Source organism: Mya arenaria, chromosome 2 (genome assembly GCF_026914265.1).
Source record: "Mya arenaria isolate MELC-2E11 chromosome 2, ASM2691426v1".
Taxonomy (NCBI): domain Eukaryota; kingdom Metazoa; phylum Mollusca; class Bivalvia; order Myida; family Myidae; genus Mya; species Mya arenaria.
The window spans coordinates 23,110,002-23,398,359 of NC_069123.1; the positions used below are offsets into that span (position 1 = coordinate 23,110,002).

The 288,358-nt window shown below is 36.4% G+C and overlaps 13 protein-coding genes and 1 long non-coding RNA gene across 16 annotated transcripts; 5 read left to right on the plus strand and 9 right to left on the minus strand.

Moving 5' to 3' along the window:
• Positions 1-3,419: 3,419 nt before the first annotated feature.
• Positions 3,420-42,884, minus strand: LOC128208519 (tolloid-like protein 1). Its single transcript, XM_052912082.1, has 19 exons — positions 42,398-42,884; positions 31,418-31,709; positions 28,193-28,500; positions 26,830-26,950; positions 25,371-25,549; positions 20,805-21,038; positions 15,758-15,982; positions 15,465-15,578; positions 15,102-15,247; positions 13,684-13,879; positions 13,018-13,140; positions 11,542-11,702; positions 9,745-9,928; positions 9,119-9,244; positions 7,697-7,833; positions 6,519-6,723; positions 5,752-5,929; positions 4,333-4,405; positions 3,420-4,033 (listed from the first exon to the last, which is right to left on the minus strand). Exons 1-19 carry the CDS (start codon positions 42,564-42,566, stop codon positions 3,872-3,874), a joined length of 3,333 nt encoding a protein of 1,110 aa, XP_052768042.1. The 5' UTR covers positions 42,567-42,884; the 3' UTR covers positions 3,420-3,871.
• A 19,434-nt stretch (positions 42,885-62,318) lies between these two features.
• Positions 62,319-63,892, plus strand: LOC128243284 (monocarboxylate transporter 3-like). Its single transcript, XM_052960958.1, has one exon. It carries the CDS (start codon positions 62,397-62,399, stop codon positions 63,669-63,671), a length of 1,275 nt encoding a protein of 424 aa, XP_052816918.1. The 5' UTR covers positions 62,319-62,396; the 3' UTR covers positions 63,672-63,892.
• A 2,273-nt stretch (positions 63,893-66,165) lies between these two features.
• Positions 66,166-173,034, plus strand: LOC128203635 (DNA-dependent protein kinase catalytic subunit-like). 2 transcript variants are annotated; one of them, XM_052905138.1, is made up of 93 exons: positions 66,166-66,304; positions 68,749-68,825; positions 69,337-69,429; positions 70,554-70,628; positions 75,968-76,076; positions 76,357-76,469; positions 82,729-82,828; positions 83,534-83,685; positions 84,703-84,795; positions 88,119-88,181; positions 88,712-88,807; positions 90,750-90,832; positions 92,103-92,356; positions 94,179-94,333; positions 94,807-94,935; positions 97,022-97,143; positions 97,335-97,418; positions 97,819-97,894; positions 98,186-98,290; positions 98,676-98,795; positions 99,021-99,177; positions 102,930-103,036; positions 103,289-103,481; positions 104,064-104,275; positions 104,663-104,770; positions 105,082-105,180; positions 105,825-105,952; positions 106,465-106,559; positions 106,833-106,935; positions 107,797-107,921; positions 108,150-108,219; positions 110,215-110,399; positions 111,513-111,657; positions 111,998-112,076; positions 113,129-113,251; positions 113,651-113,736; positions 114,419-114,599; positions 116,643-116,750; positions 117,299-117,549; positions 119,102-119,237; positions 119,909-119,998; positions 121,430-121,491; positions 121,826-121,928; positions 123,679-123,806; positions 125,435-125,642; positions 126,361-126,536; positions 127,072-127,240; positions 128,996-129,061; positions 129,585-129,767; positions 130,466-130,543; positions 131,134-131,268; positions 132,970-133,089; positions 134,984-135,127; positions 135,872-136,023; positions 136,888-137,019; positions 137,295-137,528; positions 138,588-138,737; positions 140,307-140,480; positions 141,053-141,142; positions 141,609-141,819; positions 142,140-142,299; positions 143,602-143,832; positions 144,228-144,340; positions 144,475-144,606; positions 145,588-145,767; positions 146,537-146,745; positions 148,335-148,473; positions 148,683-148,760; positions 149,889-150,002; positions 150,253-150,381; positions 150,805-150,903; positions 151,528-151,748; positions 153,853-154,033; positions 157,643-157,787; positions 158,292-158,482; positions 158,826-158,985; positions 159,431-159,597; positions 160,380-160,502; positions 161,013-161,101; positions 161,435-161,528; positions 161,786-161,911; positions 162,965-163,093; positions 163,491-163,559; positions 163,968-164,121; positions 165,705-165,772; positions 166,541-166,761; positions 167,153-167,248; positions 167,876-168,037; positions 168,649-168,850; positions 169,453-169,641; positions 170,425-170,464; positions 170,804-170,912; positions 171,236-173,034. In XM_052905138.1, exons 1-93 carry the CDS (start codon positions 66,166-66,168, stop codon positions 171,435-171,437), a joined length of 12,456 nt encoding a protein of 4,151 aa, XP_052761098.1. In that variant the 3' UTR covers positions 171,438-173,034. The 2 variants fall into 2 exon arrangements, with proteins under 2 accessions (XP_052761098.1, XP_052761107.1); XM_052905147.1 differs by having other exon boundaries at positions 170,810-170,912.
• Positions 154,393-157,430, minus strand: LOC128203648 (uncharacterized). Its single transcript, XR_008256000.1, has 3 exons — positions 157,110-157,430; positions 156,376-156,413; positions 154,393-154,719 (listed from the first exon to the last, which is right to left on the minus strand). It is a non-coding gene; the product is annotated as an uncharacterized LOC128203648 (long non-coding RNA).
• On the plus strand, positions 171,495-176,904 carry LOC128213795 (histidine-rich protein PFHRP-II-like). Its single transcript, XM_052919855.1, has 3 exons — positions 171,495-171,614; positions 175,609-175,809; positions 175,933-176,904. The coding sequence occupies exons 1-3, from the start codon at positions 171,495-171,497 to the stop codon at positions 176,902-176,904; spliced, it is 1,293 nt and encodes a 430-aa protein (XP_052775815.1).
• A 1,438-nt stretch (positions 176,905-178,342) lies between these two features.
• LOC128213804 (TNF receptor-associated factor 6-like) lies at positions 178,343-183,340 on the minus strand. Its single transcript, XM_052919864.1, has 8 exons — positions 183,171-183,340; positions 181,594-181,651; positions 181,219-181,323; positions 180,279-180,440; positions 179,869-180,024; positions 179,196-179,326; positions 178,786-178,816; positions 178,343-178,750 (listed from the first exon to the last, which is right to left on the minus strand). Exons 1-8 carry the CDS (start codon positions 183,338-183,340, stop codon positions 178,343-178,345), a joined length of 1,221 nt encoding a protein of 406 aa, XP_052775824.1.
• Positions 183,341-184,374: 1,034 nt separating this feature from the next.
• LOC128245104 (uncharacterized) lies at positions 184,375-189,817 on the plus strand. Of its 2 annotated transcripts, none has more exons than XM_052963337.1 (4): positions 184,375-184,463; positions 184,702-185,104; positions 185,942-186,067; positions 186,500-189,817. In XM_052963337.1, exons 2-4 carry the CDS (start codon positions 184,828-184,830, stop codon positions 186,733-186,735), a joined length of 639 nt encoding a protein of 212 aa, XP_052819297.1. In that variant the 5' UTR covers positions 184,375-184,463; positions 184,702-184,827; the 3' UTR covers positions 186,736-189,817. The 2 variants fall into 2 exon arrangements, with proteins under 2 accessions (XP_052819297.1, XP_052819305.1); XM_052963345.1 differs by having other exon boundaries at positions 184,377-184,485.
• Positions 189,818-191,261: 1,444 nt separating this feature from the next.
• Positions 191,262-196,508, minus strand: LOC128213815 (group XIIB secretory phospholipase A2-like protein). The gene is made up of 5 exons (XM_052919874.1): positions 196,494-196,508; positions 195,358-195,601; positions 194,834-194,901; positions 192,877-193,039; positions 191,262-192,185 (listed from the first exon to the last, which is right to left on the minus strand). Exons 1-5 carry the CDS (start codon positions 196,506-196,508, stop codon positions 191,944-191,946), a joined length of 732 nt encoding a protein of 243 aa, XP_052775834.1. The 3' UTR covers positions 191,262-191,943.
• A 3,401-nt stretch (positions 196,509-199,909) lies between these two features.
• Positions 199,910-218,242, minus strand: LOC128225159 (tether containing UBX domain for GLUT4-like). The gene is made up of 18 exons (XM_052935203.1): positions 218,099-218,242; positions 216,271-216,329; positions 210,777-210,992; positions 210,045-210,200; positions 209,108-209,601; positions 208,425-208,543; positions 207,534-207,689; positions 206,415-206,461; positions 206,219-206,243; positions 205,697-205,772; positions 205,261-205,333; positions 204,482-204,630; positions 204,049-204,111; positions 203,576-203,628; positions 203,160-203,211; positions 201,678-201,750; positions 200,934-201,112; positions 199,910-200,293 (listed from the first exon to the last, which is right to left on the minus strand). The coding sequence occupies exons 1-18, from the start codon at positions 218,174-218,176 to the stop codon at positions 200,283-200,285; spliced, it is 2,079 nt and encodes a 692-aa protein (XP_052791163.1). The 5' UTR covers positions 218,177-218,242; the 3' UTR covers positions 199,910-200,282.
• Positions 218,243-228,181: 9,939 nt separating this feature from the next.
• LOC128246713 (uncharacterized) lies at positions 228,182-230,896 on the plus strand. The gene is made up of 4 exons (XM_052965073.1): positions 228,182-228,511; positions 229,234-229,346; positions 229,909-230,019; positions 230,404-230,896. Exons 1-4 carry the CDS (start codon positions 228,478-228,480, stop codon positions 230,605-230,607), a joined length of 462 nt encoding a protein of 153 aa, XP_052821033.1. The 5' UTR covers positions 228,182-228,477; the 3' UTR covers positions 230,608-230,896.
• A 6,129-nt stretch (positions 230,897-237,025) lies between these two features.
• On the minus strand, positions 237,026-247,462 carry LOC128224723 (WW domain-binding protein 2-like). The gene is made up of 7 exons (XM_052934707.1): positions 247,313-247,462; positions 245,098-245,200; positions 243,655-243,793; positions 242,824-242,916; positions 241,059-241,202; positions 240,323-240,421; positions 237,026-238,959 (listed from the first exon to the last, which is right to left on the minus strand). Exons 1-7 carry the CDS (start codon positions 247,366-247,368, stop codon positions 238,832-238,834), a joined length of 762 nt encoding a protein of 253 aa, XP_052790667.1. The 5' UTR covers positions 247,369-247,462; the 3' UTR covers positions 237,026-238,831.
• Positions 247,463-250,849: 3,387 nt separating this feature from the next.
• On the minus strand, positions 250,850-252,555 carry LOC128213824 (zinc finger protein 862-like). The gene is made up of 2 exons (XM_052919885.1): positions 251,523-252,555; positions 250,850-251,355 (listed from the first exon to the last, which is right to left on the minus strand). Exons 1-2 carry the CDS (start codon positions 252,553-252,555, stop codon positions 250,850-250,852), a joined length of 1,539 nt encoding a protein of 512 aa, XP_052775845.1.
• Positions 252,556-255,581: 3,026 nt separating this feature from the next.
• LOC128225066 (transmembrane protein 26-like) lies at positions 255,582-260,032 on the minus strand. The gene is made up of 3 exons (XM_052935074.1): positions 259,939-260,032; positions 258,165-258,345; positions 255,582-257,489 (listed from the first exon to the last, which is right to left on the minus strand). Exons 1-3 carry the CDS (start codon positions 259,989-259,991, stop codon positions 256,947-256,949), a joined length of 777 nt encoding a protein of 258 aa, XP_052791034.1. The 5' UTR covers positions 259,992-260,032; the 3' UTR covers positions 255,582-256,946.
• Positions 260,033-270,671: 10,639 nt separating this feature from the next.
• On the minus strand, positions 270,672-273,863 carry LOC128225144 (transmembrane protein 26-like). The gene is made up of 3 exons (XM_052935187.1): positions 273,334-273,863; positions 272,967-273,162; positions 270,672-272,350 (listed from the first exon to the last, which is right to left on the minus strand). The coding sequence occupies exons 1-3, from the start codon at positions 273,657-273,659 to the stop codon at positions 271,778-271,780; spliced, it is 1,095 nt and encodes a 364-aa protein (XP_052791147.1). The 5' UTR covers positions 273,660-273,863; the 3' UTR covers positions 270,672-271,777.
• Between the last annotated feature and the right edge of the window lie 14,495 nt (positions 273,864-288,358).

Below are 288,358 nucleotides of genomic sequence, written 5' to 3' on the forward strand. Positions count from 1 at the left end.
TTTTAAAGATATGAGTAATGAGCTGACAAGATGCAGAAGCTATTACTTTATGAAAGGGCAAAAACTATGCTAATTTAGTGTTTCTTAAGTAAATAAAAAAGAATGTGTTTAAGTTTCAGCTCGTCTGTCTTTTAAAGATGAGCTTATGTCATAACATGATCGACGTCGGCACAATCTTAACGATAAAGTTTTATGGAAATGAAGCCAACGTCAGAAGATTACCATTTTTGAGGAAAATAGCCAGAGGAACTGATGATTTGATGACGAGTCTGAAAGACGCTTGTGGTTTTGATAAGGTTTAACTGTAAATTGGAAGGAAAGGTGCATGAGCATGCAACAAAACAAGTAATTTACAATGTGATGTTTTCTTAAGTTTAAACTGATTTCAATATGGAACTTGTCTGCTATATAATTACATAAAAAATTGACATTTCATTCAATAATATGTATGTATCTCACACATGTTGTTTAGAAATATTTTGTATTATTATAATTAACTGTATTATCACAGTAAAAGAGTGGTATTCTGGTGATAAATTTGGGTGGTATTATTTCATTGGAATACCGGCGGTAAATTTCACTGGATTACCATGTATATCTTAACGCCGGAATCCCAGTGGTATTTCATTGTTTTTTTTACTGGGGCAAAGCATTACCCTGTGCAAGTAAATTGAAAAGAAGAGAGTTTGTAACGTTTAATTCGTAACTTCAATCGATCAAAGAATTATATGGAAGGGAGATAAAAAAAAAATATGGCTATATGACATTTGACCCCTAATGACCTTGCCATTGAGTGTACGTGGCCGAAATATACGTCCTGCATGTCGGCTTGATGTGGTAAACACACAAAAGATGTTAAGCTTAACTCGTCTAAAAAAACATAAAATGGATAGTGAATTGAATTTAAGGATGATCGAAATAGAATTATTTATTTGAACTTTATTACACATCACTAAAACAAATGATGAAATATATTAAAACATTAATCAAAATGTACAGCTATAAATTGCAAACACTTTATAACAACAATAGTAATACAGAATGAAGAAGGAAAATACTTGTACTGACAATGCTTAACCCATCAATATTAAAGGCGCACAATGTAGATTGATGCCAAATTATATTTTTTTATTAAGTGCGTTTTCATGTTTAACCCATTTAAACCAAAATATTAAAACTATTTACCTTTCTAAATGTGCGTGTTTTTTTTTAATCAATAGCTACGAAGCCACCAATTCCCCAGTTAAAAAAAACGCTAATATATCGCCGCTAGTGTTTTATATGCACCTTAATCATATACCTTTTTTGTTTTGATCATTCAAGTCAAATGAGCTAAACATTAAAATGCATTAAAATTATAAAAAAAATGGGATCTTAACATCAACCTATATTGTGCTCATTCTCGGCTTTAGCAAGTTAATTTGTGTAATTTAGAAATACAGAAACAATTAACGGGTTTAAAGTGACACTGTTATTCAAAATCAATACATACACTTGCATTACATACATATTTTGAGTGGAAAAGAATCCTTTAACTTCTTACTTATTAATGCATTTTTGGAAAAAAAAATTACTGTTAACACGAGTGTAACCGTGTATTTGTTATCTGAACACGCACCAATATCAAATGATTGGCGAGTGTTAAAAGATTTATTTTGATCTACTATCGTCTCAAAAGGTATAAATACCGTGTTTCCAGCACCTTTATGTCAAATTTGACTCGGTATCCTTTATAAGAACCATTGTTTTCGACATTGATTCATCCGTTTTGATATATAAAAACTAGTGTTGTGCCGATGATCGATTATAATCGACAATTGATCGGAAAGGCCTGCGTCGGCGACAATCGATAGTGAAATTTGAACAATCGATTATAGAAACAAGGGACAAAACCGCTACCGACTAATTTTCTTTTTACTGGTTAATGCTAGTTAATGTTGAAATGTTAAAGTGTTAATATGTTAAGTTATCTAGTCATTATTTTATCAAGTCAGTATGTCACAACAGTACCTTATTACAAAGTTTCTTTGTAATTTAACTGCTAAAGATTTAGTTTTCAACTTCTCATTTTTATGGTTTGGAAGTGATTTTTAAAACATGTTACCGTTTACTTCTACTATCTAAGAATTTAGTTTTCTCTGTTTTCTAAAAGGTTATGTTCTTGTAAAACATAAAGAATATTCAACTGCTTGTTGTTCTTGTTACTAACTAATTATTAAAAAGCAATTGATATCTTTATTTGTGTTTATTTTATACATGTATACTAAATGTAAGACAAAAAATAGAGCCTGTGGTCTCATGTTCTATAATAGTAACTCGTAAGCACTAGAAATGGATAGTTTCGTTCTGAATAAATAATGTAATTTAAATGTACAAACAATGTTGTAAGATCATTTTAAAACTGGTGCATGTACTGTTTGTGTATGCTTAAAATATCATGACCAAACATAATTAAATAATGATTAAATCGATTAATAATCGATCATTGATCGATTTCAGAAACCGATTATCGATAGTAATTTTTCTGTCCCATTCCCAACACTAATAAAAACATTTGTAATAATTGTGGTACATCTTATTTGGGAGGAAGAGTGCATCTTTAACTTGGCCTCTTGAGAGTTTCTCAGTACCCATCTACCAAACAGCAAAAAGTGCCGACAAATATAACTTTATTTTGCGTCTTCTTACGACCCAAAGCAGTTTTTTTTTCTAAAATAATTACAAAACACATTCACATCTCTTAGGTTTAATGTTGACATAATTTAAATTGAGTTTATTATCTCGCATAAAAATCATCATGAACACATGTCCACCATGGTTTAATGGATGAGGTGCCCGACTGCATACGTCGAAGTCACAGCTTAGAGCCCTGCTGCCGATGAAATATCTTTCTATTTTCTAATTCTATTGTTTACTTTTATATTTATAACAATTACTCTATGAATTTAAATTATCGCCTTAGTATGTTTACAGTGTACAAATTTCTTAGAAAAGTTTTATATTTGATTTTTACATGATAAAAAGTCGACAATGCTCCTTTCTCCAAGTTTCTTTCTCCTTCACGGTATGTAATACACCACCATCAGCATCCATGGTACACGTTAACACTTATGAAACCAAGAGAGTACCTGGGTATCCGGCCATGGTCACTTATATAAATCAGTTAGTATGTATACCAAGTGGTAAATGACGTCACAAATGGCAAGATACACATACTTTGGTATCGCTTTACATCTTAAAAACAATGTAACTTATCTTATTTCTAAACCAATTTGTTTGGCAACATGGCGCAGACTATGCCGCTCAAAGAGCCCTGTCTTCGGTTCTTTACCGAGTTTTGTTGTGCGTCTTAGAATTTGTGACGTCATATACCACGTGGTGTTCACATGTATACTGAACAGTCGATTATATCAAACTCCTCTTCTTTACCCATTTAATACAGCATATTCAAGGGACACTCTTTAAGTTCGTGAACAAACAGAAACAATTTAAAAACCAATGCGATGTTAATAGGAATGCCAATATACACTGTTATTAATGCTCAAAACATGTATGAAGGAACTTAACTTGCATCTCTCCATACAATTTCAATTATCAGGAAAACGGGTGTAGTTTCCGTGAATTGCATTTTACATTCAGAAATGTACTTATATATTTAGACCTTCTTACGAGGTAAATGTAGATTTTTCTTAAAATTCATAGGATTTCAGAAATAAACACTTTTATGTACACATCTATATACATGTAACTGTTACTGGATTTCATACAAAGCGCTTCAATAGCACTATAATGCCAAAACAACGAGAACGAGGCTCTACGTAATTGAGACTAACGAGTAACGTCAAAGTGACGTGACGTCATACAAATTAGGCTATGTATTAAAGGGAAGTGGAACGGGGTTAACGTTAGCACTACTGGGAAATGCGCGACCGCCTTCTAGATATACAGCGGAGAATCCCTTCCAGTTGATGGTGTCGTCTGACTTAAAACGGACTAACAGAAACTGGCCCGTGGAAAAGATCTCCGGCGGAACCTGTAATGGATAATGGACAAAAATCAGTCGGATGTCTACGCTCGTCCCAATCGGAACAATTTCGACCATAAAGGTTGTGTTTTTTCAAAGGCGATCAAGGGACATAAATCTATAATTACTATTGTCAGAGTTTTAGACATGGTTATTCATATGATTGTGTATTGGCAATTTAAACGTGCAAACAATGTTTGAAATGTTGTTAAATGATGGCCAATTTAAAGTTTTGACACAAAGACAACAATAACACGTATGTTTTCTTTGAAAAATGCAAACAGTCTAATTATAGATGATCTACTCACGTCGCCACCGCAGTAACGTCCTATTAACGTGTCCGTGTCGTGAGGACCGTCAAACACCTCGACGTTGTCATACCTGTAAAAATAACATGAACAAGTATATAATGCTGGGTAGAAAACTTTGGGGGGAGGTTGGGGGAGGGGGCTGCGAGAATCAAATTAGGACGTGCGCCCACCCCATCATTAAACCTCTGAGACTGTAAAAAACATAGGTTCTAAAAGTAACGTTAGGCATTTGGCTAGTTCTAGTCCATATTATATGCAAAAGATTATTAGGTGTTAAAATTCAAACTCAGAATAACTTTATATATGGCGAACTTGGTAGAACTACATTGTACACTAGGAGAGTTGTTAATGTTATAAGATATTGGTTGAAAGTTATAAAATTAGATGCTCATAAATATGTTAAAGGTATGTATTCTCATATGTGTAGTTATATTGAAACAAGACCTAATTGTAAATCTTGGGCAAATGATGTGTGTTCTTTATTGCAATCTCTAGGCTTTCATTATGTATGGTTAAACCAAGGAGTTGGTGATGAAAATATGTTTATATCATTGTTAAAAACAAGACTAAATGATATGTTTATTCAGAATCGGATGTCAGAATTAAATAACTCATCTCGTGCAAGATCGTATACAATGTTTAGTAATTTTATGTTACAACCTTATCTGACAAATGTTAATATGTACAAATTTAGAAAAGACATGTGTAGATTGAGAGTTTCTTCACATAGACTGTCAATAGAGTCAGGCAGATGGCACAAACCTGACCCAATACCATATATTGATAGAAAATGTTTGTGTTGTTATGTATTAGAAGATGAATTTCATTTTATTTTAGAATGCTCATTGTATAGTGATTTAAGAAAAACTTATATTAGTAAATATTATTGGACTAGACCAAATGTACCAAAGTTTGTTGAGTTAATGCAATCGGACAATGTTAAAGTGAATAGAAATTTAGCTATGTATATACATAAGGCATTTAATGTTAGAAACCAATACCATTATTACTATGAATAATATGTGTTTTGTACACAATGATCTCTCGCTGTCATATACATGTACATAATGCTATATTGTGTCTCTATTATGACATGAAACATGAATATTTATTTATATGATCATTGGTGATTTATTTGACCATTTGATTACTTACATGCATATAATTCTCTATTTGTAAATGTATACTCATGGACATATTGTCTATTGTATTAAAACTAAAAAAAAACAAAAAAACTATTAAAATGGTGTATTCTTGTGCGCACGCATGTCTTATTTCCTTTTTATTTTGGCATTAGTTTTGGCTAGTTGAATGATATTGTTAATGATTATAAGTTTTATTTCGAGCAGATTTATAAACGTTTTTTTGTTATAATGAATTGTTTTTTATTCAGTGATATTGCCGCTTGTGACTTACCCACAATCCGTTTCGTCCTCAATCTCGAACGCCGTAAAGTAGAAAGATATTCGGTACCCTTCGCGCGCCTCAATCACCCAATCACAATCGAGCTTGTTATCGTAGTTCTGGTCCCCGTACCGCGCGTGGGAGAACAACTGGCTCTGCTGCTCAACGGCTGTCAGGCGTCCGCCGCACACTGCAGGGAACCAACAGAGGAAATAAACAATGGCGCCCACAGTGATGGCCATCGAAGTCGAAGAAATTGATGACGAATTTGACATACCAATGGTTTTTCCGACAACAACAAATCAATAGTTTATTCGTTCATATAACCTATTTAAACTTTCATTTATTCAGCACAGAAGGTAAAAATAAATAGGTGGTTGGCCAGGTTAAAGCTGCACTCTCACAGATTGACCGTTTTGACATCTTTTTTATTTTATTTCTCTTGTCTTCGAATCAGCCGATTTTTTTGTTAATGTCTGGAAACTAGGGAAAAAATCAGATCGTACTTTTTTCATATTTACGGTCGTGAATTGATGTTAACGTAAATATGAAAAAACTGCGATCTGATTTTGTCAGCAGTCTTATATCACTGGTTTTCAGACAAAAATTGGCTCATTCCAATACGAAACAAAAACAAAGATGACAAAATGCTAAATCTGTGTGGGTGCAGCTTTAAATCAGTGTTCTGTCCCTGTTTTGAGTAATTGCATAAACACAATCTAAGAGGAAAAAATCATAGTCGTGTGACCGTCCTTGGTATAATTAGGTAAAATAATAACCTGTGTTATGAGTAGCGTGGAATCCTTTCCGTTGAACGGAAGCGTCCGAATAGAAGACCATGTAAAGCTCATTTCCGGAGGAAATGACCGTCGGTGGAAGCTTGCCGCCACAAAACCGTCCAAGCGTCTGGGCGTAGTTATTACTTCCGTCAAAAATCTCGATATGATCGTAGGTGCATTCCTGGTGTTGTTCCAATTCGAAGTTCTGAACGACAAATAATCATAATTATTGTATCATATTTCGTCCCCGGTGTAGTCTGCCAACGAGTATATCACTGAGCTACTAAATTAGTCTCGATTACCTAGACAATTGCATCTGATCAGGATCGCAACCGTTCTATGCGGATAGACGTTTTGTTTCGTTATTGCCTTTGACCAGAGCGAATGATTGAGACTACAGCAGCTACATTCTGTAAAGCACACATCCACCAATGGTCTCATTAATAAAAATTCCGCGAATTGAATTTGTCGCCTCTTTTTAAACTTTTATTCAGTTTTACTATTCAAAAGACATTTCTCCCGAGTTAATTAAAAGTGCGATCTGAGAGGTTATCGAACATGCCCATTCATGGTCATTGTCGATTCCAACCAATTCCGGTACTTTCCGTTAATCGAATGGGGTGTTAAAGAATAAGTTAGTCGTGAGTATTAGACGTTAAAGCTGTACTCTCACAGATATACCGTTTTTACAACTTCTTTATTTTTTTGTCTTTGAAAGAGCAAATGTTTGCGTAAATATCTGCAAACCAACGATAAAAGATTGCTGAAAAAGATCGGATCGCAGATTTTCATATTTCCGTTCGAAAATTACTGTTTTATGGCTTAAACCGTTACTGTTTAAGAAAAATGCATAAAACATCAATTTTTAAACTGAAAATAAAAATCTGCAATCTATTTTTTTTTGTCTAATATAACTGGTTTCCATGCATTTTCGCAAAAAAATGGCTCGTTCCAAGACATAAATAAAAAAAGTTGTCAAAACTTTCAATCTGTGAGAGTGCAGCGTGAAGCCTACTTTGTGACAGAGTTTAAATAAGGTTTGATAAAGAGGGTAGACATTTAAGTGATGCCGCCGAAGACGATGGCGTCAAAGGTATGACGACGACGATGTTGACGACGCCGCCGGATAACATTATCCATGTCTGCCATTCTAAGCAGACGACATAAATGCCGTATACCTGGAAGGCGATTTTGATGCGGTGTCCATTGACTGTGGAGAAATGCCAGACACAATCCTTCCTGCTAGGGTAGAAGTCCGGCCAGTTGGGGCTGCTGATCTCGCCAGACGGAGCCAATATCTCGTGCTGACAGCCGCCTACAAACACAATAGCCATTCAAAAATATGTACTTTTAGTTTTCCCCAAATCATGGTCCGATCACGGGACTTCAATGCGGGAAATAAAAGTATCATATCCACGTAGAAAGCAAAGTCAAAGATAGAAACTTGGTTCTACTTATGTAAAATAATCGTAGACAGTAGTTAAATCGGTAACAACTCACATAGAAATATTATACGTGGAAGATTTGCCTAAAAAAGAAAATTACAAATAAATGTTTATAATTTATTTGAAGGTACTTTCATTTTTTTTTTGAAGTTGGTAAACATTGTTGAAATAGAGTAATTGTATGTATTATTATAAACAAACACCTTACTGCTGGCTGAAACTCCATTGATTTTTTTTCAATTAAAGCAAACCATAGTTTAATTTACAATAGCATTTTCTGTCATATTTTCTATTAATTCACAACTGAGATCTATTTTAAACTTGTTACGGTGTCGGTATAATTGAAACAAGCAGCGTGTTCATATTTCACATTCCTGCTTGAAACTCTCAATTTAAGCACTACTGAATTTCTGAATGTTCGTGCGCAAATCTTTTACACCATGAGTATGCTTAAAACTGACGAAATTCTGCCACCCTGATAGTCAGAGTCCAGGTTACGACGCCAACGTATCGTATCTAGTCTTTGCACCTATTGTAGACGTCACTGGGAAGACCAAGTATTGAGGACCCTAATATCTAAAATACTTAAGTCTCAATCTCAGTCTCAACTAATTTTACCACATAGACACGATATACTTTTTTAAAAATTATATGTTTTCAAAACTTTTAAAAACACATTCCATTATAGAATATGTTGATTAAAAGCTTAGATTTCAAGGGAAAATGTTCTTTAGTCAAAAATGTACTTGAGTACCATTGCATTGTTTTTGTAACAATTACTCAACTTTTGTTTTTGCTCCAGAATAAGTTTTCTTTGAAACATTGGTAAAAAAAAATATCAACACATTCTATGAGAAAATATGTTTCAAAAAACTATACAAACATGCAATATTTTAAATCATACTATGTTTTTTTATTAAATGAGTTGAGATAGAGATTGAGATTTGACTTAAGTATTTTCGTGATATTTGGGCCAGGATTACCGAGCACTTTCTTAGTGTGCGTACTCATTGCTATCGTGCAAATTCTGGTGCAGCGCGATTCTGCTGTGGCGTGCGCAGACGTTATTTCCGTCTGTGCTAAAGTACCATGAACTACTCCATTCAAGTGTAAAGGCGAAGGAGGGTTTGGGGCTGATAAAGAGGGGGTTCTTACCTTCCTTGCAGTCGTGTTTATTCTCGTGGAGGGTGAATCCGTTGTGACATGCGCATTCGTAACTTCCGACCGTGTTCTTGCAGATATGCTGGCACCCGCCATTGTTAACCGCGCACTCGTCCTTGTCTGAAAAGAGAGCATGGATTCCGTTCTAGCTGATACTTTCATTTGTTCATCTCAATTGACAATAGGGATCTTTGTCAAATAGTCCCTAGGTAAAATAGACCCCAAGCCAAATGCCTTTTTTCCATAAAATAGCCCAACGCTCTTTCAACATTGGTCAAACTCTCCAACTTTTGTCGTACAATGATCAACAGGACGCCGCTACCTTGGTCCCAAAATGTCTCCACGTCAATCGTCGCCGGACGCCGGGCACATTTAGTTAATACTCTTCATTTATGGAGTGTAACATAATTGGTCAAAAGAGGGCATCTAACGATGAACTAATAATATGGTTCAAAACGTTTGCGTGTTACAAGCTTCGACCGAAAATAAGGTGATACTGTTCAGTTGAGCGTGGCTTTATTTGTGATATACGGCTTTAAAATATAACAACATGATCATAAATGAAAACTTTTCAAGAGCTAAATAGTGTTCACATTATTCACCACAAATAGTGTGCCTACCGGTAAAGAAAAGCGCCAGGAAGCCGGTTTTCTGTACGGAGTTGTCCGAGTTAAACTCGAGTGTAAGGGTGTTGCTCTCCGATGTGATGGGCATAGGGAGGGTGGAGCCGCAGTACATCCCGTTCACCACGGACTGGGGACCCGTGCCGCTCGTGATCCGTACACTGTCGTACTCACAGTTTTGCTGAAAGGAAATGACTGATTGATTGCATGTTTGACTGATTAGATGGTTGATTGATTGGTTTATTTATTAATTGTACAAATGTATAACTTATTAATGCGTAACATTCGTAAAACTATACTTCTACGAGCATATTATGATATATTGATTGATTTTTTTGATTGATTGATTGATTGATTGGTTTGTTGGTTGTTTGATTGATTGATTGATTGATTGATTGATTGATTGATTGATTGATTGATCGATTGATTTTGTGAATATGGCTAAAGTTTCGTTGATTTTCTTCGATGTAGATTCTACAAAAAAGAAGTATACATGTATTAAAAAGGTCTTTGGCAATGTCACCTTGTTCCTTGTTTCTTAAATTGTTTTATTTGTTTTGGAATCGGATCAGGAGGAGATAATTTTTCACAGAAACAAATTCCGTTGCCATAGCAACCATAGTTCAATAAGTTGCATAAATGCATGGAATAACTTTCAGTAGTCTTGGTATGGGCCCACCCAAGAATATTCCTGGAAAGTTTAATCAAAATTGGAAGAGCGGTTTTAGAGGAGAGGTCGTTAACATTTGTGTACAGACGGACGGTCGACGGGACAGGCGGACAATAGGCGGGCGGATATTGATCATAATAGCAACAACAACGTGCTCAGATGAACTGAACTCTACTATGCACTCCTGTTAAACATTACAAACAGAACGTGATTTTCAAACAATAAACGGATTACGTAATCGGACAAAATACACGCACAACGAGTATTATCAGACCTCTTAAGCCGGTGTTTGGGGGCGTGGACAACATTGCACATTTTATCTCAATCAACATTTCCAAGCATTTGTAAACTTTGGATGCAGTTTGTGCTTCCGATATACAGCATTTCTAGAATGCTTTTGCGTGAATATTTATAATTTAGCACAGATGTAGCAGCTCATTAATGGAACAGCATGGTCTATAAATGCGCTCTTATTTAACAAGACATGGAATGGAGAACATTAAACTAAATTACAAACACGCTGTTTATGATGAAAAGCACGCTGCATAAACAGTTAACCCAATGTATCCTACTTTTTCAGTACATTAAGTAAACCTACATGATTGTGTCAAATAATAGGGCCGAACACACATCTATTCAATGCTATAATAAGCAATATTAACTTGGTACTGGTATAATTGTAAAATTAAATCATTTTTATCTTTCAAATCAAAGCCATTTTTCGTGCACTATACTTCGTTTATTGGTGCAAGTGACCGAGTCGATTCATATATTGAGTAGTGGAGTCATTTAAATCTGACTTTCGCAAGGTCGTAGGTACTTAACACGGCGAAGCAAACCGAGTGAAAAAGTTGTTATTCCTTTCTAGGTCATAGTGTGTGCAGCTGAGCGTGATCCTGTCCTGTTCCAGGTCGACTATTTGCCACACATAGAACATATTGAGAAGGTATATAACTCAAGGAAGGAAAACTGATTGTGAAATACTTACATTATTACCCTCTAGGTCAAAGTGTGTGAAGTTGAGTGTGATCCTGTCCTGTTCCAGGTCGACTATTTGCCACACAATAGAACATATTGAGAAGGTATATAACTCAAGGAAGGAAAACTGATTGTGAAATACTTACATTATTACCCTCTAGGTCAAAGTGTGTGAAGTTGAGTGTGATCCTGTACTGTTCTGGGGCCACTATTTGCCATACACAGAACTTGTTTGGTGGGTACAGCTCGGGGAAGGAGGGACTCTGTAGGGTACCGTTCGTCGCGTCGATATAGCCACCGCATGCATCTACGATATAATAGAATATGTGAAACTCATGATGTGCATCTATCTACGAAAGCCATAACCTGTCATTTAGCTCTTTAACTATTTCGTTTTTACGAACCAATTGTTGTTTTAACAACCAAGTATCTTGTTAAAACGCCTCACTTATTTCGTTTATGCGTACTGTGAACTCATAAAATAAAGTATCATAGTTGAACTACAGATGCTATGCTCGTAAACAGTTTATGATTTTCTAATAATGATTCCTTCAATCACAGTAATAAGAGAGTATATGATTACTTTCTGGACTCATGTGTTACCAAGTCTGATAATGGACTCAGTAAGTTCGATCTGGCGCCGGTGACAAGAACTTTGCAGTTATCAGCCATTGACCCACATAAATAATTTATTATGTACTTAGTATATGGGAATATGACGATCGAGGTTTGAGGTTTTTCACTAGACCATTGACTGCAATCTCAATGTTTTCAAAATAACTCGATATTTTTCTTTATAAAAATACAACAGACGAACTCCGGTCTTGACCCGGCAATTCCACCACATGCGCATGCAGAGAACACCGAAGCAGAGATTTCGAAAGCCTCATTTGCAGACAGCACCTTGTATTTATTTGTTCCAATAAACAAACACAGACAGCAGATACCGGGGTATTTTTGTCAAATAAATTTTACTCTGCGCATTAATACCTTACAGTACAAACGGTTGCCAAATAACAAAACATAACCCGGAAGCTTTTAAGGTTCCTTACATCAAGCAAAGGGTATAAAATAAAACGGAGAACTACGTCAAAGAATAAAACAATCAGAATGCAGTCAAATGCTTCCCTGAAGGCATTGGTGTACTTGGAAGCTATTCCATTTATTTAGCAAAACAAAATATCCGAAATATTTAATATAATATAAATTTATTTATGTATTTAATATATCATCTTAAGAAGACACAAGTGCTCGTTACTATATAATCTGTATCCTTTTATGCTGTTGCAATAAAAATAATAGATAATAATAGAAAATAAAATAGTTAAACGACTTAAACAACATATACCTTCAATCATAATCAATAATCGTCCGAATTTATCATCATAAAGAGTATATTGTCCTCCTATATAAAAACAAACAAAATGTGGTGATTTTGTGGAAGCCGATTGTATATGTCTCCTGTGAAGCACAAGTTTCCATTGAGACTTTTCCAACCTTATTTCTTAAGAAAATGGCCTTCATGTACATCTGTGCATACGATGAACAACTCTTTTAGGACAGTTAGAAGTAGTATTATACAATTCCGATATAAATTTTCCAAGTTGATATAAACCCCTCACCTTCACACTTTTTGCCGTCGGAATGAAGTTCGTACCCGATCTTACATTCACACTTGAAGCTGCCCAGGGTGTTCACACACTCGTGGTCACAGCCATGCTTCCCTGTGGCACATTCGTCATACTCTGAAAACATAAAATGACTGAAATTTAATATTGCAAAAAAGCTTTCCCTTAAATATATGAACTAGACACGTCGCAGTTCGACTAAGCCAGGTTCATATGTGCAATCGGGAATTTAGCAACAGCGAACTTGACACTACCAACCCAAAATACAATTATTATGTTGTTTTTATATGAGCTTGCTATAAACCAAATTTCATCATTATAGTTTAAGCACCTTCTGAGCGTCTACCAACTTACACTCCAAACGACGACATCATCATTTTAATAACCTTGTGTTTGGTAAAAAATCTTATTAAATAAGACAATAAAAACTACAGGGACAAGCCCAGGAGCCGAACATTCAAAAATAGATCCTGTTTAGGGGCACAGGGCAAGGGCCCCAATGTCACTCAACTAGGGACACAAACGTATAGATTATCACATACACAAATACAAACACCAATAACAAACCACACACGCATCAAAAAAACTTTACCGATAAATGGTGGGATTACAACACGAGTACACTTGAACATGAGTATATTGGGGGCTTAAACCATGTACCTTTTATAAAGTTTGCCGCAAATCCCGCCTTTTGCACGGAGCCGTCGGACACAAACTTCACATAGAGCTTATTGGTCTTGGATTTGATGTCCACTGGGATCTTGTAGCCACAGTAACGACCTATCAGGGGGGATGTCTCCTCGTGACCGTCTCGGATTTCCAGGTAGTCATATACACAGTTATCGTGGTTCTCAATCTGCAATGTGAAGGAAACTCAATTTATCTCGATATCAGTTTTATTTTTATTGTAGCCAACGTTGAAGCGAAGAACGTCGAGTTCCTGTTGTGGCCTTGAAGTCGTAGACAAGTATCATGGTTTTGAGTAAGGAATGGAACGACCGGCATTATGGTGTTTCCAGCAAAAGGTAGAAATATAATCATGGCTCCATTTTGATCTTAAATCAAATGCATTAGTTGTAAATAGATAACACAATTACACATGTAGTGTGGACAACAGAGGCGACGTTTTATGAATGAGTACGTCAATCACTGCTACTCACACATTTTGTCATACCAACCTACCAATCAATAACCTGTTTCCACACACACTCTAACCAACCAAAAACTTTGTCCATTATCTTACCAACTAATAACCAACACATTTCAATACAAATTCCTACCAGTCAATAACTGCGTCTACTTTGAGTCTTCTCCATCCAATTAATAACCGTACCTAATATTTCCAGCTAATAAACAGTACTTTTCCAAACAACATCAATCGCACCAACTCCTACGAACATACAACCGTAAGTACTCCTACTTACAAAAACCGCATCAACTCCTACGAAAGAATAGCCGTATCTTATTATACCACCAAATTACCACACTTACTCCACAAACAGATAACCTTACCTACTCCCACCTAACATATGATCGCACCAACTTTCTTCCTACTAAAGAATAATCTCACTAAATCCTGTCAACTATAGTTACAGCAGAAACTCCTACCAAAATAACGGCACCAATTCCTACCGATAAATAACAGTACTAGCCTTTGTCAACAAATGACGGCACCAACTCCTACCAATAAATAACCGTACTATGCATTGGCAGCAAATAACGGCACCAACTCCTACCATCAAATAACAACAACAACTCCTATCAACACATAAACGCAACAATACTTAAAAACAAATAACGGCACCTACTTCTTCCAACAATTATCGGCACCAGCTATTTAAGAAGAAATAACCGTGCCTGCTCATATTAACCAAGTTTACTCAAAAAATCCTTCAAACAAATAACCTTATCAACTTTTACTAACCACATAAACGGGCCGGGCTACTACAACAAAAACAATAACCGCACCAAATTCTACCAACATATAACGGAACCTTATTCTATCAACCAAATAACCTCACCAACTCCTTCCCCAGTCAACCGTTACGATTGCTTCTCGTACCAACAAATAACCATACCTCAAACGACTGGAACTTGACGGCTACGGAGTAGTCCTCTGGTACGGTGATCTTCCATACACACTCCTTGTTTGGTTTGTAGTCATCCGGGTAGTTTGGTGACGTCAGTGAACCCTGCTCTTTGTGGATCTCGCCTCCGCATATTGCTGAAGGGTTAGACAAAGTTTACATATTATGTATGTGTGGATAGTTACATTGACATTAGTAATGTCACTCAGTATGGAGCGAAACAAACTGAGTTACTGACAAGAACTCCAAGGAAGAACTCTCTTTAAAGATATTTACATTCTTGCAGGTCTTGACCTCAGTCGAAATTATTTCGTATTCTAGTATATGTGTACATTTCGGTCATGGTGAACTTACCCTCGTACTTGGCCTCGAATCCCTTGCCCTGGCCTCCACTGGTGCGGTACTCCACCCACATACGGCTGTCAGTAGACACCAGGGTTCCAGGCAGTTTGTCCCCGCAGTACCGGCCTGTCAATGGATAGCAAGTGGAATAAACAAGTATAGACACTATTTATAACCATGGCTGTGTAGTGCAAGAACAAATCTTACAATTCATTTTATTTTTAATGCCGGTATTTTGTGAAAGCCAAATGAATTTTCCGAAAATCAAACATTGTCAATATTTTGATGTTTGAAACATTACTTACCAATAAGCTTTGATAAAACATAATGGCCGTCTCTGACTTCGAGGTAGTCGGTTTCACACTGTTCAGTGCCGAGGTGTCCCGTAACCGGAATGTCAAGGGCCGTTATGTTTAATACAATCTTTTCCCCGTGCGTTGCGGAGATCCGCCATTGGCATAACTGTTCTTTTTCCGGGGCCGGGGAGTGGGAGAACTGGCCTATAGACTCCTGTAGCGTCCGTCCACATACTGAAGAACACAGAGAGGAAGGTTAACAGGTTAAGCGGGTTTATTTGACTACGATATTGGGGTCATGCATTCGGAGCTCCTCGGCCATTTTTATCGGAAACAACTTCGGATGTATACCGGTATATCAGTAGAAGTAGTTCGTAAAAATAGGAATTATATCATTAATTAAATGTAATTGATTGCCAGTGATGTGTATAACTGCAAACATAATTAAGATTCCAAAGAGTTAAGTAATTAGGTTTTACTGCTGAATTAAATTACCTCGCGATAAAACTTTTCGATAAAAATGGCCAAGGAGTTCCGAATGGGTATCATGTTTACGAACGGCCTTAACCTTACTGCGTAACATGTTCTATTAACCGGTATGGTACTCGAAAGTCAAATATGACGTCAACTTGTAGTTTTATGAGACCAGGACCAGGTATTTAACCTTTGGAGATGCGTGTGCCAAAACAGTCCTTTTTAACAAGGTTTAAGGAGATACGGGTTCAGTTAGGGTAAGTTACACCGGTTCGGAAGTGACTTCTAAGTGCTACACCTGCTTTGTTTTATAAACGTACGACAGTTAATCAAAGAGTGGTTATACCATATCAGACTGTTGGCTACTTTCCATCTTTGTAGGATTTGAAGCTGAATGGTTTGTGGCTTAAAAAAAACCTTGGTGAACATGCTGGAACTACTTGATCTACTTTTTGTTTATTATATTTTCACCGCATTGCGTGTACTCTTACACGGGATTACGTAATTTAGCGAATACATAATTGTTGCGTTTAACCAACATAAATCGTGTTGCGGGTCGTTAAACACTAGAAAACAGTGACTTTTTTGCGTGCAATCGGTCTTTTCACTATAAAATATTTAGAAATTTGATATAGTGGTCTATAACCTTAAATTCAAGTTTGTTTTGATGTTGTGGATTAAAGCACCGGTTTGTACCTGGAAACAGAATCGATCGTGATACAATACAGGTTATAGCTATCTTCACAATCGAGTTAAAATCGAGACTAAATAAACTAAAACGACCTTGTGTACCAAAACGATGTTAAGTTGTAAAATGGGTTTTTTGTGTACCTATACCGGGCTCAGAAATAAAGTAGGTGTTTTGTGTACCCATCTAGGGTAAGGTAAATCTGAAACGGGGCTCAGAAATTAAGAAGGGGTTTTGTGTAACAATATGGTGTTAAGTCGTAAAAGAGGGCTGTTTTGTGTACCTATACGGGGCTCAGAAATAAAGTAGGGATTTTGTGTTCCATTGGAGTAAGGTTATACTGAAACGGGGTTCAAAAATAAAGTGGGAGTTAGATGTATCAATTCGGATTCTGTAATACAATGGGCTTATGTGGCGTACCAATACGCGGTTTAGTAATACATACGGTGATTAATAAAGGGAAGGGGGTGGGGAGAATGTGTTGAGTGCCAATACGGTGTTTAATAAAAGGCGTTATATGCCGAAAAAATCCATTATTCTTGTAGCGTTAGTAACGCTTTTAGCCATAAAACATTAATTTCGAACGTACATATGAAAAGTGTGATCTGATATTTTGGCAGCAGTCTTAATCACTGGTCTCCAGACATTTACACAAAAATTGTCTTATTGAATGACAAAAAAATAAGTCTGTGAGAGTGCAGCTTTAAAAAAAACTATATGAGTTAAAAACTTCATAATGAAATACTTGAAAAATACTGAATAGGAAAACTAGAGAAAATTAAGAATCATTTCATAGAGGTGGGTCGACACGGGAGTGTATATCACTATAACAATTGAAAATGAAATTAGTTCAACACTGTCTGACATTTCTCATAAAGACCTCTGTTAACTCCATTACTTTAATTAAGAATCAGGCGTGGAACGCCTTGAAAACTAAAGTTCAACCGAAACTATCTTGAAGTACTCGAAAAAGGGAAGTTTACACCACTATTCCCAATATATTTCTCAACTTTTACCTAAACATTTCCCACAAGATCGAAGTCGATTACATTAATGAGTACTTTCCACAAGTGTTCCTGGTTTTAAAAGTCTCCCTTGACGCGAGTATTGCTAACTCTCCCATAGAGACAGATGTACAGTCATAAAAGATGAGATGAAACAATGTTTATTCTCATTTTAATGTGTTTTGCAATGTTCCCAATTTTCAATTCTGTCTGGGTTGTCTGAGAACTTGTATTCCAACTTAACGCATTACAAGTGGTTGAAATCGTAAAAAAGAAATTTCAGCACAGTAAATCCATCAATGAATCGAAAAACAAGAACCAAAATACCTATCAATCAATCAATCCATGAAATGCCCGAATGCCTGAATGCCTGAATGCCTGAATGAATGAATGAATAAATGAATGAATGAATGAATGAATGAATGAATGAATGAATGAATGAATCAATCAATCAATCAATCAATCAATCAATCAATCAATCAATCAATCAATCAATCAATCAATCAATTAATCAATCAATCAATCAATCAATCGAACGATCAATATATCAATCAATAAATCGATCAATCGATCATTCAAACAATCAATCAATCTGATTATGATTTATTCAGTGACTAATACTCAATTAGCAGCGCAAGAAATAAAGCATTAAACAATTCTGAAAATTATCAAAAGAGTTCACTTTAAAATCTATTTTTTGTAGCTCTTTGATATTTCGTTAAAGAAAGCTAGACAGACGAAGTGAACACGTTTGTGAATATCTGCAGAAATAATCATTTTTTTCGGAATGTGCTGGTTTTTGGTAATTATCTTAAATAGATGCATATTACGTAATTATTTTGGCACTTAACGTAATAGAAATACCCCGTTATAGATATTTTAATTAATATGTTGATCAACTTTTCCAGGTTTATTGCATTTCCTATCAATGTACTCAATTTGAATTTCTGCACGAGCGAGGTGTCTGCGTATAAATGTTTCTTAGGGCGTCAAAACAAGAAAAAAACGTAAGTACAACCAGACAAGTTTGACGTTTTTGTTGGGTAAGTTAGTTTTTTTCCAGGTATATCGTTTTCCCTGAATTGACGTGCTCATGTACCGTTCCTTGAAGTCAGATACATTTTATTGCGGTAAAAAAGACATACATTTTCTAGAAACATTGCAATTTGCCAGGAGTGATTGAGTGGCATTATCAGAAATAAGATATCAAGATCACCCCTGATGAACTACTGGATGGATTAGTTTTTATGAGCAAAATTGTAAAGTACATGTGATAAGTTAAAAGAGACATGTATGAAATAAATCTGAAGGGCGATGAAGATTTATTGTATGGAAGCGTATGACGTATATTCTGATTATGTGATCATTATGTATGCAAGCGTATATCTCAAGTTCTGATTGTGTTATCGTGCTGTATGGAAGCGTATTTCGTATATACTAATTATGTTATTATGTTGTATGGAAGCGTTTAGCGTACGTTCTGATTGTGTTTCCATGCTGTATGGAAGCGGTTATCGTATATCCTGATTGTGTTATTATGCTGTATGGAAGCGTATATCGTATATCCTAATTGTGTTACCATGCTGTATGGAAGCGTATATCCTGATTGTGTTATCATGCTGTATAGAAGCATATATCGTATATCCTGATTGTGTTATCATGCTGTATGGAAGCGTATATCGTATATCCTGATTGTGTTACCATGCTGTATGGAAGCGTATATCGTATATCCTGATTGTGTTATCATGCTGTATGGAAGCGTATATCCTATATCCTGATTGTGTTACCATGCTGTATGGAAGCGTATATCGTATATCATGATTGTGTTATCATGCTGTATAGAAGCGTATATCGTATATCCTGAGTGTGTGATCATGCTGTATGAAAGCGTTTATCGGAGCCTCTGATGCTGAGACCATGTAGTATTGAAGCGTATTTCGTGAATGTTTTGCTGATAAAAAATGCCGACTTGTGTTATGTGAACTTGATAAATTATAACACGACAAGTTGTCAAAATGACGTCGACTTGTTTACCTATTATGTGTCGACTTGTCCACCTAGTATACGTCGAATTGTTCACCTTTTTAAGGCCGACTTGTTCACTTAACATATGCCGACTTGTTTACCTATCATATTTAGACTTGTTAACTGATTATAATATGTCCACTAAATTGGTGGAATTAATATCAAAACAAAACATGATAGAATGATATAATTTAAAAGTTGATTGGACGATATCGTGTAACAGTTGGTTAAATGATATAATTTAAAAGTTTTTTGAATGATATCGTTTATAAAATGGTTGAATGATATCGTTTAAAAGTTGGTTGGATGATATCATTTAAAAGTTCGTGGTATGATATCGTTTAACAGTTGGTTGAATGATATCTTTTTCAAGTTGGTTGACTGATATCGTTTAAAAGTTGGTGGTATGATATTGTTTAACAGTTGGTTGAATGATATCATTTAAAAGTTCGTGGTATGATATCGTTTAACAGTTGGTTGAATGATATCGTTTACAAGTTGGTTGAATGATATCGTTTAAAAGTTGGTTGAGTGATATCGTTTAAAAGTTGGTTGGATGATATTGTCTAACAGTTGGTTGAATGATATCATTTAAAAGTTGGTGGTATGATATCGTTTAACAGTTGGTTGAATGATATCGTTTAAAAGTTGGTTGAATGATATCGTTTAAAAGTTGGTTGAATGATATAAATTAAAAATTTGTTGAATGATATCGTTTAAAAGTTTGTAAAATGATAACGTTTTAAAGTTGGTGGAATTATAACGTTTAAAAGTTGGTGGAAAGATTATCAAAAGATTGTCTAATGGTATTCATAGAGTGCTTGATTACGATTCAGCAGTTGCTTCAAATGAAAGCAACACTTACATGGACATCTGTATAATTTATTCGCCTGGGCGATATCCCCGGGGCTCAGCCGCACGCGCTGCCCTATTTCCGGCCTAACTTCCATTTCCGGTTTCTTGCGGGGCAGGATGGTATCCACGTACGTAGCACGTGCGAACGTGTTGCGTGCGTAGTGCATGATGCTACCGTAGTCGTAATCTTCACCTAGGGAGTTCACCTCTAGCGGCGTCAGCTTGTTGAAGTTGTACTGCTGCCCTGAAAATATTAAAAAATATTAAATAAAAATATAAATAAAAAAGCTTCAGTATTTTCAATAAACAGACATGTTCCATTGTCAAGGATCTATTCTATGACTGTACCGGCGAGGGTTCGCACCCCACTAACACCATAGTATTTGTTTATACTTTAAACGTTTTATTCTTCAATTTCGGTATCAAAGAGTTAACTAGTTATAATATACGTGTTTTCAGATGCATTAAAGGGAACGCATTTTGGGTGCCAGAACATAAGCCAGTCCCTTTAACTGAAAGTGGGCATTCGTCGATTGTATAGTTGTTCAAAATAGGCCAGTATATGAACTCCGGCAGACACACAATTGCAGTGCAAAATTAAACACTTGTTCAAGACCAGATGAGTCTTGGCACTGGGTTGCCTCGTTCTTGTATTATATTAGATGTTAATTGAAACATTCACATGCAGGTACCTACTGTTTCCAAACATCAAACCGCTAACAGCAGCCACCAGTTCGGCGTTCGCATAAAACCATCGTAAATTCTTGAGTCACTTCATTCTCTAAGTGCGACTTATTATATTAAAGTATACCCGAGGTGCATAATTACTAGAGTAAATGTAAACTAGATCTAATATAGAGGTTGTATCATTATATTATTGCCAGGAAACTATACAAGACACTGGGTAATAAACAAATTATGTTTGTGTATAGAAGTCGAATGAATAACCCCTGTTAAGTAATGAACGTCGCAATAGTAAGCAGGAAAAAAGGTAAAACTAGATTAGAGGCAATTACACGTGTTCGTTGTGAGACACGTTCCGTTAATTTACAAAACGAAAAGCTATGAATACTCTATGTTACCATTATTGTTATTTTATGGATTCATAAGAGCATCAGCTTTTAAATAATGCATTGATGGAAACTATTTACTACTGATAACAAGATTGTAACCGTGTATTTAATTACAGAAAACGCAAAACATGTTTAATGATTGGTGAATGCTTAAAGAATAACTGTGATTTACTATAGTCTCTTAAGGTAGAAATACCGTGTTTTAAGCCCATTTCTTTCAAATTAAACTCGGTATCCTTCATAAGAATCATTGTTTTCGACGTTTATTCATCCTTTTTGGAATATTAAAACAATTGTGGTAAATCTTATTTGGGAGTAAGAGTGCATCGAGTTGTCATCGTCCTGATTCACAAGATGCCATAGATTATATCTAGTTATGATTATATCAAAATGTGATGACGTAGGAACAGTTTATCATGGTTATAAGTACATTTATGATGCAATGAAAATATGATGACGTAGGCACAGGTTATCATGGTTATAAGTACATTCATGATGCAGTTAAAATGTGATGACGTAATCACAAGTTATCATGGTTATAAGTACATTTATGATGCAATGAACATAATTATGATGACGTAGGTAATATTATGATGGTAACGTACATTTATAATGCAATCTACATATGATCACGTAGATAATGGCTGTTATGGTGACCAACTTCTATATATAAGAACAAATTTATAGATTGTCTACGTAATAAGTTGAACAAATACTTTGTGTGTTCTAACCGATTTAGATTTTGTAAACATGCAATGCTAGTTCAGGGCAGCAGTGTCTGTCTTTGATTTAACATTCTACATGGAATAGACATTCCTATTAAAGTTGCACTCTCATAGATTGAACGTTTGACAACATCTTTTATTTTTTTGTCTTTGAACGAGCCAATTTATGCGAAAATGCATTGAAACCAGTGATATAAACTGCTGACAAAAAATCCGATCGCATATTGTTATATTAAAGTTCAAAAATTGATATTTTATGCATTTCGTAAACCGTTAGTAACGCTTTTAGCCATAAAACGTTATCTTTCGTAAGGCAATATGAAAATCTGCGATCTGATCTTTTGTCAGCAGTCATATATCACTGGTTTGCAGATATTTACGCAGAAATTGGCTCATTCCAAGACAAAAATAAATAATAAAAAAAGTTGTCAAAACGGTAAATCTGTGAGAGTTCAGCTTTAAAAGGAAATCCAGCCAGTTTAATGGACACTAATCTCGGCCAACATCTAACTCAGACCCCCAAATATTCCTACCATGCTATCAATAACACAAGCTTCATGTGATGAAGAAGTCTCCAGTGTGAGGAATAACTGAAGATATTGCCACGAAACTTAATTAGTATCCAAGTAATCATACTCAAAACTAATTTTCGAGTCTCTACGAAATTATCTCTTATGCCTTTCGTAATAATATTTAGTCCATAAACATTATTAGAGGTTCAATCCGATGGTGAGGGAATATAAGAAATTAATTACACCTTTATTACAAAGGGCATGGAGGTTCAATGATTTGATTAGTGGTCGATACAAGTCGCGATCACATTAGCGATTAATGCTACTGGGATATTATGAAGATATTCCCCATGTCTAATTGTCTGTGTTCTGTATAGTCTACATTGTAATCCAGCCGCGTAGCTGACTGTACGCAACACGCAAATGAAATTCTGACAGGTCGGAGTTTTTTGTCATACCAAAAACCCCGAGTTTGGAATAAAAACTGAAGGGGGTGGGGAAGCAGGGGTTAGGCATCGATCTGCGTTATCCTAAATTGGCCCTAGCTACGCGCCTGTAATCTTATCAACTATGCAAAATTGTATATACATGTGTATTGACAGGCAAGTTAAAATCGCATTGTTTTAATCTAAAGAGTTTTAAACTCTCAATAAATGAAAGGAATCTAGAAGAAAGGGGTCAGCTCACGCCAATTAAGCTTTTGGTTTGGCCATAGTTATCCAAAACGTTTATTGTCAGCAACCAATTGTATAAGCATTGATAGTCCACTGGCTATTTTTGGCTAGTTTGCACAACAAAACAATTTCATTGGTTAATAGTTATTTTTGGATAAATATTGACCTATCAATAAATATTTTGGATAACTATGGCCAAACCAAAAACTTAACAAAATTTATACAATTGATTGAATGTCAATATTTACACAATATTAACTACAAACCAATCGCATGAGTCAACTAGTCAAAAGATACCCTGTGGACAATTTATCAAAGTTGTATACAATTCGCTGGTCAAACATTTGACAAAACCCATTGTAACTAATTGTAAATTTAATAATAATTTACTATTAAGCTGCACTCTCAGAGATTGACCACTTTGTCAACTTTTTTTTTTTTTTTTTGTCCTGGAATGAGCCTTTTGCTGCGTAAATGGAAACCAGTAATACAAGCCGGTTGACAAAAGATCAGATCGCACTTGATGATTTATAGCTAAAGGCGTTACTAACGCTTTAAGCAAAAATAAATGGCATTTTTCTAAACAACTGAGATCTGTTAAATTGTGTGTTATCTTATATGACTGAATTGATACCAAAATTAGCTGATTCTGAGACAAAAAATACAAAAAATATCAAAACTTTCAATCTGTGAGAGTGCAGCTTTTATTCTAGTGTTCAAAATGCGTCTTTTAATAAATTCATATCAAAACTGACGTTTGTTTAACAGGTCAATATGTAGTGCTACTATATCTTTTGGCCCATGAAAAAATAAGGATAACATGAAATACTAAATAAATGGGGGCTTTTCAGCGTTAATGTCCGTCTGGCATGAACGTCCAGAAATGCGGTGGTCAACACCATGGCATGAGTAAATGACCGGTTCAAGCGTTCATCGATAATTTAGTAACGCCAGAAAGTCATAATTCATTTTATCGCTTCCTATATGATCTGCGTAAAAATCTCCCCACGCCTCAAAAATGAGAAATGGCGAGAACCGACGAGATTTTGCCAATTACTCTTTAGAAAAAACTCTAAATTATTGCCTATTTTGATGGTTAATCGCAGAGTTCCGTGCGTTTGGTCAAGTGCTATAGCCATTTAGAGATTTACAAGAACGCTCGGCTCTCTTTTTACACTGCTGAAAGGGTTCAAGAACTTTTCCAGGATCTTTTACATTGTCGGCGCTAAACATTGACATCCCATATCTATAACCCATTCATCAGTGGTGAGTGCAGAAAGCATGTAAGCGACATTAATTAAAGAGGCACGTAAGACATATTCACTTAAATCGCTCAGTATATTAACGCTGGCACTTTACAGACGCACATCTGACAAGTGGATTCTGATATATTCAATTATTTCTTGGAAATCAGCTGTTTTGGGGGTCTTTTTTCAGATTTACAAAAAAGTACGACCCAGTCTAAAATGGACATACATTTTCACCAAGTTTGAATTTTTACATTTTATGTAATTGCATGTCATATTATCGGACCTGCTTTCGAGGCTGTATACTCATGAAGACAAAACCGCTTAATAACAAGGTTCGCTTACCGGGCATGATATTTTTGTAAATGATTTTCACGTGCTCGTCCCGGTCTGGTCGCGTGTGCTCGTGCCAGAAGCCAATCACGTGCCCCAGCTCGTGTACGACGATGCCGAACTTGTCGCAGTTCTTTCCAATACTGATTGCCTGGTTGCCGTTGCCTCGCTTGCCCACGAAAGAACAACAGCTGTAAAAGATAATTATAGAATAAATGTAGAAATTACTTGTACCATGAAGTTCCATTTGTTGTTTAAAGTTGCAAAAGGGACAGATATGGGTTCCATATGGTCAGCCTGTTAAAGGCCACTATATGACCCATATAGGCCAGCCCATAGATAGCCCTTATGGGACCCATATGGGTCAGCCAATATATAGCCCTAATACGACTCCTATATGGAGTAGCCCAGCGATAGCCCGTATATACTCATATTGGCCAACTCGAATATAGCCTTTTTAAGACCATATGGCCCGCCCGTATATAGCCCAGATTAATAGGACACATGCGGCCTTGGTCACGATTTTTCGTTCTCCAAACAAACCATATGCTGCTGAAGCCATGGTTACGCATATATTTCCTCAACCAGCCATATGCGATTTGAGCCATGGTTACACATTAATTTCCTCAACCAGCCATATGCGATTTGAGCCATGGTTACAAATTAATTTCCTCAACCAGCCATATGCGATTTGAGCCATGGTTACACATATATTTCCTCAACCAGCCATATGCGATTTGAGCCATGGTTACGCATATATTTCCTCAACCAGCCATATGCGATTTGAGCCATGGTTAAACATATATTTCCTCAACCAGCCATATGCGATTTGAGCTATGGTTACGCATATATTTCCTCAACCAGCCATATGCGATTTGAGCTATGGTTACGCATATATTTCCTCAACCAGCCATATGCGATTTGAGCTATGGTTACGCATATATTTCCTCAACCAGCCATATGCGATTTGAGCCATGGTTACAAATTAATTTCCTCAACCAGCCATATGCGATTTGAGCCATGGTTACAAATTAATTTCCTCAACCAGCCATATGCGATTTGAGCTATGGTTACGCATATATTTCCTCAACCAGCCATATGTGACTTAAGCCATGATTAACCATTTGTTTCCTAATGCGACTTAAACAATGGTTACACATATATTTCCTAAACCAGCCATGTGCGACTTAAGCCATCGTTATACATATATTTCCTCAACCAGCCATGTGCGACTTAAACCATGGTAAAACCAGCGATGTGCGACGTAAACCAGGGTTACACATATATTTCCTCCACCAGCCATGTGCGACTTAAACCATGGTTACACATATATTTCCTCAACTAGCCATGTGCGACTTAAGCCATGGTTACTTTGTTTTCCTCAATCAGCAATATACTAGTTAAGCCATGGTCACACGTTCCTTTTTCGCAATCAGCCATTTAAGCCTTATGAGCCAGAAGGCAGACTTACCCGCACGGCCTTTCAGTGAAGACGATGTAACTCTGGTGGGAATCTGTCCGCTCCACGAACGAGACGCACGTATAATTCTCCCAGTGTCGCATCGCCAACTTGAACAACGCTTTGTGGGCACCTACGAAACAATACGAACGTTAAGTATATACATGTACTGTTACTCAATTTGTACTCTGTACTCCTGCCCACAGCATTGGTGGCAGCATCGTTAACAGATGGTGAAATTGTTTTATGTATGTAATGATATCAATGTTTTACACTTTCTGGATCAATACTACCGACTTATTTTTGTTTTGATCTCCTTTGATAAAAAATAATAATAAAAAGACTTGTTAGTAAACCACTTGATGCTTTCAGTCATTAACTACGGCTTTGGGCACCTTAGAAATACTTGTTACCGAGCTATTGAAAGCATATCATTGCACATTGCATAGGGATTTTATGTCGACTATCAACTGACGCTATTTTCATCTTATGTCAATAAACAGGAACTATTTTCAAAAGTCGTTAAAGCGTTCTGTTCAAGGTAAGAAGAGTTCATTTCAATCTTCGGCAAACATCTGGAGCTGCATCTTCTAAAACACGTACGCAACTATTTTGCCAATTTTATAATAGACACGTTCAAAATGTAAATGAAATCAGCATGACATCTTATTTGAACAATTGAATCAGAATCAGCTTCTTGTTTACCTTCCAAGAACATAATTTAGAGGATCATTCAACACTTCAACCAACTCAGGTGTATAAAAACCGCACTTTGAGTCGAATACATCGTTAATAGCCCTAAGACCAAGAGGATAAGATCGTTGCACTTAATTTCTGACTTATTCTAGAAGTGCCAATCTGAGAGAAGAGCGATGTCCCGATATAACATTTATAGACTGGAACTTGGTTTCAACCTGCTTTTAAACTTTCATTCGCTGCTCAACACAAATAAGCTCTTCCATCCGTGTGTATGTGGCTTCACATGAGAAACATGTAATTACAAACTTATCCTTTAGTGGTATTGACGCTTGCTTAATAAACAAAAATATTTGGTGGTCGAAATTGTATTTTGTTCAATGAGTGTGCAGTTTTCTTTTCAAATATTCCTTACTAAGGTGTGGTAAATCAGCTGTCAGCCGTTATGGATTTTAATCAGGTCAATCGGAAGATCAAAACAGAGACTAGGCCAGTAGACACAATATAATCTTGAACACTTATACTCTTCAACCACTACTTGAATACCTCTGGAATAACTTATTCCTACCTGTCTTAACGTTACTGTGGCCAACCAAATCAATAAAATAGTCATTGAATTTTTGAAAAGAAGTTACCCTATTATTTCTTAATTTGCATTAACCAAAATGAAGTGGTTTACCGCTAAAATTAGCCTCGATCTCGTACGGAATCACCCCGTAGTCCCAGATTCTCTCAGGGCGCGCAGTTGCCGCCCTTTTCGCTCTCGTCTGCGCTTCCTCCGCCCTCCGTTGCATTTTCCGTGCTTTCTTCATTTCCAGTTTCTTCGCTAACCTCTCCTGTTGCTTCCTCTCTCGCTTCATTTGTCTCAGCTTGAGTTTCTTCAATCTCCTCTGTCGCCTATCTTCCTGTTTCTGCTGTCGTCTGATTTCTCGTTCCTGTTTACGTCGTCCTTTCTCTTTTTTCTTCATTTCCTTGCATAGAAGGTCACTATCAAATAAAGAAAAAAAACTCTTCTTTTAAATGAATATTCAATATTTGAGGCTGGTTTCATAATAATGGATCACATGACAAAATATGACAAGTAAATGAAGAAAAGAAATATATGTAAGTTTGTTTCATGTGTGCCGTCGTATTTTTCCAAAGCATGCACTCTGAGTTGCATTAGAGTGTTTTAAGAGGATGTGCATTGACAGTGGCAATTAAAGTCATAATTTTGCGGTGTTTAAGATGACGTGCACCCTTGTTCATAAATACGTGTGAATGTTAAAAATATACTCAAATACTTTTATGACTTCAGCAATTAAAAACTAAAGTTTACGAACAGAACTTTTTCTTTTCTTCATTTTTTTTTAAATTTCTGATTGGTGGAAAACCGATACGTTTAGGCATTGTGATCATTATCGAATTTTTGCAATAAAAATAGCCGAAATAAGAAAAAAAAAACATGATCAGTGAATCACTAAATCATAAGGGGATATCTTCTCGTCAAATGGTAACCTACCTACAATGTTTCATGGCCACTCCGCAAACCATCCTTACAATGTTTCTTGATCATACAGAACATCATAATAAGTAAGACCTTGACATTTGACCTGTTGACTGCTCTTCTACACAAATTCAAAAGTGTTCAATACTATAATTTTACCCAGTTGCACGCAATTTCAAATATAACCAGTAAAAGCTGGATGAATTTATTTAAAGCAAAGACATGGTTTTTTTTCTACAGACTGAACTTCGGATACCATTTTATCTTTTCGTGATTGATATAATGAAGACTATAATATATAATTATGAAGAAATATGCAAACAACCGAAGAAAAATTATTAAGACACGGGCTGTTTTAGATTGCAACCTGTCGAATAAAACTGCACACAACCTCGAAACTGTTGATCAGACAGGTATGTGGAAGCAAGCTTTGTAGACATTACACAAGTGTAGCAGATTGTTGTAATGCCATCGTGCATAGTGTGTGCATCTGACTGATGCTGCAACGACCTCATATGTATTGTCAGCACCAAATGTAACACATTACTTTTATACTAATTCGATGATGATAATTGGGACGATCCAAGCGTACAATAAAGCTTTTATAAAAAGTTAAAAACATATCTCTTCCCTGTGTAGAAACCAGTACGGATGTCCATTTTAGATGACATTTAATAAGGTTCCCGTATTGGGAACCGAATCCGCATCCACTTGGTTGAGAGGCGGACTCCTTTTATGGTTGAGAAAACACTACCGTGCCCCTCTCGCTCTTTTCAAATTAGACAAACAATATACACATAGCTAGTTTGTAGTCACGTTTGTTTTATTGTGAAAAGTAACAGTTCCAGTCGCAACGACGAATGTCAGGCTGGTGTTTTGTAAAAGTGACGAAGGCTGAACTTAATGAACCGCCACAAGCAGGGATGAGTCTAATTACGAATGTACAAATATGAGTTGATGGCACCGCAATGTTCAAATCATATACAGTACTGTAGAAGTAGTGTGTGATTTATTATATTTGATTACTTGCTTTAAGTGCAATGTAATGATGGCCATAAGGGTCCAGAGGGCCATGTATTGCCCATCTGGCTTTCCTTGATATTTTAGTGCAAAGTATAACAAATGACATATGATGCTTATACCACATTATAGTTTCCAAAGATAGATATCTCTATAAAAAAGTTAACGGCTTTAAAATGTTTCGCAAGAGACCAAATTTGGTAAAGGAACTATACTCGATACTTAATAAAATACTGTATATTTATAACATATGTTTTCTCTCCAAAAACAGTAAAACAATATGTATATTAGAACATTTACTGTTTTAAGTATATAAAATCATTAATTAATAAATTATGTACAGTATTTTGGTTTAAGATAATGTTTTTGAAGTTTAATTGCTATGTTAATCCAAAGCAGTAAATGTAAGTCTCGGGGCGTGGCAGATCCAACATGAAGGTACTCCGGAGAAGGCCTCTAGTTGGTGTCTAAATGATACCATCTATTTCATCTCTACGTTTTCTGGTTTTAGACAAGAAAGGTTTAAAATCCGGCTATAATGGCTTATCAGTTTAAGTATCTTATTTCATCGAATCAATTTCTTACTTAAAGTTGATTTTACAACAAAAAGTATCTTGTTAATCATAGAAATAATTTCATTCGAAAGACTCAACTTGCTTCATAATTAGAATATTACACAACAGGGACCTAGGCCTAATCAATACTCGCCACCTTTGTATTGACCTTTATTTCAAACATTCTCCTTTCGAAGAGTGTGGTAAACAGATATAATAATTGTATCCAACTAAATCATGCTCTGTTTAATTGGTTTATGAAACAAATTGTTCAGCTATAGTATGCTTAGAATTAAAATATATATATATATTCAAGATTTTTCGAGATATTGGAAATCTGTTCTATCGATTAAAAAGGAGGGTTTCCAGGCCAGCCTCAAGCTGAGAGATCATAAACTGTAGGGCACTGGCTTTTGCAGCTCGCGCACGCTTTACTAAGACTCGTGTTTCCCGTGCACAGCATGGCGTACAGCTGGTTTCTTGAAACACTTAACTCGGACATTGTTTTTGATTATTTTCGACATTGTATCTCTGATGAATTGTGTATGTTAAATTGTTGTTATAACTCAATTTCTTTCAGGTATAAAAGAAAGGAAAAATGATCGAGAAAAATGCCAAAAAGAACAAATGTTTCCTCGACAATGTCTATATTTTTCAGGGTTTTTAAAACGATTCTTCGGCAAAAAAGCTGACATTTACTGAGCAAACAAAATACCATATAGCACGACATATCGCTTTTGTAATATTCGTTCATTTTCGTCAGCAGACAAAATACCAAATGGCACGACACACCCCTTTTGGCATTTTCACCAGCATAAATAAAATACCAAAAATCACACCTTACCCCTTTTGACATTTTCGTTTTGATTTCTTCTTTTTACTGAGATCATTCGAAGATTTTTCGCCCGTCTTATCCTTATCCATCTTATCCTTGTTGTATTTTTCACTACTCGCCTCCTTATCTATGAGATCATCTAGATGCGTGAAGGGGCCGTTTTTCCCGACTTGCAAGGTTGTGGGGTCTTCTATTTGTAGATCATCTATTGAAGTACCCATCTTTTCTCGTAGATAGTCGTGTTGGTGTGTATAGTCTTTATATTCTTCTTCTGAAAGTGCTATATCACCCATGTATCCATCTGAAAAAAGACAAAATCAAAACATGTAAATTCGATTTTCGTTCATAAGTTATATTTTCGTCTAAAATAATATTGTAATCCACCCGCGCATGCGCATATGTGTGCTTCTTCTCTGTCGCGTGTGGATAAAAATCACGACATGTTAATTCACTTCCACCAAGAGGTATCTTCGCAAAAAGCTAAGGTATCGCACTCGGATCTCTTTTACCTCACTCTGTTTCTTCAAGTCTTCCAGTGTCTGGATTTGACTGCGAATTGCTGTCACTTCTAGTTCATGTCACTTATAGCCTTTAAACACAATTTAAGTCGTGATGGCGTCACAATCAGCCATAATGCAGCCAATGGGTGCGGGCAGACCTTGATAAACTCAAATAAACAATACACTTGCACGCATAAACATTAAGTTTATGCATTGAAGTAGAATTAATATCAAGATGCATGCTTCATTATAACACAATCGCTTCAAAAACCATGTAAGATTTGATATTTTTAAATCGAATTAGTAACCGCAGGCATTTCATATCTAGAAATATTATTAGTGACTTGGTACTGGTATCAATCCATTCAGTGTTTTATTTAGTCAAAGACAGCATCATGAAATTGAATAAACATATTTTTGTAGCAAACAAACACATCTGGGGGAGGGAGGGGGTGATATACTGACGCAAGACCTTATGTAATATAAATTGTATACGTTCGAATCGACGCCGCATAAGAACGGGTAGTACAATGTAATAACTTATACATTATAATTATACTGAATCATCACAACTAGATGCAGGAAGATGCAAGGTATGCGTCATAATGAGCATTCATTCTCACAGACAATACCAGATGTTACAATCTTCGCCTCGTGTCAATTTTGTAATAGGAACATCCAACACGTGTTCACGTGCATTTCAAGGATAATACACTCACGATGTCTGACACACTAACCGCTCAAGTGCATTTTTGTAAGAATATGTTATGGGTTTTTTAATCCTCATGCTTTTCATGCCATACGTATGTTTTATTTTTTATGCTTTACTGAAATCATCCATCTGCACCAACTGCACTTCCACATTATATTCGAATGAAGTTTGTTCTTAAAGCGACTCGCTCATGTTTCGGTACTTACTAACGCTATTCAAAATCGTGGACTTCAAAGACATTATATGAGCATATATCAATATTTGTTGAAGGTTCAAGCAGGCAGTATAAAAAATTTAACACTTCTTATGATTTGCCTCACTTTATTTCGTTATACAAAAAGTGTATTTTACAAAAACATAAGTGATCCCGTGTAAGGTTACTGTATATGAATTTTGGATGCCAGATGACTCCATCGGATTGTGTTATCATTTGAAATGGTTTTATGAATAGTAAAATAATATGTTAAAAAAGCATCGAAATAAATATTGGAAAGAAAAAAATCCCGGCCTTGGAAAATTGAAAAAAAATAGGCCATTTCATGTTTGATTTCAATTAAAATAAGTACAATCCTTCAAACAGCAATGACTATATTGATGAACCTTTTACCATACAAGAACCTTTAACCATTACTAAATGCATATTATACGCCTTTAGAATTAAAATCAAAGCGCTTAAAGCATTTGTTGAGTTTCGACCTGCTGCAATTTGTGAGTATAGTCGTGTAATGCGGAATGGAATGGAAAGTGTGTGAGGATTTTTCAGTCTGTCTTAGTAATTTCAGCCCAAAGTCTTGAGGATGTTGCATATGTGTATTTATAAACCACTGACATAATTATGTCCTTTTTGTCCACGAGTGACATGGGGCTGTATTCATTAAGCATCTTAGTAACATTTTTCAACTTAGTGAAACATTGCCATTTTTCTCATTTGAATTTTCAGAAAACGAACAATGTTTGTAGACCAAAAATATGAAAATCAGCAAGAAAATGGTCTTAACAATATACGCATATGAATAAATTTGATGAAAAGTTGCGAGTATTTAAAAATTATAAAAATTTATAAAAAAATACGATATTCTCACTAAGTTAAAAATGTTCACTAAGATGCTTATTGAATACGGCCCATGGACATTATGTTATAGTTGGGGATACATCAATACATATAGTGAGACTTAAGCTGCACTCTTACTCCCAAATAAGATTTACAACAATTAATACAAATGTTTTAATATACCAAAATGAATGAATAAATGTCGAAAAGAATGGTTCTCATGAACGATACCGAGTTTAATTCGAAATAAAGTTGCAGAAAACACGGTATTTCTACCTGATGAGACAATAGTAGATCACAGTTAATCATTTAGCACTCACCAATCATTTAATATTTTTGCGTGTTCACTTATTCAATACACGGTTGTAATCTGGTTACCAGTAATTAATATTTTCCATAATTCATTATTTATTAAGTAGTAAGAGGTTATCCCTCAAAATTTATGTTTGTTTTACATATATTGATTTTGAATAAGAGTTCCACTTTAGTATGTGGGTGATTCGATCAGAGGAATTTTGCGCGAGGATTGTTTTATTGTAGAAAGAGACCATAAACATAAACCTAATTACCATGCCCAATGCCTTTTGTTGGATGAACTTGGTTAGTTTAGTTTAGTTTCCATATAAGGTTCAATATGCAATTGAGAATTTATCAATACTTACATGTAATTATTTGGATATTCCACATTATAAATGAATAGTTCAAGTGACTGGTACTCCATTGGTTGGATTTAATTGAGTATCAGCATAAAAAAAATCTAAAAGTATGTTGCGAAGGAATTCATGAGCATGCATATGCACTATCTTAATATGTTTGTGTTAATTTGTTGAACAAGTTACATTACTATTTTCACTAAATGGAGCAGGCCGGCAGCCTTTCAACGCTTTAAGCGCTTTGATTTGCTTAGGGTACCAGTCTAGTTACTTTTATGCACGACGGGGGGGGGGGGGGGGGGGGAACAGCATCTGCAGCAGGCACTAGATGCGTTTAACCAAACAATGCATACATCATGCAAATCAGCTTAAAGACCTCATTGAAGAAGGTGTTAATGCACTTGATTATCTGTTAATTGTAAACTATAATCTTTCAAAAATATCTGACTGTCTACAGTGAAATACCGGGTATTGAACGGTACAAAATCATTCAAGGAATAGCGTTTCGTTTTAATGAGATCTAACTCGATTGTGGCTTTGCTGTCGTAAACTATCCCTTTAAATGATTGATCTACTTATTTTGCAAAAATGTTATGTGCACTTCTGACGCTTTCCATTGTGCAAAAGCTGCATAAACTATTGCTGTTGGTATTGACACCATCACGTTGGTTCCATTAAATTTAGATGAGAATAAACGGCATAAGTGGAAATATGATCGTTCGTCTGTGAACCACAAAATGATTCCTCTGTTCCAGAACACATTTAATATCAATCACAGCGGAAATAATAAAAACAACAACAACAACAACAGCAATAACAACAATAACAGGCACAAATATCATTAGGCGTGGTAAAAAAATCGGTGTGCAACGAACAATAAAAAGACCCTTCAGCTGTCGGCATATTACCCCCCAATAAAGGGGCTGCTACACCCTACGTGGACGTGTACGTGTGGGCTACGTTTTGAATGCCACGCTATCCATGTATACAATTACACGTTTTAAATGTCTGGTTGATCAAAGAAATGTCCGCCTCTCCTCCAAGAGGTTGTAGGTCCAAACCCTATCATGGGTTCTTTCTCGTGACCGCTCTAAAGGTTCACCAGTACAGATTTCGATCTCTAAAGTCATTCATATCACCTGTCAGCTGCCTTCACATATTAGTATAAACGAATGTCGTAGGAGACTTGTTTGAAATGAACGGTCATTGCATCTACTACTTCATAAGGTAAATGTTTTTTTCGAAGAGTTGGTGAGCTTACCGATAAAAATGGAAAGAGGGAGTTCGCAAAGTATGTGTACGGGTGCTATTTAGTGCATGTAGAGTTTCGCAACCGCTCAATAAGTCTCATTTGGAACACCTTGGCCATTTTTAACCTCGGACGTATGCCGGATCATCAGTAGAAGTAGTTCGTGTAAATTTAAATAATGGTATTAATCAATTGTATTATTTAAACGTGTAATTTGTATTACTAAAATCAAACTGATTCCCATTGAAGTGTTTAATTGCATAAATAATTTAGGTCCCCATGAGAAAGGTTATACAGTTTAACTGCTAAATTGATATCAATACGTGATCTAATGCAATGGCTACTGACATTGTAAACCGTCCATATACATCCGAGGTTGTTTTTATTGGAAAATGGCCGACGTGCTCCGAATGTTCCATTCTCTGCTGTCAGCTTCTTGAGAACCAGAACACATAAAGCTTAGAAAGTAGTTACACATTTAGTTAACACTTGTAAAAGGTTGTTGGAGCATAACATTCACGACTACATTATTCTCAAATCGATACGTATTTAAATCATGCTTTCAGAAAAAAGTAAAATAATTTGTGAGAAAATGGATAACAATACTCACAAATGTGAACAATATTGTTACTGAATGTTGTTGTCTTAAACACTGTCCCTGAACAAGGTTGTGCGCATAATATGCTGGGACACAGCCCCGTGTTTGCACTGGGCTAGCTCACATTTCTACCGAAACACTTGTCCCACCCCATATAGAAATATACGGTCATCATACGGTACCCTCACGTTAACTGCTGGATGGGTGTTATTTCATTGTAATGTTATTTGTACCATTTCGACCCCTCCCCCTCCACCAAAAAAATAAATAATAAAAATAAAATAAATAAATAAATAAATAAAATTAGAAACATAAATAAATGATTTTGACAAAACATTTTTTTCCTTAATAGAATCTCACAGACATGTGCATTCTTAAATGCCTTAAATTCATAACCCTTTGCAACGACATTGTTCTTCATAGAGTGTTCACCTCTGACACAAAAAATACCGACGGCAAAATGAATGGCAGAATGACTATCCGAGATAATGCCCCAAATGAACATGAATAGGACGCGCGGTGATCTGTTCGATAAGTCAATCTTTATCGAGTATGGCATATAGTAAATGGAATTCCATTATGTGTTCGGAATACGTTAGTAGAAGTCCATGTCTATAGAAAAAGATAAATTAACGAGCTGTCAGTTCAGTTAGGGAGGTGACACGCTACCCATTTCTGAACTTGTCAAAATAACAATATCTGTCCAGCGCGTTCAATGAATGTTTGTGTCCTAAATGCTACATTTGATATCTCGTGGATATTATTGTAGGACAACTGAAGAAAACTGTCATATTCGGTTGACGCGCGTACTCATTTCACGCATAGAGGATTCCGAATGAAGAAGTTTCGCCTAAATGAGCAATTTGATTGGTCTGACGAGCGTTATCTGTCCAAGATTATCGTTAATACGGTCATCACTTTCACTCTTAAAGATAAAGAAAAAGCCCGTCTGCGGTTTCGTATGGTGAAAAATAAAATATATAATTTATGGTCTTGAATAAATACTCAATTATCACGTGTGATGCGTTATGAAAACATCTCATACACAGTCTTTTTTCTGAAAGCAACTGCGGAATCTGAAAATGTACAGTTTTTATTGAAATACATGTATATTCTATTCAGTATTGCGGATGTCATTACTTCACTAAACGATAATCCTGATTTCAGAGGTTTGTGGGTGACGCGTACATATTTGTCGGAAGTATACATCTTACTGGAGGTGGCCATTCAAGTTGTTATGAGTCATAACGCCTCTCATTAAAGGCATATATAACGTCTTTTATTAAAATGCATCAATGAAAATGATGTTTACAAGTCAACGTATCGAGAGTTTCAACATACCAACTATATTCTCTGTGATGAAAACATTCCATATACAATAAAACATTTAGCTTTCGATTGCAAATGAGTTTGAGAGATGTGTTTTAAAGTCAAATAAGTATAAAAAAATGACTGAAAGCGATGCCCAACTCGTTAGTATTCACTTTAAATAAAACGAAAACTTAATTATACACCAATAACTTCCTTATTTTTACTTATTCGATACAAATCTGTCTGTTTAAGATCAGTTCAACCATCGTTCAATTTGAGGATCATAATAAATCAGGATAGCAGTTTCCTTTCAAGAAACAAGTATTATTCCTTTTTGATATGAACTATAGAATACTTTTTGGAATCATTAGCACGCTAATCTAAGTATCTCCGCAGTTGAATACTTAGTTCCATCATTATCGGAAAAACAACAGGTAATCATTTTACGCAATATTGGTGACTATGTTGTTTCATCTTCATGTTTATATTTAGAACAAATTAGCCCATTAATTTGTATTCATTAATGACAGATATTGTATAATCTTCTGCTTGTTACCACATTTGTATGTAATCTATATATCGAATGCTACAAACATAGATAATTCATTAGACATATATCGTATACCGCGGCACTAGGACGCTTCCATAAAAATACTCAGATGCAGACACTTACAATTTATCTGATTAAATACTGCATCCGTCGCAGTTCATTATTGAGATGCAAAATGCTACGATTATATAGAGTAATGCTTATCTTCCGTAAATAGGACAAAAATTAACAAAAAATTGTTTTGTCCTTTAAAGGGACTTGCTCATGTTTTTGACCGATTTCTTTTTCACGACGATGCATTTGAAAACCCTAATATTATAATTGTTTTACTCTTTGATATCGACATTTGCAGAAAAATACAATTAAAGAATAAACAAAAACCCTGGTTATCGTGGGGAGCGAGACCACCCCAGTACAGTCAAGAACAAATTAGATAACTGACAACAATACCGCTCGCCCACAAGGATTCATACATAAATCGAGGGATGTTTATCCTTGAAGACTCGTGGACTTATGTATACAATAGTTGAGCATAAATCAACATTTGTTGAATGCTTCCAGCCGTCAGTATATTAATTTTAACACTTCTAATGATTTGCCACACTTTATTTCGTCATAAAAAGTGCGATTTACAGGAGCGTGTCCCTTTAAAAGTCCGACTCACAAAAATACTCGTAACCCAAACTTTACTTCTCCGGCGGTCATATTCTCTTATTATTATTTTGCTCATTTTCATTACGGAATTAAGCAAAAACCTTCCTACCTACCTATCAACTTACCTAATTACCTTCAAACCAACCCATCAAAATGTGGGTCGGGTAAGGGCAAACACATTGTGATTTAATCGTTGCCTAAGAGACACGGATAATCGCATTTCAGTCTAGGATATATTATTTCAGATGCTACTCATTAATACGGTCGATATTCAGTACGCAGGAGCTTGGTACGCAGGAGGTTGGTACGCGGTACGCAGAAATTAAAAAAAAATGTACTCATTCCGTACGCTGACTTTTAAATTTGTTAAAGATGTTACGCAGGATTCAGAAAAAAAATTATAGTGAGTTTTCGGTACGCGAGGGGCGGGGCCCTCGTGACTCCGACTTACAAACATTCCGGCAATGTTAGCCGGAAAACCGAAATGGCTCAGCTGCGGGTTATATCGTGTCGCCGGTAATTAAACCTGACAAATTACAATCGCACAGACGCTTAGAAATGCTAGTCATTTCCACTGAAGCGACCCGTATGCAATTTTTCTGACAACTATTATACCCAAAATAATGTTGATAACGTTATAGCTTGTAGATATTGTTGTGCGTCTTTTTGTAGCTTTTAGTTGCCAGATTGTGCACGTACATACACAGGTGCGTGTAATGAAGGATTTGTGAAGGAAATCGTATTTGGTTTTTGAAGGGATTGAGAAATGATTCGAGATTTTTGCAATATTTCCTTTCACATTTTCTGATATTTTGTTTATCAATAAGCAAGCATTACGTGCTTTTACTTGACATGCATTTCTAGATAGCAAAAAACTGTTTTAATATAAAATGATTTATACCAGGATTCACCGTCAGATGAACTTAATGGAAGAAACCAAACTGAACGATGCCAATACGTTTTTGTTATAGATTTGATAGATTCTGTAATCCCAAACTTTATTAGACCTCCAATTAATTTGATCCCCAGACTCCGGGAAAGATTCTACAATAATGATCAAGATATTGCAATAATAAAATACACAGGTGTAACCGACTACCGGGGTCGATGGGTATCTTCCTATCTCACTATTTCAATGAGGCGTTCCATCATCATTCGGACCGGTCCCTTTAAATGGAGTTGTCAGCGGGGAGCATCCCAGCAAGACCGTACTTAAATATGTTTTGCCAAGAAAAACAACAACATTTATTTTCTCTTTTTTTAAGTTGAGAAGGGGGCGTGGGAAGTTTTCAAAAATTGAAGTCATTTCTGCACTTAAAACACATACAAATGAATCATAGAAAGATGATGTGAAAAGTATACATACAAATAGTATATACGACACGAATTTATACTTGATTGATCTCAAAATGTTTCCTCTTAAAGTGACTCTCATACATACACATGTATAATAAACATCTATTTAGACTGATAAACCTTTAACTACTTACTAAATAATGCATTTATGGAAAATATTAATTACTTATAGCAAGATTGTCACCGTATATTTAATAGCTGAAAACGCAAACATATTAAATGCTAGAAGATTGACTGTGATCTACTCGTCCTACCTCGTCTCATAAGGTAGAAATGCCGTGTTTTCTGCACCTTTTTTTCAAATTAAACATGGTAACCTTCACATAGGAATCATTTTTTCGACATTTATTCATTCAATTTGGTATATCAAAACAATTGTATTAATTGCGGAAAATCTGATTTTTTCTCCCACAAATCAATATATGCTTGGCTCCAAAATGGACTGAAAGATCAATGTGTGGGATCATAAAATTAAGGAAGTTCAATAAAAATGACAACTAATCAAACTTTGTTTGGCCTTTAAGGTTATAATTACAACGACAGGCGTAAATCGTTCTGATAGATGTCATGTAAGATGCCAAGAGTGTACAACATGTCCATCTAAAACCTACATTACAATTTTGCGTAAATTCACTGTCCCTGGACCTTTAACATGACTAACTAATAAAGCGGTTCATTTGAAGTTGTGTTTTTTTTTTCAAAATGTTTCAATATGTAATTTGATGACAAGATCATATACAATTTCCACCCGATATTCTATGTATGTGGTAAGTCGTAATACATAAACATTTACATATAAATTAGAGTAAATGAAAAAGTCCTTTTCTGCACCATTACCTGTTAGGGTCAATCATGTTTTCAATTAGTATCCAATATTAGTACAATAAAGTGACGTAAAATGACTTAAATGTGGTAACACAAATTGTATTGAAAGACGGCAGGATTGCAACATTACCTCAGACATTCTCAATGTGCAGTAAAACGGTTCGAGTTACACAAAGCCAACCCGACACTTGATGCTCGGAGATTGGGTTTCTTTATTACCCTGTTTTCATCCATTTCGTCATTAAACCTGTGTTATATACCGAGTAGCGAGAACGAAACTCTAGCTCGGCTTCAAAAGAAATTGATCAGGTAAATAAAGTGAAGCGAACATTTGATGTTGGCTGTTGATATATAAACAAAATCAGCTGCAATGAGACGGATAGGCACTGACAGGAATATGTTTCATAATGAGTAGCTTTGGTTTTTGATGACTTCATTTGATGTTCCCGCGTATACCTTGTTCATTTTAACAGGGAGAGAGGTCGCAGTGGTTGTATGATGAATATGCTTTAAAGAATAGGATGTGCATGCATTGAGTGGCATTTGCTCTTGTAGCGTCACAACTACATTTACAACGACCATCATCATCATCATCATCATCATCATCATCATTATCATCATCATCAATCATCAATATCATCATCGCCATAGTCATCGTCGTCGTCGTCGTCGTCATGATCGCCATCTTTGACGTCAAACAACATTTGGATAAGCGAGCAATACCTTTCCAAACGTAATTAAATCATAAATGATCACCAGGCATCACACTTTGACGTTATGATTTAATTAAAGAAATGCCTGTTATTTGTGGGTCGATAACCTTCAGTAAGTAAAATACCTTCATTAACAATATGAACATAAATAAAGTTTGAGACTTCTCTGAGCAGCTGTGGAGGTCACGCTAATGGCTAATACCGTAGTTACAAATGCAGCAGCATAGTTAATTATTTATTGGACTTGTTTGGAAGTCAGCACTCCGTCTATTTGTCCACAATTCCAGTGGCTCTCCTGACAATACTCCAATGCATGCATGTATGCACATCTGCCAGATACTTTGATGAATCTGCCAATAGCTTCGTCAGATCTGCAGACCGGGTTACGTCCTTTGTCTTTGCGGCTCAAGTCTAGGTGATCCGTTACTTCTATTAGTTTAATCATGATTACCGGTGAATCATTCTCGTTATACATTAGTTTTATTCCTTACATAAGAATAAGCTACGCGCAGTTTAACTGGAATTTCCCGGCTATGAATATAAACTGAAGAAAACTGTTCCAATTCCATTAAAATAATACCGATGACTTGTGTTTGATTTGAAAATCACAACATTTCTATTACTTTACTGCATTTTATTTTTCATAAAGAACGCATGAATCCTTGCCTGCTCTGTATTTTCGGATGTTGCATTTTTAGTACATGTATCGTTGTATAAATCTAAGTATATCTAAAAAAAATGTATATTTCATACAATAAAATATAATGCAATATAAAATATAGTTTTGTATATAAAGGTACCGAAGTTGACAACTTACAAGCTTTGCATGGATCCATGTACATATCGTTTGAAGTTCTGTAAGGGTGAGTTCCATGTTTAGCAGCGTTTTCTATTATTCCAACAGTAGCCATTTTCTCACAATTAACTATCAATATCAAAGTCGAGATTTGACACAAAATCACTTGAAACCACGTCCGAATTTCCATTCTGCTGTATGTATCAATTTCCAGCACGCATACACACACTGCCTATCGAACAATTTCAAGACCACTTGTTAATGAACAACACAAAAACAAAATCCGAGTACCAGACACTAATCCGAATAATCCATTTACACCTTACAGATAAAATAACAAATAGTGTCAATCAGTCTCGTAATGGAATCCCCTATAAAGCCCTTAACAATAACCCGTAACTTTCTCTCTCTTACTTGTTAAACTACTGATACTATAGCGTAGCGAAGTTACTCTGTTGAGAAGTCTAACGAGACTATGGGCGAATTGGTTAAGTTATAGAAGCGCACAGGGTATGAATGGTTCTACACTGGGTGTATTCGGTGTGGACGAAAGCGTCCGTAGGTATTCCGTATTCCGTGTCCGCTTTGGGGCCGTTTCTATAAAGATCTTAGTCGAAAATCAAAAATATCTAATTGTCAACGTTTCATTTTAAAAAAAAAAGATTTGAGTGAGCTGAATTTTAGCCACTATTAAAAAAGAACACAAAGTTAAGCCAAGAAAAAAAATCAATGTGTTGCCATTGATGAGGTTTATACAGAGTGAATAATTTTTAGTAACTACTTTTTGGCAAAAAAATCTTAATCGACCTGAGCCGTTTATTCACAATCACAGTGTCATATTTTCGTTATGTTGTTTGAATTGAACTTTAATGAACACAAAGTCAAAAATCAAAGTGCTGAAAGCACTGATGGACTAGGGCTTCATTCAGGGGAATGTTGACCACCATATTCTAAGCATTGAAAAAAATCGGCTCACATCACAAGGGATCACTGTTTAATGGGCTAGCTTAAACTTTAGACTAAAAATGCTTGCAAGCTGCAAAGGAAATTTGAAAAATCTAGTTAAGTGTGTGTAAAGTGAGGGGGGGTAGGGGGGGGGGGGGCACACATACTTCTTTAATTTGATCAAATCCTTTTATATCAAAGGTCTGTTATTTGCAGTTTCAGAGAATATTTTCAATGATGTAATTATTTACTATATAGAAAACCTGTCACCTCTTTTTCAGGGGAGCTTTAAACCACAGGGCCATACTTTGAACAATCTTTGGTTCTATGCAAGCCCTAAAATATAAACTTCATCGTAAAACTCTTCCTCAAATTTATATATCATATTTAAGCCCAATTCTAGAGTACGCCTCAGTTGTCTGGGATAGTTGTACAATTTATGAAAAAGGGGACCTTGGAAAAACTGCAATACGAAGCAGCAAGAATTGTTACTGGTCTCACACGTTCAGTTTCAATCGCTAGATTAATTAAGGAATTTGGCTGGATTTCATTGTCGGATAGAAGAAAAATGCAAAGTTAATTTTAGTTTACAAATATATCCACGGTGAACTGCCGTCGTATTTATCAGCACACTTTCCACAAACAGTCAATGATTCTAATCCTTATAATCTGAGACACAATGAAAATTTTAATACAATGAATAGACGCCTCGAAATATATAATCGTTCAACGATACCGTCATCCTTGTCATTGTGGAATTCACTAGATATAGAAACAAGACACTTACCAACTCTCTCAATGTTTAAGCGTCAATTAAAAGATCAATTTAAACAAACCCCCATCCCATCTTATTATACTTGTGGAGAACGTCGCTTCTACGTATATCATGCGCGACTGAGAAACTTTTGCAATGACCTAAATTCCGACTTGTTTCACAGCCACCTTCGAGACTCTCCACTATGTATTAATTGCAATGTAGAAGAAGATGCTGAACACTTCTCATTTCGATGTTCACTATTCACCAACCAGCGATTAAATCTCTTTAGAAATACTCGAAAATTCCATCCGCTCAGTACAGATAAACTGCTATTTGGTTTAAACAACCTTTCAGAAGAGGACCACGTCCTGATCTTTAGTGAAGTTCAACGTTTTATTAAGACTTCCCAACGTTTTAGCTAATTTAGCAATCGGTATCAGGACCTCATCTTCTCTCGATCTCTCTTTCTCTCACACGTCTTTCTCTACAACTTCTATTATAGTATCATGTGGGGTTTTTTCACTTAAACAATGCAATATACATTAGATATTACTCTTATTGTTGTTTTATTTTGCTTATAAACACCTTTGCTTGGTATAGAATGTGACGTTTCGGGAGAGGGCTGTAACTGATGTTGGCATAACTCGTGGCCCAATCCCTTTGCATGCTTGATTTTATAATGTCGGTCTAAATATTGTGTTGAAATTTGTATTGATATTGTCATTGTGAAATGTGTTCTCATGCAATAAAATATTATTAAATTAAATTAGAACAATCTTTGTAAAAGACATCTACATTGTACACCTATGTCAGACTGCATACACAATGCTATTAGGAAGAAGTTTTTATTTAAAAAGAGAAGAATAATTTTCTCCCTCTTAATTTGTGCTTGGTATTCAATTCATATAACATGTTAATATGATAACTTAGTGCTGTTGATAAATATTAGGCACTGCCTTCTGTCTAATGCTATTCATATTACTGCTGCAGACTTTTGTACATAGCAAAGCAAGTTGAGTAGACCAAGATGAGATGAATATCGTTTTTAAAGTATGAAATATTGAAATGTCTTTTAAATACTTTGACCATCAACTTTCATAACATGGTGTCAGCAGTTCATCACACTGCTAGTGAGAATGGAATACCAAACATTATTTTATTCTTTATTATATACCCATCATCAATCCACATGCAATACATATCACAAAATACTTTGACCCATATTCCGCTCCAGTGCAATACGGCCATATACCACTCTTGTGACGTCACGTCATAACAAGTATGTTGCGCAATATTAAATTGACGTCATTAAACCAATGAGTGCATCCTTAAAATGAAATTTATTATGCAAAGATGTGGCTTCTAAGTGATCTAATCAGTAATGTATATAATAAAAGGGTTAGTAGTACTGCATTTTGATCCGGATATGGCGGAATGTCATATTTGATTCTGGTAGTTTTTTTGTAAATTTGATTTTACTCGGCTTGTGCCTTGTGAAATCCGAATCTGCAAAAATCTACTTGAGTTAAATACAACCTCCTGGATCAAAACGCAGGAACAACAAAACCTGTTACCCCGTGGACAGAGCATCTTTAACCCACAGGGCCATTGTAACTTTGAGCAATCATTGTAAAAGACAACTACATACAAGATGCTTAAAGAAGTACATGTAGCTTGGAAAAATTAAGAATTATTTTTTAGAAGCGATTGAAAGGGGCATGCATTGTAATTTTAAATACATGGGGATCATGACGTCGACTGAAGTGATACGCTGTGCATTTTGAATGGAATTATTGGTGGAGTTGTTTGTTAAGAAATTATTTTCATTAAACAAAACGTGTATGCTCATAAAAGGAAATGATATATATGATGTATTGTATTTTCCTATTGAATGATATCTAATCAAAGCAGCGAAAACCCTTTAGAAACGATTGAAAGGGGCGTGCATTGTAACATTAAATACATGCGGAAGGGGTATTACGACGATTGAAGTGACATTTACATAAACAAAATGACACAAGACGCCCTAAAATAGATTAAGATATGTTTGTTTCCTCGCGCAGTGTGGGCACAAGCGGTCTTGGCCCTCGGCACATTTTTCACTTTTATCTATGTGCAACTCTCACATATTTGCCCGCAGATAGTCTTTCAGCGCTTCGCGCTTTGATTATGTAAGGTCACATAAAGGATATATTGTGCGTTTTAAAAATAACATTTTTTCATCTGTTTAAAATTATGTCAAATGTAGTGCATTGAAATTTTATTATGAGTTTAAAGCTGCACTCTCATTTTGACAACTTTTTTTATTTTTTGTCTTGGAACGAGCCAATTTTTGCGAAAATCCATGGAAACCAGTTATATAAGACTGCTGACCAAAATTTAGATGGCAGAAGTTAAAAAATTGATGTTTTAAGCATTATTCTTATTAATAAACTGTAAGTAACGGTTTAAGCCATAAAACATTAATTTTCGAACGGAAATATTATAAACTACGATTGATTGTTTGTCAGCAATCTGATATCATTGGTTTGAAGATGTTTACGCAAAAATTTGCTCTTTTTAAGACAAAAAAAGTTGTAAAAACGGTAAATCTGTGAGAGTACAGCTTTAAACTATGACAGGAATAATTCAAGGGAATGATTTTTTGTGAATTCTAGCATTAAAATTGTCTGAATCGCATTTATAAATTATGTAAGGTATTCTCACATTGGTCACACTTTTTAAACTTTGTGCTGTCTTCTTTTTGTTTGTCTCAAATTAATACAGCATTGGCTTCAATTGTTGTTTATGAAAGGGACTGTACACCAGATTGGCACCAAAAAAGTTGTTGTTTTTTTCCTGTAACGAATCTAACGACACTTTTTTAATAAAATATTTTACTCTTTGTTATCGTTATTGTAAATAAAATACAAAAAAAATGCAGTGAAGTGTCGTATCCATTATGTTATGAACACTTACTTTTACTGGGTGGAATTTTCCAGATGTATACCTAACTCGCTAATATCATGTAATAACATCAACGGCAGATCACGCATAAGGAATGAATTCTACTCGGTAGACATACCTAGTAAAAAAAATAATGGAAAACACGAAATAACTGCTATTAATAAATCATTTGTAAACTATGGGGATCATCAGTTAGTAAGTTTCAATGCATTCATTGTACACATTGATACCAAGTTTATGTCAATTTTCTACAATTTTCTTTAAATTTTTGCATTTTCATCATTAACTGAGTACAGCCCCTTTAAACTGTACCTTATAATGTCTGGGACTTATCAAATATTTAATAGTAATGGTCTACAACCAAGATTTGTTTTAATTATCCAGGTTTCAAACTGCATTGGGTATGCGATTGGAAAGGTTATCTTGAAAGCTCACTTAGTATAATTTTTACAAATAGCATTCACCCTGCAAGGTACTCATATTTGGATGATACATGAAGATTTGCACAGTCATTTATGTATACTTGCATTTATTGATAAAGGATACCTTTTCCAAATCTTTGATTTAGATTGCAAAGTATAACTAATATAAATAAATATATATTCTTAACTTTAACTGAATACACAAGCTAATGCATCAGTAAATTGTAACTATGCCCCCCCCCCCGGTCCCGGAATAGCGGGGACTTTTACTTTCGGTCCAGTCAACCCCAGCTATAAGCCCCGCCCTGCAGAGATAATCTGATGGTAAAGTCCCCACCAAATGCCCCGCACCCAAGGGACATTATGTTAAGCCCCATCCTCACTGTATTTTCCGGGAAGACCTGGCACTGCGGGGCCACCTGAAAGGTAAAAACATGGCCCATTTCGCCGGCTATCCCCGGTATACCCCCGGATGTGGAAGCCGTGGTTACAATTGACTGGTGCATAATGATCCATAGTGATCCAATCTCATGCCAAGATGATTTCTGGTCTGACATCGCGAGGTTAGTTATTCTTAAGCATAAAAAAGCATGGACAGCATTTGAGAAAGACTGTTGTGAGGTTAATTCTTCATTACTTCACTATTCCACAACATTGGGTGATAAGGGAACTTTATTGAATATTTTGATTTTGATTTTGTTCCCTAAACGCCACAAGTCAACTGATTAATTAATACAAATTCAATTCTATCTCCACAATATTCGGCACTGCATTTTTAAATAAAACTCAAAAGTTACACTTGTAAATTATTTACCCAGGTACCTTTCCCTCATATATTTCACAAATTTATATTGATCTATCAACAACAATGCATCACCATACAGTATTTTTGACTGATTTTTGATACTCATTCTTGGCTAGAAAACAAAAAGTGAGCACAACGCGTCTTCAGAAAAAGAACTTGTAAAGTATGCACAAGTCAATTGTAACCACGAACCACGCTCCCAACCCCCACCCCACCCCCAGGGAATAGCAGTACTTTGACTTTCGGTCCAGCCAATCCCCGGTAAAATCCCTGCCCTGCGAGAAAGAACTGGTGGTAAAATCCCGTGAATACCCCCCCCCCCCGCACCCAAGGGATCTAAGATAAGAGCAATTCCCTGATATATTTTGAGGGAAGACAAAACCACTGCAATCACCCGGCATTGCGAGGACACTAGTTCTGGCTTCCATAACTTTAATGTTGATATTTATTTTTGACTGGTGCATTTCACAGGGGCAGGTTGTGTTGTTTAGACACACTACGCCCCTGTCCGTTTTGTTGGGTTTTTTACCCTGAATTTCCATATATTTGCTGACATGACCCTGTTTAAGAAGCCATAACTTTATCAAAACTTTTATGTCAAAACCACAGTGGCTTGATGACAAAGGCTCATTAAAGTCACAATAAATAATTTCAACTAGCCAAAATTATATTTTATACATACTTGAACATGTATAATATCAATATAATACATTTCCATAAACATAAAATGAGATTTGAAAAAAAATAAAAATACCCTATACTGTTTCATATTACAGTATAGGTTTTTTTTTAATTTTGTCAAATCTCATACAGATACGACGAAGTTCCTGAAATGAAACGAGCCTGAGAATCAAATACTCGCCGGGAAGTCCAATTTAATGAATACAGTTGATAAACGATTATGAAATTTATTTTCACAAAACTTTGTGCTCGAGAGGGTAACTTAAACAAGTATTGAAGCACATTTGTGTATGAATTTCCACACAATAACCTTTACTGTCGACTCTTTGACTGTTTCGTTGAGGCCGTCATTATCATCATCATCATCATCTTCCACCACCAACACCACCACCACCACCACCACCAACAACAACAACAACAACAACAACAACAACAACAACAACAACATCCTTCTCCTCCTCCTCCTCCTCCTCATCATCATCATCATCACCACCAATCAGTCGGTTTTTTGGTCGGGTTAACGGATGGTCGTTCGGTTGCTCGGTATACCCAATATGGAACTATGGTACTTCACAGGTAGGTTGTATTGTACTAGTAAATGAGCCCGAGCCCAATTGTTTTCAAAGTCAGTTGGACAAATTGACGGTCAACACTGATTTGGAAAATATGTCTGCACCGAGGGGAGTGGGGAGGGGATATCATTGATATCAACAAGTTTGTTTACATTTGGATGTTGAAGTGTCTGGTCATCACCCATGTTTTTTTTAAGATTATTTTTTGTATGTTTTTATTTTGTTTCATAACATGGCAGCAATACTACGAAAGATTCCATCTGTCAGAGGCTATAAGATGATGAGATAATATCTCTTAATTAGGAGACAAAAGTCATAATAAGGAGATATTAAAAAATATCCTAATTATACATATCTCGTAATTAGAATAACGAAACATTATCTTCTAATTACGAGATTATAATAGTGTAGTATAGTATAGTATAGTATAGTAATAATAATTATACTATTATAAATCATAATAGAAGATGGCACTAGGACGCTTTCGTACGAAGTATGTACAGAAACTGATGGCTTTTTTCACATTCGACCAAGAGACTCTATCAGTTTAAAATACAGGTAAAACTATGACTTCAGCATCACCTTTAGCAAGCGCATAGCTAAAAAGTAACTTAATTTCTGGATTCTCTTTATAGTTTCAACAGCATACTGTCAAAACGATCACGAAGGGTAATCTCTATCAACACATGCAGTTGTTAATACCAAGTTTACTCCCTTTGCCATGAGTAAAATGGAACGAATTTGGTAAGACAACTTAAACTTAGGATGCATATTATCATAACTGACGATTATAAAGTACCACTGTAACTATTCTTCAGAGTATATAACTGTACAAATTAAGAGTTTAATAAAGGAGAATAAAATCGTCAAAAATGTTAACAATTGTAATAAAACGATTGAAATAATGATAACAAGGCGCACGGCGGCGGCGGCGATGACGACGATCAATATGATAACGCTGATGACACAGAATATATTTGTTGATTTCAGTGTAAGATCATATTTTATTTCACGTGTGGCCATACAAAGAATATGTTCATGAATGGATTATTTTTCTATGCTCACGAATAACAACATAGTAACTAAAACATAGCATGCATTTTTCGCTCTTTCGTTATTTGGAATATTTTTATATTTTATGAGCAATTAAAGTGTTACCATAATTCCTAGCTTCAATATGTAACTGATGGTACGAAAGTCTCAATTTGGTAAATTGAACTCGTTACTTTCAAGCAAATTTATCGAGATACTCAGAGTGTTCAAAATATTTTTTTTTAAAGGTGCGCAATAGTTAAAAAGTGCACAAATGGGTAGCAAGATTGTCTAAACTGATCAGTAAGTTGTTCGTTGAAACTAGATTGGACGATTGCAGAGCGACACAGCTAGGACTTAATCCAATTATATAAAACCCCAGCTAAGTCCAATAATATTTTACATTACTCGCCCAGTTAGACTTTCCTTTCGTAAAGTCTGCTACAAGATCTTTATACATTGGGCTGACTATGATATTATCGTTACTGAGTGTTTTACATCATGTATTTATAATTATTGTATACCTTGTTATAATACATGGGTATCTACCAATTTCAACATATATTGACATTATCGATGTGGACTTTTATACGTGTAGTAATAATCTACAAAATAAACATTTTTAATGTCTATAATTTTCCAAACCCCAAAATTTTACAACCATTATTTAAAATTGGTGATGCAAATGCTACAAATAATTGACATATCGTTCTTGTTTTTAGAGGCCTGTCCTTTTAATTTGAAAAAAAATGAAGAGCTTTTAAGCTCTTCCCCGCTACTGTAGGTTGGTTTAGTATAAACTTCCAGTACAATTAAAAACAGTCTCAATGTTATTGAAGTTGTCAACAGCTTCTAAGTTATAGCCATTGTATGGTCACTTTCCAGCGACAGGGTGGTGTTTTCTAAACACGACAATCTTACTTTTATCAGGATTAACTTTTAATCCCCAACTGTAACAATATGAATGAAATATATACCTTCTTACGTTATACCCGCATTAACAAAAACACTCCAGATCTTTTAAAAATAGATAAAATAATACCGAAGACATAACTTCCCCTTGCTTTAAGCCTATTGAACATTCAAAGAAGTCAGAAACTGCGGCACATTTTTTTAACCTTAAAAAACATATGTAGTTTGATTTTAATGTTTTGCCATGTACACCTAGATTATATAATTTCCACCATACTAGTATATCATCTCTAAATAATGGTGTACTGTCAAAAGCATTCTTAAAACCTATAAATGCCAAGGCTGAGTGCTTATTTTCATTCAAATAACTTATGACAACCTTCAATGCAAAAATAGCATCTTCATTTGAGCGACCTCTCCTGAAACCAAATTGGCATCGCTAATGATATCGTGATTTTCAGCTCACTCTTTAATACGTTTATTTAATATTTGTTCAAAGATTTTAGAAATAACAAGCTAACAAGCTAACAAGCGTAATATTTCGATAATTGTTTACACCAAGGGGGGTGTTTTTCTTAAATAAAGGAACTAGAATACCTTTTAATTGTAAAGAATTCTGATATTGTAAATCGTTAATACACATCCGAGGTTGTTTTCGATGGAACATTGCCGAGGATGTCCGGTCAGAAGGTGACCCAATATGGGATATAAGGGGCAAAGGAAACTATTCGGGCATCGCTCTCATCCGAATATGGTTTCCTTTGTCATGTTTATCCAAAACCGGACCACCTTCTAGTCCCTTACGAATATATCACGTTGACAACGGTGACACCTTAAACTATTTAATGTATTGTTGTTGTTTTTGTGTACAAGCTGGGAGTGGGATTATTGGTCACAGGTACAAGTAATCAAATATCAATTCACTTTCAATCGATACCAAAATACAGGGGGGCACCAGACATGAAAATTTAGCAATATGGGTAACAGAGCCATCAAAGAACAAGCCTATGTTTGGATAATCTTCCTTTTAAAGAATAAAGAAGCTGTCAAGAGAACACGTAGCATTGTGATATATGCCACACAGGTCTGAATAAACGTATGGGTTTTAAAGGTTTGATCTGCAGCCGGCATTGTTCATGTTCCTTTTATAAACAATGTGACAAGTACATGTTTTGTCAGCTAGTACACATTTTGTGATATATAAGGACACACTATAGAAACATGTCACCTTATGTGAATATTTTAATACATAATATTTTGTCTGTCTATTCAAGTCGCCTCCAGTTATACTGGTATCTGTCATTACGAAATCGACGACAGGTTATTAGCTCAATTAATTTTGACAGTTATTGGATGTACGCGTGTTGCACTAAAATGTGTCTGTACGAGTAAGCTCATTGATAGTCTCAAACAAAGCTACTATTGTGACGTGGTACATGTCATTATTGTTGTGACTAAAATCGTGCCACATTCAAGAATATTTAATCAACAATGTAATGAAGCGTTTTTGAAAAAAAAACAGAGACCTAAATTTACTCCCTGCTAAAGAAATGTACATTATTTTTTTACTTGGAAGCATTTACAGCGAAGTCACAAAGCATTATTGTGTTGATAGGATCGAGCGTGATGGCACATGACGCTACATTTATTTTTGTTGCACATTTACGTATTCGATTATGCAAATACCTTTTGTTTGCTTATTTCAGTTGAATGTTTTTTTTTTTGGTAAAATTATCTTAGCTTACACCTACACATACAAAAAAAGTTGTGGGGTAAAGAAATAAATAAGTACGATTTTTTGAAGCATTTTGCCTAAAAATGAGTATAACGAATGTCATTAATATCTGCATTATGTTTATGACATTTGTGTTTCATTCGCGTCCTCGGTAGATAGATCCCCTCCTCTGGAACCGACTTCTTCGGATATAGGCATCAAGCTCCATTGCATTCAACGCTCTCAAATTTGCTCAAATTGTTCCGGTTCAGTTGGCAACATGACCTGAACATAGCATATGTATTTGTAAGCAAATTTAAACAAAAAAGCTTAGATATTTGGTTTGAAGCTTCAGCCAGTCGTTCATTTCCAAGCTTGTTTAAACTGTGCCTCTGGGGCATCATTGTGTTTATATTGACGCAAAGACGTGTTTTTATTTAAAAAAAATCTCTAAAACACGAAGGCACAGAACTTGGATAGTTTGAACGTAATATCATCTAGAGGTCGTTTACCAAGTATGCTCAAATCGTGTTCATAAGAGGTCATATTGGCCCTGCCTCAGGGTGCAGTGTTTGTGTATACCCTATAATAGCTAATAAAGTTCGTATGAAACAAGACGGATCATTTGCTTAAATATTTGAATTGTAACATAAGCTAGTAAGAAGTTAATTACAAAGTGTTGTTTTTTTCAGTGATGGCCTTAGGGGTCAACATTGGCACTAATGGGCTTATACATGAGTTTATACATACAAGGAAATACAAAATCACCTGAGTTAGCATATTCTTTTCTGCAATCAGAAGGCACAGAGCATAGCCAATATTGTTTCTGCCGCGCGACTCTTTGTTTTTGGTACAAGATTATATACTTTATTGCAAAAAAATCAAAATGTTCAGAACTAACTTTGAACCCAGCTGTCTCAGAGCTTACATATACATGTATTTGGTATGTGACATCAGAGAAAAGTCCTTGACTCGGGCCATCATCCTTCTCATCTTAAGGTTACTAGTATCTAGTTTCTATAAAGAAGCCCAGCATATTGATCATGAACTAAAAAACTATTCTTGACTGAAACAAGAGAGCGGATAACTTAAATAGCATAAGCATAACATGTTTTATTTAGTATTCGCAGTCTTGCTTTATTTTTATACAATTATATCAGTTTGGTTTGAGCTCAGCACTTTTATGATATGTATATTTTCAAAAAAATAATATGGTTACTATAAGGTTTCTCATGTTTTGTTTGATGATTATTATGTGTATTTATATTTTGTTTACGTTGAATATATTTGTATGACGAGAGGGTTTGTTGCATAAGTCGAAATAAACTTCTGCGTGTTCTGTTCATATTATATGGAAATTATAACTAATAATGGAAATGACAATGACATTACTAGGCTTAGCCTGGGAGTAGGATTAGTCATAGGTTTAGTTTTGGACATACTGCACGTCTTCCCACAAGGTGCTTGCTGCATTCGAAATTTATACACTGTCTTGGTGGGTTTGAATCCCCAGTAGAAAAAAATATAAAAAAAAACATAAGAAGTGTTCTAGTATGCGGCTTGTTTATGAGTTATTCAGAAGTATATAGTGGATTTTTATTTCATTACCAAACCTCTGATGAATGAGAATGGTTGCAGACAAAATCACCTCTTACACAAAATAACGGTCGTTGATAGACGAAGCCATACATGTACATGGAGGGGGTAAAAGAGAAAAGATTATATCTGTTTCTTTTTAAATCTCACTTACAGCATTTTTGCGTTCATTTACCGATTTGGCTGGCTCGTTAAATTTTATTACTAGTATAGTACCCTAATAAAATATTCGGTATCCTTACATTATTGACACATGTGTGAAAACATTATGTCATATGTCAAGATGGAAAATGAGAATGAAAATATACATGTATCTCAGTTAATGGCCGTGTCTAATTACTGCACGATTGACAATTTATCTTAATATCTTCTCCTTGCAACTTGACCATTTGGATAACCGCACGGAAAACGGTTCAGCAGCGTTAGGCCCGCGTCATTTACATTATGGTAAGCACATTTATAATTTATACAGTATGTGCATGCCTTGTTAAAATACCATCTTTATTTTTAAAATTTTGTGTTGATTTGTTGAACAAAAAATCTAAAAACAATACATGGATTTTGGTTTCATAACGAATCTTTGGATCTTACGTTAAAGGGCGAATTACACCAATTCGGAAGTGCGTACGCATTGTTACATTATTTCTTTTAATTGACACATGTTAGTGAATCAAAGTTTGATTATACCTTTTCAGACCATTGTTTTTTATTTCTATATTTATAGGGTTTAAAGCTGAGTGGTTTGTGATTTTAAAAACATGCTGAACATGACTGATAGACTTGTTTTATTTTTTTGTTTTCATTTTCACCGCATTGTTTGTTCACCTACACCGGAAATTGTCATTTTATCAACACACAGTGGTTACGTTCAACCTTTTTAATTTTTCTGAAAAGAAACGTATTATTTTTTCTAACGTTGTTTAAACTTTAATACACATGTAGAACTTTCTCCCCATATATGATGTTTGGGGTCGTGAAGCACTAGAAATCAGTGTTATTTCGCGAGAATATTGATCAATTGTTTATAGAATATATACAGGGAATTTATAGTAGTCTGTGACCTTAAAGCGTTAATCTGAGGTTACCAAAATTTTCCTAAATATATGGGGGGGGGGGGGGTTACCATTTTTGCATTCCAACAATAAAATTGTGATATTTAAAACCGTTTCCAGCGTTTAATATGAAAATTTTGTTAATTTTCATATTTTTTCGGAAGGGAATGGGGGTCATCATGGACTACAGTATAGTACTTTCTTGCATGATTCGATGTAAATTCGTGTATTTGAAGACATTGTTTTAACTTCAATCTTTAAATGGCTGATTTATGTCATTCTTTGTAACTGTCTTTTTTAAATCCTGGAAATGATACACTTTAAGGAATCATCGAGCTGATTGTAGTTTAAAATGATGTCCATTACGGTCTTAATACCTTAAAACATTGTAGAGATATTAGTTTGTACTATATTCATTTTACAGTGATTTTAACGTCGAATGTCGTTAATCAGTATTTAAATGTCATTTTTCAAATCAGCTCAATATTCAATGTCGGCTGTCGTTTGTCGGCTTCATTTCATGCAGTTTTATTTTCATTGCTTTTGAAGATTAGATAACATGAAGGTTAGCATTTTGCAGTAGAATTCGTTAAAACAAAACGTCTCCATGACGACGCGAAACGGGTATGAGAACTGTCCATAAATAGATATACTTTAAAATGTGATGAAATTTAACTATTGTTTCTTTCAGAGGGCAGTTGTGCTGTTGTCCATTTTGCTGTTCCAAGTAGCAGGCCATGCAGGTAATAGAGTTATTACAAAACATCACGTGAACTTGTAGATGTAGCTACGCGTACACGTACAAGCTACCGCTGAGTTCCTTAAGTACTTTTTTCACAGAAAAGATATGAAAATATTTCTTAGTCTAATCGGATCCTTGGCCAAATTTCAGCGTTACATCTTTAACAAAATTCCGTCAAGTTAATTTTTTTGCCAAGGATTCCAGGATTGCAGCATTGAAATACAAGCAAATCTAAAACAGTACTTTAGTGTAGAAGCAGAACATAACATAGTGTTTTATAGGCTCAGAAGTATTTTCATATCTTTTTGGTCAACAAAGTTTTTAGAAATTAACGTCACGTACGTGTTTGTTTACATAGGTTGTCCTCCGTGGTGACCCATGTGAAAACCCCTTTAAGTCACGTGATTCCTCACTTTGCCATAGTCAATGGTTTATTTGGTAAAGTTCTATTCGTATATCCAGAACAATTAACATATCTTAATTTTCACGTTAATCAGTAACATAATACACAGTGACTAACGTCTTAAAGCCGAAACCCCTACAATTATTTGTCATGCTAAATTAATATTTATGTAGTTTGTGACCGTTGTCTTGTGGCATTTATGTTCCTCTCACGTTGAGTTAACAGGGTGCCTCTTAACAAGGTCATCGTGTATTTTTTGGCTACTGGGCTTGTTCTAGTATTTTTCAATCTTTACATATTAGGCGCCATGCGGATGTTTCCCGGGATGCGTGCGATGCTGGCCCGAACGAGCAAACTCCCGCCACAGATGTTTCACGGTTATGGCAAGTATTGTGGATATAAGGTCAACGGACCGGGTCCCCCACTTGACGGCTATGACCGGTAAGGCCACTGTTCTAGCTCATGAAGTGCTAATGGTGAGCGTTTGTGTTCGCCAACTGTCAACCCTACCTGTTAGTAATTTCCTTTAACGACTTCCACTGGACGTTTCTTTGCATTGCCATCTGAAAATTGGGCAAATTGTCAGTCTTAGTAAACAACATGCTTACCAGAGGTGCTGTTTTAAGTAATCGTTTATATAATTATCTTTTTGTCCAAAATTGACACATGTGGTATCTTGAATCAGCTTGATTTAGTTTACATTGTTTGTATGTGGTTAAAGGTCTTGATAGACCCCGCCACGAAACTTATCGTGTTTTCATACTTAAAGACATACGTTAAAACACCCAGAGGCACATAATTTATATGTATGTTCAGTCATTTTGATATACTTCAAACGAAAATGCAGGCTGTTCTCCTATGTTCTATATAGAATAAATGGCGAAAAGTGATTCAATGTTGATATAACTATTGAATTTTATACTCTACTCGTGCATTAAGGTTGATGCTGAATCTCTTGTGCATTAAGGTTGATGCTGAATCTCTTTTGCATTAAGGTTGATGCTGAATCTCTTGTGCATTTAAGGTTGATGCTGAATCTCTTGTGCATTTAAGTAGATGCCGAATCTCTTGTGCATTTAGATTGATGCTGAATCTCTTGTGCATTTAAGTAGATGCCGAATCTCTTGTGCATTAAGGTTGATGCTGAATCTCTTGTGCATTAAGGTTGATGCTGACTCTCTTGTGCATTTAAGTAGATGCCGAATCTCTTGTGCATTTAGGTTGATGCTGAATCTCTTGTGCATTTAAGTAGATGCTGAATCTCTTGTGCATTTAGGTTGATGCTGAATCTCTTGTGCATTTAAGTAGATGCTGAATCTCTTGTGCATTTAGGTTGATGCTGAATCTCTTGTGCATTTAAGTAGATGCTGAATCTCTTGTGCATTTAAGTAGATGCTGAATCTCTCGTGCATTTAGGTTGATGCTGAATCTCTTGTGCATTTAAGTAGATGCTGAATCTCTTGTGCATTAAAGTATATGCTGAATCTCTTGTGCATTTAGGTAGATGCTAAATCTCTCGTGCATTTAGGTTGATGCTGAATCTCTTGTGCATTTAAGTAGATGCTGAATCTCTTGTGCATTTAGGTTGATGCTGAATCTCTTGTGCATTTAGGTTGATGCTGAATCTCTTGTGCATTTATGTTGATGCTGAATCTCTTGTGCATTTAGGTTGATGCTGAATCTCTTGTGCATTTAAGTAGATGCCGAATCTCTTGTGCATTTAAGTAGATGCTGAATCTCTTGTGCATTTAGGTTGATGCTGAATCTCTTGTGCATTTATGTTGATGCTGAATCTCTTGTGCATTTAAGTAGATGCTGAATCTCTTGTGCATTTAAGTAGATGCTGAATCTCTTGTGCATTTATGTTGATGCTGAATCTCTCGTGCATTTAGGTTGATGCTGAATCTCTTGTGCATTTAAGTAGATGCTGAATCTCTTGTGCATTTAGGTTGATGCTGAATCTCTTGTGCATTTAAGTAGATGCCGAATCTTATACACTACTCGTGCATTTAAGTAGATGCCGAATCTTATACACTACTCGTGCATTTAAGTAGATGCCGAATCTTATACACTTCTCGTGCATTTAAGTAGATGCCGAATCTTATACACTTCTCGTGCATTTAAGTAGATGCTGAATCTTATACACTTCTCGTGCATTTAAGTAGATGCCGAATCTTATACACTTCTCGTGCATTTAAGTAGATGCTGACTCTTATACACTGCTCGTGCTTTTAAATAGATGCCGAATCTTATACACTACATGTGTTTTTCAGTTGCTGCCAACAGCACGACGTCTGCTACTACATAACAAATCGGGCGTCGTGCTCGATGTGGCTATTTCTCCAGCCGGGCTTGCAGTACTTTCTTCCATACCCGTTCACCACCGTTGGAAAACACGTGACCTGTGTTAAAGGTCAGAAAAATACTAGAGATTATGTATACTGTTCAAGGGTTTAATTTCGTTATTTTTGCAAGCCAATTTCGTAAAAATGCAACATTAAATTGACCGATGCTTTCAGTTGATAAAATAATGGCGTCGCAAATTTTAAACCTCGTGAAACTAAAAAGTCGCAAAATTATTATGCAAAATACAATTATATCTACTATCTTGAGGGAGACTTGCCAGTAAAATTCTGTGAGAAAAGGGCCCAATTTCGCGAAAATACTCAAGCGTTATGAGCTTAAGTGTTTTATTAAGTTTGCTATTAAAATAACTAAACCAAACTTGATTTTACAAATTAAAAATAGCTACATGCGATACTCGTAAAGATAAATCCCGTTAAAAGTCTAAAAAAGACCTGAAACATGTGAATATACCAAAAACAAATGTGCTAAGCTTGTTCCTGTTATAAGGGACTTTAACTTGGTTGAGAAATTGTGGCCTTGTTGGGAACATAGTATTAGGTTTGGGTTATAGTTCACGATAATGTTACAAAATTAAACGAGTTTTTTCCGAAGGAGCTACTATTTATTTAAATGTTGTCTATAATAAATGTTTTTGTATGCTTTTAAAATGTAATTCTTCCTCTATTTGAAGGCGCTGCAACAACAAAGTGTGCCTTTGCGCTATGTCACTGTGACAGAGACTTTTCAGACTGCCTTAACAATGTAAAACATCCGCCCAACCGGATGCTGATGAAGCACAAAAGGAAAAAGCGCGGACTAGTTAAACTTAAATAGCTTTTATAAAGTGTTATATTGACTGAAATAAATGACGGAAACACATGTATTGCTTTTGTTGACGCTTATGTAGGTAATGGTGAAAATATATTGAGTTAAATCGTATTGATTCAGAAAGGGTTAAGCGAGCGCAGCAAGGAAGCTTCTTCTTCACCATTCGGAACACCTCCGCAATTTTGCATCCAAAACAACATCGGATGTATGCCGGTACATCAGTAGAAGTAGTTCGTAAAATTTTGAATAATAATATTAATTAAATGCGTTTTAAAGTGTATTTTGTATTACTATGTCCAAATGTATTTCCAATGAAAGGTATTGCATCTGAAAACGCTTATTTTATCGCCACTTTACTCTATGACATCTAAATTGCAGAAGAAATACAATTCAAGTAAAAACAAATATTTTTTGGGGTTCGAACCAACGCCGGTTAAGTCAAGAAAATCGACGCCTTAACCTCTAGGCCACAAGAACGTATACAATATTGTTGGATAACGGTTGGCCTTTTAAGAAGACATTGATAACATGACGTGATAATTGAAATCGCCCAATCACGCAACAACGAGTTGCTCAAAGTCGTGAGTAACGCTTTTGAAAATTGTGGTCTTTAAAGAGGACATTTGAGCTAATATCAACATTTGCTGAAGTGGGCCCGGAGCTGTCGGTTTCTAGTTTTTAGTAATAAAAAAGTATCAAGAATCTCGTAATATACGAGTCCCTTTTACTACTAAATTGAAATTACCACGCAATGTACTTGCAACGTAGTTTAATGTTAAGATTTCTGACACTGTGAACTGTCCCTTTATGCATCCAATGTTGTTTACGATGGGAAATGGCCGAGGTGTTTCGAATGCTTCTCCACCAATGAGATTTAACTTCATATGATTACTAACTTTGAATTTGAACGGCTGCACAGCCTTGATAATTGTCCATTCATACATAGAGCGTGCGATGTTCGAGTATTGGCGCCTGTTTAATTATGTACCATTGGCAAAATTATGACAGATAGGACGCTGAAGCACTGTTTACTTTCACGTTCTCCAGTTCTTCGATAATCATGTATTTGAAATTACAATCAGTGGTTGCTATTACGTTTGTGTGCTGTTATACTGTAGATTCTTTTTTATGTGAATTAAAAACAATCCCACCAAGCATATCAAGCATACAATGTACTCTCAAAGATTTACTGTTTTGGCAACTTTAAAAAAAAAAAATTGTCTTGGAATAAGCCAATTTTTTCGTAAATATCTGCACACTAGTAATATAAGACTGCTGACAAAATATCTGATCGCAAATATTCATATTTCCATCGAAAATTGATGTTTTATGGCTAAAAGCGTTACGTACGGTTTAAGAAAAAATGCATAAAACATCAATTTTTTAACTTAACTATGACAATCTGCGAACTGATTTTTTGTCAGCAGTCTTATATCACTGGTGTCCATGCATTTACATATAAATTGGCTCGTTCCAAGACAAAAAAGTTGTCAAAATGTAGAGTATTTAATAAAAACACAACACTTTAAATATCGTTGGTATTGGAAATTTACAGTTGGAAGTTAATTTGATGAGCTCAAATGCACAAACAGAAAAATATCCCTCTCGTCAGTTACCCATTGGTACCCGGGAACCTGAATGTCCTTACAAAGAATATACACGTCCTAGAATAGTCAAGACACGGTTTCTTCTCCCTTTTAAAAAACCTTTTGAAACTTAACAAGTAGTCCAGAAGGTTTTTTTTATCGTTTTTTTCCCACAATTGCGAAATGCCACACTGTTCATGTCAGCCCATATATAAAACGTATAAAATTCTGAATAGATGACACACAACATTTTTTTCCATTGTATTGCTGAGTTTTAAAATTCATTTCTGTGTATGCCTGGTATCCACCAAAACGTACCCGGCACGCTGATACCGGTCCATGCCTTAGTCGCCATAGTTTGTTTATGCAAACACATTTTAAATCGAATATTACTGTAAAAATTGCATGTAGCTTACGTTGAATTAAAAGTAAAACGTATTGAAAAGAATGAACACCTTTTCAAGATACATGCTAAGTGTGCCTTTAATGATTATGCTGTCTCATGCTTTACTGGTCAAATGCAAACATGACATCAGTTTGTTCATTTGGTATATATACGGTCGAACTGAAATCAGTGTCTATCAAAGTCCGGATTATTCATCAGTCTATATAAGCGGGCATGGAAACCAAGTAACACTTCAAAGGTCTATAAGAATTTAAGTTGCACACATTGAGTTCATCATGAAGGAGGAAACGGAGAAAATACACCTCATCTCAAAACTAAAAGAGGACAGGCAGCCCTCAAAGGGAAGACAACTTATTGTGCTAATGGCTTGCATGTACATGCACTTTATGTCGCTAGGTTTCACCGTGTCTCTTGGTGTAATCTATGTGGAACTTATCAGATACTTCGACACGCAAAGATCCCTTGCAGCTCTAGTTCAGAGTATGTACCAAGGTCTGACCAATTTGGGTGGGTTGTTCTTCGCTGGGACAATACATTCACATGGCGTCGGAAAAGCTACAATACTTGCTTCGGTATCTGGAGCAGTTTCGTTATTTATGAGTTCTTTTTCAGTGAACATATACATGGTTATAATTCTAATTGGACTATTCGGTGGGCTGGCGATGAGCGTTAACTATCTGAGTGCCTTTATTGCCGTGGGCTGGGCATTCACAAAACACCGTCGAACAGCGCTGGCTTTGCTTACAATGGCTACTGCAGTTGGTCAAACTGCTCTTCCTAATATAGTGGAACTCATTATATCAGAGTACGGATGGAGTGGTGCTATCATCATAGCCAGTGGGTTAGTGCTGAACAGTTTACCATGCGGGCTTATACTATATTCATCCGAAAGCTATTTTACCAGACACAAACACGTTGGTGAAACCGAAAAGTTACCATTCTGTACCTGTCAATCAAGAGTGGATGTTGCATTTACCCTGTTCATGGTGGTATGCGCCGTGTTTCCTGGAACAGGCGCGGTTGAAAGCTGGTTCATAGTCGATCTGACAGATCTTCGCGGATATGGACGTCAAGCAGGTACCGTGCTCCTCTCTCTAGTCGGCCTCTTTGGACTCATTGGCAGAATGGGCGGGACCCTTCTATTAAAGATAAGACCATCAACCCGTGCAGCGATTCCATTAGGTGTGTCCTTTGCGTTCTTTGCACTTGGCCATTTCACTGTGATATATTTTGTGAAGTATAGCACTATGCTTGCGGGTGTCATTTTCAGAGGAATTTCCGTTGGGTTCATCATGTGCATCCAACCTGGAATGTTGCTAGAATTAAAAGGCATTGACAGGTTTCCGAAGGCAGTGGCGTTGAGTAACTTCCTCAGTGGTAGCGTGCAGATAGCATGTGGGTACATGGGAGGTTACATCGCTGACCTCACTGGAGGGTATGAAATAGCGTTCTACATTGCAACAGTTGTCGCTGTAGGATGTAGTGCGTGCCTGTTCATAATTCAAGCATTACTTTACCGTGTGACTCAAACCATTGGTGTAGCACCTTAGTCTGGTATCATAATTCAAACTTGTTATATTTTATGATTGAACATTGGTAAACAACATAGGACTAAAATAATATAGGCGTTAACTACCAGAGGATCTATTTCCATAATAGTGCAAGCAAATGAACATAGTCAGCGTACCGTCTGCTTGATAACCCAGTATGTATTCACTGGTTACTTTTAGGTTCCTTGAAGATGGGCGCATATATGTATATTTTATGTTTTTCATGTTATTAGATGTTGTTATTCAGATTAATACAATAAATTCATTGCCTTGAGAATGTAAACGGTTGTATTTGTTTTAAAAGTATTTTTTTATATATTGACCAAAGATAAGTTTGAACGAAATCAGTCTAGGGCGTACAAGTATGGTTTTAATTTAGTTTACATATTGTACATTCGGAGCTCCTCTTCCATTTTTATCGAAAAACAACCTGTGGACGGTTTCCAGTGAAATCGCGTCTGTTTAAGTCCGCTGCAAGTAGATCGCGTAGTAATTTAATTTAGCTGTTATACTTACTAACTTAACTCTTGGTAATCTTAATTATGTTTGCAATAATACAGTTCACTGGCAATCAGTTTAAACTTAGATCAGCAAATACAAGCTAAAACACTACATTTATTAATGATATAATTCAAAATTTTACGAACTTTTTTTACTGATGTACCGGCGTACATTCGAAGTTGTCTTTGGTGTCTGTATTTTTAAACAGTTTAATACACGTTATACATCATCCCTTCATATACAACGCAGAAGATATGTACCGGTAAATATCGTAGCGCAGATAAGATTGGCGAAGAAGACCAGTAGAAAACGCAGGAAATATAAAAAAGGGTACTAGAATAAGCAGACAATTTAAACTGTTGGTTTTAACTTAACACATGACAGTGAATCAAAGCATAGTTATCAGGGTGCACGAGGAATAATGGGACTTCAAAGTGGTTCTCCCATAGGTCACCACGGATCACAACCCATGTAAACAAACACCTAAGTGACGTTAATTTCTAAATAACTGTTTTGACAGAAAAAATAATATATGAAAATACTTCTTAGCGTATAAAAGACAATGCTATTTTCTGCTTTTACACGTGTGAAATATTCTAGATTTGCTTGTATGCGTTAATGATGCAATCCTTGGCCAAAATTTCAGCTTTGCATCGTTTGACCAAATTCCGAAGTTTCATTTTTTCTACTTTTTTCAGATAAAAATGGAAAGGCTCGCAAGATTAGATAGAAAAATGCAAAAAAAAAGCTGTCCTCGAAGCAAATCTCGCAGTTGACAGTGGATTTTCGGAGTGATCTTCAGGGTGACGAGGGGGACGGTCGGCAGGGATTTTGTGGAATGACATATTTCCAAATGTTATTTGAATAAATGCGGACACTCAGCTAAAATGAATGGAGTTGAAACACTTTTTGTTTTTCGTTTTATTTATAATAAGAAAAAAGCCAGCAATTGCACAGTCTATTTCTCTGTTGTTGTTTTTTTATTAATTATGTTTATCAAGTTCAGATTTCAGGGAAATTCCCTTTCCATTTTGATTCAAATACCCGAAGGTTGTGTACACTGCCTAAACTAACCCGACCCCTGTTCAATGCTTCAGGCCTACGTAGCCCAGTGTCAGAATATCTTGTCTTAAAGCCCTGCCACCGTTTCCTGGACGGTCACGTTCAGTGAAAACATTCCCTTTTTCGTACTCCTTAGCGATACACCAAGCGGAGCCTTAGCAACAGTTAGATGGCATAAAGTTACATTTTAATGATTACGAATGGGCGTAGTGAGCGTAGCAAACGAGCCCTTCTTAATCATTTAAACGTTACTTCGGGTCATCGAACTGTATTAGAGTACAACTTCATTGAATGACACATTGTCAATGAAGCAGGGAGTGTGTATAAGTGGCAGTAGGCGGACCTTTAAACAACAACGGACATTGAAATTCTTAATGATTTAGCTTAGAGCTTAATGAGTGCCTATCTGCAAGTTCATTGGCTGAAAATATTTGTTGTATTCTTTATAGACATAATTTGATTAAAGAAAGAAACAATACAATTTCTATGTAACCCTATTGACTAAATTTATGCATTAACAAATCTGTAAAAAAAAATGCTCGCAATATAAAACCGGGACTATCAAAAAGTGATGACATAATTTCTAGAACAAGCATACAAACATAGGCACAAATTGAAAGAAAAAAAATCTTAATTATTTCTATGTTTCAACAAGCAATAAACACCGCTACATATATAGATCAATTAAACCAGCAGAGCCACATGTTTAAAATACACTCATAATTTTAACTCCAAAATCATTTGATGTAATTTAATAAACATGCCTTCAACAAGCAAAAATTACTGGGTCGAGCGGCTCAGGGATTTACTATCTGATAATATCCCAGTATCACCGAACCCGGTAGACAGATACCGGTGTCGGAAAGTGATACCGGATACACGATACAGGGTACCGGGTATTGGATACCGAGGTTTAGCATCGCCCGCCAATATGGCGGCCCGTGTAGAAGATATTCTAAGAAGATTGCAAGATATTTTGACCGATACTTCCTCAAGGAAGGAAGATTCGGTTCCGCTGATATCTGATATCGAACAAATATGTCTACAAGAAATAGATGAAAAAGAAATTGGTAAATGCCATTCGAAAAATAGAAGTGAAATTGTGTAATGATGTAGTTTCACGTATTTTCGCGACTAGTAAACAGATATTAAAAATGTCAACAAATGGACGAATTTTGTTTTCAAATTATCATACGACTTTAATGACTTGTATAACTTAGTCTGGATAAATGTATTGATATTTATACGTTTCAGGGAAACTTACCTGCATCTGTCATATTTCAAAATTTACCTGTAGATTTTAGAAATGGGATACAGTACATGTATCGTCCTAGTCCCTAAAATCGCGACCAACCTTGATTCGCGGCCATCTTTGTTTCTACCTGGTTATCATGTGAAATGCACGTATCTGCAAAGCTATGACGTCATTTTTATTACGAACTATTTACAAGAGTAGATGCTTTCCAACTCGCGAAAAAATGTCTTTAAAACAGATAAATTCACTTGAAACAATGGTTAATACTGCAAACAACGTAGTTTTACTAATCCCAAATTAATTGCCATAGAAACCAACCATATTTGCCACATAACATCCTTAAAAATTCGCTGGTTATTTCGTCTGCTTTGTATACATTTTATCAATGACGGTCACGTGACCTAAATTCTTGTAGGAAGGCAAAGCAAACTTATAATATGTGTTTTCATGACCCATAGTCTTAGTGTCAAAATAAAGAAATTAGTGAGTGTTAATTTCTGTTTTAGGTGCATCCCTAAGCAGTGATAAAGCAGTTCATAATTTATTTCCAACTGCCCTTAAACATGCTTAAGTACAAAATGATCAGAGAGGAAGGCACTTATGTCCTTAAGTCATCTAGAATGTTCAGTGTTCCTGAAAATACACTTAAAGAGACAGTTTTGTCTTTGGGTTAAATCATACTTTCCCCCACTACGAGTAATTTGACATGATTTAATGTTTTATGTTTACAAAATACTGTAAATCTTTTATTACAAGTTGAAATTTTGAAATTAACATTTTTAAAGATATGTTTGACTGTTTTTCTCAAAAAACAATTGATCAAAATAGTGTTGGCCTAATTAAAACGTGCTGACCTAGATTACGTCAGAGCTCGCGAATCAAGGTACTAGAATCAAGATGGCGGCCTAGTTTCAGTGTCTGTACTCTGTTGACATTATTTACGTGAACTTTTGACCGTTTGTTCTTTAATACTTGTGGAGATATGGATAAATAAATGGCATGTCTGACAAAGTATTTATTCCTTACATCCGCGAATCATGGTTAGTCGAGGATAATTCACCATTTGTGTAAGGGAGTCTATTTCAACACCAATTAAGTGTTAAATTTCCCAAGCATCAATTTAGTTAATTATTATTCATTGCAGGTTGAAAGTGGTTAAAATGATGGACAGTAATTTAACCTACAATTCACAGGTGGCAGTTGCCTTGACATAACCGCACCCCCTCCTTAAAAAATCAGTCAAAATGATTCGAAAAATGATTATCTATCACAAAACCCTAAATATTAACCAAAAATTCCAAGAAATATTTATTTCCCTAAAAATATTAATATTATAATGAAAGGTTGACATATTTAGACTCTTGTATGGACGTTGGTGTTTAGCAGGGCTTTTTCATCTTCTTTGCTAGGGGCCGAAATAAGGCTACTTCTCAATCGGGAAAAATGGCATATTTTCCCAGTTTCCAGATATTTTTCCCTAAAGGAAGATCTTACTTCAAAAATTTACAATAAAAATTAATCTGTTTGAGCAAATTATTCTTTATATCTTTTAAGTTGACAAAAGAAGAATGCTGTATAATTTAAATCATAATTTGAGGAACAATTAGTCCATAAAATTAAATTGTTATCAATTTCCCATTTTGAGACGATTTCCCATTTTGAGACGTAAACGCATTTATATTTCCCAATTTGCAGAATTTCACGCGTTTAAATTTCCCAAAATGAAAAGGCTAGGCCTCTTCACAATTTTTTGTAAAAAAGCCTTGTTTAGTAAAGTTCGAAACTAACTTATTTTTTTAATCAATAGTCTCCTAACAACTTGCATTACCCCATTGTTAAATGTATTGCTATATTTTGATTAACAGATGAAAAACAGATTACAGGTTTTAATTTGAAATGAAGTGAAACAAACTAACATCAGAAATTTGAATTTTAATGACCTGCTAAAGGTAGACCCCATTAAAATACATAGCTACAATGGTGTAATATTTTTTAAAAAGCTATGAAGCCATAAAGCCATAAATTCCCCATTTAAAAATTGTATGAATGTATCTAATTGTGGCCTTTTTTTTCTACTTCATAGTCTTGACAACCTGGAGGGAAATTTGGACACAAAATAGGGGCATTATATACTTTTTAAGGTGGAGAAGCGAGCTGTATTTTGCCCTCAATCTTAAAAAAATGACCCTGGTTAATGTTGACTACAATCTTAAATGGACACTTATAATTATACATGTGCATGTGACTGACATATTTCAGATCTGTGTTGTTCATGTCTCTTTGACAAGGACTTCGGAGTGTTGAAATTCCTTAACAAGACCATCACAAATGATGAGGTATTGCGTAAATTATTAAAAACAATTTTTAAACTGGTTTTAATAGCTCATGCATCTATAGTTTATAATGTAAGCTTTACCAAATGATATTTAATGTTATTATCCATTGATACGAGATTTACATGTACAGTTTTTCAGATTATGTTTTCATTTATACAAATTAATATTCGCTTGATCGTGAAGATACATGTACATGTAGCTGTAACAGTTAACTGATATGAAAAACTGATATGTCTTCCTGTATAGAAACCTGTACTGATCTCTATTTTGAGAGGTTAAGAGAACGTTCACCTAGTGGTATTTGAACCTTGACCTTTAATTGCAATGTTAAAAGCAAATGTTTTGAAGATGTAAGCCGTTCCATGTTTGGTAAAGCAAGTCTACAAATGACTCAAATTTTCTGGAAATTTCGAATTATAGGATTGTCAAATTGCCAAGCAACAACATAAGAATACATCTATCTTTATAAAGTATATTTAAAAGTGACTGAAGAATCAATTTTTTTCTTAAGTTCCAAGCCACGAAAGCCAAGCTGCTTGAATTTCTGTCAGCGTTTGTGGAAAAGTATCAGAAGAAACTCCTTCCATATATTGTGGATATCAAGGTGAGAAAATCATAAAACTAATTTGATATTACAAAAACAAGTTTGTCTGAGGTTTTTTTTTGCTGGTTTGATTTTTGAATGATATTCTCTAGTTATTGTAATAGCCTTGATGTCTTTATCTGTGTCTTTGTCGTTGTAAACTAAAACATCCTATCCATGTCCATAACTTTTTTCTAGACAATGAAATGAAATTTTGTGCCCATTTCTAGCAAGGCCGTAAATCTTGCTTTAAAAATAATCAAGTAATGCCCCTTATTTAACTGATTAAAACAGACACATGGTTTAATTTAAACATATTCTTTTTATCAGCGTATACACACATTACATAAAAACTAACAGAAACACATGTACAATCTTGAAAAGGATTACAACAAAAGATGAATATATCTTAAAAAGTTCTTCTCCCAACCTTAGCAAAAGTACATATTTAGTGACGGACAATTTACAATGAAGATGACACAATGATGTTGATATTGTTGAATTGAATCAAGCGGTAGTGTTTTATGATTTGGCTTTATTAATATTATTAAATATTTAAAGATTTTTTACAGACGACTTACACAGACAAGATAATAGCTAAAAGTTGAACATTTTGTGTGTTAACAAGCTTAGTTTATTTTCACTTATCGAATACAAAAGTCGTTAAATCTGTTTGAGAACAAAATAAGAAGGTAAAAGAGGATAAGAGCGAAGAAAGAGGGTAGGGTGGTTGGTTTAAATGAATTACTTCCAGTCAAAACTTTTTGTCATTTAAATAAAGAGGTGAACTGCATCAGAGAGACATACCGTTTGGCCATAAAAAATGGTCTAGTTAGCCTTTGGCCATAACTAAAAGCTTTCAAGATTGACTTGAAACTTAGTTAATATGTAACTGGTGTAACTATGCATACCGTCTTAGCAGGGCCCATTACCCATCCGTTATTGAATGGTTAAGCTCCACTTTCTTGTTACCATTCCAATATGGAAGTATATGTATAGATGAAACAAAGGAAACTCTCAAATATTATGTATAGTATACCACCAGAAATTTGACAATGTATTATTGTCCGAACTGGGTTAAATATGTGCCTACGTTAAAATCGTGTAATGTTCTAGTATCTTAATGAGTTCTATCTCTGTTGCAGGATGTAAGCATTGCTCTGTTCAGTAGGGACAGGTACGCCAAGGTGAAGAATGCAGCAGTTCCCTTACTTACCAAGGTAAGCATTGCTTTGTTCAGTAGGGACAGGTAAGCCAAGGTGAAGAATGCAGCAGTTCCCTTACTTACCAAGGTAAGCATTGCTCTGTTCAGTAGGGACAGGTACGCCAAGGTGAAGAATGCAGCAGTTCCCTTACTTACCAAGGTAAACATAGCAGTTCCCTTATTTACCAAGGTAAGCATAGCTCTGTTCAGTAGGGACAGATACGCCAAGGTATTACCAAGGTTATCAGCATTGCCCTGTTCAGTAGGGACAGGTACGCAAAGGTGAAGAATGCAGCAGTTCCCTTATTTGCCAAGATAAGCATAGCTCTGTTCAGTAGGGACAGGTAAGCCAAGGTGAAGAATGCAGCAGTTCCCTTATTTACCAAGGTAAGCATAGCTCTGTTCAGTAGGGACAGGTAAGCCAAGGTGAAGAATGCAGCAGTTCCCTTATTTACCAAGATAAGCATAGCTCTGTTCAGTAGGGACAGGTAAGCCAAGGTGAAGAATGCAGCAGTTCCCTTACTTACCAAGGTAAGCATTGCTCTGTTCAGTAGGGACAGGTAAGCCAAGGTGAAGAATGCAGCAGTTCCCTTACTTGCCAAAGTAAGCATTGCTCTGTTCAGTAGGGACAGGTAAGCCAAGGTGAAGAATGCAGCAGTTCCCTTATTTACCAAGGTAAGCATAGCTCTGTTCAGTAGGGACAGGTCAGCCAAGGTGAAGAATGCAGCAGTTCCCTTACTTACCAAGGTAGGCATAGCAGTTCCCTTATTTACCAAGGTAAGCATAGCAGTTCCCTTATTTATCAAGGTAAGCATAGCTCTGTTCAGTAGGGACAGGTAAGCCAAGGTGAAGAATGCAGCAGTTCCCTTACTTTCCAAGGTAAGCATAGCAGTTCCCTTATTTACCAAGGTAAGCATAGCAGTTCCCTTATTTATCAAGGTAAGCATAGCTCTGTTCAGTAGGGACAGGTAAGCCAAGGTAAAGAATGCAGCAGTTCCCTTACTTACCAAGGTAAGCATTGCTCTGTTCAGTAGGGACAGGTAAGCCAAGGTGAAGAATGCAGCAGTTCCCTTATTTACCAAGGTACGCATAGCTCTGTTCAGTAGGGACAGGTAAGCCAAGGTGAAGAATGCAGCAGTTCCCTTACTTTCCAAGGTAAGCATAGCAGTTCCCTTATTTACCAAGGTAAGCATAGCAGTTCCCTTATTTACCAAGGTAAGCATTGCTCTGTTCAGTAGGGACAGGTAAGCCAAGGTGAAGAATGCAGCAGTTCCCTTATTTACCAAGGTAAGCATAGCTCTGTTCAGTAGGGACAGGTAAGCCAAGGTGAAGAATGCAGCAGTTCCCTTACTTACCAAGGTAAGCATTGCTCTGTTCGGTAGGGACAGGTAAGCCAATGTGAAGAATGCAGCAGTTCCCTTACTTACCAAGGTAAGCATTGCTCTGTTCAGTAGGGACAGGTAAGCCAAGGTGAAGAATGCAGCAGTTCCCTTACTTACCATGGTTAGCATAGCTCTGTTCAGTAGGGACAGGTAAGCCAAGGTGAAGAATGCAGCAGTTCCCTTACTTACCAAGGTAAGCATAGCTCTGTTCAGTAGGGACAGGTAAGCCAAGGTGAAGAATGCAGCAGTTCCCTTATTTGCCAAGGTAAGCATAGCTCTGTTCAGTAGGGACAGATACGCCAAGGTATTACCAAGGTTATCAGCATTGCCCTGTTCAGTAGGGACAGGTACGCAAAGGTGAAGAATGCAGCAGTTCCCTTATTTGCAAAGATAAGCATAGCTCTGTTCAGTAGGGACAGGTAAGCCAAGGTGAAGAATGCAGCAGTTCCCTTACTTGCCAAGGTAAGCATTGCTCTGTTCAGTAGGGACAGGTAAGCCAAGGTGAAGAATGCAGCAGTTCCCTTATTTACCAAGGTAAGCATAGCTCTGTTCAGTAGGGACAGGTAAGCCAAGGTGAAGAATGCAACAGTTCCCTTATTTACCAAGGTAAGCATTGCTCTGTTCAGTAGGGACAGGTAAGCCAAGGTGAAGAATGCAGCAGTTCCCTTATTTACCAAGGTAAGCATTGCTCTGTTCAGTAGGGACAGGTAAGCCAAGGTGAAGAATGCAGCAGTTCCCTTACTTACCAAGGTAAGCATTGCTCTGTTCAGTAGGGACAGGTAAGCCAAGGTGAAGAATGCAGCAGTTCCCTTATTTACCAAGGTAAGCATTGCTCTGTTCAGTAGGGACAGGTAAGCCAAGGTGAAGAATGCAGCAGTTCCCTTACTTACCAAGGTAAGCATAGCAGTTCCCTTATTTACCAAGGTAAGCATAGCAGTTCCCTTATTTACCAAGGTAAGCATTGCTCTGTTCAGTAGGGACAGGTAAGCCAAGGTGAAGAATGCAGCAGTTCCCTTATTTACCAAGGTAAGCATAGCTCTGTTCAGTAGGGACAGGTAAGCCAAGGTGAAGAATGCAGCAGTTCCCTTACTTACCAAGGTAAGCATTGCTCTGTTCAGTAGGGACAGGTAAGCCAATGTGAAGAATGCAGCAGTTCCCTTACTTACCAAGGTAAGCATTGCTCTGTTCAGTAGGGACAGGTAAGCCAAGGTGAAGAATGCAGCAGTTCCCTTACTTACCATGGTTAGCATAGCTCTGTTCAGTAGGGACAGGTAAGCCAAAGTGAAGAATGCAGCAGTTCCCTAACTTACCAAGGTAAGCATAGCTCTGTTCAGTAGGGACAGGTAAGCCAAGGTGAAGAATGCAGCAGTTCCCTTATTTGCCAAGGTAAGCATAGCTCTGTTCAGTAGGGACAGATACGCCAAGGTATTACCAAGGTTATCAGCATTGCCCTGTTCAGTAGGGACAGGTACGCAAAGGTGAAGAATGCAGCAGTTCCCTTATTTGCCAAGATAAGCATAGCTCTGTTCAGTAGGGACAGGTAAGCCAAGGTGAAGAATGCAGCAGTTCCCTTACTTGCCAAAGTAAGCATTGCTCTGTTCAGTAGGGACAGGTAAGCCAAGGTGAAGAATGCAGCAGTTCCCTTATTTACCAAGGTAAGCATAGCTCTGTTCAGTAGGGACAGGTAAGCCAAGGTAAAGAATGCAGCAGTTCCCTTACTTTCCAAGGTAAGCATAGCAGTTCCCTTATTTACCAAGGTAAGCATAGCAGTTCCCTTATTTATCAAGGTAAGCATAGCTCTGTTCAGTAGGGACAGGTAAGCCAAGGTGAAGAATGCAGCAGTTCCCTTATTTACCAAGGTACGCATAGCTCTGTTCAGTAGGGACAGGTAAGCCAAGGTGAAGAATGCAGCAGTTCCCTTACTTACCAAGGTAAACATAGCAGTTCCCTTATTTACCAAGGTAAGCATAGCTCTATTCAGTAGGGACAGATACGCCAAGGTGAAGAATGCAGCAGTTCCCTTATTTACCAAGGTAAGCATAGCTCTGTTCAGTAGGGACAGGTAAGCCAAGGTGAAGAATGCAGCAGTTCCCTGACTTACCAAGGTTGGCATAGCTCTGTTAAGTAGGGATAAATACGCCAAGGTGAAGAATGCAGCAGTTCCCTTATTTACCAAGGTAAGCATTGCCCTGTTCAGTAGGGACAGGTAAGCCAAGGTGAAGAATGCAGCAGTTCCCTTACTTACCAAGGTAAGCATTGCTCTGTTCAGTAGGGACAGGTAAGCCAAGGTGAAGAATGCAGCAGTTCCCTTACTTACCATGGTTAGCATAGCTCTGTTCAGTAGGGACAGGTAAGCCAAAGTGAAGAATGCAGCAGTTCCCTAACTTACCAAGGTAAGCATAGCTCTGTTCAGTAGGGACAGGTAAGCCAAGGTGAAGAATGCAGCAGTTCCCTTATTTGCCAAGGTAAGCATAGCTCTGTTCAGTAGGGACAGGTAAGCCAAGGTGAAGAATGCATCAGTTCCCTTACTTACCAAGGTAAGCATTGCTCTGTTCAGTAGGGACAGGTAAGCCAAGGTGAAGAATGCAGCAGTTCCCTGACTTACCAAGGTTGGCATAGCTCTGTTAAGTAGGGATAAATACGCCAAGGTGAAGAATGCAGCAGTTCCCTTACTTACCAAGGTAAGCATAGCAGTTCCCTTATTTACCAAGGTAAGCATAGCAGTTCCCTTATTTACCAAGGTAAGCATAGCTCTATTCAGTAGGGACAGGTAAGCCAAGGTAAAGAATGCAGCAGTTCCCTTACTTACCAAGGTAAGCATTGCTCTGTTCAGTAGGGACAGGTAAGCCAAGGTGAAGAATGCAGCAGTTCCCTTACTTACCAAGGTAGACATAGCTCTGTTAAGTAGGGATAAGTACGCCAAGGTGAAGAATGCAGCAGTTCCCTTACTTACCAAGGTAAGCATAGCAGTTCCCTTATTTTTCAAGGTAAGCATAGCAGTTCCCTTATTTACCAAGGTAAGCATAGCTCTGTTCAGTAGGGACAGGTAAGCAAAGGTGAAGAATGCAGCAGTTCCCTTACTTACCAAGGTAAGCATTGCTCTGTTCAGTAGGGACAGGTAAGCCAAGGTGAAGAATGCAACAGTTCCCTTACTTACCAAAGTAAGCATAGCTCTGTTCAGTAGGGACAGGTAAGCCAAGGTAAAGAATGCAGCAGTTCCCTCACTAACCAAGGTAAGCATAGCAGTTCCCTTATTTACCAAGGTAAGCATAGCAGTTCCCTTATTTACCAAGGTAAGCATAGCTCTGTTCAGTAGGGACAGGTAAGCCAAGGTGAAGAATGCAACAGTTCCCTTACTTACCAAGGTAAGCATAGCTCTGTTCAGTAGGGACAGGTAAGCCAAGGTGAAGAATGCAGCAGTTCCCTTACTTACCAAGGTAAGCATTGCTCTGTTCAGTAGGGACAGGTAAGCCAAGGTGAAGAATGCAACAGTTCCCTTACTTACCAAGGTAAGCATAGCTCTGTTCAGTAGGGACAGGTAAGCCAAAGTGAAGAATGCAGCAGTTCCCTAACTTACCAAGGTAAGCATAGCTCTGATCAGTAGCGACAGGTAAGCCAAGGTGAAGAATGCAGCAGTTCCCTTATTTGCCAAGGTAAGCATAGCTCTGTTCAGTAGGGACAGGTAAGCCAAGGTGAAGAATGCAGCAGTTCCCTTACTTACCAAGGTAGGCATAGCTCTGTTAAGTAGGGACAGGTAAGCCAAGGTGAAGAATGCAGCAGTTCCCTTACTTACCAAGGTAAGCATTGCTCTGTTCAGTAGGGACAGGTAAGCCAAGGTGAAGAATGCAACAGTTCCCTTACTTACCAAGGTACTGGTAACAACTGTATAAATTGTAATGATAGTGCAATTTAGCGACCTTTTTTTCTTTAACAAAGTTGTGAACAATCTGCCATATATGTCTTTACGTAACAGGTGATTGAGCTGTCGGTGGGTTCTGCAATGGGTAAGGAGCTGGCAGTAGACAAGATTATCAACAAGTTCTTCAATGAGCTCACAAAGGCATCCAAGCTCACTCCGACAGGTAGTGACCCAGCTTATCAACAGTCCAATGACCGCTTTTTCAAATCAATATTTCCGTGTAGTGATAATTTCTATTTTGTATTTGACAATTCCAACAAAACACAATCCCTGTCACCATTTCCTTAAAACTGGAAAAAAAACTGCAGAGCTTCTGTGCTTGTATTAATATCAACCTCAGGTCCTATTGTTGACATGATGTTAATATCTTTAATGAATGTACAATTTGTTACTGTGTGTATTGTTGTGCAGATTTTGCCACAATACATGTATGCATATTTAAGTGAAGGGGAACATCTATGTGTTACTGGGCGTGGTGGCTGAGGTCTATCCGGAGAATATGATGCCCTACAGTGAGAGACTCATATCTGTGTACCTAGGCTCTCTCAAAACTGAGGTATTGTCCTTGATGTTTAGAGCACTATTAGTTGGTTTTGAATGTTGACCATATGAGTCAGGTCTTCTCGCCCTCCTTAGAAAATGTAAATCCATGTTCTTTCCATTTTGGATTGGTATTTCCAAAAAGAACAGCCGCCAGATTTCAACTAAACAATCAGTTGAATGATGATAGGACTATATTTTATAAATAAATAAAAGCACATGGTTGTATTGTCCAATGGATTAAATGGTAAACCTTCACTATGTGAGCTCAACAACGACAATAATTGCTTTGTTGACTTGTCAATTTGATAATCTGCAAAATTTTCAATAATTATGCCCCCCTTCGAAGAAGAGGGGTATATTGCTTTGCACAGGCATGTCGGTATGTCGGTCGGTCGGTCGGTCGGTCCGTCGGTAGACCAAAGCTTGTCCGAGTGATAACTTAACAATCCCTGGACGTATGGTCATCAAACTTCACATGAAGGTTGGGGCTGACCAGTAGATGACCCCTATTGATTTTGGGGGTCATCGGGTCAAAGGTCAAGGTCACAGTGACCTTTAATGGTAAAATAATTTTAAAGCTTGTCCGACTGATAACTCAACAATGCCTGCACCCATGGCCCTCAAACTTGACATAGAGGTTGGGCCTGACCAGTAGTTGACCCCTATTGTTTTATGGGGTCATCAGGCCAAAGGTCAAGGTCACAGTGACCTTGAATGGTAAAAGGTTGTCCGAGTGATAACGTGACAATGTCTGCACCCATGGCCCTCAAACTTGACATGGAGGTTGGGCCTGACCAGTAGTTGACCCCTATTGTTTTTGGGGGTCATCAGGCCAAAGGTCAAGGTCACAGTGACCTTGAATGGTAAAAGGTTGTCCGAGTGATAACGTGACAATGCCTGCACCCATGGCCCTCAAACTTGACTTGGAGGTTGGGCCTGACCAGTAGCTGACCCCTATTGGTTTTTTGGCTCAATGGGTCAAAGGTCAAGGTCACAGTGACCTTTAATGGTAAAAGGTTGTTCATGTGATAACTCAACAATGCCTGCACCCATGGCCCTCAAACTTGACTTGGTGGTTGGGCCTGACCAGTAGATGACCCCTATTGTTTTTGGGGGTCATTGGGCCAAAGGTCAAGGTCACAGTGACCTTGAATGGTAAAAGGTTGTCCGATTGATAACTCAACAATGCCTGCACCCATGGCCCTCAAATTTGACTTGGAGAATTTGCCTGACCAGGAGATGACCCCTATGGTTTTTGGGGGTCATCTGGCCAAAGGTCAAGGTCACAGTGACCTGGAATGGTAAAAGGTTGTCCGAGTGATTACTCAACAATGCCTGCACCCATGGCCCTCAAACTTGATTTGGAGATTGAGCCTGGCCAGAAGATTGTCCCTATTAATTTTAGGGGTCATTGGGCCAAAGGTCAAGGTCACAGTGACCTTGAATGATAAAAGGTTGTCCAAATGATGACTCAACAAAGCCTGCACCCATGGCCCTCAAACTTGACATGGAGGTTGGGCCTGGCCAGTAGATGACCCCTATTGATTTTAGGGGTCAAAGGTCAAGGTCACAGTGACCTTGAAAGCAAACTCGACAATTCTTGGACCTATGGTCATCAAACTTGACATGAAGGTTGGGCCTGCCCAGTAGATGACCCCTATCGACTTTGGGGGTCATCAGGCCAAGGTCAATGTCACAGTAACCTTTAACGCAAAAAAATTAACAAATCTTCCCCCACTGATTTCTCAACAATGCCTGAACCTATGATCATTAAACTTGACATGGATGTTAAGCCTGACCAGTAGATCACCCTTATTGATTTTAGGATTCATAGAGCCAAAGGTCAAGGTCACAGTGATTTTGAATGGTAAAAGGTTGTCAGAGTGATAACTCAACAATGCCTGAACCCATGGCCTTCAAACTTGACTTGGAGTTGCATCTGACTTGTAGATGACCCCTTATGATTTAAGGGGTCATCAGGTCAAAGGTCAAGGTCACAGTGACCTTGAACGAAAAAAACTTGTCTTGTGATAACTTGACAATGCCTGCACCCATGGCCCTCAAACTTGACATTTAGGTTTCTGGTGACCAGCTGATGACTCTGGATTTTGAGTTCATAGAGTCAAAGGTCATGACGGTCATAACACACTTTATCCTCACACTTTAATGGTCATAATCTTAAAACAGCAACAAATCAGCTGTCATTTCGGTCCATGCATATTTCATTCAATTGAACATTTAATCCTGACAACATGGCGCTCAGGGGGGGCATAATGTTTGACAAACATCTCTTGTTATTATTATTTTTATGCCCCCCTTCAAAGAAGAGGGGTATATTGCTTTGCACAGGCATGTCGGTCGGTCGGTCGGTCCGTCCGTCCGTCAGTAGACCAAAGCTTGTCCGATTGATAACTCAACAATTCCTGGACGTATGGTCATTAAACTTGACATGAAGGTTGGGCCTGACCAGTAGATGACCCCTTATGTTTTTGGGGGTCATCGGGCCAAAGGTCAAGGTCACAGTGACCTTGAATGGTAAAAGGTTGTCTGAGTGATAACTCGACAATGCCTGCACCCATGGGCCTCATTCTTGACTTGGAGGTTGGGCCTGATCAGTAGCTGATCCCTATTGTTTTTGGGGCTCATTGGGTCAAAGGTCAAGGTAACAGTGACCTTGAATGGTAAAAGGTTGTCCGAGTGATAACTTGACAACGCCTGCACCCGTGGCCCTCAGAATTGACCTGGAGGTTGGGCCTGACCAGTAGATAACCCCTATTGTTTTTGGGGGTCATCAGGCCAAAGGTCAAGGTCACAGTGACCTTGAATGGTAAAAGGTTGTCCATGTGATAACTCAACAATGCCTGCACCCATGGCCCTCAAACTTAACTTTCAGGTTGGGCCTGACCAGTAGATGACCCCTATTGTTTTTGGGGGTCATTGGGCCAAAGGTCAAGGTCACAGTGACCTTGAATGGTAAAAGGTTGTCCGAGTGATAACTCGACAATGCCTGCACCCATGGCTTTCAAACTTAACTTGGAGGTTGGGCCTGACCAATAGATGACCCCTATTGATTTTATGGGTCATTGGGCCAAATGTCAAGGTCACAGTGACCTTGAATAGTGAAAGGTTGTCCGTGTGATTACTCGATAATGCCTGCACCTACGGCCTTCAAACTTGACTTGGAGGTTGGGCCTGACCAGTAGATGACCCCTATTGTTTTTGGGGGTCATCGGGCCAAGGTAAAGGTCACAATGACCTTGAATGGTAAAAGGTTGTCCGAGTGATAACTCGACAATGCCTGCACCCATGGCCATCAAACTTGACTTGGAGGTTGGGCCTGACCAGTTGATGGCCCCTATTTATTTTGGGGGTCGTTGGGCCAAAGGTCAAGGTAACAGTGACTTTGAACGATAAAAGGTTGCCTGAGTGATAACTCGACAATGCCTGCACCTCTGGCCCTCAAACTTGACTTGGAGGTTGGGCCTGACCAGTAGATGACCCCTATCGATTTAAGGGGTCAAAGGTCATGGTCACAGTGACCTTGAAAGCAAACTCGACAATTCCTGGACCTATGGTCATCAAACTTGACATAAAGGTTGGGCCTGACCAGTAGATGACCTCTCTTGACTTTGGGTGTCATCAGGCCAAGGTCAAGGTCACAGTAACTTTTAACGCAAAAAAATTAACAAATCTTCTCCCAGTGATATCTCAACAATGCCTGAATCTATGATCATCAAACTTGACATGTAAGTTGGGCCTGACCAGGAGATGACCCTTATTGATTTTAGGAGTCATTGGGTCAAAGGTCAGGTTCACAGTGACCTTGAATGCGAAAATGTTTCAAGTGATAATTGGACAATGTGTGCACCCATGGCCCTCAAACTTGACTTGGAGTTGTGTCTGACCTGTAGATGACCCCTTATGATTTTAGGGGTCATCGAGTCAAAGGTCATGGTTACAGTGACCTTGAACGAAAAAAGCTTGTCTGTGTGATAACTTGTCAATGCCTGCACCCATGGCCCTCAAACTTAACATTTAGATTTTTGATGACCAGCTGATGACTCCTATGGATTTTGAGGTCAAAAGTCATGGTCATAACACACTCTATCCTCAAACTTTGAATGGTCATAATCTTAAAACTGCCTCAACGGCATCCAATGTCAGCGACAAAACAGCTGTCATTTCGGTCATGCATATTTCATTCAATTGTCCATATAATCCTGACAACATGGCGCTCAGGGGGGGCATAATGTTTGACAAACATCTCTTGTTTAAAAAGTAAATTGCCTTGGCTGTGTGGTGTTTAGATGTGCGAAATTTACTTTACAAATTATTATAATCCTTTACTGAGCTAAGTGTTAAATATAGTAATGAAATACTGGATTATTATTATCCCTCGCCAAATCGAAGATTTCGGGAGGGGGATATTGTTTTGGCATTGTCCGTCCGTCATTCCTTCTGTCTGTCTGTCCATCCGGTACCATATCTTGGTAGGAATTGGTCAGAATGTTCCCCTTGATCATATCCCGACCACTTTTAAAAGTGGGTAACACGGGGTTAAACACTAGGTCAGTAGGTCAAATCTTAGAAAAATCTTTATAACATACTAGAGGCATTATACATAGTCAAATATTCATGAAACTTTATCAGAATGTTTTCCTTGATGAACTCTCGGTCGCAAATAAGACTGGGTCACATGATCGAAAATTAGGTCACTAGGTCAAATCTTAGAAAAATCTTGTCCAGAACCATATCATGGTAATGATTGGTCAAGTTATGTTCAAAATTGGTCATGATGTACTCCTTGAAGAAATCTGGACCACTTAAAAAAGTGGGTCACATGGGGTCAAAAACTAGGTCAGTATGTCAAATCTTAGAAAAATCTTTGAAACATACTAGAGGCATTATACATGGTCAAATATTCATAAAACTTAATCAGAACGTTTTCCTTGATGAACTCTTAGTCGTAAATAAAACATTGTCACATATGATCAAAAATTAGGTCACTAGGTTCAAATCTTAGAAAAATATTGCCCGTAAGCATATCATGGTAATGATTGGTCAAGTTATGTTCAAAATTGGTCATGATATAAACCTTGATGAAATATGAACCACTTAAAAAAGTGGGTCACATAGGGTCAAAACCTAGGTCAGTAGGTCAAATCTTAGAAAAATCTTTGGAACATACTAGAGGCATTATACATGGTCAAATATTCATAAAACATAATCAGAATGTTTTCCTTGATGAAATCTTGGACTTATTTAAAACTGGGTCACATATGAGCGAAAATTAGGTCACAAGGTCAAATCTTAGATTTTTTTTGTCGGAGATGGAAATAATTGGTCTGATTATGTTCAAACTTGGTCATGATGTACCCCTTTATTAAATATGGAACACTTGTAAAAGTGGGGCACATGGGGTCAAAAATTAGGTCACTAGGTCAAATTTTAGAATAATCTTTGAAACACCTTAGAGGCAGGCAATATGTATGGTTTTATATTCATGAAACTTGATCAGAATGTTTTCCTTGATGAGCTCTTGGACATGTTTTAAACTGGGTCACATGTGATAAGAAATTAGGTCAAATCTTTTAAAAATCTTGTCCGAAACTATTTTATGGTGGTGATTGGTCTGATTAAGTTCAAACATGGCTAGAATGTTCTCTTGGGTTAAATTTCGACTGGGTTTTAAAAATGGGTCATATGGGTCAAAAACTAGGTCAATAGGTCATATCTTACAGAAATCTTTGGAACACTCTAGAGGCAATATATCTACTCTAATTTCTATGAAACTTAATCAGAATGCCTCGATGAAATCTTGGAATAGTTTGAAACTAGTAGGTCATTTGGGGTCAAAAATGAGATCACTGAGTTAAATCTTAAAAAAACAAACTTGTGGACACTCTAGAGGCTATATTTTTTGCAATATATCTGGACCAATCTTCACGAAACTTGATCAGAATGTTTGCCTTGATGAAATCTTAGATTAGTTTGGAACTGGGTAACATGGAGTCATAAACTAGGTTTCTTGGTCAATTCTAAATGTTACATTATATACAATATTTTTTTTTATTTCAAACAGTTGCAATCAAACTCAAACTCATATATATATTTCATCAACAATTGATTTCCATTCCTTGACAGCCCAATCAGGCGGGGAATCAATTCAATGAATTTGCTTGTTTTATTAGTGAAAGTGTATCAGGTACTCATTGTTTGTTAGTTTAACAATTAACTCTTAAATGCAATCCTTTACTCTATTTATACTATAGATGGGCAGTAAGACTCGCAAGCCGGAGATGTCTGTGATAGCTGGTTGTCTGGAGGGACTCCACTGTAGCCTCGTACACTTCACAGAGTCAGCAGAGGAAGGTGGGTCATTCAGCTTTAACACCAGTTCAGATAAATATTCATATATGCATGTTTTGATTAGCATGTATATTTAGCTGACCAATAGGCTGAATGGAATCACTGAGGCATGTCTAAGGATCAGATCAATATTGAATACTGTATTCATACAGTAGTGCATGTTCATGAAGAGTTGTAAATTTCTCAATTGCAGATTTTTCTCTGAATCATTGATACAAATTGACATTGCTCTAGTGTTTTCTGTAGAGAAAAACTGCATTTAGCATTTATCAGCCTCATGCCATCATTGTTTCTGCATTGCTGCACTCTGAACAAGCACATTATCATTTGACCAATTGTAAATGATGTTTCAAATATCCATCCTTTTCACAGATGTTAAATTTGTGATTTTGCAATGGCCTAAGCATGCATTAAGTCATAAGAAATATGAATCAATCCTTAATTAATGGCGCCTATATTTGATCCCCCCCCCCCGCACACACCCACACATAAAAAAAATAAATAAATATACATACAAAAACACAACAACAACTACAACAAAACACCAAGATAACATAAAAGCAAAAAAAAAGAACTACACAAGCAATACAACAACAAGCTAATGCACTGTTTACAGCTCTAGACCTGTTTGTTCAATTCTGTTAAGCATGAACCATATAATAGGCTAGAAATTAATAATAACAAAAATTGTGACTTTTGTTATTTTAGGATCCAAGAATGCTTATGAAATCTTCAAATATGCGAGAAATGCTATAGACTCAAAGATAGAGTTTACCAGATATGATGTTCCAAAGGCTGGGCTGAGGATATTTGGTAGACATGCCTCTCAATTTAGCCAATATATTATAGAGGATCATGAGGTTAGTTTGAGCAAAACAGATTTGGAGCTTCCATGTGTAACATATTTTAAATGAAAACATTGTGATTCGACTTGCTGAAACACAAACGATTGGTTTAAGTACTGGACTGGATATAATTTAAAATTTAGGCCACACCAAATTGATTGATGTTCGACAGATTTACCAAACTTTTTTTTCAGAATATACCAAGAAGACAATTTTTTTAAGCAACTGCTCCTCGTCTTCACCCTAAAATCTGAAAAATAAAATAAGTTTCTTGTTAAAAAACATGTTTCATCAAGCAATGAAAAGCTAGTTATCATATGTCTCTGATAACTCCCAGAAGACTCAAGCAATTATATGAAATAAATCCTTTGTAGGTTATTAGCTAGACTATTCAAAGAATAAGGAGAGCTATACTACTCATCACCCTAGTGTTGGCGTCACACCTTGCATAGGTTTGCATGTTACTATATTTAAGAGTTTATGACAGCAAAAACTTGATGTATTGTATTGAAAGTAAGACATGTTTTTCCAACCATCCAATTTACTTAATTTATCAAGTTAGATAACATCATTTTGCATATAATGCTAATTATGGCCCTTTATTCTTTGACTTAGAAATTCTGCTTAAGGTTTTGCATGTAACCACTTTTAAGTCAATATCAAAGCAAATACTTCATGTTTGCAATGAAACTTTAGAAAGGTGTCCCCAACTAGCCAACCTACTAAATAATAAAAAATAGATAAATCTATTTTGCATTAAATGGAAATTATGGCCCTTTATAATATTACTTTTGGTTACGGTTTTGCATGGAACCACATTTAAGTCAATATCTGAGCAAACACATACTGCTTTGCTTTGAAACTTTAGACATGTGCACCCAACAGTCCAACTTACTTAATCAAGTTAAATAAATATAATGCAAATTATTGCCTATTATGATACAATTTAGAAATTCTGGTTAAGGTTAAGTGAAAATTAAATTATTGTTTAAAAAATTCCCAAATACCATTACATGGATTTCATACGCACAGAATCTGTACAGTAAGCTGTGTCACTGGAGCCAACACCACAATCACGAAATACAGATCCTTGGAATGCGGGCGATGGAGGCGTTCCTAACACAGGTGGGTTAGGGGTCAGGAAATGTGATGTATAGTGGGTCAGTGTTAGTATGTGTGCCCTATAATCTGTACAGTAGGCTGTGACACTGGAGCCAACATTGCAATAATGACAAACAGATCCTTGGCATGCGGATGATGGAGGCTTTCTTTACACAGGTGGGTAAGGAGTCAGAGAATGTGGTGTGAACTAGGGGTTAGTGTGGGTAGGTGTCTGGTAGAAACTGTACAGCTGGTTACGAGTCAGGGAATGTTGTGTGAACTAGGGGTTAGTGTGGGTAGGTGTCTGGTAGAATCTGTACAGTGGGTTAGGAGTCAGGGAATGTTGTGTGAACTAGGGGTTAGTGTGGGTAGGTGTCTGGTAGAATCTGTACAGTGGGTTAGGAGTCAGAGAATGTTGTGTGAACTAGGTGTTAGTGTGGGTAGGTGTCTGGTAGAATCTGTACAGTGGGTTAGGAGTCAGGGAATGTTGTGTGAACTAGGGGTTAGTGTGGGTAGGTGTCTGGTAGAATCTGTACAGTGGGTTAGGAGTCAGGGAATGTTGTGTGAACTAGGGGTTAGTGTGGGTAGGTGTCTGGTAGAATCTGTACAGTGGGTAAGGAGTCAGGGAATGTTGTGTGAACTAGGGGTTAGTGTGGGTAGGTGTCTGGTAGAATCTGTACAGTGGGTTAGGAGTCCGGAAATGTTGTATGAACTAGGGGTTAGTGTGGGTAGGTGTCTGGTAGAATCTGTACAGTGGGTTAGGAGTCAGGGAATGTTGTGTGAACTAGGGGTTAGTGTGGGTAGGTGTCTGGTAAAATCTGTACAGTGGGTAAGGAGTCAGGGAATGTTGTGTGAACTAGGGGTTAGTGTGGGTAGGTGTCTGGTAGAATCTGTACAGTGGGTAAGGAGTCAGAGAATGTTGTGTGAACTAGGTGTTAGTGTGGGTAGGTGTCTGGTAGAATCTGTACAGTGGGTTAGGAGTCCGGGAATGTTGTGTGAACTAGGGGTTAGTGTGGGTAGGTGTCTGGTAGAATCTGTACAGTGGGTTAGGAGTCAGAGAATGTTGTGTGAACTAGGGGTTAGTGTGGGTAGGTGTCTGGTAGAATCTGTACAGTGGGTTAGGAGTCAGAGAATGTTGTGTGAACTAGGGGTTAGTGTGGGTAGGTGTCTGGTAGAATCTGTACAGTGGGTTAGGAGTCAGAGAATGCTGTGTGAACTAGGGGTTAGTGGGGGTAGGTGTCTGGTAGAATCTGTACAGTGGGCTAGGAGTCAGAGAATGTTGTGTGAACTAGGGGTTAGTGTGGGTAGGTGTCTGGTAGAAACTGTACAGTGGGTTAGGAGTCCGGGAAAGTTGTATGAACTAGGGGTTAGTGTGGGTAGGTGTCTGGTAGAATCTGTAGAGTGGGTAAGGAGTCAGAGAATGTTGTGTGAACTAGGGGTTAGTGTGGGTAGGTGTCTGGTAGAATCTGTAGAGTGGGTAAGGAGTCAGAGAATGTTGTGTGAACTAGGGGTTAGTGTGGGTAGGTGTCTGGTAGAATCTGTACAGTGGGTTAGGAGTCAGGGAGTGTTGTGTGAACTAGGGGTTAGTGTGGGTAGGTGTCTGGTAGAATCTGTACAGTGGGTTAGGAGTCAGGGAGTGTTGTGTGAACTAGGGGTTAGTGTGGGTAGGTGTCTGGTAGAATCTGTACAGTGGGTTAGGAGTCAGGGAATGTTGTGTGAACTAGGGGTTAGTGTGGGTAGGTGTCTGGTAGAATCTGTACATTGGGTTAGGAGTCAGGGAATGTTGTGTGAACTAGGGGTTAGTGTGGGTAGGTGTCTGGTAGAATCTGTACAGTGGGTTAGGAGTCAGGGAATGTTGTGTGAACTAGGGGTTGGTGTGGGTAGGTGTCTGGTAGAATCTGTACAGTGGGTTAGGAGTCAGAGAATGCTGTGTGAACTAGGGGTTAGTGGGGGTAGGTGTCTGGTAGAATCTGTACAGTGGGTTAGGAGTCAGGGAATGTTGTGTGAACTAGGGGTTAGTGTGGGTAGGTGTCTGGTAGAATCTGTACAGTGGGTTAGGAGTCAGAGAATGCTGTGTGAACTAGGGGTTAGTGGGGGTAGGTGTCTGGTAGAATCTGTACAGTGGGTTAGGAGTCAGAGAATGCTGTGTGAACTAGGGGTTAGTGTGGGTAGGTGTCTGGTAGAATCTGTACAGTGGGTAAGGAGTCAGGGAATGTTGTGTGAACTAGGGGTTAGTGTGGGTAGGTGTCTGGTAGAATCTGTACAGTGGGTTAGGAGTCAGGGAATGTTGTGTGAACTAGGGGTTAGTGTGGGTAGGTGTCTGGTAGAATCTGTACAGTGGGTTAGGAGTCAGGGAATGTTGTGTGAACTAGGGGTTTAGTGTGGGTAGGTGTCTGGTAGAATCTGTACAGTGGGTTAGGAGTCAGGGAATGTTGTGTGAACTAGGGGTTAGTGTGGGTAGGTGTCTGGTAGAATCTGTACAGTGGGTAAGGAGTCAGGGAATGTTGTGTGAACTAGGGGTTAGTGTGGGTAGGTGTCTGGTAGAATCTGTACAGTGGGTTAGGAGTCCGGGAATGTTGTGTGAACTAGGGGTTAGTGTGGGTAGGTGTCTGATAGAATCTGTACAGTGGGTTAGGAGTCAGGGAATGTTGTGTGAACTAGGGGTTAGTGTGGGTAGGTGTCTAGTAGAATCTGTACAGAGGGTTAGGAGTCAGAGAATGTTGTGTGAACTAGGGGTTAGTGTGGGTAGGTGTCTGAAAGAATCTGTACAGTGGGTTAGGAGTCGGGGATTATGTTCTGCACTAGAGGACATTGTGTCCACTATAATCTGTACAGGCCTTCCTCACACAGGAGGGTGAATATAATCTTAATGATATTTGAAAAAGTATGCACAGCGCAAGATGTTTGGGTATAAATTTCAGCTTGTCCCAGTTTCAAAGAAAACAAATTATTATTGAGTTATTTTGATTGGTGTCATTTTTGGTGTTGGCAAATTTTTTTTATAACCTTCACCTTTAAAAAAATAATACTTTTTACAACGGTGTTGCAAGGCCTTTAATTCTGGCTTTAATTGTCAAGTTATCCCTCTTGATTGATTTATAAAATATGTGAGCGTAAGCATCCACTTGGGGTGTGGTTGTTAATTACCCCTGTTGTGTGACATAAAGTTTATGGTATCTTTCGAGAGATAAACCATAATCAAATTTTGGAGGAAAAAAAATCGCGCTCAAGATTAGAATATATATTATAGAAAATGAATGATTGTTTTTATCTGCACAGTATGTACTCATCATCTTTCTCTGAGGTTGAGGTCATACAAATTGCTAATTTTGAAATTGATTTTGTAGGTGTGTGATATGTTGAAATCCAAGGCCAAAAGCGGAGACGACCAGGGGAAGAAAACGTTTAAGGTAACTTACTCATCAACAAACAGCATGTAATATTATTAAGAAGTTAAAGGTTTTCTTCAGATTTTTAGTTTTTGTTGATAAATTAAATCTTATTATCAGTATTTTTGGCAAAATCATGGGCTGTTTCATTAAAAATCATAGTCCTAATTTAAAATGATCTATGTTTAGAATTTTCATTGTTCAGCAATATATATATATTTGTGTAAACTAAGCTTAAGTTATGCCTTAAGCCAGTTTTTAACTTAAAAAAAAAGAAAGTGAATGGAGTGAAACAGAATTACTTAGTTGTCATAGATGTGAGTTCTCATAGATTTTATATTTTTGAAGTTGCCACCAAGAGCCTTTAATGAAACAGCATACTGCTTTAATTCTGCAATATATACAGTTGTGCATAATTTTGATTTAATGCTGGATAAAGTTATTTGTATAACAATGTCACTTCAGTAAGTTGATAAAGTTTAGCCTTATGCCACAACAAATTATTAATATGTTTAGTTACATACATGTACGTCATACATTGACTATTTCAGTTCTACCTGATAGCATTCCGAGAAATCATGCACAGTGACAAATCATCAGCCAAGGAACTTTCTCTCGCCATCAAGGGATATGGCATGCTGGCTGCTGTAAGTTGATGGCTTAAAACAATGTACCAACAATGTTATATTTTGTTTTAACTTGTCAGCTCGACTATTCGAAGAATAGGTAGGCTATACTACTCGCCCCAGCGGTGGCATCGGCGTCCGGTTAAAGTTTTAGGGCAAGTTGGGATTTTCACTTATAAGTCCAATACCCTACATTCAATTGACTAAATACTTCACGCAGTTGTTCAGGGCCATCACATGATGAGGTTAGATAACTCCATATTATTCTTTACACAGATTATGGCCCCTGATTGACTATGGAACTTAGGTTAAAGTTTTAGGGCAAGTTGGAATATTTATTAATAACTTCTATTACTTCACACAGTTGTTCAGGACCATCACACAATGAGGTTACATAACTCCATATTATCCTAAATACAAGTTATGGCCCCTGATTGACTTAGGTTAAAGTTTTAGGGCAGGTTAAAGTTTAAGGGCAAGTTGGGATTTTCACTTAAAACTCCAATACCATTCATTTAATTGACTTAATACTTCACACAATTGTTCAGGACCATCACCCATAAGGGTTACATAACTCCATATCCTTAATACAAGTTATGGCCCCTGATTGACTTAGGTTAAAGTTTTAGGCAAGTAAAAGTAAAGGGCAAGTTGGGATTTTAATAAAAAAAACTTCTATACCGTTCATTAAATGCACTTAATAAAATTCAAAGTTATTAACGACCATCTTACAACAGGAAACATAACTCCGTTTTAAGCCTAAATACAAATTATGGCCCTTGATTTTTTTGATTTTTTTTTAATTTCCTTTGAAAGGCATATTTGTATATTCTTAACCACATTTTCATAATGGGAAATCAAGTTATTTGATTGACTTGCGTCATTGTTTGGGCGGGCTGGTGGGAGGGCAGCATCAAAGTCACCTTATGTATTGAATAATTTTAGTTAGGTTTGACATAAAGAGACCAAACTTGGTATTATTACATCGTTATTGTATTCTAAGTCAAAGTGGCGTAGTTGAGCGCGCTGTCTTACGACGGCTCTTGTTTAAGTTTTCATGTTCTGAAAACTAAAGAGCTGTTTTAAACATGAAATACAAATGTTTACCATTGTAAAATGAAAATATCAGTGACAAAAAATTGACAACTGCAGTATGAGAAGTAAAAGTTTGGATTTATTTAACGAAGCAATGATAAACAGGTAATATAAGATCTGAAGAGGTTATAGTGACAAACAAAAGGACTCATTTAAAATCTACAATGTACATTTGATAAAGATCTGTTTACCATTCCTGGGTGATAACCAGAAAATGTCATAGATGAAGCTTCGGGTGGGGGTTGAACCTGGTGTTTGGTACCTTCTGATTCCGAGTCTGATGAGCTAACAACTTGAATAATGCATGGATTGATATATTAAAATTTACGTTTGAATGTATTTATTCACCATTTATAGAGCAAGTATTAATATTTCACTGTTAAAAAACATACTAATTTTAATTGTCAAGGTGGACATATTCTTCTAACTCAGTAGATCATGTTACGTGTGTTACTTCTGGCCCAGATAGATCATGTTACGTGTGTTACTTCTGGCCCAGATAGATCATGTTACGTGTGTTACTTCTGGCCCAGATAGATCATGTTATGTGTATTACTTCTGGCCCAGATAGATCATGTTACGTGTGTTACTTCTGGCCCAGATAGATCATGTTACGTGTGTTACTTCTGGCCCAGATAGATCATGTTACGTGTGTTACTTCTGGCCCAGATAGATCATGTTACGTGTATTACTTCAGGCCCAGATAGATCATGTTACGTGTGTTACTTCTGGCCCAGATAGATCATGTTACGTGTGTTACTTCTGGCCCAGATAGATCATGTTACGTGTGTTACTTCTGGCCCAGATAGATCATGTTACGTGTGTTACTTCTGGCCCAGATAGATCATGTTACGTGTGTTACTTCCAGCCATGTAGAGGTTACATGACACCCAAGGATGTCCAGTTCATGTTTGTGGAGATGATGACAAAAACTGAACAGCAGTTTGTCAGGTAGGTGTTAATATAAGTTTTCATTATGCACACATGCCGGAACTAGGTAGTATTTGTCCACCTAAGTTGTATGAGTCTTGGAAATTGTAATTTTCAAGCTTGCCTGTTTTACGAAAAAAAAATTGAGGTATGGTCATGGCTTTCAAGTAGTCAGAAAAACACTAATTAGGCCATTACCAAAATAAACATTCAAGATATTCAACATTGATTTTAATAATGATTGAGTTATGCCCCTTTTTTGACTGAATGAAGAAAACAACAGACAAATGTTGGCTTGGCGGCAATCTTGTTTTAAATAAAAATAATTGTTACACTCAGTAACATTGACTTTTCTACCACTTACTGAAGTCTAGTACCAAGTTCAGTTCTTGGCATAGCTTACTATGAACCTCAAAGTATCTTACTAGTTATAAACCCAAGTGTTATTGTTGCCATGCAGTTGTTTTTATAACAGAATGAATATGGATGCATACAAACATTGCAATAAACCTGTTAAAACATTGCATAAACCTGTTAAAACATAAGGTACCACTACACCCATGGCACATTGTTAGCGCTAACTACATTGTTAATTGTTAATGTTATTGTTGTAAACTTTCAAAACCCTATTGCTTTTGAAGTTTCACAGATACACTTCTGATCTACAGTATTCCTGACAAGATCTTAGACAACTGTTTGAGTTGTATTTGTTCTATTTAAATGAATAACAGTCCACTTCTGTTGACTGTTTCATCATGCATTTGTTTACAAGTAATTTGCAATAGCTTTATTTTTCTGATACCCGTGCAAATTAAAATGAAGCTTCATAAAAAGCACAGCTTTAGCGAAGCTTTTTCTTTGCGCTAAAGCTGAGCTTTTTCTCCTCTTGAAAAGCTTTGCGAAAGCTGCATTTATTTATGTAAGGTTTGCTTTTTGTAAAAAAGCTTCGCTGAACCATTGTCTTTTGAAAAAGCTTTGTCTTTCTGATTAAGCCATAGTTTCTTAAATAAAAGCTTTGTCTTTTACATAAAAAGCTTAAGTTGGCCAATATTTGTTGGAAAAGACAAAGCTTTTCAACAAAAGACCAGCTTTTATAGAGAAGACAAAGCTTTTAAAGAGAAGATGAAGCTTTTAAAGAGAAGATTTTTTATCATCATTTGCTCTGTATGCAAAACAGAGGTAAAATATATGTTCATGTTAATAAACATGAACTAGCATGTCTTTATGCTAAATAGAGGTAAAATGTATGTTCATGTTAATCAATGTAAACTAGCATGTCTTTTTTTCACAGAAAAACAGATGACTTTGACAACAAGCTCCACAATCTGGCAAGCTACCTTGAGTCACTTGCCAGTATCGTGCAGGAAGTTGACAATGTCATGGAAACACAGGCCGGTTCCCTGGAAGCCCTGCTGGTCCTTATGCTGGAAAATGTCCCCAACATTCACACCAAAAAGCACTTCCTGTGCGTTCGGGCGATTCTTGCATTGCTGTTGGCCCTTATGCCGAAATGGACAACATTTAGTCAAGTGTTGTCAGGCTTTGGTGAGTTACCTAATGTTTAAGTTATTATTGTTGTTTCTGAACAAATCTATATTTAACTTGCCAGGACTATCTCGGCAAACCTGCCAAGCCTGCCTGCAATGTTTTCCTTGAGCCCACTTGAGAAGATTTAGAATGTAACATGCATAAGATATACTCCAAATGTGTAAGAACTCATTCTTACATGAGGTAAGAAGCAGAGTGCAAAGGATTGTCTCTGGGACACAAATTAATAAAATACCGTAAATGACTGGGTATAAGACGATAGGGGGTATTAGACGCAGGGAAAAAAATCTGTGAAAAGTCTGAGAAAAAAACTTTTAATCTATGTTTTTGGTTAAAAGACGCATAGAAAAAATGTCAAAATCGTCCAGCTTTTTCAGCCACCATGTTTGTTGACAGTGACAAAAAAGAAATGTTTTCGTGAAAATGGCGATGGTTATCTTTAAAACCATACAACCATACTGTCGATAATGAAGTTATGTTATGCAAAAAATATTTTGACAGTGCCCAACTTTGCTTTTTTATATGTAAGTTTGATTATTGTTTAATTCAATTTATTATTCAAAATAATATTGAATACCGTAATTCACAAGAGTTTGGACACCATAAATTAATTATTTTTTTCGCTCTCCGAATACATAGAAAATTATCATTTTTAAATTTTATTTACATGTTTGTTTAACCTGCCTTTTTTCTTCATGTTTGCTTTTTACCACTTATTAATTTATCCGTAGTAATCAATGGTCATAAACTTATTTATTACGCCTATAAGTGTAAATCCTTCATCAAGTAAATTAAAACACAATTTTATACATGCACTGAACTGAAATAACACATTCTATCGGCTTCAGATCAAAGAGTCACACTGTGTGACGTCACATAACTTACAGTTATACCCACGAGGATCTCGTGGAGAGCATGGACATTGCTATGCAGGATTAATGTATAACTGTACGATTATTGCTTCATATAGTCTATAAGTGTGGTACAAGTTTGAAAGCTTATTGGCAGATCGTTTTACAAACATGCCATGTCGATGTTTTCTTAATCCTTTGATTGCCTTTGTTGTTTGTTTAATCCTCAAATAAATATATCACACTTCCTTTTCAACAGGCAATAAATCGTTTAGGATGGGTAGTAACTAATTAAATTGTCACAGTGGTGTATACGGTTAGGTAATCTAGCCAGGCATTGTAAAGATAAAAATCAATAATCTTCGTCTGTGAAACTTGGTAACTATGAAAGTTATGATTGATGTCCTTTGGGTGTCCGTATATTAGGTACGCAAAATAAATTATTTTGGGAAATAATTATGGGTGTCTAAATATTAAGAGTGTCCAAACTCTTAGTAGGTGAATTACGGTAACTTTAATCGAAAAATATTTTTGTTGAAATTAAAAACGTCTTACGATATACCGTATCCCGATCTTCAACTGCCGTTTTAACCCGTATATACTCGATCAATATGACGCGAGTAACATCCCTTTCTACATAAATCTAAACAAACTCTCGGCTTGAAATTGAAAAAAAGTTCAAAAAATTGTTACTGGGTATTATACGCAGGCATTTTTTTGCATCAAAATCTGAGGGAAAAAAGTGCGTCTAATACCCAGTCATTTACGGTACTAGAAAAACAGTCAGATCAGTGAAGACCAGTCTTATGATCTGTGAAGAGAAAGTGGAGGTTATTGGGTCAGTCAAGACCAGTCTTATGATCTGTGAAGAGGAAGTGGAGGTTATTGGGTCAGAAAGGAAAATCATGTACAAGGGTTGCTATGGACCATTAAAAACACCTCATATTACAGTCCTTTAACTATTCCAGTATACCAGAGCCTGTTGCGTACTTTCTCCCACACACCTGTACTGGAGAGTGAAGAGGAAGGGGAAGGAACTACAGATGTAGGGCTTGAGAGAAAAATCACTTACAAAGACTTCATGGAGACATGGGCAGGACTTCTTGATGCACCAAACATCAAGGTTGATGTGCATTTGTTTTGCATTGACTACTCTTTGTGTGGTCTTCAAAGCATAGCATACACATAGGGGTTATTTTGTCTGACATCATAGTTGATTCTGGGATCAGAGGTTAATTGACGGTCATGGTGACCTTGCTAAAAAAATATGGGAGCCTGCTGACAGTCAACACATCTGATTCAATGAATTATGTTTATTTTCAGTTAATGTTGTCTTCATTATTTGTGAAACCTCAACATAACAAAGATTAATATCTGCATTTAGTCAGTCTTATTTATATACCCTTTCAAACTTTAGTCTAATTAAAAAAATTCGGAAGAGAAGAAATAATAAAGATTTTTAGAGAAGAAAACAAAGCACAAATACTTTCCTAATTTACAGACATTTTATGGTGTGATAAGCCTTACAGTATATTTTTGATGTCTTCCCTGACATGTAAAATACCGGTAATAAACCTTTTCAATCCTCGTTGTTAGGAGTTTGCAGCTGCTGACATCAGCCTCGAGACGAGACTGCAGCTGACAGAAGCCATTTATGGGGAGATAATTACTGCAATATTGAAAATGTTGGACAAACTAGACCTGGCTGCCAGTTCAGGGGATGGGGTATGTACGGTAATCTTGTTGATGTTGCTTTAAATGTATACTTACTTATTTAACCTTAATTTTGATGAAAGGTAATAGCGGTAGCTTATATAAAGTCACTCTCTTAGTAGAAACGTATACTGGTGTTTATGTTGAGAGGGCTAATAGTAGAAACGTATACTGGTGTTTATGTTGAGAGGCCATTAGCCCTTGTTGGGAATGAACCTAGGGTAAGGGTCAAACACCTATATATTACTAGACCACACTTGCCCTATTCTTTTGTTTCAATCAAAATTATCATTGGTTACATTTTTGGGAAGATCATAACTTCCATACTGTAAATGCTGAAACTTAACATTTATGCCACTTCAGGGGGATGGGATATGTCGACATAATAGTATTACTTCTCAGCATTCACATTAGAAAAGTGAACATATGATACATGTGTTATAAAGACAGGGCTGTTGTTACTTTGTGGTTACTGGTTATGACTGCAGTTTATGTCCCTTTTTAGGAAAAACTCTTTTGAACCCTTATTTTTTATCTAAAAGCGGTAGATTTCATCAGGAAATCGGTAGAGTGGTAGTAGAGTTAGTTTTGTCCTCCCACCAGAAGAGTTTACGTATCTGGATAACTTGATATAAAAAAACTTTTTTCAGGCATCACCATACATGCCATATTTTCTGGAGACCATTCAGGGGGATTTGTTCAAAAGTCTGAAAATTCAGGGGGATTTTGGTAGTATTCAGGGGGATTTTTTAGCAGATCTAATTCAGCAAAATTTCAAAGTATTTTAAGACGCAAGTACGAAAAAAAACAAATTGCCATAATTTTGAAAGGCTCCTGAGGGGATTATGTCCAGAATTTAAGGGGATTTTGGTCACATACCAGGGGATTTTCATCATTGCCATGTAGCATTACGGGCATGACACACATGCCAATTCACCTTGTTTACCCCTTTTTCCAGCACTTCATCTATATTTTTATGAGACACAACCATATTGCATAATAAAATCACTCACTTGCAAAATAGAATACTTCACAGAAAAATATGTTTCAGAGACAATTTAATGGGCTTACCTTCCTCTAAAATTGGATACAAAATCTGCTGCCTATGATCATAAATGATGACTTTCAGACTATTAGAGAGAATGGAATGAATTATCAATATTTTTCATTTCAGTTCCCAAATAGTCAGATTTGTTTGCTTCTGATAAAAAGCAAATGCATAATTTATTGTTTAAGTTCATAAACATATCTTCTTTTGGCATTGGTCAAAAAATAAAAACATCACCACCATAATAAATAAATAAAAGTCATTTCATCCGAATTGTCTACTTTCAGTTTCTCTTCTGGAAGTTCTGTTATTTTCCGATATTTGCGATGAAGGTCAATGTCATGTATGTAAACATATGTCAATGTCATGTATGTAAACATATTAGTGAGGCATAACAAAGAACAGCATTGTCTATTAGTTATAATAATCCTTTTCTTTAATGAATAATTTACTGTCACATTTTAATTATCAATCCTTTTGATGACAATGACACATGTTATGAAGAACGCTTTAATTTGTTACATCCTCTCTGATTGGATAAAAATTATAGTTTTAACCAATGAAAATCGTCCTTTTATCTGACCAGTCTAATTGACATTTCTTACGCAAATTCTGTCAGTTTCAATCAAAACAATACATGAAATGTGCCCTGCTGATTTATTAAGTGTCACCCAATAGGTGTTGTTAAAACACACCATCAGTTGATAATCCAATTAAGCTTCAAGACAGGAAGGGCATTATAACTGTAAACAGGCATATATAATTAAACCCTGTGATAAATTTGCGTAATTTTAAACACTTTAATTCCGGGGGATTTTCATCCCCCTCCGGGAGACCGGGGGATGGGTCGAAATTCCGGGGGATTTTATCCCCCTCCGGGGGATATGGCATGTATGCATCACATAATACAATAATTATACCTATAGTGTATTTATCTTTATGTTTTTTTGTCACCTGAAGTAATCAAAAGGCTCCTGTGTTATGGAGAATGATGAGGGGACCAGCACGATCTTCTACAGTGTGTCTAGAATAATTTTTAATTTCATGTAGTCTGATGAAGGCTCGGGTGTTACGGAGGATGCAGAGGAGACCAGTGCTGACCCTCTACATGGTGTACAGGCCCGAAGACCTCGGGACTTTCAAATCTTCATCAATCTTGTTGACTTCTGCAAGTAAGTTAGGGATGATACAGAAGATGAAGGAAAAACTGAATAAAAATAAGAAAAATGCTTTCTTTTCATATATTTACAATCTCATGATTGTATTTTAATTGAATATAAAAACAAAGAACACTTTTTTGTCTAAACCCCTTTGATCACCGGTTGTGGCTTCAGGCCATAGATGTGTTTTTTTACCCTTTCAGTGACTTGTTGCCAATGAAGCATTACCAACTGTTTGAGACATGGATCCTGCCAGTCTCCCACAGGCTCATTCTGCTGTCTACTGAGTGAGTACATTATGTATTATAAAAAAACTGAAATACATGTTTTCGTATTTCTGCTCTTCACAGCCCTGAAATGATCATGTGTAAATTGTACAAGCATTTACTGATATGATACATGTAAAGACTTGCGAATTGAATTGAATATGAAACATTCATTAGTAAGTTTTAGGCTGTTATTGAAGAAAAAAGGTAGAGGTATTGTCATGGCCTTTAAAAAACTCAACATAGGGCATAACTTAAAAAAATTTCAATGAAAGTTGGTACACATGTTGCCAAAGGCACATGAGCAGCAAAGCACGCAACTCCGGTTTCAATGTCCCTTGTTCGACTAAAAACAAACAGACAAGCACTGATGTTCGCTCCTTCGTAATCTTGTTTTAAATTGCATGTTTGGTTCTTTCAGCCACCCATTAGCCAGCGGTCTGTACAAGCTCCTCTCAGTGTGTATGAAGATTGCCAACAAACTCCACTTTTTCCAGGTAAACCACGCCCATTTTAAAAGAAATTTGGACCAGTGGGTTAAAATACGAAACTACAAATGAAGTTTGCCTTCATTTAACGTTGTATTTTATTCACAATTTATTTTTTTGCTAAAGAATTATTTAGCGGGAATTTTAATCCTCAAAATTATTAAGCAAGATTGAGAATACTGGGAAATGAGATGATAAAATTTGGCAAGAACCAACGGGATACAGCTACCCTTATAGTCGTCAAGAAATTATCAGTTATTTTACAGTATTGTTGATGTGTTTGTGCTTCATTTCTGACAGACCCAAGACGATGGTGATACTGAGAAAGGTGAGAAGATGGAAGTGAGCCAGGACAGCCCTGATATGACCACATGCTTCCTCCTGGTGAAGAAATTCTCTGCTGAGGTTTGTTTCTTCTCATTTGATTTAAGCTTCAGTAGACTTTGTGGGTTAATGTCAGAATAGGGATCCAGTTTGCGAGGCAACAAGATCCACTAGATCCACTTATTATATAACAAGGCAGACACTTAGATCACTAGGCAGACACTAATATCACTAGGCAGATTTTAAGATTTCTAGGCTTTGTTATGAACAAATAAAGACATTCAAGAAAATGCTCAGATTAAAATAAATAAATAAACAAATCTTTAAATAATAGATAGAAAATGATTGCAGTCAATGAGGGCCTCTTTCACAAGTTTCAGTTGTTACTGTTTTGTTATTCAAACAATTTCAATTCAGCAACAGTTCATCAAAAGGAAAATGCTAGTCAATCTATTTTGAACCACAGGTTTTGGTTCGTATGAAGCAGTACCGGGATGAGTTGTTGGCTGCCTGCCTCATCTTCATCCTGTCTCTACCCACACCCATCATATCAGACCAGATGAACGATGTGGTCGCAGCAATACAGGTATAATTGTAACATAGCATAGTCTGTAAAGGCCAAGAAATATTTTCATATCTTTTCTGTTAAAAAGTAATGCAGAAGTTAATGTCACTTACTTGTTTGTTTACATCGATTGTGACACGTGGTGACCCATGTGAGAGCTCCTTTGAAGTCGCATGATTCCTCACCCAGAAAATGAGCTATGGTAAACACAAACTCTGAATGTTACAAAATGGTACTTTTTTCCAGGTGACCTTGAAGATTGGTCTGAGCTACCTTCCCCTAGCCAATGTTGCCATGGATGCACTAGAGGTGTGGTCTAGAACACTTCCGTACTCTGTGATGGAAAAACATTACCCTAGCATTCTTCCCTGCCTTGACAGCTTCCTTAAAACTACTGAACAAGGTATTTATTCAGGGGCGTAGCTTCCTATAGACCCTGTAGGCCGCGGCCTACACATTGCCCCAGAAAGTCAAAAAAATAAAAATGCCAAAAATGCAATAAAAATCGGAGGGGGTAGGGGTAAATGGAACACCAGAAACAAGATTTGCCAAGAATAGACAGTGATTGATTCGTCGGAATCTACACGTATGGAATGATTTATTTTCTATACTGTACACCCCAAGGAAGATTTCGAACGACTGGAGCCCGCATATTCAAAAGTTTTGACCGGCCGCGTTTTGGAAAGTTCCGTCTTTTAAACATTTCAAACAATGTTTGGTGGGCGCTTTTTCTTTGAACTGTAAACAGACCAAGAGCCTGACAGAGGTCATCATGGCCGAAAAAGTTCCAACGTATCCGGATATCGGATGTCTTACCTTACCCCCTGTAGATGAAGACACCAAACAAAAGTTATTAAATGGAACCTGGCCATCATGTCTTCAGTTCCCATTTCCAACATGGTCAGTCTTTTACTTTAGTCTTATTAAATTGTGTGCTCAGTACTGTAACTTACAGACCAGTATATTTTTTAAAGTGGAATTGTCCTGTCAGTAAGAAATAAAAATGTAAACCAGTTTAGATACATTTACTATCTAAACCAGTTACATAGATTTACTACGTAAAGCAGTGACTGTATTTTTTTGTACTGGAAATATGTGGCTTTAATGTTTAATTTGTGTATTGGTTTAAATTATTAATCCACACTGAGACAATAGCGTTGAGGATCAGTGCTCGCCTGGCATCCGGAAATAACGCGTTCGATTCCCGGTCCGGCTAAAAAAAAAATTACTTATTTTTTGTCTTGTAACAATTTTAATTTTAAATACAAATATTTATTATTGTATTTTCTTTTCCAGGGCATTTGAAACAAATAGTATTCTGCGAAAACTCAGCGGAAAACGGTTAATGGAAACACCATGGTTGAGGTACTCCATGACAAAGGATGCTGTCTTTTGTGTGAACTGCTGTTTGTTCGGAGGCATAGACGGCCGAGAGATAACTTTTACAGCCGGCACATGTGATTGGAAGAATATTTCCATGCTAATTAAACGTCATGCAGTTGAAAAATCCCATCTTGATGCATCTGTTCGTGCTGAAGGCTATATGGATATCTTGTCCGAAAATGTGAATCGATAAACAAAACGGTATCCACCAGTGCGAAAGAATCGGTAAACAAAAATCAATACATATTGTCCAGAATTATCGAAGTAATTGTGCTTTGTGCAAAGCAAAATATACCATTACGCGGACACACCGAAAATAACAGCAGTTTCATGGCTATACTGAGAACCTTTGCACAAAATGACCAAATCCTAGCAAATCATCTAGACAACGCACACTATAACAGTAAATACACTTCACCAGAAATCCAAAATGAATTAATTGGCATTTGCGCAAGTCAGGTGAAGAAACAACTTTGGAAGACTGTCGGTCCTGCCCCTATTATGCCATCATGGTTGATGAAGCAACAGATAAATTGACAAAAGAACAATTGTCTTTTTGCGTGCGTTTTGTCGATGGGAGTTGCGTAGTCAGAGAAGAATTTCTTGGATTCGTCGAGTGTGAATCGATAAGGGGAGTCACACTTTGCGCAAACATTGTGGAGTACTTGCAAGAAGCAAATCTCGATCTACTTAAGATTAGAGCTCAGTGCTATGACGGTGCGTCAAACATGTCTGGGAAATTTCGAGGACTTCAAGCTCTTATCCGTGAACGTTCACCACATGCAAATTACGTGCATTGCAAATCGCATTGTTTGAATCTGTCTTTGATCCATAGTTCGAACATTCCTTGTGTAAGAACCATGATGTCGACTGTTCAGGACATAAGCTTCCTGTTTGATTATTCTGCTAAACGGTTGCTCGCATTCCAGAACGAGCTGTCACACGATGTTGCTACCCAAGAGGAAATGAACCAGCGCACTAAGCTCATACTCTGTGTGAAACACGTTGGTCCAGTCGGGCAGACGCTCTTGAACATTTCAAGAATGCATTCCCTGTAGTGGTTCACGCATTGGAGACATTACAGGCAGATGGCGACGAAAAGGCAGGGCAATATCTGGGCGCCATATTGCGTTTTGAATTTATAATTGCGCTCCTTGTGGCGGAACACATTCTGAGTAGCACTGTTCCCCTGACAAATCTCCTACAAAAGCAGGATAATGACTTGTTGCATGCTGTGAGTGAAACACGCGTAGTTATTAAGCTGTGCAACGATGAAAGGGCTGATCAGTATGTTTGGGATGCTCTGTACAACAAGGCCGTAGATGTTAGCGCCGATTTTGACATTCAACCATCAATGCCGAGAAGAGCTGGTCGACAGCAGAACAGAGCTAACCCTGATGTCCAAACGGTGTCTGATTACTACAGGGTTATTTTGTATAATGTTTTCCTGGACCATTTAGTTCAGGAAATGGAAACTCGCATTCTGGGTAATGAAGATCGGTATTGCGCGCAACACTTATTGCCTTCCAAACTGGCTGACCTGCGGGATAATATGCTGCCGACAATATATGCCGCCTTTGCCCCCGACCTTCCTCAGACATACGAGACATTCAAGTCGGAAATTTCTAGATGGAGAGTTAGATGGAGTATGACAGACATTAAGTCTTCAATACTCCAAGACACCCTTCAGCAGACGTGCAAGGACTTGTATCCTTGCATTTGTACCATCATCGGTGTGCTTTTGACCATGCCACCGACGTCGGCCACATGTGAAAGGTCATTTAGTGGTATGAAACGCATAAAGAACTATTTGCGAACAACAATGACATCTGACAGGCTGTCGTCGTTAGCCTTGATCCATGTTCACAAGGACATGAACATTGATATTGACCAAGTGATTAACGTGTTTGCCTCAGAGACTAGACTTTTTCTGAATTGAAGTTGGATTATTGTTACTTTGACAATGACTTGAAACGCATTCAGATGTTAAAAGTTGATCTCGCTAGTTTTTCCTCTTGTCTTTTACTTGCAATTATTTCTGATATTTCATGAATTTCAAAATCTTTTATAAGGTATACAAAATACTAGAAGGTAACAGCATATTGTTGAACATATTGGCATAACATATATTTAATTCATCAATATAATTATGTTAATGCTGAAAACAAACCTCAAGTGGAAAAGAGCCAGCAATTAGTGTATTAATTAACAATATAAAATCAATGTTCAGTTGCTGTCAAATTTATTCTAGTCAAGAAACTTAAATCTAAGTAATATTTTATGATATATATGGTCTGTGAAACATTCTTTTTTGTACCAAATATACGCCAAAACGCACCTCTGACATTCTTGGGTCAATTTTTTTTCTGGGGGAGCATGCCCCCAGGCCCCCCTCACATTCGGCCTACACATTGATTCCATCCAAGCTATGCCCCTGTTATTAGTTTTTACGTCTAGTAAGACCATACCAATTAAACATCCTTTGAACTTTCAAAATGTAGAGACTGCTTTGAGGACTTTTTTCTCCATATTCATTACAAAGATATTTGTAGCAGTATTGGTTTTATTTATGGCTGTCAATACTGTATTTGGAACTCTCAGCCGATTCTTGTTACTCTCTAACGTGCTAAGATGACTTAGTCAAAGTGACTCATTCTAATTCATGGGCTTTAAAACATACAGTAATTGAACCACTGATTATTCAGCTTGATAATGGTTTAACATATTTAAGACAAACAAGTAAATTATTAATTGTGTTTCATCCTCTTAAAGGAGCAGAGACTGTGGAGACGAGTGTAAGCACAAACAAGAGTGGATCAGGCAAGGGCAGGAAGAAACTAGCCCAGCGATTGGTCAGGGAGAAAAAGAACACTAGCAAGGTGAGTGATCAATGTAGTGTCAAGGTTATATGCCTGATTCAAGGGTTAAAACTCATCAAATAGAGCTATTGCAGAAAGAAATTTGATTTTTTTTTGTAGTTTTACGAGAGTCTTAAAGTACTGGATGAAGGGTGACAAAAGCATAAAACCCTGGTAAGAGCTAAATGAAATCTTTAAAGTTGACTGGCTTATTGTACTGAGAAGCAAGTTCGGTGTATTTTTTGTACAAGATTAGGAACTTTCAATTTCCAGAAGTACGGTACCCAGCTCAGCCAGGTCAGACAGAGAGTGATGTGGTATCTGGGTCAGCTGGGAGGCAGTGTGAATATCAATCTTCTGGCTGACACGGATCAGAAAATAGCGGAATGTGCCATCGCTTGGGATACGGAACAGCATCTCAAGTTTGACATGCCATTTGTGGATATGAAACCTACACTGTATTTAGGTATTTTCATGTTTATTTGCCTTGGGTGCATTTAGTATGATAGTGATGTAGCTTGGATTTTGTAGGCACTTGTTCTTTTTATTTATAAATATTACATTTTATCAAAGGAAAGACAAGAATCAGTCTGTTTGTCATATAATAAACTGCTAATGCCTCCGATCATTAAATGAAATTATGCTGCATGTATAGATACTTGCAATGTTGTTTATTTGTGGTTTACCATACTAGATTACTAACTTGTCATTAAGTACCATTATGGTTTAAAAACGGGTTTAAAGATAACTCTAGAAGCCCAGTCTTATTCCTCAATTTTTGCTGACTGTTTAATGCAAATCTTTTGAACATTGTTCAACTTTCCATTCAATAATGAAATAGCTCAATCAAAAGAGATCATCAAACCAAGGTTGCAGCATGTTAGCTTTTTCACTAAATACATATTTCCATTCATTTCAGATCCATTTCTACCCTATGTTGTTGAAATAGCTACCACGTCCAGAAAATGTCAAACAAAAATCATCAGCTACTCCATTTCCTAGTGTTGTAACATCAGTATTTCCATACCTGTTTCCTACTTAATTTCAGATCCATTTCTACCCCATGTTGTTGAACTAGCAACCACGTCCAGTGATCGTCAAACCAAGGTAGCAGCCTGTGAACTACTCCATTCCCTAATTTTGTACAGTATTGGTCGAGGCGCCCAGCAGCCAGGGGCCAGGATAGAAAGGGCTTCCATGGGGCCATTGTTTAAACACATCTTCCCCGCCATGCTGAAACTGTCCTGTGATGTTGAACTGGTAAGTTCTATGGATAGAGTTTGTTTAAACCTCAAAGGGAATTTTGATTCATCTCATATTTTGTTTATTTTATAATAGTTGATTTAATTTCCATTGTGATATCAGTTGAAACCTGAAATGAATCACTCTTGAGTCTTTTTCCTGGGTGGAAACTGATGTTCTTTTTAAGAGACCATGAGAAAGTTCACTTGGTGTGGTTTGAACCCACAACCTCTTCGGTTAGAGGAGGTCACCTTTACCGCTTGATCTTATATTTATGATTATTTCTTCGTGTTTACAATGACTCCCAAATATGTTGTGTAGCATGTACTGTCAGAATGAACTTAATCATAGAAATCTTTTACCAATAATACTGTTTTTACCTTTTTCAATGTCTCAACATTGTAGGTGGCCCGTCAACTATTTGAGCCACTGACAATGCAGGTCATCCACTGGTTTACAGGTGGCAAGAAAACTGAGAGTGAGGAAACAATCACACTGCTGGATGCCATCTATGTGAGTTCTAAGGGCCGTTCAATAGGAAATTGAAAAATGGTCTAAAATTGGAATCAATCATCTTGAATAATCAGCCAAGCAATTTGCATTTATTTGGCTAACTTGGTACACATGAAAAAAGTCCTGTAAATAAGTTCTGAAATAAAACACATACATGTTTTGAAAAAGGAAAACTTTTTGGCATAGGCTTAAAGTGCTATTGTCTTTAGACTTAAGTTGCCAATTCGTTGAGTTTTAAAAGCTAACTGTTTTCATGATTTAAGCCTCAACTTTCATTAGTTTTGAATTGACCTTCCATGGTTCTCTTATAGGCTGGTATGATTCAACAGAGTGATACAGCCCAGCGGGATTTCTGTGCCAGATGTCTGCATGAGTTTCTGAGATGGTCCATCAAACAAACATCAGCAAAGGTATTCATTGAAATGGCTTTTGGATTATCTTATTATACTTAATATAGGCCCCCAAACAAAGTTTGAAGGGGGGACATATTGGAGTCACCATGCATTTGATCGGTCAGGCAGTCTGTTTGAATGGTTGTTAAACTTCTTCTAAGGTAAAAAAAGCTATCATTCTGATACATTTTACACAGCCTTACCATCATGTAAAGTAGTGCCCATGTTTTTGTGAATTTCAGATTACACAACTTCGAGTTATGTGCCCTTTATCATGCTTTTACACTTTTAGCTATATCAAACTGATTAATCTAACTACTCCTATTGCAGTTTAAAGAGGTATTACTCTGATACTTAGTACACATTATCTCATGATGTGAAATATTACCTGGTATATTTTTCGTGAGTGACTGATCTCATCCTGAGTTAAATGCCTTTGAATAGGATTTTTACTCTTGGCAATATCAAATTTTAGGAAGCATCCTACTTCCAGGGTTTTGAAATTATTATGAAATAATGTGAAATATGATGTCATTGTTTCCGGTAACTTAAAATAGAATGGCAGCAAAATGCTAAAAAAAAAATAATTAAAAAATTGCTAGACTCATTTCTTGTTGGGGTTTAAATATTTTACTCATGTACATGTAATACTTTGTCAACAGGCTGCAGAGAACAACCCAGCCAATGCAAAATCAGTTTTGAAGAGAATATTCAGTTATTCACGTCATCCAAGCCCATTCAAAAGACTCGGGGCCGCGCTGGCATTCAACAACATATACACAGTGTTCAGGTAAGTTTTGACTATGGAAAATGCAACTTTATGTTATGTCAAATATGTGTGACACAAAACATCTGTGATATTCATGTCTACTGGCTCCCAGTTTGTGATGCTCATAGTTTGACAACAAAAATGCTCTTTAAAATGTTTGTATTATAGACAAAATAAAATTCATGTGTTGGGAAATGTTGGTAACAGATTTTCCTATGGAATTTGGCTAGTGTTTTGCCTTTTGTGCCGAGCTATCATCCTGGTGCCAAAACTCAAGTCTTGGAAATAAAACAAACAAAACACTGTTCAAAATATTCACATGAATCTTGGTACACACGTTGCCAGAGACAATTTACACGTTTGAATATGTACAGCAAGGCCTGTAACTCTGGCTTTAATAATTATCAAGTTATGCCCCTTTTTTGCTGAAAAACAACTAACGTGTGCATTGACATTTGCTTCGCAGTGCTCTTTTTATGATTCAAATGTTATTACTATAATGCCACTGAAATATTTGCACCTTGAATTTTCAGAGAGGAAGAGCCCCTGGTGAATATGTTCACGTTTGAACTACTGGTCAACTTTGTAGAGAGCCTCGCCATGGCACACAGTGACGAAAAGTCTTTAGGTATATAATGGTCGTTATAAAGTGAGCGGGGGAGGGGGAAACATTTGAAGATTTTAAAAAATGCTCAGGCATTTCATTGCTCTCGCAACAACAGGCTCAACTGCAAATGCCAACGCTGCTCAGAAATTTTAAATGTAAATTCATCCAGTTGAGTCTTACTGTTCTAGTTTAGGAAATCATGACATCATTATCAATGTGAAATTGCCATGAAAAGTTCTTTATGTTACTGATTGATGAGCGATGTAGCTCTACCTAGTTTCTGACTATTCACAGGGACCCAGGAGCAGTGTAGTAAGGCCCTGGAGCACATTGAAAAGATAATCAAACACAAATCAGCTCTGCTGAAGGCTGACAATAAATTACGGATCCAGCCAAGGTAATGTTGAAGAGAGTTACTTTACTTTAATAGTTAATACTCATTTATTTAAGGTTGATGGTGATGAAAGCTGTGTGGAGCTGATACGCCCCTTGATAAGATTCACAAATATTTTGAGTCTGAGTCTGACCCATTGGTATCAAAAAGTACTGGTGTCCATTTTGAGAGGCGATAGTGTTCCCCTGGTGGAGATCAAACCTGGAACCTCTTTGCTGAGAGGCAGGCATAAATTCCAGTAGACTTCTATCACCCCTTCTTACTTTGGAAGTTGCTTTTAAGTTACCGGTAGATCTCGACTTGTGTGATAATGATTTAATGTTGAATAACTTTTCAGGATATAATTTCAGTACATTATTTAATATTGAGCTGAAAACATAGTGATGAATATAGAAATTTGCTGTATGAAATTATGAAATAAGTTACTATGGTCTAAAAACTTTGGAACAGACATGTATGTACATTGTACATCTGAGCTCAGTTTGTGAATTTATGTTTTAGTGTACTGATATCGTGTTCCCTAAATGATTTAATGAATTAAAATCAAATGCAACACTTAATAACCACATAAATAACTCTTATTCACAAGATTTGAAATGTTAATTGAATCCTTTACGTTGTTTTGAAAATGTCTGTTCTTTGAAGAAAAAAAATCTAAGTATTGTCATGACCTTAATGTCACTGGCAGTGTCAGTGTGCAACAACCTTAACCTTGGTATAAATAAAAAAGTATTATATGAAACAAATGTCAAGGCCCGTAACTTTGACTTTAACAATTTTTTGGTTATGCCCCTTTTTTGACTGAAAAACAACATATGAGTTTGGCTTTCACTAAGCAGCATTCTTGTTTATTAATCCTCCCAGGAATTGGTCATCTCGAACCCTTGAAATTGCTGTTCGTTGGTTGTCTAAGCAATGTGGCCGACCGCAGACCGAGTGTAGACACGCCTGCATGAAACTGGCATATAACCTTTGTACACAACTTGGAGGTAGGTATAATGATGGAAAATGCAGTTTTGTAATGTAGTTTTTGTCAAAGGTTCAATAATTAAAGGTTTACAAGTATTCGTACATGTGCCATGCGATACAGACAAAATATATATCAATTGATTTTATTCTTTCACATTAAAAAGTAAAATTCTGTTAATTTGATAGCCACACCTTTGTAACAAAACACTGATGTATAAACTTTAAGGTACAAAACATATCTTTTACAGGCATCAAGACCCCAGTGAAGTTCTTTCAAGCATGTCTCAAAGGAAAAGGGCCTTCATATTGGATACAGAGGTATGAATGTTTAACATTAGCATCTGTAATCAATAGATACCACTATGTTTCTTAACCCTTTAGCGCATGTATACGAGATAGGCCGACATAGCTCATTAGCAAATGTAAACACATCTGGCCGACCCTATACACTACTGGCATACATGTGAACATGGTGCAATAAATAACTTGTCAAATCACTTCACACTTCGGCTGAGATCGTTGCTTAGTTATACCACTACGGTACGAAAGACCACTAATCAGCATTCTTTGTTAATTGGCATCCTACTTATGAGCATTTTTTAAATATCAAAGACATTAAAAAACTGTCAAAACATCAAAGAAAACAACATTTCCAAGGTGTTATTAATTATGTACAGTGTATGAAATTTTACGACATATTGGCGGAAAAATTGACATACACAATTCTGCAGTCATCTGCACCCACACTCCAACTTGTTTTGGCAGTCTGATTTAATTTTTTAGCAGCTCTTCTGAATATAAACTTGTTTTTACAAGTCAGAGTTAATATTACTTCTGTTTCTTAGCAAAAACACTGACATTTGACAAGTCTCTTAACCATGGCGTATTTAATGCGTATTTTCCGAAAATCTAAAAATAGTAACAAATATCAAGTTTTTGTTTACATTGTTTCCATCATTGTTTTTGACTGAAAAATAAAGAAATTAGAAATTCTACCGCTTATGAACCCAAACTACCGCTTTTGAGACCTAAATCTACCCCTCTGTTATTGCAAAAGGTTCACATGTATGACTACTGGATGTAAACGCATCGGCCGCATATTTCAATAGGGTCATTTTAATACTTCAATTTTGCATCTGGGATGTTTATAATACTGAAGCTTTACCTTTTGTGTATTGATTTTTCCTTGAAAATATCGTCTTCTAAATTTGTCAATCGCATGTGTGAGATCCCACTGTGACGTAATAAAATCTCGAGGCCGAGTACTGTATGGAAAATCCCCAAATGCATTGATGCGTAAATCATTGAATATATTACGTCAGTTTAATTTACCATTAAAATCAATAAAGATTATAATTTATTGATTATAATTATTTGTAGATAACATTTTGTGTTACAAACAATAGAAACAATAAGTAGCTGAGAAAATGATGAGTAAATTTTCTGCTGAGATAATTGATGGCCAGCATGGTTCCTGTCGTAAAATAGGTCAGATAAACACATTTGTGCAAGCATTTGGATGATCTAGATCTTTTATTCATGCTGGGAATTTTTTTATCGGCTTTCTTTTTGCAAACAATTTTATGAGGGGGTAATAAAGTTAAACAGACACTCTGGACTGGATCTCTCAGCTGGATGACACCGGATATTCCTGCCATATTTCTGTGTATTATACACAAGAACATCAATTGTCGTCTTTTTAATCCAGATGGGTCTTTTTTATGATGGGGGTAATAAAATTTAGATCGATCCCAGCATTTTTTTACCCTTTAATTTAATGAAGTTATCATCATTGGCACCATTTATTAGATAATTTAATTATCTATAAAAAATGTATTCACATAAAAAAGATTTGGCCACAATTATTTTGAGTAATATTAAGTTTAAGGTTATAGTGTTGTAATAATTTGCTCTTTTTCGATTCCCTGAAATTCCTATACAGATAAGGACTGCTTATCAGTAAGTTGGCTATTGACTGGGAGGTGTAATCTGGCCACTTGCCTATGTGCTTAAGGGTTAACTTGCATATTAAGCAATGGTATTATCCTAATATGCACCTATGAAGGTTTCGTCCCATCAGGACAGTCTAAATCTAATTGACGGTGTTCAAGGCATAAAAACAATCATCAGGCTTAATAGTTTTTGGGCTCAAGAACTGTGTAAGTTGACTCCAGGTTTGATGGCTTGGGTACTGCTGGTGATATGAAGGGAGGAGTTATTAAGGCCTGGCCACTTCTCATTGACAAAAGCCCTTAATCCAGTCTGGCCTGCCAGATGTTCTATTAATGGACATATATCTCTCTCGATCCCCAGGTTTGAGGGTGGGGGTACTGCCGGAGAAATGAAGCAAGGTATTGAAGCGTGGCCTCTTCTCACTGACACAGGCCACACATTTACTGTAAACTCCTGCCTGACCTGGTTCGACAATCTTTTGGCAGCCCTTGACTGCTTCACATGGGTTTTTGGGGAAAACTTGTTGTCACCAGGAGATCTGTTTGGTAAGACACTTTTTATAAGCTTTCCTGTTTTTAAACTTATTAAGAAATGTCATAGCCTTGGTGTAGTTGTCATCCATAAACTTGGATGTAACTAAAAATGACAACATGCACATGTTTAGAAAGGCCCATAATTCAGGTTTCAATAATTGTTGAGTAAATCAAATGAAAAATAAAACAAATGTACACTTTAGCTTCCCAGCATTGTTTTACTTACCTATTAGATAAAGTGAATTATTGTCCTATTGTTGTCCTAGCTTTGTAGTTGGCAGTTTAATTGTGGCCATTGATGTTGTGCAAACACTTGGAAACATCCAACAGTCAGAAATTTACAGTTGAAAATGTACTTAAGTGTAGCAAGAATGATACCTCTTGCTAAAATATTTGTTGGGATGTGCCCTTTGATCAACTGAGAAAATGGTGTCTACCTGCTGTGGTCGAGCAATGTTGTCTGTCTGAGGTGGTCAAGCATTGGTATCTGCCTGCTGTGGTCAAGAATTGGTATATGCCTGCTGTGGTCAAGCATTAGTACCTGCCTGCTGTGGCCAAGCATAGGTATCTGCCTGATATGGTCAAGCATTGGTATCTGCCTGCTGTGGTCAAGAAATGGTATCTGCCTGTGGTGGTCAAGAAATGGTATCTGCCTGCTATGGTCAAGCATTGGTATCTGCCTGTTGTGGTAAAAAAATGGTATCTGCCTGTGGTGGTCAAGAAATGGTCTCTGCCTGCTATGATCAAGCATTGGTATCTGCCTGCTGTGGTCAAGAAATGGTATCTGCCTGCTGTGGGCAAGAAATGGTATCTGCCTGCTTTGGTCAAGCAATGTTGTCTGTCTGAGGTGGTCAAGCATTGGTCTCTGCCTGCTGTGGTCAAGAAATGGTATCTGCCTGCTGTGGTCAAGCAATGCTGTCTGTCTGAGGTGGTCAAGCATTGGTATCTGCCTGCTGTGGTCAAGAAATGGTATCTGCCTGCTGTGGTCAAGCATTGGTATATGCCTGCTGTGGTCAATAAATGGTATCTGCCTGCTATGGTCCAGCATTGTTATCTGCCTGCTGTGGTCAAGAAATGGTATCTACCTGCCTGCTACTGTTAACTATGTATGCTCATTCACCACAGGAAAAGGAACAGCCAATGTGTGGAGGAGTCTGGAGTTCTTCCTGACCAAAGTGGCCCTCTCTGATATTGATGTGCTGGTGAAACTGTTCCTTAAGAAGGGGGAAGACCAACTCTTCACTCCCAGAGAAAAACAAGATTTCAACAGGTAAGAGTTTTTAGTTTAGTAGTTTTGACATGAACATAATATCACATGGATCTTGATCTTACCATGCTCTGTTTTACTTTTGTTGATAAGATAGTCTCATTGTTTGTAAATGTCATTGTCATTAACCACGGTACTTTTTCTGTTAAACTCAATATGTATACACAACGACGCATAGCGTGGTGTTGTATCAGGGGTATCCGATGATAGTAAAATGTATTGTCTCTGTTTTAGCTGTTTTACTTATTTGATACAGTTTATGAAATAAATTATGAAAAATGCAATAAAATTCTACTTTTGCTGGTGAATGTGCCATCCAATTATACTGTATGTCTGTTTTCAGAGGCAAATGTACGGTTATAATTAGACTGTTAAACTTCTTCACCGTAATGCTGGCCAAATACAAGAAAGAAGCTCTACAGGTAATACTTATTGATCTAATTTTTTAACAGTTGAATGTCATATCATGGGGTTGTCATATTAGTTTTTCATTTAAGCTCTTCTGTTTTTGTATTGTCTGCGAAGCATGGCAAACACATAGGGATGACTTTGTCTGTCTTTGTCAACATTGTTGTCACATTTTCAGTTCCAATCAATATATTTTGATGACCTTGGTGTATAGTCTTCAAAATTGGTATGCACATGATTGTATTGAATTTGGGGTCAATAGGTAATCGTTTAAGTTCATAGTGATGGTTTCTAGAACTGTTATGGGGTGGTGCTTTTGTTTCTGATCAATAACTTTTGAACTTCTTGATATAGACTCAGAATTTGTTTGCTCAAAGTTCATGGTCAGTAGATAACCCCTTGTATGGTACTTTTAGTCCAGAAGGTCAAAGATCAAGATCATGGTGACCTTTACTAGAAATTCATTTGAGCTCCAGACAGTCAAACACAATCAATACGCGAAATTGTAGCTCAAAGAAAAGATTTGTGTTATTGTAATGGCCATGGTGCCATCATCAATGGTGGCGCTAGCACGCACAAATTGATAACCTTGACCATAACTCATCTCTGTGGAGGACATTCATATGAAACTTTGTAGTCATGTTGGCACAAATGTATAGCCAGGCCCATGACATTGGTGTTGATAGTTATAGAGTTACACCCCTTACCTGACTGAACAAAAGTTGTAGCAGGCATGCAGTGGGGTTCACTCCACAACACTCTTGTTTATCCTTGTACTCCTGAGATCTTATTTACATTAAATTTTATAATTTAATTTTATAAAAAAACTCTCAATGCTTTTCTAAGGGTAATGGTTGAGATATACAGGGGCTGGGGTCATCATAGACATAGGTTTGTCAATGTGAAAGGAATTAGATTTTTATGTTTTTGTAAAAATGTATGAAATACATGTTTGAGGGCAAATGGGGTAGACGCTGTATCAGTAAATGGTTGTAACATCAGATATGGCTCAGCTACACATTAGAGAAAACACATTATACTTCAGCACTATTAATTTGAATCTCAGGTGATCCCCAAGTCCCTGCTGTGTAGAGATCTGTGGGAGCTGGTTCTGTACTGTGTGGTGGAGCCAGCCAGTGTGGGGTTCAACATCAGTGATGTCGACATCATGAAAAACCTGCCACAAGAGGTGAATACCAATCATTTATCTTTGTCATTTGTGTTGTATGAAACAGCAAATGTTGGACTTAACTTGAAAGGTTGAAAAAGAGAATTTGTTAAAGATGTTTTCAATAACATTTACACATATTTTCTTGGTCAACTGAAAAAAAACTAGAGACTAGCATGGGCATCCTTTGGCGTCTTGATCTTGTTAGATACTCACTGAAATTTGATACTTGGTGATTGATTTCCTGTACATATATAGCCGATTTCCGAATGTGTTTTATAATGTTGGTTGTTGCCATAGATATATCATAATGTTTGACACATCAATCTGTGATATATTTTGACAAATGTACTTTTAAATAAAGAAAGTTTGCCAATCTGTTTTACCTATCCATGAGTTAAAGAAATCTTTGTTTTACAGATGACACAGACGTTGGCTGTTTTCAACATGACCTTCAGGAATGAGCTGATAAGCCATTTTACGGATTCACTGAAAGCTGGAAAGAGGTTAAGTTTTGTGTTATTTGAAATCAACATACTTTCATTTTGATCAAATCAACTTCTAATGCAGTTTAAAAGCTGCATTGAATAAACCAACATACATGTTCTAAAAATTCCTTTAGTTTTACAAGTTTTGTTGTTGTTGTTTTTTAAGAATTTTTGTTCTGCCCAATATTACAAGGTTAAGAATTTGCAATGTTATTATTTAATCATTGGTAATCATGTTATTATTCTGGTTTTAAATTGCAAGATTTTTTTAAGTATGACTAAGATCCTTTAATGAGTTCTCAGGAGTCTTGCATTTTCATTTACATATATTCAAGTACATGAATCGGCTATCAAAGCATCCTCAAAGGTCATTTGACATGGCAGCAGGCAATTTTGTCATACAACAGTTTGGAGCCAGCTCTTGCCACTAGTTTTAACTAAGTAATCTGCTAACAAAGCTTCCAATAGATTTTGCAGACATTTCTTTTGCCATGCCAACAGGGACAAAACACCAATCTTTTAGAATCAATACACCAAGTAATTCAGTTTGTGTGGATTTTCTATAGGAATTGCACTCTGCAGCCAACTTTGTTGCCATGCAGCAGGTATTTGCTGGCTTTAAACAAATGCATCAGGTTGACCATCTATTGCCATGCCAACACAGAAGCATCAGAGTGTTCTAATTTCCTTTCTTCCGTAGGAACCTGTTAACGAAGCTTCCACTAGACTTTGGGGACTCAAGTGCTGACTATGTTGCTATGCATCAGGTGTTCTCTGGGTATCAACAACTGCACCAGGTTGACCTTCTGTTGCCATGCCAACAGGGACAGAAGACAAACAAGTCCAAAATTGCCCAGCTTTTGCTAAATAATGTCTTCAAGGTAATTGAAATATTTTGAGATCATCCTTTTTTGTGTGTGTCATACATAGCGTTTTAATGAATTATTGTAGAATCTTAGATCTTGATTATGCACAGCACATTGGTGATGCCCCTATTGATTTTGGGATCAAAAGGTCAATGGTCAATGTCATCCAATTAATAGAATTCTGGTTTAAGAAAATAATTCCCATTGTAATAGCATTTGTGTTAACTATAGCAGCAGTTAACTCAAAGTCTGTAAGTCAGATTTAATTTAAAGTAAATTCCATGTCACCAGTAAAAATAATCCCATAACCCATTTCAATAATGGTTTAGTCATTCTCCATGACCAAGGCAACTTAAAATAGGAAAGCTTTTTTTTCAGTTTGTAATGACATTTTTAGCTCGAATATTCGAAGAATAAGGAGGGCTATACTACTCACCTCAGCATCGGTGTGGCCATCGGCGTTGGCGTCCGGTTAAAGTTGAAGGGCAAGTTGAGATTTTCACTTATAACTTCATTACCCTTCTTTCAATTGACTAAATACTTCACACAGTTGTTTAGGGCCATCACATGATGAGGTTAGATAACTCCATATTATCCTTTATACAAATTATGGCCCCTGATTGACTATGGAACTTAGGTTAAAGTTTTAGGGCAGGTTGGGGTATTTATTAATAACTTCTATACCCTTCTTTCAATTGACTAAATACTTCACACAGTAGTTCAGGACCATCACACAATGAGGTTACATAACTCCATATTATCCTTAATACAAGTTATGGCCCCTGATTGACTTAGGTTAAAGTTTAAGGGCAGGTTAAAGTTTTAGGACAGGTTGGGATATTTATTAATTACTTCTATATACCCTTCATTCAATTGACTTAATACTTTGCACAATTGTTCAGGACCATCACACAATGAGGTTACATAACTCCATATTATCCTTAATACAAGTTATGGCCCCTGATTGACTTAGGTTAGAGTTTTAGGGCAAGTTAAAGTTTGGATTTTAATAAAAAAACTTCTATACCTTTCATTCAATGCACTTAATAAAATGCAAAATTATTGATGACCATCTTACAACAAGAAACTAACTCCATTTTAACCCTAAATACAATGGCCCTTAAATATATATATATTTTTTTTTTATTTCTTTTGAAAGGCACATTTTTATATTCTTAACCACATTTTCATTAAGGGAAAACAAGTTATTTGATTGACTTGTATCATTGTTCGGGCGGACTGGTGGGAGGGCAGCATCAAAGTCACAATGTATCAAATAATTTTAGCTAGGTTTGACATAAAGAGACCAAACTTGGTATATACAAAGCGTTTATGGAGACCTTTTATGGGAATGCGTTTGAGGCTCCTACAATCAAGGTCAAGGTTACTATTAATAGAAAAAGGGTTGGTATTGAAAAACTTGATTAAGGGTCTACATATTGTGACCAAACTTGATATATAGGAAGAGTTTATAGAGACCTTTCCTGAGATTGTGTTTTGGGCCCTGAGTGCAATGGTCTAGGTCAAGGTCACTGTTGCTAAAAAAAGAAATAGGGTTAGTACTGAATAACTCAAGTAAAGGTTGACATAGTGTGACCAAACTTGGTATATAGGACAAGTTTATGCAGAGCTTTCATGGATTGCCTTTTGGCCCCCTAGGTTCAAGGTCACTGTTACTAAATATAAATTACTGTTTCAGTTGTGGTTGACATACTGTGAATAAACTTGATATGTAGGAAGAGTTTATGGAGGATTTTCATGGGATTTTGTTTGAGGCCCTTAGGATCAAAGTCACTGTTACAAAAAATAGAAGAAAGCAGTTGAAGCTGAATCTCTTCTGCCAATCATTAAAAACCTGGTTTTGTCACATCGCGATTCTTGTTCCCTTTTTAATTTGATTGTTTTATTGCTTTTGACAGGCACATAATACATCTTTATTGTATTCACTTCTAAGTCAAAGCGTCGTAGTCGAGCGCGCTGTCTTATGAAAGCTCTTGTTCTTTATTGGAACACTCTTTCTGCAAACTTGCTCTTTCAAAAAGTGTCGTTATATTACAGGGTATAGTTCACAGCACTGGTTCAGCATTTACTGTTGTGTCCTTGACCCCTACAGCCCTAGGTCTAGCCAAGGTCATGCTTAATCTTGCACTTACCATGGAAGTTGATGTAAGTATGCTGGGATAAAGGTCTTGATTCAAGATGTTATTAGGTGTACATCTGATATATGGGATATATCATGATTCGTCATAAAATACTGTCTTCTGTAGAGGTCTCTCACATTTTGCCTTGGCAAGTTTAATAAATTTGTGTGTTATGTGATAGCAAGCGTGAGATTCTTTTTATCACATTCAGTTTCCCATCAAAAATTACAAAAATCCATACCTGTTTCATGCACCAAACACTGTACAAAGAATAAGAGAAATAACCATTCAAATTGAGGCACAATTTTTCAATTAAATTGTTTACAGATATGCGGAGCAACAAAAAGAATTATTAAAAATTGTTGTTTCTTGCATTTTACTTTTTTTTTGGAGGCAAATGACTTTGCATTTCTCAAATTTGTAAAAAAAAACAACAGAAAAAAGGAATATAAAATAGAAATGTGATATGGAACTATGAGTATTAATTTAAAATATATTTGATATGAAATTTATTGATTCCAGCCTAAGTTAACAGAAATTCTTATGAGCTCTACATGTATGTATTCCACCCAGGCAAGCACAGTGCTGCAGCTAATATTCGACATCCATATTGTGAACCGTGGGGCAGGAAAGAGCCAGGATCAGACCCACGGAGATCTTTTCTTCTCCACATTCTCGTCTGAGATCGCTGCTTATGGGGTGAGGGAGGTAACGGAGCTTGTGCCGCACCTTGTGGCTCGGGGAAAGGGCGATGCTGGTCGAGTGTGTGCGATTCTTACTGCAATTATTAAACATGTGACCAGGGATAGAGAGCTGAGGAAAAGGTAGTTATTTTGATGTTTGATAATTTTATCATATTTTACAAGTCAGGTGTTTGAGAAAATAAAAATTTCCAGGTGTCATGCTTTTGTCCAAAAATCGTTGCATTAGAAGATATCTGTGACTGAATTTAGCACACTTGGTGTCAGAATAATGAAGTTCCATAATTGGTAGAAAAAAAATGCAGGCAAATAACGTCTAGTTTATAGTTCTGTGGAACTGCACTGTTGAGTGTTAAAAAACAGATAGGGGATTCATTTAGGCATTGATTGTGTAAGTATTGAGGTTCATGCTGAAAATAACATGAATTAATACGTGAATGCCTGAATGTGCTCAGAGCTGAAATAAGTGGTTTATTTATGATACTGCTTTTGAAAATAAAAGAGAAGCACTTTCCTTCCTTGTTTGCAATAAGAAGAGAGAGCTTATCTTGTACTATTACAGATTGGGAGAGAAGGTTACACTCCAGGGTTATCTTGAACCATTACAGGTTACACACCACCATAGTTATTCCCCATATAATTCAATGTAAAATTATAATTTTTAGACAACATTTAAAGGCATTTCGAGCGAATGCAGGCTATGATAACCACATATATTCTTAAAGTACAAGCTTTAAATTACCTTTTAAGCCAATAAAAAAGGGGGGTCAAGTTATTCCTAAGAAAAATCACTCCACTTGAAAAACAAACTCTAAAAATTGCACCGTCCCCCATGACAGATCTTCCACAATGACCTTTCAACTCTAGGGCAGCGGTTTATGCTTTAATCTCTACTCTAAATGATAAATCAAGTAAGAATAGATACTTAAGGTATAAAAGTTTCAGGAATAATGATAGTTTTGATTTACAGTGTATTGAGCATGTGAAAACATGTCTATCAATCATAAGAACATTTTTTTTTATTGAGAATTTTCCACACAACGGAAGTACATATGACGTAATGGTGACGTCATTCCTTACAGATTGTGAGTGGGTTACACTCAAGGGTTATCTTAAACAATTTCAGATTGGGAGTGAGGTTACACTCAAGGGTTATCTTGAACCATTTCAGATTGGGAGTGAGGTTACACTCCAGGGTTATCTTGAACCATTTCAGATTGGGAGTGAGGTTACACTCCAGGATTATCCTGTACCATTACAGATATATTGGAAGTGAGGTTATACACCATGGTTATATTGTACCATTACATAAAGGGTGTAAAGGTTACACTCCAGGGTTATCCTGTACCATTACAGATTGGGGATGAAGGTAACACTCTATGGTTAAATTGTACCATAACAGATTGGAAGTGAGGTTACACTCCATGGTTATATTGTATCATTACAGAAAGGGAGTGAAGGTTACACTCTAGGGTTATCTTGTACCATTTCACTATTGGGAGTAATGGTTACACTCCAGGGTTATCCTGTACCATTACAGATTGGGAGTGAGGTTACACTCCAGGGTTATCCTGTACCATTACAGATTGGGAATGAGGTTACACTCCAGGGTTATCCTGTACCATTACAGATTGGGAGTGAGGTTACACTCCAGGGTTATCTTGTACCATTTCAGAGAGGGAGTGAAGGTTTTGAATGGAATCTTATCCCAGTGGCACAACCTATCTGGTTGGTGGGAGGGGGAATCCACACCTGACACACAGAACATGGCCATATCTCTCCTAACAAAGATGCTCCTTATTGACAGCAGTGTGAGTATTTGAATTTGTTTTATATATGCACATAACCAAGTACATGTAGATGTACATTGAGTCTTTCCTTGGCATTTTGACAGATTCCAAAGCCTTGATAATTGTGACCGCAAAATATAATAAATTGAGCTTTAAAAAAAGTTCACTGTAGAACGATTTTAGTTGCTATTTCATTGATGGCCATCTGATTATTTAAGATGCTTCTTATTTATGGCAATGTGAGTATTAAAGTAGATGCATGTACATTTGACTGAAGTCCAGGTATTATCATCGTCTTTGAATATCGCCATCGTCAATGTTGGTGTCCTGTGAAAAAGTTAGTCACTTAGATAATTACTATCAAATATTGAAATCAACTACATGGTTTATCTTGAAACAGTGAATGTTACTTTCAATAATCAAACTCTGGCCAAGCTTGAATTGTCAATTTATATTTTATATCCTATAATCTTATACTTTTTATCTTTTTATTATATGTACCACTAATATCCATTATTGTCAATGATTGATGAATTTTGTCACAAATTGTAAACTCGCAAATTCAGCCAAAAATTACAATTAGTGGAAAGAAAAAAAAGGACCTTGCAGAATTAAGGACCTTGCAAAAATAAACTATGAACAGTATTCATGATCAAATTTAAAGAAATGATGTTCAGCATTTTGTGTTTCAGTTTTTGACGACTGCAGATGAGAAGGGTCACTTGGTTTTCTCCATGTATCAGAAGATCCTCACTGATCCCAAGACTAAACTCCCATTTAAGGCATGTTAATGTTGTTGTTTTTTATTCAAAAAAATAGCTTATTTGCTTTTATTTGTATTGCCTTATATTTTTTGGTACTCTTTGTAATCAATTACATAACATTATCCATTTTACAAAAACGTTTGTCATTTCATTGAGTTATAATGTTGATAATAATGTTGTAATGTTAAATTTGATGCCTGGTGACCCCATATAATGTTGGTATCATTGGAAAGAGTATTGTTACTGATTAAATGTTACATAAATGAATGAACAAACAGTATTGATACAATTATTGCAGTTTTTATTCTTGATTGAACGAAAGTTTAAAGGAGGTATATTTGAGTCATCTGTGGTTAATTGGTTGGTATAATGCAATTTTCCTTGTCTCAAGCATGTGTTGATTTTAATTTAACTTTAAACAACGCCCTTTGTTACTTTTTTCTTGTCTGGAGCATAACTTGAAAACTAATAAATGGAATTTAATTAAACTTTATACAATGTTAGAACATAATGAGAGGAAGTGCAGTGTTCATGAACCATAACTCTATGTTTGCCAATTACATAGTATTGCCCTTTGTTACTTTTTCTTGTCCGGTACATAACTTGAAATTTTAAACTACCAGATTGAATCATAAAATGGTAAAACAAAATGAGAGAAAGTGGAGTGCACAAGAAAAATAACTCTATTTTAGCAATTTACAGAGTTATTGCCCTTTGCTTTGTGTTTTTGTTGTCAATATTTTGTCAAGACAATAACTTGAAAACTACTGGAAGGAATGAATTGAAACTTCATACAGTGGTAAAACACAACAACAGGAAATGCATTGAACAAAACATAACTATATTTTTGCCAATAATAGAGTTATTGCCCTTTGAATTTTTTTTTGTCCAGAGCATAACTTGAAAACTACTTGATGGAATTTAATTAAACTTCATACAATGGTAAAGCACAATTAGAGGAAGTTTATTGTCTAAGAACCACAACTCCATATCCATAGAATTGTCATTTTTAGGTGGGAGATTAAAATATCTTATTGCCATTTCCTATCAGCGTGGCGCCCGTGGGTATTTACCACATTCAGTTATAGCTCTAGATTTATATGAACTGAAATTGGATGTGAAAAATCCCTTTTTAAATTTTCAAGGCCAAAAAATGTGTTTATAATATTGTTTTCAGTGATATTATTACATATTCTGTTTTTTACTCCTAAATCCCTTACTAATGATACCAAAATTATATGAGGTCACTAGACATCCACAATTTATGTTACTGTACACTGTCTAGGAGATCTTTAATTTGATCATTATTATCCCATAAACATTGTATATACTACACAATGGATATATTATAGTATTGTAAGAATTGTATGCAACTACAGTAATTAAAAATAGTGGGAAAGTTAAAATTTAAGCCACGTAACAAAATTATTCTGTATTTCATCTTTCCAGTGCCGAGTATTGGAGTTGTTGCCCTTCTTTGTCCGTAATACTGAACAGCCCTGGGCTTTGAAGTGAGTTTCTTATTGTACAATGTTGGGGAGTGTACTCCTAGTTTTTGTCTAAACATTTACTCCCATACATGAATACCGGAATGGTAACAAGTAGGCGAAGCTTTGGCCTTATTTAACTACTTGTATGAGAAGAATATTTAATTTTACACATACAAATCTACTAAGTATCAAGGTTTGCAAACAATGCGATTGCATATTTTTCATGAGATTTGTTTATACATTGAATGCAGTCAGTGTTCATATTAAGTTGTAGAAAATAGCTCTATTTTCATGCCATGATGAAAGTTCAGTTTTATACAGTGTATGTAACCTTTGATATTTTCCTATCATGCAGGAGTGCTCTAGACAGGTTCAATGCAGACAACTTTCCCCTAAGGAGCTCCGAGTTACAGAAAGACAGCTCTGCATACCATGACTATATCATGGCTCTAGATGCTGTATGTACACACAATAACTAGTACATCAAAATGCTTGTTTTCTTGCTTTTTTATCATTTTTTTCACTGCTGTTATTTTCATTGCAATGAAATTATTATACCCCAACAAACGAAGTTTGAGGGGGTATATAGGAGTGAGCTTGTCGGCCGGTCTGTCTGTCGGTCGGTCTGTCGGTTTTCATGGTTTCTGGACGATAACTCATGAAAGGCTAGACAGATTTGAACAATTTTTGGTACACAGGTGTAACATCAGAAGATACAGGTCAAGTTCGATATTGGGGCTGGTGGGGCCAAGGTCAAGGTCACTGTTACTAAAAATAGAAAAACGGTTTCCGGACGATAACTCATGAAAGGCTAGACAGATTTGAACAATTTTTGGTACACAGGTGTAACATCAGAAGATACAGTTTGGTACACAGGTGTAACATCAGAAGATATAGGTCAAGTTCGATATTGGGGCTGGTGGGGCCAAGGTCAAGGTCACTGTTACTAAAAATAGAAAAACGGTTTCTGGACGATAACTCATGAAAGGCTTGACAGATTTGAACAATTTTTTGGTACACAGGTGTAACATCAGAAGATATAGGTCAAGTTCGATATTTGGGCTGGTGGGGCCAAAGTCAAGGTCACTGTTACTAAAAATAGAAAAACGGTTTCCGGACGATAAATCATGAAAGGCTTGACAGATTTGAACAATTTTTGGTACACAGGTGTAACATCAGAAGATACAGGTCAAGTTCAATATTGGGGCTGGTGGGGCCAAGGTCAAGGTCACTGTTACTAAGAATAGAAAAACGGTTTCCAGACGATAACTCATGAAAGGCTTGACAGATTTGAACAATATTTGGTACACAGGTGTAACATCAGAAGATACAGGTCAAGTTTGATATTGGGGCTGGTGGGGCCAAGGTCAAGGTCACTGTTACTAAAAGTAGAAAAACGGTTTCCGGACGATAACTCATGAAAGGCTAGTTTTTCTTGTCAGCAGTGTAACTTAAATAAAACAATACATGCATGATAAAAGAAGATGCAGTATGCAGTAACCTTGGAGTTATGGCCTCTTTTCAAAGGAATGGTTTGCCATTCCTGTGTCCAGGCAGCATTTGGGGGTATTCGTCACTCCTGTGACAGCTCTAGTTGATTTTATAATTTCACTGCTCTTATAGATTTTGGTTCCCATATCCATTAATGAAAGAAGAGTAGTGTTAACTGTGCCGGGTTGCACATTTCAAATCTCGATCGAACTTGTCAGAAATGTTCAGCAACATGGCAAGTTATGTTGCACATTCGTGCAATAGCCTCAAAGGTCAAGGTCAATTAGCTTTCACTCCAAATTTAGGGCATTTGTCATATTCCTGTGACACCTTATAAACCCATTGAAGTAATGCATCATATAACATTATGTGTTTGGTACAATCTGTATTTTGTAAGGGGATGTTACAGCTCAATGTTAAAATTAAAAAAATGAACCAATGGTGCATGACCTTACAGGTATTGAAAGGTGAGCTATAATCTGTGTGCGATATTTCCTTCACTGTGTACAAAAAACTCCAATACCGAATTAGCCTGAATTGATTAATGGATTTTAGATAAATCCAACATTTTAAGATGTCAAGTGTATTTCGAGAAATTTACACATCTGAATCTGTCTTGAAAAAATGTTTCTAAATATTACCAGTTCAATAGATTGGCTTGCAAATGGTGCAGGTTGAATTTCCTCAGATTTAAAATCATTCTACCCCTGTTTATAGATTCTGGCTGGTCTACAGCTGTCTGGTAGCCCCATGTTGCTGGAGTTTCTCATCAGCATCTTCTGCAGGGAACCAATACATGTACATGAGGATGCTATCCAGGTTGCCATTGTCAAGTTTACTAAAGGGTTAGTTATTGGCTAATCTGTTGTGTTTTTTTGTGTTGCCTGTGAGCTTTGCAGACACATGCTTATTAATTAATCTGGCATTGTCATCTAAATTATTAGCTCGACTATTCGAAGAATAGGTGGGCTATACTACTCGCCCCGGCGTCGGCGTCCGGTTAAAGTTTTAGGGCAAGTTGGGATTTTCACTTATAAGTCCAATACCTTTCATTCAATTGACCTAATACTTCACACAGTTGTTCAGGGCCATCACATGATGAGGTAAGATAACTCCATATTATTCTTTACACAGATTATGGCCCCTGATTGACTATGAAACTTAGGTTAAAGTTTTAGGGCAGGTTGGGATATTTATAAATAACTTCTATACCCTTTGTTCAATTGACTAAATACTTCACACAGTTGTTCAGGACCATCACACAATGAGGTTACATAACTCCATATTATCCTTAATACAAGTTATGGCCCCTGATTGACTTAGGTCAAAGTTTAAGGGCAGGTTAGTTTTAGGACAAGTTGGGATTTTCACTTAAAACTCCAATACCATTCATTCAATTGACTTAATACTTCACACAGTTGTTCAGAGCCATCACATTATGAGGTTAGATAATTCCATATTATTTTTTATACAAATTATGGCCCCTGATTGACTATGGAACTTGGGTTAAACGTTAAAGTTTTAGGGCAGGTTGGGATATTTATTAATAATGTCTATACCCTTCATTCAATTGACTTAATACTTCACACAATTGTTCAGGACCATCACCCAATGAGGTTACATAACTCCATATCCTTAATACAAGTTATGGCCCCTGATTGACTTAGGTTAAAGTTTTTGGCAAGTAAAAGTAAAGGGCAAGTTGGGATTTTAATAAAAAAAAACTTCTATACCTTTCATTCAATGCACTTAATAAAATTCAAAATTATTTACGACCATCTTACAACAAGAAACATAACTCCATTTTAACCCTAAATACAAATTATGTCCCTTGAATATATATTTTATTTTTATTTTTAATTTCTTTTGACAGGCACATTTTTACATTGTATCTTAACCAGTTTTTTATCAAGGGAAAACAAGGAGGGCTCTACTATATGGCCCTTGAATTTTTTTTATTATCTTTTTTTTTATTTTTTTTTTATTTTAATTTCTTTTGAAAGGCATATTTGTTTATTCTTTACCACATTTTCATAATGGGAAATCAAGTTATTTGAATGACTTCTGTCATTTTTCGGGTGGTGTGAGGGCAGCATCAAAGTCACCTTATGTATTGAATAATTTTAGTTAGGTTTGACATAAACAGACCAAACTTGGTAATATTACATTGTTATTGTATTCACTTCTAAGTCAAAGCGGCGAAGTCGAGCGTGCTGGCTTACGACAGCTCTTGTTGTTAATGGTGTCACACTTGGTTGCTGCCCCTTCAGGTCATTATTGACATCTTTGGGAGATTATCTAATACCAGCAAGCAGCATCCAATCGTTAACCTTTAAATAAAACAATGTTATTGTTTTTTCTATTCCAAAAACTCAAACAAGTATGGCTATCTTTAAAACTAACAATCCTACAGAAATAGTATAAAAACTTTTTTGTTGATAGAGAGACAATATATTTTATTTCCCATCTCTAGAATACCAAGAGGTAAGCAAAAAGCAGCGCTAGATGTTCCGTTCAACATTTTCTTGAAGACGTCTGGATTCCCGGCAGAGATCAGACGTGCAGTGATTGAGCGTGTGTGTCTCTCCATGCTGAATGTGGCCCACAAGTCAACTGTGACGGAGTTCTTCATGGAGCATATTGTGAAGATCAAGGAGCTGATAGAAGTTAAACTTGCGAAGGTATTGGAACATTAGATTGTAAAGAATCAGACTCAGAGTGAAAAGAGAGTGTTCTGGTTAAACAGGTGACTGCTTTTACCTCTAGGGGATGTGAGTCCGAAACCCGTCCAGAGAAAATTTTCTTGGCCAAGAAACAGACTTGAGAGTGATTTATATGTGCTTACCAATCAAGCTAAAATAAATTATTATTCACTTTTTACAATGATTGTGAAAGTTATATATACTTATGCTAAGTTGCTCTTGTTGGCACAAAGTTGTGCAAGAGTGTGGTCTTGTGTTTTGGGGAAACCAGAATGAGGAAATCCACTTGTCTGATTTAGGGACCACCAACCAAACTGACATACACCTAGGCTGGTAGTTGAGCCAGCGATGCCTTGGTGAGAAGCAAGTGTGCTGACCACTAAGTTAACTGGACAACCTAAAAATTGGGGCATGCCCACACAGACATGTGGTTACTTGAAAATATTAACATGAAATAATTTGCTATAGAAGTTAAATGCCAAGTATAGAATTATGTGTGATAACTGTTGTCAAGTGGGGATGTATAAAAGGGCCAGCTCATCATCATCACAAGACTTAATTCCATCTCTCCTTTAGTGAGATCAAGAACTAGCATTTGAGCAGGGAAAAGGTCATTGGAAAAAATTCTAACATTATAAAAACATATTTTTTGGATTGTTGAATTTGGGAAAATGTATGCCTATGATTACCATTTCAGAGTGGTGATATGCTAGAAGGCCAATTGGTGACCAGGCTGTGCTGTTTCTCCCTTCTAGAAGTAATATACTCACGTCTGAGCAAGGATGAGGTGGTTGGAATGTCCTCATCCATTAACCGCATGTTTGCAGGCGGGAATCCTCAGACTGGAAAGGAACTTACTAGCTTTGTGTCCAAGTAAGATCATGTATTTGGTTAATGGTAATATGTGCATGTGATAACAGCTTGGATTATTATGACCTTTGTACTAGAGAGAAAAAAGGCGGATGTTGTTAATAAATGATTTGACTGAAGGCATCTTAAGCCAATTGTATGAAATTTTTCTAAGTTGTCCAAAATGTTTGATTGCTTAATAGTAATTATAGGATAAATATTGACTCAAATGTGTCATATTCAATTAACGTGTTGGATATCTTTGACCAAACCAAAAAGATTAACCAGTTTTGTACAATTTGCTACAGTTGTTTAGAATGTTTATGATTTTCATGCACACTACAATGCTTGAACCTTCAACTGCCCTATCGCTAGCACAGGGCTCTACAAAATGAGAAAAAAAGGCTGCAGGCTCTTACCTTTCCACAGTACAGCAAAGAATGAAGATATGAATGGGTAGACAACTGTATTGCAGTTACGACTCCAGTACAGCTCTGCTAAGTACAACCGCATGGTCGTGGTCAATTTTCATTTGAACAAACACATATTTATACTGCAGACAAGCGCATGAGGCAAAGGGCGAGGACATTCGAGGGGAGACAACTCTGCTGGAGTTAAGGCGTCAGTACCACTGTGCAGCATACAATCTCATGATTGCGTTCATCTCACGCACACAAACAGACCTCAAGTTTTACACTGGCTTCCTGTTTGAAGAGAAAGAAGCTAAGGTTAGTGTGGTTACATATTTATGTTCAGTCTGTCAGTTACAATGTTTGGACAGGATTTAAGTGGAGAAACAATAATTGACTATTGCTTTCATGTGGCACTTACGTATGAATAATGTTTGTTTTTTGCTTGTCGTTTAGTCAAAGAAAAAAGTCAAGGTATTGTCATAGCCTTGGTGTTGGAATGTGAAGGTATAATGATAGCTTTCTTTTCAGCCAGCACAAGGTATTATCATAGCCTTAGTGTTGCAAACAGCGTCGCTGTGCATCAACTTTTACTTTGGACATAAATGAAAACACATTCAACTTTTTCATATGAAACTTGGTACACATGTTGCCAGAGATAATTATTGATGTGCCTTGGCGCAAACCTCTCACTTAAACAAATTGTTGAGTAATATTCTGTTTTTCAAATGAAACACAACAACAGACAACATAGATCTGCGTCACTCTTGTCTTATTGTTCATATATGTCTTTGATTTATTGAAAGTCTTTTATGATTGACCAGTTAGCAGTCATCAAACAAACAATCAATTGATCTATCTTGTATATGGATAATAGCACATGGTTGCATTATTAAAGAGATAAATGCAGAACGATCTCAATAAGTTTCAATAATTTTGTTGGTAACGAGAAAAGTTAAAATACCACACTTGGTATGTTTAAATGATCCAGTCTGATCAATTCCTTGCATTTTCATAGTTTTTATTATGCCCTCAATGGGAGGGCCAATTAAAATCGCACATCCATCCGTTCGATGTGCGATTTTAATCTTCCTGTTGTATGTACACATTTTAAAATACCTTGCCACTTGTGTTCGACATATCAAGATGACTGTGATGATGTCGTGTGCAAGTCCTGTGTCCCTACGTCTAAGGTCAAGGTCACACTTAGTGTTGGTTAACTATAGAATGCTGCATATAAGGACATAGAGTATAGGTGGTCGTGTCCGGACTGTTACTTTCTCTTGTATTGGCAGATTCTATTCTAATTTGCCATATGTGTTTAACATACCAAGATGACTTTTTGTGTGCAAGACCCTACCTCTAAGTTCAAGTCACACTTTTAGTTTGTTTTCCATAGAATGCTGCATATAAGGACATATATTATAGATTGTAATGTCTCTTTATTTTTTACCTTTCAATCACATTTGATTACTTCTTTGGGAGCATTTGTCACTTACAGAGGCAGTTTTTGTTCATTTTATATTGATTTAGTAATAGTCACTTCACCAACATTGAAATTATACATAAGTGCTTCAAGCAAGAGTATAATTTCATTCCCAAAGTGTATTGGGTGATGTAAGGTGTGATTCCATATTGTCAAGGACAATGTTCAATAACTAGCATACAGTTTAAGTAAATAGTGGTGTAGTTTATTCCCATGATAGTTACTGAATGATTTAACTCCACCTTCTTGTTATCATTCTGATATGGGTGTATGTTTATAGAGGAAAACATAAAAACACTTTGGAACATGGGTCAAGTGAGTGTAACAGTAGTATTCATAATGAGAACTGTAAAAACATGGGTCAAGTGAGTGTAACAGTAGTATTCATAATGAGAACTGTTTGAAACATGGGTCAAGTGAGTGTAACAGTAGTATTCATAATGAGAACTGTTTGAAACATGGGTCAAGTGAGTGTAACAGTAGTATTCATAATGAGAACTGTTTGAAACATGGGTCAAGTGAGTGTAACAGTAAGTATTCATAATGAGAACTGTTTATGATGTTCTTACATGTGCTTTTATTTTCAGGGACAGTTCTTGCTGGAAAACATTGTTGATAAGGACAAGACATATGAATTTGAAGCAGAAATGCAGGTATAACTTTGTTTAGTTTTATGCTAAATTTCATTATCTGTGTCTCTGCTTAAGTGAATCGTCCACATATTTTCAGGTGGCAGCGCATGTTTTTAATTTTTTTTATTTTGTGGTAATTTTGTTACCTTACTTACTATTTATGAACAAACACCAAATAGCAACTGGCAGATACTCTAATGAACATAAATTTGTATATCCCAGGCTAAAATCATTCCAAGTTTCAATAGCGTTACTAACTCTATTTGGGTATTTTTCATCTTTAAAAATAGAGCACTTTTTTAACCTTTGGTAAAATTTTGTCATTGTCACAAGCATATTATTCACATTTCACAAGAATAAAAAAAAATGATGTATGACCCTATTAAACGTGAACGAGTCCCTCAGGAATTTGAATATCTTTATAATAATGAGCCTTTCGCTAATCGATTGACATAAACTACGGAAATTGTGTAATTGAATACTAATCATATATTAACTGCTTTACTCTGTTAAAATAAGGCATATCTTTGCTATCATTTGTCAGGCCCCATTGGAACGTAAGAAGAGGTTTGTTCGTATCCATGAGGAGATGAAGGAATCCAGGTCAGAAGTTGACGACGAGTATGACGGGGCTGGATCATACCATCTTGCTTCCCAGTATCTGGCTGACAGCAGCCTTAGCGAGGATGTGTCCCAATACTTCTCTGTGTCTGGAACCATGAACTCAGTAAGCAGTTTGTTAATACTCTGTTTTGTGTAAAGTTTTTAATTTAATTGTAATGGAGCTGGCTCATTCTCACATACTTATGAGAATATTTCTAAGAAAATACATGTATTCTTAATAATGTGTCATTTGTGAAGATTTTTGAAAATTGCTGCTGATGTACCCCTAATTTCTCTCATAAACATTGTTCATGGCGCTCTCATAAACATTGTTCATGGCGCTCTCTTAAACATTGTTCATGGCGCTCTCATAAACATTGTTCATGGCGCAAAAAAACTATACTTCAGTTGTTGTTTCCATTTTAAAAATTAGACATAGAGTTTTGATGTATAATTTGAAATAAATATATTACCTTGTGCATAAAAATGTAAGACTAATTGAATGAATAGCGTTAATGCCTTCTTTAGTACACTCATGCGATGTCTGTTTCAATAATTTGTCGTCAAAACTAATTTGCTGATGGTCTGAAGTAACTTTTTCAAATTTTGGGTCAGAATGGTCTTGTGGTATAGGTGACCGCCTCTCACAACAGAGGTTGTGAATTTGAATTCAACTAGGGGTAGATTCTCATGGACATCAGTACTTGTTTTTGACCAGGAAAAACACACTCTAGCACAATTTTATAAGGTTTCAGCTTGCATTTTGTCACAATCAAGCTCAAGAAATTAGTATTAAACTAAACTAACCATTGTTTACTTTAGTCCATCTCAGGAAGTGGGGGATCGTCTCGCAAGAGGAGGAAGTTTCAGCTTGAGGAAGCAGAAGATCCCTTGGATATGGTATACAAAACTTACTGCTCTTTGAAGATTCCAGTGGCCTGTTTTGTTAATGATCTTAGTTATTAAGTTATATTTTTTAGTGACACTTTTTATTACTACTGTTTGCAAATTAACTTAGCGATTCAAGTTTTTTAAGCATTGAATGACCGTGAATATTTACTTTGAAAACTCACCTTAGGAATTTAGAAGAATTTACTTTTGTCATCAGCAATGTTCCTACAGATTTAATTTGATTTGTGGAGTTAAGACTAAGATCCTTTTATAGCTAAATGCTTTTTCATGTAATCTTTGAAATTGTTCATAGGGATGTCAGTAAAATTGATATAACTTACCAAGGATGGCGTTCATTATAAGCATTCTGACAAGTTTTCAAGGTTCTGGTCAAAAGTAATAAGTGTTTTACCAAGCCTATAATCATCATTCCAATTTGCCATGTTACTGTTATGCCTTTTCCATTTTCAATTTTTGAAATTTGGCAAGCCTGAATAAGAGACACAACCTTGTCATAAAAAAGAAAACATTAACCTTTCACTGTTTACATGCAATAAACTTCAACTGCTCAAAAGAATTAACCTCAACTGTTCACACAGGATGTATCTGCAACTGTAGACAGTGACTATGTGGAGCTGGAGATGGATGCCCTCAACCAGCATGAGTGTATGGCCAACATGATAGCCGTGGTCAAACACATGCAACAGAATAACATCACTCCCGCTGTCACACCTGTAAGTCATAACTATTGGCCTTTAGATGCGTCTGTTGTAAATTTGAGTTGATGGACAGCCTTAACCACCACGAATGTATGACCACCATGATAGCTATGGTCAAACAGAACAGTATCGCTATTGGTGTTGCCCCTGTTAGTCCATATCAACTGTTTAAGGCATTTGTCCCACAAATGAGCTATTTATCAGAATGATCATCAACTTTATGCCGGGTGACCCCATATAATTTTGGTATCATTTGAACCATCGGAAACTTTAAGCTCTAAAAGCTGAATTGATAAGTTAGGTTGGTCAATGGGGTATGTGGTCAATGGGGTATGTGGTCTATGGGGTATGTGGCCAATGGGGTATGTGGTCAATGTGGTCAAAGGGGTATGTGGTCGATGGGATATGTGGCCAATGGGGTATGTGGTCGATGGGATATGTGGCCAATGGGGTATGTGGTCAATGGAGTATGTGGTCAATGGAGTTTGTGGTCAATGGGGTATGTGGCCAATGGGGTATGTGGTCGATGGGGTATGGGGTATGTGGCCAATGGGGTATGTGGTCAATGTGGTCAAAGGGGTATGTGGTCGATGGGATATGTGGCCAATGGGGTATGTGGTCGATGGGATATGTGGCCAATGGGGTATGTGGTCAATGGAGTATGTGGTCAATGGGGTATGTGGCCAATGGGGTATGTGGTCAATGGAGTATGTGGTCAATGGGGTATGTGGCCAATGGGATATGTGGCCAATGGGGTATGTGGTCGATGGGATATGTGGCCAATGGGGTATGTGGTCAATGGAGTATGTGGTCAATGGGGTATGTGGCCAATGGGATATGTGGCCAATGGGGTATGTGGTCGATGGGGTATGTGGTCAATGGAGTTTGTGGTCAATGGGGTATGTGGGCAATGTGGTATGTGGTCAATGGGGTATGTGGCCAATGGGATATGTGGCCAATGTGATATGTGGCCAATGGGGTATGTGGTCAATGGAGTTTGTGGTCAATGGGGTATGTGGGCAATGTGGTATGTGGGCAATGGGGTATGTGGTCAATGTGGTATGTGGTCAATGGGGTATGGGGTATGTGGTCGATGGGATATGTGGCCAATGTGGTATGTGGTCAATGGGATATGTGGTCGATGGGATATGTGGCCAATGTGGTATGTGGTCAATGGGGTATGTGGTCGATGGGATATGTGGCCAATGGGGTATGTGGTCAATGGAGTTTGTGGTCAATGGGGTATGTGGGCAATGTGGTATGTGGTCAATGGGGTATGTGGTCAATGGGGTATGTGGTCAATGTGGTATGTGGTCAATGGGGTATGTGGTCGATGGGATATGTGGCCAATGGGGTATGTGGTCGATGGGATATGTGGCCAATGGGGTATGTGGTCAATGGAGTTTGTGGTCAATGGGGTATGTGGGCAATGGGGTATGTGGTCAATGGAGTTTGTGGTCAATGGGGTATGTGGTCAATGGGGTATGTGGTCAATGGAGTTTGTGGTCAATGGGGTATGTGGTCAATGGAGTATATGGTCAATGGGGTATGTGGTCAATGGGGTATGTAGTCAATGGGGTATGTTTTTTTAAGTCTTAAGTGTATGGCCACCGTGAATAGTCATCTTTCTCAAATGCTGAAATAATTTTATTCCATGTCAAGTTGTTTTTGCTAGAGCATTAATATGTATAATTAACAGCTTGTTTTTATCTCCAGGCTACAGTGAAGCCTGCCCTGCCCTCTTGGATGGAGAAATTGCACACCAAGATGACCAGCTCAAGGACTCACCATAATATTAAACTCTTCTTAGCGAAACTCATTGTCAACACAGCTAAGGTATGGCTTTCCGTCTTTAATATATTTTCTGATTTTAGATAGGTGTTTTGCACTTGGTTTGCACTTTTGCTGTCTTGCATGTTCAATAGCTGAGAATTTCCTCTCTAAACAAAGTTTAACTTGTATATTTGATATAAATTATCAGATTATATAATTAGATAAAGAACTTAAGCAGTGTCTGCTTTTGTTAAAGCACCATTATATTGTTTGCCTCGTTCGTTTTTCAAAGTAAAAATAGTCAGTCTACAGTCATAGCCTTGGTGTTGTTGCTGTTGGCATTAACTTTGTTGTTGTTCAAAAAATTAGCCATTGGTCATTATCAAAAGATAAAAAATTAGCACTAATGCTTCCAGAGACAATTCACTCATGTATGGCAAGGCCCAAAACTCTTGCTTTCATCATTAATGAGTTAAGACCCTTTTTCCCCTAAAAAAAAGATGAGCGTTGGCATTTGCTCTGGGACATTTTTATACCCCCACAAACAAAGTTTGAGGGGGTATATAGGAGTGAGCTTGTCGGTCGGTCGGTCTGTCGGTTTTCATAGTTTCCGGACGATAACTCATGAAAGGCTAGACAGATTTGAGAAATTTTTGGTACACAGGTGTAACATCAGAAGATACAGGTCAAGTTTGATATTGGGGCTGGTGGGGCCAAGGTCAAGGTCACTGTTACTAAAAATAGAAAAACGGTTTCCGGACGATAACTCATGAAAGGCTTGACAGATTTGAAATTTTTTTGGTACACAGGTGTAACATCAGAAGATACAGGTCAAGTTCGATATTGGGGCTGGTGGGGCCAAGGCCAAGGTCACTTTTACAAAAAAAAAGAAAACAGTTTCCGGACGATAACTTATGAAAGGCTAGACGGATTTGATACAGGTTAATGGTCAAGTTAGTGAGCTTGTCGGTCGGTCGGTCGTTTTTCATGGTTTCCGGACGATAACTCATGAAAGGCTAGACAGATTTGAAAAAATTATGGTACACAGGTGTAACATCAGAAGATACAGGTCAAGTTCGATATTGGGGCTGGTGGGGTCAAGGTCACTGTTACTTAAAATAGAAAAACGGTTTCCGGACGATAACTCATGAAGGGCTTGACAGATTTGAAAAATTTTTGGTACACAGGTGTAACATCAGAAGATACAGGTCAAGTTCGATATTGGGGCTGGTGGTGCCAAGGTCAAGGTCACTGTTACTAAAAACAGAAAAACGGTTTCCTGACGATAACTCATGAAAGGCTAGACAGATTTGAACAATTTTTGGTACACAGGTGTAACATCAGAAGATACAGATCAAGTTCGATATTGGGGCTGGTGGGGTCAAGGTCACTGTTACTAAAAATAGAAAAATGGTTTCTGGACGATAACTCATGAAAGGCTTGACAGATTTGAAAAATTTTTGGTACACAGGTGTAACATCAGAAGATACAGGTCAATTCGATAGATCCTTCAAAAACTAAATTAGCAAATATTTACCTTAAAAGTAATTGACACTTGGAAAGATGAACAAACAAAACAAATCCAGCATGCTTCATTTGAACCAGATGCCAGTGGAATACCAGCAGAACTTAAGTATGGCATATTTGCCACAGTAGTGCTTACTACAAATATTGACCTGTCAGATGGACTTGTTCTGTTTTGTTTTTTTGTTTTATTTTATAGCTTGTTACATAAGTCAAAAATTACTGTAAATATGTTTACAATTGTTGAAAAATAGCCTGTAACCTCTATCACTAAGATACATGTAGCTTTTTGAAAACTGCTGAGCACTACATGTATATATGGACTCAATGTATGGCTATTCCACTTAAATGTTATGCTTAGATATGCACGAAAATGCAGTTATTGAGAGATAGAGAATAAAAAGCTAACCCATGTCATGTACGGGTATTTCAGGTGTTTGAGCCATATGCATGCCATTGGCTCGGTCCTCTAACACAGCTGATAGTTTCTGGTCCCCTGGGGAGTGGGGGCATCAACTATTATGTGACTGATCTTGTGGTCACCCTTCTATCATGGCATAAGACTGCTATACCTCAGGTGAGAGTTCAGAAACACTTATAATTATGTAGTTGAATGCTAGTGGAACTGGTTTCAAGGTCCCCACACTCAGCTGATAGTTTCTGGTCCCCCGGGAAATGGGGGTTTCAACTACCATGTGACAGACTATGTGGTCACCATACTATCATGGCATAAGACTGCTATACCTCAGGTGAGAGTTCAGAAACACTGTTATGTAGTTGAATGCTAGTGGTGCTGGTATTTAGGTCCCAACACTCAGCTGATAGTTTCTGGTCCCCCAATGAATTGGGGTTATTACTACTATGTGACAGACCATGTGGTCATCCTACTTTCATCGCACTAGACTGCTATACCTCAGGTGAGGATTTGTTGCAAATAAACTCTATAGAAGTTGGATGCTTGTTTGTAATTAGCGAAGACATTAAAAACAGGATTTCAAATTACATGTACATCTGAAGGATATCAATTTTCTTGGCGAAAATAAAGCATCCTTGCTTGATGAAATAAATTAGAGCTAAACAATGCCAATATATGGTCTTTCGCAAAAATGTCTTCAATTAAAGAATGAATAAACACATATTGTCTCAAAAAATCCACCCAGTCTGTCTGCCATTTTCATACATGTACTCTGTACTTCTGAATGATGAATGATTTAGAGTACTTTACATTACAATATGTAGTAAAATTGTCAATTTTGCCATGCCATGACATGGCTGAATAAAAGGCTCAAAAATGGCCTAATCGGTGTTACTATTGTTACAGGACTCGGCTGAAGAGAAGGCCCTAGCATCCCGGCTTGTCCACTTCCTGGTTAAGAACATCTACCATGAGAACCGACAGGTGTTCCGGAATAATCTTGAGATGCTTAAAACACTGCTGGAGTGTTGGAAAACCAGGGTGGAAATACCTTACCAGTGAGTGCTAGCTATGTTAAACTTAAGGGGCCATATTCATAAAACTTCTAAAGTCATTTCTAAACTAAGATATGTTTGCTAAAACTTTCATTGTAAAATTAAAAGAACGGCATGAGTGAATGTTTTTTTGATACAATCATTGGAAATGAAGTACAGTCAAACTCAAAACTGTCGAAGTTGTTCGGACCATGAAAAACACCTTGAGATAATGAACATTCGATATAAACGAAATATGTAAAGTGAATAACTCAACACAACACAATCATAAATAAGTTTGACATAACCTGAACATCGAGATAATAGAGTTCGACATAGCCAGTTTCGACTGTATTTCAGATCTTGTAAAGTGATTATATCAGAGAGATAATAGAGTTCGACATAGCCAGTTTCGACTGTATTTCAGATCTTGTAAAGTGATTATATCAGAGACATACATAACCCAGGAAAATAACTTGAAATAGAAAATGACTTCAGATGTTTTATGAAAACTGGCCCAGGTACTGTGTCAAATGTAGCTCTTAAACTATTGCAGCTACAATCATGGATCTTCAAGAAAATGTTGGTCAGCATTTTTTGCACCTGAAATTTGTGATATAATACTTGTTCGAATAATATGTTGACCTTAACTTAGTAAAATGGTCTGATAAATACCTCCAGGCGGTTTTTTGAAGAGCTCATCATTCTGTTATATCTCTTGTTAAATCAATAATATGTATTATTCACTTATGGTCATCAGTTATTTGATAAACTGCTTGCGTACACACCGTCATACTTTGTTTTTAAAGAAGTCATTGTACCACAGAGTAAGGTTAAATTTGATTGAATTGCTGTAGTGTCAATTTATGAGAGTTTTTCTTTTCTTAGGGAGGTGTACAGCCAATTCAGCAACCCTGACCCCAAGTCCAAGGCAAACCTTGTGGGTATACAGATACTAGGAGTGATCCTAGCTTGCAAGTTTGCCCCTTACGGACCAGTAGCTCCGGTTGACCAAGAGAGGTTAGATGTGTTTATAAATGCTACACTGTAATAGGACTGGGCGTGGTAGACACGGTATCTACCCATCACTGTTGAAAAATGACATTCTTTTAAAATAAAAATAGTTTTTGGAAGTGTTTTTTTGTTGCAGTATCCTTATTTACACATATACAGCTCGATATTTTTTATTATAACCATTTAACATTTTGGATTTTGGATTTATGTAGTTTTGTCTGTTGATATACAACTTACAATGTACACACTACTCACAATCATGTTGTTTGTATACCTTACAGGTACTTGTCCAAGCTGGCTAACAACATGGGAAACAACTTCAAGGCAATCTATGCAGCCACAGGGGAAGTGTGCGGGCTGACATTCCAGTATCTGGCTGACAAGGAAGGAGAAACAGACGGCAGTTTCCATGTGCACGTTGCCAACCTCATGTCAAGTCTACACAAGGCACGGCCAGATGTGTTTATAACATGTGTCCACAGGATGCATAAACACTATCCTCCTGTTGCTGATAGGTAGGTTTTGACTTATTTAAGTGTTAATTCTTTAGTTGACCTGTTATTTTATTTCAGAACCAGGCCTTTTTCTATAGTACCCGACTATCCTATTCCTAAAGCAAAATGAAATTTTTCCCAGAAAAAAATCCAAATAAAAAAATATATGAAAGACATTTTACCTGTACTGGTTCATTCAATATCCTAATAAATTATGTGATGAAAAGTTTTTGGGGTAATTGATTTCAGAAATCGTTGATTTTCATCACATTTAGAGATCAGTATGAAATATTATCTGTCATGATTATTGATATTGATGTTTCAGTCTTTTCAGGTCTTTTGAAAGGGAAAAGAATCTAATATCTAATAATTTCCTCATTCGCAGGAGACTGAACGGCTTGTTCTTTTGACTGTAAATTTCCCTATTTCAGCATATTTTGTAACGCAATATTTCCAAAATCGGCAGAAAAAGACGAGAGAAGTTTCCCTGATATTTCATTGGTTTCAGAATCACGCATGCTCAGATAAGTTTATGTCTAGTCAGGGCATTAACACTTGCAGTTTGAGAGTGTATGATGAGTTCAATACCGTGAGGGAAGGATTCTGTTGCCTTTGCCAAAATTGGTGGGGGGTATGAAATGGGATGCAAGTCACGACCATGGCAATAATGATATTAGACCTTGGGGTCATTTTCATACAAATGACCACTGGCTGATGTTATGTTTTGTCAAGTCAAGTCATTTTGATGAAACATAATAATATAGTATGACTTACACTGCATGGTATTGCTGTATATAATATCTTCCAGGGTTGTGAACTAATTCTGCTGCCAAATCTTCTGGAGGAATTCCGGAAGCTGTGTTTGGAATTGCTCCACTCTCAATTTTACTGTGTGGAGAATGCCATAATATAATTTAACATATCGCAATTTGTTCTTTCAGGTTTGTGATAAATTACTGTTTATGCTACTGAATCTTCAGGCAAAAATCCGTACCTTGTTTCTGGACGACCTCCACTCATATATGGACCCTATTGAAAATGCATAACTTGAACTTAAATGTATCAATGCTTATTTTCCAGGTTTGTGAACAAATTATTGTTTATGCTGCCGAATCTTCAAGGGGAATTCCGTACCTTGTGTCTGGAGATCCTTCACTCCCGTATCGACTGTATCGAGAATGCCTTCTTGGAACTCAAAGCCAAGGGAATTCTCACCTCGCTCACGCACAGGTAATTGTCATCTGTTTGAACCACATTTCTTACAACTACCTTTCATTTGCTTCCAGTGCGCTTGGAAACACCTTTTCTAAGGGCACATGTGAATGAAGTATGCCTGGGAAACAATTTTTTCCATTTCACTGAAAAAAAATGGGCGTTATCATGATGAGCAATAATATGAAATCAAGTTGACATCAATAGAGTTTCTATTCACTTTGTCTCAAATTATGGTTTGTTTGGATTCTCCTGTTTTGAAAGGTCATAATTTAAATTGCATAAAAGTATACATAAAATTATTTAAAATTTGTATGTTGTGGCATGTGACTTATCTGTGTGGCGGTAAGATTGATTTTTCCAGCACAGGTAATTTGCCTGAAAACACTTGTCTTGTATGTAAAAAAGAATTGTTAATCCCCTGATAGGAGTGGGGAGGGGATTATAGGAATGCACTTCTTCCATCCATCCATCCGTCCGTTTGTTTCGTAACATTTTGTGTCCAGGCTACAACTTACTTATGCATTGATGGATAACTATATAACTTGGTACAAATGTGCAGTGATCTTGACCCATGTCAATACCTCATAGGTCAAGGTCACACGAGATATTTAAAGGTCAGAGTACAGAATTAAGTGTTTTTTTAATTGAAAAAGCAGTAAAACAATGATATGATGTCACAACGATATAAATGTATCACTTCATCGAAAATACTTTCTATTTCGTCAATGTTATAAATCAAAGACTCTTTTTACTTCTTTTTTAAGCCAAAATAACCTTGACATTGATTGTACCTACACAATCTAAACAAATCACAATATACTTACATGTATAGTCTAGTCCCTTTTTATAACCAGTTCATATATTAAAGAATATTTAGGTTAAAGATCAAACAACTCGTATGTCTCACTTTCCCACTCTTGACCAGTGGAAGTGTACAATTTTGCTCAGAGTTAAGGTACCAGTCAGGGTCAGAGAAAAACAAAATGTTCTTAAAAGCAATGGTGTGGGATATAGCAAACAAAAACAACCTAGGTATTTTCATAGCCTATGTTCCTTCTTGATTACCAACATCTGGACATAGTTGTTCATAATGGTACAGTCGATACCTTATTGGTTGACCAAGCTTTTCCCACAAAATTTATATAAAATGTGAGTAGAAAGTCAATCAGTCTGGCCTTTTTAGTTTTAACTATATATATTTTACTTAACAACAATTGTGAAGAAAGTTATACTAACTTACATGAAGTCACTCTGTAAGGCATGACATTAAGCAAGAGTAAGGTCTTGTGTTGTTGGGGAAACAGGAGAACCTGGAGAAAAATCACTTGTCCGGCTTGGTGACCACCAGCCAAACTCACATGGGCTCAGACAGGGAATCAAACCCAGGTCGCCTTGGTGAGAAGCGATTGGGCTCAACTGAACACTGTGCTAACTGGAGACCATCAAAATCTATTTGGAACATTATTCCACTTATAAATCGGAGAAAAGGCACAAGGATGGAATCCCTTGTAATATTCTTATATATTCATCCATCAACATCTTTTCAACTTGTGGGTGAAAAGTGTGATTCTTTATTGTTTCTAGGAATGAAGAGACACAGCAAGTTTCCCTGAAGATCATCAAGGCCATATTGTCTAAACTGAAGGCTGTAGACTTGCAGGGATTAATGTCGGCTATAACAGCATTCTCCGCCCACCCCAGCACTGGCTGTAGACTCACCATGTACGAGATACTCATGTGGACATATGACAACTACAGGTATGTGTATTATTGTTTACATTATTTGTATGTTAACTACAGTAAATTCATGTTGTTCCTATGAATGATTTTAATGAAAAATTTGTATATAAATGTCATCATCAGCCACTATTGACAGATATTTTTTTGGTCATTATCGATTATGTTTGGGGATGTCATTCAATGATTATAGCCCTTCTCATTCTTCCAAACAGAATCTTGCCCTTAACATCTTACAAAATTTTATCCTCCCTTTAAGAAACTTCAATTGGTTTCTTTTCGGATTGATCAAAGCTAGATATATAAGATTAACACAACAGTCCAGTCAGAAAACACACACAAAATCATGTGAAAATGCATCTGCGGTACTAAATAAGGAGAGTTTTTACATATGAAATTTTTGGATTATTAATCAATTGTTGATTTTTTACAGCCTCCAATAGTCTATAGCAAAAATAGTCTGATTCCCAACATTTTGCATATTGAAGTCAGTTTAATATATATAAACACAAAACTGGAAATTAAATATTTCAAGTCAAGTACGACCTAGTAAAATTCACTGTTTAACTGTTAAGTCTTTTTCTAACTTGTAGAGATGAGAACAGTCCAGAGGCCAACAAGATCATGCTGCAGACCAAGGAGTCCCTCTTGAAGGGCCTCGGGGATGAGGACTTACACTGCAGGTAGGGACACAGATCTCATGTTAATGTCCATATCAGTTGGGCCTCCATTTTAGAAATGAGACCAGTCCAGAGGCTCATAATATCATGCTGCAGACCAAGCAGTGCCCCTGAAGGGCCTCAAGGATGAAGACCTATAGGTCAGTGGTCATGGGGGTTTTATTTATAAGAGATACAGACCAGTAACAATACTTTATTATGAATTTGAAGACATTATAATACCTAGGGTCTTGTTGCACTGATATTATGAATTTGAAGACATTATAATACCTAGGGTCTTATTGCACTGATATTTAAGGTTTAGCGAAATTTTAGGTATTAATGCTCATTTGATCAATATTTGATATTTTTGGGGAAATGAGTAACATGCATACAAATTATGTTCATGAAAAGGTAAGATGGTGTAGAAACTCAGTTGACACAGTTGTTATAGCATTTATTTATTTCTTACATTCCCCATGGTATCCAGGTTACAGGTCCAGAACTTCTGGAGCAGCGAAGATCGTCTTCCAGTGGGTACCCTCGACCGCCTGGTTGCCATGTTGGAGGCCATGTATTCACCCGTTACCGAGCAACAGTACCTTAGTTACGCTACAAACTTACTCCTAGAGATGACGTCAAAAAGTCCTGACTACCAAAGGGAAATATTTGAGCATCCACTATCGGCTTGTAAATTCTCTGTAAGTAGACTAAGCTTGTCTGAGTTTTTTAGGAAAAGGAGTCAGGCTTTTTTGATAGACTTGGGGTTGTCATTCCTTGGGGTTGTCCTCCAAAATCTTAAACTGTGGCCATAACTCAAAAAAGATATTCATCATGTAAATATGTCAGATACTAACAGCTCTCTGTCAAGATAGGCCCATATACTAATGCCTATCTGTCCAGCAAGTTCATTCAGGGAAATTTTTCACGTTCCTGTGACAGCATATGATGTTCACTACTTTATAAAAACTTGATACAATCTTAATTGGCACAATAATAACATACCTTTCTTCTATTCAAGGATTACTCTGTGAAGTCCTCCTGGCGCCATCGACATGCTGCAATGACCCCGCTGTTTGCGACACAAGCGAGTCAGAGTCAAGCCATGGAAACAGACGATCAAAGTGTCGGAGTGCGTGCCACCCAGGATGTTGCGCAGTTCTCACAAACTCAGGACCCAGGTAAGAATTTTCGGGCGGCATGCAGTACGTTTTCTGATAAAATTTGGTCAGAATGTGTATGGACATAATATCTTAGCCAAGTTTGATAACCAGCCATATTGCTCTAGTCACTGGAGAGTTATCGCCCTTCAATGATAGAAATTTCCTGTACTTATTTTTGTCTGACAATAACTTTTAAGCTTTTGTCCCATTATCAAAAATTTTGGTCAGAAAGGGTAAGTACATAATATCTCTGAAAAGTTTGATAACCAGTCATAATGCTTGAGTCACTTATTATTGCCCCTTAATTATAGAAATTATGTGAAATTGGTCTTTTTTTATCAATATCTATAGAAGCCTCTGTTCAATCAGCACCAGTATTAGGCAGAATGTGTATAGGGATTTTATCTTGGATTCATTTGATATCTTTAGTTGCCATTGTCGAATTATCAAACTTGGTCTGAATGTGTATGGGCAAAATATATTAACCAAGTTTGATAAACCAGCCATATCGTTTTAGTCACTGTAGAGTGATCGGTTTTCAATTATAGAATTAATTTCAGGTAATTCTTCACTGACAATAACTTAAGAAGCCTTTGTCCAATCTTCACCAAATTTGGTCAGAATATGTATTTCTTAACCAGCACTATCACTTCAGTCATTTGAGAGTTATTGCCCTTTAATTCTAGAAATTACCTAAAATTGGTCTTGTCCTATCAATAACTTAAGAAGCCTTGGTAATAACTATAGAAACCTCTGTTCAATCATCACCAAATATAGTCAGAATGTGACTGGGAATAATTACACAAACAAGTTTGATAACTGGCTGTATGGCTTTATAGTCATTCGAGATTTATCGCCCTTTAATTATAGAAATTACATAAAATTGGTCTAGTCTGATCAGTAACTTCAGAAGCCTTTACCAAACTTGTTTAGAATGTGTATGGGAATTCTATCTTGAACAAGATTGTTAACCAGCCATATTGCTTGAGTCACTCAAGAGTAATCGCCCTTTATTATGGAAATTACCTAAACATGGTCATTTTCCACCAATAACTTCAGGAGCCTTTGTCCAATCAACTCAAAATTTGGTCAAAATGTGTGTGTGGGAAGAATAGCTTGGGCTGGTTTGATAACCAGCCACATCTCCTCAGTCACTCGAGTTATTACCTTTAAATTGGCAAAAACTGTTTGTTTGCTTTCTGAATTTGACTTAACGTACAACCACTCATCACCAAACTTTGTGTACTAAAATTAGGATGGACATATTGACAGTTGGTGCTCTAGTGTTTCTCATATGTCACCATATGGTTTTATTCTAAGGAGCACAGAAGGGTCCCTACAACTGGCTAACACAGAGCAGTCTGGACACCTTTGCTGAGGGAAGCAGCTTTACCTTGATGGACACACAGCAGTCCCAGAGTTCCTTGATGTTCACCGTTGGTACAGGTGACCCGAGGAAAACGGTTGCCAGGAGACCAAAAGCGGGTCCAGGATTTGGGAATCAGAAGCTTGGTGCTGCAAAAACGTCCACATCTAGTGGCAAAAAAGATGGTAATTGATGATAACATTACCTTTTGTTATGGGTTATGAGTCTTGTGTTCCAGTCATTGGAAGTTCCCAGTGAAGGATTTATATCATCATTTAAAGATAAGCAGCTTAGATTAACTTGTTGGAATTTGCTCTTGACATTTACTTTTCATTTGGAAAGTTTTCTCTATAAAGAAAATGGAAGAAGCATGATCACTTGTACAAGTTTCAAATGACAATGACAGTACAAAACATTTAAAGGAGCAGATGACAACAATCTTTGAGCATGTTATTGTAATCAGATCTATATATTATGTATTGATCCAGAGGCAAACATATATATAAATGACAATGTGTTGTCAAAGCAAGAAGATATTTCAAAAAAAGGCAAAATACATGTTAAATACATGCCGTTTCAGAGCCAGATGGCGGAAGTGACATATACAGGTTAAAGCGCCGTTTCCTCAAGGACGCTGAACAGACACGGGTCTTCTTCGCCAAGAGACAAACAAGACTCAAGGAAATGAGAGAGGTCAGATTTTAGTTGGTCTCAACAAATTTCTGTATATATGGTTTGCTACTGAAAACTGCACATAGAAATCATTTTTGAGAGTTTAAAAAGACATCTGTTCATTCAAATTTTGAAATGTGCTTTTTAAATTACAGATAGCACATCAGGAGCAACAGGCTCGCAGAGAAAGTCAGGTGACCATGTATCGGAAATACCGCAGTGGAGACCTACCAGACATACAGATCAAATTTTCCTACATCATAGCCCCACTGCAGGCTCTAGCTCATGTGAGGGCCTTGAAATTTCTAAAGGATAAATTAAGATTTTTCGCACATTTTTCAACCATTCATGAGTTTTTAAAGTTAAGGGTTTGTTAACAAACTTGCAAATATAAATAGGACTAGTTAATTGCTTTGGATTTTTTTATCAGTGGTCATGTGCTTCAAGTAATGCACCAGTCAATTGTAACCACGGCCCCCCAGGTCCAGGTGTATACTGGGGATAGCCGGGGAAATGGGCCATGTTTTTACCTTCCAGGTGGCCCCAGAGTGCCGGGTGAATGCGGTGGTTATGTCTTCGCAAAAATATAGCGGGGAATGGGCCTAACCTATGGTGCCTGATGCGGGGGTATTATGCGGGGATTTTACCTTCTGTTCGTCCCTGCACGGCGGGGATTTTACCCGGGGTTGGCTGGACCGAAAGTCAAAGTCCCTGCTATTACCTGGACCTGGGGGGCAATGGTTACAATTGACTGGTGCATAATGGCTGTGGTTCAGATGTGGTGTAGTTAAGAAGGTGTCACCTCTAATCCAAGAGGTTGTGATTTCAAGCCTTATTGGGGGTTACTTTCTCATAGCCTTCCAGAGTCCATCTAAAGCTGTTTTTACAGTCAAGATAATTATAATAAATCAGTAGAGAAAATTGCCCGTTCAGGAAACAAGGGGATACCACTCCAGTGATTCCTGATCAGTATTTTTATGTCATCGGGCAAGAAAACACCATTTTTTATAAGCCTCCAGTGCAAAGGGATATTTAGACTACAGCAACCTAAATCCATGGTTCTTTAGTTGAAAGATAGATTTTAAATCTGACCATTCATATTTTTTCCAAATCCAGCAATTTTCTGAACTGATAATGAAACAATTCTATTTCAGTATAGTATTAAACTATCTAATTTGAAATGCACATATTGTGGGAATAAGTGTTACGCTACCTCAATGAAGCATGCTTAAATGTAATGTGCTCTTGCCTTGAAACCATTTCAACAGAGAGACAGTACCATAGCTAAGCTGCTGTTCAGCGGGATATTTGAGGCTATATTTGCCAATATGGAGGACGTGAAGACGGAGAGAGAGATGGGCGAAGTTATCGGTCAGATCGGAACCAGTCTAGATAATGTGCTTACACAGTCTACCGTGTATTTCCCGCCATTTGTAGGATGTGTGCTGGTGAGGGTTTTTTTAAAATTCTCTGTGTTTTCAGTTTATTTTTTTTAAATCTAAACAAAAATAAAGACATATAAATGTATAGAGATTTGTTATAACTTGAAATGTTCAAGTTCTCTCCAGACAAATCATATTGTACTACAAACTACCCTGTAACAGTACCGAGTTTCCAAATATAGTTTCTTAGTTCTTAGTCCACAAATTCATTGACTATTTTGTGTCATTTAAATACCTTGCCTGTATTTCATATTTTAGCAGGACGTGATAAGTTTTCAAATACTTTAAAGCTATTTCTAATCTTAACATTTCATCTTCTGTATATTGTATTTACCTAGTACGTACCTATTGTGTGTTGTAACTGGAATAAAATAAAAAAATCAATAAAATACTTACTTGGTTTGTCTGCTTTGTCAGATTTTCCATCAGCAAAATTATGTGTTTCTAATAAAACCCAGGGCAGATATATCGAAACTTCTTAAGTCTGTTATAACAAGTTGAAGCTAAGCTCACTATTTTTGTTCTTCTATATATTGAGAGATACTTAACTTTTTGGAAGTTTTTTTTACTTTTTATCTGTCCAATAATTATGAAAAAAAATAAGTTTATTTATTAAAATCAGGTTTGAATAGGACAAAGGCTTAACAAAGTAAGGTTTTTAAGTCTGTTTAGCGTAAGAAGTTTTGAGAAATCAGGGCCCGGCCACCTGTGTTGTTACCTAGATGTCTTGAGTCAGTTTTGAACTTGTATAAGTATATTTATGTTGTTTTTGCAGGACATATTGTACAAGCTGCGCTCCAGTCTGAAGGTGGAGATGTCCAGTATTGGAAGCAGTGCTTTGGCAAGCCATCTAGAGCCCCTGGGTATTGCCCTTGTGGAGGAATTGTTGATAACGCAAGAGCCCGTTGAACCCCGTGCGGCTAAGAGGGGCAAGATGGAGGCACCCATATCCAAGGACGTGGAAAACTGGATTGAACTGTCCAGGTATGTCATTTACAGTACACTCAACGAGTTAGACCCACTTTCCTCGCTCACTCCAAGGGATAAAGTTGATGATCGCGGGTTTCCTCCGAAGGTAAAACTGTTGCCCTCGCTAAAATCCCCCCGAGTTCCTCCGAGTGGCTGGCTTACCGGTGAGTTTGATATGAACGATAGCGTTGAGAATTGTCCAATTTTATGATCCCGCGGCGGAACTCCAAGTCTAATCAGATAAGCAAGAAATCATTCTTGTTTAGAAGTTATTTATTTTTATGCTTAAATGCACATTGTTAAGCGTAAAAGATTATTACATGTACCAACGTTTAATTTGTATTTATGTCTGTAAACGCCAATTGAATATTGTCTTGAATAATAAACATTGAATCATTAAAGTATTGCCACTAATTTTATTGCATCATAAAGTAGCCGACTATTTACACGATTCTGAACCATGACCTCTGAGGTCAAGCGCGTGATCAATACAATCTAGAATATACTATTTATTATTGGTGGTTAAAAATAGCTATGACGTTTAATGGAATTTTCCACAGAAAATGAGGCAAGAAGGCCTTCAAAACCATGCACTGTGAACTTTGAACGCGTGCTTGACCTCCTGATTTTCCGAAAATGTGTAATCTAGAATTTCTCGGATGAAATGTGTTTATCAGTCATTAGCAAAAACACGTTTATAAGATGCATGTGCAACTAGTGAAATGTGACTGCATTCTTGTGGTAAGCTAACTTCATGCAAAAAGGGCAGAGGAAAAAAAATAATACTTGTAGCAATTTACTTAAGCCTTCGTAATTGGTTGAAAATTTTAATAAAATAAAATAACTTTAGCGTAGATTCTTATCAAGTGTCCGCAGAGTTTCGCGGAGTTAACCCCTCCGAGGAACGCTGAGTTCGTTAATCTTCGGTCGACTGATCACCCTCCGAGGGCCTTAAATTCAAACTCCAAGGAACGCAAAATCCGCGGAGGGAAACGGAAAGTGGGTCTAACTCGTTGAGTAAACTGTATCAGGACGTAGAAAACTGGATTGAACTGTCCAGGTATGGTATCAAAGGACGTAGAAATCTGGATTTAACAGTCCAGGTATGGTATCTAAGGACGTAGAAATCTGGATTGAACTGTCCAGGTATGGTATCTAAGGACGTGAAAAACTGGATTGAACTGTCCAGGTCTGATATCTAAGGACGTGAAAAACTGGATTGAACTGTCCAGGTATGGTATCTAAGGATGTAGAAAACTGGATTGAAATTGTCCATGTATGGTATCTAAGGATGTGAAAAACTGGATTGAACTGTCCAGGTATGATATCTAAGGATGTGAAAAACTGGATTGAACTGTCCAGGTATGGTATATGATAAGGACGTGAAATAACAAGGCATGGAAAGGTACAGTAAACTTTGGACATATTTGACTATGATTAAGTTTGTGAGCAAAGATATGAGAGAAATAACTGATGATTAATGTAAGATGATGCTATGTGTTGGTTTAATGCTTTTAAGCAAGAAATCACTATAATTCCCTTTGTGAATGACACTAATGAACATATTTTCATGTGGTATAACATAAAAACAATCATACTTACAGGCTGTACAAGTCTACGGGAGGGTATGACGTCCTGTTGGGTATATTCAGTGGTAAGATTGGTACCCAGCCCATTACAAGACAGGCAATGGAGGCTGAGGCCAGGGGAGACTACCACACTGCCAGGAAACTTTATGATGAGGTCAGTGGTAACCAAAGATCATAGCAACTAAGATTATGTTTAAGGGCCTTTATGTGTCAGTTTAAGACCTACTAAAATTCTGACATTTTCAAAATGTTGTTGAATAAAATATGTATAAACTACCGGTACATCTGAAATATGTGAAATACTAGCTCTTATTCTTTTATGTACAAAGCATACAAATGCCGTTGCGTTCTTCGCATTTTCAGGCAATGAACTGCACTGACTGGGATGGGGAGGGTCCCAAGGAGGCAGAGATTGACCTCTGGGAGGACTGTAGAATGCAGGTATGACCTTCAACATAAATATACACACAACATAAAGATTTGGAAGCTACATGGACATCTTAACATGTTTACATGTCTCCTGCTTTAAGTCCCTTGAAGGCACTCACTCACAAAATTTATGTTGGCATCAGTTTTTTAAACTTTTTTGAAATTGAGTTAGGTTACTCACTTTATAAACAAATACCAAACAACAACTATATGATACTCAGTTGAACGGTTTTGTAAATCCAAGCCTAATTTTATTCAATTTTCAATGGTGTTACTGACACTTTTCTGAGCATTTGCTGAAACGTTTTTAAATGATTATTAGCATTATTGAGCTCTACTTTTTACTTTAAATAATTTTGCTTTCATTTTACACAACCATTTTTGTGTTCGACCCTTCAAAATGTGTACGTTCAGTATCTTAAAGCACCGTTTATAAAGAAAGCCAAGATTGATGTCTTATTAAATTATTAAAGACTTATTAACTTCTTAAATAAATGACATTCAAAAAATGAACATTTCCAGCAGGATATAGTTTTGGGATAAATGTATTGCATTGTAATCAAGATATTTAATTTCATTTGCCAACATAGATACACTTTAAATTCTTAAAACATTGCAAGGTACCTGTAGAGCCCTTATGTTTATAAAACCCTCATTCCAGTGCCTGACGTTGCCATCACTATAAAAGGTTCTTGATCATCCAGCCCAACAAAATGACATATTAAATGACCCACTAGTGAAAACATGCAAAGAATAGTTCCTGACATCTTTCTTCCATTAAAAGAATCAGCTCATTCGGCAACAAATCGACATATATAATGACTCACCCATACGCTTGTAAACAGTAGTGTAACATTGATAATTATCATTGGTGGAATTGGTCTAGAAGTTTAGGTGTAATCCTCTCACCCAAGAGGTTGTGGGCTTGTTCCCCAGTCAACATGCATATGTGAACTGCTAAAAGTAGCCACTTATTAAGACTAATTTGCCAAATAGTTATTTTGGCAGTTACATCTTAGCCTCTCAAAATGGACACATGTACTGGTTTCTACCCAGGAAATCGACACAAGCGTTATTCTGGTGTCCCTATCAAGCTAAAAGAAATAAGTATAAAGTAAACTAATATTGTGTCTGTTTCAGTGCCTGACATCACTATCACACTGGGAAGCTCTTGAATCTAGTTCAACGGAAGCCATCGCTGGTGACAACACATCTACTGGCCTCACAACAGTCTGGGAAGACACTTACCTACAGGTATACAAATAACACTGCCCCAGTTCCTTAAAAATATGCATGTAATTACCAACATTTCAAGCCTCTGTTAGACTTTGTAGACACTTAGAACAAGCTGGTCTTAGGCTTTACTGTTGACCTTCTAGGAGTTGAGGAGCAAGCTGATGTTACTGCTGCAGAAGGTGAGAGACAAGCAGCACTGCAATTTTTGGGCCCAGAACTTAAACTGGTTTTTGGTCCCAGACTAATGACTTTATTGATGACCTTTCAGGAGCATTTCCTGCCTTACATGATGAGGAGCAAGGTGAAGTTACTGCTGCAAGGGGATGAGAGACAGCAGCCACTCTTAGACTTCATGGACGCCTCAATGAAAGTTCCTGAACATAAGCTAGTTCTCGAGGTAAATATATAAACAATGTGTTACATGTAAGCTCCTGCTAGACTTAGTAAATGTTATGTTAAAAGTTCCTGAATATTTCTTGGTCTTTGAGTTAGACAGATACATTAGTTTAAACTGTTTTACAGTAATATTACAAGATTACAGTAGTCAAGAGTGTGGTCTTGTATAAGGTGGAAATTGCAGTTACCACAATAAATAATCACATGTAAGTCCAGGTGAAGAATTGAACCAGAGACACCATGGTAAGAATCAAGTGCGCTAACCAGACAAACAGACAAATGCATTCCATAGAAAAGTATTGGACAATAATCAGATTACTGTAAAGGTTGAATGCAGTAACTGTTTTACTTTGTGTGACGCCCATGTGATTTATATAAGAGATCGTTTTGGTTTCCACCCTTGAATGTAAGCTCGCATTTTCAGAATGAGTACAGCCAGGAGCTGGCCCTGATGTACCTGTGGCAGGAGGATTATGACCGGGCCAGACATTACTGTAACACCACACTTGATGCTTTCCTGCAGGTGGGAATTCATTGGCATTTTGTGTAGTAGTAAACTTGTTTGTAAAAACTTTAAATTTCGAGAGTTTTAATTTTGTTGGAATTATGATAGTGGATGTTGAGTGGTATAATGACAAAATAAATATGTTTTTAAGTGCAAGCAATTTATTCTGAGAAATGTAAGAAATGAAGAATATAATGCTAACAAATAAGTTTATGTATAATTTTTACCAAACAATATGTTAAAGAAGCATACAAGTCAATGCATTTTAAAATCCACATACAATGTTGACTTAAATGAGATCTCCAAGATTATGGCACAGAAATATGACCGCAGCTTTATGCTGAAACTTACACATTTTATCAATGAACTTAGCATAAAAATTTGATTATTTTTTAATAATTTTTTATTTGTTGTATTGAAATATGTTTTAAAACAAATAGTTTGGCTGGAAATGTTTGACTAGGTTTACTTAATTTACAAGTTGAAATCTTAATTTGATTCCTGACCCTTTGAGTATTCATTTTCATTTTCTAATTATATGATAATTTTGCCTAATTTCTCCTTGATGAGATCGCTCCCAGGTAACATTTCTTTAAAAGCATGGTCAGGCATGAGATGTACCTTGTTTATCTCCTTGCCAAGGACTGGAGCAGCACTGACGTTCTCATGACCAACAGCCGAGAGGCCGCCCTCCATCGCCTGCAGCCCCTAATAGAGTTAAGCGAGTTTCTGGGCTTTATATCCGAGGAGGGAAACTTTAGGGGCTCGGGCCCAGCCCTTGGGCTTATCAGTAGATGGAGTAAGCGGAGCCCACACCTACTGACTGACCCTGTCACTGTGTGGGATGATGTGGTCACCAATAGGTAAGATGATTTGTACCAGAAAATTTGTTATGACTAATGGGAATTTTATCATGATTAATGCAAAGATATGGAACATATTAGCAGATGGTGGAGAGACCACACCTCTTGACCAACCCTGTAATTATTGCATCTGATTAACCATTTTTAGTCCAATCGCACCATTGACCACATCAGCAGTTATATTCAGATTTTGGACGATTCCCTGGCTTCTGTGGAAGATGATGACCCATACATGGGGGGTGATTCCCTGGCTTCTGTGGAAGATGATGACCCATACATGGGGGGTGATTCCCTGGCTTCTGTGGAAGATGATGACCCATACATGGGGGTGATTCCCTGGCTTCTGTGGAAGATGATGACCCATACATGGGGGGTGATTCCCTGGCTTCTGTGGAAGATGATGACCCATACATGGGGGGTGATTCCCTGGCTTCTGTGGAAGATGATGACCCATACATGGGGGTTGATTCCCTGGCTTCTGTGGAAGATGATGACCCATACATGGGGGTTGATTCCCTGGCTTCTGTGGAAGATGATGACCCATACATGGGGGATGATTCCCTGGCTTCTGTGGAAGATGATGACCCATACATGGGGGATGATTCCCTGGCTTCTGTGGAAGATGATGACCCATACATGGGGGTGATTCCCTGGCTTCTGTGGAAGATGATGACCCATACATGGGGGGTGATTCCCTGGCTTCTGTGGAAGATGATGACCCATACATGGGGGGTGATTCCCTGGCTTCTGTGGAAGATGATGACCCATACATGGGGGGTGATTCCCTGGCTTCTGTGGAAGATGACGACCCATACATGGGGGATGATTCCCTGGCTTCTGTGAAAGATGATGACCCATACATGGGGGTGATTCCCTGGCTTCTGTGAAAGATGACGACCCATACATGGGGGGTGATTCCCTGGCTTCTGTGGAAGATGACGACCCATACATGGGGGGTGATTCCCTGGCTTCTGTGGAAGATGACGACCCATACATGGGGGGGTGATTCCCTGGCTTCTGTGGAAGATGACGACCCATACATGGGGGGTGATTCCCTGGCTTCTGTGGAAGATGACGACCCATACATGGGGGGTGATTCCCTGGCTTCTGAGGAAGATGACGACCCATACATGGGGGGTGATTCCCTGGCTTCTGTGGAAGATGACGACCCATACATGGGGGGTGATTCCCTGGCTTCTGTGGAAGATGACGACCCATACATGGGGGGTGATTTCCTGGCTTCTGTGGAAGATGACGACCCATACATGGGGGATGATTCCCTGGCTTCTGTGGAAGATGATGACCCATACATTGGGGGTGTTTCAATAAAGGATTTTAGTTGTAACTTCAATTATCTTACATCTGTCATTACAAAATTATGCATTATTTGAGTTATTTTGCAAGAAGTTTATAGCATTAGTTCCGTTTAGTAATTCCAAAGCATTGATATAGTGCATAAGTCAGGTGTCTTTTATGATATGTTTATCAAATTCCATAGATACTGTTGTTAATAATGTAATACAAATATACTATTTCATAGTTTAGTTTATTTTTTATCTATGATATGTATATCAAACTCTATAGGTACAGTTGCTATTTATTTGATACAATTATACTTGTTTATAGTTTACTTGTTCGCTATTTCTATTTGTACATGTAAGACATTATAGTTGATGAATTTGATCATGGGTCATGTTGGCCTATTTCAAATATATATTGTGTGTTTTATTTCCTTGAATAAACTTTCTTCTTCTATAAACATCATGAATGGCAAAATATTTATAGTTTTTATTTCCTCAACTTTGTGTTTATTTTAAATACTATTTTAAGTTCAATTCACATAAATATGTGTAAAATAACGAAAATATGACACTAAGATCTTTAAAGAAACGGCCCTCTGGACACAAAACAAATGTCCATCATAATTCACCAAATATTTAACCCAAAATAATTCAGTTGTATATACATGGACCATTTCAGCAGTCATCTACAGAAACTTGATGATTCCCAGGCCTTAGTTAAAGGGGACAAGCCATACTTTGACACCAAACTCCACCTTAATGTTCATCGTTAGTCAACCAATATTTAACCATAATTATTCTAGGTTGGTATACATGGACCACATCAGCAGTCACCTACAGAAACTGGATGATTCCCAGGCCTCAGTTGAAAGTGATGACCCATACTTGGATACCAAACTTCGCCTGAAACTGCTTATGGCACGCAGCTGCGGTGATCAAAACAACTTTGCACAGACGCTCAGAATACTCAAGGAAACTTACAAGGTGTGTAATAGATAAGTGGTTGAATATCAACTGTTTTATTTAACAATGAATATGAAACATCTCAGCACATAATTACACAAGAATGCTTTAATATATAGTTTGGGAAATTAGAATTACCAAAGAAAACACACTTGTCTGGCTTGCTGACCACCAACAAAACTCACATACGCCCCAGCCCAAAATGGAACATGTAGGTTAGAAGGAGGTCCTGTAACAAATAACCATACCAATAAGTTATATTTAACAATGTTAATTGAACAAAATGTTAATTGAAGCTGTATTGATTTTGTTTAGAATTGTGTTTTTCGCTTGTCACAGAAAAATAAAATTTGTAATGCATGTAGGTAAATATCCTTAGGGCTGTTCCAGGAAAAAAGGCCTGGGGGGGCAAGAACGACAGTCCAAAAATGGGGCACCACCAACACAATTTTAACTGCTTTTACACCCCCCACCAACAGAATTAAAATAGGTAATAGACCCACCAGCACCACATTTAGATTAAACTCAACACCACCCTACAACACAATTGAAATTAGTATTTGTTCATGTCATTCAGTAAAACTCTCAAGTCTTCTTTTTTATTTTACGCCTCAGTTTTGCTCTCAACCCCACTTCAGGTATTAATTCCTTCAACAAAATGTGATCTTCCATCACAGAAAGCAATGCTTCGCCATCAATCAGATTTTCTGAAATGAGATAAATACATGAATTGATTAATGTTCTCTAGAAAATGGTTGGGCAATTGTGCCTTAATGTTGGATATGAGACTTCACAATATAACATTATTGTACATGTACTTGCCTATTTGGACAGACAACTTGGGATTTGTACTCGCTCGAATCAATTTTGACTTGCATGAATAATGCAATATAATTTGTAAAATACCGGAAGATGCATCTTGTGCAAAAATTTTGATCAGGTAAAATGTTTTAAAAGGATTTTTCTCATATTTTTCACTTGCCCTTTTGACAGACAAGAGAAACTTAAATTGACTATTACACCAGAAGTTTTACTTGTCTCGGGCTTCATGCAAGTGGGTAATTCCTTCAACAAAATGCTGTATGTACTAAGTGGTGGTTTATGTACAATGAAACTCTCTGGATTTTTGTATTTTTTATTAAAGGGCAAAATACCAATTTGTATTACTAGACTTCCGTATCAAGCATGAACCTTAGAACGCTGATATTCATTTTCATTATATTGGTTTCATCTCTGTCATACCTTAACACTAAGCTCTTATGCAGCAGGTTAATAATTATGCAATTCAACACAGTATAAATTTTCATTCTTGTCTTGGATATGCAACTTCTGTCAGATTTATTACTACTCATTACTAGCCGGAGCCAGATTTCAACTTAAACTTGAGCAGCAGCGTCTGCAAATTTTAAAGATTGTGATTGAATTCTATTGTGTGACAGTTGTTAGAAATCTTGACTAGGCAGCCAAGTCTATCCCTCTTCACAGAGACAACCTGGCATAAGGCAAAGTCCAGGCCTATGAAAGGTCATTAAACTTAAAATGAGATCAGAATTTTTCTTTGTGCCTCTTTCTAAAAGTAAATATTTGGTAAAGCACTTCTTTATCTATTTTGCAATAAGCATGGTAAGATTAGCATAAACATTGTGCTAATGCAGTTACATGTATATTCCAAAAGATAAAATCAACACGCCCAAGCCCAATTTAATTTTTGACTCTCTGGCTTAGAGTAGCTTTGTCTGGCAGTATAGAAAAAATAATACATGGTACCATATAGAAAATGAATCAAATGTTAATGCAGCGCTCATGCATACACGAAAAACTTCATATCAAGGTAGCACAAAATGGTATTTTTGGTCTAGTAAAACATATTTTTGGTCCGGTCAAATGCATTCAGGCAACTTTAACAGAAACTTCTAAAAAAACAGACACATCTCTCTCAAACAATTCCAGATTCATTAAAAATGCTTTCTAAGTTTAAAGAGTGTGGCTGTAGACAAACTTGTTAACAGAAAATGCAGTCATGACAGTGCAGTATAGTATAAATTATATACAGTAACTTAAGTCAGTAAGTGATTGATGTGCAAAGAGGGATCTAAGAAGTTAATTACGAGTGTGATGGTATGATTTACATGTGAGAACTCTGAATTGATTGCCAAGTTCATGCACCTAGGTCCAAGTTGAAAAAAATCTATACCAATACATTTGAGTTAATACATCTTTGAACAGAAAAAAGAACTAAAGATACTGAATGACAGAAAAAAAGCAGGTTAAAAAGCATTCCATCACCACTGAAAGACAGAAAAAAAACAGGTTTAAAAGCATTCCATCACCATTTCTAATCTAGGGTACAACACAGTTATTACCTGTCAGACTAATTTTCTTCTACATGTAAGTGTCAGAGCTGTAAAGAAGTAAACGGTAAATATTTCAGCACTATATAGCAGCCGCCTTTTAAGTTATCAGAATAACCAACAAGTAGTAAATGTTGGATGGTTTTTGACACAAGTGACCTTTACCTTAGTTATGGGAGGTTTGGGATCTCGGTTATCAGAACTTAACTAATGCTGTCCTCTTAAATTAATATACAGTTTGTGAATTGGTTCCGACACTGAATCTATTCCGGTACACTTAATCACATTATTTATTGTACAAACGAAAATTGTTTAACTTGAAGATTTTTGGGTTATGATTTATTGAAAATAAAGTATTTATGTTGTTATGCATCATTTTTCACTTGTTTGTTTATATTTGTGATTAAGTGTCCCGGAATAGATTCAGTGCCGGAACCGATTCACTAACTGTAATTTATCACAAAAGCTCGATAAATATACAAAGTAACGCGTCTTACCCATGTTAAAATGAAACTGATATGAAAAAATCATGTTTTTGAAGCGTAATTAGTGACTTTGTTTTTGCTGTCCCGTTTGTTTACATTTTCCCCGCCTATACGTATGCGGCCATCTTCCCTTTTGATGACGTAATGATTGTCTAAAAATAGCCATAATCATAACTTGGTCAACATTTGTACAGAAAATGCGGTGATATATATATTTGCCATTTACTTTTGCGGCAACGTGACATGATTGTATCTGTATACCTTCAAAGGTCGTGGTTAGCGAGCTTAGGTTACGCTCCATCAAAAACTGGCGCACGTCTGAAACACTCATAGCCTCCATGGTGTTACCGTAAGAATAGCCGCGTCGTGAGAATAGCATTCGGACTCGTTTATTTCGTACCAAAATGCCGTTTTCGATCGCGCAAAGTACGCATAAAATGTCATTTTAAAACAAATTTATACCTCATTTTTGGGCTCTTACGAAGAAAAGACCCACCAACAACACAATTAAAATACGAATTTGCCCCCCAAACAACGGAATTGGAATTTGAAATTTACCCACCTACAAGACAATTTCAACACTAGTTGCACCCCCCACCCACTGAATTTTAATTCGGTTTCGTTCCGACCCCCCCAGGCCTTTTTTCCTGGAACAGCCCTTAAGCATTTGTAGAGAATTTCCCAAGACACAGGCAAGGCTGTCAGTGAAGATGTCAGTGTGGTTTGGCATTAAGGCCTGTAGGACCTGCAGCTATCCTAGAAATAGATTAAACATTTGTATCCTTATTTAAAAGGAGTGTAAGGGCAGTGCAGATGGAAGTGTGCTGTGCCAGTGGGGTGTGGTTTATGCCTCAACCCACTACAAGAAAATCAGGGCCCTGCTGGAGCCATGGAAAGAGGAAACCCTCACTAGCCTCTTCACAGCATTTGACCAGCTAGGTATGGTTTTGTACAGAGTTTGATCAGTAAAGAAAAACAATCTATTCTAGATACGACTGCTTCAATATGTATTTGTCACAGCCTCCGGTTACTTATGGGCCAGTCTCGGCATTAAGCACTGGACCCTTAATTTGCAAATCAGGTGCTCTACCAACTGAGCCCAAAGGCCTGGATAAATCATACTTTCTCCGACATATGTGAGTCAGATCCTTAAGATAAACATTATAATATTTGTGATAAATTCTCTAGTTTCTTTTGATCAACCATAGGGTAAGGTACATGCACTTGACTTCACTTCTTTTGGAAAATTATCATTGAGCAAGTGAGGAATGACCAACATTGACAGTGCTATAGTGCTAAAATACCATTTTGGTATTAGATTGACAGTTTTATAGTGTATACATGTTGTTGAGGTTCTAAAACTTACAACTAATGTGACGCATGTACGTATCTGCGCCTGACATTGAATGATTTGAAAGATTCAACTGCATAATTTTATTTCAGACAAGATGTCTGAAAATGAGGCCCTTCTAGCCAATCCTAGACTTGGTCGACAGCACAGAGTGTTAACTGGAGAGGGGAGGGGCCTCATGGCCCTGGGTATTCAGGACTTTGACCTGAAGGGCCTCCGGGGGACACGGGCAGAACAAAAGCTCATGCAACATTCTGGCCTTGAGAAAATGACAAAAGTAGAGGTAAAGTGTTGTTAAAAAATAGAGGTAAAATGTTGTTAAAAAATATATATAGATGTAAAATGTTGCTAAAATTGTTAAAGAATATTTTAATGTTTTTATTGCTAAAACGAAACTTTGAGAAAAAGAAAATAAGTGACTTATAAAGATGTAACTGGAACTGTTGTGAAAGTAGCAAATTATACACGAGGTTCTCCCTTTCCATAGAAAATATTGCATTCATGCATTCTCTTCTCTTGGTCAATGTAATGTGCATGGAATCACAAGATGACAAAAAATAGTGTTCTTCTAAATGGTGTGTTGCCATGAGACAGTAAAATCTTTCCTCTCTTGCATGGTTACCAAGGTGACAGAGAAACTGATAAGCCATGGCTACAGTATGATGAAGTCTAGCCTGGCTGTGGAGGGAGGTGTGGCAGACACACAGATAGATGGAATGTCTGCAGATCAGGCGTACCTTGCTACAGCTAAATACTGTGACAACTTCCTCAGACAGAAGGAAGAGGGTAGATATCCCATTAGCTCATCTGTTTTCGGGGAAAATAATTATTATCAATGCCTTGTTACAATAAGGATATAGAAATGGCGTGTGTGCTTGTGTGCATCCGGGCAATTTTGTCTAGATCATAGATTGAAAAGTTTTTGAAGTTTAAACTTCATATACAGATCTCATTTAGGAGAAGTGCAATGCATAGGAACCATAACTCTGGCTGCAGAATTGTTTGTTATTGTCTTGCGTGTAATTGAATTCAGTATAATTTGAGTTATTGCCCTTTGTTAATGTTCATTTAATACTTTGTCAAAAGGCAAAGTTGATGCTGTTCTTAATTCGGCGGGGAATATGGCAGTCTGTGACTGCTCTTATTGTCATTGTTGTACAAAATGTGAATATCCGCCATTTAGAAAATTGATAACATTTATGATTTCAAATCATGTTGAATCTTTTTTCAGGTGACCTAGACATAGGTGATCGTTGTGTGTCAGCGTTCCCAGAATCAGTTGTAGTGTGCCTCCTACAAGCTTTGAAGCTTGGCTCCCTGGAGGCCAGGCAGAGGTTCCCCAGACTACTTCAGATAATAGAGCTACACCCTGAGTCTACAAGCACATTTGTCAGCAAGGTAAGTATGATATGAGTTATATTAGAGACAGTTGTAGTGCGCCTCTGGCAGGGCCTTAAATTTAGGCTCCCTTGGTTCCAAAGACAACTCCAGATAAACAGCTCCACTAGACACTAAAAGCACAATTCTCTGAAAGATAACTCTGATATAAGTTATTTTGGAGAGCATTGTAGTGTGCCTCTTGCAAGGCCTCAAATTTGGGCTCCCCAAGGTTTCCAAGGTTGTTCTAGATTAAACAGAACAGAGACTAGAAGTATTTTTGTGTCGTATACAAAGCGTGGCAGACATATAGATATTAATTTGTCCTCTTCTTTGGTCACACTTTTGTTTCCAATCAATAACTTGAGAACAACTTGTAGAGTCTTCAAACTTGGTATGCACATTGGCCATGGTCAGTAGATGGCCCCTATTGTTTGGCAGGTTTAGGGGTATGGTGACTGTTGTAAGAAATATGTTTGAGTTCTCCGACAGGTTGAATAATTCTAGTTTGGTAGGATTTAATGCAGGCTCAGTTGCAGAAACAGGTATTTAGGCAGTAATACATGGGACCTTGCTTGCATTTGTAAGCTAATGACTTGCATGTACATTCTAGTTTAGCAGTTTTTAACATCAATATTGCTTAAGTCACTTGGATTCGAAGTTTGATGATTTATATTTATTATATACATATAGGTCTTGCTGTTTGATTTTTTACGTAAAAGGACTGCTTGGTTCTTGGTTTGTTATTGTACATGTTTACATACACATATTTTTCCAATGATCACCTTTCTTCCCTGTAACAGAGTGCAGAAGTGCCCAGCTGGATGTTTATGTTGTGGATCAGTCAAATGTTGGCTATTCTAGACAAACCAGAGGCCATAGCTGTACATCATATACTGCTGGACATCACACAAAACTACCCTCAGGTTAAGCTATGGTTGCTTCAATTTTCTGCTTGGATTATTTCAGTTTTAAGTAGGAATGGCAACAAGTAGTAAAATCGGTACTCGACTACTCTGATAATCTTCCGACCAAGTACTCGAAACTTGAATTGGTGTTCAGAATTGACAAAAAGAAAAAGAAAAAGTTGTTTCATTCAATTAATTATTGGTTTGTCCTTTTTATATTATTTTATATGAACTCACCACACTACAAATATAATGGATGCAAAATAATGAATTATACGCATGTAAAAAATGTATCATGTCATGAAATCAGCATATGAGCAGCTCTCCTTGGTAATAAACTGAGCAAAAATCATTGCATTCCTATTTTTAAGTATACATGGAATTCAGAAATTGACACAAGGTTTGCAAGCCTGGCGTTGTCCGGCTTAACCCTTTAACCAGGGCTTAACATTTGAAAAAAACAAACTTATGAACCTAAATGCTTTATAATACCTCCATTTAAAGAAAATTTCCATTTTCATATTCCAGGCTGTTGTCTACCCATTAAAGCTGAGTCAGGAAGGCTTCAAGTTTGGGACATCCAAAAAAGACATTGTGCATAAAGATGCTGTTGACAGGTTGGCTTGTCTTTTTTTGCAGTTTTTTTTTAATATAAGAATTTTATATTTCTTCAAGTTATTAAGCCAGTTTTTACATTCTTGTGAATTAAACCTTAAAATCAATCAATAACAAAGATGTTAAGAACAAAAAATTAGACATTCATCTCCTTGTATGTTATCTTTGTGTTCATAATGTTCTTGTTATAATGAAAACTTGTCTTCTACATGCATATTTACATATGCAAGAATGTTGAAATACTGCATATGCCACTGTCAAGTCATGTTAGGATAAGTTTCATTGGAATGCCTTCACTTAAAATTCTATGAGCAATCACTTGATTCTCTCCTAAGACTTGCTGGACTGTTGGGCCCAGATCAGCTCCCTCTGGCTGACCGTCTCATCTTAGCCCTGGAGTGCTTCGGCCAGCCCGACCAGGAAATCAAGGTAGTCAATATACATGTAGCTTTTAAAGTGTAGTTTAGGCAACCAACCCATTAAAACAATACCATAATGTCAAACAAAAATAGTAAAATTAAGTCTCTGCAAAATTAGAACTCAGATCTGCTTTACAATTATGGATATAAATTTTACAGAAGATGTGACAATGTTCCCACTCATGTACTTCAGACAAAATTCTGTAGTGAGTTCCTGTGGCTATACGACACTAAATATCAACTTTTTTCCCCCATCTCATTTTTCAGGATTCATTTGATGAGATGGCGAAGCTGTTGAAAAAAGGAAAGAAAACTCAAGCCAAGGTTGTGTACAACAAGCTTTTTAACCGCATCATCAACTACAAGGTTCGCGAGAAAAATGAGGCAGCACAGGTATGGCGCTTTGACAAGTTTTTTCCTTAAAATATTAAGAGTGATATTATACATTATTGTAGTATTGGCAACCCCTGAACCAGATTGCGTTTACGCTGCATTATTACCTTGGGGAAATTGGCTAAAACAAACTTGTTTTTATAATTATTAATAAAGGTAAAGGAGAGAACTCTTTCTCCAATAAAATTGCATGTTACAAGATAAGACTTTCCAAATTTGAAGCCATGACAACATATAGGTGTTTTGTTACCTAATATGGAAAAGAACACACAGCATAATTTCATTGGTTTAGATTCAAAAGAGGTCTCTGTACAGCACCAATAAAACTGCCTCATAAATTATTCATGATTACAAGAATTTCCTACCAAAATCTTGCATGGTACTTATTATGGGTTCCCCCATAAATGGGTAAACTCGCTTCAAGGATTTTGAAATTACTTGCCAAATGTTAACCATATTAAGAGGAGGTGCAGAGCACATGTTGTAACCAGTTGGGTTCAAGGTCAAGGTCACACATAGAGATCAAAGGTCATATGAATTTAAGATGACTATTATTTGTGTCTGCTCCATATCCCTTGAACCCCTTGAAGGATTATGAAATGGCTCACCACAAATGTTCACCATATTGAGACCCTGTGCAGAGCACATGTAACAGCCAGCTTGGTTCAAAAACATGGTCACATGACTACAATTTGTGCCTTCTCCATATCTCTTGATCCCATTTAAGGATTTTGAAATAACTCGCCACAAATGTTTACCATATTGATACGATATGCAAAGTGCATGTAACAACCAGCTCGGCTCAAGGTCACACTTTGAGGTCAAAGGTCATATGTCACACTATTAGGTCAAAGGTCATATGACTATAATATGACATTTTTTCGGGTCTGCTTCTCATGTCTTGAAAAACAAGTATGGAAATATTGTACCATGGAAAAATATTTGCATACCTTTATGTTATTTTATAGGGGGAAATTCCTGTTATATGAATTCAATTGCTCCCATAATGTAAGACTACCTCAAATCCACTTTTCTGATAATCTCTAACTACAGGGCAGCATGAAGAGAGAAGTTGGGTCGTCAGGAGAAGGCACAGGCCTGGATGAGACCACGGCTGATGAGAGCTTGATTACGTCCCTACCTGGTCTTGACATTGGCAGCTACGCAAGGAAGTTTGCGGATGTGAGTAGGGGCTGTTAAAGCTAGTTACATTATATACTTGTCTTATAATGAAACAACAGAACAAAGTGTTTGCAGGCTTGAGTAGGGGCTTGTACAGCTATTTATTTGTTGTGGTTGTCCTATTAAGAAATAGGAATGTTTTCATTCTCTCTCTCTATGTACATGTATGTTTTCAAAAAGATTGCATTGTCTCAAAAGTTCTTAGTAAAAGTAGCCTTAGCTTACTTTTATGGTCATTTATTTACACTTTTTGTTAAACCATAAAACCATGTTATTTCGCCTATGAGCATCTGTGTATTTATTTTTTTTCCCAAAAATGGCTGTCAGATTTTATGAATTTAAACTTACCCAAAATAATATATAACTGATGCCGATAAGCTTTTTGTTTGTTTTTCAGAAATTCAAGAAGGACTTTGATACAAAGTTTGGACCAGAAGGGAACAAAATAACATCCATGTCATTAAAGGTTTGATTTCTTATTTTAAGACAGCATGATTTTCAAGAAGGCTTTACAAATCACAATTCCTTTAATAATGGAAATGTAGCAAGCTGATGTAGAAATGTACAATAAATGTTCATTGATGTCTAGGTTAATTATGCAAAAATCAATAACTGTTTATATAACTGATGCTTTTAATATAATAGTCTAGGATTTTGAGTAAAAAAAAAATTGTTTGTCAAAAACTTCTTATCATTATAACCTAGTTTCATCACATTGCAGAGTTTCTAGGTAACGCTCCTTGCTCTTTATTTCTACAAAAAACAGTTATTCACAGACCAATTGACTTTGTGTATACATTGACGGGACATATTTATATACTTATTCCGAATGAAGTTTTCTTTGCATGTAACGATACTCTTCTCTACAATACAGGAGTTTGCAGTGCACAAGCAGTTCATTATGAACCTGTTTGAGGAGGTGAAGTTGAAGACAAGCCCCCTCTACCCGCCCGGAAAACTGTCCGAATACTCCCACTGGATGGCCAACTTTAATCCTAACATACATGGCAGGGACCTTGAAATACCAGGTATGTATCTGTTGTCACTTTCCTGAAACTCTTCTCAGATAAAAGTCCCTTCTACCCACCTTTCCAACTGTCCTCAGTATTCACACTTGATTGCCAACTTTAACCCAACATACATGGCAGTGCTCATGAAATACGGGGTATGTATCTGTTGTCACATAATGAATATCTTCTATATGAGAAGCCACCTCTACCCCAACAGAAAACTGTCCAAGTGCTCCCACTAAATGGCAAACTTAAACCCAAAGATACACTGCAAGGACCTCAAAATACCAGAACTGTATCTGTCATCACCTTAATAAAACTCAGTAAATGTTCCAAGTACTCACACTAGAAGGCAATATATGACATGAACATGCTAACAATTCTGCGGGAAAGTTTTTATTCCATAAAGTCAATATTTTTGATCTAATAGTTATTAACATTTGTGAATATGTTGTCTTGAACATTTGTGAATATGGGTCACCTCGGATCAAAAACTAGGTCACTAGGTCAAATCTTAGGAAATATTTCCTCCATGTCATAAGTTCAAATGTTTCATCAAATCATCATAAAACTTATTCTGAACATGTGTCTGCATTGTTTCTTAGGCTATTGTGAATATGAGTCACTCTGTAAAAAAAAGACATAAGGTAAAATGTTTGGAAACATTTTTCCCTGTTCTAGTTTTAAATTTAAATTTTAATAGACTTTTTAAAATGTTTGTGTGCATGAAATCTTAGATGATAAAGTGTGTTATCTGGCTTCAAAAACTAAGTCTCTGGGACATACCTTTAAGGAAAATGATGTATTTCACTTTCATACATGCCATATTTCTGAGAGGCTTCCCAGGGGATTTTGGTCTGAATTCCAGGGGATTTTGATATTACACCAGGGGATTTTTACGCGACGAAAATTTGCGCAATATCTGCATTTATAATATAAGAATAAATACAGAAATAAACTCAAATTACAATAATTTTTGGACTTTGTCATCATGGTCCTTCACGGAATTTCACACTCATAATATTATTGATGCTTTCCACTGTCAACCTTAAGCAAGTTTTGAAAAAAAAATAAAAAAAAAATAAATTCCAGGGGATATCGATCCCCCGGCGGGGGACCAGGGGATGGGTCGAAATTCCGGGGGATTTTTTCCCCTGCCAGGGGATATGGCATGTATGCACTTTCCTCACACAAATGGAATATTTTCTGTTGATCTTCATGAATTTGATCACATTATTTGTATGAACATATCAGTGATACATGTAAATATGGGTCTTCTTTGTTAAAAACTAGGTCACTAGCTCAATTCTTGCAAAATTCCATCTTCAGATAAAAAAAAAAATCTGGCTTAAATATGGTTTAGCTGCATTGGCGTTTTGTCTTTTTTAAAGTTTTTCTGTTCAATAATTATTGTTGCCTGCCCGATCCCAAAATGGTAAAAAAAGGCAGGGTGTCTATGTTGAGATGCAATGACGTGGTGTGCCCAAGCTTTGGCTCACACCTAAGACCTGGAGGTTGCTTCGAGACCATTCCCACAATGTCTTGGGTGAGAGGTGTTCAGCCACTAAACTTTCTATCTTTCACCCTTTGTTTTGTTTCAGGTCAATACACAGGCCTAAGTAAGCCTCTACCTGAGTATCACGTGAAGATTGCTGGATTTGACCAAGCTGTAAGTACATGCATGGTTAAAATGTGTTTTTATATTGATTGGAGTAAAAAAAAGTTCAAGACATAGCTTTTTATTTCGTCTGCAAAGCGTAGGAAACACATAATGAATATTTTGTTCGCCATTCACAGCGCCAGTGTTGTCTGCATCATTGTCACTCTTTTGTTAATTTTTGAACAACTTTGTGTAGAGTCTTGAAACTTGGTATGCTCATTAGTCATAGTCAGTTTATGACTGTATGTCAATAATCAAGCTATTGGTGACCTTCACTAGAAATATGGGCAGTCTCATCAAGTGACTCATCTGATTTGCTATATTGTAGTTTCAATTTGTAACCTTCAATTTTCCGTAAAGCAATTGTAAACATGTGATGTTTTCATTGAATTAACTTTATTGTTCCATGCAACATTTTGGGTGTTTTGAAATGCAATTTTTCACCTGTCAGCACATCTGAATTCTTGTTGTTTTAGCTTATCTGTTTTGCCAAGATATAAGGTTGAGGTATTGTGAAAGCCTTGGTGTTTTCTGTGGCATGCTCATTGTACGATAGCTTTTACCTTAGCCATAACACAAAACATTTTGAGATATTTTCAATTTTTCATGAGACTTGATACACAGGTTGATAGAGACATTGCACTCATGTCTAGCAATAAATCTGACTTATTAGATGCCCCTTTTGACTAAACCCCCCGCCAGATATCTTGTTACATAGCTTGACCAGCTTGTCAACAACTAAAGACAAGGACTATCTGTTATCATTATTTATTACAGGTGAAAGTGATGACGTCCCTACGTAAGCCAAAGCGTGTGACAATACATGGAAATGACGAGCGAGACTACCACTTCCTGGTGAAGGGTGGGGAAGATCTACGGCAGGACCAGCGTATCGAGCAACTGTTTTACATTATGAATCAAGTTTTCCTGCAAGACCCCGCATGCCGGTCAAGGAAACTGCAACTGAAGACGTACCAGGTCATTCCTATGACCTCAAGGTCAGTAGTGTTTTTTTAAAAGTTGTTGTCTGCAGCGGGATTTAAACTCAGGACCCTACATTCTGTAGGCCTCTGAGCAACAGAAGTACTTATAAGTGATTGGGGTTTCAGTATAATAAATAATAATAATTATTATAATGGATTTTATCATTGACAGTTGTCAAGATTCAAGATTATTTATGTTAATTGTTGTAGGTGAATTGAAAAAACTTGAGAACAAAGATGCTTTTTGTTCGACAAATTTTTAGCATTTAAGAGCTTTAGTATATCAGTTGTAACTTGGAGGTTGTTTGACAGAGGTGGTCAAAATACTCCATTAGATTAAACAGTAACAATCAGCATCATGGTAACAGTAAAGCACATGTTCATAAAATGAATATGCATGTTACAGGGTTGGTCTGATAGAGTGGGTTGGGGACACAGTTCCCCTGAAGGATTTCATCAATAACTCCCTCACAGACCAGGAACAAAAGTTCATGAGCTCCAGGTGAGATTGGATATCTGTCAATTGTCTTACAAATCATATCATTATTTATTTTTGCTTTTGAGTAGTTTATAGATTTTTATCAGTTATATATTCTTGATATCACAATGTTTAATATCATCGCAATAGAATAATATCATTTTTATTTCTCACTTTTTCAAAATGTTGCCTGTTGTGCTATTTCCACAAGTTCGAGCAAAATATGATGTCATTTCTGGAATGGTTTTATTTCATCAGCAATTTTATGTGCATAAGCAATTAAATCCCAATCAACATAGTTATGGATGACTTGAGCATAAAGTAAAAATGATTGTTTCAGTGTGATATCTGTTTGATTTCATCTCCTGAACACCGAAAATTCACATTTTCACTTGAGCTGCAACACTTGTGAAAATATTACTTCCTGTGCTCAATTTTTGAAATGAATTTGATATCCCATGGACATGAATTGTACAGTTTTGTACCATTGTCAAAAGATGTTGTGCTAATTAAATCAAAGCACAATATGAATATGAACACTGATGTCATAACACCTTGCTGATCATGCAATATGAATGTCAAGTTTTTATTACATACAAAAGAATATGGAAATGTAAGTTTAATGATATGAATACCCTACCACTTTTACAGGCAAGGACCATCTCACACAAACAATGAATGGATTGTGAAGGCAGGAAAGAAGAACGACCCCTGGCCGGCGCGGTTTGCAGCCGTGTTCGAAAAGTACAGCTACACTGAGACAGTGCGACATTTCAACTTGATCCAGAGCAAGGTGCCCTGGGACCTACTCAGGTATTTAACTGTGTAATGAATATAAATGCCTCTTTAATAAATATGGAAGAAAATGTCGCAGTATTATCAGAGTCCTGGTGTTATCATCACAAAACTTAAACCTTGACCTTAACCCCCAAATCATACATGTTCCGTTGAAGCATAGTACACAATCTTGTTGCTAGAGACAATAGACAAATGTGCAACAAGGCCCATAACTTTTGTTTTAAGGATTTGTCAAGTTATGCCCTGCGTTGGATTGATGAAAAGAGTCTGACATTGTTTTTTTCTAAGCGGCTCTCTTTTTAACTCAACAATACTTGAGGTTATGCAAGGAACTTCTACAATTGAGATTTTTCGTTGATTCCTACTGACTAAAATGGATTGGCAACTAAAATGACACTTAACCACCCTGATATAAATATTCATATCTGTTTAACCAATGGAGATCTGTACTTGTTATGTTGTAATGCACTTGCCTGGACAAAAAAATCCATATGGACTTATATTTATGACACTGTGGCAAATGTATAGTTAACATGTTTAAATATTACCATGTGTATATTTAGAGTTGAAACAAGAGATTATAACTGTCAACAGAGAATAAAGGTCTTCTCAATCTCGCTTTTCAGGAGATCATTCCAGAAGCTGAGTACAAGCCCCGAGGCCTTCCATGTTCTGCGCAGCCACTGTATGCAGACACACGCAATGTTGTGTATGTGTCAGTATGTTATGGGTATAGGGGACCGACATTTGTCAAACTTCATGGTAAATCTGAATACCGGCGAGATGATTGGGATTGACTTTGGGCACGCCTTCGGCTCCGCTACCCAGGTGAGAAGGTTTTATTAATTGCAAATTAAAGTATAAAATGAATAAACGAATTCCAAGTAACAGGTTGGTTAGAACAACAAGTTCTTTGTTACCAATGGACCCTTTTTCATCAAAGCTCTTAGTTCTCAAGTGAAATGGTGTTAATGTCATTATCAGGAGATCTGTTATGAATGGGCTTGTAGGTTATAAAACGTTTCTCTTGATTTTTTTTTAAATTGCATACTTTGTTATGGTTGTTGTTAATTAAGGATGGAAATGTTGCTTGAAAAGTGAAATAGATGCTACTGACCTCCTACGCCTACATGGTTGTCTGGCAAGCAGCATCTTGCCAAGGTGTACAAGGTTTGATTCCCTGCCTGTATTTATTTTGTTTGATTGGTGATCCCCAAGCCAGACAACTGTTTTCCTCCTGTACTCTGGTTTCCCTCCAACACAAGGCTACGTTCTCACACATGATTTTGCTAACTAGAGTGACTTGCATATTGCATAACGTCACAATTGATGTAAAATAAATAAAGTTTGATCTAAATATCTACATTTATGAGCATAATGTGACAAGTAATCTAAAATGACCAATAACCTGTATCGATTTTTTTTATTAGTTCCTGCCCATCCCAGAGCTTGTGCCGTTCCGTCTAACGAGGCAACTACGAAACCTGATGTTGCCGCTACAGGAGCAAGGTCTCGTGGAGAGCACAATGATCCACGTGCTGAGAGCACTACGCTTGGACTCCGACCTCCTCCTGAATACCATGGACATCTTTGTGAAGGAACCCTCACTTGATTGGCTTGTAAGTTGATATGTTCATTTTGCAACGAAAAAGTTTAAGATGTTATTATAGCCTTGGTGTCGTTTTGGGCTGTGCATTGTTGTCAGCATGCCATTCTTTTACCCTTGGCCATTACTCAGAAACTGTCATGATATTTAATGAAACTGAATACAAATGATACAAGTGACAATACCCACATAAACAGACATGTCCATGGGCATAACTTTAGTTACTATTGAGTTATTTCCCTTGTTGGCAAAAAAAATCCAAAAGCTGCAGCGCCCCTGTTTTTATTGTTGTTTCGAAATAATAAAAAAATCCATACATGTAACCTAATAACTGGTATTTAATTAAGTACCACCACACTAACAATACTAGATACACCGGTGACGATGGCAGAGGAGTAAGCCTATCATCTGGATGATGAGTCATGGATTTGATTATTACTCAGACCTTTAATGATGATTGGTACTGGATATCACCCGAGTCTCATTTACTTATACATAGAGGAGATATTAAATTGTACATGTGTTTGTTGCTGAAAAACTCTTCAGAGCTTATACTATATGTTCATAATTGTGACGAGAATTAAATCTTAACTTTACCTTGATATGCCCTAGAAACCATGTGCTATTTTCAGAATCAGCTAAACCAGTTCTATTTTTGGACTTGTTGAAGGTATACTAATCTGTTGAGTATCTCATAATTGGTATGATCAGGTAAATGCAAACTATCTTGAGTTTCTGGGGTTCTCTTTATTTGTTTACTTGTTCAAAAATCATGTTATTAAACTTTTCATTTCAGCAAAATGCTGAGAGGCAGCTCCAGAGCCTGGATTCTTCAGGTGAGTTCCCCCCCCCCCCCCCCCAAACAAAATCACTTTTTTTATTTGTGAATTGATGGATGATTTAATTATATTTATGAATTTAGTAAAAAAAAGGAATTGTCGTCACCTTTGTGTCGTTGTGGATGGTGTTGGTGTCCTCATTTTGTTAATACTTTAACCTTGTGCATAAAAATGTGTAACATTTGTTGCCAGAAACATTACACCAATGTATAGAAAGGGCAATAACTCTGCCCTTAGTAGTTTAGTTATGCCCCTTTTTTTGAAAACACCAGACAGGTTTACCCTCAGCAGCACTCTTGTCTATTAATATATTTCAAATCTCCCACACTATTACAAATGCAGAGTTGTACAGCCAGGAAGAGGAAACAATGCATTGGTATCCAAGGGAGAAAATCCAGTATGTGAAGAGAAAACTCAAGGGAGCTAATCCTGCTTACATCACAAGGTATGTTAGGATGGCACTGCCCTATGTTTTTGAAAGACAGCAGGTGCTTGTTTTATGAACAATATGAGAAATATAAGTGTTTTATTAACCTGTTTTATTACTTGTTTAGGGGAATAAGGGGCCCATATCGCTGAATAATTTAGTCCTAACTTAAAAAATCTTAAATCTTTAGGAACTTAACAAAAGGCAACAGGCTATTTTTTCGTTAACCCATCTGTGTTTTCAACTTAAAGTTCTGGCATAAGTTTCTATCTGCTAAGTTTCTTTTGAACTTAAGCTTAATGTTTTCTTTTTTAAAAAAAAAGCTAAACATAATATTTCAGAGATGAGTTGAAGCTGGGTCATGGCAAGAAGGCAGTATTCAAGGACTATGAGACTGTCGCCCTAGGCCACAAGGAGAACGCCCGATGTCAACTTCCGGAGGCGGGACTGACTGTTGAGCAACAAGTGACTGCATTGATTGACCAGGCCACTGACCCAAACATCCATGGGCGCACCTGGGTGGGCTGGGAGCCATGGATGTAAGATTGACTAGGCCACTGACCCAAACATCCATTGGCGCACCTGGCTGGGCTGGGAGCCATGGATATAAGATTGACTAGGCCACTGACCCAAACATCCATTGGCGCACCTGGCTGGGCTGGGAGCCATGGATATAAGATTGACCAGGCCACTGACCCAAACATCCATGGGCGCACCTGGGTTGGCTGGGAACTATGGATTTAAGATGTGAAATTTGGACTCAAGGACTTAATGTTTTCTAGCTGATCATTCATGGTTAAAGGCATCCACATGTTGGTATTGGTGCCATGTAGACTAGATTTGGTTTCTGTGTGAGCCATTCAGTGTTGGAATTAGAGGAATGGTTGTAGGAAATGACTGTAAATCCATTATAGTTGTGTAGTTACTTTGAAACTGAATTTGGTTTGAATGAGCCGTTTTTGTTTGTACTTTTGTGATTAACTTCTTGCTTTGAGGCAATTGGTATTAGATGTATGGCTTAATAGTTGGCTTTAGAGTTGCTGATGTAGGATGTTAAACTTCAATATCAACTTGATCCACTCTGGTGTCAGATATAGCACCTCAAGAATGACCATGAAACCATGATAGTTTCACATAGTTGGTTTGACCAAGAGTGTAAACTGTAAACCATGACATTGAGATGCCATTGGAAATAATGTTTGTAATCTTATAGATTTGTATGCCCTAAACACTAATGATTTTGAGGTCAGTTGATGAGAGGTTAAGGTCAATACCTGGTGAGCATGTGGGCCTATAAACCTCATACTTGGTAGGCAGTTTGAACACTACAGGGGATGACCCCTTTTGAAAATGGATACCAGTATATCAATTCTATATGAAGCTTTTTACCTACATCATTCACTTAAAAGTTATCTGATGCTAGTTTTTGTTTGTTTCTTCATTCTCTTTTATATAATAGTTATATATAAATTTCTTCATGCCATTTTTTCTGTTTTAGGTTTTTATTAAAAATTTAAATCCTGTCATGACTTTCTATAACAATATGTAAAGAGTTCACATACAAACTTGTTCAATAATGACTAACTATCTCATTTCAAAGTAAAATAGACACGAGTTGACATCAGATCCATCTTGCTGCAACTTATCACTTCATGGAAAGTTTGTCATGAAAATATTTTATAAACTAGATACTTTCTATATAGGCCCAAATACTACAAATGGCTATCTGTCCAATGAGGCCTTTTGGGGGCATTTGTAATATTCCTGTGACAATTTTTGTAATGAATTACAGGTAAACAAATATTTTGCATATGATAAGAGTACTGTTCTTGTTGAAGGATGGAGTTGAAATACATGTTACAGTTGTAGGTTTATCAGCCTATGTTGTTTTCTGTGCATTCATTAAATATCCATTTAAAGTTGTATGCTGTGTTAAGTATAGAAGGAATGACAAATGATATTATAGAACTTGGGTAGCATGGGGCATTTTCCATAACAAAATTAAAATATATCCCTTGTTATGTAGTTTATATCGAATGCCATACATTTACCATAAAGTATTGTCATTTTTTTTAGAGTTCAACTTTTGCATTGTTTACTGCACATTTGTATTAGTTTGATTAGAAAATAAAAGAACTTTAGCCTGCTAAAGTGTTGTTTTTTTCACTTGGACTACTTTTGAAGACAAAATACTGATACATGCAGACTACTTTTGGAGACAAAATACTGATACATGCAGACTACTTTTGGAGACCTTGTACTGTGTTATGTGCAGACTATTTTAGGAGACTGAATACTGTGGTACATGCAGCATTAGAGCAGTATTAGGTTTCATATACTGCTTTATGTGCTTACTTCTTTTAGAGACATAATACATATGATATGAAGACTACTTTTAGAGACCAAATTTTGCATTTTGGGCAGACTACATGTACTTTTGGAGACTGAATACTGCATTACATACTTCTTTTAGAGACCTAATACTGTGTTATGTACAGACTACTTTTAAAGACAGAATACCGCAGTATTTGAGGACTTCTTTTAGCGATCTTATACTGTGGTACATGCAACATTAAAAGTATAAGTTCTCCAAGTACTGCGTTATTATACCCCCGACAAACGAAGTTTGAAGGGGGTATATTGGAGTCACCCTGTGGTCGGTGGGTTTCGTCGGTCGGTCCGTTGCAATTTACCTTGTCCGGAGCATAACTTAAAAACTATCAGATGGAATTGGATTAAACAATGGTAGAGCATAATGAGAGGAAGTACAGTGTACAATAACCATAACTCTATTCTTGCTTATTACTGAGTTATTGCCCTTTGTTACTTTTTTTGTCCGGAGTATAACTTGAAAAGTACTGGATGGAATTCATTGGAACTTCATACAATGGTAAAGCACAATGAGAGGAAGTGCAGTGTTCAAGAACCATAACTCTACTTTAGTTAATTACTGAGTTTTTGCCCTTTATTTGTTGTTTTTTGCTGTCAATTATTTTTCCAGACATTAACTTGCAAACTACTAGATGGAATTTATTGAAACTTCAAGCATTGGTAAAGCACAATGAGAGGAAGTGCAGTGCACAAGAACCATAACTCTATTTTAGCTAATTACAGAGTTATGGCCTTTAATACTTTTTTCTTGTCCGGAGCATAACTTTAAAACTATTGGATGGAATTTAATAAAACTTCATACAGTGATAGATCATAATGAGAGGAAGTGCAGTGTACAGGAACCGCAATTCTATTTCAGCCAATTACAGAGTCATTGCCCTTTGTTACTGTTTTCTTACTTTTTTCTTGTCCAGAGTATAACTTGAAAACTATTGGATGGAATTTAAAAAAGCTTCATACTGTGATAGATCATAATGAGAGGAAGTGCAGTGTACAAGAACCGCAATTCTATTTCAGCTAATTACAGAGTTACTGCCCTTTGTTACTTTTTTCTTGTCCGGATCATAACCTGAAAACTATTGGATGGAATTTAATAAAACTTCATACAGTGATAGATCATAATGAGAGGAAGTGCAGTGTACAGGAACTGCAATTCTATTTCAGCCAATTACAGAGTTATTGCCCTTTGTTACTTTTTTCTTGTCCAGAGCATAACTTGAAAACTATTGGATGGAATTTAATAAAGCTTCAAACAGTGAAAGATCATAATGAGAGGAAGTGCAGTGTACAGGAACCGCAATTCTATTTCAGCTAATTACAGAGTTACTGCCCTTTGTTACTTTTTTCTTGTCCGGATGCATAACTTGAAAACTATTGGATGGAATTTAATAAAACTTCATACAGTCATAGATCATAATGAGAGGAAGTGCAGTGTACAGGCACCGCAATTCTATTTCAGCTAATTACAGAGTTACTGCCCTTTGTTACTTTTTCTTGTCCGGAGCATAACTTGAAAACTATTGGATGGAATTTAATAAAACTTCATACAGTCATAGATCATAATAACAGGAAGTGCATTGTACATGAACCGCATTCTATTTCAGCCAATTACAGAGTTATTGCCCTTTGTTACTTGTTTCTTGTCCGGAGCATAACTTGAAAAAAAGTAACTTAACTCATTTATAGATGGTCATAGGCAATTGTATATTCTGTGCTTTAGAACATCAAAAATATCAGTATTAACATCTATTGTTTAAAGCCTTTTTTCTAACTTTTAAAAGCATAATCAAAAAATGAATAACTGACAATAGTCCATAAAATAAAGTTGTCATTTATAGGTTGGCTTTTCAAAAAGTTGACTGTAATTTCATATCAGGGCGGCGTTCGGGGGTATTAATCATCTTCAGTGATAGCTCTAGTTTGCAGACTACTTTTGGAGACCGGATACTGCTTCATGTGCTGACTACTATTTCAGAAATAATACTACGGTACATGAGGACTACTTTTAGAGAATCAATACTGTGTTCTGTGATGACTACTTTTGGAAACTTTATACTGAGGTACACGCTGACTACTTTATGAGACCTATTACTGTGGTATATGCAAATTACTTTTAGAGACCTAAAACTGTGGAAGGTGCACTTTTAGAGATGTATTATTGCGGAACATACAGACTACTTTTAGGGACCCAATACTGTTGAAGGTGCTCTTTTAGAGGCCCATTACTGTAGAACATTCACACTACTTTCAGAGACCTACTAATGAGGAACATGCACACTACTTTTAGAAAACTACTAATGAGGAACATGCACACTACTTTCAGAGACCTTCTAATGAGGAACATGCAGACTACTTTAAGAGAACTACTAATGAGGAACATGCAGACTACTTTCAGAGACCTACTAATGAGGAACATGCAGACTACTTTCAGAGACCTACTAATGAGGAACATGCAGACTACTTTCAGAGACCTACTAATGAGGAACATGCAGACTACTTTCAGAGACCTACTAATGAGGAACATGCAGACTACTTTTAGAGAACTACTAATGAGGAACATGCAGACTACTTTCAGAGACCTTCTAATGAGGAACATGCAGACTACTTTCAGAGACCTACTAATGAGGAACATGCACACTACTTTCAGAGGCCTACTAATGAGGAATGTGCACACTACTTTCAGAGACCTTCTAATGAGGAACATGCAGACTACTTTAAGAGAACTACTAATGAGGAACATGCACACTACTTTCAGAGGCCTACTAATGAGGAACATGCACACTACTTTCAGAGACCTACTAATGAGGAACATGCACACTACTTTCAGAGGCCTACTAATGAGGAACATGCACACTACTTTCAGAGGCCTACTAATGAGGAACATGCACACTACTTTCAGAGGCCTACTAATGAGGAACATGCACACTACTTTCAGAGGCCTACTAATGAGGAACATGCACACTACTTTCAGAGGCCTACTAATGAGGAACATGCACACTACTTTCAGAGACCTACTAATGAGGAACATGCAGACTACTTTCAGAGACCTACTAATGAGGAACATGCACACTACTTTCAGAGACCTACTAATGAGGAACATGCACACTACTTTCAGAGACCTACTAATGAGGAACATGCACACTACTTTCAGAGACCTACTAATGAGGAACATGCACACTGCTTTCAGAGACCTACTAATGAGGAACATGCACACTACTTTCAGAGACCTACTAATGAGGAAGGTGCACACTACTTTCAGAGACTTACTAATGAGGAACATGCACACTACTTTCAGAGACCTACTAATGAGGAACATGCACACTACTTTCAGAGACCTACTAATGAGGAACATGCACACTGCTTTCAGAGACCTACTAATGAGGAAGGTGCACACTACTTTCAGAGACTTACTAATGAGGAACATGCACACTACTTTCAGAGGCCTACTAATGAGGAACATGCACACTACTTTCAGAGGCCTACAAATGAGGAACATGCAGACTACTTTCAGAGGCCTACTAATGAGGAACATGCATACTACTTTCAGAGACCTACTAATGAGGAATGTGCACACTACTTTCAGAGACCTACTAATGAAGAACATGCACACTACTTTTAGAGACCTAATACTGTGGTATATGTGTGGACTACTTATAGAGATAATTTTGATTTTTTAATGAGATAAATGAGTTACCAATAAATACAAAATAAATGAGACTCGTTCATCAAAAAACTCTTTTCCTCAACTTGTTGCATCAATTATTTGATCATGTTGGATCCTATAGGTACAAAGGAAGACATTAATGCAGGTCAGGAAGGACTACACTTATTTGAAGGAAAATTTAGCAAAATAATTTTAAACATTGCTATAAACAAGCAAACAAAAAGTAAAAAATTTTATTTCAAAAGTTGAAATTATAATGATCACATTAGCTGAAAAAATTGAAAAACTCAAATATATATACATGTGAAAAATGAACATAGAAATTACTGAAAGACATTTAGTTATTGCTATCATAAAATATAAACAAACTATTAATACAAAATCTATACACATATATTGTCTTATGTATTACTATGTACCCTATAATAACATCAAAATTTTAACAGGGACATGCATATTAATGCTACAATTTCACATGTTATAGTAAGTCAGTCAATCTATAAGCTGTATTCTCTCATCTTACACTATACATATGATAACACAAATTAGTTTGTACATAGAGTAAAATAAACTGTTGCAATATCGAACAAGCAAGCACTGAATACTTCACTTGCAACTGATGTCAACAATAAAAGAATATATATACATGAAGTACATTGGGAAGTATACAAAATAAACATGTATTGTGACGGCTTCTCACTACACAACTGAGCAATACATATATTTTGAAAAAAATATAATTATAAAAAACAATTGAAAATAATTCATTAAGTTTGGCTAAATTTAGCAAAACATGCAATTTTTTTGTAAAAGTAGTATGAATTTTTCTAAACGTAACATTGGGCTAAATTTTGTGAAACGTCAAAAAAAGTGTTTTAATTAACTATTGTAACAACAGGGTCAAGCCCAGTAGCGTAAACATTTAATTAGGATTGTATATTTATTGTGGATTGGTCTAGAAAAAGACAAAACTAGAAACTGATTAAACAAATTTAAAAATTGAAAATATGAATATGTACACTGAAATCCAATCTCACACAGTTGCATGGGTTAATCTAACAAACAGACAAAATGTTGTCTTAGGTTAAGATTTTTTGCTCTTGTTTTATGATAGTATACAAACCAGTACAAATTCAAATTCAGCTTTAAGAATCCATTCTCAAAATTGTTTCAAAATGTATATCATTACTATTTAGGATTGTTAATTTCGAAAAAATGGTTGTTCGATAAGTCTGTTGATAAGATTGAGCCGAAATGTCTAATATACAATGTGTAGCTTAGCAACAAAATCCTAGTATAAAACTATTACCTTAACTAATTAACCCTAGATCTGAATAATGGCTGCAGAGCACTGAGATAATGTTTCTCCTTTCTATATCAACAGTGTCTTAAATCACATTTTCATTTTAATGTCCATGTAAATACAATCATTGGTACAATAGTCGGCACTGAATAGTTTATTAGTGTGCATAAACCTAAGGCGTCCTCGCTGGCAGTTAGAGATCTCTCGTTCATAATAGCTCCTGGGGATGTTTTCACAATGAATCACGGTTTCGACAGGCTCGACAAATTCGCTCAGCACTTTTACCTTGCAAACCGCATTAAGCGGGAAAAACAGATCATTATCAAACTGCCCTGATTCAAGAATTACGAACAGCGATGCATAGGCCTGATCTTGTTCAATGTGACCCTTCTTTTCCAAAGACAGGTGAAGCTTGTATCCAGGGTAACCGGTATAAAATGAAGGACTTCGATACTTGTTTTCCCCAGGTACAACCTCGATTTTCCACTGCAATCGACCCTATAGCAGCAATCCTGTAGCTTTGATATTTTGAGTGACATCTCAAAATTTGTATCGATAGCGGTTCTGTAAAGATAAACATTGTAGGCTAAATAAGTGTTATTAAATATGCAGATTCAGACACTTGAGCTACAGAATCCAATCCAAATAAATTACCATAGTTATCCTATTGGAGGGAGCTGCACTAAGAATTTTTTTCCAATTTAACGTTGTTTAACAGTGTAATACATTTAATTTAAATAGGTTTTTAACCCGCCTATAATCTATGAAAATACCTGGGAAAAGACCTTCTGCATTTATTAGAGCAAGGGCGCTGTTGGTAAAAATATAGCAACAATGCTTGATAATTTCATTAATAAAACTAAAAATTGTTGATCGAAGCATCGCATTGAAAACTGTTTTATCCATTTTACTCAGCAAAATTAAGCTTCTATAATATCATTACCTGCAGATGGACTTCATACGGTTCTTCAGGTCCTCGATAGTTTGGTCTTGCATGCTTACATGCTTTTCCAGGAGTTTGATATGCCTACTGGCCGACTGTGTGTCATGTTCAAATATGTTCATTCGTTTCTCCTGTGGAGAAAAGACTTCAAATAGAAATTTGTTAACATGTTTGACTGTTATTCCAGTACTTCTGTCAAGTATTGGTAATTGTTTGTTTTTTCAGTATTTATATAATTACTCTCTATAAATTAATGGTGATAATAAACTATTTATGTGGCACATTTATATAATATCATGCTTTTAAAATTATAAAACAAATATATGCAGCATCTTTGCTTACAAAAAATGGCTATATCATTACATCAGACTGGAAAATCTTGGGAATATCCAAATAAACTTCTTCTCTCAAAGTGTGGACAATTTTAATTTTATGGTGTTTTCTAAGTTGTCCATAAGGACTCTGCTACCTTTAAAACCTAAGATAACTAGCGATTAACATTTGTCCTCTTCTAAGGAGCCTGACTTCTTAAAAGCAGGCAAATACTTGTATTCTTAAACAACATTTGAACTTGCCTTTTGGAGTCCTATACCACAAATCCTTCAAAACCACTTGTATTTATAGAGTTAAAGTTGGAAATTAGGAGTTTGCTACCTTAAAATTCTTCACCTACCTTGACCTTGCAGCCATACTTCCAGAACTGACAATTAACAATGGCATGAGCGCAGTCGTTGTCAAGGTGACACTGTATACGACCCCGCATGATCCCCGCTCGACCGCACTGCGTACAATTCAATGGCAGCTTGTCACACTCCAATAACTGGTGACGCTACAAATAAGTTAACTTATTTAGATCATGTATGAATTTGAAATTGCATTGAACTAATAAATTAAGCATGATGAAATCTACTCAATTGAATGTGCACTATAAGGTCAACTTTGGATAAAAGTTTATTTCCAGTGGCCAAAAGTCAATGAAAATATCCCAATTTATTTTTATGACATCTTAAGTAAAACAATCTTCAGTCCTAAAGTAAAAGGCAAATGACATTGTCAGTCATTTACAAATGAAATATCACCTACTGTGATTTCACTGTATGGCATCTGATCACTGCAATGTGTACATATGGTGGGACGCTTGTCGCACGTCTCCTTGTGCAGATCTATGTCCCTCCGCAGCAAGCGTCCTCGGGAACAGCCAAACTCACACTCTATCTCAATGTAGTCACAACCTTCAAGGTGGGTCTGAAATTAATTATTAAATGCATCAATTCTATAAGCATCCACAGAACAACAGATGTCACAGAAATGTGACAAATGCCCTAAAATTGACCTATTTGGAGTGATAACCCTGTATAATATGAAGGTAATAGGAATAGAGGAGTGTTACTGACAAAAACATCATGGACTTTTTCATTTATGTAAGTATATCAAATATATGGACAAAGTCATATTCTGTGATTAAGTTACAGATGAGACACATTAATTACATGACAACACTTTTTTTGACCACTAAGTGTGACCTTAGCCTTTTAAAATAAGAGCAAGATTTGCACACACCAAATTCCAATGCTGCTCTACAATTCTGTAAGTTTGATCAACATCTGATTAAAAGTGACAGAGTTTCAACAACAACACAACTTATTTCTATGAAATCCATAACAGGCTCTACTGACCTTGACCATTGCATTGACAGCAATAACGCTATGTGCAAGACACCTTCATATTCAATTTTGATTGAAAATGACCAAGTAACAGCTGAGACACAAATTATCACATGTACTATAAAAGATCTAGGGCTCAATTGACCTTTATATGTGACCTTGATCTTTGATGTGTGAGCATAAATGCTATGTGCGACACACCTTCCAATGCTGCAGTATATATCTGTAAAGTTTAATCGAAATTGGAACAAAGTTGAATAAGTTTATTTCATTTAATGCATGTGTCCATCAACATATGCAACTGCGAGTCGATGCCATGGCTTGTCCATTTTTTTTACACTGCTTTGTTATTGACAAACCTCGAGATTTCTCAATTCCCCTACCCAGGGGCATCCTTCAGCCACCTGGTTACACTTGACCGGCAACGACAGAATCTCTCGTTGTATGGCAATGTCAGGAAACATCTGTTCAAAGATAGAGGTACGGTAAAACATTTAAGGAATTCAAAACTATGCCGAAATGTAGAAAAGGTAAATTATACATAAATCAATAATTATAGGGGTTTATGAAAAATCAGACAATTCAAATTGAAAAAAAAATATAGCTTATCTTCAGTAAGACTGAGAACAATGTTTTTAATTTTGTATAAAACTTTTACATGGATAGTTTGCAGACCTTTTTTCTAAAGACACGTAAATATACATACTGGTAGTTGAACAAGTTTTTTTACCTACCTCATCATCAAAGTCAAAGTAGGTGTTGTCAACTGGACATTTGCAGAGGGGATTGCCACTACAAAAAATCATCATAGTAATACATAGATTTTATTTGTATTTTGACAATATTATCATGCACTATTTAAAGGATTTATGGACTTTGTCAACGTTTTAAAAGGTTAGACATTTAAAAAATCTCAAGAAATTAAATACTTGGTTCAAACTTTTAATGTTACAAAATGGAAATATTCTGAGAGCTTTATTGTAAATTACAATTAATGAAATGAAAAAACTGCTAGTAGCAGGTTTGAAAATAACTAAGCTACAAAGCATTTTCTGTAACATTTTTACAGAGCTAACAAACACTACTAAAAGCTACTAAGAACCACTTAAAGCCACTAGGAGCTACTTCATAAGAACTACTTTTAGATCGCTACTAAGAGCTACTTAAAAGACACTAAAAGAACTACAAAGAGGCACTTAAAGCTACTCAGAAATACTGAAATCCACTAAGAACTATCAAGAGCAACTCAAAGCCACTAAAAGCTACTACATATGTAAGAACTGCTAAAAGATACTAAAATCTACTAAGAGATTATTTAAAGCACTATGAAATGTTATAATGTAATAAAATAAATGATTTTGACTATATTTAAAAGTCAGAGGAAGCTAAGAACTTTTAAGAGCATACTTAAAACTACAAAAGGTACTAAGAACTACTAAGAGCTACTGAAAGTCATCTAAAGTTACAAAGAACTACCAAGAGCTACTGAAAGTCCCTAAGAGCAACTAAGAATTACATAGAGCTACACAGAATAACCGAAAGCCATTTAAAGCTACTTACTCAATAACTACTTAGAGGTTCGTAGAACTTAACTAAGAGCTACTTAAAGCCACTTAGATCCTAAGAACTACAAAGAGCTACTAAGAACTACTTAAAACTACTAAAAGCTACTGTCAGCTACAAAGAGCTACTCAAGCTACTAATAACTACAAAATGGTACTTATATTATAGCTAATTTTAACAACTATAAGCCACTTTAAGCTACTAAGAACTGCTAAGAGCTACTTAAGGCCATTCAGAACTACTAAGAGCTACTGAAAGCCACTTAAAACTAATAAGAACATTAGCTCTACTAACAACCACTGAGCTACTAAGAACTTCTAAGGGTTACTTAAAATAACTACGAAATGTCATAATGTAATAAGATTGATGATTTTGACAATATTTCAAAGTCAGAAAGAAAGCTCATTTTCAAATTGTTGCATGTATATTAATTGAAGGAAAATTGTTATTTAGGAGGGAAATGTCCATGAGAATCTTTTGGTTCCGATTTAATTCTGATTTCACGCTGTAAGACTGTAATTCACATACAGTGAAATTCAAGATTATTGTCAAAATGCATTCCAATTTGTCCACTTGGTTGATTTCAAAATAAATGATATCCATTATATTTAACCAGTGATTTTAAGTAGCTGTTATTCCTTCTTTGCAACTCTCTCACTCACAGTGATTCTTAATAGTTTTATTGACATTTTAAAAGTCCATGTGGTTGATCTTGTAAAGAATTGGCCATGATGGAACTCGAACTTACCCAGCAACTTTAAGGATGCAAACCCTGCAGAATCGATGACCACAAGATGTCTGCACGGCATCCCGCATCACGACGAGGCATATTGGACATAGATACTTCCTGTCTGCTTCCCCATCAAATATTGCTGCGTAACCTAGTACACCATCAGTGTCAGACTGAGAGCTGGCCATCATAAACTCAGTGGCTATAATCTACTACCCTGAAAACAAACGCTTAAATTAATAATCAATTAATTGTCTATCTCCCAAAAAGAGCAAAATTGCGAGTTAATTAGTATATACCCAAAGAGGCTTGAGAAGGATAACTGTCATAATGGTCTCCCTATTTTGAGCAGAGGGAGAAGTTATCCTTTTTGAAACACATGTAGTCACCATTATTTGTGTCACACTTCTACATGCTATATTATTCTCTCTGAACTAATTCGTCCAAACCCGAGTTGCTTAAGTATTCTCCTGAATTCAGTTAAAAAATATCATTATATTCAATTAATAGTGAGGTAATACTTGCTAATATGAAGTCATTAATGTCACCAAAAGGAAAAATTTAATGGGTATTACAATTACAGGAAATGGCAAGTGACACTTATGTTTAATAAATTATCTCTCACTACTTAGCTTGTTAGGTGCTACATGCCAATAGGTGTGACAAACAACAGAACATAAAGAACTGGGACAATTAATAGCTAATTACATTAAAATTGTACATAGATTAGATTTTATGATACATTCGTATATCATCGGCCTTAGCATGATTTTCAGCCAATGAAATCACATATTGGTCTTTAGTAATAACCATCGTTTTACAACTTAACATGATGTGTTATTATTTGATTCCATGCCAGGTGAAAATAGGGTGTAATCTAAGTCAACATATAGTGTAAAATCTTAATGACTAAAACCTTAAAGAGCCTGGCTCATGTTTTTGAAATCTTTGGTAAAAGATGCTTACCGTAAAAAATCATTTCTGCATACCACCGCATTAACTAATGCAGTCTTCTAAGACGCGAAGACAGCACCATTTTTCTAAAAACAACAACATGCAATGCCAAACTTCTAGCTTAATTTCTAATTACCTCTCGTGCACAACCTGTCAAATTTGCCGCGAAACCGTTCCACATTATGCACAGACTGTTGCGCTTTCATTCTGAAATATTCCGATTTATAGTGGAAAAGGCTGAATATTCATATACCCGTCAAGATGACCCCCGCCAAATGTCAAAACAGTCCAAAGTAATTCTGTTATTACTGCGAAAAACTCATCATACAGTGGACGAAATGCAAAAGAACTAATCTAGTAAGGGAAAATAACCTAACTGGTAACATTTTGGTATTGGTTTTAAAGACTTTGCTCTTGAAAATTCTACAAAATTGATTTTAAAATCCATAGTATAGTAGTGTTTCGGATACATTGTCCGAATCGATTATGTCACATTGTTTGTAACTAAGTCTGTAATATGTGATTTGAGTTAATGGATGTTTTTGAATTTAATGTTTATTCTTATTTAAATTGGTTTTGGTCTATCGATTTGCAGGACAACCAGGAGACTGTATATGTGTACTGGGATTAATAAACTATTGGCCCAAGCTGTGTACACATATAATGAAATTTGTATGAGAATTTCACTGTGTGATTTGCTGTGAACAATACTCAGGGTTCCATGATTTTCCTGCCCGCCATGGAGACTATTTCCCAACCAGAGAGACCCCATACAAGTCACATCCACTCTTGTCGTGAGACGGCACAAAGGGGCCGACCAGACCCTACCTTCAAGTACAGTGTGCCTGGGGGACGTAGACTATGGAATCAAATGTTAATAGGTTTTGTTTGCGCTGCCTGTCTCGGGATGATAATGTTGATTCTCGGAAGTGTCTTCATTGGCAATGCGATTAAGGGAAATACTTCTATAACTGTGATGCTGTGTGTTCTTGGAATGGGTAAGTTAAAAATGATAGTTACGTTTCGAGTTACCTGACCGACCATGTTTTTTTTTGCTGTGGAATTTTTTTTATAGTGATGACAACAATATTTTCAAAATTCTGTACCATACTGTTGCTTAGCAACGAGGACTTCCGTTTCAAGTTTAAATGGCATCGCAATTCAATTCAAACTGCGTGCTGCCATCAAGAAGCTTAACGTTTACTTAAGCTTATTCCACACAGCAAGACCATCTGCAACATTTTTTCCGATGTGCATAATCAGGACACATCAGGATTTAAAGCACAATGCCTGCTGGACCCCCCCCCCATTTTGGGCATTGTACTTGATTAGCTTTCAGATTTTTGACCTGGGCCTATAAGGAAAACAATGTTAATAAAGTGAACATTAGTGGTCTTATGCACCATTCAATAGTAACCACGGCCCCCCAGGTCCTGGGGTATACCGGGTATAGCCGGGGAAATGGGCCGTGTTTTTACCTTCCAGGTAAAGTGCCGGGTGAATGCGGTAGTTTGTCTTCGGGCCAAAAATAGTAGGGAATGGGTCTTACCTAGGGTCCTTGGGGTGCGGAGGCATATAGCGGGGATTTTACCAATAGTTCTCTCCCACAGGGAGGGGATTTTATCCAGCTTTGCTGGACCGAAAGTCCCCGCTACTCCCTGGACCTGGGGGGCCGTAGTTATAATAGACTGGTGCATTATTAAATATTAGAATTAATTATAATAAAATAAACATTTTCATCCAACACATTAATTAGATTATATGTTATTTTTCATATTGATTATGTTTTGTGTTTCTTGAATAGCCTTCAAATATCGGTTTCTCCATGATTTCAGTATGTGGCATGATTATCCTGGTTGGAACAGCAATACTGGGCCGTATGTTACTGACACGAAAACTGCGGACTGCAGATGACGGCGCCACACAGCACAGACCAGAGGCCTGTCTTCATACCTGTTCCAGTAAGATGATACTTGTTTTCATTCATTAACAAGATTAGTAAGGGGTGGGAACGGGAGGGGAGCCTTAGGTCTTTTTTAAAGAATACAGACATGAATTATTCATTTTCAAGCAATCTTAATGCTTACATTCAGTCCAATTATGACAAACTTTAACCAATAACAAGCTTTCTATTATATATTCTTGATCTGAAGATTTAAGCATTTGCCATTTTGTGGAACCAAATTTGATTTGTATGCCTGTGTTCTGGAGTATGCCTAGGTACACCCTGGAAGACTGATTTGAGAAACTTAGCAGTGAATTTATCAGTATTGCTAATTATTTTTCTGATGCGTTATGCAGAAACATTTAGACATAAAAGCTTAGAAAAGATAACTTGTTTGTTTGATTTTGTTGATTTTTCAATCATTCTTTTGAAATATTTAATGTTACAGTCATCTACACTCCATCACAAGACCAGCTAAATGGGACTGTATACCAAGACCCGCCTCCGGCATATGAGATGGTCATCTTCCCGTTACATCAGGCCCCCACTTTGGATGATGGTCACTTTGCGGGCAGTATAGAGGTCAATGAGGGGTCACAGAGGCTTGTCCATCCTGTGATGATCAGTCCACCAAAATATTCCATAGCTGCAGCACCATTGCCAGAATATGGCGACCCTGTATGAGTCAGCGTAGGATTCTTTTATTGAATTTTTTTTTAAGTGTTTCTGATTATTTTTGTGTGTTTTATGAGATTTAAAGTTGTAATTCTGAAATTAATTTGTTCACCGTTTGTTTAAAGAAAAATACTTTTGATTTTGAGAACTTGTAATGCATTTTTATTAATGTTTTTATGAATATTAGCTGGTGTGTTTTTCAAAGAAACTATTTAAAGGAAACTTAAAGGGCCATAATTCATGACTTTAAAAAAGGATGAGCTAAGCGCCTTTTTTACTCAAATCCGATGCGCATTGGTGTTTGCTTCTTATGTATTAAGATAATTGAAACAAATAAAATGATTGCTAATCTACCCCTATGCCAAAATGCTTTGAAAAGGTGATTTGAGTAAGTCATTAATGTGGAGTATATGTTTAAAATAATGTTAAAGTGTAGTGTGATGAATGTTCTCACAAACTTTGAGGTCGTAGTGATAGCTTTAATCTTTTTATGTATCCGATAAAAGGAAAACTTTGCTGAAACACAATTCTTAAGTCATCACCATATGCAGCTTGAATTATGCATAAAGGTATATCGGTTATTGGACTTGAATATTATAGTGCTGTTCTCAGCGTTGTGATTCATGTGATATTGATTATTCACTGTGCCAGTTCAGATATGTGTTTTAACTTGTAAAAAAGCCATGTCTGTGTTAGGTTGTGTAAGCAAGTCGCTGTATTGGTGTGTTATTTTACTTGTATACAAGCAATGTCTGTGTTACATTGTGTAAAGCATGTCGTGGTATTGGTGTGTCTTTTTGTAATTGTGTAAAATTTAATTTATTGTTGTAACGCCAAATAGCTTTATTATTTATTAGGAAAGCATGTCAAACGTTTTGTGACAGACCTGGTGTCACCGTCAACATTGTGAAATGTTGTGCAAATACTTGAACTTTGACAATTACTCAAATAGTTCAAGATATTCAAATGAAACTGGGTACAAATGTTTCTGAAGACAATACACACACATGTACACCAAGGTCCAAAACTCTGACTTTAAAAAGTGTTGAGTTACACCCCTTTTATGACTGAGGACAGAACAACAAATAAGTGTTGGAATTTGCTTCACATCGCTCTTGTTCTTTGTAAAGTTTACAAGCTTGTAATAGTCTGTATTATTTTGCAGGAAGGAAGTTACTATATTAGGTTAGTTTAAGCCTAATTTATATCATGGAAATATGTCAGGGCTGATCAAATTCAGGATGAATTGTGAAATCAGGATTAAGAGCATTCTATTTTAGACCATCATACATTTGTTTGTTTGCTTGACATAACAAAGTATGTTGAAAGTACTTCCCTATAAATGGCTTAGAAAACAAAACAAGAATTTTTATCAGAAGTCAGGTATGTGTATCATAACAAGAAATATTAGCCCAATGAGCTATTTTCCATCATAAATAACAAACATACATAACATATCAAACTTAAAGAGCTGGTGCCCTGGAAATAAAAGTATGATATAGTCATTAATCATCAATTCCCATAGGGGTCTAAACATTTTTTAAGTTTTCAACTCCTCCTACTCGTAAATTTTCACGATTTGGATATTCGGTTTGTTGTCATCCCTGAGCATTGAAACAGCACATACATGTAGTATACATGGGTTTCTAGCTAGAGAGTTATGGAAGGGTGTTTTTTTTGGTAGCACCCTTCTGCCTTTATGAATACCATCATATGCATTCTCCTGTCTTCATAGAATTAAATGCTTAAGATAATCAAATATTTCTTTTGTTCTGATTAAAACTTACGATTATAAATACATACAATGTTTGGCAGTATAAAGTTATAAACCTAATATTACTTCAATCAAACATAATTCCTCACATTTTCTTCAAATTCATAATGTTCAAATTCTATTCAGCCCAATGCTTGGTTCCCATTTGACCCTTAACGTATCTCTTCTGCAGCAGGTGCCCTTTTAAAACCTAGCTAAAACCCTATTTTTATTCATATAGTATGGTAAGGATTGAGAAAATGCCTCAGAGCTAATATATTATTAGCTTTCTTATTCGTTACTTTGGTGTGTGTTGTTTTTGTGAGTACAGTCGAACCCTGCTGGCTCGATTTCCTTGTTGGCTCGAACTGGATGTAACGGACCGATGTTTTAAAACTGAAGGTAAGCATTCCCGCTTGGCTTGAATTTTTTCGAGGCTCGAGGTATTTTCGCCAGTTCCTGGGAGTTTGAGCCAACGAGGTTTGACTGTATAACATTTAAGTTGTTTGTTGCTTGATTTATTGTTATTGCTTTAAATAGCTTGATCTATTGTATGATTCTATTTTTATTTTTGTTTAATACATGTATGTGCAATTTAAGTGCCCAGATATAACTACTATACAATGTACATGTGCATGCAAAAATTTATAATTTCACTGCGGTGAAAGTCTTGTGATAAAAATAATTTCATGATGTCAATTGGTGACATCATTTCAGAAATGTTCAACCTGACACAATGAATGATACACAGCCTTTATTAAGCAATCAAAAGCAAAAATAATGGCAGTAAAAATAACATGATATTTCACCGAAAAGTTGGAAAATGCATAAAGTAATAATTCCCTGGTTGTTTTTGACCTGTTTTATGCTTTTTCTTTCACTCAGAATGCGCTTCCAGCATTAGTTCTAGAAGTGCTGACATGAATGTTGATTCAAGTGTAGTTTGTCCTTTTTTGTTTTCTGAGTGTTCTATCTGTATTGTTATTATTAATGTACTGTACGACTATTATATAACACTGCGTCACATGTACCTTCTGATATTACCTGTCCATTATATAAGTATATTGTCTCTTCTTATAAAAAACTGGTAAGTAATGAAATGATTTCTGCATTTATATGTGTAAGGGTAATGATTTATTTTGTAATTGTGAATATGTAATTTCTTAAAAACATTAGCCTGTGTGTTTTGAATATTTTTAAGTCAATGTTGATTCTGAAATTGTTGGATATATTATTTATCTCTCTTTTGCAACATCAAATGCAGATTTATTGCTGTTTTATTATTGTCCTCCTCGTTTGTTATATTTCGTATACATTGTACATGTATTTGAGAACAAATAAAATGATTATGTTTATGAAATGACTGTTCTTGTAATGTGTAGCTAGTTTATTGCAATTTAAGCAGTAACTGGTAATGCTCATGTATAGTGTTAAAAGACCATGCCCAAATTCCTTAAAATAACGTTAGCATAATAGGTCAAGGTATCATTAAGCTTTATTTCATAATGGATTTAAAATAGTGTTTAAGAAATTTTGCCATTCCCCATTTAGTCTGTGTTGAGTCTAGAGTTTCACTAGATTTTCTCTAGATTTTTTTTTATATTCTAGAGTTTCACTAGATTTTCTCTAGTTTTTTTATTTTTTTCACTAGATTTTCTCTAGATTTTTTTATATTCTAGAGTTTCACTAGATTTTCTCTAGATTTTTTTTATATTCTAGAGTTTCACTAGATTTTTTTTATATTCTGAGTTTCACTAGATTTTCTCTAGATTTTTTTATATTCTGAGTTTCACTAGATTTTCTCTAGATTTTTTTATATTCTAGAGTTTCACTAGATTTTCTCTAGATTTTTTTAAAAAACAGAATTGTAATTGTATTTAGCGCATTTTGGAATGGCCCCAAAAACACTGAGAATCTGGTGTTCTTTTTGTGAAAAACATGGAAATAGACATGTTTTATGTGGTAAAATAGCGTTAAACGTCAAAAAAATACACTCATCTCAAATCTCGGGCTCCAAGTTTGGTGATAAGTGGTTGTACGTTTAACCAAATTTAGGGAGCGGGCTCTGTAAATATAGCTTTTGCCAATTCAAGGGTTATAACTCTGCAGTGACAAAGGTGACTGTGACTCTTGTTTTAGTTTATTATCACATTGAACACAAAATGTTCTATATCTGACGCCTGTAATTTTTTGGTGCAATTTACTGCCTTCTAAAGGCTGTTTCCCCTTGCGAAAAACTGTCCACTTTTCCCAAAATTTTATATTTTTTTCCCAATTTGATAAACGCAGATCACATTTAAGAAAAAAAGCAATGAATTTCTTGAAATATAAACAAAATATTGACAGACTTACTCTTTCACAGCATAATGTATGCATAAAAAGTAAAGAAATGTATATTTGCCATTATATTAGCTATTTTGGCCTGATTTTGTATTTTTCCCAAAGTCGACTATTTTTCCCAATTTGCAAGGCACATGCAGGCTGTAAAAATAATTCAAAAAAAAAATCACTGGACGCCATAAAATATGAGTGAGTCTTGTATTAACATTTTGTTAGTTTAATAATATTTTATTGTTCTCTTGTGTTAACATCATGAAATACTAATTATACATACACTACAAACAAATGACACAAAATGAACAAATGGGGTGGGCTACAAGTTGTAACAACATTACTTGTAGCTCAAACCATTTGTTTTTTGTGAGATTTGTTTGTTAGTGTAACATTTCGTTAATCCAGGGATGGTGCAGTTTGCACAGAAAAACCAAATAGAACACACACACATGTATATATATATGTTTAATAATACTTTAATATCACACATATAACAAGAGAAGCACCCTAACCAATATATATACATTTATATATAATAACAATATAATATAATTATGTACAAACAATGATACTTTCACAAAAAAGATCAAGTGAATCACCCCAACCCGCAAGCCCCACAAGCCTGCAAGTTCAGTTGTACATAATGGCTATAGACTTTCGTTTAAATTCATTCCATCGTGCATCCCAATGAACGGGTACCAACAAGCTTAAAAAACAAAACTGAACACAACACGTATTTGTACGGTTATGTAGAATACAACACTGAACAACTAAACTTTAAATAATCGCCGTTCTTGTATGCAAGTATTTCAAGTCCGAGTCCTCGTATTAAAGAGAAAGTACATGTATGAACAAGGAAAACACTTGTGGAGTGAAAATACATGTATTTAAGGAAGATAAAGAAAGACGATCCACATTTATATATTACTAAAGTATGTACTAGATAAGCGGATATTTATCACAGCAAATATCGTCGGATACCCACAGTACGTGCTAAGCGTAACGGAAGGGATCGCCGCCATAGGTTTCCGACGATGCACGGGAAATGGTTACACGTGTTATTTCCATATCAAACTACTATTCATTAATGTTTGATTGGTCACCTGCGAACACATTTCATAATTCATCTTTTAATTTTTCCTTTCGAGTAGGTTGTCTTTTTGTCGCAGACTTTTTGGTATCTTTCTCAATCTTTGATTTGACGCTCGCACTATCTTTCGATTTCTTAGCTGTCGTCTGCTTGTTTGCCGTATTCTGTGCAGACCTGTTGTCACGTGGCTGGCACGTGCAAGCCTTCTGCTGGCCTCGCGGTATGAACCGCATCCGAACGTGTTCGCGCCACTGTACATAATGTCAGACGCTGCCTTGCAGTCTGAAACGAAAAACTCATTACAAAAAGTTAAAGATCTGAATCCACTAGCGGAATCAGAAGGAGGTGCTGCCGGCGAACCCCAAAAAATCACCCAAGGTTACTTTTTATGTCACTATCGGAGAAAAAAGTAAAAAAAAATGCTCAAAATGCACCATTCCGGACTTGAATTGTTATTTTTTAAGGAGAACCTCCACCACCATGCGAACATTTTGAACCATATAAATTTTGGTCCTGAAGGAGGGGCGTATGTCAACAGTTGTACCCCTTAGTTACGCCTCCTCTAGCGACAATTTTTGGATCCGCCCCTGGAATCAGTTATATAGCAGACAGATGTGAACTATAATTATCATGCTAGAAGCTCAGAAAGTCCCATTTCGAGGAGAATGAATCTATGTTTTGGAACGGGTTTTACCAAAGCAACATGTAACTAGGGTCCAATGAAAATGTCGCAGAAGGTCAAGGAACGTATCAGTGTTTGTCAGGAACGTATCAGTGTTTGTCAGGAACGTATCAGTGTATGTCATGCTCACGGTATATCGGACAGACGATAGATGTGTGTGCGTGCGTGCGCGTGTGTGTAATACAATTGAGCAGCACTGTCACATTAGTGGTATACCAATAACCAAGGTACCAGTCAAACTAGTAACAATATATGCAGTACGATATCATCTACGGTACAGACAATGCTAACCTTTAAAGGAAATTTTCCCCGTTTTTCTGAGACCCTTGCAGGAGTCGTAAAGGCACTCTTTGAACTTTTTATCGCACGTGGCCCGGTCATTGTTGCACGTGTCATAACACTTATCGTGCACGTCACAACATTTCGTCCCACCGGGTATCTCGTCAACGTCAATCTGTAAAAAAAGTATAACGGCATATAACACACAGTTTCGCCTTCGTGAACATGCGTTGCTTCAAGTGCGCTTAATAAACATTTAGGCCGACTGTTCGGATATTTGTTTAAGCTCACTAAAGGTACTAAGAGTAAACTAGTCTATGATTGCTCAAGACATGTATTTTAAGGGACTCGCTCATGTTTTTGTAAATTGCACTTTTTTGTATGACGAAATAAAGTGTGGCAAATCAATATAGGAGAGACAAAACTAAGATACAAAAAGCTGGAATGTTTTTGAAGGGTCACAATTTTCATTAGCGTTAATAACGCTCATGTTCACGTAATTTCGGCTTTGCTGTTGTGATACCCATCACTTTTATATAAGTCCTGGTTGTGGTGAAAGCGTCGACTTTTTTCTTGACTCTACGGGCGACCCAATAAAACCAAACTACTTTTTTATACTATAATTTTTTTTTTTCTGCAATTTCGATATTAATGAGCAAAATAAGTGTTTTTCAGATGCATTTTTAATACACCTTTTATGTACCTGGAAAACTATTTTCGGGTCCAAAACCTTAGCGAGTCCCTTTAAATTAAAAAAGTACAACTGAAACCAAGGGCGGGCCCAGGATTAGACATAAGAGGGGGCCTAAGTAAGGGGGCATAACATTTTGACTTGCACCACTCCCTCAGAACCGAAAATTGTTTTGTTTAAAGTGTTGGCAGGGGAGAGTCCACCAAGATTAAAAAAAATATACTTTTTTCACCTATGTTGAAATAAAAAGTAAACTTGGACGATTTAAGGCCCCAGTTATCTTAAATATTAATGAAAATGAATACTGCATATCAGATTTGTGTCCATGAACTTTTTATGTCCGGTTGCTTAACTAAACTGAGGTATTATGCTTTGTTATTTTCCGTAAGTTTTTGTATTATAAGCCTAGAATGGATGAAACTTGAAGTTCTAAACAATCGGCCTAAAAAGGTTGCGTAGGAGTATAGATTTGTGTTTTTCCCGTTGAGATTGAAGAATTCTGCGTATCCCACTGAGGCAATTTCAGCCGAGGCAATGAAAACTGACAATTTCCACGCGGAGCGCGTGTTGTATAATTCGAATCACAAAGGCATTTTGGTGCAGTCACGGACTGATTTGTACCATTTGTCAAGGACACCCGTCAATGTGTAGAGTGAGTGTAGGTGAAAATCGTTGTTATTTATCCGCACTGGTTGTGTTCAATAACCAACTTAGATCTAACTGAAGTTTAAGAGGTCCGTGATTGAATACAACGTCATCATTAAATGAGAATTATTGAATGGATGAAAAAAAAACATAACGCTTTCCAATATGGCATCAATAATCTTAAAAGTTGCAAAGGTTCCTTCAACAGAACACATTTGAATATCAAACTACTACTGCTTGAAAACAACTTAGCGAAACTTGCGCGCAAATCAGTCATAAACAAAAAAAAAAACGAAAATGTACCGCCCAGCAGCGCAACCCAATGAGCTTCGTTTTTCACGGCACCGTTTTTGTGATTATTTTTTGTTAATTATACAAATACGATTTAAGAAAAGTCAATGTATGGATGCTTTGAGGGTATGAGCCCGCCCTTCTGAGCATACGTTGACGCCAAATCGCTGCGGCGGCGGCATACATTATGTTTAGTGGACGTGTGAAGCAAACAGCAAGCTTTAAAGATGTTGCACTTTATTTGAAATCCACTTGATTGATTGAGACGAACTGGATTAATTGAGACGAAGGAAGGCCTCGCTCATTTAATGCTACGTTCAATTTCAAAGTAGTAAAACTGACCTGAATTCCGTACGAGCCGCATCCATTTGACGAAGGTCGGTGGCCTGGTCGAGGTTTAGGTACATCTCCTATAAATTTCCATAAAGTTTCATCAGAATTGGTTACTCGTTACTTTTAACAGGTTGTTTTGAAAGACTTTGATATGGTTAAGTTAATCAGAGTAAGTTCAAGAATGAAACAAAAGACAGGTGAAAATGTAGTGGTTATCTCTGATATCTGGGACCAATAACAAATCAGACTCCTAGCTGATATTTATATAATTTGAATATCATAATTATTTCATGTCAAATCTATACGCTTTCACTGACGGAAAGGCACGGACTTGAAATGATTTTAAGTCCCCCACACCCCTAAATATAAACTAGTACCAGAACAATCTAATGTTACAGATGGAACTCTAATGCGATTTTTAGTTTATTTAATTTGGCATCAACTCACATATTTTGCTTTATACAGATACATACATTATAAATGTGTGATAAATACATGAAAACGTGCAAAGATTTTTTAAGCCCCCGCCTTACCATTGGGACAGGTGAATTTGCACTCAGCCTTGCCCCCTAGAAGACTGGAAAGGGCATCTAGCGCGTCCCCAACATCCGAATCCTCCCCACCCACATTCTTCTCTCCACCCGCTTTACCACTACCCTTCTTGTCCAGGTCTACATCCTCATCCCGATCTATTGCAGCCAATACGCGATCTATCTCTTGCAGTTTCGAGTCAATGTCAAGTTTATCAAGATCGGCGAAAAAGTCACACAACACACACTGCCAATTGAAGAACCAACGTTAAAGTTATATGGTGTTTCATTTCCAAAAATTGCACAGTAATACAATTACAGGTACACGGAGTAAGTCCAGAAATAAAAGGATTGTCTACGATAATAAAATATATAGATTGGCAATATGTCAGTGGTTTTGTAGAATATACGAAGTAACGTTAACTTTATCTACATGCTGGTATGACAAAAATCCTGCCGATTATTAAGTAGTAACTATTTATATAAAGCACAATTTCTTAAGTCACTCGCCATTTGTTTACATTCGCGATCAAACCAGGAAGTGAGTATATAGACGCTTGAAATGATATAAGGAATACCATATAGAGCGGTCCAGTGCTGCTAGGAGAGGTAGATTTCCAATATATCTACGTATACGACTTCTATTGGTTTAACAGGGATTGTTTATGTTTATATTGTCTTCTGTGGCCACGTTTAATCTTGATCCAGGTGCAAATCCAAATCGATGATAAATGAGTAAAATGTCCGTAAACTGTTTAGAGCAATGGAAATACAACAATTAAAGAATAAAAACACACTTATACACTTTCTCCTGGCTCATTGGAGTGTTTTCTTTGTTTACGTCTATTAAAGCTGCATTTTCACAGATTGAACGTTTTGACAACTTTTTTTTATTTTTTGTTTTGCTTTGCGGAAATCCATGGAAACCAGTTATATAAGACTGCTGACAAAAAATTAGATGACAGATTTTTATATTTAAGTTCAAAAATTGATGGTTTATGCAATTTTCTTAAACGTTAGTATCGGTTTAAGCCATAAAACATTAATTTTCGAACGGAAATATGAAAATTATGTATTTGAGACATCTTTTCTTTAACATTTCTTGGGCCGATTGCTCAGATCTTTGTAAAAGTTAACACCTTTGTTAACGGCATCGTCGTTAGCTTCCAAAGGTAAACTATTGTATTATGTGCTGATATATTTAGATTAAACAAGCATAGCTGAATCAGTTGTCTTAATATGTCTGAAAAGTAACCCAAATGACATTGTATGTCAATGAAATTTTTAGAGTATTAAAGATTTGAAATTAAATAACGATCCCGTTAAAACAACATTGTTTACTTTAACAATATTATGAACATTCAGGCCCTAATATAACACTAAAAGCCAATTTCATAATTGAAGAGAAATTTGTCAACATTACAGAATATATAGACTTGCTTTTGAACCAAGTTATCTATTTTCGTTGCCATTATTTGCTAATCCTAACCCTGTATCTGACAAGAAGGTTAATAAAGAGTTCAAAAGGCCAATTGCAACCAGTCATTTAATTCTTTATTCAGACATTGTTGTAAATATTCTATAAAACGTTGCTTGAAAATACAAATAATATGGTCTTCGTTTGTCTGTGAATCATCTCAAGATATATGATAAGGACCATATCGAGTGAGAAGAGTCTTTACATTACTAAACCAGTTTGATTTGTCATTATCAAAATCTAACATATATCATTATTATCAATGACCGATTGAATAACTTACTTCAGTTTACGTCAGTATGTTAAGATGAGTACGTATTTATTTATATGTAAAGGGTATCTACCCAATTCACCAAACACAGCAGCGTTTGATTCTCTATTATAGTTTTGAAAAATCTCAAATGTATCCTTTCCAACTGTGTAGGTTTTGTTAATCCCTATACTTCACATCCGTATGTAATTATTGATGAAACAAAGGCATCAAATAACTGCAATGGTAACGTAGGTTAACATTCATACATTTTAAATTTGACAACAACGTTTCCAGTGCTTTTAAACCTTTTACAAAGTTTGGGTATTACGTTTAATATTACCAGTGTAATTCAATGTAACACCTAAATAGTAAAAATCATCAACAATATCCACTTGTTAATTTTCATATACCCAGTTCTCGTTTCGTTTTAAATCACCACTTGCAAAACACTACTCTTTTTACTTTAGCAATGTTTACCTATTTACTCCAGCTATTACAGTAATTATGTAGTTTATCTAGTGGTATTTGCAAAAATATCTTGTTGGTTTATCAAGCACAACCATATCATCGGCAAATACTAATAAAATTAAACATATATTCTCACAGACAGAGTCAGAGGTCGTGCAAAAATTCTGAATCAAAAACGAATCGTATTGTCACCTGCTATTGTTGCCGTGTGTCCGTGTGTCTGTCGCCAATTAAAATCAACGGCACGAGCCTTACTGGTATTAAAAGGCTTCTAATTGGCGTCAGAAGGGAACGTGCCAATTAACGCGTGTCAATTAACGACTGTCATCCCACGGAAATACTTACCACGTGTGGATGTTTATTTATAATTAGGCTTAGCAGTATATAATTTAAGCAAATCGTCCTAGAAACATCATTCATTCAAGCATTATCTCTACGATCAGAAACAACTAGCATTAATAAATCAATACAAATTGCATATTATAGATCATATTAAGATAATATTTTATATTTTTATATGCGAATAAATTTTCTTTCCGAAGTAAAGGTATGTCCAATTTTAACATGCTTTTAAACATGATGCAAACATAACATATTTCATTTTCTTGTTCATTTTTCTTATTTTTGTTTTACATTTTTCCACAGCTATAGTAATTGTTTCGTTTTAACCACTCACACATCATAATGCTATGTTCCTTAAACACATACATAGAACATCAAATCATAAATTTTAATAATTTATAATTTCAGATGCAGCTCATAGAGGTCGAGGTCGTGATTGACGGTGTCGTTGTTAAGGTATCCGTTACCAAGGGGACCACGTGCCGTGACCTCATTAACATGGCCACTTGTGCGGGAAAGGACCAGTGCGCCGTGTTCGAGTCAAGCCAAGGTGTTGAGCGGGTGATATCGTCTGATACGAAGGTCCTGAAGCTGATTCGATCCTGGGGCGCCCACGGTGGACGCTACACGCTCGTGGTCAGACCGGTAGACAAGTTTACATCCAAGATGGCTTCCATATCACGCGCCAAGAGGAAGCTTCAGCGACTGAGGTCTGCCATCTGGAGACACGAGCTTCCCGCCAACAAGAAAATGCAGACGACAATCAACGAAAACTTGGACTCTGATGTCCAGAAGTCATACAATAAGAACATCAGTGTAACACGTATTCCCCCTAGTGGTGTGAGTGGTAAACTGGACATTATGAAGCGGTTCATCCGAGATACAGAGATATTCCACGCCGCCGACGTAGATTACAGGACCATAGCCCTTCCAGCCAGGACATGTGGTGATGGTATGGACTTCAGTGAACTACCGCCGAGGACATTCGGCGATGGTATGGACAGTGATTGCGGGGACGAGCTCTGGGATGCTACGTGTGTTGGACGTTGTGACATGGACGCTGCCTTCATATCCGAAGAAAGTAGTTTCACTGACGTCAGCAAGCTTAACAAGTCAGTCCTCCACGGCGACGAATTGGTGTCAGACTCTGAGAGTGCATTTAGTGACTGTAGCAGCGCGTGTGACTTGGAACGTAACGTGTACGACGGAGGTGAAGTCACCAGCGGCACGTTGTCGCTTCTGAGGGCCATGTTCAGTGAAGACGACCTTGCGGCGTGCGCTGACGACGCGGCGCTCGAGAGTTTCATGAACACTGTGATCGAAACAGAGAGTCACAGTGACGAGGGTCTTGGCTCTATCGGGAGCGATGTTCTTGTTTGACAATTCCATTGTTATTGATCAATGTTGTTACATTTATTTATTTATTTAAATGAGTTTTAGCTCATATTTTGCCATACAATTTGTGTCAAATTGATAAAAAATGTGCTATTAAAACTGTGTATAATAAATGTTTGCTATTTGTATTTCTAGTATTACATTGTGACTACCCCACACGCCGTCTTGACACAGGCTATCATGTTATTATGAATTATAGGATAAAACATTACCTTCGGATATCGTTATTATTCTAAGGACGCAGTACTTTTTCAAGCTGCCACATACATTGTAAAAACCTGTCAACGGCTTCGACAGTGGGGGCGTTGTGTAAATGGAGGTCGTGATGTCGCCAGATTTAAGTGTCCTCTCCGCTTCTCAAAACCTTATGGGGCATCCTTCGCGACCAAATCAACTTTCTGTTTGGCATTTGCTGACTAGTTAAGTGTAAAAGCGTATCGAACTCTGTCATTATGTCCCTGTAAATAACCTTCCAATGCCATCTGTACAATATTAGGAGATAATGGTTGTGTGTGTGTGTGTGGGGGGGGGGGGGGGGTCACACTACTACTCAATTAGAACGAATAGACATGTGTCACTCAAATATATTGCTGAAAGGGAATAGAAAAACCAGTTATTGGTATTATCAATCAGCATTTATTTGAAATAAATATATCGGGACCAACAATGTCAAAAAAGTGAATATGATACAGCAGGATAGATTTAACAACTTTATTTAACAAATTGTAATTACTCAAACATTTAAACTTTTACCACAACTCCATTTTCTTCACTTTTTGACAACAGTCTTTTAACATTATGGTCACATGGCATTTTATTACCACTTTTTTGTATATACAAGCCGTATTCTAATGTATCAGAATGAATGAAATGTCATGTAAATAAGCGATATTTTGACCAAAATTATGTAAGTGAGAGAAGCATGTATCAAATATGACACAGCCCTTAGCACAATCTTGGAACACACCGCATCAGAACAGTATCACAAACTTCTTATTTCTTTCCTGAAAATATAAGTTTAAATACAAGCTCAACATTAGCTGTGATGGCAGCAGGTGTGTTATGTACAAGTCTGTTCAATGACTTCAACAGAGGAGAAAAAGGTTACTAATATTTTTGATTGCTCTATATTTTGTATAGAGAAAACTTGGATGTTTATGTGGTATTACCCTCAAGGGTTTATCACATTATTGTTTATCTCTGAAACTAGTATAAAATATAAATTAAATCATATTTGGGGCACTGTGTTAATGATTTGCTTAAAGCTTAATGATTGGTACACAACTTTACAATTATCAGCTATTCTTTTATACAAAGTTATGGCCAAAAACATTTCTTTAAATATAAAGACTCACTGCATTTTTTCCCAATAATTTTTGACTGTGATAAATGTTAATTTAAAATATTTATAAACATCAAGGATTGATAGCATTTTGTTGAGTGTTCATGCTGTAGAAATGCAGGAGATCATGTTAGCAAATTTTTTAGATACACACAAATGTATGTAGTAGTGCATGGAATTTACTCACATGTCAGAACTCCTTCGTTCATATAACATCAACATATGAAAACATGTGCTCAATCCTTAATAACAGTTAAGTTTGAAAAAATGAATTGAATTCCAAATTAATACAAATAACATACCAATTTTAAACCACTTGGGCACAGGCTTATCTGATGAGCCAGTAGATCGTCCAGATGATGATGATGCTGGTGATGATGATGATGATGATGCTGCTGGCTTGAAATTGACTGGTTTCTTTCCTTTAGATGAGGATGGTTGGGCCTCATTTGACTCAGCATCTTCTTCAACTGCATTTAGGCTAAAAGTGCACAAGAAACAGAGAGTATTAAATGTAAACAATACTTTTTACAGGGCAAAGCTGTACTTAAATTTGCAATTTTCTGCATGTTTATTCACTTTAATGTTAATTAATTTGATTGCATCTACTAGAGAGATATAATAAATATCGAAAACCTGATTTCTCAGATTGCCCTTGAAACTGTCCTTTCCATTAAAAATACTCGAACAAGAGCGTGGCTTAATGAACACCAACAAGGGGCAGAACTAGACATTTTTATGGGCCTTGCTATATATGTGTTATTTGTTATAAAGTTTCATTTGAATATATGAGACAATGAAGTTTCATGATTAAGTTTGACAATAACACCAAGGATATAAAAACATTATTCAAAAGACAGATGAGCTAAAATTGTGAACAGGAGAAATATTTCTAAACACGTACTAGTGTATATACAATATTGGTTAGTTTAGCAAAACATCAATGAAAGATTGCCATTTTAAGACCAACCTTACTGTAATTCAAGATAATGAATTACTAAATCTAATGCTATTCTGATAATGCCTGTGATAATTGTTAACCCTACCATTCAGCTACAAGGATGTCTGCCTTCAGCTTGGAGCTTTGTTCTGCTAGCACTGCTGATGATAGGTAGTGGGCTAGAAAACAACAACAACAACACAAGTTAAAGGTCTAGCTTCATCCTTCTATCCCACCCAATACCTCCAACCGGGTATTGCAACAGCTGTGTATTGGCCCCGGCTGCTATGAGACCAATACACACTCATGTAATATGATACACCATGATGCCTAAGTAGAGTTGCATCTGTTTCAATTAGCATTTTGGTGATTTCCAGAGTTTTTGTTTAGATCCCCACCAGACAAAGTTTTTCATAGCCTCTCAAAATGGACACCAGTACTGGTTTCTGCCCAGGAGGCTGATTCAAACATGATGCTTAGTAATAAGCTATAGTCACATTGGAGCTAAACGAAACTAGTATGAAACATAAATCAAATCACATCTGGGGAATTGTGTTAATGATTTGCTTGAAGCTAACTGGTGCCTAGACAAGTATATACCCAGTGATATAGAAACAATTTTAGCTAATCAAATTATTCCAAAACATATCGTGTATATTGAAAATAACTACCCAGCTACACAATTCTTTTTTATGTAATTCAATAGTCTGGGGCCAATTTCATTAAAAGATCTATGTCCAAACTTCAAATATCTGAAATCTATACGAACATAACAGATGGCAAGTATTTAAACAAGAGCTGTCACATAGACAGCGCCCTCAACTATTCTGCCGCTTTTCAGTGTATGGATTGAAAAGTTATGGCGAAACATGCATGGAACACTGCTAGATTAGATTTCAATACAATACATGATGTGCTGAGATATTTACATAAATTAAATGGAAAATATTTGAGATACTACACAACTTTAACGTAAATTCTAAGTCGAAAAAGGGGCATAATTTTGTCAAAATGTTTGATAGAGTTGCCTCCCCCTGTGTACAGGTTGAGGGTATGATGGTGAACAAGTGTGCAAAGTTTCCAAGCCAGATGTCAATGGACATTGAAAATATTTGAGGTGGTATGCAAACTTTGACGTAAATTCTAAGTTGAAAAAGGGGCATAATTTTGTCAAAATGCTTGATAGAGTTACCTCCTCCTATGTACAGGGTGGGGGCATGATGTTGAACAAATGTGCAAAGTTTCAATGCCATATGTCAATATTTGAGGTGGTACACAAACTCTTACAAAAACTTTAACATAAGTGGTTACGCCGACGCCGACGCTCGGGTGACTAGGATAGCTCTCCTTATTCTTCGAATAGTCGAGCTAAAAAAATTTTCCTCAACTTTGTTTTCAGCTTAAATACTTGCGTTAGTTCAGTTCGCACAAATATATAGCAAAATAACAAAATATACGAGACTTAGACCATTTTACTTTACTTGGATCTGTACTGAAGTAAGCCCCAGAAAAGAGAACTGCATTCACAAATGTTCATAGCTACAACAATATATTTTTCAATGAATATGGCATATAATTATATTGATACCTTTTTGGTGTTCACTTCCAAAATACACCACGGCTGCAGGAACAAGCTGTGCCTGAAGTTGTACAGTAAATGTATACATGAATTTTATGACTTCTTATAAATTTTACATTTATACACCTTTTTTATTCATAATTTGGAGTATACGAGAGCTGTTTGTTAAGTTCGTGGACAGGCTTTGTATTTCTAAATATCTATATATTAGTATAGTGTTGATCATACCTTTAAAGAGTCAGCTATTTTGGATCATTTAAAAAACAGATTGAGTGTATATCACCATATTGTGTTCTAGTAAAAGTTACTTAGGAAACTAAAGGTATGGAGAGGTAAATCTTTCAAAACAGTATCAAAGGGTCTTAACAAATGTAAATTCAGTTTACAAGCTCGGCAGTCATTAACAATATGAGATTACAGTGTACCTCTATGAGTGTTTTGCTTTGATCTTTGAGAACATTCTTCGGTGGAGATGTATCTGTAAATGATATTGTAACTTTAGCAAACATTAGTATTTCTTCTGTAGAGTTTACAAAAAATACAGGTTATGATACATTCACCTTTTAACAAACAGCATTTAGATATTTTCAGCCTGTAACTCTTTTACACAAAATAAACTCCTGATTTTACCGGCGGTTCTGAGGCAGTACCCCTACATTAGTGTGTGATATCTTAGTGAGAGGCAGCTTTAACTCAATATAAAAGGGGCTGCTACAGTCTTGTGCTAAGCCCTGGCTATGTTATTAATCAAAGCTGATGATGATGCTGTTCCAACAGCCAAATTTATAATGTGTTCAATTATCTATGAAGTGTTATTTTTCAGCATTTAGTATCCTAAAACATTAGATACAGAGTTTAATGTTGTTGACGTAATGATCAAAGCATTCTGAATACTCACATAAATAGAACGGAATACTTTTGTCCTCCAAATGCTCTTTCACAAACTTTTGAACGGCAAACACTGCAAAGAGAGAGTGAACTGGCCTTTTGAAAGAGCCCACATCCAATTATTCTGTAAATAACTATGAGACAACGAGCAAGCAGATGTCACTGTTATTCCACCCTCCTCAGCTTATCAAGGGTTCATTTCAGAGACAGTGATTGGACTGTAAACATTCATACCAAGTTTCATTAGAATTCTTTTACTGTTTCCAAGTTATCACTCGAGCTTTCACAAGATATCTAGGCTCTAGTAAACAATGCAGGTGATACAAACCCCAATCTTCGATCATAGCTAATAAAAACCAAAAAAGCTAAAAAAAACACCTCTTTTTTTAACTTTTGCAATTTATATTTCCACTCGTGCCAAAGAGTTTCATCATTTTCCCCACCTGTTTCCCTCGGCCTAAACAACCCCTGCAGCACAAGTTTATCGTGGAACTGTACACGTATGACCACACGTTCATATTTGCTGTACATCTCCTCTACCCGAGCTTTACGCATGGATGCCGTCATCAGGGGCTGGTCTTCAAGAGAATTTCTGAAAGGTAAATGCACTCTGGAAGAGATCCTTTGGTAGCACATCACACATCCCAGCTATGAAAACAGCAGTCTCAGTTTGACAGAAACTCTTTACCAACAGAAATGATCAGTGAACACTGTCATCACCCCTAGAACTGGCTTAAGGAGTATTTATTTTCAAGTAACACTATGACATATTCAATGATCATGAAATAACAAAAAATTATGGTGCCGCTAAACCAGTGGCGATGTTTTTGTCTTCTTTTTTTTCTCAAAAAGGGTAAAAACACAACAATTATTTACCCAAGAGTTATGGGCCTAGCTGTACATGTGGGTAATGTCTCTGGAAACCAGTTTCATTTGCATATCTTGAGATGGCCACAATTAAAGTTTTTGTAAGCAAAACACCCTGCCAATGAAATCAATGCTATAATAAAAGCTAAACTTCTAGTTTCGAAAAATAGACAATCACCACACAGCACATTACTAGTTTGTAGTGAATGGTCAGTTGATTTTCTAGTCAAAATTATTATAGTCTTTGTCAATAAAAGGCCTGAGCCAGGACAAATGAAGACCCAGTGAGCGATCATGTTATGGCAAGTTTAGCTTTCTGATAAGCATTGATTAAAAACTACAAGGCTAGACATACAGTTGTTTCTGTTTTTCAGCCATCAAACTTCGAATGTCCCTCTCTGTCAGCTCAAAGAAATCATCTGGCAGGTCTGCAATATATTAATAATCTCCTAATAAGTATCATAATCCATGTTTTGAATAACAAGAGAGCTGCCCAGTCACTGGCAACATGTGTATCAAGTTTCATCCAAAGCTTTTGAGTTATAGAAAAGGTTAAAGATTTTCACGCCCACTACGCTGACAATACCTCAACTTTTTTCCTCCAAAAACAGACAGATTCCTTTGGGCTGAATTCAATACAATTTATGCAATTGTTTTACCATATTTGTCTATTTCAATGAATAAAGCCATAGATAATGATTTCGAGATTAAGCTATTGATAATCTGTGACCTCAGTGGTTAACAATCTATTTTCGACAATACTTAATCATTGTGTTATCTCTGTGTGATACCTTCGGTGCCTTCTGAACTTCCCGGGGAACGGAGAGATTCCTCAGCATTAAATACAATTGTCCGTCTATCACAGGGCTGAAAGTAATCCATTCTTAAGTTATTCAATACTGCTCGATGCTTTTGTCAGAATATCATGGTAACATTATGCGAACATGTTAGTCGAAATGATCTCAACAAAAACTTAGAAAGTGACTTGAACTTGAAATGCACATAGAACAAACAGTACAACATTTTAAAAATATATAAAGCCCTATAACACTGGATAGTTAAGAATGTATTATGCTTCACTGAGTAACAATAATACTAGAGTTAAAACCTGTTGGCTCGATACTGCATGGCTCAATTTTTTTTTGCTCAAACTAGATGTTAAAGACCAATTTTGTTTTACTCTATGTAAGCACTCCAGCTTGGCTCGATATTCACGAGGCTTGAAATATTTTGGCCAGTCCCTGGGATATCGAGCCAACAGGTTTCAACTGTATAAACTCAGGTAAACAGTTTGTATATGAGAAAGTGCTTACTTTGAAATCTTCTTGCTTCACATTACTGAAAAGGCAAATAAAAAGGGGAACTTTTCAAATATACATGTCTGTTAGTCTGTCAGGACTAAAAACATTGTCACATGTAAACCACTAACTGTTCAAGTTAATAATAATGCTGCAATTGCACCCAGTAATGACACAATGTCTAACTTAAGTCCAAACAAACAGTGCTTACCTCATTTCATTTTTGTACAAATTCTTTCCCTTTGTTTCTTCTGGGAACTGCAATAAATTGCCATAGATTTGTTACTTCAGTTAAAACAACTATATGAGGCATGAAAGTTGCAGATTTTAATCAATAGCTGTTTAATTTACAATACCACCACACTATCCAAGTCCCACCATGGATTCTCCAGGAAGACATATAGTAAGTTCAGTAGTGAGGCAGGGTCTGTGACCACAGTCAAGTGTCTTATTACTAGACTGTCACTCCCTATACTTCCAAACGGTTCCCTGTGAGGCAAGGTCTGTGACCACAGTCAAGTGTCTTATTACTAGACTGTCACTCCCTATACTTCCAAACGGTTCCCTGTGAGGCAGGGTCTGTGACCACAGTCAAGTGTCTTATTACTAGACTGTCACTCCCTATACTTCCAAACGGTTCCCTGTGAGGCAGGGTCTGTGACCACAGTCAAGTGTCTTATTACTAGACTGTCACTCCCTATACTTCCAAACGGTTCCCTGTGAGGCAGGGTCTGTGACCACAGTCAAGTGTCTTATTACTAGACTGTCACTCCCTATACTTCCAAACGGTTCCCTGTGACTACTAGTTTAAATTTCTAGGTACAGAGAAATGACGATTTGCTTTTAAAAGTTATCCATCTTTGTTCCCAAAAAATATTAATACTATAATCACAGTTTCACACCATTCAATGTATCCCACATTCTAGGTTGATTTGTTTTCATTCACCTGTCTTTTGTGTTGAACTATATATATGTTCATATTGTTTTACATGCAGGGGATAACTACATCATTGTTTATTTCAATATTCCACTTTGATAAGATAAGTGCAATGGCTTTTAACCAATGGTATACAATAAAACAATTATTGACTATCCTTTTATAGAAATGAATGTCATTGATTAGTATTTTTCAACAATACTCGGGTGCGGAAGGTTTTACTTATTTCTTATGGTGATGCAGAAGAAAATGTTCGAAAATTCTGAAGAAGCACTAGAGCTCTTTATTGAATTTGCATAACATATGAACAAATGTGATCAATTATAAAAAAATACCCTCTTAATTCCACAACTGACAAGAGCCGTGAAACATAAATACAATAAAGACTTGCACCTTGAAGTTAGCGAATGTCGGCTGTTGTTGCTGTTTAGGTGCTGGTTTCTTCTTGCGTGCCCCACCTTCAGAATTGGCCCCACCCTGGGAAATGGCCGGTCCCTGCCCTGAGGCTCCCATACTGGAAAACAGAGCCTGGGCCAACCTTTTAGCAACCTGACAAGATATACAAATGCACAATCTAGAAACCTGACAAGATATATGGTATATAAACAGACAATTAAAATTTGAAAATTTGAAAACCAACAAGGGTGTGTTAATGCTGTGTAATATTTACTAATCAATCAATAACATTTTTTTTCAGGAATGAATTGTTTTTCCTAAAGGAGCAATTCTGAAAGAATTAAATAGCTGATTTAAGTTGCAAATATTGTTTTACAAAATATACTTTTGTGTATGTAATTGATTTATGGCCTCATCTCTTGGAAATGTCCAATAAAGGTAGCACAGTTTTGGGTTTAAGTGAAACATGGAATGAATCAAATGAGACATATGATAAAAGGAATACTACCATAGCATGATTTTTTCTGTTTTGTGTATAAATAGGCATCAAACTTGACCATCTTCTATATGGTCGAGACAGAAACGTGTTTACGCACAAAACTCTACATGATACAGAATGTCAGAAAAGCACTCGATCATAATATCCCCTATGTTTATAACTGTTACATATTTGTTTGTATTTATGTACGATACGTCTTGGCCATACAAAAATAAAGGCAAACTATGTTGATTGCCTGTTGATTGCCGATATATTCTGAAACTTTTGTTAACAAATAAGGTCATCAGCGATGATCTTATTTGTAAACAAAAGTTTCAGAGTATATTGGCAATCGCCAGGCAATCGACATATTCACATTAAAATAAAACCATATCAAAAATAAAGAGTACCCTTTGCTGATCCGGTGGAAGGTCATTGAAGTCATTAGGAGAAAACACCTCAATTCCTGGGATGTCTCTCAGTTCATTAACGGCGTTCTGGCGTGCGCTCTCTCTTGAATCTGTGGATGCTGAAAGAAATGATGCTATTATTGTATCAAAAGTGTTAAAACATTCTTATGTAACACTGAGGATAAAATTGACTTACAAGACCCATGTCGATGACTCTTATTAAATAAACACTCCATTCAAATCAAGTCGAATTGTCCCAACAATTTACAATCATATATCAGTGTGACCTTGCATTTTATTTTTCATTTAAATGTATAGAGTAATTATTTTTAAACATAGCCATTTTGTTTGTAACAAAATTTGGTATATGGTTTGCCAATCAAGCCATACACCCATAAGAGTACGAAATGATGAGAGGGACCCGAAGTCCAACACTTGTATTTCAGTTGAAAAAGGGGACTTAGTTGGACTCAGTCAGAGGCATGGCCTTGTTGTACATGTTTATTATCCGGTTGTCTGTGGCAACACATGCACAAGGATTCATTTGAGTATCTTGAAATGTTTTTGACTTATTGCCAACGAGGACGCCGACCCCAAAGCTATGACAATACCTCAACATTTTTTCTTTCAAAAGCAGATGAGCTTAGTTAATAAATGAATGCTTGATTTCTCTGACTACTGACCAGTTGGTTGCTGCCTTGTTTCTGTGCTGGATGAGACCACATCCTCAGTTTCCATGGGGTTTTCCCCAATCTGAACTTGCTCTACTTCCATTGGCTCCCCAACATCATGTGACTCTTCAAGCCGGACCATCTTATTGGCTGGTTCCTCTCTTCTTGTCTGGGGACTCCCTTCTTCAGATGGAGGCTGAGACATTCTAATTGGCTGCCCATCATTTTGAATATTCAAATTTATATTCAAGGATATATTTGTGCTTTCTGCTTTTACTTCAGCTACACTGCTTTCTCCAGTTTGAACTTGAGTTTCTACTGAAATTGATTGCTTAACAGCTTTGCCTGACGGAGAAGAGGGGTCAGTCTTTTGTTCATTTTGAGATTGTTTTGGCTGAGTTTGTTGAGATGGACCACCTGCTAGTCTGGCCTTCCTTTGTTTCTCTTTTTCAATTTTTGTCTTAATTTCTGTGAGAACAGAATCTTCTACAGACCTATGAAGGAGTCTGGAATATATGAATGGTTAGATACATGTAACGGTAATCTCACAAAAGAACAATACTCAAATCAGAAAAAGAAAATTTACTCGATCATGAATTGTATTCATCTGCGTTAGACATTTGTTTTGTAACATATCATTGGCATCAAGGACCAAAATCAGGAGCAATCTTCGATACTTTCTAGATACTTCCTCTGAACAATTCCGTTTTGAACTAAACTACCCAACAAAGAATTAGCTTTCTTCATTATGCCAGTTATGTACTGACCAAAAAATAGTAGTTAAAATGTCACACAGCATTCATTCAAACAACACACACATTATCATGTTCATAGTTCAGTTCCACAGGCCCTTTGTCTCAGTATGCAGAAAGCATTTGCCACCATGGGAAATTTGAAGTTCATTTTCATAAACACAAATGTTTAATAGCATTTGTCACCTTCCCCGTACCTGATAACAGCTCTACCTCCAGTGAGACCCAGAGTACGCAGTAAAGTTTCTTGCAGGGCAAATTCTCCTGTCACTTCCTCTCTCATATAGATACACACCGGCTGTAGAGGTGGCGTTGTGCTACTGTCAACATAGGCTAGTTTGCCTGCATACTTCCTAGAAAACAGTATCACTTGGGTTTATAGTAAATAAGCCAAAACAGAGAATACATAGTTTTGGCAAAGCCTCTTTTTTTTTATACACCTTTAATTTTTATTGGTCCCCGGTCTCCTTTGTGAAAAAAGGCTAAAATTGAAATTTGCTGTAAATCTAAAAAAGAAACTGTTTACTTTGTTAATTCAAGCAGACACAGGTACATCATAATGATATACAAAGCATGGAAAGCAAAGCAAGATATACATCAAGTATAAGACAGAAAAAAAATCTGACACCTTAATTGTTACATCTATTACTATTAATCTTGAATACTTGCTGAAAAATAGCAAACATTAATTACTTTAGACACAGACTTGATGTACGCCCACAAGACCGGAACTCGATAAATGTTAGCTAAGTAGTAGTGAAAGATTTTAGGCTTATTATTCAATATGTTTATCGGTATATCACTGACAGTTAGCATAATTAACACCATGAAATAATTGGTTAATTTGTTGTTGTTTTTATCAATTTGAATTTGAACAATATGTCACAAGTAATAAAAATTTAACTTATAGTTTGTTATAAGTCTTATACCCTTCCTCCTGTCCTTCCCAATGTTGTAAAAGCTCCCAGAGTGTGGTGCCAGGCTCAAACTCCCCCTGCAGGCGTTCCCCACCCTCTAACTGAAGGGCGATCAACACTGCGCTCTCCGCACGACTCTTTTCACATTTAACCAGCTCAAGTTTCGCATTGTTTGAGAGATTTGCATATCGCATTGACAGGGTCAGGTCTAGCGTATTACGTCCATGTCTGAAATTAATGTATAATAAAATCTTTATTTGCAAGTGTAGACATATCCATTGATGTAGTGTTAAATAGTATAAACTTTTTGACACTGTGTCCAAACTAAACATTAGCATAAAACAATTTCATTTGAGTTTGTATTAAAAGCTGGAGTTTATTAGGCCAAAAGAAAATGTTTGTTTCCAACAGCAAAAATAATAGGGTTGGCAGATCTGCATTTGTTTTAATTTTAGGAAAAGCTGTAAACCCATCACCATCTAGTCTTGGTACATGTTAACCAGAGAGCTCTATTAAAACAATACATGTTTGTGACTTGCTGGTAAAACATGTAGCACAAACCAACTCCAATCCCTGCACTGGCTTTCCAGACTTGATCAAGTTCAGGATTGTATATAGCCCGGCTTGTTAAAAAATAAAGTCAAGCATTACTATAAGAATTCAAGCTTGTTCATCCAAAAGTCGTAAACAAAAGATGTTTTGGTTATGCCGTTACAAAAGTCAGATACAGTTGAAACTTGTTGGCTCGATATCTCATGGCTCGATATCCTCGTTGGCTCGAACCAAATTAAAAGGACGGATTTTTATTTACTCTTTGTTCATATAAATTTTGATTGGATGGCTCGATATCTTGAGGGTCGATATTTCTCCACGCTCGAAGTCGTTTTCGCGGTCCCAAACAAGAATTTCACACTTTGATTTGTTTGCTTGGGTCGATGTCATTTTCGCGGGTTCAGTTAAGAATCTCACACCTTGATTTGTTTGATTGGCTTCATTTAGCACAAGGCGCTAATCGATTAAAATTGCTTGACTGATATTATAATTATTATCGAACTTAAATGGTTTAACAGTTTGGATAAACATGCCATCACTTTAAGTTCTGTCTCTAATTGTTATCCATCCCAAAATTACTATGCATTTTGATACAACTTTTAAGCTATTTTTGTGTTACCCACTGTTTACAATTGCTTTTCCCATAAATGTATCTTTATTATAAATAAACAAGAGTGACACTCACAAAATACGCCCATCAATAATTTCTTGGATTCTAAGACAACTTACTGTTACATTGGCCCTTTGAGAAGCAAGCTTTTCAAGAAGCAAAAGATTTTATAGCTACAAACATTTTCAGCAAGTTTGGTGAAGGTCAGTTGAGAATTGTTCAAGTTAGAGAGTAGACAAAGCTTAAATGGCAAGGGCAGTAATCCTGAAGTGCTTCGGGGCATTTGGCTGATTATCATACTTGACCGATTTTTTTTTTTTTCAATTATTTTTATTCAAGATTTTGGAACAATATAAACATATACAAATATACATATACATACACAGACAGTCAATATAAAGAATTTAAATAGTTCAGTCAATATAAATTAACATGTTGACATAATCTATAACAACTAAGTAAGAAGTATATATATTTATATAGTTTATATCGAGCAAAGTTTATTCATCAATATAAAGTATGTTTTTCCTATTCTTGAATTTTTAAGTTTTTTGTAGAGAACAAAGAGAGAGGAGATGGGGGGAGCCAATAAATAATAAAGAAAAAAATACTATAAGGGAGATAATTCTATAATTTAGTTGATAGTGTACTTTCATAAGTGAGTTGTTAGATCACAAGCAGATATATTTTTAAAAGGGTACTCTAAGGGAGATAATTCTATTGTTTAGTTGGAAGTGTAATTTCATAAGTAAGGTATTTGATCACATGCAGATATATTTTAACACAGTTGCAAAAATTCATTCCATTTTGCTTCAAATACATCTAGTTTGTCTTTTTGTGTTGCGATTATTTTTTCTATTGAGATGCGCCTCAACAAATAGTTTTTAAATGATGCTATTTCTGGTATTTTTCTGTCATATTTACAATAACTTATGTAGTACTTTGCTAATATCAGAAGAAAGTTTATCAAATTAATGTTTGTATTATTATTGTTCTTTTTAACTCCTAATGATATTACTCTGTATTGCATTATGTTTGTTTGAATATGTTTTGTATTAATAAAATTTTGTAAATTTGACCAAAAGTTTTGAGTTATTGGACATTCCCAGAAGAGATGTTTTTGTGTTTCTGGTGCCATTGAACAAAAATCGCATAGTCTTGAGTTTGTGATTTTACATTTGTGTAGGTAATCATTGTTGGGAACTAAATTCATTATATACTTATATTGATATTCTCTTAATTTTGTGTCTATTGTAGAGTGGATTGGTGTTGTCAGTATATGCTTCCAATTTAATTCTTCCTCAGGAAATTCAATGTCCCATTTAATAAGACATTTGTTATTTTTTTGTTTTAATTCAATTTGTTTATTATAAAGGATTTTGTTTACTTTGTTCTTTTTTCTTAACTTGTCTATAAGGTATTCTGGCTCTTTGTTTAAAGTGGCATGGTAGTCTTTTAGTTCTTGTCCCCATATTTTATTTATAGTTTTTATTAACGTAAGATATTTGAGAAAATCACCATCCACAATGTTATATTTAATTTGCATCTGTTCGAAAGTAAAAAAATCTTTAATTTCAAAATCGAAAATTTGTTCAACATAAATTTTTTTTTTTTTTGCCAGTCTTTATAAAGAAGGGTATTGCCATTGCTTTGTTTAAGATTAGAGTTATTCCATAAAAATTCTTTTGCTAGATTTTTCACGGTCTTGTTATAATTGATTTTGCACCAAGATGTAAGGATTTGTTTTAGAAAGGTAAAATTTAGCTGGAAGTTGCTAGCATCGTTTACATTAGTGTTATATTTCCATATGTTTGTTCCACCAAATTTATTGAGTTCTGAGTTATATAGTTTATTCCATTTAGCATTACTCTTAGTTATTAATCTTTTGATCCAACTAGCTTTTAATGCATTGATAAAGGATTCTATGTCTAGCATTTTTAGTCCGCCATTTTCATAGGTTTGGTATATTGTGTCTCTGGAAATTTTATCTGGTTTTGAGTCCCAGAGAAAGTCAAACATAATATTTTTAATTCGTTTTATTGTTGGTTCTGTTGGATTAGGTAGCACTGTTAGTGGGTAAACAAGTTTCGGGAATGCATATGATTTTAAAACAGTGATTTTTCCTATCAATGAGAGTTTCCATCTTTTCCATTTATAGAGAGTGTGTTGAAATGCATTTATTTTAGGTTCTAAATTTAGTTCATGTATCTTTCTATGGTCATTTGAGAAACATATACCTAACGTTGAGGCTTCATTAGATGTCCATACAAATTTTTTTGACTTACAGAATTTTTATTGGTATATCGCAGTGTACCGATTCTCAAGACAGTACATTTTGATATGTTCAATTTTAGTCCAGATATTTGACTAAATTTTTCAAATGTTGTTACAAGGTTTTGGAATGAGATTTCTGTACCATCAAGGAAAAAGCTTGCATCGTCAGCAAATAATGTTTGTTTTATTTCATTATTGAAAATATTTATTCCTTTTATGTTGTTGTTGTTATTTATATTCAGTGATAAAATTTCAATACATATGAGAAATAGATAAGGTGATAGGGGACACCCTTGTCTTACACCTTTGTCAATTTTAAAGAAGTTTGATAAGTGTCCATTCACATTAATGCAACTTTGGGCATCATTGTAAAATAGTTTTACCCAATTTATAAGTGTTTCTCCAAAGTTGAAATACTTTAAACATTCAAACATATAGTCATGGTTCACACTATCGAAGGCTTTATGAAAATCAGAGAAGAAAATAATTCCTTTTTCATTATCTTTATTTATTTGTTCAATAATATCATACAGAATTCTTACGTTTTCACCTATATATCGCCCCTTTAATAAATCCAGTTTGATCTTCATTAATAAGGTTGGCTAGTATGTTTTTGATTCTATTTGCTATGGATTTTGAGGCTATTTTATAATCTATATTGAGAAGTGATATTGGCCTCCAGTTGTTAATGTCTGTTAATAGTTTGTCTTTTTTTGGTAGAAGAGATATGACGCTTTGTTTTTGGAGTTCAGTTAGGTTTTTATTTTGAAATGAAGAATTTAATGAGTTTACTAAGAATCGTTTTATATCATTCCAAAAGATTTATTTTACCAACAAATATTTTCAGCAAGTTTGGTGAAGATCAGATGATAACTGTTCAAATTAGACAGTGGAAAAAGCAAAAATGGCAAATTTTGACCAATTCAAGAGCCATAATCCTGAAGAGCCTGGCTGGTTATAGAACTTTGCCAAGAATATATACCAACAAACATTTATAGTAGCAAGTTTGGTGAAATTCGGATAAAAACTGTTCAAGTTTGAGAGTAGACAAAGCTAAAATGGCCAATTTTGATAAATTCAGGGGGCCATAACTCTGGAGTGCCTAAAGCGATTAGGCTGGTTATCGAACTTGACCTAGATATTTCACCAACAAACACTTTCATGAAGTTTGGTGGAAATTGGATAAAAAATGTTCAAGTTAGAGAGCGGACAAAGCTAAAATGGACAATTTTGACAAATTCAGGGGACCATAACTCTGGAGTGCCTCAAGCGATTTGGCTGGTTATTGAACTTGACCGAGATATTTCACCAACAAACACTTTCATGAAGTTTGGTGGAAATTGGATGAGAAATGATCAAGTTAGAGAGCGGACAAAGCTAAAATGGCCAATTTTGACAAATTCAGGGGGCCATAACTCTGGAGTGCCTAAAGCGATTTGGCTGGTTATCGAACTTGACCTAGATATTTCACCAACAAACACTTTCATGAAGTTTGGTGGAAATTGGATGAGAAATGTTCAAGTTAGAGAGCGGACAACATTGTGGAGCCGCCCGCCCGCCCGCCGCCCGCCCGCCATGGGTGTTCCCATAATACGGCCATCGTAAGATGGGCGTATAAAAATAAAATGATATTTTCTAATTTTCTAATAATCGAATAAGTCATATTACGAAATTTAGGGTGTTTAACTATGCCCAATAAATACTCTTCCTTCTCTTGCGGAGATAGCGTAGCCAATAACAAACGAGGTAAATAAGACTTTATGTAACAAATGAAAAAATAAGATTCTGTAAGCAATCCCGCTTGGCTCGATATTCTCGAGGCTCAAAGTACTTTGGCCGATCCCTTGAATATGGAGCCATCGACTTTCGACTGTATTTTGATTTACATAATTCGTTTTAACAGTGTAACACTTATCAAAAATATTTACAAAGATTTCTTTTCAGCACTGTACACAACAAAATAACTTTTAAAAATAACGTTTAACCAAATGATGAAATGAACAACTTAATGTCAAGATTAACTGCTGTTTTACAATAACAAAAACACTACAAAAAAGCTTTTCAACTTGCTTCAGTGAATAGTCTTCTGCAGGCAGGAACTTTTGTTTTTGACATACATCTTCTAATACCTGAAGTTAAGAAAACAACACAATCAAATAATTAGGCAAACACATAAGGAGGCCACTCTGATGATCATGCATGCCATATCCCCCGCCCTAAGGACATGTTAACTAAGTTTGAAAATTGATTGATTGTTGCTGGAATTATTTTATGAATTGATATTGATAGTAAAAAGATTATATTATCTTGCTCAGTGCTATAAGACATACATGTGATAATTGATTGGGTTGATTCCGGGAAATTCGTAGTAATGTCAACGCACACTAGGGGGTCCGTGGGCATGCCCCCCCCCCCCAATTTTTTTTTAAATGGGGAACGTCTGTGGTGCATTCTAGAGCATATCTGGGGCTATTTTAGTTGTTTTTAACGTCGGGAAAATGTACCTATTTTGACTTACAAGACATATTTTGTACTTGACATGGATTGTTTTTTCTGCATTTTCTTGAAAAAATAAAACCACCAGATATTTTCCCAGGCTTTAAATGAAGTGCTAACCAGGAGGATATGCAGTCTACTTTCGGTTTCATCAAAACAGGAAATAAACAACTATACGGGCACCTGTTTTCCCGCGCTTTTGAGAACATGCGTTACAAAATATTTATTTTTAGAATATTATTTCGATATGAATAATATACACAACGATAGTTCGAAAAAAGTTCAAAACACTAAAATTCCTTATAGACGCGTAAGTTGTTAAAAGTATAACGACTTATCGACTTTGAAATTTGAATGGAATATGGGATGTTTTCAGTGTTTTAATTTTGTTTTTTTACTCATAAAAGCTATCATTCAAAAGACCAAACAAATCTATATGAAAACAATGAATTTGTACACAAGAACCCTCCCCGACTCGTTAAGCCCAACAATAGGCCAATAGATCAATTATCGGGTGATTGACAATGACCTCGACGACACACGTACAAATTAACAGATTAGTGTCAACATGTCCTATGTTTTACGACCAGTGTCCCGGACAGGCAAAATAGCTGACTTACATTGGTAAAATTATGATAATCAATTCAGAGATTTTTTTTTCTTTTTTTTTTTTTATGACTTTCCGGGACGAACATGCACCCTCCGTGACAGAGATACGATTTCCAGGATAATCCCGGACGTCCGGGACGTTATCACATGTATATGTAAGAATTGACGTAAGTGAATGTGCTAAGTAGAGTTTATAAACATTCTAGCGTTATAAATTCACAATTTCTTTTTATATCATACATTATATATTTATGCTATGAATTGACATGATGATGATTTTATAATATGTTATCAATTCTATCTTGTGTGTAAATTAGAGCAATGAATAAGTGTAAGTAAATACTTATTCAGTATTTAGAAAGATGCATGTTAATATTATAAATGTTGATATTGCGCTTAATTTTGCTGCATTAAGTTCCTCTGGTCTTCGAAATCACCTGAAATTCAGACCAACATCCCCTAAGAAGCCTCCAGAAATATGGCATATATGGTGATGATGATCAGATTGAACACCAACCTAAACTTATAGGTCCGTGGACTTATTGAAGATAAAACAAAAAGTAAAATATTTTTATCAATTATTATTACTTATAATTAATTACTTTATTGATCTGGTTCCCATACTAAAACTGTTCCCGCGAACCCTCCGAAACATACAGTGCCCGGGTACCCGTGTTCTCGCCTTTCCCTAAGGCTATTGTCAAGAAGAATCTGCTCAGTCATGTCCGAAATTTTCTACATCCGAATATTACTTTCGGTTCTTAAATATTTTGTATAAAAGCATTCGAGATACCTGCAACAGTTTTGTATTTGGTGTGATCTTGACATTCTGTCTCCTGCCATTCGGACATAAAACTTGTAGCGTTGCCATAATTTAAAATGAAGGAAGAAGGAAATAAACAAAACTTTGTTAAAACTACAGTGTTGACACTTTTATCAGGAGTTATCCTTGCTTTGGAAACAGTCAACAATTCGACGCAAAACTACACGCAGCGGTTATCCCCCTTACTTAGGGACTGGTTTATATTAAACTGTTTGGTTGAATTGATTCCGAATTTTCCGACTATTCTATCTCCACAATTAATAAAATTAAAAACGTTTGTTTCAGCAATCCATAACCGACGGTAAACTAACCCGTTGTCCTATGTTGGGTTTGTGACATGCCAATCACTTGATCACAAATAGTTGACTGTTGTGGCAACTGTGGAGTATAGTTCCTAAAGACATGTGGAGAGGTCTTTATGATGAAGATGCCTCATTTAACTCGGTATCATCCTCCTGCTCCACTTCTCTACATTCTAGCAGCCAAACTTCAATATCATTATCTATACAAACAGAGACAGCGGCCGTTCTCCAACGGCAGTGCACAGTCTGGCTCCACCTCACGACACACACCAAGCCTGAGTGAATATGACATGCCTTGAAATACAACCTACCTAAGACTCCTAACCGTACACTGCTGATGTCTGCGTACAAACAACAATAACACCCTTAACCCTCGGTTCCCGGTGTGTACTACTCCTGCGAAACCTAATGTAGCATACAACAACAGTCCATGATCTACTTACCAAGACTGCGCCAGATACTCAACAAGGCATGGCAATACTGGACTTCAGAAACCGCCCCCACCGTAAACCTTTACATAAACCAGAACAAAACGGCCTCACAGGCAATATAAATCACTGGCTCAGCGATTTCCTCACCAACAGGAGTTCGAAGGTTGTTGTTGTAGGCGAATACTCAGAGACAGCCCCGTCGATACCGGCATTCCACAAGGCATATTGCTGGGTCCACTCCCTTTTCTTTACCACATCAACGACCTTTCGGAGTCAAGTCCACGGTGAAACAGCAAAGATCACGAAACACTCAAACAATACCTATGACAATAAACATTATAGGCTAATACATGAAGAATGCAGTTTAACGCAAATCATCCCATTTCTACCATTAGATAACCAAATATTTCAGCAAGTGCCTGGAAACCCACATCTTGGTGTCTATAGACCTCAAATTGGCCTCCATCACCAAGATGACAAAGAAAGCCAACTCGACAATCAGTTTCCTTCGGAGAGCACTGCCCCAGAACTGTAGCAGAACGACGTCATATCCCTCGTACGCTTCACCTTAGAATGCAGTGCTATAGTCTGGTATCTTTACCATCAAAAAGACAACATAGAAAAGGTACAGAGGCAGGCAGCCAGATTTATCGATGGCGACTATACAACCAAGCTAGTCCACCAGCTGCCTTAGCCAGATACTCAAAGACCTAAAGCTCCCATCCCAGCGAGACCGGAGGAAGGCGAATCTCTTGGTTTTCTTTAATAAAAAGGTCGAGGGGCTGGTGGCAGCACTGCCAAGCCATTTCTATTTAAATCATGCCCGCCAAAATAAACCTAGAGTCATCTCCCTAAAACATTCCGCTCAGATAACATTATAGAAAGACAAACTGTAAATAATACTAAGTGCTTTGTGCCAGTGCATTGTAAGACCATATTGATATAAACTTCCATTCTTCCTAAGTACTATAATAGACTGGAATAAACGAGATCGACAGCTTCATAACAGCTGTCATCCACTGGAACTGGACTCCCACTCTCTATCCCGTTGCTCTACACTGATCGAAAGGCTCTGCAACGTAGCTATCATGGGGTGGTATTCAATATTTAACTTAAGACAATATTATGGTCATACACCATTGACTTCATTCCCTCTATTGGTCAGTTTTTTTTATAAAAACAAGTAATCCGATTAGCTACATTTTTACTTGGATCCAGTTAAGACTAATATTGAATACCAGCCCAGATCCAGATCTAGATTCAGACTGCTGAGAAAAAATCACACGTATTGTTGTGAAGAAATTAAATGTCACTTGTGTTAATTAATGTACTCGACTACATCGCATTTACCTCTACGATGTAAATGAAATGTTGAAAAATCGTATTGTGTTGTTTTTTCTCAACACCAACGAAAGCATTTTCGTCGCATACATTCAATACTGCGTCTATACATAAATATATTCAAAAAATGGCAAGCTAAAAATGTAATCTTTACACAGGTTTTGGCACAAAAACATCCGTATGTTGTGTAAAAATGTTTCCTGTTGAAACGCTATATTACATATTAATTTCATACAAACATTTGCATGGAGAAGGAGTCCTTTGTTTTAATTCCAAACGAGGCAATACGTTGAAGCAAAATATTATAAAAAATGGAAGACAACTCATTTCATTTCTACCTTTTATTTTATTCAAATGGTACAGAACGTCTCAAGCTTAATGCATGATAAATCAGTGGTATATAATAGAGCTGTTTCGAGGTGCATGAACATTATTGATATTAACCAACACTCGGTAAAAGGCATGTTGCACCGACTTCGACCATTTGGCTCCAGATTGTTGGTGATAAAGCGATGTCTCTTAACTCGTAGACGTTATACAACGCTTTCTTATTGTCATTCCACACGTTGCAAAAATTGCAGCCCACGTAACAATTTACGTGCGAATCAAATGCGGCAGACTCAATGGCGGAGCAGTCACCGTTGGGCATCTCATAATATTTTAGAAGAAATCTTGTCAAACAATGCCTGACACAATCAATCATTTTTTGTCCACCAGACGTGAAATTCGAATAATAGGCACTAAAGCGATTGCAATACTTTGCGCCAAATTTCAATGCATATCCGTCAGCGCCGCACTGCGTCTTTTCATCAAAACACTGATAAAAGTCGCAAGTTCCTCCTTGAGCCTTTTCCACGCACTTTGGATCTACGCCAGGAACGCAGTGTGCCGATCCCTGCGGTTTCTGTTTGCATGTTTGGTTGTTGGGGCAAGGATTTGGGTCGCAAGGGTCGGCCGGTGTTTTGCACAATCCGTTGCATGTACTGTCGCAGTGGTGTCTATACTGGCAAAGGTCGCATCCGTCATAGGAACATGTCCCGTCACAGATGTACTGGTAGCCACAGTAAATGCAGTAAGGACAAACGTAACGCCCGCCTTTTGGCAAATCAATTCTAGCTTGATCAAACTGGCAATAACATGAACTCAAAATGCTGGCAAACAGCGCCAGCAAAATAGCGCGATGCTCCATGCTTAAAAGAGTAGCAAATTAATTTTAATGCCGCTTGGGGGAAAGAAGGCTGCTTATATCCTTCGCCTTATCAATGCTTTTGAACAAACAATATTCCATATACCAGTAAATTGAATTGTAGGTCAGCAAGTTTGCTTTTACAATAACACATGATAACATAAACAAAAGCACTTTTATAGTTTCTTATCAATGACAATAGGGCATTTGTTTTGTAATGTCTTAAAAGTCAGGGCCACACACCAATAAAATTTAATCAAAATTTAACAATTCTTGTTTGTATAAAGTATTTAAAATATACCTTAGTGTAGTTATATTAGTCAAGAGAGAAATCTCCTGTCTGGCATCAGGGGCATAACTTCTTAATGGTTCAATCGGTCTTCTGACTTATGTTATTTATAATCTAGTGAGTGAAGTCGTTTATATTTTAACAATCTTTTTTGAATATTATGTAATGTTTAAACAATCGTGTTTTAGTTTAAAATAATTTCATCAAGAGGCATCGCTGAGGGGGCGGGGGTATTAGTTTAACTTCTATATCAAATGTATCCCGCCATCTTATCAAGTTTATGAACTTTACACGATATCATTGAAATAACAGTTGAAGCCATTGGCGACAATATCATCAAGTCTTAGGCGAATTCAGGAATATTCAGCTACAATGTATGTCGATCACTGACAATGGATGGTGCTGTAAATATGGCCGGAAAGAATGGTGGTCGCGCCGCTAAATTTACTCTGCAGTTTCCGAAAGCCGTGTATCACTACTGCATCAGCCACGATCTGAATTTGATTCTGTGCAAAAGCTGCATTTGAAAGGAAGTTCACATAATGCTAGACTCGCTGAAACAGTTAGGTATAGTTTATATACTCGCCAAAAACGTAGACGTATGGAGAAAGCCATCGAAGAAGTGACCAAAGAAGAACAAAGCTAATGCTGGGATAAAACAGAAGAAAACGTTTAAAATGTTTTGTGAGACACGATGGGTAGATAAACGTGTCTTAATGATTTCGAAGAAATGTATGAATCACTGCTCTTGTGCCTGGATTCAATTTCAACAAGGACTGAATCTCGGAGAGTAGGTCCATGGTTGAATCCAACGGCCGTTTGAAGTGGATAACAGATTACTGCTTTATTGTTTGTTTTACAACAGTACATCACTACTTTGTTACTTCAGTGGTTTGAGTAAAAATCAAGGGTCATCCCTTGATGTGATGTAAGCATATGGCCTTGTGAAAAATGTCTCGCGCAAGAAATGGCGAATCCATCTACAAGAAGTTTTCGATAAGGCAACAGAAATGGCAAATATTGCAAACGTCCCTTCCCTGCAGCCCTCTTGAAACAATTGCCGTCAGACACAGAGATATAATGTTCCTTTAACATCTCCAAAGGAATACTTCATGCGAGAGCTGTATCTTTCGTTTGTAGATACAATTGTCAGCCAAGTGAATTTACTCTTTAATAGTTTGTCAAACAAGTTATCATGGTTGCTTGCATCTTACCAAAGTATCCACACACATTGACTGCGGAAGAAATGACGAGCTTCATAAATTGATTTAAGTTTGCTTTTATTTAAATTATTTAATAAAAACAAAAGTCTGATAATGATTGTTTTTTTTAGAATGTGACGTCACATTTCGACATTTTTTTAATTACACATTTGTTGAATCACTAACATGGTTTCAGCTTTAACTTTACACATAACGCTGTGGCAACGTTGTTGCAACGTTATGAATGTGTAAGGTGTCCTAAATGTGTTTGACAACGTTACTTTGGCAATCAATACTCAACCGTCATACCACGTTAATTGTGACAACGTTATAATGCATGGTTTTCTCAACGTTATGGTAACGATGTACGAAGGTTGTGTATTCGCATCCGCTTTATGGCCACTGTATCTTGAAAATAACATACATGTATCTATGTAAAAAAGCACACATATATTTCTATTTCTCTGTTGTTTTTTCCATCTGAAAAAGAGGTACAACTCTACAATCTTAGTTAGAGAAACACATGGGTGTTGTCTCGGCAACATCTGCACTAAGTTTCGCCAAGGGTAACGCTTTTCCACTAAAGCGCTGGTAACGTCCATACTCATTTAATTTCTTCAAAAAAGGCAAGCTAAAAATGTAAACTTTACAGAGGGTATGGCACGGACTTCTCCCTCCGACAAATATTGCTACAAGACTCAAGAACGGGATCTAGAGAGCAACGTAACATCTTGTGTTATATAGTTCATTGCTTTAAGTGAAAATCTTTACAAACACATTCGTATGTTGTGAAAATAAGTTTCGAGTACATTTATTCCATACACACATATGTCTGGACAATGAGTCCTTTGTATTATTTCCTAACGAGAAAAATATCATAAACAATGGTATGACCACTCATTTAATTTGTACCTTTTATTTTATTCAAATGGTACAAAGAGTTTAAAGGTTATTATTGCATGGTGTATATAATACAGCTTTTTCGAGGTGTATGAAAACATATTGCTGTTTAACAGCACTAATGACACGATGGTAAATATCGTGTAACGGGGTTTAAAGTAATGCCTGAAATACATGGGTGCAGCGCAAAGTTTTAGTCGACGCAATGTTGTTGTAACTATAATTTGTCCAACGCTCACTTCGAAAGTCTCAAAGTAAAACGGTATACAAGTTTTAAGTGTTTTATTTGATTATGAAAATAATAAATAACAGTGATAACAATTTCTTTTCACTAGTTCAAAATGCTAATGCAAAAGATGGTAATTTTGATAGGAAATTCTAACAGAGGTGTATCCTCGACGCTCGTTAAAAACCGAATGTCTTGTCAATATCTTTTGGTCAGTATCTACCACGTGACTGTTAAGGCTATGAATTAGTAAGTATTACATAACATAATCCATGCTGGTACACCACATTTAGAAATAAGATATTTTGACAACAATATGTACTTAGGGCGATAAGTATTAAAGACAAATACCTTCAACATGTACATGTAATGTTGTAGATATATTACGAACAAAAGAACATTGTAAAATTAATATGCAATGGAAATTAAAATATTGCAAAGTAAATATTTATTCTAATAAAATAAAATTCAGAGATAAAAATGCTACAAGTAAATATTTGCAAATAATTGGCGATGTAGCAACACTCGGCAAAAGGCATGTTGCACCGACTTCGGCCATTTGGCTCCAGATTGTTGGTGATAAAGCGAGGTCTCTTAACTCGTAGACGTTATACAACGCTTTCTTATTGTCATTCCACTCGTCGCAAAAATTGCAGCCCACGTAACAATTTACGTGCGAATCAAACGCGGCAGACTCAATGGCGGAGCAGTCACTGTTGGGCATCTCGTAATAATTCAGAAGAAATCTTGTCAAACAATGCCTGACACAATCAATCATAGCTTGTCCACCAGACGTGAAATTCGAATAAAAGTCACTAAAGCGATTGCAATACTTTGTGCCAAATTTAAGTGCATATCCACCAGCGCCGCATTGCGTCTTTTCATCAAAACACTGATAAAAGTCGCAAGTTTCTCTTTGAGCCTTTTCCATGCACTTTGGATCAATGCCAGGAACACAGTGTGCCGATCCCTGCGGATTCTGTTCGCATGTTTGGTTGTTGAAGCAAGGATTTGGGTCGCAAGGGTCGGATGTTTGGCACAATCCGTTGCATGTACTGTCGCAATGGTGTCTATACTGGCATAGGTCGCATCCGTCATAAGAACATGTCCCGTCACAGAGGTACTGGGAGGCACAGTAAACGCAGTAAGGACAAACGTTACGCCCGCCTTTTGGCAGATCAATTCTAGCTTGATCTAGCTGACAATAACACGAACTCAAAATGCTGGCAAACAGTGCCAGCAAAATAGCGCGATGTTCCATGCTAAACGTGTAGCAAATTAAACTGAATGCCGCTTGGGAGAAAAGAAGTCTGCTTATATCGTACGCCTTATCGCTGCTGAAGAACGAACAATGTTCCAAATTTCTGTAACTTAGCATGTAGGTCAGGACGTTTGCGTTGACAATAACATACACTAAAGCAACTTATGCTTATTATCAATGACTTTTCGGCATTTGTTTGGTTATGTCCTAAAAGTAGAGGCCACACACGAGAAAATTATCACTACTGCACTAGCCACGACCTAAATTTGGTTCTGTGCAAAAGCTGCCAGGTAAAGGAAGTTCACATCATGTTAGACTCGCTGAAAAAATGTCATGTTCAAACAATACTGTTTTTGGTTTAAAAATAATTCATCAATGCGCATCGGGGTAGGGAGTTGAGGACGCGGCGTTCGCCCCTTTAAAGTCGTCGATCAGAGGTCTTATACAAATATCGAAATATATTAAGTTTACTTTTATATCAAATGTGCCATTCAATAAGGTTTATGAACTTTACACGATATCATAGAAATAACAGGTGAAGCAATTTGCGACAACAAAAAGTAGTTGACGAATGCGGGACTTAATATTCAGTTACAATGTATTTCGATAACAGACAATGGTTGATGCTGTAAACATGGCCGGCAAGAATGATGGTCGCGCCGCTAAATTTACTCTGCAGTTTCCGAAAGCTGTGTATCACTACTGCATCAGCCACAATCTGAATTTGATTTTGTGCAAAAGCTGCCATGGAAAGGAAGTTCACATAATGCTAGACTCGCTGAAACAGTTAGGTCTATGTTTATATACTCGCCAAAAACGTAGACGTATGGAGGAAGCCATCGAAGAAGTGACCAAAGAAGAACAAAGCTAATGCTGGGATAAAACAGAAGAAAACGTTTAAATTTTTTTATTAGACACGATGGATAGAGAAACGTGTCTTGATGTTTTCGAAGAAATGTATGAATAACTTCTCTTGCACCTGGATTCAATTTGAACAAGAACAGAACCTGAGGTAGCAACAGATTCTTGCTTTATTGTTTGCTTAATAACATTACATCACTACTTTGATAACCTCAGTGGGTTGAGTAAAAAAAACACCAAGGGTCATCCCTAGTCTGGTTCCCCGCTCACTGATATTCCATACAGTATGATAACGATAGTGTTAGGGGAAGGAACTCCAGACTAGGGTCATCCCTTCATGTGATGTACGCATAATTATGTATCCAAATATTCATAAAATTCTCAATCTACTGCTGTTATAGCGACATCATCTTGTGTAGAAAGAGCAAACCAGACTTTTAACTTTTCCCGCTGTTTTTGAACGCGGTCTCCTTACAATAAACAAACGTTGTCCTAATACAAAAAAATGTGTTAGGAAGTTTACTAATTCCGGACTTTTTTTAAGGTTTCTTTTAGAATAACTAAACAAGATGATACAACCATTTAAATTTAAATATTTTCAATGTTGTTCAGTGATAAAAGGCTGATATAATCACTCAATATATTAGGCTTATTACCTCCCATTACTCAAACTTGATTTAAGTTTGCTTTTATTTAAAATATTTCATGAAAACAATAGCGTGGGAATGATTGTTATCTTTAGAATGTGACGTCACATTCCGACATTTTTAATTACACATTTGTTGAATCATTAACATGGTTCCATCTTTAACTTAATACATAACGCTGTGACAACGTTATGAATGTGAAGGTTACCTTAATGTGTGTGACAACCTTACTTTGGCAATCATTAATCGACCTTCATACAACGATGTGACAACGTTATAATGTATGGTTGTCTCAACGTTATGGTAACAATGTAACAACTTGCCAAAGTTACGTTGTATAAACATTAAAAACGTGCGGACAACGTTTGCTGCAACGTTTCTACAACGTTAAGTGTCAACTGGGTTAACTTTCATATCAATTCAAAAGTCGAAATGAACTCAACAAAAACGCACGAAGGCCGCTTCTTTTAAGTCCTCTGTCAAGTATTAAAACAGTCTCAGCAAAACAGAGACAGGGAAACTAAAACTGGGAGAAGCAAATAAGATATGTTCTTCTAGACAAATAAAGACTTGGCGCTAAATGTGTGACATAAAGAATTTAGATGTTGTATAGTTCAAATGTCAGTTCCTTGGATTGTTAAGGTGTTTAAATGTCAACATACGCGAACGACATTTTCGGAAGATGTACCAACATAAATGAATACTTTAAAACTGAGTCATATATTATTTACTAAATTGTATTATGAAAGCAATTTAAACAACTTATAAACTATTGCCAGTCGACGAAGACTCTTACAGCAAATGGAAAAAAAAAACGAATAAAAAAGTAATAAAGGTCTAGGCTAAATAACAATGGTTTTGGACTTTCAACTGGCTGGCCAGTTTTTCTTGCAAGCGAGTCAAACACTGGCAATACCGGACTGGAGTTAAACGAGAATACATGAATGTCTATTGGATAAATAGTCTAACCCGCGAAACACAAAAGCCTGTCAAATTACCATTACAATAGATATTCTGAATTTTGATCAATCATACATATACTTGTATACGTAAATTGGAAGCAATTACTCTCCCCTCCACACAAGTGCATGGTTGTAACATTTAGTAAACTACATTGTATACGTCTGTATATATATATATATATATATATATATATATATATATATATATATATATATATATATATATATATATATATATATATATATATATATATATGTAGTCAATTCATCAGGGTTACAGCTAAATTGTTAATACCACGCGATATACTAGCAACGTAATTAAATGTGAAAAATCCTGACATTGTAAAACGTCCGTATATATTCGAGGTTGTTTCCGATGGAAAATGGCCGAGGTGTTCCGATTCGAGTTGGTATATATAGAAAGCTTGAACATAAGTCACTGATCAGTATTCTTGAAAACATATTTGATATACAACTAGCAGTATAAAACATAAAACTCTTAACTATAAGTTTATCATGTCATCTTGGGCAAATTGATACAGTGCTACACAACGGATTGTTGTTTTGAATGTTAGTTTCGGTGAACATGACAATTATATAATACAAATTACTATAAAAAACACATTTCATAGTTGGGTCACATTTTACGGAAACAAACAAGTGGGATTTTTTTAGCGGAAACTTTAAAAGTACATGTAGATAAATTCAAACGTTATTGCGAAGACTTGGGCATATAGAAAAATGAAGTCTATAAACGTGTTCACTTTTCTTGGAGGTATAGTATATCAACTTTTATATATTATCATTATTTCGTTGAAACACTCTTTCAATGGACATGTCTTACTTCTAACACAGATATTTATGCTTTACGGGTAAATAAAAACAAAATACTATTACTATTGTTCGAGATACAATGTTTAATTAGATTCGATATTGCTTTTACATTATCAACATATATATAAAATGAGAATTATTTAGTATAACAATTATCTTAATAAAATAATATTAGTGAAAACGTTTATATCATTAAAACTGCATGAGATTTAACGGAAATGTGGCTTTATATTGTATTGACAGAGCAATATACACTTATAGTCTTAAAACGTTCAATTTTGCCTACGAAAGTCACATTTTCTAGATTGCGGGGAAGGCTATTAATAAGCTTCAACATTTTGATTGGATTTGTTTTATATACAGATGAGCTTCATTTTTATAATTTTGCATTGTCGCAATTAGAAATAAATCAATATCAACGCTTTGCTTGTATTTTTCTTTATTTTTTCTCGAAATAACTATGAATAAAACATACAGAACAAGTTGCTAGTTCCCAAATTTCACTAAAAAACGTGTTAAAGTACCGGAGATACTGTTAAAGCATTGAGATACACGCTCCAGTATGATGTACTCAAATCGAACCGAAAAGTTTCTGGCACCGTGAACATACTGAACCCACAAACACAGTCAAAGACGATTACAAAGCTGATATTTGAATTCCAGTGATAGTATGTGGGTCTGTGCTCGCCCTTGTGTCAGCTGCAACAACAGCCGATACAACGATGGATGGTGAAATAACAGAAGTATCAACACCAGAATTTTCAGCCACTAATACCGTTAGTTAATAAAATTTTACTATTTTTATCAAATAACAGTAAATAGAACGGCTCTTTGCTAAACCCGGGCCGCCGTTCAAAATGGCGAACACTTGAATGTTTTTATTATAGTAATATAAAATATTATATTGAATAATGCTGCACCCTGTCCATTTTAGTTACACGCTACTGCCCTCAGCTTTTGGGCACAGACCAGCAATTTCAATCGTCTACACAATCGAAACATTATGATACAATCTATTATTTGTCTTATTTCAAACACAACTCGACGATAGCGAACAAGTACACACTTGACATATTTTGCCGTTGAAAACAAAACTAGATCAATTAAACACAATCTCCTACAATCTCTGTAGAATTGATATGATTTAATTTAGTTGCCACACTGCCTGAAACAGCGGACCCCTTTCTCCCTCAGAGCCATGTCCCATTGTCTGCAGTACCATGTCCGGCCAAACATAAGTTATTATTTTATATCGTTTCCTTAGATACAAGTGTACGTTCCTACATTGACATTATCGTTGAAATACTTTTTTCTATTTGGACATCAAATTTATTTCAGGATTTTGAGCCATACTATTGTACGGTTGGAACTTGCAGTGGAACAGACAACAGCTGTCTCAAGACATTAGAATCAACATGTAAAATAACAGATGACGCCAATGGATGCCAAGTAAGAATGAGTTAAAACTTTTGTAAGTTATATGTGTGTGTGTGTGTGTGTGTGTGTGTGTGTGTGTGTGTGTGTGTGTGTGCGTGCGTGCGTGCGTGCGTGCGTGTGTGTGTGTACATATACAATGTAGTTTACTAAATGTTACAAGCATGCACTTGTGTGGAGGGGAGAGGAATTACTTATTTAATAATTTACATATGAAATTATATGTATGATTGATCACTATTCAGATAATTCATTATGATAGTAATCTGACTTTCAGCAAGCTTGATTTTGAAGAATATGAAGGTTAAGTATGATGATGGTTCGGTATTAGCCTGTTTATCCAACTGCAATCATGTTTTCTCGTTTAACTCCAGTCCTTCATTGCTAGTCTTTGTTTAGGTTACACTCCTCAACGGTACAGTCACAGCAGAATGTACATCCACTCCTTGTACGGAAACAGGCAGCACTACCAAACAATGTTGTAAGGGCGCTGGCTGTGCTGACAAACTGTTCTCGTCACCACATGCTACCGGAAACAGTCTACACGCCTGCCTAGCAATGCTCATAACATTGGCATCCGTTGTCACAGCAATGATCAAATGATTTGCAATGTCCAGCGAATTTAATACAGGTGTATGACATGATAGGGGTTGATAGAACATTATTTCGATAGTTCAATGTTTATTTACTAAAAAATGTATGCAATTATCAAATATCTGACTCGCTTGTAAAGAAAACCTGGCCAGCTATTTGAAGGTCCATTCTTCACAGAATGTAAACTTTTTGATTTTAGCTAGGCCTTTTGTTTTCCATTTGCTATTATTTATAAGTTGTTTAAGTTGCTTTCATAATCAACGTTTGGAAAAAATAATTAAACGAGTTTTGAAGTGCGCATTCATTTATTTTGTTACATATACCGCAAACTGTATTTTAACATGCATACAATCCTTGGAAGTTAAGGACATAAGAACTGTCCAACATCGAAATTCCTGGGATCGGATGTATTTCTTAAGGTAAAATGGGGCTATATCTTTATCCAGATTGTGACATCAGCGGGTCCTGTCTGAATTCAACTGTTTTTTTGTTGTTGTTTGAGAAATGTCGTTAAGCGCAGGTGCGTGAAGCTAGCCGGACATCCGGACAGCCTAATACGGTTTCCAGCCTAAGTTAATATTATCCGGCCGGATCTTTTTTTTCTGGCTGAAGATGTATTATTTCCGGCCGGATATTATTTTCTGGCGGAGGTAAATAATTTCCGTTTAGATATTTCTTTTGTCTAGATGAACTATAAATTTATTATCTGGCCGTGAATGATTCACTGCTTAACGCGTTTGACTAGATCTAAGAACGACACACCAACCTACCACCCCATATTGGGACGTATAGATCTGGTGCTCACTAGAGTGAAGTAGGGGGAGTACTACCTAGTAATTGTTGTATGGTACACGCCCACCTACCACTCCATATAGGTCTGGTACTCACTTGAGTGAAGTAGGGAGAGAACTACCATGAATTGTTGTATGGGACACGCCCATCTACCACCCCATTGTGTGAAAACTTGTAAACTCGTTTAAAACACGCTCGAAATTAACTTTGACACTCAAAATATATATTTTATGTAGGCATAAGATATTTTAGCAACACATTGTTTTGGCAATTTAGCAGGTTAGAATCGACCCTTTGCATACCATTTGCTTTAATTTTACTTCATCCTTAAAATACAGAAAACATGAGTATATTGATATAAGTATGCCTTTATCGAGACAGTTATGATCGAGAATCACATAAACAGGTTTTCTATAAATACGCAAATACATGAACCAACTTGAGAATAAAATTACATACTTAATTGTAAATACTTCCATAACAATTCATTTCCGTACATAATTTCTGTTTCATAGTGATTTGTAAGTATCTCTTGTGTTTCGAGTATCTGTTGTTAGATCTTAGACGCTCTTTGTAGCTTTAAGTGGGTTTAGCAGGACCTTATCTACTCCCAGTCATCACGCAAGGCCGATGAGTTTCACATGGACTTCGCACAGCAATAAGCGGTAATGGTTACCATAACTTTATTGCGATGAAAATGCGTTTCCTACAATGTCGATGAAAACAGTAAAACGATAGACATACCTCTCCTGGTGGCAATAACTAAAATCAAAATAAAATCTGAAATTTCCCGCTTCAAATGTCACAAAAAGAGGTTTTCACGCTACACTCTCTCTCTCTCTCCCCCCGAAACTATTTAAAGAACGATTTGACTATTTACATATGTTAAATCACTACGCCCATATCTAAAAAACAAAACACAAATCATAACATATCTATACGCGAGCGTTTTTACTACGCGCAAAAGCGAAAACAATACATTTTTACTATATTTTTCAACTGAGGTGGGAGAAAAAAAGCATCTTCAATGGCCGCTCGTGTAAGATAAGTTCATCCCAACACTCTCGCAGTGTTCTGCCTATTCCCAGTAAACCTCGTTTCTGCAAAACACCCTACGCCCGAGTTACGTTGCACATACCTTACACGAGCGGCCATGGAAGATACTTATACTCCAGACTAACACATGTTTTTAATGTGAGACACAAAGCTAATGTTCGTAAATCCACTTGAAGCTGACAACTTCGGGCTGCAGCTTGTGTTTTACATACAACAGGAAAATTGCACTCCCCAGATTTTGGCTAATTGTGAGAGCCACCCATCATTAGAAATGTTGATTTGTATTGTAACGGTCAGCTGTAGACGGCGGATGTGCGTTCATACACAGGGAACCCCTGCAGGGTCGAGCATGCTTTTCTCTGAAGGGATCTGTTGGTGTTTGTTGGTCTTGCAGGTTACAAATGGTGGCAGCGGTGGGATACAGACAACTGCCGAAACGGAGTTACCTAACCTACGAGTTTCCCTGACCAAGACTCGAGACGAGTCTTCTCGGAGGGGAAAGAAATATAACGGTCCGCTGTAGATGGCGGATGCGCGTTCATAGTATAACATTCCGTTATAGACGGAAGTACGTTCATAGTACGTATGGTTGGTAATATGCAAATTAGCAAAGCCCGGGCTCTGTGTGAATAAAGAATTTAGTGTGTATAAAGCCCAGTGGATCCCTCAGGGTCGAGCATGCTTTTCTCTGAAGGGATCTGTTGGTGTTTGTTGGTCCCGCACGTTACAGTATAAATATAGTTTCCGATAGTTTCAGTATGATCACGACACTGGAATTATATTTCGCTTAAGGAGTTTGACTGCTTTAGAATACCACCTAAAACCACATGTTCACCTACAACACCATGTAGGAAAACACTTTGGATACACTCTTTCAAACTAGAATTGACATTAGATGCGATTTCCGGCAGTGGCTCGTACTCACTAACATAAAGTAGGTGGAATACTGTTGAAGGGAACACGCCCGACTACCCTTCCATATAGGTATACCAGTCAGGCAAAATTCATTTACTCATTATAAGCGTGACTCGAAACGTATTTCTCAAATAGTCACACATCCTGTATTTGGCCTAAAATAGGCACAAAATCCACACAATACCCGTACTCCGCCTGCGTCTGGTACTCATTTAAATGAAGTAGGCGGAGTACTACCGAGTCAGTGTTGTAAGAGACACGCCCCCTTACCACCCCATATAGGTCACCATTCTAGGAAAACTCGTTAACTCATTTAAGGCAAAATTGATCATTAAATGGCAAAAATCGACACTCATTTTTCCGGCTGGGTCGTGTATTAACTAGAGTAAAGTAGGCGGAGTACCACTTTAATAGTAGGTGTTGTAGGAAACACATATACCTACCATCAAATATAGGTCACCATTCTGGGAAATCCCGTTAATTCGTCTGTTTTGCTTGTCAGGGGAGATCACTGCGTAGGATATTGATATTCGATATCTCGGAGCAATAAACCTTGCTAGGTCCGTGTCGATATTAAGTACTGCAGTTTAAGTTGAGTTAAGTAAGGCGGTTGGAATTCACGCTGACTTCCTGAATACAATTAAGATTTGTATAGGTCATAATAAACTTAAACTAGAAATCCCATTTGTCATTGTAAAATTAGTCAAATGAAAATAAAGGAGTATCGGATACAGCTCTTTAGATCTCTGATTGTTTACATTACACAAGTTGAAGAATTTTATTTCCGCGCGAACGTTTTTTTCCATTCGGAGCTCCTCTGCCGAAAAATGGCCGAGGAGTTCCGAATGCGTTTTTTTCCAGACAAGTCAGACAGATCATTTTAAGGGTAAACGAGTTAAACGCTAAAAATAGTATACGCATTTTCGGACTTGACTGATTTTGGTGTTTTACGGTCCTGCTTTGTTTTCCTTCCTTGCGTTGCGTCATTCCGGGTCGTGCTAAAGTGCCGACCTATAACCTGACGATAGATAAATAGAGGGAAACGTCTGACCAATTGCTGGCCATTTAGATAAACAAGAGCCGTCGAAAGACAATGCCGCTTTGTCTTAGAAATAAATACAATAATGATGTAATATGTGGCTTTCAAAAGCAATATAAAAGTCAAAATAAAAAGTAAACAAGAAAAGCCGCGATGCGACAAAACCAGGTTTTCAATGACTGACAGACCTTCAGCCCTTGTTGTGAGATTCAGTATGAACTGTTTTTGTTATTTTAAGTAACAGTGACCTTGACCCTAGGGGTCACATACACAATCCCTTGGAAGTCCGCCATAAACTCTTCCTACATATCAAGTTTGGTCACAAAATGTCGACCCTAACTAAAGTTATTCAGTACCAAAAGGTTTTCTATTTTTATTAACAGTGACCTTGACTATACGGGCTCCAAACGCAATCCCATGGACGGTCTCCATGAACTCTTAGCAAATACCAAGTTTGGGTACAATATGTCAACCATGACTTATCTTATTCAATTCTAACCATTTTTCTATTTCAAGCAACAGTTACCTGGACTCTAGAGGCCCCAAACAGAATCCCATGAAAGGTCTCTATAATCATGTCAAATGTACCAAGTTTGGTCGCAATATGTCGACCTTAACTTGTTTAATACCAACCGTTTTTCTATTTATAGCAACAGTGACATTGACCTTGATCATAGCGTCTCCTCTTCCTATATACCAAGTTTGATCAATTTATGTCAAACCTAACTAAAATTATTCAATAACATATGTGAGATTGATGCAGCCATCCTACCGGCCCGCCCAACTAAGGAAGTCCTTGTTAAAATACAAAAATGTGCCCATCAAAAGAAATTAAAAAGTAGAGAAAAAAAGTCGATTTAATGAAGGGTATAGAAAGTAATAATAACAATAGCCGTCGTAAGACAGCGCGCTCGACTACGCCGCTTTGACTTAGAATACAATAACGATGTAATAGTACCAGGTTTGGTCTCTTTATGTCCAACCTAACTAAAATTATTCGATACATAAGGTGACTTTGATGCGGCCCTCCAACCAGCCCGCCCAAACAATGACGCAAGTCATTCAAAAAACTTGATTTCCCAGCATGAAAATGTGGTTAAGAATATACAAATATGCCTTATAAAGGCAAAAAAAATAATCAAGGGCCATAATTTGTATTTAGGCTTAAAACGGAGTTATGTTTCTTGTTGTAAGATGGTCGTAAATAATTTGGAATTTTATTAAGTGCATTTAATGAACGGTATAGAAGTTTTTTTTATTAAAATCCCAACTTGCCCTTAACTTTTACTTGCCTAAAACTTTAACCTAAGTCAATCAAGAGCCATAACATGTATTAAGGATATGGAGTTATGTAACCTCATTGGGTGATGGTCCTGAACAATTGTGTGAAGTATTAAGTCAATTGAATGAAGGGTATAGAAGTTATTAAACAATATCCCCAAAACTTTAACCTAAGTTCCATAGTCAATCAGGGGCCATAATTTGTATACAAGATAATATGGAGTTATCTAACCTCATTATGTAATGGCTCTGAACATCTGTGTGAAGTATTAAGTCAATTGAATGAATGGTATTGGAGTTTTAAGTGAAAATCCAAACTTGCCCTAAAACTTTAACCTGCCCGAAAACTTTGACCTAAGTCAATCAGGGGCCATAACTTGTATTAAGGATAATATGGAGTTATGGAACCTCATTGTGTGATGGTCCTGAACAACTGTGTGAAGTATTAAGTCAATTGAACAAAGAAAATAGAAGTTATTAATAAATATTCCAACTTGCCCTAAAACTTTAACCCAAGTTCCATAGTCAATCAGGGGCCATAATCTGTGTAAAGAATAATATGGAGTTATCTAACCTCATCATGTGATGGCCCTGAACAACTGCGTGAAGTATTAAGTCAATTGAATGTAGGGTATTGGACTTATAAGTGAAATTCCCAACTTGCTCTAAAACTTTAACTGGACGCCGACGCTGGGGCGAGTAGTATAGCCCACCTAGTCTTCGAATAGTCGAGCTAAAAATCCCAAGTTGCCCCGAAACTTTAACCTGCCCCAAAACTTTAACCTTATTCCCAAGTCAATCAGGGGCCATAATTTGTATTAAGGATAATATGGAGTTATATGACGTCATTGTATGATGGGCCTGAACAACTGTGTGTAGTGTTAAGTGAATTGAATGAAGGGTATTGGAGTTATAAGTGCAAGTGCCAACTTGCCCTAAAACCCAACCAGACGCTGATGCCGGGGTGAGTAGTAATGCCTCTTTATTCTCCGAAAAGTTGAGCTAAAAAGGAAATTCATACTGGTGAAATGGAAGTAGTATGAAGTAATTTTAACTTACAAGTACTTTTCTTCAAATAACTTAATAAAGAAGAAGCAGGACTTGATGGAAAGAGGCTGTACATGACAAACACAATTTCTACGTTGATATCTATTTATATAATTATATAATGTGCAAAGAATAATGTTAAGTGATATTTTAAAGTTCAAGATTTGATTTGTCATCTCTGTATTTGATAGTAGAAATGATGAATTCTTTATGATTTGTACTTAGTATATTCAATTTGTGAAAGTTAGGTATTTGTGATGCTATCACACAAAGTCCATGAATGTTACAACTAACACATATTTTCTACACTTTTTAATAAATCATCCACTAGAATGTAACAATGTATACAGGTAAGGAATCAAATAAACTTTACAACATTTATCACATATAATGTATAACTAAAACAAGAGTAACTCAAAGTGAATGTCAATGTTCGTCTGGGTTTATTTTTAAAGATGCACTCTTACTCCCAAATAAGATTTAACACATTAAATAATATTGTTTTAATATTCCAAAAAGATGAATAAATGTCCTAAACAATGTTTTTTATAAAGGATACTGAGTTTAAATTGAACAAAATGAGCATTAAACACAGTATTTCTACCTTATGAGACTATAGTGGACCACAGTAAATCTTTTAGCACTCGCCAATCAATTAATATTTTTCCGCTTTCTGGTATTAGATACATGGTTACAATCTTGTTATCAGTTATTAATATTTTCCATAATTGTATTATTTTGTAAGTAGTTAAAGATTTATCAGTTAAAATGTATGTTTGTTATACATGTGTATGTACTGATTTTGAATAGTGTGTCACTTTAATCGAAAGGAGGGCAATTTTTGGGCCTTATTGGGCCATATGTCTCTTGCATAATGGGTACCAAATTCTATTTGATTATCTTGAATAGTTTTATAGTTTGGGCCAAGGTATTTGCACTATACTGCCTACGATGACACCTTAGCTATAATAATTCCTGCACATCTTTCCTTTGAAAAACAGATCAGCTACTTACATGTATATAAATAACTTTTAAATACTATGTAGCAAGTGTTTAAGAAAACATCTTAACTTGTTGAAAACACAAAGATTTTTAATAAATAAATACTTACATATACTGTATTTTTTGCTTGTATCTAATATAAAACAAACAAATAAGCTCATTATTTTACTACAGTACATTAAATTTTACAAAATAGTCAGGACCTGTTTGGTAATTTAGAATATCATGATTCTGATAAATTAAATTACAGAGTACCAACACATTCTGGAAAGAGAATATGCACACATATAAAACATTTAATGAAAAAAGAAATGGTACAGGCATTGTGCTTTACAAATAAAATACAGGTACAAATTATTAAACTATATTGCGTCCTCCAAAAATAGCCTTTGAAACTGTTTCGAAATCTGTGTGTACTGCGATCATCTATCCATTCAATGAATAAAGCATTAATTTCTCTTTTAATAGGTTTCTACTCCCAAGTATATTACACGGCGCATACTTTTTTTAAAACAACAACAACATATTTTAATTCAAAGATATAAGAACTTTGGCTGCGAGAGAATGCGTGTAGTATAACAAGTACTTATAACAATCTTAACAAATGACTGGCAAAGATCATCAAAATACACTAAAATGTTCAGCTGACAAATAATAAATATGAAGTTACATGTATGTAGAATATAATACACAGATTAATCAACAAAATAAAAAAATAGAATTGAGAAATATTTTGTACTTAAAAATCGAAAAGTACCAATCCATCCTAGTTATAATAAATAAGGATCGAGTTGAAGATTTAACATATGGTGATTAACTAAAATCACGAATATCAAAGTACATGCTACGAAGAACATGCAATCTTGTAACAGTTGTACCGTAACCATATTTTTGATGGAAGGGTGCCATTTCTACGTACATGTGTGTACTAGCAATAACATCATCTTAAATTTCAATGTGTTTATTTTCAATTTTGAGTATAATTTAGTCCAGATTTAACACATCTTTTAAGAAATTTGTATATTTATAAATAAACCATACACGCGAAAATTTCCTTTTTACACAATAAAACAAAAATAAAATGTCAGTCTGGTCCCCAAATCACTGATTCTTCTTCGTAACGTCATCATATGAGGGTGGGGCAGAAGGGTACGGCGCTGGCGTGTACACATTGTGGGGATTTGCAGGATTGTAGTAGCCACTGGCAGCCGCCTCCATAGCTTTTGCGTCTAAAAGAAGAAAACAACAGAGAGTATTATCACTTTCTAGAGCTTCAATATTTGCATAAAGAAAGAAAAACAACAACAACTTTTTCAATACGGTAGTTATATCTTGTGGAAATTAAATAAGGAAGTTTTAACGTGTTGATTATTAATGGTTGCACAAGGTTTTATGAAAGTGAACTGCGGTCCAAGTTTTGATGAGACTGCTACCCCAGACCTTTGATTGACTGTCACACTGATCCAAATGGGTGTCATACTTGTCAAGGGTCAAAAACTGTTGACATTGACCACGACCAACTGGCCTTAAAAAAAGGATCATCTTCTGGTCAAGGGTAATCAACTGAAGATTCATGGTCCTAGATCAAACCTTTCTCAAGTTATTGTGTGGACAAAGTTTTCCAAAGACCATGACCTTGAATTTTAATTTACTCACCTCAAAAACAAAAGGAGTCATTCACTGATCAAGGGCAACCTACATATAGCACTGTAGTTTCAGGGTCCTAGGTCAAACTGTTCTCTAATAATGCAGTCTTAGATTTCCTAAGACTGTTGATTGTCACCTACTCATCGTAAATACAATAGGGGTCATCTGGTGGTCAAAAGCAACCTATCACTGAAGTTACGTGTTCCTAGGTAAAATGGTTCTTAGGGTTTTTTTGGACAAAGATTACCTAAGACTTTCAAACATGATCTTCACATTCGACCTACTGATTTGCAAACCTATAGGCGTGTATTTTGTATAAGCATACAATTTAAGTAAAGGTTAATCTCAGTCATAACTCTTATGAAATGGAAAAGAAAAGCAAAAACAAGTGTGCTGCACAGCCGTTGTTCTCGTTTCTTTAAAATAAGAGGAAATTACTTAGGTAACAACAAGTATTGACTTTACCAAACTCATATCTATCGTGTCCAGGAATGCATGTACCAATTTTCATTAAAACTATTTGGCCTCTGTTGATATAACCAAGGTTTAAGTTTTTGCCAACAATGACTTACATTACAGCCAAATATTTTGTCTTAAAAGACAAGCTTATGGTTATATGGAGCAACATTTAAACATCTACTCTAAACTTGTACATGCACTGTCACCTGATTATCAAAACACTTCATACCCCATACAAGACTTTGATTAAATACAAGTAAATGCAGTGACTTGGGCCAGTATATAATATTGATATTATATTTATCCTTAGACATGCATCAGTGATTCCATTCAGCCAATTATACAGGCCAATCAAAACACTTAGTTTCTAATTTTAATTAAGTTCAATCTCAGTTGCTTATTGAATACAGCCCCAGAGGACATATATTGATAGTATATTATGTATAATTGCTTAAAACAAAAGATAATGAATCATTTTTATCGTACCTGCAGATGATGTGCCATTTGCCACAGGTTGAGGGGGAGGGTAGGCGGGGTCAACTCCTGGGTACGGGGGTGGGGCGCCAGTTGTGTACACATACTCAGCTGCAATTGCACAGCAAACTCACACTTTATAAGGAAGTTATTACCATAAACAATTATTAAGTATAATATTATTATTATGTAGTCTGAAAGCAAGCACTAAGTCATAAAAAGCTTTTTCAAAATAATATCTTATCAAACTACAGTCGAACCCCGTTGGCTCAGACTCGCTTGGCTCGAATTCCTCGAACTGGATGTAAAGACCACTTTCTTTATTCTTAAGTTAAGCCTTTCTGCTTGGCTCAAAATTTCCGAGGTTCGAGGTATTTTCGCCAGTCCCTTGCAGTTCGAGCTAACGGAGTTCGACTGTATAGGATCTGATTATTATCTTGACAAAAGTTCAAATTTTTTTTTTTTTGCAAAACTGACAATTAATCAACACTTTGTACATTGCATTTTGTCAATTGCAACACCTTATGATTCATCAATTATTAGCATATGTAACCAGGGTTCTCAATTAGAAGCATCTAGCAGCCAAAATTGACGGTTCAAATTGACTTTTGGCCGGTTAGAATTCACCATTGGTTACTAGTAGGTAACATTTTTTTAGGGACTGTTCAGCCAAAAGTTATTGAGAACCCTGGGAAATACATGTAAAGGCTTTATTTTTTTAAATATGTCAGTCCTAAGTTTATCATACGTGGTGGAGCGGTGGGGAATGTCTGGTACGGCACCCATGCGTAGTACTCCGTGTGGGGTGCACTGTATGCAGGGGGTGGGGCCTGGTAGAAAGGTCCCTGGGGAGGGGAGTACGGCGGTGGCTGGGCAGGCCTGTTCCGGGATGCTGAAATATGGAATAGCATATAACGACATGTATAAACATTCAACTTTCTTAAAACAATTACCATAATCTTTTCACAAAACATACATATTTGTTGGTCTTCTAAATTGAGTCAAATTCAAAGCTGTTTTTAATTAATTTCAAAGGTGAGCTAAAACAAAATATATTTTCAATCAGATTATTGAGACAATCATAGATTTGATTTAAGAAACCAAAAACAAAATTAATTCTTAATGCAGTATTGAATACTGTGTTCAACTGCATCAATTTAATTATTCTTGAACTATATTCAAAATGTGAAACAAAATCATAAGTATGCTGTTAATTTATGATTTACACCAAAGTAGTCAAGCCTTATCTTATGACATAAAACACTGCATTTCAAGCATATGAGATGAAGCCAAGTTGTCCAACTGATTTGATTATTCAGCAGCATTAATTCTATAAAATGATGTTTAATAACATTAACAATTGAATGCATGTACACTTAGACAAAAAAGGTTTTCTATACTTATCAGAACTAAAAGCTGCACTATCTTAGAATTTTGCATTAATGATTGAAAACCAGTGATATCAGATTGTTGACAAAAGATCAGATCTCAGGTTTCATACTTACGTTTAAAAAAATGACATTTACGCAATAATTGGCTAATTCTATGACAAAAATCTAAAAAGTTGTCAATACAGTCAATCTGTGCGAGTGCAGCTTTAACACAATCTGATTTTAGAGTCATGCTAATTTTAAAATTTATTGCCAAATCCGCAATTCTTACCAGTGATCGAAAACTGATTTAGAATTTAAAAATGTGCCTGTCAAAAGAAATAAAAAAAATATATATATTCAAGGGACATAATTTGTATTTAGGGTTAAAATGGAGTTATGTTTCTTGTTGAAAGATGGTCGTAAATAATTTTGAATTTTATTACGTGCATTGAATAAAAGGTATAGAAGTTTTTTTATTAAAATCACAACTTGCCCTTAACTTTTACTTGCCTAAAACATTAACCTAAGTCAATCAGGGGCCATAACTTGTATTAAGGATATGGAGTTATGTAACCTCATTGGGTGTTGGTCCTGAACAATTGTTTGAAGTATTAAGTCAATTGAATGAAGGGCATTGGAGTTTTAAGTGAAAATCCAAACTTGCCCTAAAATTTTAACCTGCCATAAAAATTTAACCTAAGTCAATCAGGGGCCATAACTTGTATTAAGGATAATATGGAGTTATGAAACCTCATTGTGTGATGGTCCTAAACAACTGTGTGAAGTATTAAATCAATTGAACAAAGGGTATAGAAGTTATTAATAAATATTCCAACTTGCCCTAAAACTTTAACCTAAGTTCCATAGTCAATCAGGGGCCATAATCTGTGTAAAGAATAATATGGAGTTATCTAACCTCATCATGTGCTGGCCCTGAACAACTGTGTGAAGTATTAACTCAATTGAATGAAAGGTATTGGACTTATAAGTGAAAATCCCAACTTGCCCCAAAACTTTAACCTGACGCCGACGGCGAGTAGTATATCCCACCTATTTTTCGAGCTAAAAATTAATGCCAGGCAAAAGTATATGAATTCCGGCTTGTTCATCCAACAGACTAATTTTGCTGACTGTTCTTACCCAGTTTTCCAGCTCTGAGCATGGCCTGGCCAAATTCTATCGCACCTCCACTCTTGAACCACATCTTAAACTTGCCCTCTCCACTCCAGTTCCCTGTCAAATATTTGAAATTTATTTGATTAATGTAGGCCACATGATTGTAAGGATGTGTAATGATAGATTTGTTTATAAATACTGTGGAATTGAAATTATTTGATTTTGTGTTTTGTTTGTTCAAATTGTATTGGTATTTGTTGGATTTTTTTTAATGGGGAATTTCATAGGCTTAATTTGGGAAAAGTCAGGGTCCATCGCCTGTACCGGCTATGAAAAAAAAAGATTAAAAAGGACCCAGATATTACTATAGCAAATAATAACATTTTAGTTCAACTTCTATGAGATTCATTTTGGTGATTGAATATTCTAATATTCAATTGAAAGAGTTTGAATTTTGCCATTCGTTTGGATCCGTTATTTGTTTGCATTTAGACATAAATTGTCACAACAGAACATTTACCAGCAGGCTCTTATCATGCAATACCAGGCAGATGAGCGCTGTTATGTGGCTTTTGATTGATACCATCCCCATAAAGTTTTGTTACAGAAACTTGATTTAGACTTTTTCTGAGGGTAGAGAATGTCTGGAAAGAATTGTCTTTGGAATGGATTATTCTGTTACGTTGAAATTTGTGTTTTCTTATTTTGATTTGTAAACAACAATATGACCATTTGAGCATGTCACAGTGACAAAATTTTAGACGAAAATGTTGTAACCATCTTACAGGACATTGTAATGAAAGATAAATCATAGCAAAGTAACAGAAAAACCTCTGGCAGCCATAAATTTCCTACCTCCAGCTTCGTCCAGCATCTTGCCCTTGATGTAGTTAGCTCCAAACACAGGCTGTTCTAGCTCCACCCCCCGCATTTGGAGGAACGGAAGACTGAATGACTGCAACATGTCCTTTTTATTCTTGTTACAGAAGATTACCTGAAATGGGTGATTAACGATAAATATGTACTTAACAATCATCAAAATAAGGCTTTTGAATCCACAAACTTGAATTCATATATTCCAGTAAATCTTGTTTCCAGTGCAGTGAGAAGCAGTCTAGACTGGTTATCAGTTGGTATATCATCTGGCATATTTGACTGACAATGCAGGGACCGATTTCCCTCAGCATGTGACATATTAAGATCATCTTCAATATTATCAAGCTCAATGCTCCTGATATTTATCACATCGCCAATGTAATTGTGACAAGCCTGCATGTATAAGATTTTGGACAGCCTGGCAAGCAATGTATATGTGCAGGGCTTGCAGGTTAGGGCAAATTTTGACCACTAGTTTTTGAAGAATATTGTCCAGTTTGAATCCCAGTGATTTCTGTGTTATATTTACTGATGATCGAAGGGTGTAAAATGAATACTTATGAAACTGATAGAAGACAATTCTAAATCATATGGACTATGGTAAGCTTATTAAAAACACCACAGGCATGACTAAATAATTCGTAAGACCAAAGTTATGAATATTGTTGTACCTATGCATATTATCTCAGGCAATGTTTGTACCTAATTTCACCAAGGCTTTCACAATAACTCGACTTTCGTCCTTTTCGTTTCGATTTAAAAAGAAATTTCCACATTGAACTAAAAAGAAAATCAAAACTTTGAAGTGCAATAGCAAATAACTACTGGTATCAATACTGCAACTACAGCTTTTCTTCCTTAATGAATATCGCGCAACACATAGTATACAGGCCTGGATTACAAATACATTGACACCACTCTCATAGAGACTTGAAAGTATCCAAAACATAACCCTAGTGGAATTTGAGCATGACCTGATAAACAGGCCATAAAAAGTTTTTTGTTTTAAGTGTGAAGACTGATTTTACCCAGCTGAGGCCACAGGCAACTATTTGAAGTAAGCCAGCGGCAGCTGTTGGGACCTGCATCAAACATTCAAGTCTCTGTGATTGACACTTGTACACTACGACAGCTGAATAAGCAAGTGGTCCTCGGTCTGTTTTCTCGAACGTTTTGAGTCTCAGTTTCAGACTAAGGCTCAAAAAACTAAATTCTTAAATGTTACAAAAAATATCTATAAATAATATGACAAAGTTTGACAAAAGAATTGTGCATGATTGAACAGATTATTCGTAACAAAAACATCATTTATTACCATCTTTTCTCATAAAATAGCTTGGTTACAACAAAATTAAAATTCAGCTTTTCTGAGTCTCAAACTGTGAATACGGGTCCTGGTAAACATCATGTAGAAAACAATACCCGGTGAGTAGTGAGGTACAGTGTGCCGGTCTTGTTCCCCTTGAAATGTGGAACCGTGTTGGGTTCAAATCCCATCTCGACATTATCACAGTATAGCAGGATTCTGAAAAATAATCATTCACATGTACAGTCTTTCAAAATTAAAGTATGGGTCACTTCCCTTCATAATGAGGGTCAGGTAAAGGCTTCAAGGCTCTAACATTTATATATGAGCCAGGAAGAACAGGGGATACAATGTCATGGGTAAGACACAACTTACTGACTAAATTAAATTTCCTCATGAATTATGACAGACACAGAGAGATCAAAATTCCACAACCTTACCACCCCTAAAATAGTCTTGGTCATTACTCATAATTTGACCTTCAGGCTCTGTGCACGGGAACACATAGCAAACTGTTTGTTTGTTAATTGAAAAAATTATCAAAAATGAACAAGCAAAACATTAAAAAATGAAAGGGTAATGGTGTAGATTTATAGATTTATGTTTTAATTTAAAAAGGCTGGTTACAATGTAACAATAATTGGTAGAGGAGAAGTCATACCAGCACAATGTTATCCCAGATTTGGACGCTCGATCACAACATTGTTTAAATATCAAGTGAAAGTGACAATATGATGACGTCAAAAGTAATAATGTGGTATACTTGGTCCTGAAATGGTACACTTGGGAAGTTGTTCACTTAGGAAGTGGTTCACTTAGACCTGCACCCCAAAAGATATATGTTTGGACTTTGTGAACTTATATTATTACTGTAGTGCTAAACCAAGCCACACTAATGATCTTAAGGGAACTTTTTAAACATTTGGACATTCATTATGTTACCCTAGCCACATAAATGCACATTCATTATATTCTCCTTAGCGTGTAAGCTAGCAAAAACAAAAATCTTCAGACTCTGGTTCTGAAACAGCTGTTTTTACTGACTAGTTCTAAACCCTTCTAGTCCTAAGTCAAAAAAAAAATTATCCTTATGTAACCAGATGTTAAATTATAGCTAGTGTGAGTGTTTCCCAGGCATATTTGTTTTGTTATGTATGAATGCCTTCAGTGTGAATACTAATTATCCTGTCATGGCTGCGATGGCAATGAACACTTTACTTACATAATTGTTGCATTCACAGTACACACTTGTATTAGTCTAAAATAATAGACGTGTTATACGGGATTCTTCCAATCCCTAACGTCTAAACAGGAATGTGCAAAAAACGGGGGTGTTTAAAAATATTGAAATTCTTTTAAGTGAAGTATTGTATGGTTGAAATTGATCATAAAGAGTTATATTCATATTTTACCATGTTAGTGAAATGTTATTTTGCACTAAACAAGCATTTAATGCATTAAAACAAGTTGTTTACCTTTTCAATAAAACGAAAGTTGACTGACACAGACAACAATTATGCGAAGGGGAACAACTCGATACAATCGTAATAACTCGGCCTCCTCTGACAAAGCTTCGAGATAGACCTCGTTATACAATCGTAACAACTCAGCCATGGCCGAAATGTTCCGAGCGATTTAAAACTGTGCCCTAAAGCCTTGCAGGTGCCCTTCATGTATATATCGTTATGTTCAAGCTCATTATTATAAGTTGGATATTTAATTTTTGTGTACGGAACTAATATAAAATAACATTATCTGGTAATATTTCTTGTTTTTATGATATTTTATAGACGCTATATGCTTTAACCTGGAATCCTGATCGGAACAACTACCCACTTTTGACACTAAACAATTTGTACGTGAAGGATTTGCCATATCAAATATCTAAAAAAAAATCCGTCAACATACAATTATTTGGACTAACACTTGTATATGCACAATTTATTAAATCCTTTGTCTCTTTCCTTCTTTCTTCATGTTACTTTTCATTTGCTTCCCGTAAGATACAGTATGTTATTTCTCAACTAAATTTGACAAAACTATAAAGACATCTTAGCTGTCCTGGTTTTTCTAACCCATCAAGGCTTTAACTGAGTAGATTAGCCCACAAGGTTACACTTATCTTCGATTAAACAACCTTACAATCATAAAGACGTCTCCTACACTCAGGATGTGGCATGCTACGCTTTAAAATTGACTCTTAATTTAATTTAATATATTGACATCCGAAATATGTTTATCCGAAATCCTAAGCAGTTAAGCATTATTTTTCATAATTCAGCTGATTCCGAATTCAATTATAGAAATTTAATTAATATACAGGATGCTCACCTTTCTCCAGTAAATATTAACACCCCTCCATTGGCATGTGCCGTGTTGATTGACATGTTTTTTTCAGAAAACGCAATAGTTCTTGTGATTTATTTTGCAATTTTCTTGACGTAATCTCGAACCCGGAAGTAAACAAAGTCACGTGTTCAGTCAGAGAAGCACGGGAGCATTCGGAACTCCTCGGCCATTTTTTCAAAAACAACCTCGGATGTATATGGACGGTTTACATACTTAAAAAGTGGTACGTTTAAGTCCGCTGCAAATAGATCGCGTAGTAATCTTATTTAGTAGTTAAAATTTATGACTTAACTCTTGGGAATCGTAATTATGTTTGCAATAATACACTTCACTGGCAATCAATTTAAACTGAGATCAATGAATAAAACTCTTAAACACTACATTTAATTAATGCTTTTATTAAAAAAAATACGGACTACTTCAACAGATGTACCGGCATACATCCGAGGTTGTTTTTGAAAAAATGGCCGAGGAGCTCCGAATGGCACGGGAGTAGCACCCGGCAAGACCACGACCTCTAAACGCCAGCTCCACCACTTTACGGTGGTGCAAAGAAAAAGAGCTGTCGACACTTCCGTGGTGGAACTGTGCCCTATATTTACATAAACAAACGTGAGTATGATTTATATTTTATTTGATAATTTCATTTAGCGGACATATTTCGAAAATCGGAGAATGTGGTACCGTGTAAGAACACTTCTACTGTAAGCTGTTTATTATTTAGTTTCAATATTGTGCAAACTGTGGTGTCAGGAGCTTTTCTCCCGAATCGAACTGGTGCATATTTTGTGATCTGATTGCATAGCAAGTACATTTCGATGCTTACACACCCCGTAAGAACATTCTCACGCATGCAAACATAACTGTTATGTAAAGTACTTATGCCAGAACACAACAAAACTGATAAGCACTTTTTAAAAAGGAAAAATGCACATATTTATAAAAGTGGTGGCGCTGTTGCCCTAGTGGTGGCGCTATCGAGTATGTTTTGCGCTTGAAGTAATATAAAATGTAAACGCTTTTGGAATGAATACAAAAGTTGCTATGTTTATTATTCATTGAACATTATGCTGGTTATGCATACTACTTGCGGAAACAAAACTCTACGCGGACTACTCTACGCGAACTACCTTAACCTTACTGAAAACTATTTCGAAAATAAATGGCTAGGTGCTGTTAATTTTACCATATAACTGTAAATATCTATCATGTGGGTCCGGTTATGAGAGAGGTATTCTTGCATACCGGACGTGTGTTCCCGGTCATTTGACCAGTGCTGGAAAAACGCATCTTACACCACCATGTAAGATGAGTTATGCGCCACAACGCGCTACTTCTTATTTCTTTTATTGTATGGTTTATGAAAAGTACATTATTTCATTTAAAAAAAGCGCAATCAATTATAAGTATGCAATTAATTGAAATAGATAATGAATAATCGTAATAACGCGTTTTAAATAGTTACTATTTGACATCAATAGTGATTTAAAATTACTGCGCTTTATGACGTCAGTAAACAACGTTTCACGCGCTTTTTGGTAAAATGTACAAAAGTGCGTTTTTTACCTCAATTCTTCCACAAATTGATAATTTTAGATATGCAAGAAAAAATATCAATCACGTTTTTCCGGTACGGAAAGAAAAATCGGTCCTTCGGTCACGCTACGTGGCCGGTAACTCGGTAAACCTCTTTACCGGCTTACGCGCGTGCACTCGGGTCGGATTTTCTATCCGTACCGGACACACATGATAGATACTTATATTTATATGGTAAAATTAACAGCACCTAGCCGCTTGTTTTCGAAATAGTTTTCAGTAAGGTTAAGGTAGTTCGCGTAGAGTTTTGTTTCCGCAAGTAGTATGCATAACCAGCATAATGTTCAATGAATGATAAACATAGCAACTGTTGTATTCATTCCAAAAGCGTTAACTTTTTATATTACTTCGAGTGCAAAACATACTCGATAGCGCCACCACTAGGGCAACAGCGCCACCACTTTTATAAATATGTGCATTTTTCCTTTTTAAAAAGTGCTTATCAGTTTTGTTGTGTTCTGGCATAAGTATTATACATAACAGTTATGTTTGCATGCGTGAGAATGTTCTTACGGGGTGTGTAAGCACCGAAATGTACAATTGCTATGCAATCAGATCACAAAATATGCACAAGTCCGATTCGGTAGGAAAGCTCCTGACACCACAGTTTGCACAATATTGAAACGAAATAGTAACCAGCCTACAGTAGAAGTGTTCTTACACGGTACCACATCCTCCGATTTTCGAAATATGTCAGTAAAATGAAATTATCAAATAAAATATAAATCATACTCACGTTTGTTCATGTAAACATAGGGCACAGCTCCACCACGGAAGTGTCGACAGCTCTTTTTCTTTGCACCACCGTAAAGTGGTGGAGCTGGCGTTTACAGGCCGTGAAGACATGAAAGTCAAAAAATGACAATTTAATTTGTAAGTGAAAATTATCATGAAAAACATATTTAAATAACATGGAGAACTTGGGAACCTATTATTGTAGAACGCCCGATTTGGCTTTCTACGTTTTAAGCAGAAGCGAACATACTCAGTTTATGAGGATAGTCATTTAATTATAGGAGTATAATGGTTCTTTGATTTGGTGTCAATTAAACAGTTCAATTATTTGTCAAAATATGCGAATTAAATGTAGTACAAATATGCGAATTAAATGTAGTACGTATAATACATCTAAAGACACTAGTGTGTGTTTTTTACACGAAAGTTACTCACCTTTGATGGCAGAATATGAGTCATTAAAATTTATTAATTTGCTAGTGCCTTCTACATATATGTGTGTCATCATTAGCAGTTAACATATTCATGGTCCAGTTTAGCAACTATGGCTTTTAATCTGAAGCTCCTGGTCAAAATTGAGTCGAGACCGTAGACGTCACGAATTATCGATGTACAATATTCTGTTATCAAGACTAGGTTCACGGTGCATATATCCATATCGGTACCCTCTGCGAAATCTACTGAAACGGTACCCTATTTGCACATGCACCGGTCCGTCTCTGCTGAAAACAAATCGGCAATTGACAACAAGCCAGTAAAAATTCATTCAACTGATGAAAGGAGGGATGTCGTGTGCAAAAGAAGTATACCACGGAACACTAGAATGTTATAGCTATGTCTGTTTTAGTAATGTGCCCATTTTTCAATTACTGCAACTCCACAATAAGCTATACAATATCGATATGTCTTGCCTCGCCCACCGCCTCTGCATGCTCTGCGGGCTTAAATGAAACACTGGTTTGTTTATGTACAGCCCATACATATTACATGTATTCATTTATATATCATATTCATACAAATGGCAATTAACAGTCTGAAATATGTGGTAAATTCATAAAAACACCCTACTTTCGGTTTTGCAGCGGCAAATCAGCATGAATCAAAAGCAAGTACATAAATATCATAACCCATATATACTAGAACACTATCACTATCACGATCAACTCATCAGTATAATTCTTCACATTCTTATTTAAAGAATGTGTTGATCTTTCCCTGTTTGGTGGATGCCCATAGGTCGAAGGCCTTGCAGAAGTTGAAGTCCTTCATGTGGTCAAGATCTGGTGTGTCAACTGTTATTGTCATTAGAGTATTTACACTGTCTGGGGTGAGTCTATTTCGGGGTTTGGTTTTAATTAAGTTGTACTTGCTGAAACCTCTTTCACAGTCAGCAGTTGAGAGTGGCAGAGTGATGGCAATCTTCATGATCTTGCAGAGGTTAGGGTAAGATGCCACCAGTGTTTTGCTTGTGAGCACAGTCTCTGCCATGTTGGAGAATGTAATTGTCCGGTAGTTCTTGTCCATGTGATGTTTGAATAAGGACCACTCACACTTGAGGTGTTTTTCACTTACTGTCATTGGTGATTGTTGGTTGGTAATGCTGGGACCATAGTGCTTTCCCGGGTCATGGATCTGTTGGTCTCCATAGGTGGCTAAGTCTGTGGAATTTTGTGGCAGATTCTCTGGGTTCAGCACTGCAAAGTTTGAGATTATGCCATTGTCGGTGAACCTGGCCTCTAGGTTTTCGATGACGTGATTGATATACGTGCTGCGGATGTTTTCACTGGCGTCTATTTCCTTATTTGAACATTTGATGAAGTTATTGTGGCCATCATCTCCAAAGTCAAACCCATTCTGGTACCCATCAGGTAGGCTGGCCAGAAAATGGGGCCAGGGGTTGTTGTCATCTCCTGAAGGGACTGCAGAGTGGCTTCCAGAGTGATGGTCTGCTGGGTCAGGTTGACATCTGTCATCTGGAAGACCAAACTCAATGTACATAACTTCGACAGCAGATCTCGAAGCATGTACGACGTTGACAAGAACTTGTAGTTGCTGACAAAATTCAGCAAGCCAACAGTCACTGGGTCACTGTCCTCAGCTACCTCCATCTCAAGGCACGTAAGGAGAGCGTCGTAGTTGATGATGACAGCATCAACAGCTCCTTCAAATGAGAGCCAGCGTGTATGAAATGTCTGCTTGAATTTTTTTTCGGCCATTTTATACACTTCCTGAAATTTTCTTTGCCTAGACTGATGTTTGGGTGAATAGTTGTAATATTTAAAGATGGTATTAATCATGGCCTGATATTTTACTAAATATTGCACCTTGTCTGCTGCTTGTCCGCTAGCCAGGGCCAGTCTATGTGCTATGCAGTGGATGCTCAGAAGATGGGGATCTCTTCTTTTCAGGAGTGTTGTTAAGCCTCCACGTACACCTGTCATCACACTCGCACCGTCAGTAGTGATGCAGCACATGTTTTCAAGGTTGACACCCATTGACTCTAAAACTCTGCTGATCGTCTCACATAGTTCGACGGCATTACATTCATCCCCATTTATTTCCGATACTTCAAAGAATTTTGTTTCAGCCCTGCCACGTTTTGCATAACGCACATATACAACAAGAGTCTTTTCATTAGACACATCCGTAGACTCATCGCACATCATGGCGTACATGTCGCTGTCTCTTATGTCGTCGATCAGCTGTTGTCGTACTACGTCCCTCATGGCTTCCTGCATCTCCTTCACGCTCTCGTGGTTCGCATATGGTAGGGTGTTGTCAGATTTCACTGCTGGCTGGAACTTGGAGACGTTGTGGTGGATGATTAACTTATTTAAATCGCTGATAGCGCTCGACGCGTCGTTCCGTTTAGCCAGGTAGCAGAGATTCTGCATTATCCCCTACACAAGATCACGCTCCTTCTCGGCGGCTCGAACTGCAGCAACATCCATGCTTCCACTGGCTTCCTGTTCGGCAACGGCAAACTTGTGGTCTGAAGTCAAGGCATGTTTACGAATGGCGTCGGCTTTCATCTTGTCGCATCCCGTGGTTCATACGTTCGCCCGACCGGCTCTTTCGTATGCTTTGCAGAAGAGGAGTTGTAGTGTTGTATCAAACCGGACAAACGGATATGTCTGCAACCAAGTTGACTTGAAGTTTCTGGCGTTGTTTCGTGATGCCGTTGGTTTGTTGGGCGCTGCAAGTGATGATGAGCTTTGCTTTGTTGGTAGTGGCGTAGTGGTGCTCGGCGCTGATACCACGGAGTCATCAACGGCAGAAGGGGTGCATAGTGTGGCGTCCTGAAAATACATGTACATCATTTTGAATACTTATTTATTTGATGAAACTTGACCCACATTACTATTGCCGAACGACAACACATCTTATTCTAAACAAATTTACTTTATAAAAACGCCATTGTAGGTATACTTTTAAAACGCGTCATGCAATGAATATTGATGTACAAATTAAAGATGCACTCTTACTCCCAAACTAGATTTCCCACAATTAATAATAATGTGTATATATTCCAAAGAATAAATGTCGAAAACAATGGTTCTTATAAAGGGTACCGAGTTTAATCTTTGAAAGAAATAAGCATAAAACACGGTATTTCTACCTGATGAGACTATAGTAGACAACAGTAAATCTTTTAGCATTCACCAAACATTTAATAATTCTGCGCTTTCTGTTATTAAAAAAACAGTTACAACGTGTTGTCAGTAATTCACATGCATGTGTATGTATTGCCTTCGAATAAGAGATATCACTTTAATTAATCGTCAAACGAAAAAAACAGGTACCTTTTGCGCATCAGCTTCCTTCTGTTTCTTTAGAGGAGTACAGAATGCAAACAGTGTTTGTTGGCGACCAGAATCGCATTCTGCTTTCCTTTCTTAAGATTTTTGTACATGTTGATCTCGTATTTTATCTTTGAATGCCAAAGACGAAGTACTTTTCATAAGTATATACTGCGCACAGTATTGGCTTAATTGGCACTAACCTTTGAAAAAAAAAGCTATGATAACTCACTTAGTTAGGTACATATTATAAAATGAAAAACAACACCAATACATTTATAATGACACTTTATTGATGACATTATATGAAATACAACCCGCATATTCATTGAAAGTCGCGAAATTCCTATCAGAACAGGTTGATGAAAGTTGTTATGTGCCGACGTCAATCACGCACGTGGATTATTTTTACACCCAGGATATTCGAACAGCGATTGGCGATTGCATTCAAGCGACAGTGAAAGCTCCTCCTGCCTACTATTTTTAGCAAGGGAATGCTCGCCACGTGATTTCAGTGGCGCGTGCTATTATTCTTTTCTGCAATTCACATGATGACCATGTATTTATCGGATTAATAAATGGAAAGCGTGCTGCAGTCATTGCACGCATGGCTAACTCAAGAACAGAACAGAACAGAACAGAACAGAAGTTTATTTTGATTTAGACTTCATAGTCTCTCATCATACAAGCAATCACAGAAGTCTACATACACACAAAAACAAACAAATACACATACAAACAATTCATTAACAAAATAAAACAAAACATATAATAATACAAAGAAAACAATGTGGAGGGTAGTAATAAATTCATCACAAACACCTACATTACTTGTTGAAAGCTTTACACCTAGCATACGCTTTCAAAACTTCAGATGTACTCTTTCCAATTCTTTAGCATTGGAATATCCCCATATTTCACACCCATAACTTAATATCGAACCAACAAACGCGTCAAAAAGGTTACACTGTGTCTTTGGGCTAAATCAAAGCCCTTTAAATTTCCACTTAAAGTACACATAACCTTTAAAGCTTTTCCCGCTAGCATTTGCTGGTTATTGTTGAATTGGCCGTTACTACTATATATCGTTCCTAGGTACGTGAATTGGTCAACTATTTCTACTACCAAATTGTTATAGACCCAACTTTCGCTACGTTTCAGCCTTTCTCGTTTTCTGAAAACCATGATTTTACTTTTATCGGCATTGACTTGCAAACCCCAACGCTTGCAATAATCGGATAGACTGTTCAAACTTCGTTGTAGATCTTCGGCCGTTTCCGCTAATATTACCATGTCGTCGGCATAAAGGAATAATATCAAAGTTATATGTTCCAACGTGATTCCACTTTCTGGATAAGATTGTAAAGATAATTCTAGATCTTCGATAAACATGGCCCATAACAAAGGTGAGCATATTTCTCCCTGCTTCAAGCCGGTATCAAGGTGACCTACACAAGACGCTGGTAAAATGACTGTAATTGCTGAACATTTTATTGTATCAAGGACGGCAACAGTATCATTGCAGTAACTTTTTCATATTAAAAGGCATGTTTTGCCGCTCGTCAAATAAGGAGTGGCGACAACCCCTGTCGACACAGCTCCTACGCCTCTGTAAATCCTATCTGGGATTGTTATTGGTCCCAGATTTTCAGAGTTAGTCTGTTAGCCTGTAGCAAAGTTGCTGAATTCCATTATTGATAAATAGGTAGATTAATCATCGATATGGTACAAAATGTAAAGGAACTTACAATACAATGCATTGTCAAAATGATATGCTGTAGCATATTGTTTCTTTTTAAATGTGACTAGCACTTCTGTATATTGTAAAACAAGACAGATGTGGTTTTAATTATTGATCATTTATGCCTTTTCACTCTCTGATTAAGTCTTCTAAATTGGTATTGAGGTCAAGTTTGTCACTATTGGACATGTTTGATGAGAGCCACCTAATTAAAACGTAAGTGAAACCTGATACATTCAGAATGAGCCGAAATGTATAAGAGCAGATGACTGGTGCCAAGATGGAGGAGGTTTCTATTAGGAACGCACACGAACCAAATATTAAATCAATGGATAATATTGTAAAGAAAGCAGAAACATTTCTCAGAAACTTTATTTTATAATGTATTCTAGAAAATTGCAAACATATACAAAAAGCAACCACAATATTAGACCAAATTTATTGAAACGTCTGTATCAACGTTTGCATACCATAATACCTGAACATAAACAGTAAATTCTTCGTATGGTTTGGTCGTATATATTATATACCATAGCTTATGAAATAATACTTTAAAAAAGGGAAAAAAATCCAATTATATACAAATCAATTCATAGCAAGTTATAAAATGACAGAGTTTAGAATTCAAAAGGTTTTATTTTATTTTGGAAAAGTATAAATAATAAGGGACCGTCAAACCATTCACGACAATGTAAACCATGATGCTGAAATAAATGCTAAAACTATTGAAGATGGTAATGATAATAGTAATAACGAATATGTAATTTCCCCAATTACCGAGGAAGGAATTTGGACTTGAATCAATAGCAAAGTCAGATGCATGGATATAATTGTAAATGAACATAATTATTTGATATACTTGTAACACTGCATTTATAGACCTTAAAAAGCTTTTGACAAAGTATGAAGAGATGAATTGTGGTGAAAATAACTGTTTCAAAGTTCCAACAGAATGTTTAAAAATGTCAAAAATAAGGTCAAATAATGGAGTTTTCGTCTACTTCTTTAAAGTACTCTTCCTCTCCAATATAGGATTGAGGCAAGGGAAAACTGCTTCAGCGCTTTTTAATTTTAATTTTCGTTAAAGGCGGGCCTAAAGCCGAGAGGAAGGCAAACAACTAAAACTTTTCAACATTTCATCTTTATATAGTTTTGAGAAACTATCTTTTTCGGGAGTATAACATGTATCTGTTCCAATCACGTGACTTTCAAATGCTAAGTATACACACACTAAACTGGAAACCATTATGCGCCTTTTGAACGGTAAATTCAGCTGCGACAGCGACAATATATTCTTTTAATCATGTAAAATGATGTATTACCGGCCTCATACAGTTGACAATTTTAGTCTTGTTTTAAGGAAATACTGTATTTGCCGAGTTTGGGACCATCTGGTGCCGAGTCCCTTTAACATATGTGTTTTTCTGTAATTGATATAAGCCCCTAAATTGTTTTGATTATTAACCTTAATTCTTTCATGTTTTACATGCATGAAAGAGTGAAACTGTTGATTTGACTTTCTGACGCCTTCACAAACATACGCTTTCTTCTTCATATATCACTTCCTTCATATCGACAAAAATGTATTTTCAGTATATGAATACATCAGATATCAAATAAGAAATTCGCAAATATGATGAATCATAAACTCATAATTTGACTCATTGTATTGTTCTAAATTTCTTTCAAACAACGTACATGTATAACGACGTAAACTATGGAAACATTTTGTTGTGCATTTTGTTTATTTTTCCTTACTGCAAAGTCCGATCAGTCTATAAACAAGCAGAACTAGAGACAGGAGGTTCTTTATCAAGAAAAACACTAAACTGTACGTAACTAACTGAAGATCGATGACTACAAATAGCCGCACGCTCAAGAATGGACCGTCTTGGAAAATAATGGCTACAATACATTCCGCAATTTCCCAAGGACCATGCTCGTATGAATTCCTTATGTCAGTCATCATAGACGAATCTTGAACTTTGTTAGTGGAAGATCGTTGGTGTAAGACGGGAACAAACTGGATAAAGCTGACCGTCCAAACACCAAGCACAACACAGGTGACAGTAAAGTCCTTCTGTACGGCAGATTCGTCGAAAAGTGCATACAGCTCCATAATGTCGGACGCTGATGCCAGAAATGCAATTAACTGCTGTGAGAGCAAATCGTGCGGCACGTTATCAAGAAGCCAAACCACACACAGAAGGACGTAGATCATGAGCTCTTGAATCACAACGATCCATGTTGAATCTTCAACAGACAGAATCGTGTTGGCTATTGAATCCTGCAAAACAACATTTTTTGTTTAACTGTATTAAAATCATTGTGCGTATGCGATCTCTGAGGAACCAGATTTACAATTCTAGATATGTTTGTTTTTAACTTCTTAACGGATTAAAGGACTTTCGCAAGGTCATTGCACCCTCCAAAGTATCGGGCGTTCCATATCACACTGACAAGGTGGCAACTTTTCAAAAATGCTTAATACGATGCATTACACATCGACTTTATTTATCAAGAAATTGCCGAAAAATGAATAATTACATTTGGAAATCGTCACTATCCAAAAGGTCGTCATGTTTAAATGCCAATGAAATTCCTTCTTGTATGGCATTGTTTTATCAAATGCTCGGATAATTTCAGCAAAGACCCGTACAGTTATACAATATGTTTGTTGATAACCCACATGGGAGTGTTTCCTTAACCCTACGCTTAGAATGTAGAATTTTAATTATTAAGCAACTTCTGGGTAAAGATCGCCCGTTCCTGATGTTTTAACGAAACGTAAAACTGTATTTTTATTTCTCTCGCCGCTCGACGAATATAAAATCAAATTTATTGGCCTTCATTACAAGAAAAGTATGAATTATCAAATGGTAAAGGTTCTACATGCAATTGCAAAGAATTTGTCGAAGGCCAAAAATATTTTCTGATAATCTTATTCTAAGAATAATCTTACCAACACTCCTGGTTTTGATGTTGTCGTGGTATTATACTTTGCTGTTGTGGAGACGGTACTTGTAGGTTGTATGGTAGTTATTTCATCCGTTGTCGCTATTGCAACATCATATCGGTGAATTTGTAGCAGCCAAATGCAAGGCAGCATGGTCAACAAATAAATTGCAATACATGGACGCCACCTGTAGAGCGAATACGTTAAAAACAATGACACATCCGGAACTCCTCGGCCATTTTTATCGACCTCGGATGTATGCCGGTACACCAGTAGAAGTAGATGGTAAAATATTGAATTATGCCATTATTTAAATGTAATATGTAGCTTGTTGTTATTGATCTTAGTTTACTTGCCAGTGTACAACTGTAAACATAATTAAGATTCCTTACAGTTAAGTCAATAAGTTTAATTGCTAAATTAAATTACTACGCGATCTAGTTGCAGCGGACTGAAAGTGTACCGATTTCTGACCTTGTAAACTATACATATATATACATCCGAGGTTGTTTTTGATAAAAATGGCCTAGTTGATCCGAATGACAATGACAATATCGGATTTGACGAAAATATAATTATCTTAGTAAAACAATAGCGTTTTTTTCAATGGGGTATTCTGAAGAGAAATTCTATATTTGTGTTGTCTTTATAGTTCTTTTAGGGTGATTATTTCTCTTTTTTATCAAATAATTTAGAAATAGATTGTTTTGTGATTGTGTTAACGTTGAGTGTACATAACATCAGCAAAGGTGCTCGTCACATTGCCTGGATACAGTAATACATTTTTATTTTTATTTTTTATTATTTATTTTGGTCAAAATAGTGAATATATGTCATTTAAAAATTATTCCACATTTTTTCATGAAAGAAAATTAGTATAATATATAAATAAATAAAAGGTAAACATGTGCAAAAAATCATCAATTCCAAACGGACCTAATCAATAGAGCATAGTTCCTAAAATAATTGAGATAATCTAATAATTTTTACTGTTCTGATAAGGTAAGATTCTCATCTACAAGAAAACTATACCTTTTATGCTAGTAAGATTGACCTTTACGGCATATTAAAACAAAATGCACCGACCAGAAGCTGAAATTCGCCATTACGAAAGAACCGGGAGGTTGAAAAACAACGGATGTTTCCCCCCTAAAACACATTAAAAATAGACTAACATGCAAACTTTCCGTATGCATTACAAAGAGAAGCTTAAAATATCATTCCTTGCAATTTTGACATTGAACGCGCACTCGGCTATGACTTAAATACACGAAGCGTTTTCATTGGACGGCTACCATCGACTTTCCTTGTTTTAATGACGTAACTGGAAAAACATTCAAATGTTATCCAAAGTGAAAGTAGAAATACTGCAACAAAAAACGTTCGATTTGGATAAAACCAGGGGCGTACCTAGGCATACTCCAGTACGCCCAGGCGTACAAATGAATTAAGGTTCCCGCGAAATGGCCAGTAAAAAGTCCCACGTCAGGGGATATCGGTCCCGCTCCAACCCCATATATTATATTGGGACCAGAATATAGACATACCTTTACTTTTTTCACCGCTCTCAAGTGTATGGGCGTACATTTTAAAATGCTTTAGGTACGCCCCTGAAAAGTATGTATTACTGTATCCAGGCAATGTGACGAGCACCTGTGAACATCAGTAAATAAGTTTATCGTAATTCATGAAATGTGATTCCTGAGTTTACCGTCAAAAGTAGTATCAATTTAAAGCAGACATTTATTAATTAACTTAGTGATAAATTTTCTTCAATTACCTGTACGCCCTCAATCGTTGCTCCTTTTTGTACGACAGACAACCCTCTATCATAAAAAGTACGTTTAAACTACACAAAAACCAAAACCGGGCGTCGTTTTTTCGCCACAACAACTCTCCAACAAGCTAGAACGCAATGCATTATCATTAAAAGCCTCATAAAAAACAGCTTTAGAAATTTCGGCCCACTGTTGACAACTGTGGGTTTTTTTTTCACCTTTGTCTTGATTTCTGTCTTTCCCATCCCCTCTCTCGACATCGAGAGACTGTCCACCATCTGTTTCAATGTATTTTGTCTTTGTTTGCTCTTCTCTTTCGTTTTTGACAATTGGGTGTGATTCTGCTATACGTTTCGAGATATCGTTGTTTTCTTGGGTCAAATCTGGCAATCCAGTACTAACGGTAGGTATTCCAGGAGCTTCAATACCGATACTTTCTAAACCACTGGCTTCTTCCAATTTTGTATCCGTTTTCTTCCTTGTATCGTTGTTTTTTATATTGATATCAGGCAGTTCACCTACGATTGATTTTCCAGGACCAACTGTGAATGTTCTAATGTTTTCCACCTCGTTTACTAGTTCCAATATCGCGTCCTTTCTATGCCTTTTAGTCTTCTTTTTCTTGCGCTTCTTTGCAGTAGAGGAATCTAACGATCCTTCGGCGTCGTAATAGTGAATTTCAGCTTCTTCAGATGGGTCAAGTAGGTCTTGAGGTATGCCATCTTTTTCTATAGACATAATTTAGTCTTAAGTTTAAACCTTCAGTTTTTTACTTCGATTATCCAAAACAGTTGCCGCAATTCGATTTGAGTAGCAACTGATAATTTCTGAATGAGCCCATATTTGTGACATCTGTTTTCTGATCAACGCTGGAGTGTGTCTTATCTTTGAGATTTACCTATGAATATACCTTCTTAAGTATTTTGACTAATCATTTTTACGTAAGCAATGATTTGACATTTCAAACAAATAGTTTTAATCAAATGAAACATTTAACTTTGATGTGTTTAAAACCGCACGCAAAATATCGAACTTAATCTACAGATAATTAAATTGTTTGGATACAATGAACGCACAGTGCAGCCAATATGAATACAATTAATCATTTCGGAATGCTGCACACAGAGTATAGTTGATCGTATTCCGGCTGTACCTTTGTCATGCACAGGAAGATTTAAAAAAAAACACTTTTGTTATCGATATATAAAGACGACATATCAAGTACAAGACCCATTACCTACCTCAAAATACAAAGCCACAATAAGAGTTTAATCATAATGGAACGCTGCATATAGAGTTCAGTTGGTCGTGTCCGGACTGTAACTTTGTCAAGTGGGGATGATAAAATAGCTTGGCACATGTGCTATGTACATGCAGATGACGTGTTGCATGCAAGAATCATGTCCCTTCCTAAAAGGTCATGGACACTCTTACAGGTTTATGATTATGGAATAGTGCTTATATGCATGTACTATATAATGACAAGAACGGCTCGTGCCCGGCTGTAACTTTGTCATACATAGAGGGGTTTTAAATAAATTGGCACATGTGTTCAGTTTTGATAGCTCTTCCTGAATGTAGGTACTGCAAACTTCATTGGACCGGATAATAACTTCGGAAGCATTCGTCACTTCCTGTGACAGTTCTTATTTTTGTTACTTTTTGGTTGCATACTCACCTGGGGTACATGTTGGATCGTGAAAGAAATTATCTAGCAAAGATCTCACGTAGTGAGCTTCCATTACTAGACCCAGAGAGGTCCCATATTAATGTTAGACCTCGCCATACCGAATACGAATGTTAAAACTTGTCTATTTAGAGCACCTCAAACCAAAGACCAATCAATAATGGTACCAGGGTCTATTCGACATACCGAATATGAATTTATAATGGTACCTGGGTCTATTCAACATACCGAATATGAATTTATAATGGTACCAGGGTCTATTCGACATACCGAATATGAATTTATAATGGTACCAGGGTCTATCCGAAAGCGCGTCAAAGAAAAGACTCGTTTTAAATGGTATTAGGGTCTCTTCGAGAGCGTTACATACCAAATACGAATTTATAATGGTAACAGGGTCTATTCGAAAGCGCGTCAAACCAAGGACGATTTTATAACGATACCAGGGTCTTTTCGAGAGTTCGTCTAATAAAAGTCAAATCAATAATGTAGTAAGAGGGTCTTTTCGGGAGCGCACCAAACAAAAGACGAATTTAGAATAATACCGGGATCAATTCGAGAGCGCTTTTATAAAGGTAGCAGGCCCGTTTTCGATTATGTGTCATACCAAAGACGTATTTATTACGATACCAGTTTATATTCGAGAGCGCTTCTAACCAAAGACGAATTTATCATTGGTCTATTCACGAGTGTTTCATACCAAAGACGACTGTCTAAATGAGAGAGCGTCAAATCAAAGACGGAATATAAGAGTACCAGGGTATATTCGAGAGGTCGACATACCGAAGACAAATCTGCATTGCACCCATGATCTTTTCGATACCGCGTCTCACCAAAGACGATTTGATAACAGTACCAGGATCAATTCGAGAGCCCGTCAAACAAAAGAAAAATCGATAATGGTACCAGTGTAGAAGAGAATAAGGTTGTCACACCAAGATCTCAGTGTGTCTCATTATTTCTGCGTAAATTGAGTAGGTTAAGCATGGAGGATTATTGACGTAAACATTATAATACAGTCGAAAACTTTATCTCGATATCGCTTGGCTCGATGTCCTCGTTGGCTCGAAGTGTATGTCATGGGCCGATTTTGCTTTACTCTTTGTAAGCATTCCCGCTTGGCTCGATATTCGCGAGGCTCGAAGCATTTTGGCTGGTCTCTTGGATATCGGGTTTCGACTGTACTTATCCATATATAATTAACATGTGTATATTTTGTGTATTATACATGTATTATTTAAAACAAAATTTTCGTCAGCAAAGACGTAGATATGATTTACTTATACGGTATGTTTCAGTACATTTGTGTTTTAATACTTCTTAACAATAAAAATCAATTTGATTTGTTTATACAGATTATCAATGTTTGTCTTGATTATCTTATCTATCAGAACATAAGAATGTTAGACTACAAAACAACCGCCAAAATCCAAATAACAAAACCGCGGAGCAACTAGAGAATATTATTTAAAAGATAAGAAAGTACATGAAGGTGGGGATTGTTTAACCTCACGTCATCAACCAAACGGCGTTTATGTGTTATTTGTTACAAGTGTCATTTTATGACCAACGATAAAGTGTACTTCACAATGACGACACCAATGACACTACCTCGACTTTGTTTCGAATAGAGACACCACCACCACCACCACCACAGACTGCATGCCTAGCAATTAATTAAGTGTTGAAAACCATCTAGTTCAGGGGCGTAGCTAGGCCTAAAAACTTCTAGGTTTGATGGTTCTATGTGAGGTTGGGACTTTTATATGCACACAACACACTTAGTTATATTTGCAATGATTACAATAAAATCAAGCAAAACACCATGCACGTAGTTTAAATAAACACCAAACCTGTTTTGATTAAAAATCAAACACATTTTAGAGTTGCTCAAAGTGTTAAAGTTGCTATTTTTCATTGCATTTGGGGGTTATTTAAATTTGTCATTTTTCAAGAAAGTTGTAGGCCCCGGCCTACAAGGCCTATATGTAGCTACATCACTGAGTTGTCATTTATTTTCTTGTATTAGTTGTTTACACCTTAATTTAAAGACATTCTGCGAGAACAATTGTTTGGAAGCAGGATACGCTCATAGTATGAAAATAATTGGTTTGGAGGAAACTGTTCTTTGACAGCTATGGTAAATGCAAAACTTCCAACAGCTCTAAGGTCGGCCTAAAGTGACGATTGAAAAACAATTACACTTTAGGCCGACCTTAGGCATTATTTTAGATAATGGCCTACACAACTCAAATGATCGTTTGTAACGATTGACACCCGGCGTAGCCCGTAGTAGGCACTTAAGACCCGGGCCTGCACGTACTATTAGAAAATGGTATTGAATAAAGAAAAGCGAAGGGGAAGGGGACATATGTTTCAGCTAAGAATATTAGCAAGTATTTTTAACACTGTTTTAATTACTATCCAAAGATATTATAGAAAACGCATCTAAGCGTAGCCTATTTTTTTTAACATAGCTGGATACTTTGCGTCCTGATCACCTCTAGCAAACCGGACATCTACATGAACCCTGGCCGGGAATTTGATTCATGAATATAAGAATATTTGAGATGAGCAAACTAGACTAGACTACTCAAAGGAGGAAACTAGACTAGACTACTCAAAGGAGGAAACTAGACTAGACTACTCAAAGGAGGAAACTAGACTAGACTACTCAAAGGAGGAAACTAGACTAGACTACTCAAAGAAGCAAACTAGACTAGACTACTCAAAGGAGGAAACTAGACTAGACTACTCAAAGGAGGAAACTAGACTAGACTACTCAAAGGAGGAAACTAGACTAGACTACTCAAAGGAGGAAACTAGACTAGACTACTCAAAGGAGCAAACTAGACTAGACTACTCAAAGGAGCAAACTAGACTAGACTACTCAAAGGAGCAAACTAGACTAGACTACTCAAAGGAGCAAACTAGACTAGACTACTCAAAGGAGCAAACTAGACTAGACTACTCAAAGAAGCAAACTAGACTAGACTACTCAAAGGAGCAAACTAGACTAGACTACTCAAAGGAGCAAACTAGACTAGACTACTCAAAGGAGCAAACTAGACCAGACTACTCAAAGGAGCAAACTAGACCAGACTACTTAAAGATGCTACATAGGCTAGACTTCTTAAAAAGCAAACTAGACTAGACTACTCCAAGGAGCAAACTAGACTAGACTACTCAAAGGAGCAAACTAGACTAGACTACTCAAAGGAGCAAACTAGACTAGACTACTCAAAGGAGCAAACTAGACTAGACTACTCAAAGGAGCAAACTAGACTAGACTTCTCAAAGGAGCAAACTAGACTAGACTACTCAAAGAAGCAAACTAGACTAGACTTCTCCAAGGAGCAAACTAGACTAGACTACTCAAAGGAGCAAACTAGACTAGACTACTCAAAGGAGCAAACTAGACTAGACTACTCAAAGAAGCAAACTAGACTAGACTACTCCAAAAACTAGACTAGACTACTCAAAGGAGGAAACTAGACTAGACTACTCAAAGGAGCAAACTAGACTAGACTACTCAAAGAAGCAAACTAGACTAGACTACTCCAAGGAGCAAACTAGACTAGACTACTCAAAGGAGCAAACTAGACTAGACTACTCAAAGGAGCAAACTAGACTAGACTACTCAAAGGAGCAAACTAGACCAGACTACACAAAGGAGCAAACTAGACCAGACTACTCAAAGGAGCAAACTAGACTAGACTACTCAAAGGAGCAAACTAGACTAGACTACTCAAAGGAGGAAACTAGACTAGTCTACTAAATGGAGCGAACTAGACTAGACTACTTAAAGATTCAACCTAGACTAGACTACTTAAAGATGCTACCTAGGCTAGACTTCTTAAAAAGCAAACTAGACCAGACCACTCAATGGAGCAAACTAGACTAGACTACTCAAAAAAGCAAACAAGACTAGACTACTCAAAGGAGGAAACTAGACTAGACTACTCAAAGGAGCAAACTAGACTAGACTACTCAAAGAAGCAAACTAGACTAGACTACTCAAAGAAGCAAACTAGACCAGATTTCTCAAAGGAGCAAACTAGAATAGACTACACAAAGAAGCAAACTAGACCAAACTACTTAAAGAAGCAAACTAGACCAGACTTCTCAATGGAGCAAACTAGACTAGACTACTCAAAGAAGCAAACTAGACTAGACTTCTCAAAGGAGCAAACTAGACTAGACTACTCAAAGAAGCAAACTAGACTAGACTACTCAAAGAAGCAAACTAGACTAGACTTCTCAATGGAGCAAACTAGACTAGACTACTTAAAGAAGCAAACTAGACCAGACTACTCAAAGGAGCAAACTAGACTAGACTACTCAAAGAAGCAAACTAGACTAGACTACTCAAAGAAGCAAACTAGACTAGACTTCTCAATGGAGCAAACTAGACTAGACTACTTAAAGAAGCAAACTAGACCAGACTACTCAAAGGAGCAAACTAGACTAGACTACTCAAAGAAGCAAACTAGACTAGACTACTCAAAGAAGCAAACTAGACTAGACTACTCCAAGGAGCAAACTAGACTAGACTACTCAAAGGAGCAAACTAGACTAGACTACTCAAAGAAGCAAACTAGATCAGACTTCTCAAAGGAGCAAACTAGACTAGACTACTTAAAGAAGCAAACTAGACCAGACTTCTCAAAGGAGCAAACTAGACCAGATTTCTCAAAGGAGCAAACTAGACTAGACTACTCAAAGAAGCAAACTAGATCAGACTTCTCAAAGGAGCAAACTAGACTAGACTACTTAAAGAAGCAAACTAGACCAGACTTCTCAAAGGAGCAAACTAGACCAGATTTCTCAAAGGAGCAAACTAGACTAGACTACTTCAATGAGGAAACTAGACTAGTCTACTAAATGGAGCGAACTAGACTAGACTACTTAAAGATTCAACCTAGACTAGACTACTTAAAGATGCTACCTAGGCTAGACTTCTTAAAAAGCAAACTAGACAAGACCACTCAAGGAGCAAACTAGACTAGACTACTCAAAAAAGCAAACTAGACTAGACTACTCAAAGGAGGAAACTAGACTAGACTACTCAAAGGAGCAAACTAGACTAGACTACTCAAAGAAGCAAACTAGACTAGACTACTCAAAGAAGCAAACTAGACCAGACTTCTCAAAGGAGCAAACTAGACCAGATTTCTCAAAGGAGCAAACTAGACTAGACTACACAAAGAAGCAAACTAGACTAGACTTCTCAATGGAGCAAACTAGACTAGACTACTTAAAGAAGCAAACTAGACCAGACTACTCAAAGGAGCAAACTAGACTAGACTACTCAAAGAAGCAAACTAGACTAGACTACTCAAAGAAGCAAACTAGACTAGACTACTCAAAGGAGCAAACTAGACTAGACTTCTCAAAGAAGCAAACTAGATCAGACTACTCAAAGGAGCAAACTAGACTAGACTACCTAAAGAAGCAAACTAGACCAGACTTCTCAAAGGAGCAAACTAGACCAGACTTCTCAAAGGAGCAAACTAGACTAGACTACTTCAATGAGGAAACTAGACTAGTCTACTAAATGGAGCGAACTAGACTAGACTACTTAAAGATTCAACCTAGACTAGACTACTTAAAGATGATACCTAGGCTAGACTTCTTAAAAAGCAAACTAGACAAGACCACTCAATGGAACAAACTAGACTAGACTACTCAAAGAAGCAAACTAGACCAGACTACTCAAAGGAGCAAACTAGACTAGACTACTCAAAGAAGCAAACTAGACTAGACTACTCAAAGAAGCAAACTAGACTAGACTACTCAAAGGAGCAAACTAGACTAGACTACTCAAAGAAGCAAACTAGATCAGACTTCTCAAAGGAGCAAACTAGACTAGACTACCTAAAGAAGCAAACTAGACCAGACTTCTCAAAGGAGCAAACTAGACCAGACTTCTCAAAGGAGCAAACTAGACTAGACTACTTCAATGAGGAAACTAGACTAGTCTACTAAATGGAGCGAACTAGACTAGACTACTTAAAGATTCAACCTAGACTAGACTACTTAAAGATGATACCTAGGCTAGACTTCTCAAAAGGCAAACTAGACAAGACCACTCAATGGAACAAACTAGACTAGACTACTCAAAAGAGGAAATTAGGCTAGTCAACTAAATGGAGCGAACTAGACTAGACTACTTAAAGATTCAACCTAGACTAGACTACTTAAAGATGATACCTAGGCTAGACTTCTTAAAAAGCAAACTAGACAAGACTACTCAATGGAGCAAACTAGACTAGACTACTCAAAAAAGCAAACGAGATTAGACTACTCAAAGATGCATACTAGACAAGACTACTCAAAGTAGCAAACTAGACTAGACTTCTCAAAGGAGCAAAGTAGACTAAACTACTCAAAGAAGCAACTTAGACTACACTACCCAAAGTAGAAAACTAGACTAGACTACTAAACTATTCAAAGGAGCAAACTAGACTAGACTACTAGACTTCTCAAAGGAGCAAACTTAACTAGACTAATTCGAACCAACTTTTGCATCGTGGCAATCCTTTCTAAGATGCTTTTCAGACATCATAACTTGATATAGGTTTATTTGTACTTCGAAAGTTCTAAGACAATTAGGCTAACATTAACAATATTAAGTAGAGTTTGATCTACAAATGCATATTTGTGAGCCTCATAAATGTCAAAGAAATAGTTATACAAATGTTATGATGGTATTTGGTTGTTGTGTGTTTCCTTACCTTTTCTTCCATCGAGTAGGATATATACTCGAACATTAAAACTACCGGGACACACCCTGTAGCCATTAAATTGACAATGACCCCCGTTTAGTGGCACAGTGTCAAACCCCAATATACACTAATCGAGTTTGTATTTTATCATATTAAGTTATTTGATTCTTAGCCAGTTACTCTTCTTCCAAATTCGAAATGATCTGTGTAAATGAAATAATGTTCTATTCCTCTTAAAAACATAGAGTTAATCATGAACATTATCATCTCTGTGTAAATGTTTAAAGTTAATATTAAAACAAAGTCCAATTCGACGTATGCGTTAATCGAACTAATGCCAACTTTAAGGCCATAAAAATAATTTGACAATAATTATAACATAACGTTAAGAATGACGTGGTCCCTGATTCGTATTCATGACGTCAACGTCTGTCAACGTCAGTTAGTATTATGTACGTTGCGATACGTAGCCTTAGAACAATACGGTTTTTAACAAAACTTACGGTTCGAAATTAACCATGCTCATATAAAATATATGTGAATATTAATGGTTTTTACTAGTGTTGTGCCGATGATTGATTATAATCGACAAATGATCGGAAAGGCCTACGTCGGCGACAATCGATTGTGAAATTTGAACAATCGATTATAGAAACAAATAACGTAATCGCTACCGACTACCAGTTATTGTTTTGTAATGAAAATGATTTGGTTCTGGTTAATGCTAGTTAATATTGAAATGTTAAGACGTTACAATATTAAATTTTCTCCCACCTCAGATAAGTAGATCCAATAATTTAACCATGCTAGATATTCTTATCTTGCCCACGGGCGAAGATAAAATGCCCGTATGGAACTCCTTTTACCACATTGTAATTACCTCCCTTGTTGAAGACTGTCGTCAGTAGCATCAAGCAAATCGTGTCTTATGGTAATATTTATAACGCTAATAAATTATTTCTAGCTTCAAAGGTCACCATAAAACAGTTTTCAGGCACCATTCAAGAAATAATGCTTCATTCTCCTTAGAACTATTTAAAAAGACCGATTTGACTATTAACATTAACTGGATCACTGCGCGCATATCCACGACAACCACGTGCTATCGCATATCCATACGCAATTATTTTCACGAATCAAAAAAAGAGTTCCAGCAAAAAATACATTTTTACTTAATTTTGTTTAACTGAGGTGGGAGAAAAAGCATCTACCATAGCCGCTCGTATAAGATAGGTTCATCACGACTCTCGCGCAGGGTGTTTTGCGAAAACTCGGTAAACCTCGTTTCCGCAAAACACCCTACGCTCGGGTCGGAATAAACCTATCTTACACTTTCGGCCATGGAAGATACTTATAATCTACTCATATTCTGATCGAGTCAATAAGTCACTACAGTTCCTTATTACAAATTTTCTTTGTAATTCAACAGGTAAAGGATTCGTTCTCAACCTCTCATGTTTGTGGTTATAAAGTGATTTTTAAAACATGTTACCGTTTACTTCTTACCATGTAAAAAATTAATTTTCTTAGATGTCTGAAAAAGAATGTCCTTGTAAAACATATAGAATATTCAACTGCTGGTTGTACTTGTAACTGACTAATTATCAAAAAGAAATTGATATCATTCTTTTTGTTTATTGTACACATGTATACACTACTAAATGTAAGAAGAAAAAAAATGAAGACTGTGGTCAAATGTTCTGTAATAGTAACTTATTAACACTAAAAGATAGTTGCGTTCTGAAAAATAATGTAATTTATACAAAGAAATGTACAAACAATATTGTAAGGGAACATTGGTGCTTAAACTGAAGCATGAACTGTAAACGTATGCCATAAATATTATGACCAAAGATAATTAAATAATGATTAAATCGATTAATAATCGATCATTGATCGGTTTCATAAACCGATTATCGATATTATTTTTACTGTCCGATTGCCAACACTAATTTCTACACTAGACTACTTGGCTTTCGAATCCTGATTGAAACATCGCAGCTAGCGCCCGTGTCCCGTCTGACAATTGTTGGTCGTTGGGATTGCATGTTAGCGGCACGGACTAACAGCAATGTATATGTATGCATATGCAATCAAATCATTGCAAATTTCACTAGAATGTTAAGCTTGATAAAAATCTAAGAGAAAACAGTATGTACGCTATCAGTATTTACTTTTTTTTTTAATAGCATAACTTCAAAAGTCATTTAAGGAATGAATTGCGGGGTTGATGACATTATCGGGGTATGAAATCAATTGGGTTGGTCAATGTGTGTGGTGTCCGAAGGACTCCACGCGTACTTTGACCAACCCAATTGCGTTCATATCCCCGATAATGACATCAACCCCGCAATTCATTCCTTATAATTACACCATTAGTTCATTATTTCATTCAAGAATTGTTAAAAATATACTTCATTTCATTTAAGAAAACCTTTCAGTAATCCGTTCTTACCCATTCTGTAAATAGAACGACCCGACTATAACCGGAAACATTTGTTTTCAAATGACGTCACAATAACGCGGGAAAAGATCAACCGCTTGAAATCACTTTAAAACGTAAAATTGAAACACTTCTGGTACCAATATATTTAAAATATAATAAACTAACACTTTTAAAAATGTTTATCTATATTTTACGGGACCTGCAGACATAATACAGCCAATAACAAGATCAATAGCTTTCATGTATATTGTTATGCAATGAATTACGATCCGAACATATCCGAAGATGTTGCGTTCATCGATTGATGAACGCAATTGCCGAAAGGCAGTTCATTTAAGGAATGGAAGTTGAGATGTAAATATTTTAAATCAAACGTTCTGAAAAACATACTAAAATACATGAAGAGAGCTACGTTATATAAAAATATCAAAATATTTACGGAGCAGCCATTTCGTGAATTTTGTGTTTGGTCGTCATTCGGGTTCAAAAGAGTTCTTACTTCATTAAGTTGTTCCACTCATCAAATAATAAACAGTTGTAACATTAAGGTAGCTTTTATCAGCCCTGTTTTTTTCAAAAACATGTATTATAAAAACAAATATCACGGCGTCCTCGCGCTTTACGTAGCATACCTTTTTAAAAGAAGTTGAATTTTACATAGTGATGTGGCTGTATGATCTATTAAATTGTAGTCTTAAAGCATAAACAAAATAATAACTTGATCGCGTTTAAAAGATAATAAAGCTCATTTTTCACTAACGGAAACAACGTCACTTGACGTCATTGGGTTTCGCCGTCTTGCTCTTTATCACCTTTTTACAAATATACCTTTATCAAGCAAAATGTACTTACATGATTTAAAGAAGGGACCCTGATAAAAATAGATACATACATTATCTAAACTCAATTTTTAATATACAGAGTGTACGTATTTTCTGTGTGTGAATTGATCGTATAGCCATTAAACATACTATTTTAGACTATATTGTTTCTTGCCTTTGTCCCGTAAAACTTTTATGTTTTATACACAGACCAATTATTCGATATGATAGAAGACCAAGGGTGAGAAGATTCTTAATCAAGAAAAACACTAAACTGTACGAGACTAACTGAAGTTCTATCACTACAAACAGACGGACGCACAAGAATGGTCCGTCTTGCAAAAGTATGGCTGCAAAGCATTCCGCAATTTCCCAGGGACCACGTGTATGTGAATCTCGAAGGTCCATGATCATAGACGAATCTTGTATTGTGTTGTTAAGAGATGTTTTGTGCAAGACGGGAACAAATTGGACGAAGCTCACCGTCCAAACACCAAGCACAACACAGGTGACAGTAAAGTCCTCCTGTACGGCAGATTCGTCGAAAAGTGCATACAGTTCCATAATGTCGGACGCTGATGCCAGAAATGCTATTAACTGATGTGAAAGCAAATCGTGTGACACGTTATCAAGAAGCCAAACAGCAAATAGGAGAATGTATATCATGATATCCTGTATCACAACGATCCATGTTGAATCTTCCAGAGACAGAATCGTACTGACGAATGACTCCTGAAAAATAACAAAAAACGAGAAACCTTTGTTAAACTGTGATTTCAAGGGAGTTATGCATGTTCTTTGCTCCTACTAAATACCAAGTTTTCATTTTAAACCCTTTTTTATCATAGTGATACATTCAGGAAGCTAAATATGATTCCCATTTATGCTCTTCTAATCACAACAATGACATGAGTGGTAATACATTCAAGGGGAATTATGTTTACCAAAGTGTATGTAGGTTGCAACACTGATATTCCAATACATGACTTCACGCACATTCCAATGTATCTATGGAGTAGCTACCGACTAGTTTCATAACTTCATACCAACTTTCGTGATCCAAAGTCAAATTAGTTTCTAAATATAATTTAAGTATAATCTTAAACGATCTACAGGTCTTTATTGTCAAACAGACTGTAAGTACTATTATTCCCGGCCTTGTTGTGTCCGTGCCCTTTAGAACGGATCAGCTCATGCTCAAAGGCACTAAAATATTCACACCAATGTTTATGATCGAAGAAAAATACTACAATTTCAACTATACGGAGAAGCAAAGTAGTCATAAAGAGAACCTGATTAGAGGCATTAGACAAACCACAATTCTTACTTCATTTTAAAATAATCTTACTAATGTTCCTGGCGTTGTTGTAAACGTTCCATTTGTTCCATCATAATGTCCTGTTGTGGAGACTACGGCAGTAGATTGTGTGTAAGTTATGTCTACGTCATCCATTGACGCGACTGCAACGTTATATCGGTGAATTTGCAGCAGCCAAATGTTGGGCAATACGGTAATCAAATAAATTGCAATACAAGGTCGCCACCTATAGCGAAATTGATAGAAAATGTTTTTACGATAAAGTGAGTAAAAATCATGACCATTTCTCAGCATTAGGTTTACATAAACAAATCAATAGCGTATTTTAATATCAGAATTCAGAAATGTGAATGGAAACTAATCAACTTTTTAATCATTTTAATTGCTATTGCATTACCTGTAAAGTATCTTCAAAACTATATTGTGTTGCTCCCGTTTGTTTGACAGGCAACCTTCGGCAATAATAAGTAAATTTAAACCACATAAAAACCAAAACCAGGCATCGTTTTTCGCAACAACAACTCTCCAGCAGGCTAAAACGCAATGCATTATCATTAAAATCCTTACAAGACAAAGCTTTTTGATTTCTGCCCCACCGTTGATAGCAGACTGCTTTAGACTGTTGACTTTATAACTATCTCGACCATCGGTGAACTGTTCACACTTTTCGCCAATGCGTTCCGTGTTAGTCCGTTCTTCCGAAATATCCATGCTTGTTTTCATATGTAAAATCTGGCAACCGTTTAGTAATATTACTTTCTACGCCTTGTTCATGCTTCTATATTGCATATATTGTCTTCCGTTCAGTGTTGTTGACTATTGTCTCATCAGGCAATCCTTTTGTACCTAGAACCTTTCCTCTTTTTATTCCCCACGCCCCCTCCCGTTTCCTTACACTAACAGAGGGTAAATATACTTTGACACCGTTGAAGTTATCACCAAATTCTTCTAAAACAATAGATTTCAAATGGTTAGGATCAAAATTAACCTCTATATACACACTGTGGTCTAAAGAGTTAACTAGTCGAAACAGTTGCCGAAACTCGAGTGCACAATTATTTCAAAATGAGCAGTGAAGTGTAGACTGACGAAGTTCTACGCCCAATATCCTGTTCAACTACACGCAGTGCACTGCATAATATCTACCATAATTTTACCCGTTGATGATTCAAATGCCTCGACATGGCACGATATGAACTGATAGAAAGTAATGATTTATAAACATTTTTTTAAAGTCACAGTGCACAGTTTTAAACAGATTTGTTTACTTTATAAAATAGCGATTTAGTATTCATAGTATGTTGTAATATTGTCGAGGATTCATGGTCAGCTATTGTATCATGTCCCATGAGTGAACATATTGTGTGTTTTGATGTTGTTTCTTTTCAAGGTCAATACCAACTTCACCATGCAAAAATCAAAGGCAACTTTTTAAGTAATCTTGTCTCTGCATCATACATTCATGTACCTGTGGTCAAAAGAGGTACAATTAACGATCTGACCAAGTCATCAAGTGAATAATGGTACTCGGGTCTTTTCGAAAAAGAGCTTGGGAATAGCACCCGGATCTCCTCGTTTCCTATTTATTCTCCCTAAAAAGAAGTTGCATTGAATTGAGGATGTTTGTCGTTAATATGTAACATTATAATCCTTTTCACTTTAAAATTTCAAAAGGAGCCATGAAGCGTATAAAGAGGAAGCTGAACACAAAACAAACTGTTCCACTACACGCACGGCAGTGCTCTGCATACTTATCAACCATAATTAAACCAAGCACGATTACATCCATATATAACATAATTGGCCTCGACACGGTCGTAACACAACACATTAAAGTGAGTCAAAGCATGGTTATACAATTTTAGACCAATGGTTACTTTTCATCTTTAAATATCTTAAAGCTGCGTGGTTTGTGATTTCATATATGACTCCATCCGTAGATAATGCAACCCATTAGCCCTCGACAAGGTACTGGCAAGACGAATGCGAGCATTAAAAGTCTATAAACACTAGTGGAACAAGCCCAGCATTTTCCCATATTCTCAATGAATGTGCTTTATTTTTGGCATCCATTCCTGTGTTGCAATGATCTAACTTCGATACCCGTTAGAATGGCTGTCATAACTTGTTCAAAAAGAAAGAAAGACAACAACAACAAAATTGTAGGCGACTAAATGAAGATCTATGACTACTTATAGACGCAGGTAAAAAATGGTCCGTCCTGGAAAAGAACGTCTATAATACATTTCGCAATAGACGAATATTGACATTGTGTTGGTAGAAGAACTGTATCGTCGTCCATATACACATAACAATGAAGGCTACAGTTAAGTCCTTTTGTAAGACAAATTCATCAAACAGTGCAAATAGTAATGTCCGACGCTTTAGCCATATGTGCAGTTGATTGAAAATCGTCGGCACGTTATCAAGAAACCGTATCGCAAACAGGACTTAGATCATTAGTTCTTGAATCACAACGATCCATGTTGAATCTTCAAGAGACAATATCTTGATGGCGATAGACGTCTGCAAAAACAATTTGTGTGCCACCAAAAGCACTTCATTTAAAGGATGAACGTTTATTAATATATAATTTAACTGTATTTGCCTAACTACTTACAAAAGCACCAAATGAGCTACGCCGGTCATGTTATATACCCCTACCAAGGTTTCTATCGTAGACCATTCAAAATTTTCATATATCACTGACATGGTCGCAACACTCAACACAAATTTATGAGCATCTTATTGCATACATAATATGAACCCTTAAAAGAAAGGGAAACTTACCCATTAAATACGGTGGCACAGAGGTGACATCCGCAACACTTATTTATATTGTGGTCACAACTTACTTACTTGAGGCCACGACTTAGTAAATTGAGGCCACAAGTTACTAAGTTGTTCCATTAGTAAATTAGTAAATTAGGCCACAACTTAGTAACTTGTGGCCACAACTTAGTAACTTGTGGCCACAACTTAGTAAATTGAGGCCACAACTTACTAACTTGAGGCCACAACTTAGTAACTTGAGGCCACAACTTAGTAACTTCAAGTCTTGAGGCCACAACTTGCTAACTTGTGGCCACGACTTAGTTTAGCCAATCAAAACATCCGTTCCATCTTTGCATATTTATGGTAATAACACAGTTAGTACCCCTGATACTAAAACGCCATTTGTAGTCAACAAACGTGAATAATATGGACGAAGACAGGGATAGCCTTATATCAAGTTACTGTCAAGAAGGCCTTTCTTATTCTAATATTGTCATCGTTTTGAAAGCCATGAAATTCAAATCAGTTTACGTCATTTTCACAGAATAGTTAGATCGTTGACGTTGCTACGAAGAGTGTACAGTGACGCTCGCTCTGTTGTTGACTTCGTTGTCAACTCGATCGAGAATTCTGGACGCAATCATGGCTACAGAATCATGCGTCAACGATGCGTAGCGAATGGATTGAGCGTACGGACACACGATGTGGCCACCATCCTCCGTATATGCGACCCTATAGGTACGTATTAGGGACTGGCGAGAATAATCCATTATATCGACTTTAGTTGAAATTGTAAAACTAACATTGTGTTCTACACAAAGCGGCATATATACCGTCATTTAAAGGTTTCATAAGTGTTTATCCATATTATTTAGTTGCAATAATGCTGAAAGATGCCCTCATCATTGAAATTGGTTTAGCCCAGTGACACCATGGAAAGTTATTGATAGTAACGGACATCATAGGAGTTCAGTCCGCGTTGATAATCCTTTGCCGTGATAGACCTTTGTACGTTAGTTTTAGTATTGAGTGTGATAGCCTGGTTTTTACCGGTGATAGTACGGTACTACGGTTACCCCGGATTTCTCAAACGGCAGTCATTGGTGTGACCCAGTAATAACACTGTGTTACGAAGACTGGTGGTTCACGGAGGTCCACCTGTAGTCATGGATATCAGTTGTCACACAACAGTAGAAACCATACTGGCAACGTTTGTCCTGCAAGCTATTTGTCCGGCATATTTCCGGACAGCCCTTTTAATGACCCCTCTTGGTGCATTTAACTATTGACTATCCGTGGTCCATCTTTTGTATGTCTGAATGCTTTAACATACATTATTCCCTAACCACAATTATTTGATAATGTTTAAAAATAAAAGTAAAGTAAAGTGGAATTGGAACAGTCGATATCAAATAATATAACATATGCACAAACCAGACGTTCAATACAAAAAACTGAACAGTTTATAGCATGTGATTTATTTAGGTTGATCAATGCGTATATCAAGGCACAAATCCACTTTGTCTCACAATGGAAATATGTAAAGAGACAGCACAAACATTTAAGATTGACACGATATAAAATTTGAGGTGAAATGGCGATCCGGCGGGCCATGATTCTTGACGCCCTCCCGTCCATAATTAAACCGATGGATCCATCTTGTATTACTTGCATATGCCAGTTCATTATCATCATGTTTACAAGCATCCAAATGCAATTCAATTTCCGAAATCCCAAAACCAAACAGTGTCCTTATTTTGCAATACGACCTTTGCGCCTCGGTACATTGTATACGTTCAAACTTGTAAAGACAATATTTATAGTAAATATCCTCATTATGAAGTTCTACCGACTGTTTGCGTTTTAGCGTAGTGGTACGTAATCTCGCTTCTAGATCGAAGGTCGTGGGTTCGAGTTCCACTTTCCTCGCCATCAAAGATCATGATATCGTATGGTTGGTGGAGTAAGCTGTTAAGACAATATGTCTAGATTGGAAATAACAGTTTGATGTGTGCATTGTGCCAGAATCGATGATTTTGCCATATGGGTGTGTACACAACACAGCGACATATACATGTAGAAACAATCTCTATTTGCGTTTATCAGGTGATTATCTTTTCTATTTTTAGGCGGAACTTGATTGAGCAGTACCAATGTGGGACAATCATACAATTAGAGCCCAAAATCGGCCCATAAAATGAGAGCTTCGAATTTTGTAACACTTCTCACGTTATAGTTACATGGGTTACAGCCAAATAAATAGAACATATTACATACAATGAAAACAAAGTCAAAGTTCAACCACAAAATATCGAGTTTTCAGGTCGACATATGATCAGAGTTATGCAGTTACATTAGTTACAATGAGTTACAACAAAGTTTCTGAAAAGTTTGAAAAAGTGTTTTTTCTATCTGAAATAGCGGGTTACGCGGTTACATTGGTTACAACTGGTTACATCGGTTACATCGAATATTTTCATCAAAAATCGAGTTTTCAGGTCGACATATGATCAGAGTTATGCAGTTACATTAGTTACAATGAGTTACAGCAAAGTTTTTGAAAAGTTTGAAATAGTGTTTTTCTATCTGAAATAGCGGGTTACGCGGTTACATTGGTTACAACTGGTTACATCGGTTACATCGAAAATTTTCAAAGTTCAACATCAAAAATCGAGTTATCCGGTCGACATATGATCAGAGTTATGCAGTTACTTTAGTTACAATAATTTACATCAAAGTTTTTGAAAAGTTTGAAAAAGTGTTTTTTTTCTAACCCAAATAGCGGGTTACGCGGTTGCATTGCTTACAACTGGTTACATCGAAAATTTTCAAAGTTCAACATCAAAAATCGAGTTTTCAGGTCGACATATGATCAGAGTTATGCAGTTACATTAGTTACAATGAGTTACAGCAAAGTTTTTGAAAAGTTTGAAAAAGTGTTTTTCTATCTGAAATAGCGGGTTACGCGGTTACATTGGTTACAACTGGTTACATCGGTTACATCGAAAAATTTCAAAGTTCAACATCAAAAATCGAGTTCTCAGGTCGACATATGATCAGAGATATGCAGTTACATTAGTTACAATAATTTACATCAAAGTTTCTGAAAAGTTTGAAAAAGTGTGTTTTTTTCTATCTGAAATAGCGGGTTACGCGATTACATTGGTTACAACTGCTTACATCGGTTACATCGAAATTTTCATCAAAAATCGAGTTTTCAGGTCGACATATGATCAGAGTTATGCAGTTACATTAGTTACAATGAGTTACAGCAAAGTTTGAAAAAGTGTTTTTTTCTATCTGAAATAGCGGGTTACGCGGTTACATTGGTTACAACTGGTTACATCGGTTACATCGAAAAATTTCAAAGTTCAACATCAAAAATCGAGTTTTCAGGTCGACATATGATCAGAGTTATGCAGTTACATTAGTTACAATGAGTTACAGCAAAGTTTTTGAAAAGTTTGAAAAAGTGTTGTTTTTTTCTATCTGAAATAGCGGGTTACGCGGTTTCATTGGTTACACTGGTTACATCGGTTACATCGAAAATTTTCATCAAAAATCGAGTTTTCAGGTCGATATATGATCAGAGTTATGCAGTTACATTAGTTACAATGAGTTACAGCAAAGTTTCTGAAAAGTTTGAAAAAGTGTTATTTTTTCTATCTGAAATAGCGGGTTACGCGGTTTCATTGGTTACAACTGGTTACATCGGTAACATCGAAAATTTTCATCAAAAATCGAGTTTTCAGGTCGACATATGATCAGAGTTATGCAGTTACATTAGTTACAATGAGTTACAGCAAAGTTTCTGAAAAGTTTGAAATAGTGTTTTTTTTCTATCTGAAATAGCGGGTTACGCGGTTACATTGGTTACAACTGGTTACATCGGTTACATCGAAAAATTTCAAAGTTCAACATCAAAAATCGAGTTTTCAGGTCTACATATGATCAGAGTTATGCAGTTACATTAGTTACAATGAGTTACAGCAAAGTTTTTGAAAAGTTTGAAATAGTGTTTTTCTATCTGAAATAGCGGGTTACGCGGTTACATTGGTTACAACTGGTTACATCGGTTACATCGAAAATTTTCAAAGTTCAACATCAAAAATCGAGTTATCAGGTCGACATATGATCAGAGTTATGCAGTTACATTAGTTACAATAATTTACATCATAGTTTTTAAAAAGTTTGAAAAAGTGTTTTTTTTCTATCCCAAATAGCGGGTTACGCGGTTACACTGGTTACAACCGGTTACATCGAAAATTTTCAAAGTTCAACATCAAAAATCGAGTTTTCAGGTCGACATATGATCAGAGTTATGCAGTTACATTAGTTACAATGAGTTACAGCAAAGTTTTTGAAAAGTTTGAAAAAGTGTTTTTCTATCTGAAATAGCGGGTTACGCGGTTACATTGGTTACAACTGGTTACATCGGTTACATCGAAAATTTTCATCAAAAATCGAGTTATCAGGTCGACATATGATCAGAGTTATGCAATTACATTAGTTACAATGTGCTACAGCAAAGTTTCTGAAAAGTTTGAAAAAGTGTTTTTTTCTATCTGAAATAGCAGGTTACGTGGTTACATTGGTTACAACCGGTTACATCGAAAATTTTCAAAGTTCAACATCAAAAATCGAGTTTTCAGGTCTACATATGATCAGAGTTATGCATTACATTGGTAACAATGAGTTACAGCAAAGTTTCTGAAAAGTTTGAAAAAGTGTTTTTTTTCTATCTGAAATAGCGGGTTACGCGGTTACATTGGTTACAAGTGGTTACATCGGTCACATCGAAAATTTTCATCAAAAATCGAGTTTCAGGTCGACATATGATCAGAGTTATGCAGTTACATTAGTTACAGCAAAGTTTTTGAAAAGTTTGAAAAAGTGTTTTTTTCTATCTGAAATAGCGGGTTACGCGGTTACATTGGTTACAACTGGTTACATCGGTTACATCGAAAATTTTCAAAGTTCAACATCAAAAATCGAGTTTTCAGGTCGACATATGATCAGAGTTATGCAGTTACATTAGTTACAATGAGTTACAGCAAAGTTTTTGAAAAGTTTGAAAAAGTGTTGTTTTTTTCTATCTGAAATAGCGGGTTACGCGGTTTCATTGGTTACACTGATTACATCGGTTACATCGAAAATTTTCATTAAAAATCGAGTTTTCAGGTCGATATATGATCAGAGTTATGCAGTTACATTAGTTACAATGAGTTACAGCAAAGTTTCTGAAAAGTTTGAAAAAGTGTTTTTTTTCTATCTGAAATAGCGGGTTACGCGGTTACATTGGTTACAACTGGTTACATCGGTTACATCGAAAATTTTCATCAAAAATCGAGTTTTCAGGTCGACATATGATCAGAGTTATGCAGTTACATTAGTTACAATGAGTTACAGCAAAGTTTTTGAAAAGTTTGAAATAGTGTTTTTCTATCTGAAATAGCGGGTTACGCGGTTACATTGGTTACAACTGGTTACATCGGTTACATCGAAAATTTTCAAAGTTCGACATCAAAAATCGAGTTATCAGGTCGACATATGATCAGAGTTATGCAGTTACATTAGTTACAATGAGTTACAGCAAAGTTTCTGAAAAGTTTGAAAAAGTGTTTTTTTTCTATCTGAAATAGCGGGTTACGCGGTTACATTTGTTACAACTGGTTACATCGGTTACATCGAAAATTTTCAAAGTTCAACATCAAAAATCGAGTTTTCAGGTCGATATATGATCAGAGTTATGCAGTTACATTAGTTACAATGAGTTACAGCAAAGTTTCTGAAAAGTTTGAAAAAGTGTTGTTTTTTTCTATCTGAAATAGCGGGTTACGCGGTTTCATTGGTTACACTGGTTACACTGGTTACATCGGTTACATCGAACATTTTCATCAAAAATCGAGTTTTCAGGTCGATATATGATCAGAGTTATGCAGTTACATTAGTTACAATGAGTTACAGCAAAGTTTCTGAAAAGTTTGAAAAAGTGTTTTTTTTCTATCTGAAATAGCGGGTTACGCGGTTACATTGGTTACAACTGGTTACATCGGTTACATCGAATATTTTCATCAAAAATCGAGTTATCAGGTCGACATATGATCAGAGTTATGCAGTTACATTAGTTACAATAATTTACATCAAAGTTTTTGAAATGTATGAAAAAGTGTTTTTTTCTATCCCAAATAGCGGGTTACGCGGTTACATTGGTTACAACTGGTTACATCGGTTACATCGAAAATTTTCAAAGTTCAACATCAAAAATCGAGTTTTCAGGTCGACATATGATCTGAGTTATGCAGTTACATTAGTTACAATGAGTTACAGCAAAGTTTCTGAAAAGTTTGAAAAAGTGTTTTTTTCTATCTGAAATAGCGGGTTACGCGGTTACATTGGTTACAACTGGTTACATCGGTTACATCGAAAATTTTCAAAGTTCAACATCAAAAATCGAGTTTTCAGGTCGACATATGATCAGAGTTATGCAGTTACATTAGTTACAATGAGTTACAGCAAAGTTTTTGAAAAGTTTGAAAAAGTGTTGTTTTTTTCTATCTGAAATAGCGGGTTACGCGGTTTCATTGGTTACACTGGTTACATCGGTTACATCGAAAATTTTCATCAAAAATCGAGTTTTCAGGTCGATATATGATCAGAGTTATGCAGTTACATTAGTTACAATGAGTTACAGCAAAGTTTCTGAAAAGTTTGAAAAAGTGTTTTTTTCTATCTGAAATAGCGGGTTACGCGGTTACATTGGTTACAACTGGTTACATCGGTTACATCGAGTATTTTCATCAAAAATCGAGTTATCAGGTCGACATATGATCAGAGTTATGCAGTTACATTAGTTACAATAATTTACATCAAAGTTTTTGAAATGTATGAAAAAGTGTTTTTTTCTATCCCAAATAGAGGGTTACGCGGTTACATTGGTTACAACTGGTTACATCGGTTACATCGAAAATTTTCAAAGTTCAACATCAAAAATCGAGTTTTCAGGTCGACATATGATCAGAGTTATGCAGTTACATTAGTTACAATGAGTTACAGCAAAGTTTTTGAAAAGTTTGAAATAGTGTTTTTCTATCTGAAATAGCGGGTTACGCGGTTTCATTGGTTACAACTGGTTACATCGGTTACATCGAAAAATTTCAAAGTTCAACATCAAAAATCGAGTTATCAGGTCGACATATGATCAGAGTTATGCAGTTACATTAGTTACAATGAGTTACAGCAAAGTTTTTGAAAAGTTTGAAAAAGTGTTTTTCTATCTGAAATAGCGGGTTACGCGGTTACATTGGTTACAACTGGTTACATCGGTTACATCGAAAAATTTCAAAGTTCAACATCAAAAATCGAGTTCTCAGGTCGACATATGATCAGAGTTATGCAGTTACATTAGTTACAATAATTTATATCAAAGTTTTTGAAAAGTTTGAAAAAGTGTTTTTTTCTATCCCAAATAGCGGGTTACGCGGTTACATTGGTTACAACTAGTTACATCGGTTACATCGAAAATTTTCAAAGTTCAACATCAAAAATCGAGTTTTCAGGTCGACATATGATCAGAGTTATGCAGTTACATTAGTTACAATAATTTACATCAAAGTTTCTGAAAAGTTTGAAAAAGTGTTTTTTTTTCTATCTGAAATAGCGGGTTACGCGGTTACATTGGTTACAACTGGTTACATCGGTTACATCGAAATTTTCATCAAAAATCGAGTTTTCAGGTCGACATATGATCAGAGTTATGCAGTTACATTAGTTACAATGAGTTAGAGCAAAGTTTTTGAAAAGTTTGAAAAAGTGTTTTTTTTTTCTATCTAAAATAGCGGGTTACGCGGTTACATTGGTTACAACTGGTTACATCGGTTACATCGAAAAATTTCAAAGTTCAACATCAAAAATCGAGTTTTCAGGTCGACATATGATCAGAGTTATGCAGTTACATTAGTTACAATGAGTTACAGCAAAGTTTTTGAAAAGTTTGAAAAAGTGTTGTTTTTTTCTATCTGAAATAGCGGGTTACGCGGTCTCATTGGTTACACTGGTTACATCGGTTACATCGAAAATTTTCATCAAATATCGAGTTTTCAGGTCGATATATGATCAGAGTTATGCAGTTACATTAGTTACAATCAGTTACAGCAAAGTTTCTGAAAAGTTTGAAAAAGTGTTTTTTCTATCTGAAATAGCGGGTTACGCGGTTACATTGGTTACAACTGGTTACATCGGTTACATCGAAAATTTTCATCAAAAATCGAGTTTTCAGGTCGACATATGATCAGAGTTATGCAGTTACATTAGTTACAATGAGTTACAGCAAAGTTTCTGAAAAGTTTGAAAAAGTGTTTTTTTCTATCTGAAATAGCGGGTTACGCGGTTACATTGGTTATAACTGGTGACATCGGTTACATCGAAAATTTTCAAAGTTCAACATCAAAAATCGAGTTATCAGGTCGACATATGATCAGAGTTATGCAGTTACATTAGTTACAATAATTTACATCAAAGTTTTTGAAAAGTTTGAAAAAGTGTTTTTTTCTATCTGAAATAGCGGGTTACGCGGTTACATTGGTTACAACTGGTTACATGGGTTACATCGAAAATTTTCAAAGTTCAACATCAAAAATCGAGTTTTCAGGTCGACATATGATCAGAGTTATGCAGTTACATTAGTTACAATGAGTTACAGCAAAGTTTTTGAAAAGTTTGAAATAGTGTTTTTCTATCTGAAATAGCGGGTTACGTGGTTACATTGGTTACAACCGGTTACATCGAAAATTTTCAAAGTTCAACATCAAAAATCGAGTTTTCAGGTCTACATATGATCAGAGTTATGCATTACATTGGTTACAATGAGTTACAGCAAAGTTTCTGAAAAGTTTGAAAAAGTGTTTTTTTCTATCTGAAATAGCGGGTTACGCGGTTACATTGGTTACAACTGGTTACATCGGTTACATCGAATATTTTCATCAAAAATCGAGTTATCAGGTCGACATATGATCAGAGTTATGCAGTTACATTAGTTACAATAATTTACATCAAAGTTTTTGAAAAGTATGAAAAAGTGTTTTTTTCTATCCCAAATAGCGGGTTACGCGGTTACATTGGTTACAACTGGTTACATCGGTTACATCGAAAATTTTCAAAGTTCAACATCAAAAATCGAGTTTTCAGGTCGACATATGATCAGAGTTATGCAATTACATTAGTTACAATGAGTTACAGCAAAGTTTTTAAAAAGTTTGTAATAGTGTTTTTCTATCTGAAATAGCGGGTTACGCGGTTGCATTGGTTACAACTGGTTACATCGGTTACATCGAAAATTTTCAAAGTTCAACATCAAAAATCGAGTTATCAGGTCGACATATGATCAGAGTTATGCAGTTACATTAGTTACAATGAGTTACAGCAAAGTTTCTGAAAAGTTTGAAATAGTGTTTTTTCTATCTGAAATAGCGGGTTACGCGGTTACATTGGTTACAACTGGTTACATCGAAAATTTTCAAAGTTCAACATCAAAAATCGAGTTTTCAGGTCGACATATGATCAGAGTTATGCAGTTACATTAGTTACAATGAGTTACAGCAAAGTTTTTGAAAAGTTTGAGAAAGTGTTTTTCTATCTGAAATAGCGGGTTACGCGGTTACATTGGTTACATCGGTTACATCGAAAATTTTCAAAGTTCAACATCAAAAATCGAGTCATCAGGTCGACATATAATCAGAGTTATGCAGTTACATTAGTTACAATAATTTACATCAAAGTTTTTGAAAAGTTTGAAAAAGTGTTTTTTTCTATCTGAAATAGCGGGTTACGCGGTTACATTGGTTACAACTGGTTACATCGGTTACATCGAAAATTTTCAAAGTTCAACATCAAAAATCGAGTTATCAGGTCGACATATGATCAGAGTTATGCAGTTACATTAGTTACAATAATTTACATCAAAGTTTTTGAAAAGTTTGAAAAAGTGTTTTTTTTTCTATCCCAAATAGCGGGTTACGCGGTTACATTGGTTACAACTGGTTACATCGGTTACATCGAAAATTTTCAAAGTTCAACATCAAAAATCGAGTTATCAGGTCGACATATGATCAGAGTTATGCAGTTACATTAGTTACAATGAGTTACAGCAAAGTTTTTGAAAAGTTTGAAATAGTGTTTTTCTATCTGAAATAGCGGGTTACGCGGTTACATTGGTTACAACTGGTTACATCGGTTACATCGAAAATTTTCAAAGTTCAACATCAAAAATCGAGTTATCAGGTCGACATATGATCAGAGTTATGCAGTTACATTAGTTACAATAATTTACATCAAAGTTTTTGAAAAGTTTGAAAAAGTGTTTTTTTTTATCCCAAATAGTGGGTTACGCGGTTACATTAGTTACAACTGGTTACATCGAAAATTTTCAAAGTTCAACATCAAAAATCGAGTTTTCAGGTCGACATAAGATCAGAGTTATGCAGTTACATTAGTTACAATGAGTTACAGCAAAGTTTCTGAAAAGTTTGAAAAAGTGTTTTTTTCTATCTGAAATAGCGGGTTACGCGGTTACATTGGTTACAACTGGTTACATCGGTTACATCGAAAATTTTCATCAAAAATCCAGTTATCAGGTCGACATATGATCAGAGTTATGCAGTTACATTAGTTACAATGAGTTACAGCAAAGTTTCTGAAAAGTTTGAAAAAGTGTTTTTTTCTATCTGAAATAGCGGGTTACGCGGTTACATTGGTTACAACTGGTTACATCGGTTACATCGAAAATTTTCAAAGTTCAACATCAAAAATCGAGTTTTCAGGTCGACATATGATCAGAGTTATGCAGTTACATTAGTTACAATGAGTTACAGCAAAGTTTTTGAAAAGTTTGAAAAAGTGTTGTTTTTTTCTATCTGAAATAGCGGGTTACGCGGTTTCATTGGTTACACTGGTTACATCGGTTACATCGAAAATATTCATCAAAAATCGAGTTTTCAGGTCGATATATGATCAGAGTTATGCAGTTACATTAGTTACAATGAGTTACAGCAAAGTTTCTGAAAAGTTTGAAAAAGTGTTGTTTTTTCTATCTGAAATAGCGGGTTACGCGGTTACATTGGTTACAACTGGTTACATCGGTTACATCGAATATTTTCATCAAAAATCGAGTTCTCAGGTCGATATATGATCAGAGTTATGCAGTTACATTAGTTACAATAATTTACATCAAAGTTTTTGAAAAGTATGAAAAATTATTTTTTTCTATCCCAAATAGCGGGTTACGCGGTTACATTGGTTACAACTGGTTACATCGGTTACATCGAAAATTTTCAAAGTTCAACATCAAAAATCGAGTTATCAGGTCGACATATGATCAGAGTTATGCAGTTACATTAGTTACAATGAGTTACAGCAAAGTTTTTGAAAAGTTTGAAATAGTGTTTTTCTATCTGAAATAGCGGGTTACGCGGTTACATTGGTTACAACTGGTTACATCGAAAATTTTCAAAGTTCAACATCAAAAATCGAGTTATCAGGTCGACATATGATCAGAGTTATGCAGTTACATTAGTTACAATAATTTACATCAAAGTTTTTGAAAAGTTTGAAAAAGTGTTTTTTTCTATCCCAAATTGTGGGTTACGCGGTTACATTAGTTACAACTGGTTACATCGAAAATTTTCAAAGTTCAACATCAAAAATCGAGTTTTCAGGTCGACATATGATCAGAGTTATGCAGTTACATTAGTTACAATGAGTTACAGCAAAGTTTCTGAAAAGTTTGAAAAAGTGTTTTTTTCTATCTGAAATAGCGGGTTACGCGGTTACATTGGTTACAACTGGTTACATCGGTTACATCGAAAATTTTCATCAAAAATCGAGTTATCAGGTCGACATATGATCAGAGTTATGCAGTTACATTAGTTACAATGAGTTACAGCAAAGTTTCTGAAAAGTTTGAAAAAGTGTTTTTTTTCTATCTGAAATAGCGGGTTACGCGGTTACATTGGTTACAACTGGTTACATCGGTTACATCGAAAATTTTCAAAGTTCAACATCAAAAATCGAGTTTTCATGTCGACATATGATCAGAGTTATGCAGTTACATTAGTTACAATGAGTTACAGCAAAGTTTTTGAAAAGTTTGAAAAAGTGTTGTTTTTTTCTATCTGAAATAGCGGGTTACGCGGTTTCATTGGTTACACTGGTTACATCGGTTACATCGAAAATATTCATCAAAAATCGAGTTTTCAGGTCGATATATGATCAGAGTTATGCAGTTACATTAGTTACAATGAGTTACAGCAAAGTTTCTGAAAAGTTTGAAAAAGTGTTGTTTTTTCTATCTGAAATAGCGGGTTACGCGGTTACATTGGTTACAACTGGTTACATCGGTTACATCGAATATTTTCATCAAAAATCGAGTTCTCAGGTCGACATATGATCAGAGTTATGCAGTTACATTAGTTACAATAATTTACATCAAAGTTTTTGAAAAGTATGAAAAAGTGTTTTTTTCTATCCCAAATAGCGGGTTACGCGGTTACATTGGTTACAACTGGTTACATCGGTTACATCGAAAATTTTCAAAGTTCAACATCAAAAATCGAGTTTTCAGGTCGACATATGATCAGAGTTATGCAGTTACA

What these genes read in the sequence shown, in the direction of transcription:
- LOC128208519 (XM_052912082.1), bottom strand. Translation starts at nt 42,566, where the DNA reads ATGGAAATTCGGACGTGGTTTCAAGTGATTTTGTGTCAAATCTCGACT. An exon ending in TGTTTTATCAAAGCTTATTG is followed by an intron (nt 15,579 to 15,757) that starts GTAAGTAATGTT and finishes ATCCATTGACAG; the next exon opens with GCCGGTACTGCGGGGACAAA. An exon ending in CCACGCTACTCATAACACAG is followed by an intron (nt 5,930 to 6,518) that starts GTTATTATTTTA and finishes GGTTCCCTGCAG; the next exon opens with TGTGCGGCGGACGCCTGACA.
- LOC128213824 (XM_052919885.1), bottom strand. Translation starts at nt 252,555, where the DNA reads ATGCAGAATCTCTGCTACCTGGCTAAACGGAACGACGCGTCGAGCGCT. An exon ending in CTGGCCAGCCTACCTGATGG is followed by an intron (nt 251,356 to 251,522) that starts GTACCAGAATGG and finishes CAAACTTTGCAG; the next exon opens with TGCTGAACCCAGAGAATCTG.
- LOC128246713 (XM_052965073.1), top strand. Translation starts at nt 228,478, where the DNA reads ATGAAGTCTATAAACGTGTTCACTTTTCTTGGAG. An exon ending in CGTGTTCACTTTTCTTGGAG is followed by an intron (nt 228,512 to 229,233) that starts GTATAGTATATC and finishes TTTGAATTCCAG; the next exon opens with TGATAGTATGTGGGTCTGTG. An exon ending in AATTTTCAGCCACTAATACC is followed by an intron (nt 229,347 to 229,908) that starts GTTAGTTAATAA and finishes AATTTATTTCAG; the next exon opens with GATTTTGAGCCATACTATTG.
- LOC128224723 (XM_052934707.1), bottom strand. Translation starts at nt 247,368, where the DNA reads ATGTCAATCAACACGGCACATGCCAATGGAGGGGTGTTAATATTTACT. An exon ending in TGTACCTCACTACTCACCGG is followed by an intron (nt 243,794 to 245,097) that starts GTATTGTTTTCT and finishes CACCCATTTCAG; the next exon opens with GTAATCTTCTGTAACAAGAA. An exon ending in GCTCAGAGCTGGAAAACTGG is followed by an intron (nt 241,203 to 242,823) that starts GTAAGAACAGTC and finishes TCCATATTTCAG; the next exon opens with CATCCCGGAACAGGCCTGCC.
- LOC128243284 (XM_052960958.1), top strand. Translation starts at nt 62,397, where the DNA reads ATGAAGGAGGAAACGGAGAAAATACACCTCATCTCAAAACTAAAAGAG.
- LOC128245104 (XM_052963337.1), top strand. Translation starts at nt 184,828, where the DNA reads ATGATTTTCCTGCCCGCCATGGAGACTATTTCCCAACCAGAGAGACCC. An exon ending in GCTGTGTGTTCTTGGAATGG is followed by an intron (nt 185,105 to 185,941) that starts GTAAGTTAAAAA and finishes CCATGATTTCAG; the next exon opens with TATGTGGCATGATTATCCTG. An exon ending in CTGTCTTCATACCTGTTCCA is followed by an intron (nt 186,068 to 186,499) that starts GTAAGATGATAC and finishes TTAATGTTACAG; the next exon opens with TCATCTACACTCCATCACAA.
- LOC128213815 (XM_052919874.1), bottom strand. An exon ending in CAAATTCACCTGTCCCAATG is followed by an intron (nt 194,902 to 195,357) that starts GTAAGGCGGGGG and finishes GGAAATTTATAG; the next exon opens with GAGATGTACCTAAACCTCGA. An exon ending in GCGGCTCGTACGGAATTCAG is followed by an intron (nt 193,040 to 194,833) that starts GTCAGTTTTACT and finishes CTTTTTTTACAG; the next exon opens with ATTGACGTTGACGAGATACC.
- LOC128213795 (XM_052919855.1), top strand. Translation starts at nt 171,495, where the DNA reads ATGGATATAAGATTGACTAGGCCACTGACCCAAACATCCATTGGCGCA. An exon ending in ACATCCATGGGCGCACCTGG is followed by an intron (nt 171,615 to 175,608) that starts GTTGGCTGGGAA and finishes CACTACTTTCAG; the next exon opens with AGACCTTCTAATGAGGAACA. An exon ending in GACCTACTAATGAGGAACAT is followed by an intron (nt 175,810 to 175,932) that starts GCAGACTACTTT and finishes CACTACTTTCAG; the next exon opens with AGGCCTACTAATGAGGAATG.
- LOC128225159 (XM_052935203.1), bottom strand. Translation starts at nt 218,176, where the DNA reads ATGGCAACGCTACAAGTTTTATGTCCGAATGGCAGGAGACAGAATGTC. An exon ending in CGACATTCGCTAACTTCAAG is followed by an intron (nt 206,462 to 207,533) that starts GTGCAAGTCTTT and finishes AATTTATTGCAG; the next exon opens with TTCCCAGAAGAAACAAAGGG. An exon ending in GTTTAGGCCGAGGGAAACAG is followed by an intron (nt 204,112 to 204,481) that starts GTGGGGAAAATG and finishes CTCTCTTTGCAG; the next exon opens with TGTTTGCCGTTCAAAAGTTT.
- LOC128203635 (XM_052905138.1), top strand. Translation starts at nt 66,166, where the DNA reads ATGGCGGCCCGTGTAGAAGATATTCTAAGAAGATTGCAAGATATTTTG. An exon ending in GAACAGCCCTGGGCTTTGAA is followed by an intron (nt 121,492 to 121,825) that starts GTGAGTTTCTTA and finishes CCTATCATGCAG; the next exon opens with GAGTGCTCTAGACAGGTTCA. An exon ending in ATAAGACTGCTATACCTCAG is followed by an intron (nt 135,128 to 135,871) that starts GTGAGAGTTCAG and finishes CTATTGTTACAG; the next exon opens with GACTCGGCTGAAGAGAAGGC.
- LOC128225144 (XM_052935187.1), bottom strand. Translation starts at nt 273,659, where the DNA reads ATGAAAACAAGCATGGATATTTCGGAAGAACGGACTAACACGGAACGC. An exon ending in GTTTTGAAGATACTTTACAG is followed by an intron (nt 273,163 to 273,333) that starts GTAATGCAATAG and finishes ATTTCGCTATAG; the next exon opens with GTGGCGACCTTGTATTGCAA. An exon ending in CAACAACGCCAGGAACATTA is followed by an intron (nt 272,351 to 272,966) that starts GTAAGATTATTT and finishes GTTATTTTTCAG; the next exon opens with GAGTCATTCGTCAGTACGAT.
- LOC128225066 (XM_052935074.1), bottom strand. Translation starts at nt 259,991, where the DNA reads ATGATAGAGGGTTGTCTGTCGTACAAAAAGGAGCAACGATTGAGGGCG. An exon ending in CAACGATTGAGGGCGTACAG is followed by an intron (nt 258,346 to 259,938) that starts GTAATTGAAGAA and finishes TTCGCTCTACAG; the next exon opens with GTGGCGTCCATGTATTGCAA. An exon ending in CATCAAAACCAGGAGTGTTG is followed by an intron (nt 257,490 to 258,164) that starts GTAAGATTATTC and finishes GTTGTTTTGCAG; the next exon opens with GATTCAATAGCCAACACGAT.
- LOC128213804 (XM_052919864.1), bottom strand. Translation starts at nt 183,340, where the DNA reads ATGGCCAGCTCTCAGTCTGACACTGATGGTGTACTAGGTTACGCAGCA. An exon ending in TGCCATACAGTGAAATCACA is followed by an intron (nt 180,025 to 180,278) that starts GTAGGTGATATT and finishes ACTTATTTGTAG; the next exon opens with CGTCACCAGTTATTGGAGTG. An exon ending in AGTATGGCTGCAAGGTCAAG is followed by an intron (nt 179,327 to 179,868) that starts GTAGGTGAAGAA and finishes TTTTCTCCACAG; the next exon opens with GAGAAACGAATGAACATATT.